Genomic DNA, 237,633 nt, shown 5'->3' with positions numbered 1-237,633 from the left:
CCTATTTTATGCTCTTATATCTAAATCAGGAAAACTAAGGTCTGGACAAACAATAACTGTAGACTTCTTCTGACCCTAGTGTAGTTCTTCCAGTTGTGGTTACCTTTCCCCCACCATCAAGGATCCCATCATGTTCAGTAATAGAAAGAATTGTGGGTGTTGGGCTTCAACTAGAAAACTGGAGATCTGCGTACCATCTAAGCTCACTGTTGAGCCCTTTGCCTGGCTGTGAGCCTCTACATGTACTTGGCCACGATGACCATTAACACCAACCTTGCCAACACAGTGCTTTGGAATAAACATCTGTTTCCACCAGCTCTTTAATATCTCTGCACTCCTTTCCTTTAATTAGTAGGATGTATCTTCACATGACTTAAGTTAAAGGAGATCCCCTGGAGGACAAAAGAAAGGATCAGCATTGTTGAGGGGAAAAGACAAGACCATTGCAAAGTTTTCCTCCTTGTTGTTGTTATTGTTGTTATAAATATGGGACTGTTATGAGTATAGAGTTATAAAGTTCTTAGAGGATAGACACCAGCATGGTTTTACAGTCAGCCAAGAGTTCTGTAAGCAAGCACTAGACTGTTGAGTGATGTTGCTAAATCTCAATCCTTCAGCTGTGGGTTGTTTCTTGTGATTTTGCTTTCACTCAATAGCTCTCCTGGGGCATCTCCAGGATGTCTAGAATGATGTGTCTTAACAAGAGCTAGTAGAGGATAAAGACATCTCTAGGGAAAACATCAGTGAAAGTTGGTGTTTTAGAAAAATACCCACCAAAATTTAGCAAAACTGAATTTAAGCTGATCAAATACATTTTGCACTCCAAATGACACTTCTAATTTTGCAAGATATTTTGAAATGTTGACTTTTTGTTCAGTATGGGATACAAATGAGAACCTATTCTCAGTGTTCAATCTTTTTTCCTCACTGCTGGTGAAATGTTATATTTGCCATGACTTAGCTGTAACTCTGTCTCAGAGCAATGATTTGTGAGGCGGTCAGCAGGAATAAGGAGTAGACTATACAGTATGTATTTTGAGCAGCCTTGTTGCTGCAGAGAACTGCTTATCTAAAGTGAGAAGCTTGGGTTGCTCTTATAACACACATAGATGGTTGACTACCTGGCTTGTGGTGTGACAAAGAAGATGGAAGATGTGCTTAATCTTGGGTCTTCAGAAATTGTTTATCTCTAACCAATGTGGTTGATGAACTACAATATGTGAGTAATGGTTCGCCCCCATCTGGCCCCAGAAGTTACAGATTCTTTAAAAATAACAAATTCATCTAATTCATTAGACCAGGAGTCTCAAAACTATGACCCACATGCCACATTCAGCCCACCTTGTCTTTTTATCCAGCCCGGGCATAGGAAGAGGCGGGAAGGGGGATCCAAGTGATTCCCCCACCCCTTCCCTCCTTCGGCCCTCAAAAATGTGTAAAATATATGATGTGGCCCTCATACTGAAAAGTTTGGAGACCTCTGCATTAGACCATCAAATCATTTCAAAACCAATATGTGTCCTTTCTATTCTGTAAATGTTTCCCTTGAAAAAATTCTCCACATGCTGTGAGCTGTCAACCGGTGACTGTATGATAAGTTTGATTTGCCCCATTTTGCCTTTTCACACCAGAAAGCGGTCAGAAATAGACCACTTCTGTGGCTTGTGAGTCACTCCAAGCTATTAGCAATCACTACAAATTGAACTTTTAACAGGCTTTCTTTTCTGGTTGCATTTGGCAATTTTCGGCTTCCTTGTCAAGAGTCAACTCAAATCCATTCTTTTCCAAGATTTCCAGCCATATTCGAGACAATAACTAAAAGCATCTATGGATGTATAGTCTCGCCCCTCAGGCTCACTTAACCAAAGAGCTGAGTGTATAAATAAAATATTTCATTCATGGAAAATGGATGCACCCCTTCCTTTCCTCTCTGCAAAGGTCTTTGTGTTCCAGGATTCTCTCTTTGGGAGTCTGTGTCTTCACTTTGTCTGTGCCAGAACAAAGTCAGATGCTCAGCATTGAAGGATGACGATTAATGCAGAGCAGGATTGTGGGCGATTATGGGCTGCAGGCCATCATTTGCTTTTAGCTGATGGATATGGAAGAAGGTCAGTGTCATGATATGCTGCAATCAGTCCTCTTAGCAGACAAAGACTTAAAAGAAACTAATGGGTAGGAGTCTGAGTTTATTTGGCTTTGAGTAAAATTTACTGTGATTTTTCACTCTTCATTTTTCTTTGGCTTCTGCAATTCTGCCGCACAATAAAAAACTGGGAGCTGTAGAATGCTTTGGCTTGACACCTGACATTATAAGCCTGGCTGTACTCTTATCTCATAAATTTGTTGGGACATCAGCTGGTGGCATGGACAAATGAAGTAACTGTGCATTTCCACAACGTGATATGCAGTCGTTCTTTTACACAATACTGATAATATAGGTCAGTTGCACATGATTGCATGCACAAAGATCAACCAGAAAAATAAAATGTCATATAACAGATTTATTGTTACACTTTGACTAAAGAGACCTTGATTTCTTCCTTCATTTGTGATGTGGGAAATGTCCATTTATCCATGATTCTCATAGGATTACCTTCAGCCAGTTATTATCTCTCCTTCTGCTACTTTACAGACTTGTTCTGAAGGCAGTAGCTGAAATCCAGTAGTAAGTTGCAACTAGAGTAGACCCATTGAATCAGTTGGGATCTGGTGAGCCAGCACCTATGTAAGTTTCACTGTTTCCATGGGCCTACTCTGGTTGTGACTTATTACTGGATTTTAGTCAAAGCATGATAGCTCCTGTGTATGCCACGCTGGATCCACGGAGAAAAGGCAGGTTACAAAATGAAAGAACACAATGGATTGTGCTAACTAATCTTTAGATTTGTATCTTTGCAAATATAACTCTAGGATCTATGTCACTTCAAACACATCTTCCTTTTTTTAGTTATATCAAGTGATTCCTGATCTGAATGCTATTGGAAGTTAAAGCATTTAAAGCAGTGGTCCCCAACCTTGGGCCTCCAGATGTTCTTGGAATACAACTCCCAGAAGCCCTCACCACCACCTCTGCTGGCCAGGATTTCTGGGAGTTGAAGTCCAAGAACATCTGGAGGCCAAGGTTGGAGACCACTGATTTAAAGCAATACATACAGCAAACAATCTGAATCAAGGGGGAGTTGTAGACTGCTAGCCAGGTAGACATTGGCATGTTTTGTTTTGTTTTTGTTATCTTGTCCTTTCTAATCTGTTGATATGTAAATTGTTACACTCAGCCTTTCCTTCTTTCATCCTGTTCTTTGGAAGTCAGAGTAATTGCTGGTCTGCTTTGTTAGTGGCTACCAGCACATGCAAACTAGCTTTAGTCACTAACCAAGTTGAACACTTTTTCCTTCTGCACTTCTCAGTTACAATAGTTTGATGCTATTCAGAATTCTTCGCTGCATCCTTCTTCTGCAGACATCTTGTCTGATATATAGGAGACAAGTCCTTCACCAAAGTACAAATCCCAGCATTCCATAGGATTGAGCCATGCCACTTACTGCTGGAACTCTATGATAGAGACAAACTCAAGGTTTTTCAGTTTTCTGGGTTAATATTGCAGGTATGTTTCCCCCCCCCTGTATCTCATTATATAATTAAGGCAATTTGGTACCAGTCATGACTTTGTCCTAAAGAATCCCGGAATTTATTCCTTGGCAAGATACTTGAAATTATTTGTGAGAGAGCTTTACTGCACTCCCTTGACTGACATCACCAGAGCAGAGATTCCCAAGTATCCTACAAAACTACAAATCCCAAGATAATAGGATGGAGTCAAACTGCTATAACTGTGTGCTGTAGATACACTGTCAATTACTTAGTATCTTAAGAGTCTTGCCTTGAGACTAGTTAGATCTTCACTATAGTTATGGAAATCTAAATAAGAAATTAATAATGAGCAATGCAGTTTTATACACAGTATGTCTACTCAGAGTCAGAAACAGGTCATACTGAGTTCAGTAGGACTCATTCCCATGATAGTTTATGTAAGAGTATAGCTCACTTATCAATTACAAGATTATTCCCTGTAATTTAGAGGAATTTAGGGGAGTGATGGTTTGCTGTGCTTCACAGAAAGAGCACAGAATGATGATTCCTTAGTGTGAAAGCAAAAGGGGTGGAAGCAGTGAGGCAAGTCTGATTAGATTTAAAAACTGATATCTAATTAGAAAATATATGGGAGGTAAAAAAAAAGTTGATTTAGGGAGAATTTGGGTTTGAATAAATAAACAAGTAAGTTAAAAATGCCCACCTGTGTACTTTTTTGATGGTTAGGGATATCTGAAACCAAACACTCAAGATTAATTTGATTTTGGATAAATGCATACCTTGTTGCTAAATGTAGCTTTTGTGATGATTCTTCTCAGGAAAGAAGCATTAAAAACACAGTTAGAACTAGGATATTAGCACTACGACTATAGATGAAGTACATGCACATGCTCATAGAGAAAAGGGAGTTAAGAAAGACGGTTAGCAGCCTTGGGAAAAAAATAGGGACTATCCCTTAATATGCCACAGTCCAAAGACTTCACTCTTTCCCACTCAGCTTGTCATATCTTTTTTTACTTTGCTTTGCTTTCTTTTCTCTCACTTCCCTGCAACCAGGAAGCCCAAAAGAGTAAAAGGAACTTGGAATTAGAGTTTCTACTGAAGTTGGTGTTTTAAGCTATGTTCTTCTTACGGAGTGTTCCTCTCACCATATTCTCCAGATATTAACACTCTTATTTTATGTCCTAGAATAAATGTGGAGTAGCCTGGGATAGCCTAATTGTTTATTCAGAAAATGTGCCCAGAGGTTTTCTTTAAAAGGTCTTAAACATTTAGAAAAATTGTTAAAGCTCCCTTCATTTTGGTTGATCCCATTACAGTATTACTATTTTCCTTTGATTTCAATGCTAGCTCTGTCACTCTGTCTCGTATTTTTTATATAATAAGGTATTTACAGAATCAGACCATTGGTCCATCTGTTGTTGTTATGTGCCTCCAGCTTATGGAGACCCTGTGAATGAGAGATTTGTAGCACAGTCCATCTAGTTAAATATTATTAACCTTTAAGAAATGGTAAAGCTGAAAATAACTGTCTCATAGAAGGAAAAAAATACTTTGGAATTGACTCTAAGATGAATACAGTAGTTAATTTGGCAAAGCTGATGAAACTAGCTTATGTTTAGCAATAGAAATTTAGCAAGGCAGGAGTTATATAGTAAACAAGTATAGAAAGAATTATGTTTCTTTTATGGTAGGATGGCTGTAGCTCAACAGTCAGGAGAAAAGTTGCTATAACATGCTGGCATGACTCTTTCTAATTGGAGTAGCATGGGGAATATGTGGTGGTATATTATGAGAAAGGTCACACAGATTAAGAGCTGATTGCTTCCTTTAAAGCTGGCTGATTCTTAACTCAATAAACTGAGGTATATATGAACCTTTTCCCATTCTCATACTGATTTGTCACTAATATTGTGTTACCTGACATTTAAGAAGAACTGTGCTCCGGTAAAAAAATTTTGTAGCAAACTGGGCATATTGTTGTTTGAAGAACTGGCTTCAGTACTGTGGCCATGGCACATGTTCATCTCTTTTTTTGCAGGTGTGTCACTAAACTTACTTCAAACTTTATAGTGAACCATTGGAAAAGGGAGGTCCCACTGTGGGAATTAATCTTGGGGGCAAAGTAGGCATTAGGTAAAATTTTATATCCTATTGATCCAATTAGGCTCCTTCAGAAGGGTCTCCTCAGAGATCTATGCCTCAGACTTTCAGATTAAATCACTGGTATTCTCGAAGGCTTTCATGGCTGGGATCTGATGGTTGTTGTTGGTTTTTCGGGCTCTTTGGCGATGTTCTGAAGGTTGTTCTTCCTAATGTTTCACCAGTCTCTGTGACCGGCATCTTCAGAGGACAGGAGTCAGAACTCTGTTTATGCTCTGGTCCTCTGATTCCTGTCCTCTGAAGATGCTGGCCACAGAGACTGGTGAGACATTAGGAAAGAATAACCTTCAGAACATGGCCAACGAGCCAAAAAACAAACAAACCCCACAACAATCATAAGTCACTGGTGTTTACCTTCCAATGATCAATAATAAAACAAAGGATGCTAACTGCAAGATATGTGGCTTTGTTAATTGTCTTCTATGATTTCAGAAGGCCATCATTTCCCCCCCTCCCCAAAAAGTGCTAAAACTATCTCTAGTTTCGCCACAGAATCCTACAGCAAGGAATCTTGAAGGAAGAACATTATTTCAAGAAAGATGAGCCAACAGAGACACAGCTTTTGGTGAAAGTTAAATGCATGCATACCTAGAATGCAATATATTCCAGCCATTGTGAAAATCTTGGGATACTTTTTCAATAGGAATGCAAGAATAGGCTATACCTTTATAGGGCACCAATAAGAAATAAAAAATCATGCACTATGAAAGCTTTCGTGGGTAAATCCCACTTGTTCAAAGCAAGTACCCAAAGTCCAAATGTTTGTGGTAAGGTGGGAATAGTCTGGTGGTTATTCTTAGATGTTAAGTTCTTGGCAGGATGAATTTCACTAGGCAGCTCTGTCTTAGATGAGGCAGGAAGTTGTTTTAAAGTTGCCAATGGGGCTGCTGTGGGTTGGATTTTACACTCCAGTTCCTCATACAAAGGGGCACAGGCAATGCAGGCACACACACACACACACATTTTCCAGTTGGTTCTTCTTCAAAACAGACATGTTTCTGTTTGTCCGGGAAAGGAGGGGTGGGGGAGAAAACCCATGTCCTCCATCTGGAAGTTGGGGTATAATTGAGTAAACCCATGAGATATAGCCAATTGGGGTCAGATTAAAGTAAAAAGAATATTACCTAGTGGTTGCAGTCTGCTCTGCTGGTGTTGAGAGTCCACATGCCTTCTTCTTGGTATGTGGGGGGTGGGACAGCTCTTTCCTGTTACCTTCATAATTCCATTGAAGTAAAAGGGGTGAGCCATGTGACTGTTACAAAGTACAAATGCCAGAATAGGCGATACTTTTCCCCCAGTAGAAGCAATTTCCTTGCTACTTGCCATTCTGAATTATGTGCATATGGCATTTTTACAATTTAATTTTTGATAATGTATTGAGATATTGGAAATCTGGCACTTACATTAGGAGCCTGTAATTTCCTTGAAGAAGTGGCTATAATTTGTGTTTCACTCATCTCGCTCTTCCTCCCCTGTGTGATCTTCCATACAGGCCTCCAAGGACCATTCCCCAGGAGAGCCATGTAATGGTTACTATTCCTGGCTGGAAGTGGCTGGCTTCTTTCCAGGGAATGTGTCTCTGTGAAACACAGCAACAGCCTGACACGTGCTGACATATGCCAACAGCCTCCGTTTGTCAACAGAGACCCCGACCTCAAACCATGGAATCAGATGTGGGAATTCATTTAATGATATTGAGTCTGTTTTCACAGCCCTGGTGCCTTTACTGTGTAATCCTTGACTGTTCTTTCCATTCTCACCATGGAAATCCAATACACACCTATCAGCCTTTTGAGAAATGCACATGATCTTTTACAAATATTGACATACTCAAAGAGCTGTTACAATAAAAGGCTGCCCTGGAAGGGAATACTCCCCCCCTGGCTAAATAAAACTGAGTTCCCCAAATGGCCTGTTATTCTGGAGTCAGAAGAACCATTTGTATCCATGGAAAATTAGTTTTTACTGCTGTTGGTGTTAATGAGAGCCATATCTGTTATGTTTAATTTTGCTTTCCTGTTCCACTTCTCTGTAGTCCTTTCTGAAATAAGTACAGTATATCGTTTTCATCCTTGATCTAGTTTAATGAAGGCACTTTTTGTCTGTTTATTTTTACTATCTGTTATCCTGGGACAACAATCCTGTAACTCATTATCAGCCTCCTTTAAAACAGCAACAACAACAGAAATGTTCAAATAGTTGCAGAGGGTACATTACCTCAAGGAAGTATAATCAGAGCTAATTATAATTTAGAGTTAATCCATTTTTCTTTTTCATATCACCATTACAAACCATGTAAGTAAAATCAGTATTACTATCCGTAACATGCAGCATAATTAGAAATCATGTAAAATGCTTCCTTGAGTTTATTTAATTTTTAAATTCAGGATTGTAACCTCCCAACAACCAACCTAAGGCAGAAGTGGGCAACTGTTGCTTTCTACGTAGGTAATTTTTTTACCTATAGCTCTACAACTTCTACCAGACATAGCCTGAAGAGCAAATGGGGAGGAACTATGCAAATAGCAATCCAGAAAACACCTGGCCATGCCAATTTACATTTGTTTACATTTCCCTCTGGAAATGTAAACAAATCTTGAAGTTATTGTACTTGCCTCACATCCATATGTTGTGGTTTGGAGACTTTGATGGCCACTTACAAATAGGTTTGGGAGTCCTGGGCAATGCCACCTTTATTGGACCAAAACTAACATTCAAAATAGTACTAGAAACATTGAACCTATTCTATCAGGTGGGGATGAAGAACAAAATGTATGACTCAGGCAGCAGATATAGTCAAAGTTAACTGTAATTCCTAAAAGTGTGCTTCTACAATCAAAAAGGCTGGAGCAACTTGTGAGGCTCACAGCTGGTGCAGGTGAGTTGTACCTCTGAATAGGGGGGTAAGATGCCCCTTGTCCTCGTCCATGAGTTGCTTACATTTGCAGTCCACAGAAAAACTCAAAATTCCTCTTTGAAAATACAGTACATCTGTATGCAGATAAAGAAATACCTATATTCACAAGGAAAGATTGAATTGGTGATGTTTTACTTTATCCTTCTCTTCCTTCTCTATTTCCATGGTCATAATCCTTTCAATGATTATATTTTTTCCCTGGCAGTATTCCTTAGAAAAGGTTATCTAATCTCATACTGAAATTAACCCTTTCAGAGATAAATGTCACTTATCATGGACCGCCACAGACACAAACTGCTAAAGAATGTTATAAAATTTTATAGTGTTCAGACATTATAGTTTGAGTGCTGTATATTTGACCTTGACAATTCCAAGGCCTTTAATTTGCAGTTGATAAATAAGATGGTTTTTGGAAATGAGTACTAACACATGCAACATGTAAACAGAATCAATGAAGACAAAAGAAAGATAACCCAAGTGACTTTAACCATGCCCTACCTTTTCTAAATCTATATGTGGATTTGTATTCTTAGCCTTACTTGCTTTTTCCTTCTCTCATAGGTCACTTCCTATTTGTTGTCCTCTTTAGCTAGATAAAAGCAAATTGCACATGGCTGCTCTGTGACGGCTGTTCAGCCTAGCTACATATATGGAAGCCTACTGTAAGGACTTCTTTAAATATGTTTAGCAACTTTTCTCCATTCGATCAATGGATGAACTTCTTAAATAATGAGTTTCTGCTTTCTTGTTTACCTTATTATCAGTCTCCAGAGAGATTATTCCTATTCAGTAGTCAGTCCTAAACTTAGCACTATATTGCTGAACTCTTCCATACAAATGTCAAATAATCCTGAAAAAGATTGGAGGATGCGAGTGGATAATTGATCTTAAGGAGACCACCTTGTTTGTGTGAGAGAGACAATTATGTTGGTATTGGCCATCATCATTGCTGGGGATTTTGGACTTTGCCCCTCTCACAGCTTGAAAATGTTTTGGGAGGGGGGGTTGCACATCAGCTCCCATGTCCTCTAGTGGCTCTGGGAGGTGTTTGGAAGGTTCCGGGAGTTGTAGTCCAAAAAGTAGTTTTTCCAAACTTTCTATTCTTATCTGTGACTCAGTTGTACACTTGTGGCTGGCATACTAGACACTTTTCTTGAGTTTATACCTCAGCATTTAGTCTTGGAGACTTTCAAGGAAGGCTGCTAACCCACTACATGTGGAAAAGCCCAAACCAGCATAAGGAATAAATCTCTGCCTTTCAGAACCCAAAGCTTTGTGGACAGCTTTAACTAACAAGAGCAGTTGACATTGGCCAGGTTTCTTTCAATATCTCCTGAGGGACAATGCAGAGCTTAATGTGAATAAAACAGTTACAGTTACATCTAAATCCTGTTAGCACTGGAATGTTCTCTGTGCTCTTGGACTTTCCAAGAACACAGTTTTGATCGTGCTTTAACTTGTCTAACAGTTGCAAGTATTTGCAATAGTACAGAAACTGAAAAAATTGTCACTTGTTTCCATATGTAAGATTAATGTTTTCTAGTAAAAACAAAAAGCCAAATTGTCTAGTGTACCTGAAATGATAGTTCATGTGGTACTGATAGCTACTGACATACAAAGTTCTCAAGCAAAAAAAAGAATTGTACCACCTCAGAGGCTAATTTATTCTGACATATGTTTTTATAGTCCATAGCCTACTTCAAGAAATGCAAATAGCTTTGCAAATAAGCCACATGTTAAAATGTGTTGGGTCGCTTTGTTGAGCAACTGTGAACAATATTCACAAATGCACAGTCTGCTCACAGATAATTCAGGAACATGAAAAAACATTACATTTACCTCATAAGTGGTCTGCACTATGAACAACTTAGCTACTCTTAATGATTTGTGACAGCAATTTAGAAAGTAAAGATCTGGCCAATCCATTTGGATTAGTCCATTCTGTAAAGTGACAAATCTATCACTTGTCATTAGGGTGGAATTAAGAAATAGGCTGTGTTTTTTATCTCGTTAGCAATGTCATTTTTGTCCTTTTGTCTTTATTGATGCTTCCCTTAACTTTTGCATTTTGACTTATGAAAACATCATGGGGCAATGCCTCTTTTCATCAGCATCTGCTGTCAATTCACTTTTTCTTCTTCATTTGAACAACCTTGGATCTCCTTTCCCAAACTTACATTTTTACTGAGGCAAATTTTATATGGCATAATAGGCTTGCTCCATTTCTTGCAGCACTGGTGCCCAGTCCTTGTAGACTCAGAATTCCACATCTGGCTACTGGAAATTGGGTGTACTGTATGTCTTAAATGTTTTAAAATTACAGTACTTCATGGATTTTAAATTAGTAATGTGGTTTAATTGCTGTTTAATCAGTGATTTATTGTGTTTTTAGTTTTACCTGTTTTAATATTGTTAAAACAATGCTTTGTTTTAATAAAGCTTTGGGTCCTGAACGTTGTTAAAACAGGCTCCCCTTACCAGGAAAAAGGCAGCCTACAAGTGATACAGACAAATGAACAAACATATTAAATCCTTAGGATAGAATTGCCCATTTCTGAAGATAAGTATTCTTAAAGCAACAACACCTCATCTAATCCTTCTGTCTGCCTAACAACATCAATCAAAGGCAGGATTGGCTCCACCATTTGATATACTGAAGCAGCAGGCAGCAGATGTTGGCTTCTATGTAGGGGGAAGCCATGACAATCCCCTTGCCATTCCTTTCTGTGAGTAGGCAGCTATGTGCTCCAGGCACTCCATCCTGAAGCCTTGAGGTAGTGCCAGATTTACACTCAAGCTAAGTAAACTACAATGTACATAGTCTTTAATTATAAAGACCCTTTAAAAAAAAAGTTTCTTCATCATCATTTTTGTTATGACCATTGCTCAGCCATTAAAAAACAAAATGAACAAAACGAATAGATACCCGTTACAAACACAGAAAATCCACATGCAGAGAACAGATGTACAGTATGTCCTTCGCTACAGCTGTGCATCCTTTTTAGTATGATTGGTAGAGTGGTTTTCCAACTGCTTTCTAGTTAAACATGCCACGGCACAGACATTTGCCACCTCAGCTTTGATTTTGCTTCAGAAGTCAGAGAGGAGGAGGAGGAGAGAGAAAGGTTTTCTGTTTGGGAAAATATGTAAATGTTGGGTCTTTTTATAAAATAAACAGTATAATAAAATTTGTTCAGTAGTCTCAGCCACGCCTAATGGGCCCGGGCAGAGGCACTGAATATCGGATACACAGATATCTTCCTTCCAGGAGCATTAATGGCAATGCATTGAAATGTGCCAGGGAAAAAGCTTTGTGGTGCTTAATAACATACACCACTCACATCTGCTGGAGGAAAGATTTTGGTTTAGGTCCTGGCTCCTGGATAATGGGAAACTTGGTTTCAGTCCACCTGGAGGGCTACATCTCAGATCCCTTGTTTGATTATTTCTTTCACTTTCAAGAACCCAGGGGAAGAGCTGTAGAAAGGGAAACCCAATGGAAGCAGCGTCTGCTCAATCACTCGCACACAGTATGAAGAGTGGTTATCTGCTAAGATCAAGGAATCTAGTCCAAGAGAATTAAATTTTAACTTATGCCAGAAACTAATTAACTGGTAGCTAGCATGAGCTTCAGAACAGCCATTCCAGATTCTATTCTAAGTAGGGCATTATGAATATAGCATAGGTCACCAAGAAGAGTGCACAAGAATTTGTACTGTACTGCTTCAAGGTGGCAGATGTGTTATATATGCAAAACTGTGCACCACAGATAAATTAGACCATTGCCTGGCCCTGCTGTGACCCTTCTTTTGAGAAAGAAAATCTCAGAATAGTGGTAACCATTCTCTGAGCATTCTCAGTGACAGTGGGTGATCTGAGTTCTCCATTGTCCAGTTCCTTGAAGACCACAGCAGATATCTGTAAATCTTAATTTGTTTGTGTCATGTCCTCCTGACACTTATGCTTAATTATCCTTTTGGCATGCACAAGAATTTTAGTCTTCTGATGGTTTATTGTAAACTGCTCGTTAGAGCAGTATGCTCTAAAAGCCTGGAGGGTTTTTCTAAGTCCCATTTGTGAGTAAGATAGAATGGTATCATCCGCATATACCAAGGCAGGAATTGGTCTGTGTGCAGATTTGGATGGATGAAAGTCTGGACTGAACAGACTGGACCATAGGACTGATGTAAAAAATTGAATATGGCCCCCCTAGGATGCACCCCTGTCTCATGTTCCTCCTAATTGGCATCTTATGGCATAGATGCCCCTGTGGATTGCACCTAACTTTCAAGGAAGTAGTTCAAAAAGAGGTTGAACAATCTGCAGCCTACAGAAGCAGCTTCAAATTTGGACCATAGCCTGTCCCAAGGGATGCTATTATAAGCTGATTTAAAATCAACAAAAGTGGCACAGACTGTTCCCTGAGGCCTGGAGCTGTATTTTTGTGCCAGATGTTGTAGAACCAGGCATTGATCAATGATGCAGCAGCTGGACCTAAAACACACTTGCTCCTCCACTAACATATTTTGTTAGTCTAGCCATGCCCAAAATTTACAGTATCCATTCCCATCAAAGAGTTTGCTTGCTACACTGAACAGGATGATTAGTTAGTAATTTGAGGGGTTAGGCATGATCTGCTTTTTACATATTGGGGTCCTGCCAGCCATATCCCAATTGCTAGGGATCTGGATTGTCATTTTGATCATTGTGAAAAGTGCTGCCAGTAGTGGCACCCACCAGTTATCATAGTTTTTAATCAGGTCTGGTGGAATCATGTCAACTTCTGATACTGTAACCGGGGTTTTTCTAGATTAATGTGAAGGTAGGGGTAACCTAGTCCCACTTAGCTGCATACACTGCTTGAAAATGGGATCCCCAGAGTCAGCAGAGGCACAGCAAGTGTTTCTCAAGGCACCTGTTTGGAGACTCCCTGTTATAATACTCCAGAAGAGTGAAGAGCCATCTGTTCTGGCAGTCAGAATTAGCTGGGACTATTCTTCCTCTTCCAAAGGGACGTGGTGGCGCTGCGGGTTAAACCACAGAAACCTCTGTGCTGCAAGGTCAGAAGACTAGCAGTCGTAAGATCGAATCCACATGACAGAGTGAGCTCCCATCGCTTGTCCCAGCTCCTGCCAACCTAGCAGTTCGAAAGCATGTAAATGCAAGTAGATAAATAGGTACCATCTTGGTGGGAAGGAAATGGCGTTCCGTGTCTAGTCGCGCTGGCCATGTGATCACAGAAACTATCTATGGAAACGCTGGCTCTATGGCTTGGAGACGGGGATGAGCACTATGCCCTAGAGTCAGACATGACTGTCCTAAATGTCAAGGGGAACCTTTATCTTACCTTACTCTTCCTTTAGTATCCCTCTTTCTTCTTCCTGGTTTGTGTTTTGTACTTTTGTTTTTGAAGATGGAATTCTAGGGGTTCAGATGGTAGTCATTCTTCTGTATTTGGATTGGGAGACAAGGTGTTTCTTTGCTGTCATGCACTCAGGATCAAACCAGAATTTTTGATTTTAGCTTATTGGGAAAGGGCTGATGGAAGGGAAGTAACTTTGATACCTAGGTACTAGCTGCAAATAAAGCTGAATACCTGCTTCAAATGTGTCTGTGTTGCCACAAAGTTGGGAAGCTTTGCTTGAACTAAGAAAATTCAAGCTTTCATCCACTTTCTGTTGCAAAGATTTGAATTTCTGGCTAAATGCACCTAACTGTGCAGCAAAAGTGCAGGGATTTGCAAAGCAGAATAGCTTCAAGTTCCCCAGAGTAGACCACGCCTTTTTCTCATTAACTGGATTTACAATCTCAATCACTCACTCGGAGACATTAGTAGGAAAAAGAATAAAAGGTTTCATTACTTAAATTGAACAGCTCATAGAGAAAGTTGAGAACAAACATGACTGCTTGCAGCAACAGGCCTCAAAACACTCACTGACTGCTTCCAACTGAGAAAGATAGGTGAAAAGGCTCAGCACAGAGAGGTTGTGATCTCTTTGAATTCAGAGGCAGGAGGGAAATATTGTTTACTGCTGGATAGATTGACAGTCACCCAGCCCAGAAAGGCCCCTCCCAGCCAAACCTACTAAAGGAAGCATGTGAGGTTGCAAAAAGTCCAGTCTTTTATTGGTCCATTTAATTTTCTCATGGCCAGGATTGCACATGAGATCTATATCATGATTCTATTATATGTGGGTAGCTTGGAGCCTAACTTTTAATTTTAAATAATTTGGCAGGTGGCTGCTGTCTTGATGCATCTGACTTTTAAGTGAACTAGTAAGTCTTGCATTTTGAGGCCAGGACAATATACTACGTTTCAAGCTTTATATAACACTATAAGGATTCCTAAGCTTGACACAGTTTAGAGGCCCATTACGTCCTGTTCTCTTACTAAGCTAGCCTGCTGCCCTTGAAAAGTTCAGGATCCGTGTGATAACCCATTACTGTCAAGCGATGTTTCCTCCTTATATTAAAAGTTTTGCGAAAGTGGACTGGTCAAAGCCATTTGCAATGAATTTGCAACAGTATATTTATATAAATCTTATAATTCTGATTAATCATTTTACCTGAAATAATTGTGGCTGCTTTATTAACAAGGCTCCAATATTGTGATTACAGCTGAAAAGCCTTGAATGTTTTGGTAATTTGGTCCTGAAATAAGCCAGCATTTATTAGGGAAAAATATCCCAAATGCTTTGGGGAGGTGGGAGTAGCCATCTATAGGGTACAGGAACTAGCATATGTTATAGAATTGAGAGGGAAAAACCTATATAAAGCAAACCAAGAATGCTGATCTTGACCTAGCTGGACATAAAAATAATGAAACTGTTAGGCTTGTTTGATATTGGCGCTGGCAAAGTGTGGTGAATTTGTTTTTGTTTGTTATATGCCATAAAGTCATACCTGAGATAATGCAACCCTAATAGGTTTTCAAGGTATGTGAGATATTTAAAGAGTTGTTTTACCTATGCCACTCCCCAGTGAGCCTCCATGGTTAAGCAGAGATATGAACCTAGGTGTTCTGAATGCTGGTCTATCACTACACCACACTGGTGGTAGTGAGTTAATGCTGTGCTTATCACTGTTGAATAAAACCACAATGAAAGCTATTCACTTAGGCAAAAAGACAACATATCAGGAAATCCTTTTATTGACATTAGAGCAAGAAAATATCTCCAAACATATTTATAGAAGCCCCTAGAGCTGGCTTTTATATTTGCCAGTCCACTGACGTATCTCTTATGAAAAGGTTCTGTGCTCCTACCTCGTGGTGGCAAAGAGAAGGAACACACAGGATGGAGGAAGAAGAAAGTAAGGAAGTCAAAGAATGCCAATCTACATGGAGATCTAGAAAAGACAGGATGAAGAATACATTCCAGGCATTCTGTTCATCTGTGCCCCTCTCTGCAATGACTCAGATCACTTTCTTCATGTAATGGTGTTTGAGACACATGCTTTACCTGGATAGATGGCAATGCAGAGGGGAGAAGGTGGGAATTACCTGTACCTTATGCATTGAAAAACCAGTTCAGGATTAACAAAAGCTAATTTGCAACTTTGGAAGCCGAGAAACCTCACTTTGATAATCAATTTTAACTTCTTACTGTAACATCTCTTTTAACCTCAAGGTGTTACCCCATATTTTATGATGGGAAGGATGATAGAATTGTGAAGACAGTGGGTGGAAGCGTATATAAACCTGTAATAATGAGATGGCAGACCTTTTACAAAAGAGCAGTTCAGCTACCAACCTGCATGGTGCATGTATAACTCTAATGAACACCTAGTTCATATGAAAGAAAGCTACATTTTGAAGTGGTACAAAGATTTGCCTTCTCCATCAATGTATCATCTAGCTATTTGTAACTTGCATCTCCCAGGCAGCAATTTTCCTAGCCAGTTCTCTGTGTAGATGTCAAATTTACTTGAAAGCTTGAAGTAATATAAATCAACCATTTTTCTGAATGAGTAAGAGGAAAGTGAAATGAATATGTTTTGCCTTATTAACAAAATCCTCAATTTTCTTCAGAGCAAATCCCTCGCCAAACCAGCTGGAAATGCATTAAAATCTGGCAGAGAGATAGACTTTACTGAAAAGAATGACTATGGGGGCAGGGTGCACAAAGAAAATTTATTTTGATCTGTCTACATCTGGCTCTCTTCATAATCATGCACTGAAAAAATCACAGTATTTTCTTTCCCTGGGTTTCTAAAGTGAGCAGCTAAAGAAGCTTTTGCTGCACATGATTGAGGCCGCAACCATATGTTCACTTACATGGGAGTAAGTCCTACATAACATAGTAAAGTTTACTTCTGAGTAGACTTGCATATGGAAAGCCAGAATAGAATCAGACGAAGGAGGAGTGAATATTGCCAGAAGAAATACCAATAATTTAAGATATGCAGATGACACCCTCTTACTGGCAGAAAGTAGCAATGACTTGAAATGACATTTAGAGAAAGTGAAAGAAGGAAATGCCCAAGCAGGACTCCAGTTGATCCATGAAAAATTGATATTTTAGGGTGCAAAAAAAAAATTCAAAAGGTGAATTGCCACTTCCACAAGCTTCTGGGGGCTTAGGTGAGAGTGTATCTAGGTGCTAACCCAGGGAAAGGTATGGTCCGCAAAAAAAGGGAGGGGAGATATAAATTATGAAAAGATTGTCTTTCTTACTGAGTTTATGGCTGCTGTGAGACTTATATTTCAGTAAAGAGGTTTCAGACAGTGAGAAGGGTTCAATACTATGTATATTTCTCTTGGTGTGGCTCATTTTGCTTATCAACTGATTATTCAGATGTATGTCCTACAGAATTAAATGAGTCTTGCCCTTTGGTAAACATGCATACGAAACTGATGTACCTGTACTCATTATGAAGCACAGATTGCTACTTTCCCGGGCTACAACATACTCAGGATCTTCCAGGCAACATGATCAGTGACTGTTCTCGCTGAGGGATTCTGGATAATGTTGTTTATATATTGGAAGTGTATCTGTGAATCTCATTTCCAGTGTAGCATAGCAGTGAAACAATGCCACAGCAAATGAGGTAGGTGTTTAACAAGCAGGCTGCATGCTGGATTAGCACTTGCTTTGGTGTGTATGTATGAGCATCTGTGTGTGGAAAAGTGAAACATAACAGCGTTAGTATAGGATTGTTTTCTGGTTATAATATATGTAATCTGTATCTCTGAAGGAAATTATAGCTTATCTTTGCCCCATTATTTCTGCATCTTGTCCTCTGCAAAACATCTTGTCCTCTGCAAAACAGGTTCATGGTGCGTTCCTGTGGTATTGTCTTGAATCTGTAGGAGGTGGGTATTTTTATTATTTTTATTTTTTTCCCATCAATAAAGACTGATGGGGAAAAATAACCATCTCATGAGAATAGTGCCAGAAGCCCAATGTGCATAGCAAAATATCATTATTTATTTCTATGCACCGGCGATGCACATGCCTCCTTTACATGGTTCCTCTCTCCCCATTTAAACTAAAAACTACCCTTTAAAGTAGGGTTGGCTGAGTGGCCCAAAGATTCAAAATAAGCTTTGTGATTTAGCAGGGATTTAAACTTGCATATCCTTCCAAATCTAACACTCAATGATAGTTCCCTCAGAGTAAGAGTGGCTATATAAATGATGCCAAGGCTAAAACATATCTGCTTAGCAGAAATGATGTAATGGGAAATAACAACAGCAGACTGTCAGTAATTAAAGAGTCCCTCCTTTGATTTGGGGAGACAGGTACAGTAACCTTCTCTGATTGCATGTACGTTCTGTGCATCCCAAATCAAAGCAGGGACTCTTTAATTACAGTCATGTGAAAAAGGAAGTACACCCTCTTTGAATTCTATGGTTTTATGTATCAGGACATAATAAAAATCATCTGGTCCTTAGGAGATCTGAAAATTAGATAAATACGACCTCAGATGAACAACAACACATGACATATTACACCATGTCATAATTTGTTTAATAAAAATAAAGCCAAAATTAGTGACACTTTCACATGACTGTAGCAGCAATCTGATATCATTCCTGCTGTGCCTGTACAGTCTGCTGTTGTTATTTCCCATTACAACAGGACACTGGGCCTTGTATTTCAACAAATGCCTTTATTTTGCATAATATAAAATCTGCATTGATTAGAATATTACTTAAATTTTATAATATGCAAATTGGATGGTCAAACCTGCGTAATATGCAGTTTACCTTGCCAGAATTGAAGAAGTGGAATATGGCAACCTATTTTAAATGAATTATGATTCAACGCTTTTCTAGTCTCCCGCAGGTTACTGATACAATTTACATCTCTCACCCTGTTCTTGAATACTCAGTCACCTTATTCAAAGGCTTTTTCATAGTATGTGTTTGAATGTTGACTGTGGTTACATCCACTGTAACAAATAGACCACACAAGACATCATCTAGAATGTTTTGATAAATGTCTACTGTCGCTGTATCACATATCTGTACCACAGTGAACATTAAATTAAAAGTAGTACTGTAACAACAACAATTGCAATCAAGTTGATTATGACTTATGATGACCCTTTGCAGTTTTTTTAAAAAGGTATAGAGTACTCAGGAGTGATTTGCCATTCCTTTCTGGGGTGCTCTGGGACAGGGAAGCATACCTAACATTAGACACAAGCTGGCTTTTACCCCTGGGAGGCACAGCAGGGAACTGAACTTGTAAAGCCTGACTTTAGTAACTTGACTCACTGAGCTATCCAGCAAGCTGAAAACTAAATTAAATGTTCAGAAATAGTGTGCGATACGTCCTTCCTGGCACAGGACTTCAGAGTACGGACTGGGGTTCTCAGATATGTCTACAAATGGAAATCAAGCATATTGAGTGAACCATTTTTGCCAATTTCTGCTACAATTTCTATAAGTTAATAAGTAGACTTTTCTTGTAATGCACTATACCATTTAGACATTCCTTTTCCCACTCTTTCAGGGAAACAGTCCTTATTTTTCAGCTCGTTGTCATCAGGGGTGACTTAGGGTATAACTATACAGTACTGGCAAACCGAATCAGCTTTGCTGTGGCTTGATTTGCAGTCTCTGATGCAATTTGAAATGTGCTCACAGTCCATGACCCCCCTTCCTTTGGTACTACCCACTTGGTGATCCCTAGCTCTCCTTTCTTTTCTCTCTCTCTCTCTTTCTCTGTCTGTCTGTCTGACTGTCTGTGCAGAGGTGATCTAGTGGGGGAAAACTTTGAGTCATAAGCAAAAAGGGCTGGGAAGATTCACATTGGACTTTGTGTTGTGTGATAATTGAAAGGTACTTCAAATTCACCCATGCTAATTGTGGAGCAAATCCAGAATTATTTGTCAATGTAGTCATAGCCTTAATTTAGATGTATTTGAATTACACCTTTCCTCTAAGGAGGTAGAAGTGACATTTTGGTAAGTATCCTAATGGTGAGAGTTTTTTCTCAACAGAAAATATAGGAGTGTGAACAATACTTGCCAAATTCCAACTCAGCAGTTTAGACATACATTTCAACAGGGATTTTGAAAGCTGCATGAGATTCCTCCTCATCAAGCCAAAGCAGGACGAGCTAGGGTTTCCATCCATAGAGCAGCAAAAATATGTGCAAACCTGCTTTCTGCTTGAGGTGCAAAGAACACACATAAACATTGTGATTAGAGATGGGGGTATTCGTATACAAACACCCCCACATAGGTGGCCGTAATGAGGGTCCAGCCTCCTGGTGCCAGACCGTTCACTTACATGTCCACTGCCGGGTCCACTCTCCCTTCCAATTGCTCCGGAGTGCGTGGTCGGCTAGCCACTCCTGCCAGGCTGACCAGTGGATAGCTGACCTCAAGCTTCAGAGAGATTGGAAGGGAGAATGTAGCCGGTGATGGCAACGGACATATGAGTGGATGGTCCACCCCCCAGGGGGGGTGGACCCTTGTTAAGTCCACCTGTGCGGGGGTCTTAATATTCATATATGAATACGAATACCCCCATCTCTAATTCTGATTGTCTGTTAAGAAAGAGGGCAAACAACCAGTACAAGGCTTTAAACTGTTTAATTTCCATGGTATTAAGGAGCAGTCACCTTAGCTTCATGTACATTTTGTGTACATTTTGTTGTTATTATGTACTGCCAAGTTACCTTTGACTTACGGTGACCTTTTGAATAAGTGACCTCCAAAATGCCTGGCCCTACACAGCCCTGCTCGGCTCTTATAAACTCAGGGCTCCTTTATGGAGTCAATCTATGTTATACTCAGTCTTTCTCTTTACCTATTTCTTCCAACTTTTATTAGCATTATCATCTTTTCCAGAAAGTCTTGACTTCATGATGTGCCCAGAGTATGGTCGCTTCGTATAGTCATTTTTGCTTCCATAGAAAGTTTAGGCTTGATTTGATGTAGTATCCATCTTTCTGGCTTCTCCAGCACTATATTTCAAATGAATTTTTTTCCTATGCGCTTTCTGTCAGCATAGTCAATAAACAAACAAATGATGATGACAGAATTGACACTGATGAAAAATCCCATGGTATCATCACCAAGTAAGGGTTAAGGATCATTAGAGCAAACCGGCTTAGAAGATGGTGGAGTCTCCTTCACCGGAGGTATATAAGCAGAGGCTGAATGGATCTGTAAGAGAATGTGGGAGAACATTGTGCAATGTAGATCCTGCATTGAGAAGAAAATTAGACTGATGACCTCCAAGGTCACATCCAAATGTTTGATTCTATAATTACCTGCAAAGATTAATAACAAAAACACCTCCACAGCATAATTTAGAAAAGCTGATTTCTTGGGTTATAACTGAATCCCAGAATTCACCACTTCACTGCCCACAAAATAACTTTTCAAAGTCTCTCAAATATATTTTTAGAGATATGCTTACTGGAGCAAAGTCAGTATTGGTAACTTCCAATTAAAAAGACTCTAACAAATCTTATGACAATGTTATTCTGTAAATTGTACTTAATGTATTGTTTATTTTTATATGATCAATAATAATAATAATAATAATAATAATAATAATAATAATAATAATAATAATAATAATAATAATAATAATAATAATAATAATAATAATGGCACTCCAAAATGGAACATTCGGCTGGAAAGAAAAATAAACAACTTACGTGCAGACATTTTCAACATAAAACATTTGAAAGATTCAAAACTTAAAAATGAAAAAGTAAAAGCCAGACTATGCAAAATAAATGACCTAGAAAGGAAAACAATTGTTGAAATGATGGAAGAATTAAAACAGCAGGTAACAGGTACAACAAAGAAATTTGAAAGATATGATGGACGGTTGAAACAGTATAGAGAAAACATGCAATTTCAAAATAACCAGTGATTATTATATATATCACTAGGAGAAAATGCAGAGCAAAAGAAATTAGACCCATATAAAGATGATGTGCTAAAATTTTGGAAAGAAATGTGGGAAAGCCCAATCAGAGATTAAAGATATTTGTAAGGAAACTGAAGGAAAACAAATGAATGATATTGTAACAACAACTGAAATGATTAAGAGGGAAGTAAAGGCTGTGAAAAATTGGAATACACCAAATCCAGATGAGCTGCACGGATTTTGTTTAAAGCATCTAACAAGTCTCCATCAATAAATAGCAGTGCAATTTAACTACTTACTTCAAAATTCTACAACTGAAGACTGGATGACAACAGGCCACACATTTCTGATAATAAAAGATAATCAAAAGGGCAATGAACCCAGAAATTATCAATTACATGCCTTCCAACGATGTTCAAGTTCCTCATAGGAGCACTCACAAGATTCATATATAATTACTTAATTGAAAACTCCCTGTACCCAACTGAACAGAAAGGGAACTTTAAAAAGTCAAGACGCACAAATAATCAGCTGCTTATTGATAAAATGATACTAAAGAATGCAAGAAGATGAAAAACAAACCTTAACATAGCCTGGATAGACAATAAAAAGGCATTTGACTCATTGCCACACAGCTGTAGTCACTGAGGCTTTGGGAACAATATCAAGAAAGTTCTCTCAGTACTATAAGCTGTTACAGATCTCAGAAATCACAGCACCAGAGCTACAAAACCCGGCAATATTAGGAACAGCATATATACTGTGCCAATATTTAACAGATACCTAAGTTTTGGGTTAAAACTTGTATCTGTTATATCAGTGCTTCCCAGCCTTGGGCCTCCAGATGTTCTTGGACTTTGTGGCAACCCCAGACCTACTGGAGTATGCCACCCTGTAATTATGCTGCCACCAACCATTCCCTATAAGGAGTCACACAGACCAGGAATGGATTTTACTAAACAAAAGAACAAGGTTTATTGAAATAACAACCAGGATAAATAAAAGAATCAGGTAAATAGGATAATGTAACGTGGCATAGTCCTAATCACACACATACAACAGCTTGGTTCCCACTGAACCCTTTAAGGTAACGCACAGACCCTGAACCTATCAGTTCTGGCTACCTAAATAGAAACCTGAACCTATCAGGTATATACTAACTGACACACAGTTGTACCCAGTCTGACACACAGACTCCAACTCCCCTTCTCCACACAAGCTCCAAATATATATACAGTACAGCTCCTCCCCCCTGATGTCCCGCCTTCCACTCCCCATAGGATGGAACTTTCCCTCCAAACCCATGACAGACAGGTACCATCAGTGCTGTATGTGACTTGGACTTCAATGCCCAGAAATCCTGTCCAGCAGAGGTGGTGGTGAAGGCTTCTGGAAGTTGCAGTCTAAGAACATCTGGAGGCCCAAGGCTGGGGACCACTGTGTTATATAATACCAGTCAATGTTTTTATCATTTTGACTGTGCCTGGTGTTTTTTAATAATAATAATAATAATAATAATAATAATAATAATAATAATAATAATAATAATAATAATAATAATAATGATGATGATGATGATGATGATGATGATGATGATGATGATGATGATGAAGAAGAAGAAGAAGAAGAAGAAGAAGAAGAAGAAGAAGAAGAAGAAGAAGAAGAAGAAGAAGAATACAGCTAAATGTGGAAATGTCCAGAGAGAGGGAATGAGACCTGTGTTCTCAGCATAGAAAGTCCCCAAGATAGGGCCAGAATGTATTGGATTTATGGAGCCAAAGAATAAGGGCCATAGCAGACATATTAAAAATAATGAATGGAACTAAATTATCTATGCCCTCTTTCCCATTCTAATAATAGAGGCACAAGAGAATCTTAATGCCTATAACAGGCAATATATTTAAAACTGGCCCCTATGCATTATTAATGTGTGAGGCTCATTGCCATACGATAGCTAAGACCAAAAGTGTTCAGTTAAATGCAACAGAAGGTGGAACACTTAGAAAGCTGTGCAGCAAAATCATTCCACCAAACCTGGTCAGAGTGATCCTCTTCAAGAACACTTCTCATGAACTGCTTCCAGTTGTGGGTATAAAAAAACTGTCTCACCGTTTCAGATCTGTCAAAGCTTTTTCCTTTTCCTCCTCTCCTTTGGGAAGCTGATGTCATAGAGATAATTTCAGCCTTGGATGCAGCAGTCCTAAACAGCAATCTTGTGCTGCATCTAAGCCAGTCTCCTAGATCTTTTGGCTAAAAAGCTCTTTTCCTCCCTACATTTCTTTTTCCCTTTTATGTTACCCTAAATGAATGACTCACTGAAATAATCCATACTTTTCATTTCTTACGATGTGACTGAAGTTCTAATTTTCTGTATTTATACTGTGTGACTGATGTGCCAGAACTTGGAAATAATTATTTATACATTGGCAGGTATGTGTAATGAATTCCTCTTCTCCTAATTACAAAGTTATAATTATAGGCTCTTCCAGATGGAGTGCAAATTGCCACCCCCTGGAATATGGGATTTATTGGGAGTCACATTCAAGCAGCCTTCTCACAGATAAAAGAATGGGCTTTTAAAAGGGAAGTCTGGACACATCTTGTATAAGAATTTAAAGACTGTTTAAGAACTCTGTATCCCTGGTGGAGCTTCTCTGCTAGAGTTTGTGTTTGAGTGTTAACTAAATAACAGAAAGCTTCTGAACTGTGACTACAGATGTACATTTATAATCTCCAGCATAATCTATTGTAAATCAACAATGGGATTGCACTATAGTTATTTTTTAAAATTCAAGTAGTCAGATTCTCACTCCTGTATGTATACAGTATGTAATATGCCGTCAGTTGCTACTGACTCATGCATGGCACTCTTATGAATTAATGACTGGTAAACCTCCTGTCATTAAGAGCCCTGCTCCGGCCATGCAAACTAAGGGCTGTGGTCTCCTTTATTAAATTAATTCATCTCTTTTCCTGCTTCTTCAGCTTTTCCTAACATTCTTGTCTTTTCCAGTGAGTTCTTGTCTTCTCATGATATGCCCAAAGTACCATAGCTTCTTTTAATCATTGTTTGCTTGTACTGGGAATTCAGCAGAGATATCAGCAAGTCTTTGGGTCCAAGTCACAAGTCTGAGTTTGAGTCTTTGGTATCAAGTCCCGAGTCCCAAGCCCCAGATCCAAATCCTTATGAAAAACAAGCTCTCTTCCCCAGAAAAAAGGGAAGGGAGCGGGAGCATTCCAAGTCGAGTCCGAGTCACTGGGGGGAAAAAGAGTCGCGTCCGATTCACGTCACTGGTGCAACTTAAATCTGACTTGATAGCAAATCCCGTGACTAGAGTCCCAGTCCCTGGAATTCAGGCTTGATTTGATCTAGAACCTATTTATCCGTATTTTTTGTTGTCTGTGGTGTCTGTAAAAGTTTCCTGCAGCAATACATTTCAAATGAATACATTTTCCCCTGTCATGTTTCTTTGCTGTCCACTTTTGTATTTGTACACATGGTAATCAGGAATCTGAAATCTGACAGTTACCATAATAGTCCAAAGTTAAATGCATTTTAGGCACATTGATTTTGTTCCTTAACTTTCTGCTGCTAAAACCAGTGGACTTTAAATGTGCTTAACCCCTGTCTGGCATGCCTTTTGTTATTTCGTTTTGTACGAAACATACAAGGGTATATTGAGAACTCTTTGGACCTATTATCCCCAGAAATTCAAACAGAACATATTGTATGTTGTGACTATGTGGAGATAATCATTCCATTATATGAGTCATCATAATGACAATGTGTTATTGTTTGTATTTTGGATAATGAATCACAATAAATAATAGGTCCAAAGACTTCCAATATGCCTTCATAGATCTCCTTGCTTTGCATTAATTGCACCATGATATATTTTCTTGCCTTCTGAATCCCACACTGGTTTTGGAAAATTAGAAGCTTTCTCATCTCTTTCTCTTTTCCTTCTCCTTCTCCTTTCCACTGTGTAAATGTGTTCAGTGTGTGTACAGCTGTGCCTGCCTTGGGGGAAACGTCATTGTTTCAAATTGCTGTTCTAATGCCACAGTTGAATGGAACTGTTCCAAATCCTTTACCCCTTCCCGGCCCCTGCTGCCATCCACTGGGCTTCATTATTTCTCTCAAGATGAAGAACAGAATTTAGCACCAATTCTGGAATGGAAGTCACCTCTTAGCTAAATTCTTCTCAGGTGGTTAAGCCATTCTGAGCCAGACTACAGTAATAGCTTCTGTTCTGCTAAGAAAATGTGACCCACTTAAAAGCCAGCATTTTTCCTTCCTTCCTTCCTTCCTTCCTTCCTTCCTTCCTTCCTTCCTTCCTTCCTTCCTTCCTTCCTTCCTTCCTTCCTTCCTTCCTTCCTTCCTTCTGAAATGGAAGTCTCTTATAGTTTTTGCTGAAATTTGACACCCTTACAGGCCACTGGATTCTTTCCTGCCCTTTGTGTCCCTGTATCTGTATCTGTATGTGTGTGTTTGGGAATATATTGCCATGGCAACCGCTTATCCTACCCCTCACTGATCAAGAACATCGCTGCCTTCTCAGGGAGAATGTCAGATGCCCTCTCCCTTGTCACCCTGGGTCTTCTCTGCAGGCCCTGCCTCTCTTTATTTGCTTCCATGAAATCAAATTAAAGGGTGAAATGAATTTTGGAGCTGTTGCCATAGCCTGGATAATGACTGGGAGTGGAAAAACTTCTTATGCGTCACCGATATTGGCATGCGAACTTTATCCAAGGTTTAGCTCAACAACTCCCCCCCCCCATGCTTTGGAGAGAAGACAGTGATGTTTCTTGTTTGATTCAAACTGACAAGGTGGAGCTGGTCTATTCCTACTTCTGCTTTCTTTTGTTTTAGTTGTTGCTTCCTAACAATAACCCTGCAAATTTGACACCAGAACAAACTGTTCTGTTCCTAGCCTCCCTCTATTTAAATCAATCACTGTGTGATTCCTCAGTGCCCATTAGCAGCAGCCAGAATAGCCAGTGAGGAACGATGAAGGGAGTTGCCGTCTACCATTGGAAGGGCCACATGTTCTGGATACAGAAATGAAAGTGTAATCTAATATGGAAGCCTGTTTGTGGTTGTAGGTCCTGGATAAAGGATGCAAAGATTCGACCATTCCTTTATTTATTTAACTGAATTTTAAAAGCTTGCATCTGGCATTTTAAATTGTATTTGTTTATCTATATTACTAAACCATTTATGTCCCAAGATTTCAAGATGGTATACCACAATAATAAAACATACCACTGTATATATATATATATATATATAAATGGAACATGCTATGCATAAAATAGATGGGAAGGATAAATTACAGAGAAGCTTTTAACATGCATGTACAATTAGAAATACTGTACTGGACAGTTTTCCACATAGGAGATGCACTATAATAAATGCCCTGTTCCAAATCACTGCCGAACAGATTCCACTGTTGTTTTGCTCCTAGCTATCCATTATAATACTTCAGTTATTTATGACAGTATTATTGTCTAGCCAGGTATTTTACATTGATCTTTGCCAAATTTCATTTAGTTTTAATCATGCAAGCTCACTAGTTTATGGAGTTCGTTTTTATTTCTACCCTACCCTCCGTTATGTTTTCAGGTTTTCCAATGGCATATCATTCATAAATTTGACATGTGTACTAAATACTTCTACTGGAAGAGGCTGAACATCATTAATACCTTTGGATACTACTTCCCTTGAATTTTGATATCTGTCCTGAATCTTGTGTTGTCATGAGAGGGTGTTTTTTGTTTTTGTTTTGGTTGCAAATCAGTCTATATCTCTTTTTTGTATTGTTTTCATTTCCTGAGCTTTTTGTAAGGGATGGGAAGAAGTGGGAAAACCATGATGAATTCTAGTTAGACCACTGTAACGCGCTCTACGTGGGGCTGCCTTTGAGGCTGCTGCGGAAACTTCAGGTGGTGCAGAATGCTGCGGCCAGACTCCTCAGTGGTGTGAAAAAATATCAACACATTTCACCCACTCTGGCCGCATTGCATTCGCTGCCCATCCGATTCCGCATCGACTGCAAAGTGTTGATGCTAACTTATAAAGCCCTAAACGGTTTAGGGCCTCGATACTTGGTGGAACGCCTACTTCCACCAAGATCTACCCGTGTCACTCGCGTGAGTCGGGGGTGAGGCTGAGGAGTCTAACGCCAAGGGAGACCGAGAAAGAAAAGACAAGAAATCGGGCCTTCTCGGCAGTGGCTCCTCACCTCTAGAATAATCTACCCCCTGATATTCGCGCGGCTCCCTCGCTGGGTATTTTTAAAAATCAACTAAAAACACTGATATTTTGGCAGGCCTTCCCTTAACCAATTCCTGATTCTCCCTTCCTTCCTTATCCTATTGTCTCTCCCATCTTGCCTAAAGTTCTCCCCTCATTTTAAAATTGTTTCTAATTGTAATATTTTTTGCTGTAAGCCGCCTAGAGTGGTCTTAATTGACTAGATAGGCGGTATAATAAATAAATAAATAAATAAATAAATAAATAAATAAATAAATAAATAAATAACTAAATAAATAAATAAATAAATAAATAAATAAATAAATAAATAAATAAATAGTTATACTCTGTGAAATACATTCCTACATGTTAATTAAACAGTTATCATAGATGACAGAAACTGCCCTGTGCTAACAAATCTGTTACTAGCATACCAGGTGTTAAAGCACAGCTGCAGCCATAACATGCAGTATATAACATAACATACAAATGGCTCCAGAGGAAGTTGCCTCATAGTCAGTTGGACCATTGGTTTATCTAGCCCAGCACTATTGACACTGATGGGCTGTATCTCTACTGAGTTTCAGATAGGATTATTTTCCAGCCCTACCTGGAGATGCTGAGGAGATAATAGGGTCTTCTGCATATAAAGTTCTACCACTGAACTATGGCCTCCTTCATCAGATTCCACACCATGTCTACCCATGAACCAACAAGCTGGGGCAGCTACTGCAACTTCTGCAACCTGAAGCAGTCTTTCCAAGACTCTCCAAACCAGCCTGAACTGATCAAAAGCCATGTTGATAGTGGAGTTTGCCCTCCTCCCTTTTAATCTGTTTTCTTGCCTTCGAAGATCATACCTCTGCTATAAAAGTTGGTGGTTTCGAGATTTCAGTGGACGGCTCCTTCAGAATCTGCATGAATGTAATAACCCCGCAGTGGATTTAATTCATTCCAACAGTTGAAGGATTCTGTTTGTAGAAACTGTAGCAAAATACAGATGGAGCAATTTGGCTTTCTTTGAAACAGCTGCCATCAGTCCTTTTCTGAGTGCAATAAAAGACTCTGATTCTTGCATTTGAATGTATTCATTTATCTATTATATTTTTAGATGCCTTATTCTTTTTATAAAAATACCCCTCAATGTTATATATACATATACCTCACTCCAGAACAAATCATACCTCACTCCAGAACAAATCATAGGGATAATCAGCTGATCTAAGACAAGTTTAAAGAATTGACTAATCCCCTTTCATTAAATGTCTGGGAACAGAGCATTATCTTTACCTAGGGCTGAAATAATAATAATGTTAGTCCCAGGAGAGTGTGTGCAAGTAAAATGTTACTTTTTCCTTTCAGAACTCATGTGCTGTTAACTGGCAAAAATTCAACATGTCGCTTTTGCTCTCATTCAATAGCTTTGTCACGGAAAAGCATCACCTGTTGAATTTATGCCTCTTTGGATCCAGAACACAAAGCCTCTGATACGAAGTTTTAGCTGCTTCCGTTGGTACAAGATCACGTACGGAGAGATTGTTTTGCTTGTTTTGACGTATAAAGCCCTAAACGGCTTGGGCCCTGGATACCTGAAGGACCACCTCCTTCCATCTGAACCTACCCGGCAGTTAAGATCTATCCAGGGGGCCCTTTTGAAAGAGCCGTCCCTCCAGGAGGTAAGAACATGGAACACCCTCCTGAGGGAGATTTGTCTGGCACCAATGTTGATGATGGTTTGGCGCCAGGTCAAAACCTTCCTGTTCCAGAAGGTTTTTAATTGAAATAATCAACTGTGGTCCTGATGGCAATTTTTAGAGTACTATATTTTAATTGTATTTTAATTGTTTTTATCTTTTTATCTTTTTATTGAATTCAAATTGTTGTAAGCTGCCCAGAGACCTTTGGGTAGTGTGGGCAGCATATATGTTAAATAAATAAATAAATAAATAAATAAATAAATAAATAAATAAATAAATAAATAAATAAATAAATAAATAAATAAATAAATAAATAAAAAATATTAGTTACTGTCCTGTCTCAACATTTCCTTTGCCTCGTACTACTTCTTTCTGTAATGATTCAAGTATTCCTTTACTGATACATTAGTTGACAACTGTTTTAAAATTTTAAACAAAGGGAAATGTTAATTGCTTACATTTTACACAGATGAAGGGTGCTATAATTTTAAAATGGAATTTCTTTTCAGGACAGATACTCATGTGAATTTTATGCAGAATCTATGTTCTGTGCTGAAATGTCTTCTGTATAAAGCTTTGAAAAGACCGCTTGGTCTGCTAGTTAAACATTTAAATATGAGGTCTGCAAAAGGAAAAAATGTTCTGGTTATTAAGCAGTGATTCATCATTAGTAATATATTCTATATGGATGTTTCGCATCTTGAGAGAATAAGAGAAAATTTCATAAATGTACTTGGCTCCTCTTTTTTCATCATTTTATATTGTCCAGGAATGTTACTTCTTTTTGACTGTTTCATTTTTGCATGTTCTTTTCTTTTTGCAAAAGCTGTAAATAAATAAAATATAGCCTGAAAAAAGAGAGAAAGAAACTGATAAACACAGGAAAATGCCTTACATGGAGCCAGACTGGCTGTTTCATCAAACTCAGAATTGTCTGTCAGCCGCCTGTCTCTGGGATTTCAGGCAGCAACCTTTCCTTGACCTAGCTAGAGATCCATGTGTTCCCTGGTGGTCTCCCATTCAAATACTAACTGGACCCAACCTTGAACAGCTTTCCAAATTTGATTAGGGTATGCTCAGGATGGTATGGTGGCAAATTATATTGTATATGGGCATGAACTGTCAATTCATTGGTTCATGCCGGATCATATTTTGGCCAGACAAGTGTTTGATGCTTCCCAACCTTGCCTCCTGCAGTGAGTGCCCCCTCAGAGGTGGGGGAGGGAAGCCAGGGTGCTACGTCTGGGTGGGTGCCCACTGGAGGAGGTGGGGCTGGGAAGTGCCAAACACCCGTTTGGTTAAAAAACGAACTGACACAAATCGCTGAATCGGCATTTTGTGCCCATTTCCTGTGATAATCTATGTTCAAGTTTCATCATTGTTCATGCAGAGCTGAAGAACATTAAAAGACTGCTGTCTTAACATTGCGTTTAGTGAGTTATGTGCCGTCGAGTCAGAACCAATTTAATAGGGTTTTCAAGGTAAGTAAGGAGTAGTTTTACCAGTTCTACTTACCCAGTGAATGCCCATGGCCAAGTAGAGATTTGAACTCTGGTCTCCAGAGTTCTAGGCCATCACTCTGTCCATTATACCACACTGGGTAACCCTGACATTGCATCTATATGGGCTTAATTCATGGATTACTCATTAAGTCAACTAATGTGTGCTGCAATGAGCATAAGCTTTTAGTTGACTAAAGATGTGGCACATTTGCAAAGGAACCAATGGGCCAGCAATACGAACTGGATTTTGGCCACTATCACATACTTTACATAGTAAAATAAATAATATACTGTGCTAAATTAGGAGAAAACTGTTCTGGATTGTACAGTTGTCAAATTGACTCTGCTAGATGTGTTACAATGGCCTTTGGTTCTTCTTGAATGGCCATGTATGTGAGAAACCTCTTCTGGGCAGCCAAGAAGCAGGAGACAAGGAAGTGCAAATGCATTTCTCTGATAAGAACTCTGGCACTGATGCATGTATATAAATACCCTCGGGGCTATTCTCCTATCTTCGCCTGAGAGACTTATGCAAGCATCTTCCATTAACGCTAATGGGCATTGCTTATGTAAAGCTCCTGGGCACTGGGATGAGCTGTCCTTGTTGAGGCTTTCTATTGAAGCCCCACAGGACAGAAGGAGAGAGGAGGAAATTGTGAAAAAGAATGTCTGGCTAGGAAAGTGTGGCATGGACACAAAATGACTTGTAAGATGACAACAAAAAGTTTAAATGCTGCAATCTTTGCACTAAGTCACAGTTAGGAACTAGGTGTGGGCTTTTTTGGATTTTTTTTTTTTTAAAAACTGGAGTTTACACATTTGTTGCACATTATTGGGAAATGGAGTGGGGTCCTATCCAGTAAGAATTTCAGTGTTTGTGTAACTTAACTACCTGGCCATACAGGAAATCTGCAACTATAGCTCCTCTAATAGGTGACTATCCATCCGATAAGGGCTATTGCCAAATGAAAGATCACTTTTTGGCAATGAGAATGGCTGGTGCAAGCCCTGCAATCCAGACTGGAACCATGGGCACAAGGCTAAAGCCCCCCACCCCTGCCCCATGCTAGGATCCCAATATGAATTAGAACAGTAAAGAAGGATGAAAAGAGATCTATAGAGAGCATGTTCCATTGAATCTAATGGAGTTTGCTCATATGTGCATGGGTAACAGAATTGTAGTGTTCATGGTTATAAATGTACCCTGTCGTCGTCTAGTCGTTTAGTCATGTCCGACTCTTCGTGACCCCATGTACCAGAGCACGCCAGGCCCTCCTGTCTTTCACTGCCTCCCGTAGTTGTGTCAAATTCATGTTGGTTGCTTCGCAGACACTGTCCAGCCATCTCATCCTCTGTCGTCCCCTTCTCCTTTTGCCTTCACACTTTCCTAACATCAAGGTCTCTTTCTGTATCCTTCACTTATGGTTTGTCAACCATTGATAGGCAAATCTAACACAATGTAATGGCTATGATCATCTAAAATGCAGGACCAAGAAGCATCAGATGCTCCTGAGGAATCTTCACATGCAATCTGCTCTCCCTAAATTGGTTTATACACTGACAGACAAGTCCTGAACATGGAAACCAGAACAGTACCATCTTTTACAATACATGTTGGGACATTTATTTTAGCAGATATCGTTCTCATGTATTTGGGTACAGAAATCCTACACCTCTATTGGAAGTAATGATGGGTGAAGCCGAGCATTGACTGTACCTATTGGCACCTGCATGCAAGCCAGCCTCCATGGGCTGAGGCTGATATGATTCACCCCCAAATTTTAGAGGATGGCCCCTACCCCAATCACAAGTTGTGACTGGACTGAGGTTTGCACAAGACCTAGTATGCAAACTCCAACAGGCATGGTTTTGTACTTGCATCAGGAGGTGGTTTTAGATTGTGGGTTTCAAGGGCACATAATATTGCAGTGTGATCTCCAGATCTGCAACAATACAACTTCCAACACCCCATGACAGTTGTACTCCAATATACCAGGAAGCTACCACATCAGTACTGCATTAGCCATGGAAGTCTACAGTAATGTTACCTTAATCCCCAGGGCTGGCGATTTGTGATAAAAATGTTTGAAAATCTATAACAATCTCTGGATTGCTCTCTCTCCAAATGTATGCAGACCAGACCTGTGTTTTCATTTTTGTTGGGAATCTGAGCCTCTGTGGAAATTTTGACTGTCTTATGCATGCTGCCAGAGAAGGCTGTGTGCATCAGATAAATACTGATTACTAAAATGACAAATCAGTTGGTTTATATAGCACTGAAAATTTCTCTCTCTTTCTGTGTATGTGTGTGTGTACACATGTGTATATATTCACATACACAAGGGAACACACATATAGAACAGTACTAGAAATCTCCAAAGAATGTATTTGAGAGCTTCCTAAACAAGAGTGCACGGCTGAATGTTTACTCTTTGAGCAGAAGTATTTAAGAGTCTCTTATAAATTCTGATTGATGGTTTGTAATAGCATTGAATGCAAGTGACAGTGGGGTGAAAGGTATTGTCCTGTTTTTTAAAAAATAGAGGCAATATATATTTTCCAGAGCAAGCTCTTTTTCACTCTTCTGAATAAAAGGCAACTTTGAAGTGCTGTCTGCAACTCTCTGATTTGGAATCATGTTGCTATGAGTAAAAGCTTGTGATGAACAGAAACAGCCCTAACTAATGCCCATGAAACACCAGGAACATTTCTCCCCATGCTTACTTCTTTCTTTTAATCTAGTGAGGAAGAAGTGCAATTTTCTGGGACAAGTGAGTTCCCTGCATCTGGTATTTCCAGCAAGCCACAAACAGGCTGTGCAAACCTCAGAGAGTAGACCAGATTCAAAACTGGGGAGAGGCGGCATTATTAACTTGGTCAGGAAGTTAACAAGAGTGGGGCTCATGGATATGTGCAGGAAGCTTTTTTGGTGGTGGTAGTCAGCTTCATAGTAATGTGTGAGCATAGTTTGCACATATAACCTAGGTCACTATAATATACCTATGCATTTTCCTCATGTTTGTGTAAACATGCTTTAAACCTTAGAAACCAAACGATATGCTCCAGGTAGACACTCGTTAGAAAAGGGAATTCCTTAAGTCTGATTATCAGACATTTCTCACCTTCTGTAGGTTGGTTTTGTTTTGTAGTTGGTTTTTGGATTTATATACAGCGTATTATTTTACAAATATGATTGCCCAGTCATCTAGGTCTATCTAAATGAGATTTCTGAAATGCTCATGGGTTTCCAGCTCATAGTAAGAGGATATCTATATCATGCAATTGAGTTCTCAGCATCACATTCAGTGACAGAGCCCGACAAACAGAAAGAGGAAAGCTCTTAAAACCTTGAATCTCAGAATATTAATGCAGGAGAAAAGAGATATTGTGAACTCCAACAACATCTGTTCAACTTCTGTAGAGAAAGTAGAGGTCTGTCTACAACACGGCTCATTCTGATCAGATATCTGTTTCCATACAAGACAAGGCACATCCATTTCTACCCTACTCATGCACCTCTCTGCACTTTCTGTCACACTATCGCCACAAACCACTAAACATAGAAATGTATCTGGAACAAGGAAGGTTACCATTTTTGCTCACTGCAAGTGACAGCCTCTCCACATCTAGCAGCTGCACTTCACGTTGAACTGGGGTCATATGGGGCTGAAACTAGATTTTTATATTACATTGTTTTTTTTTCCCACTTGGCAATTGATATGTACCATCTGGAGCCTAGTGCAAATGACTCAACCTGAGAATTAAAAGGGTACTGTGCCCAGCAGTTTCTTTTGATTATTTGCAGCTTTATCCTCCCACAGGAGGTTCTAAGTCACTCCTGGGCTTTCAAATGCACAGTACTCTAGGAGTATAGGTCACCTCTTCAGCATTGCAGAGGCAGGCAAGTGGTTAACTGTCACTCTCATGCCCAGCAGGAACCAGTCCACTTCTACTCATGGCAAAATAAGTCTTCCTTCCTTGTGGCTCACCTCTACCTCCAGACATTCTGGACTAAAGAGCAACATAACTTTTACTGCTGGCCATGTTGGTGGGGTTCAGGGTGCTCAACTCAAAAACATCTGGAGATGGCATTCCATCCATGATGTGTAGACATATCAAGAGGGGAGAGGAAGGAGCAGAACGCCCCCAATCCATGTTCTACCATTGGTTGGAGTGGATGGGTGGCAAAAGGGGTATGTGAGGCTAACTACAAAATTTAGAGTGGAATGCCCCTCTACTCTGTCCACAAGTCACTGCTTATGGTACAGATATGCAAACAGAATTCTCCATTTGTCCTTTACTGTGGAGGAAGTCTGAGAACTGCATCTCTTTACAAGATATCTGTGGCTACTCTGACATTTAGGGATCTTAAAGCATGGACCAAAGGGAAATCCATTTACTCTGCTAGATCATTTATTGTGTTTTGTTATTGACAGAGGGATTTTTTTAACCCTAATATAGCTAGACATCAACACAGAATCTGCAGGATGTGGCAGAGGCTCAAAGGGAGACTGAAGACAAAACCACATCATTTTGCAAGCATCAGAACTTGTAAAAAATTTATTGGAAAGATGTTTCTTTGCCAAAGAGATTTTACCAAGCCATTTATCTGAATCCTGAAACAGATAGATAACATTTTCAAATGTATGAACAACATCACTGCTTCTCTCTTTTGCAATGCATATGTCAGAAAAGATAGTGTGTGTGTGCATATATATATATAAGGCAGAAGTGTGTGTATCTAAACAGTGCTACTGTAAAAGCAATCATATCACACCTGACAGTCTCCCATTGCTTTTCTATTTTTCACTGCACTGTATTATGAAAAGGGCAGTGTGCAAACTTTAATACTGTCAGTTGAGACAATATTTCCTTAGATCTCCTATTAAGATGGCATTTCTCAGAATCATGCTGGGCTGCTCATCCTAATAGGAACTATAACAAAGTACAGTACTGTCAGTTTTCGCAGGAGGGCCTGAAGAGCTATCTGTCAAGAGGGAGGTCCTTTCTCTTAGAAGAATTAAGGAAGGAAGGAAAAGCAGGCACACATCAACAACTGCAGCTTTGACATTTGGAACTTGTCTGAGCCTTTCCTTGTCCAAAACATATATGTATTAGCTGTACCACTCTCTACGTTAGAGGATGTAGTAAGTTCATTGCATCCTTGTTTTTTAATTGGCAAAGGCTGCCATTTTGTCAATGAATATATAAACCTCGTTTTGAGTATTTGCTGAACCCTGTGGTGTGATTCGAGAAATTTCTTCCCTGCATGGCCCTCCCCTGATGCCTTCATCCTCAGCCCTTCCAGTTCCTATTGTGTCAGGAATGATAAAGATCAAGGTGGGGTGCTCTAGAAACTTGTAATGAAGATGCATTCAGGTATAGATGAGCCCATGAGAGAAAGGTAAGAAAAAACATTTGGGGCAAGGATCCGGGAGGAGTGTAAATGGTCACAATGCAAATTATAGATCGCCAACTAGTTTTGTTTCCCAAATACTACGCTATAAGAAGGACCCACTACCACCAAAGATCTTGCAACATTACTTTGATTGTCTCAATAACCAGCATTCGATCCAAAACTGGAAAGCTAATGTACAGCAGCACCCCCATACCAACTGGGGACTGGTTCCAAGCCCCTCCCATGGGTACCGAAAACCTTGGACAACAATGAACACCATTAGCATGGTAAAAGGAAAAAAACCCAGAAAAAAATATTTTCACATGTATTACCAGAACTGACTATCAGAGGGCACCAGAGACCAAGCTATGTATTTCTGACTAACAAATATTCCTAGCACAGTCCCTGGCTCCCTCTACTGGCCGGCTCAGTTAATACAAGTTGAAATAGTTTTTTCTGGATTTTTTCTTTTAATATTTTTAATATTTTCAGACTATAGATAAGTGAATCAGTGAATACTGATCCCATTGATAAGGGGTCCTACTGTATTGGTGTTTCTTTTTTTGTCTCCCACAAATATCTTCCTGAATCCAACAGTAAGCCTGGTGCCATGATTAATGTAATTTTTACGGTACCATACTCCAGTTCATGGCAAAAGGGATTTCCCACATTAATGTCTGGACAAAGGAAAACCTCCCGGGTATAAAAGCGAAACTGTGTTACTCAACCATTTGGCCCATATACATGGAGCGGTTGCAGGGCAGCTTAGGAAACAGCCATTGCTTTTTCCAGTTCCATGCTGTACCTGTAAATAATCTCAGATTCATTTAAGGAAGGATATTGCTAAACTTTTTGCTGAGGAGCGGAGCATGTACTGTGGGTGGTCTATATATTTATTTATCAAAGTAGTTTTGTCTTGGAAATGCTCCAATCAGATTAACAAACATGGGCTAAGGAATGGCAGAAAGAGTTCAATGTCTCACCAAAAGTACAGGCTGCACCAGCAACAGCTGTGGTTCCTTCTTAGCTTCTTTCCATTATTTTCTTTTCTGTGGAAGAATCATCTGCTGCTTAGGAAATAACTGAGGCAGAGTCACTGGAACAATGCTGGTTTCTGTTCACACACAAACAGGGTATAATCTGCCTCTTTATCACAGGCATCGCGTTTCTGGCTCAAAATAAAACAAAACGTGCATACTTTAACACATTTTTACATTTTGTAGGAATATGACCAACATGCTCAGAAGGTAGTAGGGAACATAGCTTTCATTCTTGATTTTTAAGCCTGGGGCCCCTGGGTCTTATATGTGGCAATCGCAGGTTTGGGCATGAGACAGGAGACATGTTCAAGTACTACTAGACATCAAAGAACACAGGCAGAGCAGTGACCAGGGCAAGGCAAGTAAGCCCTCTGCCTCAGGCCCTCAAACCTGCAGGATGCAGGAAAAATAACAAGAAATATGCATTAACCAAGCCAAGTGCACTATGTCATTAGGAAAAACTTCATTTCTGGAGCCTTATTCAGTTGTTCCCTACCCAAATAAGCTCTCCACACTTAGAGGGGAGTAGCTAGTCCCTCCCCTCTCCATTGTTTCTTTCCACATATAGCCGCCTAGAGTGGTCTTAAGTGAGTAGATAGGCGGGATATACAGTGGGGTCTTGACTTGAGAACTTAATCTGTATTGGAAGGCGGTTCTCAAGTCAAAAAGTTCTCAGGTCAAATCTGCATTTCCCATAGGAATGCATTGAAAACCATTTGATCCGTATCTGCTCTTTTCCGTCCATAGAAACTAATGGGAAGCTGCTATTCCGCATTCGACCACTAGAGGGGGATATTTTGTTTCTTTTTTCCTTTGGTCAAGAAAGGTTCAGGGAAGGCAGGGAAAATACAGTCCAGGCAGTACCAGGCAGTCCGAAGACTGTCTCCCAATCCACTCTCTAAACGCTGGGAGGAGTGAGGAAGCAGACAGGCACCCTTTTCACTGGCCAACAGTTAACTGAAAGTTCCAATTTTGCACTTTCTCTGCCTCCCACGTGGGTTTTTTTCAGTTCTTAACTCAAATCTAAGTATGTAAGTCAAGTCAATATTTTCCTATGAGAGTGGTTCTTAAGTCAAAATGTTCTTAACTCAAGCCGTTCTTAAGTCAAGACCCCACTGTAAATAAAATAAATAAATAAAATAAATAAAGTCTTTAAGGGGAGACAAAACTGTAGGGGACACTATTTTATGTTATGGCTTATTAGCTAGTTACAGCTCTGCTTGCAAGCAAGGGACATAATTATTGAGAAGCTGGAAGTCAAATAGCAAATTATATGGACCAGGTGAAACACTGCAGGAGAGAGACAAAGAACTAAATTCACCAAGTGAACTTGTCCATGAAAGTTCACATAAAAATATAAAAGTTAGTCTTTACGGTGTCACCACGTTTTTGTCGTTTTTATTTACTCTTTATTTTTATATTGTTTTAACCTAAATTCACTTGTTGCTTTCAAGTAGAGTAGACATACTGAATCAGGAGAAACTTGGTAAGTCAACATTGACGTAACTTTTTTTAAAAAAAAAAATCTGTGGCTCGACAGTTGTTGTACTGATTACTGGATTTAAGTTAAGTTGTTATTACCAAATGGGACAAGTTGCTCAAATTCCCAGCCCAGCTCAGAAAGAAGGTTTCTAGGCAGCATCCGTGTATCCTAAAATCAAAATATGTAGATTTTAGAATTTATAATAATGTATCCTGATTTTGAGATTGATGGCCTAATTTTTTTAAGGATTCATTTTCAAATATTTTACTAGGAGGGTCAATTCTGATCACATGATAAATAGCTTTCTATTTGCCAGATCGGGTGGAAGTCTTCTGCCTTTTTGGAACTGAACAGTAGAATGATGCTAAATGCAACAGGAATGTGCTTGCTTGCAAGAAGATTCTTGGGGAGAATTGGGTGTACCCGGAAGATGACAAGGAGTTTTGCTGTACGTAGTAGCTTTTACAGGGGAAGCAGAGGGGTGGAAGTATTGCAACATGGAAAATTATTGTGGCCTCTGTGACTGCTGTGAAATTCCACTGTCAAGAGTGAGATTCTAATGAATCCAGGGGAAATTAGTTGTGAGTTGCTGCCAGAAATGATCAAGAGCTAAATCTGTTACCCAGACAATAGAAACTTGTAAAACCAGTAAGGGTTGTAGGTTCCTGTAAATATTTCTACTGTTCCATGAAATGCTCTAAAACTGCAGCTTACCATTACTCAGTTGTATTTAATGTCTATGATACAGACAGTCAAATCACCTCCTCTAACAGATGTTGAGGTTGCTGCCGCTAACAGCATACCCTGCCTCTTCTTCTGTCAGGCTGCCTGTATTCATCTGGATGCTGAATGCTTGTTCTGTGCCAGGCTGCAAAATAAGACCACAGTAAGTGCTGTGTGCAGAGCATCTGTCCTCCCTCATATATTATCTCATGGTTTTAATATCAAAATAGAATGCTGGATTGTAGAACATCTTCTGAAATGCAATCGAGACACCTGCAGCTGGATGTTTGGACTGGCCAGAGCAGCAGGCTGATTCTAGGTTGATTTACAAGCACCAAGGCACATTCTTTGTTAAGGGCAGTAATGAAACTTGGGCTCGAATCAAGCATAAATTTGATTTGTGTAATTACTCCCTCCCATGTTTTAACGACAGGACAAACCTTTTGGCCTGGGTCTCCATGCAAGTGGAAAATAAAACAAAACATGGCTTTGGATCACAAATCCCATAAACCCCACCGCCAAATTCTGAGGAACTTTTTACAACTGTGGGTAAGTGAGAAGATCAGATATATCTGATCTGAGCAAATCAAACTTGCACATTTATGATTTGTAGATAATTACATTTGTAACGAACTACATGTTTTTATTATTGAAGATGAAGAAATTGATATAGCTGAAGAATTCCTATTAACTGATTCAATCGCCAATGAAAACAGAAACCAAGATATACATGATTACTATGTATGGATGTTGTAAATCAAATAAATCTTCAGCTATCATTAGAAGCTAAATGACTAAACCGAGGCTATTGTCCTTTGGGCACATTATGATGACATACTGAAGAAAGCAATAATGCTAGGAAAAATTTGAAAGCATTAACAGGAGATGGACTGACACAAGAAAGGGAATAACAAGCATTAGTTTGCAAACTAACAGGACCTTCTGGAAGTCACTAATTCACAGGGCGACCATAAAAGGAAAATCCAGGGGCCAGCAGTTCAAATGTTTTAGGGGTTTAAAGGCCATAGCAGTTTATGTGACAACTTTGGGGTTTACCCCTAACTCCATCTATGCTTGAACATTACCAGTTTGAAATTCTTATTCTTGAGAATGATGAAATTCCAGAAAGTAGTTCAGGTGAAATTTGTGGTGAGTAAGGGTATGCTTCAGCTTCTGAAATTATTTGGATTTTTTTTTTAAAAAAAGTGGGATTATCTATTTCCAAAGTAATCTGAAGGAGACTGTAACAATGCTAAAATAAAATCAGACCTCTCCAAAACACCAAATATTGCTTTGACATATCAGGAGGTTTTAAAAAGGTACGAAATTTAAAAACAAAACACCCTGGGAAATTAAAGTAATACTGTAACAGACACCAGGAAGCTCAAAGAAGACTGAAGTTCAAGTTCAATATTTATTTATTTTATTTTATTTTATATTAGATTTATACCCACCCACCTAGACCAAAGGTCTACTCTGGGCAGCAACTACTTGCAAGCTTGTTCTTGTGTTTTTTAAACCAAAGCATTTTTTGGTTTATAAATCCTGCTCATTATTTATACAAAGTCATAAAAAATGACTCCCACGTTATACTGTTGGTCAGGGCTACGGCACATGGTTTAGTACATAGTATCATCTCTTTCACCAAGCACATCCTTACTTTTAAAAGGGTACCGTGAAGTAAGCCATTGCATTCAGAAGAGTTATGACAACCGTTTAAAAGGGGTCTCTGACTGTTTACCATGGTTGATGACAGTGGTAGTCCAAGAGGAGTCATTTGCGTTCACGGGTTTACATTGCAGCTCCAAACTTGGTGTACAGTTTTGGGGCTTGGCTGTTGCTTGGGTGGCAGCACACACAGGTAATGAAAGTATGCGTGAGTGCCACAAGCTGATGGGTGACCTTGAGGCTGCAGATCCCATTTCCTTCCAGTAAACTATTAATAATGGAGAGAACTGATATGCCAGGTAAAATGTGCATATTTGTGAAACACAAACAGAAAATGTACATGGATTCAGCATTTTAGGAGACAGAACATTTGGAAGAAAAACAAAAAGGTATAAAACCTGGCAAAGGGTAAGGACTTTATTTGCCAACTGATGTCATTACAAGACCTTTGTCCTGAATATTAGAAACTGTTCTGCTAACTGCCAGTCTAGCTAGTTTAAGTAAGAGAATTATTGCCATGGAAACAGAGATAATCTCTATTGCCTTACTAACACATTTATATGTGTAATTGCAGATTGTTTTCAGCTTTGCAGCATGGAATAGATCATTAGATGAGCATGCCTTTGAGCAACAAGCTTTCTAATACAACTCTCCCTCCCCATAAGAAGGCAGTAATTTCAGCGGGCAAAACGCAACTATTCAGCATTTGAATCAATGGATTTACTCTAGATATGGGGGTATTCGTATATGAATACAAATACCCCTATATAGCTGGATGTAATGTAGCTGTGTAATGTAGCCATCCACTCATGTGTCCCCTGGCGGTGGCAGGTCTACTCTCCCTTTCAATTGCTCTGAAGCTTTTGGTTGACTATCCACTCCTGGCAGAAGGAGGGAAGACAAGTCTCCCTGCCAGGCTGATGAGTGGATAGCCAACCAGCAGCTCTGGAGCAATTGGAGAGTAGGGCCAGTGGTGGCGGTGGACAGCCAAGGGGAGGTATTCTGTCCTCCCCTTGCAAAGAGTTTTTGCAAGGAGACCCTCAATACGTCCAGCTGTGAGGAGGTATTCGTATGCAAATACGAATACTCGCACCTCTCATTGAGGGTAGCAATTAGATTTAGGCCAATACATTTCATATGTAGGTAGGAGTCAGATTTTTAAGCAATTTAAAAGGAGCCTATTTTAGTTACTTCTGAGATACAAGAGAGCAAAGAGTAAGAAAAGCTGACTACAGTACTTTTTCTGAATTACAGTGGTAAATCATTAGGCATCCAATCTCAAAAGACTATGGTAATGTGCTCTGTATGGAGGACTTGGAACAGCGTCTAGTGTGGCTGAGGAGGCCAATTCGAGAATGGTAAATCAAAAAAAGTGATGGTAAATCACTTTTTTTAAAAAAAAATGATTTAATGGTAAATCATTATTTTTTTAAAAAAGTAAATGCTTAAGGTGTGCTTGCAGTATTTGCAGTAGTTCTGATGATAACAGAACTAGCATGCCAAACCTACTTGAGAGGTAGATAAGATTTGTTTGAGAATCTAACTGTGTCCAGGGCAGGTCCAAGATATTTTCTTGCTTAAATCAAAGTGACATGGATGAACCCTTCTAATTTAGGGTGAAGCACCGTCCCCCCTCATTTTATTGACAGGCTGCTACCTGGCACTGTCTCATGTACTTGTTCAGTGGGAAGCTGTAAACCACTGAGGGTGGTTTTTTTCCAGGCCTGCTAAGCACTAATCAAGGACTGCTATAGAACTAGCCCTGTGCAAAATAATATTTCATCTTAAAAGTTGGTAGTTTCTCTTTCACAGCAGCATAAAATTTGTCTCTGGGACCACAGATGCATAGTCATTGCAATTGTTCCAGTGATATAAAAATGAGCCCTTGTCACTCATAAAGTGGAAGTACCTGGGAAATACTTTTACATTAGTTATTACTTGTTAAACTATGGACTGGAAATAACCAAAAGTGACAAAACAGCTGCAAAATATGCAGAAAAAGCAAAATAGTTGGAATATAGAAAAATATATTTTTAAAAAATCTCAGTATGTTCCATGTGAAACTTTTTCAAGGCAAATTACACTTCAAGGGAAATTGCAACCCTGATATTGGCCAATAAAACCAGCAGAGCAATGTAGCAACACTCTATATGTATATGTGTATTTATGTATATGTGTGTGTATGTATATAATATAATTATACACCAACATAAACATTATTCAGAATGCTGTCTTTAATGATTTGAATCATCCAAAGTATAGTTGACACACTGTTATATTTACTAATAATGTAAATCCCTCAAAGTATGGGATTCTTTTGTGGTCAGCAAGTGTTTATCTTTTTATAATCATTTGTCAAGTAACGTAAATATAACATACATACAACAGATGCCTGTCTCAAAACCACTTTTCAAAATACCCAAGGTGCATTTTAAATAGGCTGCCTCTTCCTACATGGCAGCTCTTTTCTTTTTCTCATCTTGAGTGAACATTTCCACATATATGTGGTCCCCAGATGTGTATACATATGTGAGGGTGGCTGGGTGTTACTTAGAGAGTGCCAAGGAGAGGGAGAGTGAGGGAGAGAGAATACCATGCTTCCAGGGGTACTCCTCTGCAGATGTGGGGGGGGGGTGATAATTGGAACTCTTTGACACTGAAACTGTCCATCAAGTACATTTCAGGATTTACCAGCTGCTGGTTTCTTTTAAGGCTTTTAGACAAACCTCTTGTTGAAATGATAATTGCCAATAATTAATGATTTATAAAGGGACAGAGGCATTGGGAAGCAATGGGAAGAATCCTCCAGCTAAAAGTTAGTCTGGGGATTATCAAGTGACATTTTCAAATACTGTAGCAGAAAACAGGAAGCTCAGAGAAGATTGAAGTTCAAGTGCCAATGAAATTCTCTCATAGGGGCTCCATGATTGGGCTTTTCTGGAAACCCCAAACATGGAGCTCCTGGAGTGGAATTCCATTTTGTGAGGACAGCATGATCAGAGTAAAGAGCAATATGCATCACTTTCATTTTCATGAAGCAGACAGAACCCTGATCACCACAATCACCCAGTCTCCTGAAAAGGACAAAAAGCTGATCCCACAGCTACAAATACTCAACTATCCCATCTACTACACCAGAACACAGACAGAGTTCTAACTCCAGTCCTCTGAAGATGCCAGCCACAGAGACTGGCAAAACGTTAGGAAGAAAAACCTTCAAAACACAGCCAAACGTTTGTTTGGAAGCCACCTAAAGTGGTCGCAAGACCAGATAGGCAGGGTATAAACAAACAAACAAACAAACAAACAAACAAACAAACAAACAAACAAACAAACAGTCCCCAAAACCTACAACAACCATTATATGATGAATTAACCAAAAGTCCAGGTACATGTTCCCATTGAGACATATCTCAGATTTGCCCAGAAACTTCATACCAAGCTAAGTAAAAGCCTTTATAATTTCTTATTTATTTTTCCTCTCTATGTGAGTTTTCCTATCATTGCCCACATGTGCATATATAATATATAATAATTAACAAAATATGTTACATAGACATATATGTAATTCTCCCTCATGGTGAAGGTAAAGATGCTTTAGTTAATGCTGACCATTAGCAATCTCTACAAAACAATGTATTCAACATTTTTCAATAGTATGTTCAGATAAATGGATTTTTGTCCCATGATTTGGTTATGTCTGTTGAGTACCTCAGTAATATACAGCACATGCCATTAACTCTAGGCAATAATAATTACAGGTATCCTTCACATTTAATCAAATGCCGAGTCTTATCTTGGACAGCTTAGTAACGATATGTTTGCATACAGAGTATACATAATGATGAGAAGCTGAGCCATGATGTCAAAGCAGTTAGTTTCTTGTACACCATCTGTTGTGCCTATTTTTGTCCCACTGTTTAGGCCAGAGTTGCAGAGGAAGGTAGTCCCTGAGAACCATCAAATTATTTACAGAATTTATAGTTTAATAAACAGTGGAGTAAAGTAATATCCTACTTGCCACCGTACAACTTTTTTTGATTAGAGTTTCTAAGTTGTTTAACTCTCTCAGTGACAGAGATTACAACAGGAGGAAATAGTGTAAGGAAGCAAGTGAGAGGACAAGGGAGAAATATGAGGCAGAATCACAGAGGCTTCGTCTGCACATTGATGTTGTTCCCAATATTTCTTGTTGCAGATTTGAATAGATCGTCTTGGCATTGGGCATCCACACAGGAGGATGATATTTGTCGCTGGAGGTACTGGGATGTCCCAGTACTACCTGTCAACAAACATCCAGAATTGCTCCCTGATGTTTCAGTGCCAACACAGATTGCAGTCCTCTTTTGCTTCCTTGAGCACATCATGCTCTTTTCCCTTGACTCATTGTTTTACCTTCTCCACAGGGCATGGAGGGTGAAGACTGACCACAGATAAAGTACCTCTAAGGAAATATAATCAAATGACACTCACCCCAAAGTGTGTGGATGGGTAGAGAACCCAGTACTGGGTCCATATGAGCAGATCCTGAACTGGAGCAAATTGGAGCAAACCAGAACACCACCATTCAGTAGTTGTGTCACTCCACCCAAGAAGGGATTATTTGGGTGTCGGTATGCCCCACTTTGACTGGTTACACTAGTTTCAGTCCTGTGTTGCATGGACACTAGGATGCACAACCGGTATCACAGGTGCAAGGAAAGTTGAACAGATGTTCAGTGTGAATGAGCTAAGAGTTTGAGAAATCTTTATAGGTCATCAAATCCAGCCATCTGATTGAAACTGAGAGTCAAGAGCTAGGATATTCCCACCAGACATCCGTTCAGCTTGAAGGCCTCCAGCAATGAAGCAGACAACTTGTCTGCTTGAAGCCTCCAGAAAAGGACACAGGTAATTGGTTCTGTTTTCACACTGCTTCTCCCAATGTTCCACAGAAATCATGTTTCCTGTACCTTAAGCCTATTAAACGTAGGGTTTTTCCCTCTTCAGTGTGACAATCATGGCCACAGAGGCATTTAAAGACAGCTACTATGGTCAACAGTGGAACTAATCACTCAAGAAGAGGGAAGAATCTTCTCTGGGTTTTTAAAAGGAGGCCAGAAGACCATCTACAGTATTAGCCATGGTTTAGCTGTAGATTCTGGCATTGATAGATGCCTCCCTTCTCCCTCCTAGATTAACACAACTATTCAATCCAACCCCTCTTGTCCCTGTTTTGCTGTTCCCCTCTTTTGTCTCTTTCTTGCTTTATTCATTCCTTTGTTTCCTCCCACTCACTTTGGGTGGCCATATTATCTGGGTGGTCAGGTTTAAGAAATGTCACCTTGTGCCTGTTAAACTGGCCTGGGGATGGCTGGGTGGAGATGGTAAATCTCTAGCCCTTGTGAACTAGAAATACAAGGCAAAACATGCAGTCAATGTTTGGATCAATTGATTTATGAGAAACAAACCTTTCCATGTAATGAACCATTGAGCAAAACCCTCCATGGTGTAGCAAGATATCACAGATGTATAAGGTAACACAGTCAGTGATTATTTTAGCTGAGGAATTCTGTAGTCCACAAAGTAAATTTTCAAGCTATACTGGGACGGGAACTACGCTGTTGTGAAAAACTGGATCTACTCCTCAGTGACTCCTGTTGTATCACATGATGTTAAGTCCTACTGTGGTTTCAAATGGTGCCCTATCTGCCCCCCCTCTAGATTTGACAGATACGCTGCATATTTGGGTAATACGGGACTGCCCACTTTTTTTCTTGCCAGTCATCTGTCTGCCCCCCTCCCTGCCTCGTCTATTTGCCACCCCTTTGCTCATGTCTTTTCTAAGGGCTATTTCTAAAATAAGGGTGGTTACTTAAGATAATATAGAAGAGCCCCTTGCTTTTCAAGAGCCACCCTGAAGAGCCTCCAGGGAACAAGGATTCAAGCCTGTGGATTCACCTTGGCCAGCCCCTTCTCCTCCCCTCACGTTTCCTTGACTGCCATAGTTATCTTCATCCCCCCCCTTTGTACCTCCCTTCACATATGCAGACATGCAATTCCTTTTTAAAAACCTGAATGAAATTGCACATCTGAAGATGTGCATAAAAACTTGTTGCTAAATAAAAAGGGGGGTGGGAGCAGAGCATGGCATTCTCATCATATGAGGTTGCGTCCAGCCTCCAACGTGGATGATTACACACCTCAAATTAAAACAAAGAGAGTGCTGCAACTTGGGCATGTGGTGCAAGTGATCTCGTGCCTGTTTGCAGCTAACCCACAGTAAATACATTTTCCCATCTTATTGCCAAGGTGTAGTTCCAGCCTAGGAAGCTCACTCTTGACTACAGTGGACCCTTGACTTACAGACAGCTTGACTTACAGACTTTTTGAGTTACAGACTTCTCTGGCCGCAAAATTTAGGTTTGACTTGCAGACTGAGATTTGACTTACAGACCAGAAAAAAACCAAAATGGAACAAAAACGGCCTGTTACGGGATTAATCGGTTTTCAATGCACTGTAGGTCAATGGAGACTTGACTTACAGACTTTTTGACTTGAGAACCGCCTTCCAATACGGATTAAGTTCTCAAGTCAAGACCCCACTGTACATTATAGCTTGTTGCAATGAAACAAAACAGCAGTTAATGAGGGTGCAAGTTTAGGAACTGGCACTTCATCTCTGCATACATTTGTGTGTGTTGTTGTTGTTGTTTTTCATCTGATTTCTACAATTTGTCCTCAATTTCTCCTGCTTCCCCCACCTCTTGCAAGATGACTGACTTGACAAGGGTTCTAGGGCATTGTCATGGATATGTAGGGTTTTTGGTTTTGCCACCAGTAACAAACTGATGTTAAAAGAAAACAGTTGTCTCATAAGAATATCACTGGAAGACCATATAAATAGCAGAGTGTCATTTTTAAATTTTATTTATTTATATGCACCTGTTATATGAATTACTGTTTTGTGGGGCTCTCCTCCTGTCCCCATTTTACACAAAACACAAGCCTGAAAAATAGGTCTGGCTAAAAAATAAGGATACCAAGCAAGCTCTGTGACTACACAGCAATTCAAAATTAGGTCTCCTTTTCTGAAGTCCAACAGTCTAACCATTACACTATATTACAATGACCAGTGATCACAAATCTCAGAGAATCAGTGGTTACTATATAAATGCCGAAGTTTATAGAGAAACAACAATGCAACAATTAGAGTTCTTAATTTGCACGAGAGGGCAAAATCCATATTAATTTGTATGTTATGCAACAAGGCTGTGTTATATGCAAATTAGGCTGCTCAGATTTGTAGAACTGGAATATGGTCATCTTATGCCACTTCCTCCGAAAAGACATCCTCCTTTCTTCTTCTCTCCTGTATTTTTTTTCATATCTTCTCCGCTATCTGTTTTTCCCACCTCTCTAGCTGACCTGCCCCTTCCCACTTAACTCTCTGTGGGCCCCTCAATCCAGCTAAACCCCTCAAGTGCCTGGATATTGAAAGTTACCAGGCCAGATTTCATGTAGACAGAGGCTAGGTGACCCGTGGTTTTGCAAGCTGAATACTTGCTTCCTTCTCAAGTGGCACTCAAGTGTGTTAATGTAGGCTACAGATCAATTCACAGTTCCTGCAATTGTTTCAGGGGCAAAGAACTTCCATCTGAAAAATTACGGAGGAAGGAAAGGATTGGGCTCAGATAAAGAATGTGGAGAGAGATATTTCCTCTGAGATACACCACCCATCTCATTGCTATTAAGGGACCTGCAGGTGCTAAACCAAGGTGGACAAGACATTCCCTGAAAATATATGGAAACTGCATTTAGGGAATGGGTGTCAAGGAAAAGGATGCCATTGCTTGGTTCCCCCATTTTTTTCCTGCAATGGTGGGCAGTCTCTACCATTGCCTGATACTCATTTCCATCTTGCAGTCACCACTACCCCTCTCTAATTCTTTATCTTTAGGTATCGAACCACAATAATGGATGACAAAAACAAAACAAAACAAAAAACCCACAGCCAGAACCACAAAAGAGTTGTAGCACCTTAAAGACTGCAGTTTATTTCAGCAAGAGCTCCAATGGATCACAATCTGCTTTTTGAGATACACAGTTTATATACACAGACTACATGGTGGAGCAGTGGGGACCCTGTAAGATTGCAAAAAGAAGGTGACAATTACATTGGACTTCTTGAATGACAATAGAGAAGTAACAATTTGCCAAGCTGACAATTACATAGAAATCTTAATATCAACAGTTAAATGGTTGTGCAAAGATGCCCTAACTACTATACTATATGAATTTGAGGAACTATAGTACGAGCCATGAGAACTCCTACTAATATAAATCGGTTCATCTTTAAAGTACCACAATTCTATTGTTTCTGTTTTGCTATGCATGCTGCTAACAGACTAACATTGCTTCCTTGTTGAGGATTGCTCCGATTTAAGAATTGATTTAATTTCAAAAAATTTCAAACTGGCTTATTAGTATACTTGAAAAATGACCAAAGAGGAAAAGTCACACAATTGGAACTGAATAATATGTATGCATAGAAAAGAACCAAGGATTAAGCTTGCAAACTAAAATATCTTTTTCTAGTTAAAAAGTCACAGCAACCTGAGATAAGGTGTGCCTACACTGAGATTTGTCTCATTGTTCATCCTACTCTGGGGATGGGCTGGTTCACTCCTTTTCCTGGTGACCACATGATGTAGGTCCCAGCACAAAGTCCCAGCACAAACCAGCCTGTCCCCAGAGCATTCCTACCTGCACCTTTTAGGCTTCCTGTCAGGGGCTACTCTTTTTAAGGTACAGGTCGGATCTCTTTGGTTTGGTTTCAGAATGTGCAATTGCTGAGATAAAACCAAAGCAGATGGCTTGCTGCTTCCAATATTCCATCCACTTTCAACAGACAGCTTAGCCACTCATTGATATTGGGAAATTAAAAACTTACTCTGCTTTTCTCTGGAGGGGGATGGAGAGGAAGCAGAGGGGTTTGTTTTGTTTGAAAACCTATTTGGTTGGTGCTGATGTATTGTACCTTTCAGAATTTTATTTTATTTTTTAATTAAAGCTTCCTCTTGGAAGAAGGAGAAGACAAGAGGGAGAAGGAGGGAAGTTCTTTCTTCCTTTAACTTTTATTTTCTTTTAAAGACAGGTGGGCCAAATGGGATCACTTAAGCTGAGTGTGCCATGTGGATGCAAGGATCACATTAAATGGCATACCCACACTTCTGCATATGTGATCTTAAGTGACCCTGCTTAGCCCAACCTGAATTACTCATCTAGCCAAGTCTTTAGTTGCAGTCAATGATGCTTAGGATATAAGAGAAACAGCAACAGGAGTGTCCTGTGTCAGGATAGGGATGTGTACTATGTCTGAGGGCAAAACTAGACAAGATGCTAATCTTGTGTTTAGAAATAGTGTTTCCTCAAGTCTCAGATATTTGATTGTAAAAGTATATTAATAGCAGAAGCATGTTTCATCATTGGAGTATCATTAGTACCTGAATCCTGAGGTCTACTTAACAAAGGAGACTGCTGTCACTCTAGAGAAAACAGAAGAGCAAATACACATTTCTCTATGTATTTATTCTGACCCTAAGAGAAACACAGGAAAAAAACTGAATAAGGCTCTAGCTATCTTTTCTGTTAGCTAGAAAAAGATATTTTAGTTTTGGGTTTGGCTAAATGGTAAATTAGATAAGGGTTAAATAAGGGCCGACATTATAAACAGTGCTTAGAAATAATTTCTTAAGCATTAATTCAATACTTATAATTTGTTCAAATTTACAACAATGATTTTAAGAGTTCTTGTTTTAATTGTTCAATGATAAGAGCATCAATGGTTTTAGTAATGATTAACTTGTTCTATTTTTTAATTTGTTCCTTTTGGGACTAATTTGTGTAGGGTTTGCAAGTTTAAAAAACATTTTTAAAATATTTTTAGGCTTTTAAAAAAATTGAAAAGGCATGTGTTATTAAAATGTTACTAATGATTAACATCCCCTTCATGGATTGCTGCCTTGTCGTGGCAAAGAGACTTGAGTAATTCAAAGAAGCTATGGGCTATGCTGTGCAGGGACACCCAAGATGGACAAGTCATAGTGGAGAGTTTGGACTAAATGCGATCCACCTGGAGTAGGAATTGGCAAGCCACTCCAGTATCTTTGCCAAGAAAACCCCATGAACAGAAACAAAAGACTGAAGGATATGACACTGGAAGATGAGCCCCTCAGGTCAGAAGGCATCCAACATGCTACTGAGGAAGAGTGGAAGATAAGTACAAGCAGCTCCAGAGCTAATGAAGTAGTTGGGCCAAAGCCGAAAGGATGCTCAGCTGTGGATGCACCTGAAAATGAAATGAAAGTCCGATGCTGCAAAGAAAAATACTGCATAGGACCCTGGAATGTAAGATCTATGAGCCTTGGTAAGCTAGATGTGGTCAAACAGGAGATGGGAAGAATAAACATTGACATCCTGGCATCAGTGAGCTAAAATGGATGGGAATGGGCAAATTCAATTCAGACAATTATCATAGCTACTATTGCGGGTAAGAATCCCGTAGAAGAAATGGAGTAGCCCTCATAGTCAACAAAAGAGTGGGAAAAGCTGCACTGGGTTACAATCTCAAAAATGATAGAATGATGCCAATACGAATCCAAGGCAGACCTTTCAACATCACAGTATTCCAAGTTTATGCACCAACCACCGATGCTGAAGAGGCTGATATTAACCAATTTTATGAAGACTTACAATACCTTCTAGAACTGACACCAAAGAAAGATGTTCTTTTCATTCTAGGGGACTGGAATGCTAAAGTAGGGAGTCAAGAGATAAAAGGAACAACAGGGAAGTTTGGCCTTGGAGTTCAAAATGAAGCAGGGCAAAGGCTAATAGAGTTTTGTCAAGAGAACAAGTTGGTCAACACAAACACTCTTTTCCAACAACACAAGATGTGACTGTACACATGGACATCACCAGATGAGCAATACCGAAATCAGATTGATTATATTCTCTGCAGCCAAAGATGGAGAAACTCTACACAGTCAGCAAAAACAAGACGTGGAGCTGAATGTGGCTCTGATCATCAGCTTCTTATATCAAAATTCAAGCTTAAACTGAAGAGAATAGGAAAAACCACTGGGCTCCTCAGGTATAATCTAAACCACATCCCTTATGAATACACAGTGGAAGTGAAGAACAGATTTAAGGAACTCGATTGGTGGACAGAGTGCCTGAAGAACTATGGATGGAGGCTATTGTCCAGGAGGCAGCAACAAAAACCATCCCAAAGAAAAGGAAATGCAAGAAAGCAAAGTGGCTGTCCAACGAGGCCTTAGAAATAGCAGAGAGGAGAAGGGAAGCAAAATGCAAGGGAGATAGGAATAGATTCAGAAAATTGAATGCAGACCTCCAAAGAATAGTAAGAAGAGACAAGAGGGCTTTCATAAATGAACAGTGCAAAGAAATAGAGGAAAACAATAGAAAGGGGGAAACCAGAGATCGGTTCAAAAAAAAATTGGAGATATTAAAGGAACATTTTGTGCAAAGATGGACATGATAAAGGACAAAAATGGTAGGGCTCTTACAGAAGCAGAAGACATCAAGAAGAGTTGGCAAGAATACACAGAAGAATTATACCAGAAAGATCTGGACATCCCGGACAACTGAGATAGCGAGGTTGCTGACCTTGAGCCAAAGATCTTGGAGAGTGAAGTCAAGTGGGCCTTAGAAAGCATGGCTAACAACAAGGCCAGTGGAGGTGATGGCATTCCAGTTGAACTATTTAAAATCTTAAAAGATGATGCTGTTAAGGTGCTACAGTCAATACGCTAGCAAGTTCGGAAAACTCAGCAGTGGCCAGAGGATTGGAAATGATCAGTCTACATCCCAATCACAAAGAAGGGCAGTGCCAAAGAATGCTCCAACTATCGTACAATTGCACTCATTTCACATGCTAGCAAAGTTATGCTCAAAATCCTATGAGATAGGCTTCAGCAGTATTTGGACTGAGAACTCCCAGAAGTACAAGCTGGATTTCGAAGGGCCAGAGGAACTAGAGACCAAATTGCTAACATGTGCTGGATTATGGAGAAAGCCAGAGAGTTCCAGAAAAACATCTACTTCTGCTCCATTGACTACACAAAAGCCTTTGACTGTGTGGACCACAGCAAACTATGGCAAGTCCTTAAAGAAATGGGAGTGCCTGACCACCTTATCTATCTCCTGAGAAATCTATATGTGGGACCGGAAGCAACAGTTAGAACTGGATATGGAACAACTGATTGGTTCAAAATTGGGAAAGGAGCATTACAAGGCTGTATATTGTCCCCCTACTTATTTAACTTGTATGGTGAATACATCGTGCGAAAGGCAGGACTGGATGAATCCCAAACCAGAATTAAGATTGCCGGAAGAAATATCAACAACCTCAGATATGCAGATGATACCACTCTGATGGCAAAAAGTGAGGAGGCTTTAAAGAACCTTGTAATGAGGGTGAAAGAGGAGAGTGCAAAAAATAGTCTGAAGCTCAACATCAAAAAAAACTAAGATCATGGTTACTGGTCCCATCACCTCCTGGCATATAGAAGGGGAAGATATGGAGGCAATAACAGATTTTACCTTCTTGGGCTCCATGATCACTGCAGATGGAGACAGCAGCCACTAAATTAAAAGACACCTGCTTCTTGGGAGGAAATCCATGACAAAGCTTGACAGCATCTTAAAAAGCAGAGACATTACCTTGCCAACAAAGGTCCGCATAGTCAAAGCTATGGTTTTTCCGGTAGCGATGTATGGAAGTGATAGCTGGACCATAAAGAAGGCTGACCGCTGAAGAATTGATGCTTTTGAATTATGGTGCTGGAGGAGACTCTTGAGAGTCCTCTGGACTGCAAGGAGAACAAACCTATCCATTTTGAAGGAAATCAACCCTGAGTGCTCACTGGAAGGACAGATCCTGAAGCTGAGGCTCCAATACTTTGGCCGTATCATGAGAAGAGATGACTCCCTGGAAAAGACCCTGATGTTGGGAAAGTATGAAGGCAAGAGGAATAGGGAATGACAGAGGACAAGATGGTTGGACTGTGTCACTGAAGCAACCAACATGAATTTGACCCAACTCTGGGAGGCAGTGGAAGATAGGAGGGCCTGGCGTGCTCTCGTCCATGGGATGACAAAGAATTGGACACGACTTAATGACTAAACAACAACAACAATGATTAACATAGTAACTTAACTGTTTATTTAAAGCTAAGGCACTAACTCCACAAATGTTTCCAAGCTTGAATGGTAGGCCACATTTGCACAGTTTCTCAAAAGCTCTCCATGTGAACTACATTGGTCAGCTTCCCATTAGGGTAAAGTTAAGGGGCCATTTCTTTTATCCTTTTGTTTCTGATCATGGGGCGTTCTTGGCAAGGACAGATCTTGAAGCTGAGGCTCCAGTACTTTGGCCATCTCATGAGAAGAAAAGAGTCCTTGGAAAAAACCTTGATGTTAGGAAGGTGTGAAGGCAAGAGGAGAAGGGGACGGCAGAGGATGAGATGGCTGGGCAGTGTCTGCGAAGCAACCAACATGAATTTGACACAACTCCAGGAGGCAGTGGAAGATAGGAGGACCTGGCGTGCTCTGGTCCATGGGGTCACGAAGAGTCGGACACGACTAAACGACTAAACACACACACAAGGGGCCATTTCTAAGCAGGCAGAAGGAGCTGTGGTCCAAGCCAAACTGGGTGTCTGCCTCCTTCAAGCAACAAGAGAACTTTTGGCACTTTCTTATCCAATGAAATTCATGTTGGGACAATAGCAAACTTCAATGAATTAACACAAGGTATCAGTGGGAGGGGACTTTACAACCTAATATGATTGTCCTTTGCACTGAAGTTCTTTTCCCATCCCTGGCATTTGAGGTGTGCTTGTGCCCCTTCTTCCAATTTTTGTTTTGTTTTGTTTTTTATTTTTTTTGTTTCCATTGTTTTGTTGACAGCCCCTGTTCTTCTTCTGGTCATCCTCCAAACAGTAAGCATGTAGGGTCTCCCTCCCTTTTTCCTTCCGACTAGAATTACAGATGGTAACTGTAAGCAAACATACTTTCTCCCCACTTTAAATGCTTCTAGAGTGTGTTTTTTTACCATACAGAGTGCGGGTTTTGTGTCCAAACCAAGGAAAGTGCTGTTTGATGAAGCCAGGCTGATCTCTCCACATTTCTGTGTTGTCGTTTTCCCTTTTCTTTTTCTGCCTAATACTCTGCTAACTAAAAGGAATATCCAAATTCCTAGAAACTGCCCCCCCTTTTTTATCAAATTCTCCAACAGTTCAAAGGACCATATTATACATAGTAGATTGCTCATGTCTGGAGCCTATGAGAGAACCTGGTGGAGTGTTTCATTTTTATCCTTGTATGAAACTTGCTGACATTTTTTTTCCATCTGTATAACTTGGAGTCCTGAATTCTTCTTAATCCGATTCTCCTAAATTTCTGGCACATGCAAGGTGGTGCCAGTCTCTGTAGTGGTACTTTCTGGCCTACAGCTGCAATATCATGCACTTATGCTTAGTTGTGAGCCCTACTAAGTTCTGGGATACTGCCATTTGACTAAACATATGCAGTGCTAGGTCTCGCATAGAGTGTTGTGAAACACTTTCCTGTCTAGTTTCTGGTGAATATTGCCTGGCCCGAGAGACAACAGAAATCTAGAGGCACACAAAGATGTACATGTAGGTGATGTAGATGATATCTTTCTTGGAGCAGCTGTTTGGACAAAAACATGCTCTCTGCTATTTTAAAGAGGCATGGCTGTGATTACACACCTTATGGCACAGGGGATAGATTTAAGTGAAATGTTGTGATGAACTTCATGAGTTTGTACACTCTCTTTTTTCATATCTAAGGTTCTGAGGTCGTATCATAAACTGCAAGCATAAACATGTTCATTCCACAAGCTCTTCACTCTGGACATTCTCTTGAGATATTCATGAAGTGACTAATTTTCCCAGGGCAGAAATGAGAAATTTCTTTGGGCCAGCAATTAGAGAGGCATACATGTCAGTATGAATGTAAATAAACAAATCTGCAGCAGCAGCAACAAAACAAGAGAACACCATCTAACCATCATATATGAAAGTCAAATAGGATTCTTCCCATTGAAACAAAGCATTGATCACATATTTACGGTGCAACTCATAAATAAATATGTAGCTTTTTTTTAAGCAGATGCTTGACTGCTTTATGGTCTTTTAAAAAGCTTTTGACACCTTGGATGAAAACTTAAATTGCTACAGAATGGAAATTGTGAAGAAAATGGCCTAAATCAATCGGTGTATCAGTCCATCAAAGATAAGGTTAGAATAAGCAACATGCAAATAGAGGACTTGAAGCATGTCAAAGAAAGAAAGAAAGAAGAAAAGGGGGGAAACGGCATAACTGCAAACAAATACTAGCATCTTCACTAGATACCTGCATGATCTGTGAAACAGCCTTTGCCTAGAATTATCTGTTTAAATAGCATGGGGCAGGGGTAGGGGTGGAGAATAACATGTGAATTGTTAATGTTTGGTATCTGGAAAAATCATTAATCCTTGTGTAAACCAAGAGCCATGCTATTGCAATAAATCTATTTTATAGCTTCACATCCATGAACTGCATGTATATCTAAGAGTAGCTGGGATCTCCTTTTTGGGACCTTGTTCATACCAATATAATGTCACGCAGAACTGTATCCAGAAGCCTTTGACAAATAGGAAGGCATAGTTCTGTAGCTGCTAGAGAAGAACAGCTGTGCTACAGAATATTTGTATGTTGGCCACTTTCCCCCTCTTTCTTTAATGCTTCCGAACCAACAAACTGTCTAGGAGGATACAGTACTGTGATCTTTTTTTAAATTGAAATTTTGTTGCATCCAAGGAAGTAAAATAAGCACTAGCATTCTCCTACAAACAGTTGTACAAGAGTTTGTGCAGAAGTTCATATACATGAGAAGCTTCAGAAGCTCCTGTTCTCACCAAAAAAACAGAGCTGTTGGAATTCAGGCTCTGTTGCAATTCAGGGTCAAACTAGAATTTATCCACTGCCACTAATGAGAAACTCCTTCCCTGCTGCAGATAGAAATTTCTCTCCCCCTCATTAAACCCTTTGATACTCTCCAACCCACAGTCCTGGTCCAGCCTACTTCCCCACCCCCACCCGACATGTTATTTATTTAACACACCAACATATACAAATTCAACCACATAAAGACTATGGATGGTGAATAACATCTAGTATGGCCCTAGATTTTTTTAAATGCAAAGCTTAATAATATTTTATAAAACAGATTTTCTTTTCCATAAGCAGAAGAGGCCTCCACAGGTAGAAGTATGCCATTGCTGTCAGCTTATTCTGTAGAATCTGTAGTCTGTTATTAAAATTCCCCCGAAAGAAGAATGTGAAATGAATATGGGGAAGGAACATGTCCTTGAGAGAAACCTGGGTATCAGGAGCTAGAATCAGAATTGCAGTGTCATACAAAACCCAAAAGGTAATCTCATCTACCCTCTGAAAATGCAGGAAATCCACAGTTAAAAAGTATCCTAAGCAGATGGTCATCTGATCTTCATTTAAAAACATCCAAGATAAAGCGGCCATTTAAGATATTGTCAAAAAGGAAATGGACTGTTATAAAAGAAGAGAATGGATTTGTCTAAAATGGAAGTCTAAGCAATAGGTTCCAACACAGTCTTCATTCTGGTTCCAAGTTAAAAACCTGTGCTGTTTATCTGATCATATGGTGATAAGATTAGAGGAAGGAAGAATCATCGTAGGTGGGACCAGAGGAAGGAAGAAAAGAAGGGGGGGCTATAAAATGTGTAAATCGCATCACACTGTCTCTGAACAGTGAACTCCCAAATCTATGTGCAGCCCCTGTGTGAGCAATGACTGCAATTTCAAATGCAATACAGGCTGTGAACCTGTAGCAAAGCCGAATTGCTCTGACTCAGCTTTCCAGCGTAGTTGCACCCGTAGGAAAAAAATTCCTTCAACTGGAGGACTGTCCTCTGGGAAGTGAGATATTTGGCTGCCCTTATGGGACAGAGAATTTGTCAGGGAGGTGAACAGGAAATCTGGAAGACGTATGACGGGGGGGGGGGGAATGCTTTTCCAAGATTGGCTAAGGAATTAATTGAGCCATAGCCCCAGATAAGTGAGCAAAATCAAACAAAGGAACTTCTGTTGTAATCTAAGATAACTGATAAAGAGGATAGGGAAGTGCAGCCAACTATCTAGGATCCTCTGCTGATCTTTGTTGCGACTTACATAGATTTGCTGTGGAGAAATGAGGTCAGTTGAAAAGTTAATGCATGAAAAGAAGGTGAGTATTAAAATTCAGTCTTTAATCACTCATCCATTCACTCACATATGCAAACATATATGAATATGTGCACATACACACACAAGGCAACATATAGGACTCTCTTCTTCTTTCTAATTTTACCCTCATGATAACATGATGGAGCAGGTCAGGCTGAAAGAGAGTGACCAGCCGAAGGTCACCCAGTGAGTTTCACAGCTCAGAGGGAGCTAGATTCTCAGTGCAGAGAAGAAATGTGCTATCTTTCGGAAGGTTCTTTGATTTTCATTTCTGGACCAATACTGGCAAAGAAAGGAGGAAAAATATTGGCAGATTTGGAGCCAAGATTAGGATGGTTTGAAATTTCTGAAAATTTCAGTTCTTGAATGTAGTATTAAGTGTTAGGATACATGCCCCCGCCCTGACTTTTTGCTGTTTTCTACCTGCAACTGATCTCATTGCCCCTGTCTTTCCTCACACTTTTGGGCAGGAAGGATGCTAGAGCTGCATCCTTTCCTAGGCAGAAAGACTCCCAGCATGCACTTCTACTAGTAAATAAGAGGGATCAAATTCTGAAAAAAATAATAAGTTGGCAGGGGAGAGAGATGTCATCAGTACCAGTGATTTGATGTGTTTAAAGAAACAGTGGTTTTCCCTGTTCTATTCACCTTCGTCTATTCCTCAAATTCACTACCACTGATTACTGATTCCTCAGGAGTCAGCAAAGGCTTCTCACTCACACCCACAGCCAATGGTTCCAGGAAATCAGGAAGCAGAGATTACTAAATCTAACTTCCTGGTGAGGAAACCCGGGTTGCAGGCACCACCTGCACCAGGGTGAAATCTGTACTCCAACTTGTGAAGCTGCTCTTCTCTACTAAAGGAGCTAATGCTTTTGCCTGAAATATAGCAGAGGAAGTGAGAGCGATATGTCTTGGCACCCTCTTTTTCTTTCTCTTTTCTTCATTTAACCTTCTGACAACCAGCATATGAGTCATGTCTGGGTCCACACATACATCCAGTTGCATATCACTATTTAAAGTCTCCCCCATCACTTGCCAGGAGTCATCTAATTTTGCCACATACTCCAGGTGCCCCCTCTCCAGATCTGGCACTGAACCATCCTACCACCACGTGGTTATGAATGGCTCCATCTTGTCCATTGTTCTTCTTAAAAGTTACTTTCCAAACTCAGCTTAAGCTAAGACTACGGTCCGGCAGAGATCAATGTACACAGCACATTCTTATTAATGGTGATAAGCTCAACTAACTCTTAGGTGATTTGGGGTCTGTATTTGCACAACAAGATAAAAGAGAAGCAATGAGAACTTTTTTTCTTGGTTACGTGAGACAGTGTTAAATGAACATTACATAAATTCCTTCCCCAAACCTAAGAATTAAACTGAAATTTAAAATAACCCATCCCAGTAATTAAATCAGTAGCATACATTTCCTGATCTGCACAGCAAATAGCCTCACCTAGAATGGAGGAATGTTTAAGGCACTAGGCCAAAACCTACAACAGTAGTGTATTGTCCTGGTAGGAGGAAATGATCAGCAACTGGACAGCTGAAAAAGCCAGCATGATGCAATTATTGCACAATTCTATTTTATTGCAGGACATATAGAGAAATTATCACACAATGTGGTGTATTTTTAAGATCTTTTGGCCTGTTTTCACAAATTCATTAATTACTCAAAAGTGTTCACATACCACTTGTTCAAAGCAAAGGAACAAGGATTTTAGTTATTAGGTTGAAGACATTGATCATTTTCAGTGTGTTCATTATATAATATATATGGAATACTATCTATATTTAGTTTGGATAACTAGATTGCTATATCTTATAGGGCTTTGTCCCTTACAATGATTGAAATATTCCATTTTCATAAACATATGACATCACATATTGTTTGTGTATTTGTTTTAGAATACACCAGACAGGAAGCTAGATAATAAATGTATTGTTTTCGTCCAACAATAGTGGACAATAGTAACTAGAAATTCCTGATTCTATCTAGATGTAACTAAATGAAGTACCACATAGTGATTAAAACATGTAATTATATAATCTGTCCAAATAAAGGTTTAAAATGGGGGTATATTTTTTAAATGAAAAGGGACACTCTGGGGGAATCTGCTAGGCAATACATAAGGCCTTCATTTACCTGTCACTGCAATGTTTCAGGACCCCAATTACCACTTTAGGAGGTCACACAAGTAATAAAACCAATAGAGATGAGTGGTATTAATCTTCACAACATCTCTGGTCATGGGACTAACACTACTTTTTGAAACCTGCTTTCTAAACAGGACTGGGACTGTGGAGTCACATGTGAATAACTTAAGTCATCCTCTGAACAGACATATTGAAATCAAGTGCACAAGTTAGGTCCAACAGATTTAAGTTCCATGGATTTCACTGAGTTTTCTTGAGGCATGATGAATTCTAAATACAACCCATGGCAAAAAAAATTTACATTCCCCAGATACCAGCATCTAGCAAGACAGCCAGAAGGATAGTACTATGGATGGTATCACAAACCACTGAACTATTTGTGATTGGGGGAAAGATCCTTAAAATCACAGCTGTTCTTTTGGAATCTGTGTAATTGAGAATTTGTTCATTTGTCTCTATCTGGTGAGTATATGAAGAAACCTTGCTTTCTGTCTTCTCCTTCAGCAGAACCATAAGGGTTGCCTCCTTTCTGAGTGCTGTGATCAGGTATCTACTTTCCTTGAAGTCAGTGGTTCCCAATCTTGGGTTACCCAGGTGTTCTTGGACTGCAACTCCCAGAAGCCTTTCACCAAAGCTGGAGTTTCTGGAAGTTGCAGTCCAAGAACCTCTCCCTTACCCAAGGTTGGGAACCACTGTCTGTAGTGAATTGTTGTGGAAGGACTTTCCAATACTCAGAGCAAGAGGCTTGTGGATCCTTGCCCTATTTCGAAGTCATTAGAGTGGGAGACAGTGGCGGAGAAGAGTGACAGCAAAAAGTCCACCTCCTTTTTTTTCAGTCTTCGCTTTTAATTGTCAACACCAATCCTAAAATTTGCCCCATGAGTTTAAATGCATTCAGTTGGGGAAGAAAGGGGCACTCTCCAGCGGCCTGCAATGAGAGGGCTCAGTTTAGAGACCGCGCGGAAATCTTGTCTACTGAGGAAGAATCAAGGTGTGTGACTAGACTCCCAGGAAAGCGTGCGGAAGATCAGTCGCGGAACTCGCAGAGCGCCGAAGGCACGCGACCAGATTGAATTGAAGAGGCTGCAAGCCTAGTCAAGCTCCTCAGGGACCTACTCCTGAGGAAACACGGGTACTACAGGAAGCGGGCACATAACATTAGAAACCTCGTATCCTATTCACAAGACAACCCCTCGCCTTCTTTTGGAACGTGCGAGACCACACACGCGGTGCCAGACAAGACTCGTGCACCGCGGCCAGGGGGCGCGTCACCTCCCCATTTTCAGGGGCGAGGGCCATCCCCGCCTGGCCACGAGGTGCCCTCGCCGTCAGGAATTTTGCGACCCCCCCCCGACTTCGCTGTGCCTGCTAGTCGCTTTTCCCGTCCACGGACTCTCGCCCTACCCTCCTTGCTTGATTTATTCATTTCACTGTCGGATTCGGGCGGGAGCAAGTCCAGCAGAGAACGGTGGGCCTGGGTTCCCTTCTCCCCTTAACGCGGGACCGGGTTCTCTAATTCGAAACGGCCCTGTGCCGTTTTGGGAAGCCAGCGCTGGAGAAAAGACAGACAGAAAGAAAGGACGGCGCGTTTGGCCGCTGGCGATAGCCGCCGTCATGCCGCGCACCGCGGCCAGGATGTGGGGCGTGACAAGCTAGGTAGCTGCGAGGTTTCGTGGCAATCTGGGAACTAGTTGAGGGCTTGCCTCGGCCACGGCGAGGCGAGGCAAGGCGGCGCGGGGACTCCCTGGGCGGTGCTGTCGGAGGGCAAGCCGCCGCCGCCGCTGCTGCTGGCAAACAAGGAGTGCCGTCGGTTCGCTGCCGCCTCTTTCCTTTCTTCCTCCCCTTTAAGGGTGGGGGCCGGGCTGGCTTCCCCTCGGCACCTGTGGGAGGGGGCGCGGGGCGGGGGCAGGGAAACTTTGTCTCTGTGGTTGGCTGCGCGGCCGGGCTGAGGAGGGGGACGACGGCGGCGGCGGCGGAGGAGGAGGAGGAGGAGAGGCGGGCGGCTCCACCGTCCCTCCCTCGCTCCCTCCCGCCGGCTGCCAGGACAAGCAAGCCAGCGGCCGCGGGGAGCGAGCGAGCGAGCGAGCGAGGGCTGTTTGTTGGTCTTTCCCTGGCGCTCGGGCTGGTTTTGCCCCTCCCCCTCGCGGAGGCTCCACTTGGTGGAGGCGCGACTGACCCACCGACCGACCGACCGACCGACCGACTCGGGGCTCGGGCTCCTCCTGGGCGCGCTCGCAACCTCTCCCAGCCTCCCCCCCGCCCGCCCGCCCGCCAGTTCTGGAGGCAGCGGGATGGGGCACCGAGGGGAGAAGGCGCCCCTTCTGCTGCTCCTGCTCGCACTGTTCGGTGAGTCCTTGGACCTGGGGAGGGGGCGAGCGAAGTCGGGGTGGGGAATGACACGAGATGATGGGTGGCATGTTTGCGTGTGCGTTGCGCGCTCCCTGTGTGCGAATGAATGAATGAAGGAGAAGGAATTGCGGGGGGGGGGGAGAGAGACTTCAGTGGGTGGGGGAAGATGGGGGTACGAGAGGATCTCCCATTAGCGAATCGCCCTCTGGGACGCTGCGTTTACTTCACGCGTGTGGCTGTTGGGGTGGGACGTTTGCGATGTTAAAAGGAGGAGGGGGGGACAAGCTTGCTGGAGAGCCATGTTGTTTTCTCTGGATGCCTTGCCTGCTGTGTTAGGGTAAGTTCTTACTTAGTGGTGGACAAGGCGTTCTCTCCATGCTCAGAAACCCTTTGTTGCTTATTACTTGCTGGATCGCCCAGGATCTAGTAGTTCAAGGGAGTTCCTCAGGTACTGTACGCCCCAGGTGTGTGTTTTTTCTTCTTCTCCAGATGGATATTCTGCTCTGTGCTGTGTAGAGAAAAGGAGACTTTAATCTCGTGTTTAAGTGACATATTGTCATCTTCTACTCACTTGGTATTTTAAAGTCATTAATTCTTTGGTGTGTTAGAGGGTTGGGGAAAGAAACCTACCTTTTACTCCCGTTTGTCTCTGGCAAGGCAACTAGTCTGGGCTGAGTCCCTTCAGTCATGTATCTTCAAGAGGTCTTTTCCTTATAGCTCGCTCGCTACCAAGGAATAAAGAATGTTGGCCTCTTCTGTTTTGGACTACAGGATGGCTGGTTTCAGCAGTTGCCCCCTTTAAGGTGTGACTGCATTTAATCACTGTGAATTTTCTAATCTAAAGTGTTAATGCTTTTAATGCATTGAAAACAGTGTCTAGTTTTATTGTTCATGCCCAGTTCTCTGATTAAGCTTTATCCACTTCATTTTATTTTACTCTCTGCTTTGGGGAAAATGCTTTGTGAATGTCTCCAGAAGTTCTTTTCACTTCATCTTTTTTTCTTATGATGTTTAGATTAATGGAAACACAAGCTTCTTTTAGAATTTACCAGTATAGGTGTCTAACCTTTTTTAAAAGTGTCATAAAACAGGGATGAGTATAACTGTCTATGTATCTTCTTGGTGTTCTGGAAGTCAAATCAGTTCTTGAATTCAGAGGTGCACTGGCACTAATTTTAGTGTTGTTAATTTGTGTTCTCAGTATACTATGCTAATTAATGAATGACACTTCTGTAATTGCTAAAAGTTTTGTAGACTGTAGAGCAGCTGTCTTAGTTGCATTCCGGTGCCAGACAAGAAAAGGTGTGTTCCATGCATGTGTTCTGAGTCTGACTGCTAATGCTTGGGAAACTTTGTAATAGCACATTTTTAAATAAGATGTATGTGTGAGGAAGTGAATAAACTGAGAATCTGTAAAAGGGATTTTAAGAAGACACTCTCAAAGCTTCATAGCATGTGAAAACCTTTTAGAGACTGTGTAATTGACCTGTAAGATGTCATATTAAAACTGTAGTTAAATCTTGCAAAATTTCATTTTCTAAACGTTACTGGATTTAAAACTTTGGTTGGCTTAAGCAAAGGGTAATGACTTGGAACATTTTGTGGAAATACTGCTTTTCTTGGGTATTATCCTAGTTATAATTAGTCACAGAGTATTTTAGTACTTCAGAACTGGTGAAGATCAGATATTTTTATATATAAGGCACTGCAGTTCATACTAATAACCCTTGACCTGCAGAGCTGGAAGGGACCCTATGGATCATTGTGTCCAGCTCCTTTCAAAGAGGCACAGTGGGGAATTGAACTCCCAACCCCCAGATCTGCAGCCAGGGACCTAAGTCATTCAGTAGCCAGCGCGATAGGAATAACCCAGATTTCATTTAATTTAAATAACCCTTTACTTACAGTATTTTGTAGAGTTTGCTGTTGATGTTCATTTAGCAGAAAAAGAAGTTTTGTCCTTCAGCAAACATAGTCCGAGGTACACTTTCAAATGTGGTATTAGTCCTAGGTTTTTAGCCAGGCTTGGCCCTTTCACATATACAGTGAAAGAGCCATATTCAGATATACTGAATCTAAAAATTAAAAGGGTCACATGAGTATTTTTATGTGTGGTCTACCTATCTCTGTTTCACCTACAGCCTCCTTTTCAATTAGGTCTTTAGTTGCCTTCAGTGGTGAGATGGTCTGTGAGAATAAAAGGGGCAGGGGAGTCAAAGAAGGAGATGAGTAGTCCCCTTTAACCTGTATGTCTTCCCTGCTCTAAAAGTTAGATGACCTTATTGCTCTGTTCGCAGTTTGAGCAGATCTTAATACAAACAAAGGAGTCTGACACTATACCATTTTTTTTTTTGAGTTTGAAAAAGTCACTTTGGACAAACGCATGCTGCTTGTGATGCACTACTCAGAATACTGATGGAGGAATTGCTTGTGTAAGAGTGCCTTTATGTTCAGATGTTATTACATGTGGAAAAACTGAACAGCAGAGAAGAGGCTGCTGAAAGGTATGCTCCTATCTTCCCTTAAGGGTTTTTACTTAGAAACAAAGTCTTAATGAGAGGGAGCTTCAGATTCCTTGTATGCGTGCTTAGGCCACCAGCCTTAGAAGAATCAGGCAGTATTTGGCACAGCTTGGTAGGACATGAGCCTATGAAAATGAGTTAAAAAAATAATAAAGTTCAAGAAAATATGTTGCTAACTTATATGAAGTATACTGTGTTATATTGTGTGGGATCAAAGGTCTTATATGCTAAATTGATAATAATTCCATAGTTACATAGTGACTAGATCAGGTGAGTATATAAGGAAGTGTGTCATTGTTGGTGAATTTAGAAGAGCAAATTGTATAATTGATTTCCTAAGGAAGAGCCAAGGTGTACATCTGGAGGAAGGGTCTAACCTGGTTTTGGGATATTAAGCTCCGCGGATCACAACATCACTTCCTTTTCCAGGCTTTCCAGTCTGTACCTGTGAACAGCACGAGAACAGCTCAGTAATCAAATACAATGAGAAAGACCTGATAAATCTGCATAGAAAGATGCTTTACAACTTCTTATTCTTAGAGTTGTATGTATCTGTAAACTGAGCAAGTGTCAGGCTTTCTAGTCCTAATTAAGACAAGTAGTTCAATTTAATTAAAAAATCTGCTTCTTTCTTTTTGTGGGAAGGGCCTTGAGGGAAGCAGGTGACTCATGTTATACCTCAGTAAGAACATTCCCAATCAACTTAAAAATCCCCAGGTAATCAATATTTGTCTTACATGCTTCAGAGTGTGCTTTTTTCCTTTTTCATTTCCAGCTTCTGGCTAGCATTAGGGATCTTTCTGAGAGCTTCATTTCACGTCCATTGTTGTTTGCTGTGGCTTGTGTTTCCAGCTGTTTGATTTCTTTGATGCTGCAAACAGTTAGTAATTTGAATCAAGGTTTAATTCAAACCCTGCAGTTAAAGGCTTCCAGTAATTAGTTGTTTGTCTGCTCATAATCACGAACTTCATGAAACAGTTCTTTGCAATGCAATTATAGTAAAACAAGAGAAAGAATAAAGGACTTTGTCCATTAGATATGCTGTATGGCAGATCAATAATGGAAATGGATTGCAGAAATAGAATATAGTCCTGGTGACTGACTAGCATGAAATAAACTGGTATTGAGCTACCTGTTCTTTTTCTAGTGCCAGTAGTCTGATGTTCTCCACCCCACCCCACTTCTGTAATAAATAAAAGAACATATTTTCTGTTTTGCCGTCAGTGACTCTTAAGGGTAAGATTTGTCCTCCTCATTACAGCAGGATGGACTTTTACCTATAACTTGCTCATTGTAGGCTGGCAAAATCTTTGCTTGTTCTTTCTCCTCTCCTGCTTAGCTCCTCATTCTCAGAAGTATTCCAAGGCTGTGTAAAACAGCTACAGGCACATACACTCCTCCCACTGATTTTCTGAGATAATTGTCATGAGTGGTCAGATCATGAGTGGTATTTTGGCAGTTTATTTTAACAGAAAGCACAGTGAACAACTTTGTACAGATTTAAGAAATGTCTGTCTGAACTGTGTTACAGAATTAGTGAAGTGCCTATACATGTACAGTACACTCAATAAAGGATCAAAAGAAGATGTGTCCTTGAGTTTGCAGGACTTGAGCAAGGGCTGTTGGTGATACGACATTTTTGAAATCACTAATTCATAGGATCACTGTGCATCAGGAGTGATTTGATGGTACATAAGAACATCATACATATATATGAAGCATATAAAATAATATATAATTACCCCCATCCCATATACTTGTCATGACAAGTAAGGATCCAATTGTCATTCTTTGTTGTACATGATAAAACTCTGTGTATACATGATAGGGAAAAAAAGGCATATCAGTGTTGATTCTGAGGTGCTTCCAAATGTGCTGGACCTCAGTTATCACCCTCCTCAGCAAGGCCATTGACCATGCTTTAGGGGGCTGAAGGAGGCTGAAGTCCAAGACATCTGGAGACTGCTAAATTGCCAGATGTTGTTTCAGCTGTAGATCATGGCTTGGCAACTTGGCACACTCCTTATGCTCTTTTTACTGCTAAGCATTGGCCATACTGCCTGAAACGTCTGAACTTCGTAGTTTAAAACATCTAGAGGACACCGGGTTGTCTGCCCCAGTGTAGGTAACGTATAGTCAACCATGGTGATAAATTGTGATGTTAGTTGGTGCCTTTACCATGTAAAAGAACTTCTTGCTCCTGACCCACTTCTTGGAAGAACCACACTGATAGCTCAACACTGCTTCTGCTTAGTTATTTATTTAAAATATTTGTACCTTTCTCTTAAAAAGGACCTGAGGTGGCTTACAGTTTTTTTTTTAAAAAGTATAAAAAGCATAGAATAAATTATTTTAATATGTAAAAAGTGTTAAATATGAATTTAAGAACTAAGAGTACTAAAAACACACTTTGGGAGCATGAGATGGGATTCTGGCTATCTTTTGCCCCTCACAATCTTGGATCTGTAACACCCCTTTTAAAAATGTTATATTTTTTTCTAAATTAAATCTGTTTTTGTTTTGGGGCCTTTATTTATTTATTCAAAATATTTTTACCCTGCCTTTCTCCTTAAAAAGGACCCGAGGCAGCTTACATCATTAAAAGACATTATTAAACGCAACCACAGTGAGTATACAAATACTTAAAAGGTTCAAACAAATGCCACACAAAAAAACACAAGCAGCACCAAAACACATTCAAAGCAGTAAGGTACAGCAGTCCATTTAAAAACTCCACTCAGACAGCCAGTTACTAAGAGAAAATTTGCCTGAAGGGGAAGGTCTTTGCCTGCTTGAGGAAGCACAGTAAAGATGGGGTCAGCCTAGCCTCCTGTGGGAGGGAGTTCTAAAGTCTGGGTGCAGCAACAGAGAAGGCCCTCTTCTGTGTATCCACCAAATGCACCTTTGAAGATGGAACATTCTTTGGTCAAGTTCACAGAATAATGGAGTTGTAAGGAGCCTGTAAGGCCATTGAGTCCAATCCCCTGCTCAGTGCAGAAATCCAAATCAAAGCAGATCTGACACATGATTGCCCAGTTTTCTCTTGAATGCCTCCAGTGTTGGAATACTCACCACCTCCTGAGGTAATCAGTTCCATTTTTGTACTGCTCTAACAGTTAATAAGTTGAAGCTGTGGGATGCAGCTGGGAGAGCATCTTTAGGAGTTTGGGGCTGGGTGCCATCAATATGCTTATCATTGGGGTCAGCTGAGGCCATGCAGGTCCTGGACCAATGTCTGGAGGCTAGATGAGGGTGTGTAAAGTGAAACTGAATCCGAAGAAGATGGAAACTCTGTGGTTCATGGTTCCCAACTTTGGGAGATGAGTTGGAGACTGGTTCTTTTTGGAGTTGCTTATTAAGTGGAGTTTGGAGGTACAGTATTCCTAATTTTTGTCACTGAAGGCTTGTGTGAGCTTAGTGGCTTGGAGTGCCTGGGCCCAACTTTGACCGTTCTATAAGCTATGACTATTCCTGGACAGGGACAACCTGACCTCAGTAGTCCATGCACTGGTAGCCTCCCAGTTAGACTACTACAATGCAGTCTGTATAGACCGACCCTTAAAAATGGCATGGGTGCTGCAAGATGTGCAATATACAATGGCTAGGCTGCTACTCAATGTGATTTTGTGGATAGAATGATGGACCTAAACTCAGGAGGCCTGGTTTCAAATCCCTACTCAGCCATGGAAGCTAGCTGGAGGTGTGGAACTGGTAAAACCACTCCTTAAATATCTCACTTACCATGAAAGGCCGCTTGGTCACTATAAATCTGTTCTAACTTAACATGGCTCCTAATTGGAATGTGTTTCAGACCCCCACATGATACCAGTTCAGAAGGACTTGCTCTGGTGCCCAGTGTGCTTCCAGTCAGAGTTCAAGGCGGTGATTGTGACCTACAAAACCCTTAATGGCTTAGAACCCAGATATTTGAAGGAGTGCCTATCTCTATATAAACTTGCCTGGTTACTAAGATCTAGTGGGAAGGCCCTCTACCAAGCCCAACCATTAAGAGCTGTGTGTTCGGTGGAGACATTGAGAAAGGCTTTCTTGGCTGTAGTACCTCAACGATGAAATGCCCTGCCCTTGGAGGCTTGACTGGTGCTAACATTGACATCACTTCAGTGTGCAATCAAAACATTCTTATTATTAGAGTGTTTGGAGGTTGAGCATTTTGGCTTGTGCAGGTTCTGGTGCAATGGTTTTCATGTTTTTGTGTTTTGAACTGTTTTAATTTAAATTGTTTTAAAGAGTTTATGTTTCTAAATCATTTTATATGGCTCTGTAACCTGCCCTGTGATCTTGTTATATAGGGTGGACTATAAATGCTTTCAGTAAATAATAAAAGGAGTTTATAGACATAGATAAGTGAGAGAGAAAGGTACTTAAAACTATGAAGGAATTAGAGTAATCTCTTATAAGCAGAAGATGAATAGTTTGGGCTTATTTCTTTTCTTAGTTGCTGGGGGGGGCAGGAGAGGATGGTGGTGATGGGGAACAGTAGAGATTTAGAAAATTATGAATGGTGAAAAGAAGGCAGAAATAATCCTTTCCATTTTCTTATATTGGAACTTTATGTCACTAGAAGAAGCAAATTGCCTGATGTAGCAACCAAAGTAATTATTTCTTCACACTACAAGTAATTAGTAGTTTGCACCTTTTAAAAACATTGGTTGTTGGGGGAAACAAGAAGAGGCTATTGTTTTAATTCCCTACTTGTTGAGTTTCCAGAGACAGGGGCTGCTCTAGTAATGGTCTCCGGGGTCCTAAATTGGCAAAGGAGTTCTTAAGGAAAAGCATCTCCAAATTTTGCAGGGATCATGGTGGGGGCTGGGAGTCACTATTTCAGCATGCATTGTTTTGAACATGTGTCTATTCTATATCTTGCTGATATTCTTGCTGTGATGAACTTTATTGACACTAAGCCTCCTGAGGGTTTGGTAGCTTATTGGTTTAAATAAAACAAAATGGTTGTACTAATTCACACTAAGATCCCCAGGGATACAAGTTCTTAATAGTTTCATTGCCCTGTGGAACAAGATGGTGGTATTCATTAATGATTTTGAAGATGGGAAAGTAGTGAAAGTGGAAAAAATAAATATTGATATAGTGTTATATCAATATTTATATATGTATAAATATTGATATGGCTCTCTCTCTCTCTCTCTCTCTGTGTGTGTGTGTGTGTTCTATATATGTTCTATATGTATACATATATATTGTAAACCTTTGGATCCATAAAGAACCATGAAACAATAAATCCAGAACTGGTAAAAACAGTGGAAATTTTTCACTAAGCAGTCTGCCCAATGAAGTGCCTATGACTGGAATGCAAAGCTCTAATAAAAAAAAAGAGGTTTGGGAAGGGAGATATTTGAGGGAAAATGTTAGGTTTAATCAATATTCTTGTGTGTTGTTGGTTTATCAAGTGTTACGTTAAGGGTGAAGTTGACCATAGGTATTTATGCATTGTATATACTGAAAACATCTGAAAATTGGTGAGAATCTTTAATGGAGCCTCTTTGTTTGTGATGAAAGGACTCTGCTTTAGCAAAGACCACATTTCTGTATCAGTACTTAAGATGCAACATGAAATTTAGCACTCTTATGTCAAGGACAAATGCTACACTATAGTTCATCATTCTTGTGATATGTGAATTGAATTAGTTTGTGCGCCCTGTATTATGTTCTTTGAGATTTTTTTAAACCTTTGCTGTGGGTTTGTGATATAAACAGGATTTAATATGCAATTCTACTCTTCATGAGTTTTTTTGTGTGTTTTCTTCTCTCCCCTTCTGTAGCTGCACAACCAGCTTTGCAACGTGAATTGTGTCCCAGTGTTATTTCAGTAAAGGAGGGGCATGTAGATATGTATTCCTCTGTAGACAAATATTTAAAATCAGGGTTGGGGCAGGATAGAGGTGGAACCAATCCAAGAAAGTGAAAGTTAAAATATTCCCAGTTTCTTGAAATAGCATGAAAAGTCTGCCCAGTCATGAATGTGTTTATTGGGGTGGTGGGATTGAATGGTGTGCAACTGTATACATTTTTATATTTTGGAAAAAGATTTGTTTAAGTCAGGTGAGTTCTATGAATTGATGGAACCCCTGTTTTGTCAAATGAAACAGGTATTGTGAAAGGGAGTCTAAACTGATTGCATTAGATTTTTAGAACTGAGAATGAGGAAGTACCTGAAAGTTGCTTCTTTTTGCAGGGAATGCTATCAGGAAGCTGGGAATGCATGCTAGAATGCAGTACATAATCAGGATAGGTTAATGGTCCTGAAATGGGGGCTGAACATGTTTGTAATAGGGTTTTTTTCTTTAGTTTTTGCAATGCTAAGGTTCCTTAGTCAGCAAACAGCATTGAGTTTCCACACACCTGTGATATTAGTTTCATCACCTGGACTCCTCCAAACAACTTTCAACCTGGATTGTCTGTCAAACTACTTTTGTCCATTCCTGTGATTTAAAATGACAAATTACTTCCACCACATTTTTTTACTTGATCCACAGACACTGACAACTGCCCTTTTGGGAACTGAATTGACTTTGAGGACACAGATCAGCACTTGCTACACACATCGCTTGTTATTATTATATTATTATAATGATAGTTTATTATTATTTTAAGAATAAAGCACAGGTTATGGTACTACTCAGTTACTTGGAAATTTGGAGGTGTGTTCCCCCCCCCCCCCAACTAGAATAAAACCTCTGTGTGTTACAGAGAAAGAAGGTCTGCACACTCTTTTACCTCCTGTTTGGGGTTGTATATAAAGTCTTCTGTGTCAGCCACCATCTCTCAGCAACGTATCTCACTTGTTTAACATACCATCGTAGTGTACTGAAGAAAAGCAGTTGCAGGGAGAGCCGTGCAAATAGTTTTTCATTGGGTTTTCTGATGCAAACTAAATGGGGCTGTGGTGGAAGGCAGATTAGAAAGAGAGCAAGCAGACTAAGTGTTTCAAAACTGAGATTACCAACAGTATAGGAGAGACTAAGCTCCCACCAGAACAGTGCCCTTTACTTTTGCCCATATAAATGAATAACTCCCATTAATGTGGGAGAAAGCAGAGAACTTCATGTGGAGAAACTTGTTATGGTAGGAAGGCTCAGTTACCTCTGGCAAGCGTCCCCATGTGGGGAAAGAGGTCTCTGCTCCCTTTCATGAAGCTTTATAAGAAAGCTTGTTCTCTAATAGAACTCGTTAAGCCTCCTGCTTTTTGAGTCACATTTAAGGGCCTGAGAGTATCTGTGTTCTAAAATGCTGGAAGGATATCTTTGGGAAGAAGAAGGGGAAGCAAGAGTGATTTTGGGAAAAATTCACCACCCTTGCCTCCTCATCCCTGAGATAAGCAGAGAAAAAGTAGGGATGTGATATGGGTGGAATTGTTCATTGTGTCAAAGATGATGAGCTTTCAGGTAAATCATAACACTGAGGAATTTTCATAACTGGAAATGACAACTCTCTACCATCAGAGAGGATTTATTCTTCTCTTGTTCCTTCCTATTACTTCCTAAATTTACTTCCCATGTCACCACTGTCCAGTCCCTATTCTGTAATTCTGTTTGAACCTTCCTAAGTAACTTTCCAGGTGCTTGTAGAATGATCCGTTATATGCTTATGCCTGAGGGCCAGCTAAATTAAACTATTTTCTTTTACCTGTGAAAACCCCCAGGTCTTGACCATCTTCATGTAAGCATAAACACAACATGAGAGCTGACAGATCAGATCAAGCATTTCTATTATCTTATAGCTGGCTTTGCTGCTAGATGTTTCTGATGGTGCCCACTTTAGTATTGCCCACAGTGAGTGCTTGCTAAAGAGACTGCTCATGGAGAAGAAAGGTGCCTTGCACACTGCTCCCAAACGAGTAAAACTCTATCTGAATTAACATCAAATAGGAGACCCACTTTCATATTGAAAAATTGTCTCTGTACTCTATTTATAAATATCCCATTCTCTTTCTGCATAGCCACCTGGAGTGAATTTGATATGAAGAGGAAAGGTAGAACTTTGTAATAAAATAATCTGGCAGAAGAAATTGTTGATGACAATAAAGTGAGATTGTTCTAAACTGTGCGTGTTGAAGAAAAATAGGGGGAAAGAGAGCATTTAAAATAAAGGAGGTCAAACTGATCTTCCTTTTTGTCTGAACACACACTTGTTCTTTAAGTGCAGCACGTAGGTGCCCATAAGTGCAAATTTTACAGAAGAGCTGAGAAAAATGCACAGGCAAAATCTGTGTCCTAAGAAAATCTCTCCAATTCTCATATAGGGCCTCATATTTTGCCTTTACCTTTACCGTAGACACCTCTCAAAATGTACAACACACACTCCAAGAAAAGCATACAGGCACTAATGGTTTTGGCCGCTCCTTCTGATGAGAAGCCCAGGCAAGTCAGAAATAAGGATATACTTGCTACTTGAGGTTGCAGTTTCAAATAACGTAGATATGCAAAAAAAATTCTGTACTGAATCAAAACATTGCACTATCTGGGCCAATATTGTCAATACTGACAGTCAGGAGCGGTATAGAATTATTATTATTATTATTATTATTATTATTATTATTATTATTATTATTATTATTATTATTATTATTATTATTATTATTATTATTATTATTATTATTATTATTATTATTTGCAGAAGTATTTACTGCCCTATGTGAAGATGCCAGAAAGTGCATCTAGAACCTTCAGTGTATAAAACCTTTTGTTCTGCAAGTGAGCAACAGATCCACCATTCTTCATTGGAGGATTGGAGTAGATGTAATGTTGACGTCACTTCCTGCAAATTCATAGAACATGTCTGGCAACATCGTAGATGTACAAGCCTGAAGAATAGCTGATCCTTTCAAGAATGCACATTTTCGTTTTCATGATTAAAAGCATAATAAGGACGTTGATAGATGCTAGATGTCAGAGACTGCTAAAATGGATAAATGAGCTTTTAAAAATACAGATATATTAGCAAAAATATTAACAGTAAATGTTATAGTCTGGTGTTGCATTGGGCTTTTCCATAGGAAGCTAAGCCCTGCATGAGGGCTAAAAAAACAAAAAAGATATGTGCTTTTTGGCAAAAAAAAAAAAAAAAAAAGGAGGGAGTTTTTATGTATGTGTGTAGCAGGTGCTGAGCTGTGTCCTCAAAGCCAATTCAGTTCCTGAAAGAGCGGTTGTCAGTGTCTGTCGATCAAGTAAAAAAATGTGGTGGAAGTAATTTGTCATTTTAAATCACAGGAACAGACAAAAGCAGTTCGACAGACAATCCAGGTTGAAAGTTGTTTGGAGGAGTCCAGGTGATGAAAGATGGTTATTGCTGAGAGACTGGTAACATGTTATCCTCCACAAACTGACTGATGTAGCTAAGAAAATTTATAGTTCACAGTGTGCCTTTTCCCTGCATTTAGCTTTTTCCAATTAGTTATCAAGAGACTTTGAGACACTGACTCTGCTTTTGCTTGAATTTTCTTAGCTGTCACCTTTCTCTTGGCCAAATGGCTCTCATGGGCTTCTTCTCATAATCCCAATGGCTCACTGGCAGAATTGGCCTCAGCACTTCTTTCCAAAGATTCCCCCAAAATACTGTCAGCCGGACCACTAAGCTCCACTTGTTCACTGGCCCCTTCTGGTTCCTGAATATGACTGAGCCAGGTGGGGCATGGCAGCAATTTTCTGCTGCCTCTTATGTATTTAATTTAATATAATTTGACCCTGAAAAGGAAGCTGCCCCAGTGCTTGTTGGAATTCAGATCTTAAGGAATTTTGTATATCCATAGTCCCTTCTTACCTGAGGAATGGCATTCGGACCAAATACAGATGAGGTGGATGTGTGTTCTACCTGCTTTGGGGCTGTGACTCCCTTCATTTGGCCTGGGAAGTTTCCCTGCAGAGTTATGGAAATAGATGAAAGTCCCATCCCTAATGTTTGATGTCAGTTTATTGTATAGCATTCCAGCCATCAAATGGAATTCATTCTGAGAATGTTGGATTGTAACAATGTTGTTGCTCTCAACTTTATGTTCATTAAGAAGTAATATTATTTCTTAACTGCTTGAGCTGGAGGTGCTTGTATGATGTAAAACAGAATTACTGAGAAATCCCTGCCTACACATTTACAGTCTCACCAAAAGTATGAAGGAAGATAAAGATGATAATGAAGAAAAATACCTAAAGCATTTTGAAAAATAAAGAATGGGAATACCTGTAGTAGTAGTAGTAGTAGTTTAGTTGTTAAGTCATGTCTGACTCTTCGTGACCCCATGGACCAGAGCACGCCAGGCCTTCCTGTCCTCATGTCTGTAGTACTCAAATTCTAAAATAATATTTTCAACCTGCAATTTGAATTTCAAAATGTGGAAAGTTTTTGAATTTCAGTGTAAGTTTTTCTTGTACTGCTTTGCTTCAAGCATAGTTTTAAAGGAAGCACCATGCTTTGCATATGTGTTTAATCTTCAGAAGAGTTTTCTGTTTCAGAAATCTAGCCTAATTGTGGATTGCAGCAAACCTTGACAATCCACAAGTGTTGTGTACTCTCACTTCAGTTTTGCTCAAGCTATCTGGCTTGCCAGACCTTTGAAACAGGAGAGACATCATGCATTCTCTGTGGGCAAGTGCAGACATCTTCTATTTTGGATGCCTCAAGAATATATTATCCATTAGGGGTGTTAAATCATTCGGCTGGCATCAGTCCCATTAAGTTCACTGAGATCTGAGCTGGCAGTGCAAGTACAGTTGGGCTCCGGGGGCTTATAGAAATATGTACAGAGGAGGGAGAGGTTTAGTGCCATGCCATTGGTACTACAATTTTGTCTGCATGCCTAAGGCATTGTTTGATTAGTACATGGTTCTAACTAGCTAGTTCCAGGGAAGATCATGGATGTTTGACTTTCTCTTCCATGCTCCCTTTGGTGTCTCTGCAAATTCTGTTAGTACCATAAGAATGTTGGAGGCAGGAGGATCAGAGTGTACCATGCGACCAAGGCAAATGTGATTGGTGTGGGAGGTATAGTGTGTCTTGGTTCTGTTTGGTAATTACTAAGCATGTCCACATTATTTTCTCCTCTTTCTCCAGAAATGGGGCATGGAAGAAAAACAGGAGGAAACAGGCAGGCCTCTGTGGACACCTTTTTTCTTGGGTAGCAAAACTCTCCAGGGAAGGCAAGAAATTTAGCAATTTGGTGTTGGGGATGTTTTTGTTTACCCCAGGGCCTACGGAGACAATTACTATTCCACTTGCTGTTATCTTGCAGAAATATATACTGTACCCATTGACACACAAATGAAAGACGCGTTGAAGGCAGCTGACAACAGTTATTGTTACTAGTATGCTCCAAGTAAAAGCTGGCCTGAGTGACGTGCACTGCTTAGGCTCAGACACAGAATTTGAGCTATTCCAGTGAATGATTCTGGTTTTGAACAGCTCATCTTCATTTCAGTCACAAGCTGCTTTTAGAACTCCTTTCATGTTTAAATGCAGTTAGACGTGTGGGAAGGGACGTGGTGGTGCTGTGGGCTAAACCACAGAAGCCTCTGTGCTACAAGGTCAGAAGACCAGCAGTCGTAAGATCGAATCCACACGACGGAGTGAGCTCCCATCGCTTTGTCCCAGCTCCTCGCCAACCTAGCAGTTCGAAAGCATGCAAATGCAAGTAGATAAATAGGTACCACTTCGGTGGGAAGGTAAAACAGCGTTCCCTAGTCATGCTGGCTACGTGGCAACGGAAACTGTCTTCGGACAAGCGCTGGCTCTACAGCTTGAAAACGGGATGAGCACCGCCCCCTAGAGTCAGACACAACTGGACTAAAAATGTCAAGGGGAACCTTAACCTTTTTACCTAGACGTGTGGCAGAAGGGGGTGCTTAAGGCCTTGAGTGAAAATTCCAAGGCAGTCATTATAGTAAACAGGTAGCCATGACTGAATGATGCTTAGTGATATGAGGTTCTTTTCTGAATTGATTTGTGGTGCAGCTTCACTACTTTTGAAAAAAAATCATGCAGCTAAATCATGCACCTAAATCCCCCTAAAAAATCATGCAGCTAAATCCCCCTAAAACACCCATGTTTAATAGCAGACATATTCTATTTTGGATGCCTCAAGAGTGGTCCTAACCGACTACATAGGCGGGATATAAATCGGATAAATAAATAAATAAATAAATAAATAAATAAATAAATAAATAAATAAATAAATAAATAAATAAATAAAATAGCATCCAGGCAAGTTATATGTCTATATGATGATCATCAGCTAAAACTCCATATAAACAAGGTAGAGGTGGTATTAATGGATGCTTTGTCTGGCCAGGTGAGTAGTCTTTAGTCTGTTCTAGAATATACTGCACTCACTTTAGGAGATTAGGGTTGCAGTTTGGAACTTCTTCTGAACCCAGTATTGTTAGTGAAGATGGATTATGTGGCTAAGAACACTTTTTAAACCATATAGGCTGATGTACCATTGCTGGTCTTTCTGGTCTTTGTACTTTCAGTAAATAATCTCTTGGTTGGATTATTGCAATGCACTGTACATTCAGCTGCTTTGGAAACTAATCCAGAAAATTAAGTTGGTCCCAAATAGGGCAGTGAGGTTGCTGATAGGAGTTTTTACACCAGTGCATGGCTTCCTGCACTAGCTTCCCATTTATCACTGTGTCCCATTCAAGGCACTGAGCTTCAGCTTTACAGTTATGAAAGGCTTGGAGTCATGCAGTCCAAAACAGTTATGCCCACCATCAGTCTTTGAGAATTAATGGGATTTTAGTCCAGCACAGGTGAAAGGTACCATGTTGAAAAAACTGGCCTAAAAGATCTTCTCCTTGCATATGTTCCTATACAGACTGTAAGATTTTCTGTTGAAGTGGTTACTTGGGTGCGTCTGCAAATTAAGTAGGATATGTAGCTAGCTACAAGGGAATGGGTCTTTTCGGTATTTTTGCCTCAGAGAGACTGGTCTAAAGCCTATATTTTCCCCCTTTTTGATGGGAAGTAAAGGGCTTTTTCTATTTAAAAGGAATCCTAAGGCTTTTGAATATTATCTGATATTTCTTTAGGTTTTCAAGTGGTGCTATTAAGTTCACGTCAGCTTTATTCTCTGACTCTACTGCTGTCTAGTGCTGTATTTAGATTTTATAGTTGTACTTTTTATATATTCCTTTTATTGTTAGCCTTCCAGAGAACTGTTGATATTGGGAAGCATATAATTGTAGTGAGTAAATAAATGATTGTGTAAATAAAGATGAGGTCACATGAATGTAGATCTCTTTTGTGTCCATATGCAGTACCTTTAGAAAGGTACTCTTAGTTTAAGCTTCAAAGAGAAAGCCGACTTTTATGGCTTTCAGCTGGGGCTCCTGATAAACCACCACCTTTATGGATTATGGTCTGACTTTCAAGCTGAACTCAATCTACCATTACTAACTATAGGACTTCCCTTGGTAATGCTGGGGAAAGTGTGAAACAAGTGGCTTTTATCAATTTGTTCTAGATGTAGGGAAGCACCTTGGATATCACAGTTGACAGACGCGCCAGAAGCAAAATACCAATAAAGCTGTGGGGTGTGAGAAGCCAATGTAACTTTACCCAGAAGTGCAAAAAATTACTCTTTTAGATGATAGTTACTAGAATCCCTTATTCAAGTGTGGTGTGCTGGCTAAAGGATTCTGGGAGTTGTCAAAAAGCATTTGTTATACTCTTCCCTCCTTCTGAAAGACAAGAAGGAAAAGTTTCATAGATTGCAGCCTACCTCATAAGCTGTATGGAATATTATCCTTGGTTTCAAGTGTGTACATGTTATAGTTGGTTGGGAGTGGGACTATATGTAGATGGTGAAGCATACCATAATTGTCACTAGCAGTACCTTCTGACTTCACAAGCTACAGTCTCGCTTTTGACTATCTGTATTGAACATGTACATGAAACTCTCTGTATTTTGGGGGAGGGAGATATTGAGTAGTGAAATTTCCACAACCACTGTTACTCAAAATTAATGACCTGAAAGCTGTCTTTCTTAGAGCTTCTTTTTTTGTGAGCTGCTTTGGGTCCCCACGGGCGGGTAGAAAGGTGGAATAGAAGGTAAATAAAATAAAATAAAACCTCATATCAGTTTTCTTACATTTGTATTTAATGTTTGTTTAGCCCCTGCTTTTAGAGAAAATTAGTTTTCTTGATACTTAGCCTTTTCCTACTGCTTTTTTGAAAAAAAAGAACAAGGAAGAAAAAGAAAAGCCAGCATTGGGGTTGTATTGCCTAGGAATTAAGTGCAAAGATAGACAGTGCAACATGAACATGGTTTTCTTGCTAGGTGGTGACATGTTAGAATTATCCAGAGGACTTGGAAACTGGTGTCTTTTTCTTTTGGAACCGATGGTAGTTCTTGTGCAGTCAGTTGGGGAACTAGAGGTCACTTTTATTCCCTGGATCAAATCACAAAGTTATTTCTAAAGAAACAAAGTGTTGCGTTTGTGTAGCTGAATGCACACAAAAAGATAGGAACCAGAAAACTTACTCTGTATCATTGTACCTTAATTAGGGTCTTTTCATTTCCATGTCCTGGTCTCAGATAGATGAAAGTTGCATTTAAAATATTATAGGTTTCTTTTGAAGCAGCATGCCATGTACATTTGTTCATTTTCTTTCTGGCCTAATAAACATACCACTTGAATATGGATTTTGTAATTTATTTTGGATCAGCTAAGCTTTTGCCTTTGAATAAGGGCTCCATTTTCTGCCTCAGAAATTATGCTACAGAGGTTAATAGGGAAGAGGAGAAACAATAACATACTGATGTCCATTCTATACCTATTGCCATATCAAGATTCCAAGTTACTCTATTTACTCTTTTCTGCCTTCCAGGTTTAAGTTCTCATTTCAATATATGCTATTCATGCGCTACCTATTGATTCAATCCACTTGTAGAATAAGTCCCATCTTTCTGCTGCCTTTTGTAAAGGACAGTCCTTCATCACTTCTGATAAAATGTCCATTTCCGCTATTTCTCTATGAGATCTTGTTTCGGTACCGTCGTACTTTTCCAATTTTTGGCATAGAGAATTCTGGCTGCAGTAACTATATATTCCTGCAGAATTCTGGCTGCAGTAACTATATATATATATATATATATATATAGGACACCTGATAACAGATATATATATTTATCTGTTATCAGGTGTCATACTCAATAAAAACAATTCTGGGGTTAATGACATCTTACAGAGCAATATTTGTTGCAGCATAGCATGTACTCTTTTCTAATACTGTTTCACTACTCTACATGACCACCATATATGATAATAGCTTCCCACTTGTGCTTTACATTTCCAACACAGATTTGATACATCTGTATACATCTTCGACAGTTTTTCTGGGGTCATGTGCCACCTATAAAACATCTTATATATATTCTCCTTAAAATTAACCGATCTTGTAAGCTTTGTATTACTATGCCATATTTTCAACCATTGATCAATATCAATATTATGCCCTATATTTTGTGCCCACTTAGTCATACATTCTTTAACCGTTTCATCTTGCATTTTAATTTCTAACAAATAGTTATACATTTTCTTAACAATTTTGTCTTTTGAACCTAATAAGAGCTTATCAAACATGGTTTGTTCTGAGTAGAAGCCTTCTATTTTGTCTTTTGTGTATCTAGATTCCAGCTGTGCTCTGGACCACTCTGATTTCGGTTAGCTTTTGTTTGCATTCTGGCCTTCTAATTCAGTGTTTTACTCATATTCCTTGCATTTTATAAAATTTAACAAGCATTGCAGCTGCCGCCCAGAACTTATGTAGAAACTGTTCCACGCAGACAAGTAAATGTATCAAGATTTTTCTTAGTACTGTAGTAAGTGACATGCTCCACCTTGAGAGAAACTATAAAGAGGCCCGGCTGTCAAAGTGCTAGCCATCTGTTCACTGAAAAATAAAATTTGTATAGACTCCTAGAGATCAGGCACCTGAGGATTGAGCAGAGTAGTAGTAGTCCCTGACTAGAAGAAGTCTGAAATTGTGCTATGCTTGTATTTTGATGTAAGTAAGAATGTTATGTCTTTGTTTTTTAAAAATGTATTAATAATGACAATGGAAAAGTAGGAACAGGGAGGGTGCATGCAACAGACAGTCCAACATTTTGAAAATCAGTAGCAAAATTTCCTTTATGCAGATAGGATTTCACAAGAGGATTCTTGTCAATAATGCTAATAGAGGCATGTTAAGCCTTTTAAAACGTATATTCTTGAAGTAAGCCCTTTCAGCTTGTGCAATTACCAGTTGAAAACATGTGTGAAAGAATGTCAGAAGGTTCTTTTTGCAAACCATACTTGCCAAACTCTTTTTCTGCTTAGATGATACAAAAATGTAATATCAGAAATTTGTCTGCACTTCTACTTCTTTTCTTAATAATGTTGCTAGTAATTGTTCTCTGCTGATATGTATCCTTGCTTAAGGCGGCAGGATTCTAATTACTCAGCGCTTCTGCCAGCGACTAGAGCAACAGCCTGTGCCAACATAAGGAGACTTGTCCTTGTTAATCTGGTGGTAAGAAGAACAAGAAACAATGGGGTTTGTAAATATATTTAGCTCCCTCTTTGGTTTGCAAAACTGGTCATGTAAACCAATAAAATGAGGAAGAGGCTCTGCTTTTATGTATGCTGCTTTGTTACGATGTTTTCTTGCCAAGAGAAGCATGTTTTCATTGAACATCCAGAGAATGAAAGTGTCATTTGATGTTGAAGGACCTGAAGCAGGCTCTCCACTACCTGATAGCAAATTGGCTGGTTGCAAGACTCTTTGACTGAAGCCAACATAAAAATTATACTGGAAAAGAAATCCACTGGACAGAAGAAACACTGTTTCACCTCTCTAGCTCCCTTTACATGTCACAGAAAGAGACAGTGTTCTGTAAGAGCTGTTAAGAAGCAGAAGGAATACCATGAAGCAAGCATTCACTGTTTGTTCAATTGCTGTTATATGTCAGGCTGACAAGCAGTACAGTGTTTGCCTTGTGAAATAGCAGTGTTATACAATCAGACCTGAACGCCAGCAACTGTTTTCTTTGAGTTGTAGAATAGCAAAGGAAAAAGTATACACTCATAACATAGGTTGGTATATGCACATGCCTGTTAGTCACAGAGGGTATTTGCTTGTGTCAAGATTATGGCTAGAATAGAGAGCATTAAGCCACACTACTCAAACTTTTCCTGGTGTGGATGCCTCCCAGGAGCTCTAGATGTACAGATGGATGGGAGAAATCTTCTTGACTGGTGCCCCTCCCTCACCTTGGGGGTCACTCTGACTCCTCAGTGTTCCAGGGTGTTACCAAAAGTTCATAAGGTTGCACACTTCAACTTACACAGCAACCCTGCCAGGTACGAATAGCAAAATACAAAATATATAGGATCCAGTAAGTGTGCAAGGTAAGGCTTTCCTTTAGTATGTCAACACTTTATTCCCAAAATAACTAAATTGCTGTAGATATTTTTATTGTTTTATTAAAGATGTTACAAAAAATAGTCTAAAAATATGAAGTTCCAAGCAGTTTCCCCAAAATTCAAAAGCAATTTAAAAAAATCTGTAAAGCAAACACACGTTCAAAAAGTTTGAGGCAAGGGCAATTCCAGAACTGTTCTCATAGAAAATAAGAAAGCCAACTAACCTAGACTGCTTACATTAAAGCAGGACTTCAACATAGTTCAAGAGCACATTCAGAGTATAAATCAAATAGCAAGACAACAAGCAAGGATAGCAATCTCCTCAGAGAAACTAGACTATATAAACAAATTTCCCATTCAGTTTTATGCCCATCATCCACTTTTCCAGACCTTTTGAGGTTATTCCACCAAATAGGATCCAAGTTGCCCTGAATCTTCCAGAAGGAAGTAACTTTTCCCCAAGTAATTCATTCCCCCTCCTTTCCTATCAGATTAAATCTGTTTCTTAGTTGGCTGGTAGCAGGAATGAGTTATGGCCTAGAAAAATTCCTTCTCATACTGATAAGACACAGCTGACAAACTCTTCCGACTAACTGGCAATTTCCCCCCTCTCTTGTGGACTACCCATCCCAGCACAAGCTGACAGGCCTGGATTTCAAAGATGACAGAAACCACCATCCCTTCATTTTCCAGTTTCTTGATAGTTTGCATGATATTGAGTGTACTGGTAACAATCTTCAGGATGTTACATGTAAATGACACACAAAGGGTTTGCCACCCAAGCGTGCTGAACACATTTGATTTTGTATGATTTTAAAATTCTAAGCAGGTACAAGCTTGGTTCATACTTGGATGGGAGGTTATCAAACATACTAGGAAACTTTAGCTAGGGTTAGGAAAGAATCCTGCCTGAAACTCTGAAGAGCTGTTTCTGACTGTTAGGGCTGACAGTACAGAGGTCTATGGATTAAGTGGTTCAATTATTATCAGGCAGTTTCTTCTGTTGTTAAGGGGACAAAGGGAGATGCTAGTAATCATGCAGTTTAAGACTTTTAACTCTACCGTTATCATAGTATTTTTATGAACTTGACTGTACTGTTCAGTTTTTTAACAGAAAATATTGCATGTTTTAAATGGTCTTTTATCTATCTCACCATGGCAGTGCTATGTTATTTATAGCAGTTCTCTGCAAATTGTAAACTGATGTATGCCACACTGATTCATGTACTTTACCTTAGTAATCTATGCAAAAGTCCTGGAAAGTAACCCAGTATTCTCTTCATATTCCAGTGATAGAAGCTGAGAGAATAAAACTAAAGACTATATAGTGAGTTCCTGTGTGATGTGGTATCTGAACTAAGAACAGCTCAACCTTAAATGTTAGCCATAAAGGTAAAGGTAAAGGTTCCCCTTGACAATTTTTGTCCAGTCGTGTTCGAGTCTAGGGGGCGGCGCTCATCCCACTCTTCAAGCCATAGAGCCAGCGTTTGTCCGAAGACAATCTTTCCGTGGTCACATGGCCAGTGTGATTTAGACACGGAACGCTGTTTACCTTCCCACCGAGATGGTACCTATTTATCTACTCGCATTTGCATGCTTTCGAACCGCTAGGTTGGTGGGAGCTGGGACAAGCAACGGGCGCTCACTCCGTCGCGTGGATTCGATCTTACGACTGCTTGGTCTTCTGACCCTGCAGCACAGGCTTCTGTGGTTTAGCCCACAGCGCCACCACGTCCCTTAAAAATGCATGTTTTAAATGGTCTTTTATCTATCTCACCATGGCAGTGCTATGTTATTTATAGCAGTTCTCTGCAAATTGTAAACTGATGTATGCCACACTGATTCATGTACTTTACCTTAGTAATCTATACAAAAGTCCTGGAAAGTAACCCAGTATTCTCTTCATATTCCAGTGATAGAAGCTGAGAGAATAAAACTAAAGGCTATATATATGTTCAGCCATAGCTCTGAACATATCTGAATACCCAGAAAGTTTAATGGGATGGATTATCATGAGGGATGAACGGAGTGTGAGATCTGCTAACCTGTTTCTCTTGATTGAAATTGGACTTGGATTAGAGCAAATCAAGCGATATTAGCCTCCGATCACATTTCTGAGACTTTGGTTAAGATGCAATAGGTGTTATTTCAGCCTGATGGAGATAATAGGTTTTAAGTAATTACACCCAGGCTAATTCCTCTTGAAAAGCGCTTTGCATTATCTATTAAAAAGAAGAAAGAAAAATTCTTACTGGCTAGGGTATAAACAGTGCATCTGTATTTTACATGACATCCCGTCCACCTTTTATCAGTACCATGAGATGATAATTTTGTAGACCTCCTGTGACGTAAAAACCTGCCCAGAACATCTAGAATTGGAAGGCAGTATTGTATGTATGTGAGTGAAATTTTAAGCATGTCATGAGCTCAAGACACTTTGCTGTTTCCAAGCTAATTATACCTAAGCCATAAAGATTACAATTTGGGCTCTTCTAATGAAGCTCTTGGTGCTTTTCCTGCACAGCCTCTAGTAAAAAGACAAGATTATTTTGCAAAATAGGCAATCTAAATTGCTGTCTCTTGGATGGAATGGAAAATATCTGCCATTTTTTAGGAGATCCCAATGAGCCTTATAGTGTGATGGTCTGCTGTAGGGAACAAAGGAATAACAAAACTCTGAAGCTAGAAAAGCACAGTTAGGTCAAAACAGATTTCTGGTAACCAGATTTAACTGATTGCAGTTGAAACAGCTAGAAAAATTTAATGCTCCGAAATTGAGTATTGAATCTGTTTCTTGCTTGACAACAAGCACAATGTTAAATAAAGATTGTGACTGGGTAGATTCTCTTCATTGATATTGCAGTATGGAGAAGTGTATCATTTTCAGTAACTGTTTTTTTTAAACCATCCTAACAATGTTTCTGAGGGTTTCTTGTTCTTCTTTGTTTCCCGTTATGAACAAAGTTGGCAGGCAGTAAGGGCTTAGTTATTAGTCTCAAGTAGAGTAAATCCATTGAACCAATGGGATGTAAATATTGACTTGCCAAAGTCATATTGATTCAGTAGCTCTACTCCAGCTGACAAACAGTGGGATTTAGGTCCATATTTGAAGTTTTAAGTCCTTAACATGCTCATCTGAAACATGCTTTTAGCTGTTCTTGGCAACTTGGTATTTAATCATAGGTTACTGAAGGAGAAGCCTTCTAGATCATCAGTAGTGTATTATTATGCCAAGTAACAATAAATATATAGTTCAAACATCCATCTGTGTATATCCCATTTATATAGAAAAGTGCATTCTGATACCCTTGCATGATAAGCCCCAGACTTTGGAGAATGTGCTTAATAAAATGCGTGGGAACCATGAGTTGAATGGACTTGAAGAATCATTGAGAAAGGTGCCAAAACCAGAATCCTGTAGATGCTGATCTATTGAATTTGACAAGAATTGCACTGTACGAGTATTTTTCATACGCTCCTGCAAAAAGCAGTTGTAAGCTTAATATATTTGTGTATTTCCATGATTATCCAAAAGAGTGCAAGATTGCTTTTATAAATAATAATTGTTACAAAAATGTGCTGTATCAAAAATGGTAATAGAGGGTGGGTCACATTTGGGAGGAAAATGTTCAGTGTTCAGTTTTTTTTGGTAATTGGCAGCATGTGCCACCTGCTGAAACAACATCAGTTTGCCTAATGTTAGAACTCAACTCGCAGTTCTTAGAGTTCAGCAGCTTGTAGCTGTCCATGTGATAGAAATTTAGGTATTTAAAAGCCAACATAATGAATAGATTTGTAATTATCATCTGAGCAATGGGTGCTTTCAAATTTAATATATCTAGACAGATAGATTTTGAGCATATCCAGTTCCATGTAATACTATGCTCCTGAAAAAACGAAAGGAATAACTGTACACCTAGATATTTGTCCCACTGTTTCTGCTGCATCCAACCCTTCTCTTTTTAATATTTATTCTATTGACTAAACAACTTTCATCATCATCATCATAATCTAGAACTGCAGAGCAGAAAGGGACCCTATGTATCAGAGTCTAGCCCCTGTCAAGGAGGCCCACTGGGAAATTGAACTCCCAACCTCTGGTTCTACAGCCAGATACGTAAACCACTGAGCTATCCGGCAGTTTTTAGTGTTAATCATGAGTAGATCTGGTCTACTTTGTTTTGTTTTTTTAATAGTGTTCCAGTCACATTGTTTTGTTTCTTTTTATTTGTGTGATTGCACCTATCAGTCCTTTAGAGCAGTACCTGAACATGTCCAGGTGACATTGTTGATGATGTGTAGAGTGTGGTGAAGTGGGGAAATAAAGCCTTACTCTTTTTTTCCCCCTGTGTCCTGCTTGCACTGGGAAGAACAAGAACTCTTTGTAAATTGTATGTTAAAATATATTGCTATAGTGCTAAACTGATACAGCACTGATGCAAATGTTTACCATGTCTTGTCAATTCAGTGCTGTTTCACTTGCTAAACATTTTTTTAAAAAGCAGAGGGGATTTGAATGCTGGCAAAAGGGGTAGGAAAGAGGTTGTTAATAATGACAGAGGAGAGTGACGAGAAAGATAGCCTGTTTTCTTTGTGGACCTTTGAAATACATTTTCCTGGGATAATTAAATATTTCTGTGTGAATCATGGCAGCAGTTTAAATTCCTGGGTGGGGTATAGAAAATTTAAAGCCAGGACAAAGTCCTGTGTGGCCATACCAGAAGCCACTTTTTATCAAAAGAGAGTATTGTCAAAGAAAAGTACTGTGTATTTAATTCTTTTTCCCAAAATGTAACTTTTTCCCCACACACTCTCTCCAACCTTTAAAGTACAAACACAGATATGAAGCCAATAAAGTTTATTTTGTTACTGTTAAATCTTAAATAGTATATGGAATAGTGTTAAATCTTAAATAGCTTTTGGGTTTGTTTTGGATTTAGTTTTCAAATCAACTCTAATTCAGATTTTAACCCACACAGTATTAGTTGGGTATGCTGAATTTATGGTACCACATGGACTAAAAATATGAACAACAGAATTATTGATCCTCTAATGACTGACTGTTCAGTTTGCTGCTGTCCTGCTTACTTATTTATGCATATGACTATTAAAAATAGATTCTTATGGCTAGTCATAAAAGAATAGCTTGATTCACGGTTTAGGTTTAAAAAAAGGAGGGAAATCACGTGGTTGGAGCCAGGGGTTAGGACTTGGAGTCTCCACTGTGCCTCATGAGAAAGGAGTCAATTGAGATCGCCTGAAGTGAGTGTGGCCACAAGGTTATGTACCCTGCTGCCTCTGCAGATTTGGCTACATTGGATAGCCCCAGACAGCCACCAGAAGGAGGGAGTGGTAAAACACTTCTGAGCACTTTATACCTAGGAAACCCTGGGAGGGTTGCCATAAGTTGGAACAGTGTATGTTGCTGTTACATTTCCATCATAAAATAGAGAGAAAGACCAATGCGATTTCAGAAATAAATCAAAGAGACCTTGGTGCTCCTGGTTAGTTGGAAGGCAGATGAGGGAATAGGGATACTTCCTGTGCTGGATGGGGTTACACTCCCCCCTGGAAACTCAGGTCAGCAGGTTGGGTGTACTCCTTGGATTCATCCCTAAGCTTGGATGACCAGGTCTAGGTTTCAGCGGTGGCCAGGAGTGCATTTGCACAGCTAAAGCTGGTGCGCCGGCTGTGCCCATTCCTTGCAATGTCAGATCTGGCTACAGTGACACATGCCTTAGTTACATTCTGTTTGGATTACTGTTACACACTCTATGTGGGGCTGCCTTTGAAGATAGTTCAGAAACTTCAGCTGGTGCAAACCTCTGCAGCCAGACTACTGACTGGGGCCAGGTACAGGGAGCATATAATGCACCTGTTATAAGAACTGCACTGGCTACTGGTCCATTTCTGAGCCCAATTCAAAGTGCTGGTCATTACCTATAAAGAAGGACCGTATCTCCCTATATGCACCTTCTCGGCAATTAAGATCAGCAGAGGAGGCCTTCCTCTCAGTCCCATTGCTAGCACAAGCACAGCTGATGGGGACATGGGAGAGGGCCTTCTCTGTGGCAGCTCCCAGGTTATAGAACACTCTCCCTTGGGAGATCAGGATGGCCCTTTCCCTGTTATCCTTTTTTAAAAAAGCTAAAGACCCATCTCTTCAGACAAGCTTTTAACAACTATAACTGTATCCCTGAACCCCATTTTAGTAATTTTAATTTTTAAATGTTTTTATGATTTAATCTTTTAATTTGTATTTTAAATTGTATACCGTTTAATTCATCTTTTAATATTTAACTTATTGTGTTTTTAAATTGTGTGAATTTTAATGTTGTGAGCAGCTTTGGGTCACTTGTTGGGAGAAATGTGGCATATAAATAAAACTACTACTACTATGACAAACCTTGACAGCATCTTAAAAAGCAGGGACATCACCTTGCCAACAAAAGTCCGAATGGTCAAAGCTATGGTTTTTCTTGTCGTGATGTATGGAAGCGAGAGCTGGACCATAAAGAAAGCTGACTGCCAAAGAGTTGATACCTTTGAATTGTGGTGCTGGAGGAGGCTCTTGAGAGTCCCCTGGACTGCAAGGAGAACAAACCTATCAATTCTAAAGGAAATTAAATCTGAGTGCTCATTGGAAGGACAGATCCTGAAGCTGAGGCTCCAGTACTTTGGCCATCTCATGAGAAGAGAAGACTCCTTGGAAAAGACCTTGATATTAGGAAAGTGTGATGGCAAGAGGAGAAGGGGACGACAGAGGATGAGATGGTTGGACAGTGTCATCGAAGCAACCAACATGAATTTGGCACAACTATGGGAGGCAGTGGAAGATAGGAGGGCCTGGCGTGCTCTGGTCCATGGGGTCACGAATAGTTGGACACGACTAAACGACGACTACGACTACTACTAATATTACAAATAATGATGATGATGATGATGATGATGATGTATAATTTTCTGGCGTTATTGAAACCTGGGATGTAACTCAAGTTGTTTTAACAGGTTAAAGGGATTTTCAAGTCATGGCTGCAGTAGTTTTGGTTCGGACTTTTAAAATATGTTTGGCACAGGTAGTACCATTCTGATAATGAATTGTATATCTGAACATACAGTTTAATTAGTATGCTGTGTATAATAATTAGTATACAATCTTTTATTTTCCAGAGTTTAAAGCACGTTGGCTTATCTATGAATGATGCATTGGTGCTAATATATTTGTGCTTGGCATTCTTCCTGTTCTGATCACATAGACTCTGTCTTGTGTGTGTTTGTATATGCTCACATCCCAGTTCAGATATATCCACATAGCTTTCCAATAATTCTTCCAAGTTTGAAAGAGGGGCACCAGAGCTGTCTCCCTGAAGGGCATGGGATGGTAGAAGCAGAAAAATGCTTTATTTTTTTGAGTAGACCTACTTTGGGCCATGTAGTCAATATACCTGTGTGGTATACTGTAGTTGCTTTGTTAGTATTATGACCAAATTGGGTTACATCATCCTGAAGATTTGGATAATTTCATAGACTTCAGCCAGTTCTTTTTCATATGTCAGGTTTAATTTATTTAAAACCCTTCAGAAATTTCTTATAAGTGGTGTATTCCCACAGTTCTTCCTCTTAAAAGCAAAATAATCTCCCTTGCTGCTCTTGATTCAAGATTCAGTATTTGGTTGACATTGAGGAGAGTCCTGTTGACCTTTCCCTGGATGATGGGTTAAATAAAACCTGCTAATCCTTGGATAAATACGCAGACTTCATCTGGGAAACATTTCTTTGAAGTCTTCATGCAATCTTGCATGCTTGAGTATGAGCTGTCACATTCTGTAGCCTAAACAGGAATTTGACTTTCTGATTATTTCATGTTGTGGGAAGTGTAGAGGCTTACATATTATACTGGAAATAATTAAAAAGAGTTATTTTAGTTAAAATGTTGCACATTGCTTATGGTAGGAGTGTGTCTACTTAATTTGGGGAAGAGAAACAACTTTTTATGTAGGAGGTTCTCTTGCACCCACACAGCCCAGGGCTGCAAAACAATTGGCACTCTAGAAGTTTTGGGGTGTCAGCTTCCAGTAGCCCTAGGTAGCATGGCCAGCGGTAGAGCACTGTGAACACTGTAATTTGAAATACCCACAGATTCTCCACCCCTGTTTCTACACTGCACATCTTTGAACTAAGTGTTGGCTTGCTGCAGTGAGTTGAATATTACATCCAGTGCAGCTGATGGTTAAAAACTGGGTTTTTCTTGTCACTTTCTTTATATTTGACACTGAAGTGAGTGTCTTGTGTGGCTTAAACTGGAAACTCTGGGGAGAAGTTGAAAGGTAACCAGAAAATTCTTTGAAACCCTGTACATTCTTCATTCCCTTTCAGTGTTTTGCAAATATTTCCTGTCAGGTTTAGAATAGTCACTCCCTATTGTTTTTAAGTTAAAAGGTTCCTTTTTCAGAAATTGTTTGTGTCAAATGCAAAATGCTCAGTTGATTACATCACCAAGGTTAAAAAATGTAATGGCGTGTAAATGGTGATCTCTCATTCCCACCGCATTAACTCTGCTTGCATTATGCAGATCTACAGTAGAAATAAATGTCCTTGCAAAATGTATTTCAGTGTCTGTCTGTGTATGGCCTCAAGGAAAATACATTACAAGAAATATTGTAGTGAAGATGATGTAACAGTCTATTTTATTGGTTAACTGAATCATTACAGAAGGCTTTTATGGCCTATGTGTGTGTTTTTCATATTGGCATGTGTTGGTGATGACATGCATAATGGTGTTCTGATCATATGAGATATGTATCATAATTATCATAACATCAGTTCCATGAAATGGATGGATTTATTGATATGTGAGAATTATGTAACATTCACTTCACAGGTTGGAGACCAATAGTTGTCATTGTCAAATTATTATTGGCACTGCAAGGCCATGGCTTGGAGCGAAAACATGTGCTTTGCTTGTTGAAGGTCTTTGAGTACAAACCCTGTTATCTCAGGTCCAAAGAATATTGGGTAGAATGGCTGGGAAAAGCCATTCTGTATATCAGTGAGGCATGGACCACAGTTAGAAGAGATAGGAGACCTATTGAGACCTGTTGAAAGAAACCAGTAAATGGACAGGGCTGTCTGAGGCAGGCACAAGACATCAGTCACCATTCCACGTACAGTGGAACTTCAGTCCTAGCAATGTAGATAGGATCTTTTATTAGTTTTGAGGGCACAAGGCTGATTGTAGAGATTCATCAAGCCCATTGATGACTCTCTTCCTTATGATTCACATGGGAACAAAATATACTGCTAGAACATCTTTGAGCAGATTGCACGTGCCTATGAAGCTCTGGATAGAAAGGTGAAAGGCAAAGGTGGATTTTTAATCCTTCCTGTTGGTGGCTGGTCAGTTGCAGGTGTTGTTGGATGACAACAATAGCCTAGATCCATTTCAGTCAAAGTTCAGGCTATGCTATGGAAATGAATTGGTACTGGTTGCTCTGCAAGATGACATCTTGAGAGAGACTGACAGGGGAAGTGTGACCCTGTTTATTCTCCTTGATCTCTCATTCACTTTCAGTACCATGGTACAGTATCTTACTGGACTGGCTATAAGGGTTAGGGATTGGAGGCCTGATCCATCAATGGTTTCACTCCTTTTTTGATGGCTGTGTTGAGAAAATACAACTCAAAGAGACTGTATCAGCCCTCTGGACCCTACATTATGGTGTCTTTCGGGTTTTGATCATCTCTCCTGTACTGTTTAACCTCTATGTTAAACTGCTGGAAGATTTAGGGTACATTGTCATCAATATGCTGATGCCACACAGCTCTATCTCGCATTTACTATATTTGCAATGGGTACCATTCAGCTCCTGAAGTGCCACCAGTCTTTGATAATGGACTGGACAAGGGCAAACAAGTTGAAATTGAATCCAGATAAGATAAAGATCTTGTTGATTAGGGGTCTCTTTTGACAGATTAGGGGGTAATCTACTTAATCTGGATGGGGTTACGCTACCCCTAAAAAAAACCGATTTGCAATTTGGGCATTATTCTGGATCTGACATTGTTCCTTGAGCACCAAATTGCAGCAGTGACCAAGACCGCCTTCTTTCACCTTAGGCGGATTACCCAGTTGCGCCCCTACCTGGGTGAGAGATCCTTGAAGACCTTGATCTACTCATTGGTAATCTTGATATTTGTCTACTGTAACACTCTCTATGTGGGGGTTCCCTTGAAGATGATACAGAAATTACAACAGGTCCAAAATGTGGCAGCCAGGTTAATATCAGGACCTAGGAAATTCGATCATGTTTTCCCAATCCTGGATGATCTACACTGGCTCCCTCTTGACTGCTGTGCCATATTTAAAGTGTTGGCCTCTCTCCAAGGGTATCTACTTGTCCATCTCGTTCCTCTCAGGCGGCACTATTGAGGGTGCCTACTCCAAGGCAAATAAGGAAAAACAATAGTAGGACCCAGGCTTTTTCTGTTGTGGCACCCTCACTGTGGAATAAACTTCCACCAGAAACTAGACAGGCCCCCTCCCTGCAGATCTTCAGAAGATCAGTAAAAAATGATTTATTGGCAACATTCTAGGTTAATTTTTGAGACCCTTATTTTATTGCAGTTATTATTTTATTATATTGCTGGACATTGTTATTATATTATGGTTTATATAATTTGGTTCACCTAAGCCACCAGGTAGCAATCCCCAGTTGCCTTCTTGGTTTTATTTTTATCTTCCGGACCAGTGGCCATGATCTTAGTTTTTTTTTTTTTATGTTGAGCTTCAGACCGTTTTTTGCATTCTCCTCTTTCAACCTCATTACAAGGTTCCTTAATTCCTCCTTGGTCCTTGAAATGAAATAGTCCCCATAAGTTAGAACTGATATGATGACACATGATTATTATTTAGGAAATCCTGGGTCATATCCTGTGGTCGGAAATGCTCAAAAAGAAGAGAGTCCATGATGGCTGGGAATTTTTAAATGGAAAAATACTGAAAGTGCAGTTGCAAACATTTGCGATGAGAAAGAAAGCAGGAAAAGAAACACCTAAAGAAATGAAGGCCGCATAAGGAGCTCTCAGATGAGCTAAGGGGCATGTCTAAGGAACGGAAGGTGGAACAAATCTCCAAGATAGAATAAAAGAGTAACCAATAATGGTAGAGAAAAGGTTAAGCAGGCTGAAGCTCCAAATGACCTCAGACTTATGAGATTTTTAAAACAATAAAAGGGTTTTTTCTAGCTATGGCTGAAGCAAGAGGAAGAGCTAGGAAATAATGAGTCCACTGAAAGGAGGGGATGAAGAAGTGCTAAGGGGGGAGAGACAGAAGGCAGAATTGCTGAGTACCACTTGGCCTCTGTCTTCTTCCAAGAGGAAAAGAGTGTTCAACCTAGTGCAGGAAGAATAAAGGGAGGGGTGTGTGTTGTTGCCTATGATAGGCAAAGAGGTTGGATAAGAACATCTATCTGATTTAAATGAATTCAAGTCTCCTGGGCCAGACAGCCTCATCTTGAGCTGTTAAAAGAAATTGCAGGCGTAATCTCAGAGCCTTTCTCTAATCTTTGAGAATTCTTGAGGAACAAGTCAGTCTCCCAGAGACTGGAGAAAAGCAAATGTCAACCCCATCTTTAAACAAATGGGTGGGGTGTGTGTGAGACATCCAGACAACTATCAAATCAGCTTGACATCAATATCAGCAAAGGCTCTAGAATAGATAATTAAACAGTCAGTCTGTGAGCACTTACAAAAGAATACTGTGTTTTCCAGTAGGAGATTTTGCTAAGATTTAGGAAGACCTTCTTGATGTTAGAAACTGTTTAACAGTGGGATGGATTGCCTTTTGAGGTAGAAGACTCTCCTTCATTTTTTTTTTTTTAAACAGAGGTTAGATGGCTGCTTCGCAGACATGCTTTCTTGTGTGGATTTCCAGGTTTGTCAGGGAATTGGAACTAACTACCGTTGAGATCCATTCCAGCTTTACATTTATATGATTCTTTGAGATGAGGGGATGTAGGGAGCACACAGTGCTGCCCCCACCTCAGGACAGGGAAAAAGCTGGGGGCTCCAGAGAAATTGCTGTTCTTAACATTTGCTGTCTGAGGTTCATCTCATGCTGCCTAACTGTGAGACTAGTCTTCAGTTGGCCACAATAAGCAAGTAAGGACTGAAGGGTGAACTAGGAGACAAGACTGAGAAGTAAGCTAGATGTTAGATCTGAAGAGCAGTTTAGGGACAAAGAGCAGCTGAAGGATAAAGGAATATGCAGAGCAAGTCTTAACAAGAACAGGAAGCGCTTTCATAGTCCTTGTCCAGAATGATCCAGTGACTGGCCTGGGTGGATGGGATCAGTGTTCTGGGCAATAATCTGTATCATCCCAACCATCCCATGTTGACTGAGTTGATGTCTGAAACTTGAAGTACTTAAATTGGGGCAGATTGGGCTAGACAGAGCAGTAACCTGTTTTGTACAAAGAAGCTTCGCATGTTTGCTGCCCAAAGTTTATGAGATAGCAAGAGAAAATTAGGAAGATGGTCTCCTTTATCTTATTTTAGACATAAATCTAGAGTGAGAGAACAAAACATTGCAGAACTTAGCACAAGTCCACTTTGCAGTGCAACAGTAGGCAGAAATGTGCTTTGGACATGCATATGCAATTAATAGTTTACCATTTTGGCTCACAGTGGTAGTGGATATAGTTTTACTTCTTTTTGCTGACAAATGCAGAGCACAGCTGTATTGAGACTTTCTGGTTTCCCAGATATGTTCTTGGTATTAGTTCAAGTCATGTCTGACTATTCAGCTAATGCAGGTTGATAGGCTGTTTAACACTACTTTGATTATATGCCTTTATATTTTTTACAGACAGGGAATGGAAAATTTGGGTGAATGTGCTTATAACCCTTTCTGTTTGCTAACTACTAACAGAGCACAGCAGAGGAATAAAACTGAGACAGACCCCAGGGAGGGAGTGACCTAACAGAGAAAGCTAACAAGATTTGGAAAGGTAGTAAGAAAGGGGACTACTGGAAGAAAAGACAAAGAAAGGGGGAGATCAAGGAGATAATTATATTAGTGGACTTTCCCAAGAATCCTTCAAAGCAAACAAAAGATAGCAGTGATTTTGGAGGAAAGAGACATTTCAGTGATGTTGACCTGCAAAGTGTGTGCAGTGTGTGCAGAAAATATATGTGTCCTGGTGTAGTGTGTGGGATTGTTGAGCTAAATGCTACATATACTCAACAATCACACACACTACACCAGAACAGAGACAGAAATCTAGCTCCTGTCCTCTGAAGATGCTGGCCACAGAAACTGGTGAAATGTTAGGAAGAAAAACCTCCAGTATATGGCCAAACAGCCTGAAAAACCCACAACAACCATTGGATCCCGGCTCTGAAAGCCTTCGAGAACACAATACACAGAATTCTTAGGCAACAGCATCCAAGGGAGGCACTGGAGGTGGAAGAATAGCAAGACAAAGCAGAGGAGGAGAATGTTGAGAAGAGAACAAGCATAGTGGAGGAAGCATCATGGGAAAAATCACAGGAGGGGAGATGACACTCTTCACCAGATTCTTGAAGGAGAGTCTAGCAGAGAGCATGCAGAGGCAGACATATAGGAAACCCTGCAGAAGTACATGAGAAAGGCTGAAGCTTAGCCAAGCGGTCACTGAACCAACATCCTACAAAAAGAAGAGAAGAATAGTTGTAGTAGATTTTTTTACTGTATGGGATTGAAATTGAAATACGTGGAGAAGATCCATGGACCTGCCAGATATCCTGTCTCCCTGGAGAACAGATTATAAATGTGATGGAAGAATTTCCATTGCTCATAAAACCCACAGATGCACATCCCTTTCTTCTCATCCATATGGGACCAAATGATACAGCCAAGATGAACTACAAAGAAGGCACATCAGACTTTGAAGCTCTGGGAAGGAAATTCAGGGACGTTAGGGCCCAGATAGTCTTCTTGTTCATCCTACCAGTACTCAGAAGAGGAATATAAAGGGAAAGGGTAATACTCAGAGTGAACAACTGGCTGTGAAGTTGGTGTCAGTGTGAGGGATTTGGATTTTTGGGACCATGGGCTGTACTTCCTGGACAACAGACGGCTGGCAAGTGATGGGCTGCATCTCAAAAGTACTGGTAAGCTTTAAACTGAATTGGAAGGGAGAGGGAGACAAAGACTAGATGAAGGCTTATGCAAAATAAGAGGGCAAGACCGAACGGTTCTAATGGAGCCCAATAATAATCTTCATAAAAATATACGAAGGAAAGCAGGCTTTAAATCATACAATTTCCAGTGTCTATATACTAATGCCAAGAACATGGGAAACAAACAAGAAAACTGAAAAGCTTAATTCAGGAGGGTAAATATGATTTGATATGGATAACAGAAACTTTGTGGGATGACTCCAATGATTGGAATATAGCAATTGAAGAATATTAATTGTTCAAAAATAACAGAAAGGATAGAGAGATGGAATTGCAATACATGTTAAAATAGCCCGTTGAAACATTTGAAAAACAAATTGCAGTAATTTCAAAGAAACACAATGTAGAAGTAATGGGACATTTCAGTTATCTGTTGGGAGGCAAATTCTGCAAATATGTCTCTTCCAAGATATTCCTTGTTTGTATTGCTGATACTTTTCTGTGCAAAAAATTGAGACAGAAACTAGAGGATTAGCTATTCTTGACTTGATTCTAACCAGTGGAGATGACTTTGTGGAAGAAGTGGCAGTAAGGAGAACTGTGGGAGGGGGAAATTATCATCTTCTACTTGATTTTGGAGGAAGCAAAAGCAGACTGTAACCATATGTGTACACTGAATTTTAGAATAGCCAGTTTTAATAAAGCCAGAACAATAATGTGTAAGGTTCCATTGTAGGAGAGCCTAACAGGAAAAGGAGTCCAAAATGGGTGGGGATTTATTTAAAAAGGAAATTCTGAAATTAAAACTGCAAACAATTCTAAGAAGAAAAAAGGTGGAAGATAGCAAACAACAACAACAAACAAAACAAAACACCTTTCAAGAGCTCCGATACTGGAGGCATTCAAGATAAAATTAAACAACCATATGTTAGATATACTTTGATTTGGATTCCTGCATTGGGCAGGGGCTAGACTTGATGGTCTTATAGGCATCTTCCAATTATTCTATGTTTCTTTGAGTGACTGAATTTCAGCCGATTTGAATTATGGTTGAAAGAAGGAGAGGAATAAGTGTGATTTAGTTTTGATATTCTTTTGTGGTGATAAAAATCTGGGTCAAAACAGATTCTTTCAGCTTTGGGGTGCCTGTGTGTGTGTGTGGATTTAGAATAGAGTAGGATTACTTGTTCAAATGATTTTGTCTGGATGCTGAAATTGTATGCTGACTTTGCAGCTGAAACAGTTTTCCTTTTATGGAAGGCCTTCAGCTCTTAAAAAAAGGCTAGGTTTGCTTTACATTCTTAGGAAATGAGAGATGCTACCAATGCCAGTTTGTAGCTCCTGAACAAGTCCACTATGAGGCAGAAGAGATGCTGGTTCTCCAGTCAGAAATGCTGCATACAGCACCTATGAGAAGCAGCTGATTTAGTTGCTGTTCTACTTTTACACACACATGAGTCTAGCAAGGCCTTGTAATGAATGAAAGATGTATACAGTATATGTTTGCATTGTAACATCTGTGGTTTCACACATATTTTTTGAATCATAGTCCTATGCACTGACTTGTTTTAAAATCACTTTAAGAAACCAAGTGCACACCTGACCACATTGCCAGTACTTATACTAAACTGGATATATGCTTCATGAATGAAACCAAGTTTGTTTGTTTGTTTGTTTGTTTTTAACTGACTGTCCAATTGTTTTCCTTGCTCACCGCCTTTTTGAGAACACTGCAAATTTGGTCACATAACATATATCTGAGAATAAAAGTTGAATTTCTTATGTATGTCCACTTGGTGGATTCAATCTCTGAAACACCCCAGAGATGGGGGCAGGGGATATAAATCCTGTAATGGAGCTTCCTGGGTTTCACAGTCTGTAAGCAGAGATAGAAAATAATGTCCTTGTATTTGAAATTTCACATATAAGTATCCATTTTGCATCTTAAGGGGCTCATTGCAAGACAAAACATACTTTGCTTTCAAAATTCACACATTTATGAGATTTCTGGTGCAGATGGCAAAAATATGTACAAATATACGTCAAAATGTGTGTACTAGGGAAAAAGCATATGGAAATCAAATGTGTATGGAAATGCATCTGAATTTTCTTGGGGAAGAATAACCAAACATTCTGCAATATGATGCATTTTCCCAACATACAGATACATTTGTAAGAATATATGAATAAATGATTGTACAAGAATGCAAGTGATATTCACAGAAACACAATGAAATCAGGAGAATTTTTCACATCCTTAGTTGTAAGGAAGCAGGAGTCTTCCCTTTGCTATGCTAATATCCTTTATACATGTTTATGTTCATGCATGAACAGTCTGTGATTTGGAAGCTCATCAGATAGCAGGTCTGCTGATATTTTATATATTGTAAAGCTTCCATGACTGTATGAGTCCAAAATGTTATAAATATTGTGGTTATTTTGAATAAGAGTAACGGAAGTCCTTTATGGCTGCCATTGATGGAGGAATAGAGCAAAGGATGCTTCATAATGACTTCAAAGCTTATACATTTTTAAATCTCATCTTGTGTTCACATTAAACAGTTGTTTAAAATCTCCAGCTTTGCACAGTAATGAAAATATTAATACCATGAGTCAGTGAGACGTATCTAACATAAAATACATAACGTTATTATATTAAAAAAATACAAAGAAAACAGTCTTGGTTCCATGTCTTTTAGACTGGTAAGGAAGGCTGAAAACTGGGAGAGAATAATTAATGCAGCTTAATGCAACCTTTTCCAGAGTTTTAGAGGTGTAAAATACTCATTCCTCTTTTTTTGGAGTGCTTTGGAATTATGCAGCTTCCCCAAAGCTACACAGATTGCTTGTTCTCCCAGGAGGCAAACTGGAGAATGGAAGTCCCTATCTTTGGCTCCACAGTCAGATATCTAGCTGCCCACTGAGCTGTCCAAAGCAGTAAATGTTACCAAAATTGGCAATTCTTCTTAGCAGTTCTAGACAGGTAGCTTATTTCTAATTACGGTTATTTCTGAAACAAAGAATATTTCTGCTGCAAGCAAGAGGCAGAGGTTACTGGGCTCTGTAAGTCTTGTTTTTTTTTTTTTCACTATGGTAACTTGTGATCCTACATAGTGCAGATGAAAAGTAAGGACAAAGGCAATTATGTTTACAGAAAGAACAAGAGATCTTCAGTGACTGCTGACTGCATTCACAATCCCAGATGGCACTCAGTGAAGTAGTGAAGACAAACAAGTTTCCAAAGGCTACCCACTGAGTGTTATAACCAACCAAGGATTTAATCTTGAATGTTTCCCCTTTTTAGCCCAATACTCTCTATCTCCTAATTGGCCTCTCTAAATATCTTTTATCGCAAGCACCATTTTCAGTTACTATCCAATAAACCATCTGCTATACGGAAAAAAGTGTTCTCCTTTTCCCCTCCAGTTCTGACCCTTGATGTTTGCTTTAATACAGGTGCAGTATTAATTCAACATTGTTGCTTTTTCTTTTCAGCTTCTTGCCTTGGACGTATTGTGAAGGTGCCTGCAGGGCCCCTAGTTCGAGTTGAAGGCACAGAGGTGGTAATTCCGTGCAACGTTAGTCAGTATGATGGACCCAGTGAACAGAACTTTGACTGGGAGTTCTCTACGGACCCTGCTAAAGACCCTAAATTTGTACATATAGTGAGTAGTTGGGACCCTTGGTTTACATCTCTGGAGTACGAAGATCGAGTTAATAGTAAGGAGATTATGTTGAGGCGAAACAGCAATGAGGCTGTCGAACTTGTGATTGGGAATATCCGCTCTGCTGATGAAGGGATGTACAGATGTACTACGCCTAGCACAGATGCCGTCTTCCAGGGAAATTACAATGCTGTAATCGAAGTCAAAGGTACTTCTACAGGGTGAGGGGTATTTACAATTGGTATTGGGTCTAGCATAATTTTGTAATCATTTGTGCAAGATCTTGTACAAAAATTAGAACTTAGAATAATTACATTTTTGGATGACAACTTCCAGAACAGAGGTATCTAGAATCCTGGATTCTTAGAGTTGTCTGAAAAAGTAAGTTATTGAAGCTTTGAGAGATATGATTTACTTCTGTATACTCCTTTGTCTCTTCATCTAACCTGAGGATAAAGCATTTTTTTAAAAAAGTTGATGCCTATTATGTATTTATAAATACCTATAAACATAACACACAACATTTTTTATGCGGGGCCCGAGTGGGATGGAATGTCAACAAATATAAGATACCTTATTCTCAGTATTGACGGCTATTTGAAAAATTCCACTCTCCCATATGAGACTCTTTGGGTTTTAAGATTTTCAGAAGAGACCCTTCTTTCTTTACACCGCTTTTGGGCAGAAGGCAGGCCTGGGCTCCCTTGCTAGGGAATTTCATAATCAAAGGGCAGCCACTGGGAAGGTCCTTTTTTGCATTCCCACTAAATATTGTGACCATCTCTATGGCTGCTCTGAAACCCATTCCCAAGGCAGCTCAAGCTTGTTTTAGCTTTGCTATTTTTCTTGCAGCACATGTAGATGTTTCTGTTCAGATTGGACTTTGGCTTTAAAGTTATTTGCTGGAAGATGTTTTAAGTCTTGAGTGCATCTCCCTTTTTTTTCTAAAGTGGTGTATGTCAACTGATATGCTTTTATACATTGATGATAATTTTATTTGTCATTTTATTTCAGTGTGATTTACCTTCTGCTCTATTTGTAGTAGAAATGCAGATTATAAATTTAATATGAATAATATGAAATTTAGACTGTTAAATTGTCCGAGAAGTATTCCAAGTATTAAATATTTGATTCCGTTTTTCTTAGTTTGTCACAGCCTTCAGTGTGCTCTCATTTGGAGCAAAAAGCTGTTGCCTTGGGGTGAGCAGATGAGGCACAAATGTGTCTGCCAGCTGTACCACTCCCAAGTCAGACTAGAAGCATAGTATTATGTGGTGTTTCTTTAACTGTAGTGGGGATGGCTGAGTGTATCTCCAAAGAATCCCATGAAATCTATCACTTGGACTTAAAGCTGTGTGGTTAAGAATGCCACTTTTTGCATTTGAATCTTTTCCTCCATGATTTTGCACAGTGGGAAATTTAATTTTTCTATTTGCATACTGTGCTTGGGAAGAAACTGGAGATTTTTTATAATGCTGGGACAATTGACTTAGCTGGGGTGAGGAGTGTAATGTTTAAAATACTTTCCGTTCATGTTTTCTGACACAAATTGTTTGTTTTGACTCAACATTTTCTTTAGTATATTATTGTTATTATTATTAGTTTTATTTATATGCCACATTTATCCCAACAAGGGACCCAAAGTGGCTAACAATATTACAACATTCACACAATTTAAAAACACAATAAGTTAAATATTAAAAGATAAATTAAACAATATATGATTTTAAATACAATTAAAACATGAAAACATAAAAAAAATTAAAATTGTCTGCTAAAATGGGGTTCAGGGATTCAGTTATAATTTATTTATTTATTTTATTTATTTATTTGATTTATATCCCGCCTATCTGGTCCAAACGGACCACTCTAGGCGGCTAACAACCATAAAGATAATATAAACAACGAAAACAGACAATTCTAAAAAAGAAGGCACTACATTACATCATATAATATACAAAACCTGTCTGAAGATATGGGTCTTCAGCTTTTTTCAGAATGATAAAAGGGAAGGGGCCATCCTGATCTCTCTTTCGTGATGGCTACTACAGTTTTGACTTGGTTTCATCACCACTTTTTATGTAAAATTGTTTATTGTAATCCACATGCTTAATAACTTTTTCTTCTCTAAATAGTGATTGCAGATGGCTTAACAGTTAGTGGATCGAAAGCCCGCTCTACATCTACTTGGAACTTATCAGAAGGAGAAGCGTTTCAGTTGCGTTGCTCAGCTTCTACTAATTCATCAGAACACACCCATTTACATGTGTCTTGGGAATTTAAGAATGGCCTTGCCTGGCAAGAAATCCTGTCCCTGACGCATGAGGGCAAGTTCCAGCCTGGCTCGGAATATAACGAGCGGTTTATCAGTGGAGATGTCCGCTTAGATGCCATGGCCAATGACATTTACCGCTTGTCTGTGTCACAGGCTCTTCCAACAGATGAAGGTGCCTATAGATGTCGAGTGAGTGAGTGGGTTAAAGGTGCTGATGGTACATGGCAAAAAATCCAAGAGAAGACTGCTGATGTAGCAAATGTGGTGGTGCAGCCAACAGGTGAGAGTATGTGAAATCATGAAATAATGTTTCCCATAACTGTAGCTGTGCTGTAATAACGTAGCAGAAGTGGGGTGGGGAATCAGGTGCAGTCAGAAAGCTGCAGTGGCTATCCCTTATACAGTGGTGCCTCGCATAACATTTGCTTCGTTTAACGTTTTTTTCGCTTAACGTTTATTTTTTCAGAGTCAGATTGTGCTTCGTATAACGTTTTTCCCTATGGGCGATTTTCACATAGCGATGTTGGGACCATGCTTCGCTTAACATTTTTGGTTTTAGGTCCCCTGCTTCACTTAACGATGTTCATTTTTTCAATTACAAAAGTGTCTTAACATGTTGAAAAATGGTTTTAAATGCTTGGAATCGTTAGTGCACCTTCTAAAATGTGTGCATACTTAATTTGGTGTTGATCTGACTTTTCGTTAATTTTTTGTGAATTTTTTCTCCCCCATAGGAAACAATGGAGCTGTCAGATTTTGACAGCTGTCAAAAGTTGGGGGGAAAAAATTCACCATAAATTAACGAAAAGTCAGATCAAAGCCAAATTAACTTTTGCATCCGTTTTAGAGGGTGCAGAAGCTAATCCAAGCATTTAAAACCATTTTTGACCCTTTTATGACACACTTAATTTTGCAAAAATTGACTTCGCAAAGCCATTGAAATGTATTGAGTCGGCTTCAATACATTCCAATGGAGGAAACATTGTATCATTTAACAATGTTTCCTATGGGTTTTTTCGCTTAAGGATGGCAATCCGTGCCTATTGGAACGGATTAACCGCTTTCCAATGCATTCCTATGGGAAATGGTGTTTCGCATAAAGTTTTTTTCGCATAAGGTTTTTTTTTTTGGAACCAATTAAAAACGTTATGCGAGGCACCACTGTATTAGCTCAGTGTAACACAGTAGGACTGCTGTTCACTATCTTGTGGGTCACATATAATGTGAAATGTCAAGCCCAAGCTTGAATTTGAGGTCGTGGTAAAGGGAGGAATGGTAAAATATTGACATATTCTTCAAATGCCTTGTGCGCACTTATTTTAAACACCATGTTGCTGATATTTTTATTTTAATTCCTTGTTTTGATGTTGACTTAGGTTTTATAGTTTATTCCTGCAGAGGATTCTGTTTCCTGTAACTCATATAGGATATTTGTGCAGATGTCTTGCAAAACAGTCTTAGGGTTTGTTAAGGGTTGAAAGAGATCTGAAATTTGTAGTTGTCTTTTTAGTTACTTGTCAGTCTTTTTCAAGCAAGTAGTTTGTGTGCTTCCTTAGGTCATGCCGAACTGTAAAATTGTCATTTAGGGTAAGAGGAATAAACTAGCCAATCTCTAGTTAGATTTTGATCCATTTGAGGGAATGGGTTCCAACTGAGTTACAAATCCTATAATCACCAGATGAGATCTGAGGATATCGTGGATACCTTTAGGATTTAGGTTTAGGTAGTAGTTAGCCTGTAAAATCTGTTTGGTCTGCCTTTGAGAGTGTGTCTTAGCTAGATGCTAGAAAAGCACTTTCTCATGAAGCTGATTGTAATATCCACATTTCTTAAGTTCCTAAATTTTAAGTGAAAGCAACTTGTAAGGCAGACGTGTTGAATTTAATTGTGTGTATACCTTAGGCAGGCGGTTCTCACACTTGGGTCCACAGATAGTGTTGGACTGCAAATCCCAGAAGCCTGGCCATCGTGTCCATGTGTGGCAGATTCTGGGAATTGTGAAGTCCAGCGTTATTGGGAGACCCAGTTTTAGGAACCATTGTTGTAGATATTACTGGGAGACATGGGGTCCATTTTATTGCATGGAAACTATATATAGTTAAATGTATTAATAGAGCACAATTTTGGAAAGACATCATTCAACACTACAGTTAAAATTTAGGATGGATCACTTGAGTTCCAGTGAAAAATGTGCAAGCCTTGCATGACCAGGAGGAACTGAAACTGAGAAGGCTGAGTTTCAAGTAAGATAAAATATGGGTCTGATTTGGTTAATGGAAATCAATTCTAATGAAAAGAATTTAGAGGTTTTCCCTATAACTATGAATACATAAGCCGACAGTGCAATCTAATAGTAACAGTACATAGCGGACTATGCAGTTGAGAGTAATAACTTTGGTCTTTCATGTTCCCTCTCTCCAGCGTTAGGCGTGTTCATTACAGGAAGCAATGTGACTGTAAGAGAAAGGGATTCCCTTGACCTTACCTGCAACATCACAACAGACAGAAGTGGTATTTTCCAAGCTGAAATAACATGGTACTTCAGTGAGTCACCTGATAGCACCATGGCAGATGCTCAGGTTTTGCTGAGTGCAGATCGTGACTCTGTAATCAGTGACTCTACACTCATCAGCCTTAGCCATGTGGATCGAACTTCATACCACCTATTGGTACGTGATGTGGGCATTGAAGACTCGGGCTACTACTTCTGCCAAGCAGCCCTTTGGGTGCCACAGCACAATGGTAGCTGGTACAAGGTAGCAGAGAGGACATCCATACCGGTTATTGTGGAGGTATCAGCACCTGGTGAGTAGTTGGATGGTGGCACCTATGAAGTTGATGAACCACTTTGTCTGTATTTTATTTTTTATATTATACAAATTTAAAAATGAAATGGAAAGTGCCATTCAGTGGGAATAACCGCACTATCACCACTCCAGGATCTCTATGGAAAAAAATTACTGAACGTTATCTATTTAAAAAGTAAACCCAAAATGATCCAAAGGGACCATGTGGATGAAATCAGTGTCCTCAGATGCTCAAGACACACAATTAGAAATGGGCATGAAATGAACCACAAAGCAAAAACCCCCATGAATTGGGCCATTTTGTGGTTTGTTCCAGGGTAACATACCTGCCCGGAATGAAATGCCAAACTACTATTGGCCTTGATGTTTTTTATACTTCATGGTTAGTGTGGTTCTGGACTTCTAACACCACGAGTTAGAAATTCCAAACTCTTCAGGTGACTCTCTTCCCCACCCCTTTCTTAAATCATACAGTATGTTTTAAGGTCCCATCTGTCTAAATGGCCCGTCCAGAGACTCCTTTGCAGCTATGCATTTTCCCTTATTACTTTCTCCACTTGTCAGCCAAAGACATTTTTTAAAACGACTGTGCAATATTTTTGGCTAAGAATGGTTCAGCATATTTCTCTTGAGTTTTAAAGTTTTCTTCTTCTTGCACAGATCCTAAGGCATCTGCAAAAATATAGAGACATGCATGGCTATTTTTATGATTTCATTCATCTCTCTGAGCATATTAGTAGCTTATGGCAATGGCACAAAGTAGGACATGGTCTCAAACAGTCTGGTGGCTCATTTATGCTCCTTCTTGGGTTCTGGTTTGCTGCTCTTATATTGCTGCTATTACAGAGATGTAGTCCAAGAAAAAGCAGGTAGTACTTTTTCCAGTGTTGCTTTCAGTGGTGAAATTATGTTTGACTTATTTCCTTGAGCAAATTTATTATTCTTGGGATCACTTGCTGATACTTAATAAGGACAGAAAATAAAGCAGTATCCATATAATATGGAAAAAAGAGTGGGATGAACCACAGGATTGTCTAGACAAAAGCTTTTTATGTGTATGAATATTGCATTTTCCTTTTCCTAGTATTCTGCTCTGGCTTCATGGAGTGCTATGTTTTCAGTAACTCTTGCTCTGTTTCCCTAGCTGAACTCTTAAGCTACTGAGATCCTGCTTTTTATGCAAATATGCAGAGAAATGAGCATCCAGGCAGGAGAGATGCAGAAAACTGAAAGGCAAGCATAAATTTGTAAAGAACCATGTTGTTCTTTAGAGTTTGCCTTGACATGTCAGCATCTCTTAGAGAATAATTAGAAAAATCAAGTTTCTGGCTTTTGACTTCACAATTAGGAGCCAGATGATTCCTGACAGCCTTTCAAACAGCGGAAGCAAACGTTTCTACTTACTCGATGCTGAAATTAAGATACTGGTGCACGCACATTTCTGAATGCTATCCAAGCACAACCGGAGGCCAAGCCAGTGGTAATCCATGCTCTGACAAACCCAGAGTGTCCAGAGACACCCCTGGGTTTTAGGAACTGTCGACATGGTATTTTTGATGGCCACCCTGTCTACCCAGCTGAGGATTTCTTTCCTAGTGAGAAGTGAGGGGAAAGTAGCAGCAATCTTCTTCCATTTCCCATTCTTCTTCAGTTAGGCTGGTGCCTGGTGGCACTGGTAGAAAAAGCACTTCGGTGATTGCAGGCTGGGAAAAGTTGCAGCTGCAGGCCATTTATTATAAAGTATTTTTAAAACCCTTTTGAATTGTAGGAAGCTGAAACAATCAGATGCTTTCTAACTCTGGGGAGATGGCCAATAAAAGCAGGGAAGATACCTATCGCTGTACTACTCTCTACAAGTAATGGTTGATTGGTTTAGTTTGATGCTTTTCATAAAGCACCAAGAAATGCTAAATCCTTTCAAGTGGCATATAACTGCATTCTTGACCCACCTGCTGCCACAAAATGCTTTTCTCTGCAGGTAGCATCTTTGCTTACTGAGATTACGGTAGGAGTTTTTGTTTCCTCCCTCAACACCTCAGGGCTGTGTCCCATGGTCCAGTCCTGACAACAGGATAGATAGCACCTGTTGCATTTAAGAGCCAAGGGAGCTGGAATTCACTCTTGTAGTACATTTCCAATTCAATACTGAAATATTTGTTTGGACAAAAACCTCATTCAGATGTATAAATAAGACTTTTCTTACACAAAAGATTGTAGCCTTGTAGGATTGAAATTGACTTGAGGGGCTTTCATTGTTGTGATGGACAAAGAGACATCCTGAAAAGAAAATGGTCTAATCACAATCCTGTCTCCCCCTCCATTTGCTGTATATATAAATAGGTGAGAATAAGGTTGTCTGTGGTGTTTAGAAGGCCCACAAAATGCAATAACATTTAGAGCAGGCAGCTTTCTAAATAGGCAGATACAGCTAGCTAGCTAGCTAGCTAGCTAACTAACTAACTAACTAACTAACTAACTAACTAACTAACTAACTAACTAACTAACTAACTAACTAACTAGCAGAGAGTCAGGAGCTCCTCCTCCTCCTCTTGCAGCTCTCTGCATTTTCCTACATGGCACAGAGGAGGTGCAGGGTTGTCTCCCTTGGCAGCCTGCTGGTTTTCAGTGCTTAGGCAGGGAGACTCTATCCCTTCTCCAGTCTCCTCTTTCACCTGCATGCAGTTCCTAGTCAGCTGCAGCTGTGAGGTAAGTGCTTGGATTCAAGGCCGACTTGGAAAAATGCAAGCAATTTCCTGCATATTTGTATTTCTGTCTCCAGTAATGTCTGTTAATAACCCTGCCCTCAAAAGCCAGCTTGAACAACGTGCCTCTTTTCAGGGAATTCAAATATTCCATGGGAAATTCTGTGGGCATTCCTTCTCCTTTATATGTCCCCAATTATTAATGGTTTGGGTGCAGGTAAAGAAGGAGGATAAAAGTATTATTCAGTTGAACATAATGTTGCCTGGGGGTGGGTGAAATGGATAAGGAATTCTCATCATCTGAGGTACCTAAATGGTATCCAGAATTCATCACCAGCCTCCTCCTCCTTGATTGAAGTTTGAAAGCTTGGCAGGGTATTAAGTCATTGAACTGTCAGCAGTGCTGTTCTTTGACAGCTGACAGAGTGCAGGAATGAGGCTTAGCCAGCAAGCCTTTTATTCCTTCCGTCTAAATCCTCTGTCTAAAAGTCAGTGTGAAGAGCTGAGCAATCTACCACTGTATGCCCTTCCAGTACTGACAGGACTGGCTGAAACCCTATTTCTCTTAAATTTTTCTTTTCTTCTTATCAAAGCAAAAAACAATTATTTATGCTTTCGATTTAGAAAACCACACATCTTTTTAGGGGGCTGTGAATATACCCACAGAGAGTTTACTGAAGCAGATAAACTCTGTGCGGATGTATTCGTTAACCTTAGAATTTCTTGTTTGCACGTAAACCTGGGATCTGACTACAGCTGCTACAAACAGGTACATAATGGTATTTTTCAGAGTTGCTTCATACTTGTTGTGATGATAAAAATGTCAAAAGAATTTGAAATTTAAATTTAGGAAGATTAATGTATTCGCAAAGGCTTTCACGACCGGGATCTAATGGTTGTTGTGGGTTTTTCGGGCTCTTTGGCCGTGTTCTGAAGGTTGTTCTTCCTAATGTTTCGCCAGTCTCTGTGGCCAGCATCTTCAGAGGACAGCACTCTGTGCTTCCTCTGAAGATGCTGGCCACAGAGACTGGCGAAACCTTAGGAAGAACAACCTTCAGAACACGGCCAAAGAGCCCGAAAAACCCATAACAACCATTAGGAAGATTAATTGGTAAGCGCATTGTTTGGCTGAATTCGTAACCCCCCCTCCCCCCGAAGTGTTCAGCATCCTGCACAAGTCAATGCAAGTTGTTCCCAGTGCTTGCTGATTCTGTTGGCAAGTTTCCTTCTGCTAATCTGTCACCGCAAGTGGACAGTGAAATGGAACAGTAAACAGGATAGAGAAAGCTAACACAGTCTGGACATGTTCTTCTGAAATGTTGATCCCATACCATTGAAATCAAACAAGTCCTTGAAAGGAAAATGTTTTGCAATTTGAAGTGCAGTGTTCTGTGACAAGAATGTGCTTTGTATTATGAAATCAAACTCTCACCCCAAAAGGTGACTTACTAAATTCTGGCTACCTCTGTTTACCTGAAGGTGTTGTATCCTTCAGGTAAACAGTGGAGATATTGGGGTCTGCTTATGGGAATAACCTCCACTGTTGCCCACTAATGGTAGGTATGATTTTGTGTGTCATGACTGGAAAAACTGGTACACTGAAGGAATGTTGCAGTTGTGAAAAGACAGCTAGCGATGAGAAAATGCAATCCTTATTTCATGCTTTTAATTGGCTTCCTTTCTGCTTTTTCAAACTCTATGCAGAGCCAAATTACCATGTGTTTCTGAATGCTTCCAAAACACCTAAATTTTCAGAGGACCCCACTGAACTGGAGTGTAGGATCACAGAGGCAAAGAATACTGAAGCAAACATACGTTTCACTGTGTCCTGGTACTACAGATTACCTTTGCGCAGTGATGAAGTGGCAAAAGATGAACTTCTTGCCACTATGGATGCAGACTGGACACTGGTAGTTGGTGACAGAAGCAAACAGCGGGCCCAGAATGGGGACATTATTTTTTCTAAGCCAGCTGTGGACACTTTCCGCTTACGAATCCAGTGGACTTCTGAAGTAGATAAAGGAGATTATTATTGTGTAATTTCTTCATGGAGCAGGCAGCGCAACAACAGCTGGATAAAGATCAAGGATGTGGCTTCCATGCCTGTAAGCATTTTATGGTCTACACAAGGTAGGAATTTTGGACAGTCTTACTCTGAAGTCAATAATGTAAGCTGCTTGTGACTCAGTGACTTGTCTTAATAAATATTTACAAATGGAAATGTTCTAGAGGATCTCGATAGAGTTGCATCCATCTGCTGCAGCCATCTTTTGAAAGAAAAGGACAGACGTGTCTACTGATGGGAATAAACAGTACAATTAAGGAATATTCAGTAAGATTTATATTACAGCAAACAGGAATGTTACACTAAGTTAGCCAGGAACCCTTGTTTGGAAGCGTTTTAAGGCAGCACTCACAGGTGGAAATCCAAGAGTAAGTGATAGCTAGAGTAAGCCCACTGAATCAGTGAGAATTTGGTGAGTTAATGTCCTTTGCATGTTTCACTGATTCAGTGGGCTTACTCTAATTGTGGCTACTAGATTTTAGCCACTCTCTCTCCTATATGAACTTTCTGGCAGTTTCAATAGAAGCAGTTTGAACTAACTCTGAAGAGGAGACACAGAATCTAGAGGATATAGCACCCTCAACAGCAAGGGATTATGAATAATAAACAATTTTATAAGGCATTATCTCCCTACTGTTCCCAATTTGGAGAATGAACTGGGTGAGTGGAGGGAATTGGAGGGCTGAGGTTAGGAGAGTGGTGGGCTGGGAAGTTCCTTACACTCTTCAGATAAAGCCCACAAACCAGAGACTGCTCTATTGTTCCCTGCATTAAAATTTGTACTTCTGATTTTTTTTTCAAATGGAGACTGCATATTAATAACCAGTTTTCTACATATAGAAGGGTGTGGATTTTTTTTAAGATCGACATGTAGCTGTCCAAATTAATGCCTTGGTAATCCAAACTGACACATTAAGTTAGGATGAGAAAAATTAAATATAGTGTACACTTTTGATTCTGTGGAAGGATTTGTCTTGACAGTGGCCAACACTCCTAATTGATCACTTAAGGATACCCCTAAAGGTTTGATACATAGGCTTTAAAAGATTTGCACCTCTGCTCTGGAATCCCTTGTACTCACAGAGTCCAGAATGTGTAATTGGAGCCTTACTATTTGCCTAAACTTGCAAAGTCTGCCTGGGGTGGGGGGGACAGAGCCCAGACCTTAAAGTCTGGATTGCAAGGAATAGGAAAATATAAATGACACTTCCCAGACTATGCACTTTAAGGGTTGTTAACACTTACCCTGATGAGGATTGTGTACGATGGATGCATTGATTTCCCAGCAGCTGTATTACGGTTATGGCTTACACTGAAGGCTAACTTGAGAAATCTTACCTGCTTTCTGAAGCTAATCAGGATCCCGTCAGGGGTCTCCAGGTAGAGCTAAGAAAGAATCTTACCTAAAACCTTAGAGATGTACTGCCATTCAGAGTTGACTGTACTGGACAGATGCACCAGTGGTCCGGCTCAGTATATAGCAACCTCCTGTGAAAGCTGCCAGATGGAGTTAGTGCTGTGCTGTTAGTGATTGCCTCAGACATGATGCTAATTATGAAACACAGTCCACTTCCTTCCTTTTCCCTTTCAGGAATGTGTTGTACAAGGTGGTTGTAAGAGCAAAAACACATAATGAGAAAGTACATTATGAATCTGAAATGCTATAAAAATCAAGAGGAGTAGTAATAGTGGTAGTCACCACTGTCTTTTTCAACTTGCTTATAGATGAATGAACCAGTTGTTCTGGTGGCTTTGCCATGACTGTAGAAGATAGCAAATAAATGCTTTGTTTCAAATTTTCAGCTGAAATATTTCATAGTACATGTTGTTAGAAGCCCCAAGAAAATCAGGGATGTGTGAACTGTATTAGCTAAGCAAACAGCAATGTTGCACATTTCCTTATTTGCAGATATTTGCAGTATAAGGCAAAATATACATTATTTCATGTTATTTCACATACTGTACATTTATTTTGATGTTCCTAGTAATGATGAAAGAAGTTCCAGCCCCACTTCCATGCATTGTAAGTTTTATATAGATATCTGCAGAAAATATTTATTAAGCAGATTTGAAGTTCTCAGGACAGTGTTTATAGAATAACAACCTAGCAAACACAAATAAGAGATACATTACAGTACTCTAAAATACTTTGTAGAATGAAATCAAGTGGGGATTTGAACTCCGTTCTCTAGAATCCTAGTCCGCCACTCTATCTACTACACCATACTTGTCTCTAAAAAGTGTCAAAAGCTGTATGAATAGGTTGCAATCTTCCTTGCCCATCTTTCATATGATGTTATGATATGTATTCTTGGGATGTGATTTCTTAATAGGAAATCCATAGAACCAGAGTGGTGGTGCTATTCCATACACCCAGTGGTGGGGGGCATGCTTTTTATTTACCATTACAGAACTTGGAAAAGTAATTTCTGTAGTCTAAAACTTTCCCCCTTAGGCCGTGTTCTGTTCAGGGATATCTGACACCTAAACATATTTCATTGGCATTACTCACTCTTTGAACTCAGTTTTGTCGGGATGGTTAAGCTTAAATTAGCTGCTCCAATTTTCTTCACAACTCCCTTTCTCTGTACATGTTCCTATACAAGTTTTGTGAGATTCTATGTTTATTGCTTACAGCTTCAATCATTGTTGTAGTTTGCTGCTCCTTTGGCTGATTAGCTACTCCCTAGAAGTGACACACTGCATTTCACCCTACATAGTATATATACTAGCTCTACACAGGCACTGACTTGAACACATGTAAAGTTAAGTGTAGTATGATGGCATATGACTTCATGTCCCAACATATTTGTCAGTGTGCTAGGTCTTTCTGTGTTGAATGTGAAGTTCTAAAAAGGACTTTGTAACCTCATCATGTGAGGACTGTGGTGTTACCAGGTGTGTGGTGACATTCAGCAGTGGATTTGTATAATGTCCTGTAAACCCAGCAGTGTCACAGACACTTTGCACACTGAGACTACAAAGCCCTTTTCAGATCATCACTTTCAGTACAGTTGTTTAGGACGCTGCTGGGAACATGGAGGCATTCAGTGATGAGATGTTTGGGTGTGCCCCCATCCCCATCATTAATTTCATCCCACATGCAATTCAGGCAAATGCCTGAGTAGGGTTACTCTTGCTCATACATGGGTGTTAAGGCAGCAGCCTGAAAGTCCTGCTGAAATACAACAGTCTTTATTGTCTGGTACAGCATGGGGCATGTGGACATTTCTTAGACAACATAAGAGAGAAAAAATCCCTCATGATCTACTGCTGTACACTTGTTGGTGAGAGAACAAAGAGCTGTATCTTCAGGTCTGTCACAGCACTCAAACAAGTGCATGCATGAAGAGGTTATTCTTTTGTGTATTTATATTTGCAGCTCTAAGAATAGTGTCCTTGTACAGTTTATTCTGAGAATACTTAGAAACCCCATGAGTGACAGCCTCAATGCAAGCAAGATCCAGTGCACAAAGGGAGCAGTCTTTGAAATGACTTACACATATGCTGCATTCATAAACTAATGAGTAAATGCAGTTCAAAACAAAACCATGCAATTTATTTTCTATTTTTAAAATTAATTTATGAAACTGAAACATCTACAGAGTTTTTGTAAACTATAAATTATGGTTTGTGCATAGTTTTAGTTAGATCTAACTACTGCCAAAAGGGACTTGGTGGTGCTGCGGGTTAAACCGCAGAAGCCTCTGCGCTGCAAGGTCAGAAGACCAGCAGTCGTAAGATCGAATCCACACGACGGAGTGAGCTCCCGTTGCTTGTCCCAGCTCCTGCCAACCTAGCAGTTTGAAAGCATACAAATGCAAGTAGATAAATAGGCACCACCTCGGTGGGAAGGTATCAGTGTTCCATGTCCATTTGCGCTGGCCACGTGACCACAGAAACTGTCTATGGACAAATGCCGGCTCTACGGCTTGGAGACAGGGATGAGCACCACCCCCTAGAGTTGGACATGACTGGACTAAATGTCAAGGGGAACCTTTACCTTTACCTAACTACAGCTGGCCTCAATTCATTTGGAGTGGCTGAACCTAATGAAAACCAAGTAGGAGAGGGAAGGAAGCAGGGAAGAGAGAGTAGCAATGTAGAGTAACTACATTTTATTCCTCCTTGCTTGGAAAGAGCGTGAGATCTTTTCTGGTGTTGCTGACTCAGTGATTATATACAAATTATGTAATTTGTGCAAATTTCACCTGGATTGAAGTAAAACTTTAATAGCTTGGGCAAGTTTCACCAAATTGCAATAGCAACTACTTTGTTTCATGGAATTTTAAAAACCTGAAGCATTCAGTGAGTTACTTACATATTTTAAAACAAGCACCACCTCCTTCTGTTATTGGTCTCTCTCTTTCTCTGTCTGCTTTGCTTTTTAAAGGGAAAGGATGTTATCTTTTGTTGGCTGCTCCAGATACATTATTCATTAATCTGAAAAACTTTTAACAGGAAGGAGAACATTTCTTGTTTTGCTCTCACATTGGAGGAGAGGAGAGGAACAAGGTTGCTACTTCATATGAAGCTATCTGTGCAGCACCACAGGGGCTGCGCAGACCCTTCCCCCCATTCACTGGGCTGGCTGGTTGGCCCACTCAGCATCCATCATGCACCCCCAGGTCCTCTTCTGGCGGCGCTTCTGTCCAGGCTACAGCTTGCACTACCCTTCCCTATCTCCTCCAGCAGCTGTCCACTCATCAGCTGCATGGGTAGAATCCCTGTCCTGCCTCCTCCTTGAGTGGTTGGCTGCTGGAGGAGGTGGGGAAGAGCAGCCTGAGCTCCTGCCTGGGCTGGAACGCTGTCAGGAAAGGAGGGACCCCTGCAGGGCTCAATGGATGGTGAGTAGGCCAGCTGTCCTGTGGGTTAGGGGAGGGTGTTTGTGGCATCTGTGGTGCTGCCCTGACAGCTTTGTACAAAGTGGCACAACTCAATGCCCATCACTAGAGAGGAATCTTGCAGGGCACTGAAAATTTTTCCTGTAAATGTTTTGTCAAGGTTGAGACCTTGAAACTAGTGAGAATGAGGACTTTAGTGAGAATTCTTTCCATCCGTGCATGTGATCTCAAGCACTTTCTGAATTGTGACCTGAATTGAGCTTGCGCAGATTTGTTTAACCATATATACAAACAAAAAGATCTCCAACTGTCTATAGAAACATGACATTTTAAAATCTGCCCCGGCACAATTAAGCTAAAAATGTTTTATTCCTCCTGGATTGAGACGGAAGTTAGGTGTTTTTTGTTTTGTTTTTTGTTTTGCTACGTAAAATACACTTGCTAAATTGCTTCTCACTCACAGGAGGCTTTTTAGGTGTTCGGTCTCTTGGGAGAAATATAGCATAAACAGTGCCATAACCGCTTAGACTTAAAATGCAGTACTTTTTTGTGATTGTCACAATTGGCTGATTGTTTTTATACTCTCTTAGATCATATTTGCATGATCTCAGAGAGAATGTGTTGACAGCAGCTTATGTGGCATTCCCTGCTATCCAATATTGAGGCATTAACATTTCTGTAATATGTTCAAAAGTTCCATTATCTCACCAGACGTAGAAAGGTGAGGAGAAAAGCATTTTCTTTTTAATAGTGCTTTTTGCATTTCAAATATTTTTTTCATGTAACAAAATATGTCACCTTATTAGTTCAGTTTCCAGCTGCTATCAATAAACAAAAATACTTTAAAACAAAATTTTACTGAAACACATAATATTTTGTAACTTTTATCCAGTTGTCTTAAAGCTTGTTGATTGTGATCTTCAGTGGAATGACTGTTCAGGCAGGGGCTTGCACATAGGTGATCTTGGCCTCAGGCAGATGATTTTAACACATAGCTAGCCCGAATATGTTGCTTAGCCTCTAGATCTGCGATAGCCTAGTCGTCTCACTGACTGCCTTGTAGGTACACAGCATTTCCACGTCAGTGTTGTTTTTTAATATGTTCCTTGTTGACCTCTGTTTTCTCTAAGAGATTATATATTGGCCTGCTGGACTGCAGATTGCAGTATCCCCCATCACTGATTTGCTTGGTAGTGCTGTGAGATGCAGAGTCACAAATTCTCCATCTCTGCTCTAAGCTTTTGGGGAGAAAATAATGGATGAAATCCTGTTATGTATCTCTGCGTATGAAAAGAAATAATGCCATTGACGGCAGCTGATTGTCACTGATGAAAGACTTCCTTTTTGATTTTAGGGTGTGCAGAGCTCATACACAATAGCTAAATTCCAGCACTAATTTGCAAATAGAGCAGGCCCATTGAATTGGTAGGGATTTAGTGAGTCAACTCCTCCATAAGTTACATTGATTCAATGGGCTTCTTCTAGTTGCAACTGGCTCCTGGAATTTGATGTAGTGTGAATGAAGTCATAAGATTTTGGCTAGTATCTATTGATACAGGCTTTAGAATCACATTTTTCTAGAGTTTGTAACAGTCATGGACTTGACTAGAAGATGTCTTAGTCCTTCTGCAGTTCATGGGATTAAGGTCTCTGTGTATTGGTTGTTGTTGTTAGGCATTCTTCAGTCTTGAGAGAATATGGTAATGTGCCCTGACTTGTTTTGGAACAACGTCTAGTGTGGCTGAGAAGGCCGATTCGAGAGTGACAATCCCCTTCCACACTGCAGACAAATACAGTCTGTCCCCTGTCCAGCTCCCTGATTTCGCTGGTTTCGGGACGGCTTCTTTGCCTCGGCCTGCTGAACAAGTATCTCTTCAAACTCGGAGAGGCCATGCTGCACCGCCTGCCTCCAGGCTGAAAGCTCAGATGTTGTTTCCCATCTGTTGAGGTCCATTCCTAAGGCCTTCAGATGTTGCTTGCAGATATCCTTGTATCACAGCTGTGATCTTCTTCTGGGGCGATTCACTGCACTAATTCTCCATGCAGGAGATCTTTTGGAATCCGACCGTTCTCACTTTTGTCTTTGCTGGAGAGAAGGTGGAGTACCACAGGACATGAAGGATCCAAACACTGTCACATTGTAGGAAAACAAAGGAGACTGGGCGACTGTAATAACTACCATGGCATCTCTCTTCTCAGTGTTGTAGGGAAGCTGCTTGCCTGTGTTGTGCTGAAGAGACTTCAGGTGCTTGCAGACAGTCTATCCAGAATTACAGTGTGGATTTTGAGTTTAATAGATCTACCACTGACATGGTATTTTCCCTCACACAGTTGCAGGAGAAATATAGGGAACAACGAGAGCCACTCTTTGTGGCCTTTGATTTGGTTAGCAGGGACGGCCTTTTTAAAATACTTCCCAAGATTGGATGTCCACCTTGACTCCTTAACATCATCAGATCCTTTCATGAGGAAATGAAGGGCACTGTAGTTTTTAATGGCTCAACATCAGATCCCCTTGACATCCGAAGCAGAGTGAAACAGGGCTGTGTTCTCGTACCTACCCTGTTCGGGATCTTTTTTTTGCTGTCATGCTGAAGCATGCCTTTGGAACTGCAACAGAAGATGTCTATCTCTGGACTAGATCAGACGGAAAGCTCTTTAATCTCTCTAGATCAGGGGTCTCAAACATGCGGCCCAGGGGCCATTTGTGGTCCACCAGATGATAGTTTGTGGCCCCCACCTTGCCTGCCCCCCCTGAAGTGCCCACACATCCTCTACTATCAGGAGTCAAAAAAGCCTCACCTCGCTCGCCGGCTGTCTCCCAAGACAGCGCCTCTTGCACCCTCCATCTGGATCTGCAGCCTGCCCGCCTGTCTGCCGGCTGGCAGGCTGCAGTTCCGGATGGAGGGTGCAAGAGGTCTTGGGGGAGAGCCAGCTAGCAAGGCGCACTGCTGGCCCTTTTCACCGAGTGCCCGAGCTGCCGCCGAGCGATGCCTGACAGCGGAGCTCGCTCCCGGACCGTCCTCAAAGAGCGCCTCCAACAGCGCCACCAACAGCAGCTGCCACCACCTCTTCCAGGGAAGTGGCTCTCTGGCTCTCTTTCTCTCTCGGCACCCCCAGCACCAGCCTGGCCAATGGCCGCCTCAGTGCCCAGCGGTGCTTCCTCCACGCAAGAATTGGAGGTTGTTCATTACTTTGTGTATCTTGGTTCAATGATCTCTGACACACACTCTCTAGATATTGAGTTGGATAAATGGACTGGCAAAGCAGCTACCATATTCTCTAGACTCACAAAGAGAGTATGGCTTAATAAGAAGCTGACGGCATACACCAAGATCCAGGTCTATAGAGCCTGTGTCCTGACTATACTTCTGTACTGCAGTGAGTCCTGGACCTTTTGTGCATGGTAGGAGAGGAAGCTGAACACAGGAAGCAGGAGAGGAAACTGAACACATTCCATAGGTGTTGTCTCCAATGCATTTTTGGTATCACCTGGCAGGACAATGTTCCAAATCGAATAGTCCTAGAATGAGCTGGTATTTCTAGCATGTATTGGTTATAGCTTTCCATGATATATGTGAATCACACCAAACTGCTATTGATATAAAAATAAGTGAATACATGAGGATTTGTTACTAACATTTGTATCTCTCAATCTTCAAGTTGCTCAGGACAGTATAGGTAGCCTCTCAACTCCACCTGGACCTACAGCCTTCTTCCTCCCATAAAAGTCACTGGAGGAGGATTGCCTGAGGACAGAGTACCTGATACAAGTAAACTTAGGCCTCAGTGGGGAACTGAGTCCTGGTTATCCTTTTTTATCCTCTCATATTATGCTCTGGTTCTGTCTTCTCCAGCAGTAATGCTGCTAAAAATATAGTAGTCAGCTGCTGATACCTCTTCTCAGAAAGGGTTTCCAGGCTGTGCCTAGCTGCTGATGTTGGGTTATACAGGTTCTATGTCAAACCAGTTTGAACCAGGTTGAGCATACTGTGAGTCTGGCTCCCCTACTCTAGCACTGCATTTCTCACTATTCACTGAACAGCTGAACTTCCTAAGATCAGTACAGTGGTGCCTCGCTTAACGAGTGCCTCGCTGAGCGATGAAATCGCTTAACGAGGCACTCTGGGCCATCGCTGGAGCATTCGCTCAGCGATGGCCCCTATGGGGTTTTTTCGCTTTGCGAAGATCGCTAAGCGATTCGCTTAGCGATCTTCGCATAGCGAAGCCGGGGAGAACAGCTGATCGGCGGTTCCAACATGGCCGCCGGAAGGTCAGCGCCGCATTTTCGCGCCCTGCCCTCGCTTAACGAGGGCGCGAAAATGGCGGCGCTATGAAGAAACATCGCTGAACGGTGAGTTTTCAAGCCATAGGAACGCATTGAACAAAGTTCAATGCGTTTCTATGGCTTTTTTTATTCCGTTTAACCTCGGAACGGATTAACCTCGCTATGCGAGGCACCACTGTACTTGTATCTTCATTCAACTGTTGCTGACATCTGTATTTGCATCAAAAAAAAAAGTGTGTGTGTGTGGTGGTATTCTTCCCCTACTATTTGAGACAGCATTCACCACCCTACTCCCATTTCTTTTTGCAATTCAAATAGTTGGTTTAGGGTTCCCCACTGTGAGGGTGCCTGTTTAACCCCTACCCGACTCTCCTCCAAGTCCTGTTTCATCTCATCAGACTCAGGCTTGGGCTCAACATGTAAGCAATCAAGATTTATTTCAGGAACTTCAAGTTTTTACATCAAGTTTAAGATTACTCTTCCTCACCCAACAGGGTAAAAAAAAAATGGTTCCATTCTTGAAAAAGTAAATGGATTGTCATTATTAGAGTCTTAGGGTCCTTGCAGTCCTGGCTGATTCCAGTCCATCAGTGCCAGATCTGGTGATACTGATAGCAAGGGGATGGTTGCTTTTACCCAGTATTTTCCTCTCTTCAATATCTCTCTCCCAGCTCATAGAACTCCCAGTTCTCAGGGACTTGCTCCTCTCAGCCCCATGAAGCACCATCCATTTCACTCTTTCCTCATCTTTCTTTCTTTCTCTACCTTCACCCTCTCCTTTCAATGTTGTCCCCACTCTCTAGCCTCCTTTTCATTTCAGTAAGAGGGCTTCTGCTGGGTAGTTTCTCTCCTTCTTCTTTCTTCCTTCTCCCTAGAAACCCTCAACCACTCCCACTTGTGTGTCCAAGGATTTTCCGGCCAGATTTATTCTCAGCCTGGGGGAAGGATCTTTGGTTTTCTCCAGCTCTCTGCTTCTCCTACTCTCTTCTTCAAGACTTCTTTTTCATTATATGGACTCTCTTCCACCAATTTCTCTCTCCTTTCCCATCTCTCTTTGCAGTTCTTCCTCCCTTTCCTTACTTTCTTTTTTAACTGTTCCCTCAATTCCTCCACTACATCCTTCCTATTTTCACTTTCTTCCCTAGTGTCTTCTCTAGGGGGCTTCTCCCTTCTCATCTTTGTGACTCTATCTGTCTCAAACCCGTTGTATCTTTCCCCTTTCCCTGGTGAAATTGACAGTGCTTGAGTGAGAGGTGTCTTGCTCAGACCTCACACCTCCCATCTCATATCCTCCCTGGCTGAGTATGTCAGTTACATAATTTGTAGGGGGGCAGTACAGAACTCAGACATTAAAGTCATGGACCATACTTCTTATTTGAGGATCTGTGGGAAAGCTATAAGAGTCTTTGGCTAAATCCATCCATGAATGGTTTATTAGGCAAAAGCATTTAACAGTGAGATGACACCATTTTGAAAAAATAGAAAGGCCAGGGGCAGCAAGCTCAGAGATATGAGAAATGTGTGAAACAAACAAGGAAGCAGAAAGTTGGGGGTGAAGGGCAGAAAAAGAGCATTCAATCTCAAAACTATGGATATTTTGCTAGATTCAAATTATCCATCAGCCTTATTTTCCTCCTCTTTCATATTCTACCTGGGGTTTTCCCCACCCCCGCAAATCTTCACATGTGTTTTTGTAAGATAAACTTGTTTCAGCAGTAATTCTTTAATGCACCATGTTGACATAAAATTATAATGTGTCGGTGACCTAATCTGTGTTTGCAGTGTTTTCTATCCTTTTAAGGCAGCATTAGGAGATTGTTGAAGATGCTGAGACAATGGTAACTGATGTTTTTAAAAAACCCTAACAGTCAGCTGCTTATAATGCAAATCTTGACTCAAACATTTTCCTTTTTTTAATCTGATGGTTTTTATCTAGAATAGAGAACTAAATCCAGCACATACCTAATTTTACTCTGTCAGTGCAAATTTGTGACAAAGGCATCCCCTTTTAAACATGTTTGCCAAGTGTAGCATTTCTGTGACCATTTGCATGAGAATAATTGTATGTTTGTGACTGTCCAGAAGAGTGGCTGTAATGAGATATATGCATATAAAGGCTGCAGAACTGTTACTGTCTGCATGTACTGTGCTTATGCTGTGACTGTAGTATATAGGCTTTTTGGAACTGGGAAAGGCAATGCATGCCATCTCTAGGGTTGAGCTTTCATGTTTCAATGAAGGGCACAAACTATTTGTGTTTTTGAAAAAGGGGTCTATCAACATTTCATGTTTCTTTCAAAATCCTTCTTTCATGTAATCTTTCTTCCACCCTCCATTAGTCAAATCACCTGAGAAGTTTTTCATCCAATAGTCGTAGTGCTGTTGTGGTGTTTTCTATGCAGTCTTAATATTTTTATATTTATGTTGTAAGTCGAAAGAATGTTTCAATATTTTGTTTTAACAGAAAAATGCTTGTTTGTCATTTACTTTGAACTCCTAGGGGGAAAGGTTGAAGGTATATATATTTGAATGAATAAAATTAATGGTTTTAATGATAACTTCGAGATTAGCCATAGTTATAAGTCATAGCTTGAATCTGACCTGCTTGAATAAACCATAGTTAAAGGTAATTACTGCTTTTCCTGGTTTGGATGCAAGGAACAAATCACAGAACTGCTGGATAGTGGAGTGGTTTTAGGCATCTGGCTGCAGAACCAGGAGCAGAGGGCCTCCTTGACTTGGTCTGGACTCGATGATCCATAGGGTCTCTTCCACCTCTTTGGTTCTAAGATTATTATAGATTATTAACTGAAAGCAGAAGCAAAGGCTTCTGATCACCTTCTTGTCATGCTAGAGGAGGAAGAGAGATAAATCAAGTGTGAGGCTTGTTCAGGTAGTGCTAAATACACTTTATAACATCAGTGATATACTGAATTCCTTGGCTGTTTCTTCATGTTTCTATAGAGTATTGAGTTTCTATAGAGTATTAAAGGAACTTAGGTTTAGATATCTACAAGCTCTTCAGCAATTATTTTATTTGCATATCAACTAAATTATGTAGATAGTGGAACTATGCTGTATATATATCTGAAGAACACAAATTCTAATCAAAGAACATATTAACATTTAAGGTTCATTCACATGCATGCTCACCTAGGAGTAAGTTCCATCGAACACTGGATTTCTGAGTAAACATATTTCAGATTTCACTGGTAAGAATTAGATTATGTTAGACTAGATTTAAATATTTCCAGACCAAAAAACAAAGAAACTCCAGTTTGATAATAGCTTTCTAAGAAATTGTATGTTAGTTAGCTTGCTGTTGGAACTGCCCACGGGTATTATTTTTTCGTGTGTTCTGTGCCTTTCCATCTAGCTAGTAATGTTTCTGCCCTTTCAGTAGTTCCTTCTTTCAGTTCTCTGCTATGTGCCTGAATGCTGAGGCTTGTTATTGTTGTACGGTAGCTCTTCCTTAGCTGAAGCAATGTGAATTGCATTAAATGCAAAGTAGTGTGTTCAATTGATGAGCTGGAGACAGATACACTTAGTTCTGATAAGGAGATCGATCACAAATGAAAACTGAAAGCTAAGTGGCAAATCAAGGAGTACTTCTGAAGAACAGGCCTGCTTTTCAGAGATAAGAATCAGTAGGTTTTTACTGACAAGCTTCTGCTATCTCTTATTCATATTTAATATCTCTTGATCATCAAAGATAATTTTTTTGAGAGGCAGAAGAGGAGAAAAGTGAATTGGAGGCTGGGTTCAGAAGGAGTTCAATCAACCAGCCAAACTACTATAAGCAACCACCCTCTTGATATGTCTTTTTTTTTAAGCTGGCATTTTATCAAGGTGGGCAAGTTACAGTAGGCAAAAGCAGACAGAAATACTACAGAATGGTGTAAGAGTAAATGATATCATACCATAGTTATTGAATCCAAGAAACAGTAAATTGGTGAAGAGCTATAAGCACAATCCATGCTTACCTTGCTACTTAAAATAGCCTGTTCTCCATATAAATAGCTGATGTACCCCAAAGTACAGACATTAGCTGTTCAGACTTCATTGAATCAAATGTTTGCCAAAACAGATCAGTTTCTTTAGGTTCACCTCTGCTTTATTGAATTGTATGTTTTTGGGTTCAAATGTAGCCATTAATTACTAGTGTGATTTGAAATGTTTGTCGGTACAGTATCTAAAATATGAGGCCCAGTCCTCTTCACATCTGCTGACTGACACAATCAAAACTGTTTCTAGTTAATAATCCTAAACTGTGCAAACCAAATTTGCATCCCCAGATTTAATGTCCAGTTTTCCATTGAGAGCTATTTTTTGAACTAAGTAACTAATGGAACACCAGTGTTGACGTATTAAACATTGCCTTAAAGGTGTTTAACTATTCTCTCTCAGACATGCACTAAACATTGCTCCAAGCAGCTAGAACTGGTCCACAGAGCTTGTTCTCACTGAGATGACTGTTGTGTACTGTTGTGTATGTAAAGAGGTAAGTTCAGAAGGAGACATAGAATTGAGTTCTTTCATTGGAAGCTAGAAGGAGCTGCTGGGCCCCATATCACGTCCTTGTGTATGTTGCACTGTTGCTTTGTGTTCCGGGATACTTTAGTAAATAAGTATTAATGAAGATGTTTTGCATAGTGCTGCTTTCTATTATCAAAAAATGACAGATCTCTTTCTGGGCTATACTGCTCCTATCTTGATAACAATCCTTTGTGATTTGTTGGCTGAAATCCTGTTGCTTAGAGTAGTAGGCTGCAACCAGAGTAAGCACGTATGAATCAATGGAACTTACAGAGGAGTTGACTCACCAAATTCCCCACTGATTAGTGGGTCTACTCTTCTGCAACTTACTATGCAAAGTAACAAGATTTCAGACATTGGTACAGTTTGTGTATCTGACCATTTCCTCTTCTGTGGAGATCACATGTCAAAGGCAGGGGACACTCTCAGAGCACCCTGAAATCTCCTGGAAACTCAATTATCTTCTACAACCTACCAATTAGATCTAGTCTGTTAGGAAACCTAATATTAACAGACCCAGTATTTGTGAAGTAATTACAAACACCTTCTTTTTGGAAATAAATCTTTATATTCCAACATGATGCAAGGGATCCAAACCCTTTGGAATTTTCCAAATTCTTGGTGGTATGGGCTGAGCAGAGAGTGGGAAGAATTGAAATATGAAATTAAACCTCTTAACATAGGGTTTTAAAAGATTAGATTCAGATTTATTAAAGAAATTACATTGTGCAGCTTTTAAGAAATAAGAAAAGATAGAAAAGACAGATATTTCTAGCTTCATTTCTGGCAAGCCCCTGGTTGTTTCTGAGCCAAGAGGCATTATTCCTTCCTTGAAGAAAAACAGTACAGTATCTGAAAATCTTAGGCAATTTCTGAAACAAAAATGGTCATTGGCACACTTGTCCTTCTGAGAACAAAGAAGGCAACAAAGAAAATAGAGTGTAGGATCTCCCATTTTCCATGCATCTTCTCCCAGTGAGAATATGCATAACAGATCTTAGGGCAGAGGTGGTAGGTGTAGTTAAACTCCCACTTTATTACAGAAAAACTAGTTTTCCTAAACATTAAGAAATTTGAACAGGGAAATGGATTGTTACTCACTGAGCACAGAAAAACAAATATTATCAAGGGCAGGGTAAGGTGTTTAGACATTATTAATTTAACTGTAAATGGTTGACTAGGCATGGAATTATTATTTTTTATTCCAAATCCCAAAAATCACCATACTGACAGACTTACACCTACAGACACCTACATGTGGTTCATTTGGAGAAAACGCCTAGCTGGAAAGCCTACAAAACTTGGCATAAGCCTAGGTCCAGCTGAGCTTTCCAGGTAAAAAGAGGCTCTTCACCCACAGCAGGCAGACATCTTCCTTCCTACACAAGAATCTAAGGTGGAGCTAGATCAATGGCAGGCTATAAATCCTTCCCAGCTTGCCATTTTCTCCACGTGATCCAATGTTAGATTCTCTAGATGTTGTGTCTATCAGGTGAGACTCTCAGAATGGAGACTTATAGGAGTTGCAGTCCAAAAAAACTGAAAATCCAATGCCTGTGGCCGAAATCCAGTAGTAAATTGCAACTATAGTAAGCCATCTGAATTAGCAGAACTTGTAGAGCAGTTGACTCACTGAATTTTTGCTGATTCAGTGGGCCTACTGTAGTTGTGACTTATTGTAGGATTTTAGCCATTGTGTATGGTGAAGGGAAAAAAAAAAGATTTGGAGAAGTATTAAGAAGACCAGTAGTCGTAAGATTGAATCCATGCGACAGAATGAGCTCCCGTCACTTGTCCCAGCTCCTGCCAACCTAGCAGTTTGAAAGCATGTTAAAATATGAGTAGATAAATAGGTACCACCTTGGTGGGAAGGTAACGGCATTCCATGTCTAGTCTTGCTGGCCATGTGACCACGGAAACAAATGCTGGCTCTATAGTTTGCAGACGGGGATGAGCACCGCATCCTACAGTCAGACACGACTGGACTAAATGTCAAGGGGAACCTTTATGTTTATCTTACGTCCATATATAGATAGGAAAACTGGGCTGAGGACATGGACTTAATCCACGAAAGTGCACATTAAAATATAGTAGTTAGTCTTTAAAGTGCTATATTTTGTCTTCTTTTCTTTTCTTTTCTTTACTTTTCTTTTTTTGCCCTGATAGACAGGAAGACGTGTAAGCCAGTACATATGTTTCATATATAGATTTTAGGGCTACTGTACACCAAGTGCAATTTTTGTTATAGACTTTTAAAGTTCAGTGTACGTTTCCAAGGCTTAGGTTTTACAGACACAGAAATGGATCTACGTGCAAGATGCAGTCTGGATGTATTTGAAAGGGGATTTGACAGATTCATGAAAGATCACAGCTACTAGCCATGGGTTATATTCCCTGCAGAATCAGGGAATATAATCAAATACAGTACACCTCTAAAGTCTTGGAAGGTTTCAGAAGGGATAAAATAAAAACTGAACTATATTACATAAGGCTTCAAATGCATTGCTTACTGGAACAATTTTTAAATGGCTAGAGCTCAAACCTTGTCTGGCTTCCTCAATTAAATGAAATCCACTCTTTGTTTATGATCAACTTGGAAGCTACCCTAGCAGAGTATCCTTGTATTTTCTGTTAAGTTTTTCTATTCCACCTGCTTGCAGCTGGGGGCGGGGGCGGGGGGGAGGGGAAGAGTGGCTAGCACTATCTACTTTATTGATTTAGTGATAGGCAAGTTCCTGTCTGGCATGTCCTGATAAGAATAATTATATAACTTTTAGAACTTAAACTTGGTTTGCTTGCTCTCATATTCTCTACCACATAGTTTTCTTTTGTTTTACATCTATTAGGTTGTAAGGAACATCTATGGACAGGAACTATGCAGTTGTGGGTGGTGTTCATTTAATCTTTGGACAGTGCCGAGGAAGCTTTATAAAAATATATTTATATACAGATAAGTAAAACCTGAAACAAACTGTTGCTCTGCTTCCTTATCTCCCTAACATGTTCCTGTTCATAGCTCCAACTAGCCATTTCTTCAAAGCAGGTCATCCCCTCTTCTCAATTGACACCACTTTGTCTGCAAGATGCTACTTACAGTCAATTCTTATCTTGGTAGGTGGGTTGGTATTGTTCTTTGGCTTGGTATCAGTCAACGCTTGTTTGTTTTTCTGCCAGGCACTGAGTGATATTTTCCTTATATTTCTCAGTGATCTCATTTTGGCTTCCCTTTCTTTTTGCACTTACACCTTGTATTTGTTGTTAGAGGAGGTTGTGTATCATTTAGGTAACATCACCATTCCATTCTTAAAAGTGACAGAAATATGAATAGTGGTTGTGATATCCGAAGGTAGAGGGGTTACAAATGTGTGTGCAAAGCATTATCAGAATAGTTCCATGGATATGGGCATGATGTGTGAATGACAATACAGAATTCTCTTGCATAAATACCTAAGAGATGAATACTTCTGAAATTTGAAGAAAAATCTAACTTTCATACTGTATTTTGGATATTGTATGGGCATCAGGATCACATCATTCAGTGACTTGTGCTACCTTTAGTTTTGGTTTCATGATATGTCAAGTCATAACAACAGCAACTCTTAATAGAGCTTTCAAGGTAAGTACTTTTACCACTTCCACTCCCCCTTTCAGTTTCCATGGTTGAGCAGGGATTTGAACTCTCTTCACCAGAGTCTGCCACTCTGTCCACTGCACCACCCTGGGAATCCAGTGATATAGCATTCATTCATTCATTCATTCATTCATTCATTCATTCATTCATTGGATTTCTAACCCGCCCATCTAGACCAAAAGTCTACTCTGGACGGTTTACAAATTTTAAAACAATTCATGATAAAGGAGTATGTAAATTGTTATATCTGATTGTGAATCCACTATCTGTGTCCCTTGCTCTCCAGTCTTTTATCAGTAAACAGTAAGATGCTTCAGAAAAATATCTGGCAAATGCACTTGAGAACATGGAGGTAATTGTCAGTAAATCACTCCGCATGTACCCTTGTATGGCCTTATCACATCCCTGGATGTATTAATTTATGGGAACTGCTTGAAAAAAAATCTTGCAGCAGCAGTTCTGTCATATCTGTATGTGCTGTCTTGCACTGGTGGTTCTGAAGCAGAGAATTCTGTTGCTCCATGACTTTTGCAAAATATGTTCCTATCTTCCTATTCTGGAAGAGGCACAAAGTGTCACTATATTAGAGGGATCCATTAGTCTGTTTATGAAGTATCTACCTAAATGTTCTTGGAGTGGTTGGCTTTGAGTACTACACTAAGGCAAGAAAAATGAGAGATAAGTGATGATAATGTAACTTCATCTTCATGTGCTCATATCTGAAATTAGACAAAATACTCATTTTGAAGCTCATGAAAGTAATTTATATGAGAATAAAGGAATTATGCTACAGAGTCTGCTACCCTCAGACTTAGCACTTTGCATCTGTTCCCGTACAGTAAATGGGATTTTCTTGGGCAGATGCCTTGGAAGCTTTGTCCCAAACTCACAGCATCACAATCAGATATTTGTAATGAGTCCTGCCTTGAGTAAATATTTGATGGCTTATAAGCACCATTAAAATGTGGTACACAATAGCGTAGTTGAGCTGATAGTGTTTGGGAACGCATGCTGGTTGTATTGGTTGTAAGTAATAGAAAGGGTGCTATTATTCAGAAATGTAGACATTAAGCAAAAAGATCTGAGTTGACCTTAAGATTTCTCTCCCTAGGATCACAAGAGCACATAATATCAAGCTTGGTAGCATGGGCACAAAATGTAAAAATACTATGTTTGAACTGTAAGAAGAAAATTACTGAAATTGGTTTTAAAGCACAATTCGTCTTTCCACAATAGTAGCTGGATAGCAGTTATGTTTCTATCCCACTGATCACTCAGATTACAGTGCTGATTAAAGATGGCTAATCATACATGGAAAAATGAAACAAATTAAAGTAAATATTGAAACAAAATAAAGTAGATAAATCATTAAAGTGTTGGTACATGTTCTCACAATGCTGTGTGTTGTTTTTGCTGAATATAGGCTTCATGCCACAGTTTGTCAATATAGGAGTCTTATACAGTGGTGCCCCGCTTGACGATTACCTCGTTAGATGAGGAAATCGCTTAATGATGAGTATTTTGCAATCGCTATATACTCATTGCTATATAGCGATCGCAAAACGATGTTTGTATGGGTTTTTTTTCATTTAACTACGATCAGTTCCCTGCTTCGGGAGCTGATTTTTCGCTTAACGATGATCAAAACAGCTGACCGTTGGGTTTTCAAAATGGCTGCCTGCTGTGCAAAATGGGTCCCCGCTGTGTTTTAGGATGGATTCCTCGCTATACAGGCACCGGAAAATGGCTGCCCTATGGAGGATCTTCGCTGGATGCTGAGGTATTTCGCAAATTGGAACGCATTGAACCGGTTTTCAATGCATTTCAATGTTTTTTTTTACTTTCGCTTGACAACAGTTTCGTTCTACAGCAATTTTGCTGGAACGGATTATCCTCGTCAAGCGAGGCACCACTGTACTATAATATAGGAGGCTTATACTACTCTAGTGGTGGTGAACCTTTTTGAGTTTGCATGCCCAAACTGGGGGGAGGGGGAGCAGTGGGTGGTGTGCCACCACCATGGCGGAACCGGAAGTGGTGGTGGCAGAACTGGAAGTGGCGGCGGAAGGGGAAATCCCGGGCATGGAGGTGCCTTGAGACCCAGCAATAGCTGCTCTGGATCCTGACCCACTTCCTGTCCAGGCACCAGCACCACGGTTGCAGCCACCTGCTCAGGTTTGGCTGTGGGGGGAGGGGGGAGTAGCGATCCAATGACTTATGGCTCATGTGCCGGCAGAAAGGGTTCCGTAGGTTTGCCATCACTGTACTACTCTGTTGATCCTGGAGTAAAATCAAATTTGATTTTCCTCTCCTTACTTTTGTATGGTCTGGTATGTCTATGTGTATACAACTTCCCAGCCACTTATTTCTAGATGTTCTGAGTCTCCAAGACTCATTAAAATACATTACTAAAAGAGCTATATAATCACTCCTGCACCACAGTGTAGGAGGGAATATTATTAATTTATCATATTATTAACAAAGATGAGAAAATAGTGACCCTCCGTAAGTTCTTGGACTCAGGTTGCCAGCTTTGTCCATTCTTATCAATGGCACAAGAAGAAAATTTCATTCAAACATGCCTTTGGCAACTCACCTCACTTACTGAACTTACCGGAGACAAGGCTTTGGACTCGCTTCAAGCTAATGATGACATATGTAGGGTATGTATAATTTCTGTTCTCCATTTTCATCTTAACAGAAAGTTTCCAACAGATTGTGAGAAATTGGGTCTGTTTGTATTAGTATGTAGTTAACTGCAGAACCTTTCCCATCCATCCATCCAGTCAGTCACTACACTGGCAATGCAATGCATGCAGCTCTCATAGTATTCTAAACAGCAACAAAACAATGACCAGCACAGATTTAATAAGAGAGTCTTAAAACAAATCCTAGGGTGAAATATTTTGGCATATTGACATATATGTCAGTTTCCGCTTCTGAACACTGAGGCTGCCGTTAAAGCCACATGAATTTTGCTTTATCTTACCCTGCTGAATTTTTCATATATATCTACTGGTGATTGTTTTATTCATTCCATTTATATCCTGCCTTTCTTCCATTATGTTTAAGGAGATACGCTTCATACACTTCTGTTTCATCTTCACAAAACCTACTGGGGCAGGTTGGGTTGTGACTAGCAGTGAGTTTCATGAGTCATTGAGAACTTGAACCTAGATCTTCCAGTTCATAGCAAAGCACATTAAGTACTTTAGAGAAGGAAAGGACACCAACCTTTGTCACTTTATGCTCAATGCCTTTGCATACCATTATTTAAATGTTTAAAAAGTTTACCATAGACCAGTCTGTACCTTTAATGATTGCCATAGATTTGCATACAGAAACGTTTAAGAATAGATTACTGGCAGGCAGTTGTTGGATGTGACTTAAGGGACATAAATATCTAGACACAGATATGAAAACCAGCTCCCTGAGACCCACATATGTTGGAAATTGGACCTCTTAATTCTTCAGAATCTAGCACTAGAGTCTTGGATCATAAAATGCCACAAAATGAAATTCAAAATGGGAGCAGAAACTAGGATGTCAGCAGAGGGTAGATCATTGTCACTCAGTAGATCTCTGGGAGATTTGGAGTAGATGACCAACAGTTTGGAATACTTATTTGTTTTACAATAGCAACAAAATGACTTAGTGAAGAAAACTGAGTAGGTTAATTAGATTTTGTGCAGAACACTTCAAGTTGAGCTGAATTTTTCTGGTACTCGAAACAGATCCAGAGGCTCAGATGTCTTTTGGTGATTTCTGGTTGATGGATTACTAATTGTACAAGATTGAAGGCTTTCCATTCCTTTTAGAGAACGCATCTCCTTTCTATTCATTTATCTGTGGGACTTGAAAGAAAGAGGAGCTGGGAAAATAGTATTCTATCCTAGCATGTTTTATTTTGAATGCTGGTTTAGATTTGAGGCATAAAATTAAAGCAAATTCACTTTGCATCCTTAGCAACCAACTTGTATACTGTTGCTTCCCTGTGGAATTTAATTATGATGATAATGATTTCAGGAACTAGTCTTAATAGTTTTCTCATTATTATACATCATTGTAAATCCACACTATTAGCGCTAACTACAATAAAATACTTTTCATTTAACCACGAACAGATCTTAGCTTATGGGATGTTTTCCAGCTTTTTGCCTTGCTGGTCTATAATTGGAAATATAAAATCAACAGCAAGCAAGTGAAAGCTGCGTAAACAGCTTGGAGCTGTTGGGGAGTTTAATAGCTTGAACTGCCTCCAGTTTTTGAAAATACTTTTTTTTTTTGTTACAAAATGAAAATAGTCAAAGGCCATTCATAAGGAAAGAACATAAGGAAGAAAATAATTTTTTTACTTACATGACTAGTCAAAATATTTTGACCAAAAAATGCTCGTGTAATAACAACCTTCTGGGAAAGTTCGTGTCTGAGACAACTGTTTTCACAGTAGTTAATTTGTTGCTTTTTAGAAATCAGTGGAAAAGGGAAAGAAAGGGAGTATCAAACAGTGTGGTGTAGCAGGTACAGTTTTGGGTTAGGACTCAGGAGAATCCTAGTTCAGCTATGGAAGCTCACTGGGCATGTGAAACTGGTAAAACCACTCCTTGAATATCTCATTAAAAACCCTATTAGGGTCACCATGAGTTGGAGGTGAATAGACAGCACATGATAACATAACACCAGCAGAGGAATTAAGGAGTGGATGTGGGCAGTTTGTGGACTAAGCAGAAGAGTAGCTCACCCCAAAATTTTAGTAGGAGAAACTGTTCAGTCACAAGCTGGAAACAAAACATTTGGACCTTACATGTCGGACTAAGGTAAAAATGTAGTAAATACATGCTGAGGTACAGAGGGAAACAAGTGGTTACTCTAAGTGATTCACATTCACCCAAAGTCCATCCCATCAAAGGGACAATATCCCTTAAAGGCACAATATTCTGGTTGCTGTTTCAACACCCCTTTTCAACCAGTGTATGAAGCACTTTCCTCAAGAACCGTCTTCACACATTAGTTCATAAATTGGTCACCTGGAAGAGGCTTGGTTAAGATGATAATTGGTAACTCTAAGCTATTGACATTCATCGGAAATCCCTCCCATCAAAGGCTCAATACACTGGTTGCTATTACAACAAATTCCTATGTACCCGTCCACCGCAGATATCCATCTACTTTTGGTTGTAACTGTGAACATTCAGATCAAAATCCTGTTAGGATTTTAGATGTGCACAAGATGAATCACAGAATTTGCCATGCTATTTATATTGGTTGAGCACCACAGTCTTATGCCAGGCATCTCTCATCAGTTATTTGCTCTTTGTTTGAATGATTCATGTGAGATATAAAAGACAGAGAACCACGTTTTTGTTCATGTGGAAACTGAGAGTGCTGTCTATCAGACTTTCTATCAGAACTTTACCTGCCAAATATGTATGGTATGTCTTGGACTGGGCTATATCAATATTTACAGGATGAAAAGTGTACACAATAGTGGTCTTCAAATATTTGTTAGGTAGTCACATAGAAGATGGGCTGGAATTGGTCTGTGTCACTCTAGAGCAGTGGTTCCCAACCTTGGATGAAAAATCCCAGAAGCCTTCACCATTAGCTGTAAGAATGGATAAAAAATCAATGATTTTTAAAAATCAAATTGATTTAAACCACTGGTTCTTAACCTTGGGTTACTCAGGAGTTTTGGACTGCAACTCCCAGAAGCCTTCACCACCAACTGTGCTGGCTGGGGTTTCTGGGAGTTGCAGTTCAAAAACATCCGAGTAACAAAGGTTAAGAACCACTGATTTAAACAATGTTTAATGAAACCATTAAAAATCCAATTAAAAATTAAATCATGACTTAAACCGATTTGGTTTAAATTAAATCTACTCTAATAACTGTGCTGGTGAGGATTTCTGAGAGTTGTAGTGCTAGAAAGGTAGTCATACAGATGAGGGGCAAGGGTGTGTTCTCGATCATCCCAGAGTGCAGGACACATAACAATGGGTTCAGGCTACAGGAAGCCAAATTTCTCCTGAATATCCAGAAAAAACTTCTTAACTATTTGAGCAGTATGACAATGGAACCAGTTACCTTGGGAGATGGAGAGTGCTCCACCCTGCAGACATTCAAGAAGAAACTGGATAACCATCTGTCACATCTGCTTTGATTTGGATTCCTGCCCTGAGCAGGAGGTTGGACTTAATGGCCTTGTAGGCCCCTTCCATCTCGATGAGTCTATGATTCTAAGAACATCTGGGGACCCAAGATTGGGAACCACTATTGTAGGGGACATGGTGGCACTGCGGGTTAAACCGCAGAAGTCTCTGTGCTGCAGGATTAGAAGACCAGCAGTCATAAGATTGAATCCACGTGACGGAGTGAGTTCCCGTCACTGTGTAGCCTGCATAATTAACTTGTAAACTGCCCAGAGAGTGCTTGAAGCACTATGGGGCGGTATATAAGCAGCACACTTTGCTTTGTCCCAGCTCCTTGCCAACCTAGCAGCTCGAAAGCATGCAAATGCAAGTAGATAAATAGGTACCACCTCGGTGGGAAGGTAAAACGGTGTTCCCTGGTCATGCTGGCCACGTGACAACAGAAACTGTCTTCGGACAAGCGCTGACTCTGCGGCTTGAAAACGGGATGAGCGCTGCCCCCTAGAGTCGGACATGACTGGACTAAAAATGTCAAGGGGAACCGTTACCTTTTTATTCTAAAGGACAGGACTTGAACCAGTGCATAGTAAAGCAGATTTTAACTAAATACTAGGAGAAACTTTAGAAAAGAGCTATTTAACAGTGGAACAGACTGCCTTTTATAGTTTGTGTGTATATGTTTATGCATTTTGTTTGTAGTAGTAATTGGAGAAGATATAACCATGACGGTTGAAATAATAACAATAAACAGGAATAAGGACCTATGTTTAACTGTCTAGAACATCTTCCCTTGCAGTAAACAAATTCAATTTAATGCAAGATATGCTGTGTTCTTAACTGGTGTGAGTCAATATTTTTACTACTAAGCATTTAAAGCCAGCTATATAATAGGTACTAATAATTGTTTCACAAATGAAGAGCAGACTTCCAGTTAAAAAAACTATCCACATGCATTTATCTTGAAAACTCTTTAGCTTAAAATAACCTGCATAGTAAGTAGGAGTTCTCCTTGGTGAAGCCAATCAACTCTTCGTAGAAAGATCAGAAACTGCTGATTTTGTTTTTCTTAACAGTATCATTTGGAAGTCTGTACCCTGAAAGTAGTATTTATTTATTGGAATAGGTGGATACTCTCAGGAAGGACTGAGATATGGCAGCATGGGGAATGAGAATTCCTTCCCCTTACACTTGAGGGCCTTGAGTGGTAGGTTTTCTTCTCACCAGCTCCACATAGATAACAAACATGCAAGTCAATTCTGCTGGAAATTCACAAGTTGGGGGAATTTGTTATAGTGCTAATCAGTCAGAGGTCTTTGTTGACCAAGTACACCATATATAGAATACTAATGGCAACACTGAACAGATTGCAATATCCCCCCCCCCATTTCTCCCAATTTTGCAATTTAGTTCTTGGCTTAGAGGAGTAGCTAAATCAGGGGAGCACGGCCTCCAGAGGGTCAAGTGCCACACTCATCCCCCCTGGTTCTTAGAAAGTTGGTTCTATGATCTCCTCCCCTTGATTTTCCATCAAAAATAGATTATTTTAACTGAAGAAATCCTCCTTGCACTCTCTAGAGGCTGCCTTGGGTCCTCCTGAAGAGAAGAGTGGGCTCTACAGTAGAGACCCCTTGGCAGAAGTGCTAGGGCCCCTTCCAAAAATATTACCTAGGGACCACAAAAGGGGCTGATTTAAATGTTGCATTAGGTTAAAATGGCTATAAAAGAATATCTGCAAGATAGATGCATGGGTGGGTAGGTAGGTACACATACATATACTTTTATATATATACTGTAATGCACAGAAAAGTGCATTAAATCTAAATTACCATGGTTTTAAAAACAGGAACAGAATGGAAAAGGCTCATAAAGGGAACAAAATTGAGGTAGAATGGTCTGTTTGTCACTAGCTGTTTTTGTGTGTGTTGATGATTGTGGGAGTTCTGTGTTTATAGGGCTTCTGTATCATACTTAGCTTAGCTCTCACAGGTGCTGCCCACATTCTGCCCACACACTGAATGAGTTCTTTTGTAGTATTCTGCCTTTTTTCCCTAGCTATTGGGAATTTTACCATTCCGGCTTTCCCAGCTTTGCACAATGGTGCCACTCAGCAGGGAAGATACTATAAAATGTTCCTTACCACATTCCATAACCAACTGGAACACCCCTTTCCCAGACTTTGGCCAGCCAGTTTAACTGTGTGCTGATTATTATGTTTAGGGTATGGGCAACATGCACACTTTGCTTGAGTGAATGAGAAAGCTGAGAGCTTGCCGTGGAATGGATTCATTTGAGAAACATGTTTTTGTTTCATCCTTTGAAGAATTAAACCTGCAGCCCTGAAAATATCTGTAGTGTAGGAGATTACATAGTTTTCTGTTTAGCCAAGATGCAATTAGCACTATGTTCATTTTCTTGTACTGTTTCATTTTGTGAAGAAATCAAAGTTTTTACTCTGTCTTTTTCCTGAATCCATCCCCTGACAAGTAGACATCATGTAATAGTCCTGGACACCTGTTGTGTCTTATTTTTTTGCTTTCTCAAAGAAGAGGCCTACTAATTAGAGTACCATTTCTTCAGTTATATTCATGGGGGAGCTAGTATGAACACCAAACTGCTAGAAGGTTCTGGCTTTATGGACTGTGGTTAATTGGCTCCACCTGGCTTCCTAGGACTTTTCAGTATAAAAGCGAGCCCAGAACCATTGACCTTGTCCTCATATTTAATGTTTGACTTAAATGCTTCTTGCCTATGCTTTATTCCTGCTGCTTTGTTGGGTCCCAAGGTCCTGTCTGTGTGAGTTTCTTTTTTATGGTGTGATGTGTATAGTTGCCTTAAATAGCTTTCTTATTTTCTGCTTTATCTATGTTATCCAAATGATCCCCTGGTTCTTTATAGAGTTTGATCCTCCTTTTTCTGCCTTGTGTAAATAAATATAGTAGGACACCCATATCCGCTGGATCAATATCCACTGATTCAGTTAACCAAGTGCTCAAGATTTGGTCCTTGCTTTTTTGGCTCCTGAGATGTCCTGTGAGATCTGGTGGTCTCCTAGCCCAAAGTGAGGACATGTCCACATGGCAGAATGGCTCACTATTTGGATTGCTATTGGTGCTGTTTGATTTACAGCGCCACATTTTTTTTTGGCTCAGAGTAATCCATCCTGCCCCTCTTAAGACCTATTTCACTCCTTTCTGGCACAGCAGTAGGGCTGCAGGTTTTTAGTGTGACTTGGAGTGCTCCTAATTAGCCCCTTCTGTAGCCCATGTGGATGGTTAGTCCACACCAAAACAGAGCTATGGCTGGTGTTATCTGAGGTGAAAACACTGTGAAGTATTTGGTGGGTTGTAGCATTGAAAGGGACAAAGGTGAACCCCCCCTTTTTTTTCCTATTATGACTAGGTGAGAGCCCGGTCATTATATTAGTGCAGCTTTAAAAAAAAGTTTCACTAGGTAACTCTAAAAAAGGGTGGCAGTGAAAACAAGATTAGCACCAGATATGGCACAGTGGGAGAAGACTGTCTGTTCCTCCTCTATGCCATTTTGGGACATTTGGAGAAAGGGTTTTTGAGCTACAACTTTTTTAAAAGTAACACTGTTTTATGGCTGTGCAGAAGCAAGCAACCTGGAGTTCCAGCTGATTGAAAACAGATGAAATACATTGATAAGAGAAGATTTCTATACCAGAGCTGGAAAAGTCCACTTTAGCTGCTTTTTTTTTGTTCACAGGAATTGACTCACTCATAGCTCTAATTCATACTTTGTAATTAGTACTTTTAAAGCTTGAAAAGCTCTGAAATCACTGGCTTTTTTATACCTTGAAAACATTCTTAAAAGACTGAGCTATTTGCATAGCATAGCATTCTAACCAATCAGAATGTGTCTGGGGTTAGCCAGTCAGCTATACAGGGCAGGTGTCAGATGTCTATCACTTTTAACCCTGTCATGGGGTTCAATGTGAAAGAAAGCATTTAACTCCTTTTGGCCAAATGTTTTTAGCTCCTACCTGTGAAAACACTGTATTTTTAAATATATTTTTTTATAATAGATAATAATCAGCAACTCACTAATTTAAGCTGGGAAATTACTGTTGTTGGTGTGGGGCTGGGATGATCTCAAAGCCAATTTTATCTGGTTTACTCATGAGCAAGGAAACAGCAGCCAAGGACAGCTGCATTGTGAGGGCAGCATTAGGGTGAAAGTTAGGTAGACAGAAGAGAGGGAAAATACCCCTCTTAACCCCACCTTTCTTCTTCCGTATGAGTTACTGACTTCCCAAATCTCCTATCAGTAAAAACTCTGCTCACATCTTGCAAACCAACAGTGTCTCACATTTATTGTTCTCTGTTGCTGCTGTTTCCCCCTTTCCTAGCAATATTGTCTTTTCCATTAAATTCTTCTTAGAACTTGCAAACTAACAGCTGTGGCTTCCTTTATTGAGTCAAATCATCTCATGTTAGATTTTCTTCTTTGTCTACTGATCTACTTCATTTTTCCAGCAATATAATCTATTCTGGTCATATCTGTGTTTCCATCATATGTGCATAGTAGGATTCAGGTTACTGATTTTTACGCAAGTGAGAGTTCAGGCTTGACTTGACTGAGCACCCACTTTTCTTCTTTTCTGGCTGTATTTAGTATCTCTACCAATACCACATTTCAAATGCCTCGATTGTTGTCCCTGTCTTTCTTCACTAGCTTTCTTTCACATAGTATGGGTGATTTTGACGTTGGTTTCCAGTGTCATTCTTTGCTATATCTCCAACCTCTTCCTGTTTTTATTTCAAAAAAGCAAAAGGTTGTCTTTTGAAAAACATGCACACAGCTTGTGCATAGAGGTTTTGGTCCAATACAGCTTTTCTTCCTCAGCTTGCCTAACTCAAAGAAAGGGAGATGAAATTGGACATAGCTTTCCAATCTGCATTTGACGGAGCGGACATGGCAACATTAGTTTAAATGAAGTCAAAGCATGTGTATGTTTGTCCATTTGTATGTATTGTACCTACTCACACCTTTACTTTACCATTCCATTGCGTTCAAAACAGCTCCTCAAAATATTTTGGCACAAAGGGATTATAGCCACATCCAAGCTGTTCTCACTTCTGTCTTCCCCTGTAACCATAGTACAGATCATAGGCTCATCTTCTGGAATCCTCTACCACTGGGTAATTCTATATGAGGGAAATTTCTGATTCAATTTGTGTGTAGCTTATCTATACTTAAATCCCCATTTTGAAAAGCCAGGAAATTCAGTTCTTTAAAAAGCCTCCAGTTTATGAATGTGGAATATTGTGCTTCTGGGCCTACAACTGAGAAAGCCAAGAAATGGCCCAATATTGCTGCATAATATCGTGCCTGTATTGCTAGCAAGAAAAAGGATGCTAGGCCTTTTTAGCCGAGGGCAGCCTGAATGTTGACAACACCAGTGGCAGCAGTCAAGATAGCCTACAGCAAGGGTCCCCAGTCCACGATCCGGCAGTGGTCCGCAGCCCAGGTAGGACCAGGCCGCGGACACAGATCTCTTGCCTTCTGCGAGTGTGCTGCATGCATGTGCGCAAGTGCTCCCTCTGAGTGCCGCAGTGTGCATGCATGTGAGTGCGCTCCGCTCCTGCGAGTGTGCTGTGCGCATGTGCATGTGTGCAAGCAGGGCCCCCGCGAGCACAACCATGTCACCCCAACCAGTCTGTGGTTGGGAAAAGGTTGGGGACCACTGGTCTATAGGATACCCTCTATTCACACTTGTTGAAAAACAGCCCTGACAATTGTTTTGTGTTTGGGCAAGAAGTGGTCAACTGATGAAAAAAGTCATTTTCTGGAATTTTCCCTTGTGTGGTGTCACTCTGTGAATGGTAGTGGTGCTGGGGGACTCCTCTTCAACACCTTGACCATTAGCCTGTGGAGTGTCTCAGGTCCCATGATTCCCCATATTATTTCACTTATAAATGAAAAATCTGAAACAGGCTGTCTGGAATTTGATACTCCGGTCTTTTATGTCACCTGGACCATAATGTGTTCTTACAGTACTCATACAATTGTCAAAGGCACTTTTTTTGGTCTTTTAGATATGTTTACTCATTGTGAAAACTGCTGCTTGAAGGCAAAATACAGCAAAATGTAATCACAACTGTTATCTTGTGGATCTCTTGGGGGAAGGGCACAAGTATTATTGTGTGTAGTTTTCATTTGGTGAAGTGTTGCAAACTCAGTATATCTTATTTCCCTGTTGCCTTGTAAAAAACACACCTCAACTTGTGTTTAATATTCAGCTTGTTTTTTTATTGGAGAAAATAGATTTTTGTACAAACGCTTCCAAATGCCAAGGTAGTTCAGGTCTATAAATAAGAAAAACCATGATTTCACAGTACCTGACCTGTGAAAACTACAAATGTATGCAATGTGTATGTAGAAGCTGAGTCCAAAGAAGGGAAAAATTTGTGGGAAAAGAGTTAGGGAGAGGAGCTACCTTTATGCTAGCCTAATTTAAAGCTCTTTGCAGGGATTTTTTGGCAACAGCAGGCTATAAATTTTTAGGTTGCTGACAAGTCATGGAAATATGGAGATAAAGATTTCATACTGCAGGAATACTTTCTGTGCCCCAGTGTAGAATAATGATACAGTAGTTGATATAATTTCTCCATGAAAGCAATATTTCTACAATGTTGATCCTTTTTTCAAACTATTCACAATTTCTTTTGTGTTTTTCCCCTAAGTGCCTTTCTCTGAACTAGGCGATGCTGTTTGGTGACTAAATATGGTTAAAACCAGTGATAGGTTCAGACATGAAAACTTTTATGGATCCATGTGTTTATAATTATAGACTCGTGGTTCTTGGCCTTTGACCTCCAGAAGACCCAAGTAGCTTAGCACAATGGTCATGGATGGAGATGGACACAAACCTTGATTTGGAGGTGTGGCCCAATTCACCGCTGTGCTCACACAGGTGCTGTGTGGGCAGGACATCTTTTCCCCCTCCTGCCTCTCCTGCCTGTTCGCCCATTCCTTGGGCAATATGCGTTTCCCTCCCCAGTGCCACTGGCCACTCACTTTTTGCAGCCTGCTCTTCCATCTTCTGCCTTCTCTATCAGCTATCCCCATAAAGGCAGTGGGGCAGAAATCTCTGCCCTGCCTCCTCGTCTGAGTGGTCAACCAAAGGAGAAGGTGAAACATGGAAGAGCAGGCTGCAAAAGGCAGGGGAATATTCCTTTTGGTCCTCTATTATACCTCAGTGCAAAAAGTTTTAAATGTCCAGAACAAATCTTGATAGTCGTTCACACACTGCAAAGTGTTAGAATCAAGAATATAGAATCAGCATTAGTGATTCAGATTTTTTTAAATTCATTAAATTCTGTTTTTTCAGACAACTTTACCACAATTTTCGTAGCAATTACGGTATTTGCATTAAGACTCTGAAATATATTAACTTGGCCTGCTTTTCTGACATTTTGTGACTCTAGAATTTTCTTTCTCTCTCTTGGCTTAATATGATAAATTAAGCTTCCTTGTCTGGACGTTTAACTTGTATGTAATTTTGTGCTTGCATAGAGTAACTAAAATGCAACTGGTTGTTGAAGGAGTGATTTTTGTCTGCCTTCGAATTCCTTCTTTGAACCCAGGATGCTCCTGGGTCTCAGGTAAGCAGTAGGAGAGAGCTAGTTTCCAAGCATACATTTAACGAGATATATGCAGCCCAGTTTAATTGGAGAGCTGCTCATTCCTGCTTATTTGGTGCTAAAGAAGTTTCATGGAAGCTCCGGCTGCTTGTGGCACTGCTTTCTGCTGTTGACTAAACAAAACAGTAGGCTGCTCCTTTACAGTCATAATTTCAAAAAAGAGAGAATCCATTCTCAGTTTCCCTGTTCTGAGACCAAGAGGTGTGTCTCTTCTGCTTCATCCATACACCCACCCACCCACCCAATGCCTTGAAAAATGGCGAATAACCAAAAACTCAATTTTCACTGTCATTTCCTGGGGACTCTAGAAAGGTGCATATAAGACTCACTATCATGGAATACCTGCACTGGGCCTTAAAAAGTTAGTAGCCATTTGGACAGAAGAGAAGTCATGCACAGAGTAACTATACTGAAGAGTCAGTTGATTGCATGTTGAGACAAAAGATTAAGGTAGTGAAACACATTATGCTTTATAACAGAGGACACTATAAGATATTATGCCATTGTTTTAAAAAGGCAAAGATCAAATGGAAGACTTGAGTCAATGACATTTTAAAAAGAATGGCAAGAGAGGAAAAAACCATAAGTATACACATTTTCAGAATGGCACCCAGTTTTTTCAAGATGTATTTGATAATCATGTTGATGTCTGATCCTGAGTTATTCTCTAATTGAGTCAGAGTATGCCTGATTGGAAGGTACATTGGAAGGTACTGATACAATTTGGTTCTTTATGACTTGTACCCATATGGATTAATACAGCTATTACATAATGTGAAATTGAAGCCCTGCCTTCTTGTCAAAGCTCAGTAGGACTTCACTCAAGCATGGAGATAAAATTCTCAGTATGTAATTACTGTATTCTGCATGCCTGCTTTCCCCTGCTGTTTGTTTTTTTCTTGCATTATCAAAACAGGCTGCTAAATAGTTGCTAAAAGCTACCTTACATGGGTTGCAGTCCCATACATACTTACATGGGAGCAAGCTGCATTGAATACAGTGGGAATCATGTTGTTAGGGATGCATATTGTCATGTGGCTTTATACATGTCTGCCTCTAACATGTCATGATGCACTGCCTAGTCTTTAACTTGAAATGCATTGCAGGAAGCTAGCACACTAATCCTCTGCTTACTGCATATTTCACCCATCTTTTGCTTGTTGCTTATGTCTGTGCCTCCTTTGTTCTCAGATTATGCATTGACCGTAGAGGCTGTGAAGCTGAAGCCATTCTTCATGGCAGGGCACACTTTTGAAATGACATGCAAGGTGTCTTCCCAGAACATCAAGACTCCTCGGTACTCAGTCCTCATTACAGCTGAGAAACCTTTGAATGACTCAGTCCAGTCCAGTCCCCATGGAACCACTCGCATAATTTCTCTCAATCAAGATTCAGTGGTCAGACGGGAAGATTGGACAGACCAGGACCGTGTGGATGGTGTGGTCTTGGAAAAGGTCCAGGAAAATGAGTTCCGCTACAGGATGTACCAGACGCAGGTTTCTGATGCTGGACTATATCGCTGTATGGTAACTGCGTGGTCACCAGGGGGTGGAGGCTTGTGGCGAGAGGCAGTCAATGGCTTATCCAATCCTATCCAGATAGACTTCCAGACCTCAGGTCAGTACAAAGCTCAATGCAATTAGGGTAAGTACATAGTGGTGGTGGTGGTGCTTATACTAGTGGTTCACACAGTTAGAAAGGCTTTGGTATATTAACTACAATTTCGCCAGTAATTTTATACTATTGATTTTTTTGTCATTGTTCATGGAAGAGAGTATCTGCAGTCACTTAGCCATAAATCTTCCATCACTGTCAGAGACTAATAGGAATTATGTATGGATCTTGGTTCTTCCCCTCCTGTACTTCTTGGAGTGTTTGTAGTAGCTGTGGGGGAACAGAAATGGCTTCCAACAATAAACGATTCTATACAGTCATCCAGAATTGAACAACTGTGAATTTTCCACTCTTTCTCATATACATGCCTTGCTGCAAATTCTTGCATCCTTTCCCGCTATGTCAGGACATCATGCTTCTTAGGGTTGTTTTTGATCCTATCTCTCTGTACTATGGACAGTGGCACATAATGCGCATACTGCATCCAACCCTTTTAAGACAAGCTGAGCATTGTTAGTTGGGAAGCATTTCACCTTTTCCCTGTAGTACCTCACAGGGGAGACTGAAAGTCACTGTTGTGTGAAGAACTGATAATGCTGAGTCTCTTTTGAAAAGCACCATTACACATCCAGCTGAGCCCGTTGATGCTGTGTGTGGGAAGAGATGAGTTGATCATGCCTTCAGCCAACTGTTTCTGCTGGGTGGATGATGTTTTTTTTACTTATAGAAGGGAGAAATCACTACAGCTTTCCAATCAGTAATGAAATGACAAAACACCTACAGCACAGTTTTTGAAAGGAACTTGTAGTCCATTCCGCCTGTGACTGAAAATGCCTATAGGGATAAAAGTTACATTGCAACAGTATGTCAAAAAGTGTGTGTGCTTATTTTTCATTCTCAAAATACAAGCAGTTCCACAATATATATTATCATATATAGTGACAGTATTTTATTGCTTTATATTGGAGAATAAATAATAATAAATAACAGGGAAATGGTTAAAAGACTTTTCAGTATACCCTCGCATTACAGCTTTTTCCTTGCTTCACTGTCCTCAGCTCTGTCACTGAGGCAGTTTTTCTGACTAGCATGCAAGCTCGATATAGGTTTATGTGCATGCCTAGGGTTGACCACAGCTGGATTGCTATGCAGGAACTCTTTGGTAAAATACATCGCACACTGGCTTTTACTACAGTAAACATTGGGAAGTCTTGGAAAAAAGGTATGAACCAAGGTGTTGCAACCAACCATGGCTCCTTGATGTCTAAAGATGCTGAGTTTCTCTTTGTGTGCTTCTTGTTCACTTTGTCAGCTGCACTCTTACAGCAATGGTGCTGTGTACCGTACATTGTGAAGCAGCTCTAAAATGTTGTGTATTCCTTCCTTACAATGTCCATTCACAGTTTTTTTTAACCTTCAATGTTTTTATGTAAAATAAAATCTGAAACAGTTTGCCAGATAATTTTAGCTTTATTCAATCTGAACTGTAGCCAATTAAGAGACACAGTGGAGTCAATAACATCTGCAGGCTAAGGATCTGTTAAGTAGTGGAAGAATTGTTATAGAGAAATCTCAACAAATTTAACATAAAAGCTCTTAGTGGTTGTTGCAATAGACGTCTGTGCTTTTATTGATTTCTATTTGAAGCTGAAAGGCCTTACTTGGATCAGAAGACTTTCTTAGCACCAGTTTGGCCTCCTACCGGAGCTGGTTGGGATTGTCACTTTGTCTGAATGGTTTCTTGTTTCAAGAAAAGCTCATCACAATGTGAATGTGCAATCCCTCTGAACTGCAGGTGGTCTCTCTCTTTCTCATTTCCCTTTCCCTTTCTTTCCTTTCTAGAAATTGGTGGCTATACTTCAGTGGTTTTAGGTGGTATTTTTTTGCCATAGAAACCACAGCTGTACATTTTCTTCCCGTACTTTTATGGGAAAGCTTGTTTCAGATTATTTCCATTAATGATTTCCAGAGAGGCAGTAATATTGCCTGTGGCAGCAGAAAGAAAGAATCCTGTGAAAGTTAAAGATTTAATACATTTATTTTGATATTAGTTGCATTTAATAAAGTGCATTTAAGGCCACAAAGGTTTAGTCCACAATACATTTGTCAGTCTTCAGGTGCCACCAGCTCCCTTGTTTTTCCAGAAAGGATGAAGACTCACATATTAAAGACCAATAATATAATTATAGCATAATCTTTTTCCCTGTTGGAAACATGAGGTTTCCTCCTCCTCTCATCATGTGTTGTTTTAAGGAAATTTAATGAATTAACTTCTGTTTCAATATGCAGCCAGAGAAGCAAGGTCATCTTCTAACCTGGAGCTCATAAATCAGGACACATAAAAACTAATCCATTCCCTTCTCCTGTCAATATCAGTAGAATACTTATCCCTGTTGTGCATTATACTTGTTTAATTTACTTTCTGAAGTTTTTAAAGAAGGATGATTAATTAACTTAAGACTATTCCACAGTTTAACAGTTTTCACTGTTGCCACATGGCATTTGAATGGGCACTTGAAATATACTTTTTTAAATTAATATTTTTGACATAGTGAAGTCTGTACATTTTAAAAATCATGGCCAAGATACTGACAATTTAGAGCTTTTGCTTAGATTGCATTTGCTTCTTTACCTAGACTGTTTCTCAACACCACTAGTCATATATATATGACTGGTGGTGTTGAGAAACAGTCTAGGTAGAACACAGAGGTTTGATGACAATAACTAGGAATTCACTCGCTGCTACTTGATTTAATTTAATTTAATTTAATTTCAATCCTCACCTTCAATCCTTGTGTCCTCCGGCAACTGTGACAATGCCATTTCCTATCATTTTCTTAAAACTATGTACTTGATAAGGACAACATAATGTCTATAAATGTTTAAATGTCTCTCTCCAGGAAAAAGTGGACTATTTGATACTTTCATGATGGACACGGGTTCTTTGGTAGAATGATGGGTGAGACACAGGATACAAAATGATCTTTCTTGTTTGTACTGCTTAGGTTTTATAGGCTTCATTATTTATTGTACTGGTATATTAGCAGACATTTTGGTTTGGGATTTGAGAGTATGGCCAGGGAAATAGCATCCATGCTAGTTTTTTTCTGACCAAGACCAGATTCATTGGCTTGAAACATCACATATCCACAACTGTATATGCCACTGTAATGGTGGTAGGATGTGCTTAGTCCTTTTAAAAAAAATCTGTAATCTACTGGGTATATGTGGTGGGGGAGGGGTGCAGAAGCCTGTGCTGCAGGGTCAGAAGACCAAGCAGTCATAAGATCGAATCCACGCGACGGAGTGAGCGCCCGTTGCTTGTCCCAGCTCCCGCCAACCTGGCGGTTCGAAAGCATGCAAATGCGAGTAGATAAATAGGTACCATCTCGGTGGGAAGGTAAACAGCGTTCCGTGTCTAAATCACACTGGCCATGTGACCACGGAAAGATTGTCTTCGGACAAACGCTGGCTCTATTGCTTGAAGAGCGGGATGAGCGCCGCCCCCTAGAGTCGGACACGACTGGACAAAAATTGTCAAGGGGAACCTTTACCTTTACCTTTAAGTCTCTTAAAAATTTGAATCCAGCTGTTCCATAGATCTGAGGGCTGAAATTAACAAATCATTGTAAGTATTAACTCTTACTTGTGGATCCTGTGAATATGGGTGGAACCATATGGAACATCGTCCCGGATTGATGTGGACTTTATTGTATGCTGTCACTTAAATCATTTCCTACAGAAATGTTTAATTATACTGAAAAGGTGAGTTTCAAGTGACCATACAGCTTTCTTTTGTCTCTCACCCTTCTCTGCCATTATCACTAACCTTTTCCTCACCCATTTCACCACTCATTCACTTACTGTCAAATGGAATGGCAGAAATTAGATATTCCAGTGTTTCATAACATATATAAGTGTTATGTATACTCATATGTATAATAGGTTAAAAAGTCAAGTCACTTTAGTCTGTATTAGGCATTCAAAGCCTTTTAAAAAATTTTGGCAAGTGGGAGAGTGCTGAAATGACAGAAAGCAGTAAGTGTTTGGGTAAGTGCTGTATCCTATTAGTTTTACAGAGCTAAATCAAAAGAAAAAAGTATTTTTGAAAAATGCAGTTTAGAAATAGCATTGCAGTTGTTGTCTACACCAGTATGAGAAGACGGCAAGCAAAGGGAATAGGGTTCATTCCCACACCATGCCACACTCTGCACATCATCAATTGATGTCATTGGAATATGCCAAACAACATCCCTAAAGGAATGATATAGGCAATGACACAAGCCAAAAGTGAGACAGAATAATGGGACCAGAAATGCTGCGGGGAGGGGGAACACTTCTTGATCAGCGATATATGCTACATACATATGCCAGCAGATTAGATCAGCTTTCAATTAGTGCTAACTTTGTATAGTCGATTGAATAAATAAATATCAAATGGAACAGAAACATGGCACAAACAGTGTGACAAATACCCATCTAGTCTCTCCATACAACATCAATGTGATACAAAGCCGTCATTTTAGAATACTTTCAAGTAACAGTGTCCGTATGCACAGCTAATCTATAGCCACCTTTCCCTGCTCCATAGCAAGAGAGGCCAATGAGAGAAAGAAGTTACTCTTGGGGTCCCTCAAGCTTTTCTGGGACTTCAACACAAAGTTCCAAATAACGTCTGACATTCCATACTACTATTGAGCTTGGGAGGTGGCAAGGACCACTGTGCTGCTACTACAGTGATCCCATCCACCACTGCAGCATTAAAGTTGGGAAGAACTGCACCACTCCACTTCCTGTGTAGTGCATATTTGATGAGGTCTGGCTAGTGAGGGTAGAAGGGCTGCATTACATGGCACAATGAACTCTGAAGGCAAGCTATTGAGCAAATCAGTTCTACACAAAGGAAGAGGAAAATAAGAGAAGTGTATAGAAAAGAAATGCAAGGTCAAAGCTGCAGATAGTTCTTGTCTTCTTTTCTTTATAACTTTTAATAAAAGAGTTTGGCTTCCCAGTAACCGTGTAATATGTGCCATTTCAGGACTTCCAATACTGTTTAAAATGATACCACAAATGGATATGTACTTAGAAAACATCTGTGAACGCAAGCTATAACTAACATTTATGGCTTTCTTCAGCAATAGAAGAGTAACATCTTTAATGTTACTGTTGCCAGAGCTGCACACATACGTTCTGCCCTGAAATATTGCACAGGAATCAGTGGAGGCTGTTGACTCCTATTTCTCAGGAGCAGTGAATCAGCTCTGCTTTAAATGAGCTATCTAAGGTGCTGATCTTTTTGGGGTGTGAAGTTCAGATTAAACCCTGGAGTGGATACAATGCCTCTGCAAAATAGGAGTCACCAGGATTTACTGTAGATACCAAACTGTCCAGCAAGATTGTGCTATTAGTACCATAAAATTATTTTGAAAATTTTGATGCCTGCTGGCAACTTTTTGAGCTCAGTTTAAAGATCTGCTTTTCATCCTACTTCTGATTACACTCTTGTTATGATTTGTAGTTTGTCACAGACCTAGGACTTGTATAGCATTGGAAGTCAGTTTTTTAAAATACAAATCCAGTTGTGAGTTTTGAGGGTGTACTAAGCAAGCTTGGAAACTGTTTGCCAAAGCGTTGTAGTGAGCTCTTATTAGAGACAGAGTTCCCTTAAGAAATTTAATTCATCCATTGTTTCTAACACAGTGTTTCTCAGCTGTGGAAACTGCAAATTGGCTTGCTTTTTTTTTTGGATCATGGAGATAATCAGAGGGTCCATTTCTAAGTTAACTGCAAGCACAGTAGTTTTGAAATATTGTTTCTTTGGAGATACCATAAGTGTTTTATCACTTTCAAATTGTGAAGCTAGCTCTCTAGTTCATTCACCAGACAACTTTAAAGGGAGATTGGGCAGATCTATGCAGGATGTAATTTCTGATTCAAAAGTAGTATTACTCTTGAGTATATGTTGCCAGGGAGTGCAAATAGGAGGGTGCTTCTGCATTCATGTCTCATTTGTGGGCCTCTCAGATGGATCTGCTCAGCCACTCCCTTCCTTGCAGGACAATATAAGCCCTTGGTCTAATCTACCAGGACTCTTCTTATGTCCATGTTATACTATCATGCCTAGTTTATTCCTCCTTTCTCTGAGGCAAAGCATAAAACAGTTCCTGCCTCCCTCTGACTGAAATCTTCCCATTAAGTAAAAATATGCTTTAAGAATCCTGTATGGCCTTTTCTCTTGCTGGAAATATATACCACTGTTAGAATACAGAGTGTTTCAATTTTTTTAATGTCATGTTATTAGCATTAGTAAGGGAAAAACTGCATATAGAAACACAGCTGCTGATTATAGTTGGAATTATGTGGAGGAAATGATGTGGGCATGACAAGATGATAGTAGTTTGACTTTAATGTTGCAGTGTCTGATGCCAGGGCAATATGAGTAATATTTTGGATTAGGAAAGATTGTCAATTACATCAGTTTCCCCTATAGCTCATACTTTTAATGATGTTCCAGTGTAGCACTGAAAGTTGCATTGTTATGAAGTTGTTATGCTTAGACAGAGCTCTCAGTTAACTACTACTTCTTCTTTTGAATCAAAGGGTATATGTGATTCTCCCCCAACCAAACTTATCTTTTCAGCTCCTTTTTTTTATTTTAAGTGATATTAATTTCAACTGCATTTCAAGAAAAGTGTAATTTATTCTGAGGAATGATCTAAAATCTATTATACAGCAAAATACCTAAATAATAATAGACGTTATAGCTGTTTCGAGTCATTTTATTGTTTCCTTGGAGCCGGAGTGGAGACTGAAGTGGCTGTCTAGATTTTTTGAACTGCATTTCCCATCAGCCCTAGCTAGCACATATGAGGGATGATGAGAGCTGAAATCTAATACTTTCTGAAGAACCAACAAAATACATTTGTGTCTGTGATCAACACAAAAATTGGGCATCTTTTCTGATGGCTTGTTTATTTTGTTTTTGCACGGTGGATGGATTTGAAACATTCCCCCACCCCCATGTTAGAATATATCAGTGGACATATGTAGAAAGGCAGAGGGTCCTGCCACAAATATACCCAACATGGCTGCCACATTGGAGGATGAGGATGTGTTCTTGGCTGCAGCAGTGCACAGAACTGACATGGAGCTTCAGGGAGGTGATTTCAGACAACCTGGCTCATTATCTCCCAGTTTAGACTTTTGTCTGACCCTCATGTTTTTCTTTCTCATGCAAGCAAAATATTGCTTTCATGAATGACAGACCAGATGTGGATCATTTGTTTTCTTTGCTACTTCATATGTTTCCTAACAGTGGTGCAAATCTGACTACTGAACACTGGTCAAGGCGTAGCTGACATTTTGAAGTGTTGGGTCACTGTGCACCAGTTTATCTCTTGCTTTGCCAGCATGGTTTCTTTAGTGGGTGGGGTTCTGGGAAAGGACAAATAACTCTTTCCTGAGGGCCTTATGTCCATGTAGTTAGCATGGTGATATGGTGAGTATGGACCTGAGGTTCTCCATCCATCATTTCAAGCGTTATAACCCCTTTAGCTGAGAAGGCTAAGAGTGGTCTATAAGCCTAGAGTCTAAAAGATATAATGCACAAGGAGAAAGGATGGGATGGAAAGACATATAAAGGAGGCATGAATTATTAAGTTTCAGTAGTTCTTGTAAAGACCAACTGGAATGGGAACAAATTAGGGAGAAAAGTGTAATGAAGTTGGTCTTTCAGCAGAGCTGATGGAATTGTCTTTCTTTTCCTCTTTCTCTGCTCCAGCTGTTTCATTCACTCTGTCTTAGAACTTGGACCCGCATCTCTCTGTCATGCTGTGTTCCTTTTGCATGATATTTCCTTTTTTTATCTCAGTTCCCATTTAGAGTCGTGGTTTGAGGGATGGGGTAGGGAGAGGAATCAAAGGGGCACTCTCAGTGGTCAGTTCCCCTCAAATATATTAAGGGACCACCAAGCAGACTTCACAACTTTGCTAATAATGCTATTTCTTTTCTTTTTTAAAGAAGGCTTGGTGCCAGCACTGCAACAAAGTTACAAAAAAAGAAAAAAGGACAAAGTCAGAGACAAGGGAAGAAACTGGTAAACAGCTGTTGTTTGCAGCTTGTTAAGGTAGCTCTGTTGTAGCTGATCTGGATGGCTACAGCAGAAGCTGCTTTAACAAGCTGTGAACAAAAGCTGATTGCCAGTTCCTTCCTCTTTATCTGAAGTTCCTGGGTGTGAATTCACAGCATATCAATGCAGATTTTTCCTGTTGTGTTGTCACACCTTCAGGATGTTGGCAAAAGAGAAGAAAAAATAATGCTGCATTTTAAAGACTAAAATGTTCACAAATCCAAATCCAAGTAAATGTCCTGTGTTGTTATGCATATACCCATAATCAAATGATGATACAGATAATAGACAAAGTGACAATGGTTTATTAACATGGGAATGGAAACTACCAAACTGTTAATTATTTCAGCTAGCAGGTCCTGGCCAGCCATAGGCCAGGTGAATTTGGCTGTCATTGGGCTGCTAAGAGATGTTTCTGGGACAAAGGCCAGAGTCTCTCATACCCTAAGATACCATAGAAAGCTGAGTAATTAGTTTATATGTTGCACACTGAAAGCCTGTCAAGGCCCTTAAAGATGTACTGGAACTTAGTTTTGTATCTAATTCCTGCTATCTCCGTTTTGAGTCTCCTTTTGTAATTCCTCTTTTCTGTAAAAGTAATTGAGATCCATATACAAGAGTGTCCTGGGAGGTTGTTCCTGTGTCCCAGAGACATCCCTTAACATTCCTGTGACAGCCAAGACAGTCTGACCTAGATCTGGCCAGGTATTAATCTTGGAACAGCAGAGCTGGAAGGGACCCTATGGATCATTGAGTCCAGCCTCTGTCAAGGAGGCCCAGTGGGGAATCGAACTCCCAACATCTGGCAATGTCTAAATCACTGAGCTATCCAGCAGTTCTTTAATTCAACATCCTAATGAAGTGTTAGCAATAAAAGTGTAAAAATTCAGAAAAATATGGAAACTGTAAGATAAATATCTTCTTGGGGAGCTATTTTTGGGAAGCAAATGGAAATTTAGGGAGAAAATGAAATATATTACAGTACTTATTTTCATATCAAAATTTATTTAGTGGTTCAGCAACTTAAGGTATTTTAGTCATAACTTAGTTCGCACATGAAATTGTACTACTTGGCATGTTTATGACATTTAAAAATATAAAAGCTTTATTTCTGTATAAACATATTGTAAATACACTCTGTATGAAAGTGAGAGCTGAAAACTGCTGCACCTTATAAGCACACATATCTTAATTTTTGCAGCCTGAGAAACATAGAGGGGATGAATATAGAAAGAACAACTTTCTTAACAGTTATTTGTTATTTGGACAGAACAGTCTAACTTCTAAGATGAATGTCTCCACCAAATTAGAACTTAGGTCACCAGTTGAAAGTGAGCAGCTTTCCACAAGCAGTGAATCTCTTTGCCTTCCAGTATACAGCTGTCAGATGGCAGGACCCATATGGTGAATTTGTTTAAAGCATGCTACAGAAATCACTGTTCTTTATATATGATACATTGCTCTTTCTGGTTAATGTTCTCTATAATTCTGTACATTGTCTTGCATGATGTGCAGTTCCCAGCATTTTTCATGATGTGCATTTCCCAGCATTTTAAGTTTGTAAACTCTTACTTTAAAAAGCATTTCATGCACTGCAAAAGAAAAAAGATTTTATTGTAGCCTTTTCTATGAATTTTCCAAATTTTTGCATAAGAAAAATTAAAAATGTGCCTTAATTTTTCCATGATCCTTTCCGGGCTTTCACATGTTTTGTTACATATATTTCTTTACTTTTCCCCCCCTCTTTCAAAAAGTGTTTCTAAGTTGGGGAGCAGACATATTTTCCTGAGCCAAATGCATAATACGTGACAGTATAAGATTTTGTTTTAGTTAGAAGATTTTGGTTCCCATTTTCATGTAAGTACTTGTTTCAATGAGAGGGTTTGTTTCCTGCTTTATAAATTCAAACCCACTTATATGTGAAGCAGAATATTTATAAATATAGAGTTATGTACTAGCTTCCTGATTTGGTTCACAAATGAAGGCCTACAGAGCAGGGCTCAACTGATCTTGTGCCCTTTCAGAGATACCTAGCATTAATCCATTGCTGTGCAGGTATTTGCATGAGATGTCTGGTAAAACCCAGTTCCCATAAATGGGAACACACTCATGGCTTTAACATTGGAGATGTTACACAATGACACCAGTATTTTTTCTTGCAATGTTATTTGTCCACCTCTAGACAAGAGAACAGACAAAGAAAAAGAGAAGTACTGTAGAAGACACTTGTTATGAACTTTGATAATGTTTACCACTATATGAAAAAGAAAAGAGTAGCCAAAGAAGGAAAGCAGACTCTAATTTCCTGAAGTGAAGTTCACATTTCATTGCTCAAAACCCATTCAAGAAGGCAAGCATTCATCTGAACATACACTCAGCCTTTGTAGTGTAATAATGTGTTGTACAAACCAATTAATATAAGTTAACTTAGTTATAAACAAATTAAAATGAAGAAACAAAAATTATAGCTTGTAAGACCCTGGCTATCTATACTATACTGACAAAAGTCCCTTGTTTTGGACTGTGGAGAACAGCTGCAGAGCAGTATATGCTGCCTTGTGACTTTACTCCAATATTTTCCCCAGTGCTTCAGACGTTGGTGTGGATAGCAGAGGTCTTGAACTTCATTGGGAGATAATACAGTTACTGTACACCCCTTCTATGTGGGATACCAGCTCAGTGCTTTTTTTATATGCTATTGATACTTTCAGTTTTCTTTTCTTCCACTTTTAATTGCATCACATTTTTTCATTTGAAACTGCATGGATACTTATCTGAATATAAGGGATCTGTGGGGGATGCTTTTTTAAAAACTTCCTTCAGAACTTGTTGAAAAACAGCCCTGACAAGCGTTTTGTATTTAGGTGAGAAGTGGTTAACCAATTTAAAAAAAGGAGTCTGGTTCTGGGATTTCCCCCTGTTTGGTGTCTCTTTGTGAATAGTAGCGAGCACAAGAGGGTATTTTGTAGGCCTTACTGACTGCTGATGTGGGTGTCATCAATTATTATTATTTTTATTTATTTTATTTATATCCCGCCTATCTAGTCGATTGAGACCACTCTAGGCGGCTTACAACAAGGGGTACAACAATGAAATCAATGTTCAGGCTGCTCTTTGCTATGTAAAGTTTTGCGTCCTTTTTCCTGCTGGCTATGTGAGCGTGATAACACAACAATACTGGGACATTTTCTGCCATTTTGAATCACGGATACAGAAGCACAATATTCCACATTGAAAAACCAGAGGGTTTTTTTTTTAAGAATTTAATTTCTCTAGCCAGCTTTCAAGTTGCTTGAAACTTTTCATCACTACACTTTGCAGTCTACAACTTGTGTATAAAAAAGTGCCCTCTTCACCAATGACAGCCATCTCAGCGAAAGCTGAACATTTCTTCAGATGTAAAGTTAAATAAATTGAAGATTAATATTCACCAGAGCTATCCTTAATTTCTAACATCTTACTGTTTTCCCTCAAATGACACCTAGCAATAGTTTTGCAACTGACACTTTAGAACTGCTGTTCATTATCCTGTTGGTTTGGGCCACAACAGATTGTCCAGGGGAGAGCCAGAGGTCACCAATTAATCCCATTAAATTTATTGGGACACAGTTGTTCTTTCTCTTTCCTTTGGAAAAGAACTGTGCTGTAGAATTTTACATTCAGTATATCACACACTTTCCCCTTCCCTGTGAATTCTCCGGGTGTAAAGAGCACCCTAGGAACACAGTGACAATGAAGGAAAGAGCCCATCATTGTAACTTTGACTATCTATCCACAGTAACCTCTAGGGGAGTGCTGTCATCAGGGATATATATTTGGTGGTGTTTTTTTTCTTCCCAGTTACATGCTGATAAGGGAGTAGAAAATGCAGTAATTCCCTCTTAACTTGATACTGGATTAATTTGAAGCAGCTATTTTTATCTGAACTGGAAACTGTGTAGAACAGATTTTTACTTTCATACTCTTGCTATATAGAAATTTATTATTTTCTTCCATCTACAGTATAAGAAGAAAACATACTGTTCTTGCATATGTAAATGAAATGGAATGGTTTTGATTCTCTATATTCACTGCATTGGCTGTTGGACTGCATGATAAAAGCTGAATTATATTTAATTTCAATTAGTAGATCCAGTGAAATGAATGGGATTTATTAATCAATACTGATCTAAGCCTCGTGGGATTCAGTGGGTCTGCTGTAGCTAGAACTATCACTGAATATAGTCTGTAAAATATGTTTTTTAAAACCTGAAGTTGTATTGATGTATATCCTTCTGATTTGTCATGTTAGATAAACAGATTTGGCACTGTAAGATACAGATTTGCCACTGTAATTTAAAAGAGAAAATTAAGAATATCATGTTAATTTTGAATATGGCTGGAGAAGCATTCAGTAAACATTTCTTCCATAATACAGTTTAGTCATAGTGCTGTAGTAAATGCCTCTGTAAAGGCAGAAAAATCTACCTTGGATTCTCCTTGCTCTTTTGCATCTTAATAAGTTTCAAAAGAACCCTTCCTTCTTTAGTAGAGAGTTTTAGCATCTACTGTATGGCTGACACAATATTTACAAAGAAAAACAATGTTGTTTGTACAGCACTAACATCCTTAACAAAAACCTTGCTGTACTCTTGAATGGGACTCTGGAAGGGATTGACTTGCCCAAATATGAGAGAGAAATAGTTAGGAGAGCATGAGTGCAGAGTGAGAGAGCATAATGCAGCCTTTGACAAAGGTTCCCCACCAGATGTGTTGGATTATCAACTTGTCATTCTGAGCCAGAATTGCCAATGACTGTATTGGCAGTCAACTGGCAGGTGCCTATTATCAAAATGCATTTTGGTTTTATAATATCAGGTCCTATATGTGAAGCCAAGCTATTACAAAAAGAGACAGGTTGTGACAGATCGTCTTCCTATCATAGCCATTCAGTACCCCTTACCTCATTGGCAAGTGCTATGGAATTGAATTTGCTTTGTGTAACCAACAGGTGGCAAAAGTCACAACAAAAACTCAAAATCAGTGTGGAGTGAGACTCTTTCACCATTCTTTTGTTCTGTCTCATTTATATTCACTTACCTTCACTGATAAAACTCAGTGTTGTGTATATAAGTTAGCCTACTTCAACCTGGCTGAGTATGGTGGAAGTTAAAGTCTAATGCGTGTGGATGATCCCTGGCTGGGAAAGGCAGACACTGGTTGTTGAATCTGCTCAGCTTCTGCAATTTTTTTTGTGTTGCGTTCCTCTGATTAGAATCTGCATTGCTTGGGGATGTACGACTAGTGAACTGGCTCCCTGTTGTTAACATTTAGTTCACATAGTCATTAAGACTTTATATGCTTGTATCAAAAACCAGAACTTGGTTGAATCATTTTTTTACATGTGACACAAAAAGAGTCTAGAAAGTTGTCTGATAAGGTTTGCATTGCTGTAACTCTCTGAAACCTTTGAAAATCTCTAACCCTTGGTGAAAGCCTTTTTCAGAAGCATATGCACCAATTTCCATAAATATTTGGGCAAATGTAATTTACTGAATATATGCTGGAATCTAAAGAGCATCATGTTCTGGATGGAAAAGCTTTCACAGGGACAGCTTTCTCACAGGTAAAAAAGGAGATTAACCCATTTCTCTTTTTCAAAACAGGTCCTGTTTTTAATGTCTCTGTGCATTCGGACAATCCAACTGTCTATCGAGATGAGCTGGTGAATTTGATATGCATTATCACTGTTGAAGGGACAGTGCTTGACCCAGGTATGATTTCAATTAGTTTTAGATTATTATTAGGGGTTTTTTTCTTTGTGTTTTACCATACTAACAATGCAGGATGTAATATGCTTTCAGGAAGTTGTTATAATCACAGCATATCCTATAAAGGAGTGGAAAACTATGAAGACGGATCCTCTTACTCAATGTATATGTGGCATCCTGGTCTCACTCCTTACAGTGTTTCTCAAAGTCTGAGTTGGATTATCATTAGCAGCTGTGTGTGCTTGTTCCAGCAATATTTGACGGAATGCTAGTTTTACAGTCTTACCAAGGAGCTTTGCATCTGACTTCTATGAAAACACTAAGTGCATTGATAGAACCCTAGATGTTGTGACATCAGCTAATGGACTAGTCCATCTGAAAACAAACAGACAAACAAAAAACCCTGCTACAATTCTACATTGATGATTTCCTGATACACATAATTGTCTCTACATGTTAATCTGGTCTTCCAGTTGCCAGACAGCTGAAGATTGTTCCGAGGCATAGGACTTTTGATGATTGATATTTTTGTTATCTTTTCAAGCTTGCTCTCTCATTCTGAACAGTGTTGGTTATTAATTAATAGCTCTTATCTTGTTGGCTGGATGAGCAGAAGGAAGAGTTTTTTTGATTACCAGAGTACACACATTTACTTAGTGGAGAGTAGTATTATGTGATAAATAGCTAATCTTGCCAAAACAGCACATCTTTACATATGATAAGGAATGCCAGTTTTCCATTTGCTCATGTAAAAATTTACATTTCAAATATCATTGCTATGTATTTCAGATGGAAAAATGTAATCATCACTGGGACATTTCGGAGGTTGTTTATTTGAGAGAGTAACTTGGTTGTTGTGAAAAGTCAGCACACACTGGACTTAGCTGTTTTCATTTAAGCTGTGTAACTCACCTATACAAATGTAATGTTGATGGGTGTTTATAATGCAGTATGTTGAGGACAGATCTAGGACAAACTGTTTATTCTTCCTTAAGCCTTAGCATTTGTGTTGATGTGTTCAAAGTGCTTACAGTAAATTTTTTTAAAAACCCTGCTGTGTTAAGAAAAGCCCAATGCCCTTTTGTTTGTCAGCCTCTTTCTTCTCTTAAAACTTCAGATCAATTTGTTCAGTGAATGTAAGTGTCATTCCTGGACCAGTATTTACTTTGCAGATACAGTATTTACTTTGTGGAGTTGCAGACAAAATGTTGTCGCCAATATAGAGTGGAAAGGTACCCTTGGAAATACTCCATCTGATTGCTGATCTATAACATGCAAGAAACCTGCACTTACACAGGCAATGCTTACTGATCATTTAAGGCAGCGTTCCCCAACCTTTTTCGGACCACGGACTGGTTGAGGGGTATGGACTCCATGCGCGGACCAGTTCAGGGGTGGGGGCACCCCCATGCTCATGGGTGGGCGTGTCACCACTGCAGGTGGTTGTATCGAGCTTGTGCACATGAGTTGCACACCCCTCATGCTTGTGCGTGACACGCCCACCTCTTCGGCGAGCCGGGGGGGGGAGCAGAGGTTCGCAAGGGAGAGTGGGCGGGCTGTCAGGGCTGCGTGGAGTCTTCCTCATCTTGCCCCATCGTCCTGCGCTCCTGGCCGAAAGAGCCCGGGAAATTCAAAAGACCTCCCCACTGGGATCCTGCCTCCTGCCATGGGGTCTCCCCATGCTGCTGGCTTTCCAACCAGGCTGGAAAGTCAGCAGCACGGAGGGACCCCACAGCTGGAGACAGTGCCCTGTGGGGAGGCCACTTGAATTTCGCAGGCTCCTGTCTTCAGCCGCTGGTTCCCTCCGTGCTGCTAGCTTTCCAGTCAGGCTCCAGGAGGCCACACCACCGTTTGTGCAGGCGCACGAGTGCGCGCAGGTTCAAACAACCTTTGCGGGGGTGAGTGTGTGTGGAGGGGGGGGCGGGAGATCTGTTTTGGCGGCCCAGTTGGACTTAAGCCACGGACCGGCAATGGGCCGCGGACCGGGGGTTGATGACCTCTGATTTAAGGTATCATTGCCGACTTCCACCCTTGGGTTAGCAAGCTTATTCCACATTTGTTCTGTGTCACTTTTGCATTAATCTGTTTAACTCATTTCAGCATTTTTAATAAATTGCTTAAGAATCTGTTAAATTCTATTTTAAACATATTTTAAAAGTTACTCTCTCAAGTTTAATATTTTATTGTTTCATTCAGCAATTTAATTTATTTAGCAATACACCACCCATCAGAATTTCATTTTATTCTAAAATAAAAGGCTACAAAAAAAGAATAGATGACAACATAGGTTCCTCAACCACCTCTGGGAATTACTCTATAATAAATAAATACAATATATTTAGCCTTGAAACATGCATTTTAAAATCTGTTCTGCTATTTCTTTTGATCTGTGTTGGAATATTTGATAAAGGAGTGAGTGGATAATTCAGTTTTTATCTGGACATTAATCTTGGAAATGCAGGTCAGTTCATATTTTTCTCTCTCCCTCACTAAGTCAGCTACTTCTGGAAAAGCCGCCCCGAGTAGACGTTGTCTAGAGGGGTGGAGTAAAAATCGAATAAATAAATAAATGTAGCTGACTTGTGATTACTGTTGCAAATGGTCTCAATCTTTTAATACATATTCCCAGAAGGTTGCAAAGAAACATAAATGCCATATTTGTATTTTTTTCCTTTTGGACCTTTTTCCTGGGTCAGAGGAAAGTATTCACCATGCCAATCCTCTTTCCCTGTCTACTAGTTTCAAGTTATGCCTCATGAGAGTGGTTGCCAGCCATTTCCAGATAGGGTAGTATGGCCATTAGGGATAGAGCCACAAAGGGATTTATACATTCACCATCAATTTGCACTCTAAGGTTATCTATAGAGAAGCATTCATTTGTTCAAGTGATGACATTGTCAATCAAGAGATTATCTGCAACATCTGATATGCAGATGATACAGCATTAGTAGTCGCTTTTGGCTAAGATCAAGTGTAGTATTAGTAGCTGACTTATTTAGAAGGTCTGTAAAAGTTACTTGATAAAGTCAATGAAGAAAGTAATGAACATAGTTCAAAAATGGATGTTAAGAAAACTGAGTGCATGGTAATCAGTGAAAAACAAGAAGCCCAAGAAATGTAGCTAAACATTCAAAATGAAAATGTGAGGCATGCTGACAAATCTAAATTTGAGTGTTTCAGCAATTAGGTCGTAGCTAGGCAGTGAAAATCAGAACAGAAGTGGCCATAGTAGCTTCCTTAAGAACTCTACGAGAATTCTTGATTTCAAAGGAAATGAAAGCAGAGTGTAGCCTCACATACATGCTGGATAAGTGAGGTCCCATTGCAGAAGTTCCTAACAAGAAAAGGGGTCTAAGAAGGGTGGGAGCTTCTAAAAAAGGAAATGTTGAAGGCATAACTACAAATAATTCCAACAAGAAAAAAAGGTGGAAGACATCAGAAGAGGCCGGTTTGGCTTCACAAAAAGCTCAGGGAGGACCTGAAAACAAAAAAGGACACATATAGGAAATGGAAGGAAGGCCAGGCAATAAAGGAAGAGTACAGACAAGTACAAGGAATTGCAGGGATGGCATTAGGAGGGCAAAAGCTGAGAACGAGCTGAAGCTAGCTAGAGTTATTAAAAGCCACAAAAAGCATTCTTCAGGTAAGTGTGTAGCAAAAGACAAAAAAGAAAGAAAGAAAGAAACAGTGGCACAGCTACTCAATGGAGATAGAAAAATTATAACAGAATACAAAGAAAAGGCAGAAGTGCTCACTTCTTATTTTAGCTCAGTCTTTTCCTAAAGGACAAATCATGGCCCTCCAGACAAATGTGAATTGTAGGTAGAGGGGACAAGATTGCAGCTGGAGATGGATAAACAAATAGTCAAGGAATACCTTATTACCTTGAATGAGTTCAGGGGCTAGATAAACTTCATCCAAGACTAGTGAAGGAACTGGCTGAAGAGCTCTCAGAACCACTGTCCATTATTTTCTTGATATCACGGGAAATGGGTGAGGTGCCAGATGATTGGAGGAGGGCTAATGTTGTCCCTATCTACAAATAGGAAGAACCTGGGAACAACAGATCAGTCAATCCCAGGAAAAATTCTGGAACAGATTGTAAAGTGGTTGTTATACAACCCCTAGAAAACAAAACAGTAATAACTAGAAGCCAACACGGATTTGTCAAGAACAAATCCTGCCAGACTGATCTGACCTCATTTTTTGATTGGGTAACCACCCTGAGACAGAGGGAATGTTGTAGACATTATATATCTTGACTTCAGCAAAGCTTTTTGACAAGTGCACCATGATATTCTGTTTAGCAAGTTGACTAGGTGTGGGCTGGATAGAACAGCTGTCAGATGGATATACAACTGGCTACAGAATCATACTGAGAGGGTGATGATTAATGGCTCCTTCTCCAACTGGGAGGTAACAAGTGGGGTGCCCCAGGGCTCAGTCCTGGGCCCCATGCTATTCAATATTTGTATTAATGACTTGGATCAGGGGATATAGGGAATGCTAATCAGATTTGCGGATGACACAAAATTGGGTGGAATAACCAACACCCTGGAAGGCAGAAACAAAATTCAAAATGATCTAGATAGGCTTGAGCACTGGGTTGAAAACAAAAGAATAAAATGTAACATGGATAAATGCAAAGTACTGCACCTAGGAAAAAGAAACCAAACACATAGTCATTGTGTGTTTGGAATCATTATAGATCACAAACTGAATATGAGCCAATAGTATGATGTGATTACAAAAAAGGCAAATGCTATTTTAGGATGCATTAACAGAAAAATTGCCTCCAAATCCTGTGAGATACTAGTCCCCCTCTATTCAGCAGTGTTTAAGCCTCACCTTGAGTATTGTGTCCAGTTCTAGATACCGCACTTCAAGAAGGATGCCAATAAATTAGAGCAAGTTCAGAGGAGCACAACAAGGATGATCAGGGAGCTGGAAAGAAAGCCCTGTGAGGAAAGACTGCAAGACCTTGGCATGTTTAGCCTTGAGAAAGACTAGAGAAATATGATAGCACTTTTCAAATACTTGAAAGGCTGTCATACAGAGGAGGGGCAAGATCTCTTTTCGATAAAGCCGCCCCGAGTAGACATGGTCTAGAGGGGTGGGGTAAAAATCAAATAAATAAATAAATCATCCCTGAGTGCAGGACACACAACAATCAGCCCAAGTTACAGGAAGCCAGATTTTCGTTGAATATCAGGATAAACTTCCTAACTTTTAGAGCAATATGGCAATGGAACCAGTTACCTTGAGAGGTGGTGAGTGCTCCAACAGTGGGGACATTCAAGAGAGATTTAGACAACCACCTTTCAGATATCATTTGATTTGTATTCCTGCACTGAGCAGAGGGTTGGATTTGATGGCCTTTTAGGCCCCTTCCAACTTCATGAGTATACGAAAAAGTGTAAAATGCCAGAAAATCTTAAGATTTGCTTTGAAAATACACATTATCTAGTGCTTTGTGTTATTGGTTCCAATCTATGGCATGGAATTGTGGGCTGTAATATAAATCCATATGAAATATAGTGCTGCAGAAGAGCTTTGTGGCTACCCTGGACTGCCAGAAAGATGAACAAGTGGTTTCTAGGTCAATTCAAGCCTGAACTTCATCTAGAAGCAAAAATGATGAAACTGAGGTATAACTTTGAGCGCATAACGAGAAGGCAAAACTAATTTGAAAAGACAATAATGGTGGGAAAGGTTGAAGACAAAAGGAAAAGATGAAAACCAAATATGAGATGGGATTGACTTCATAAAGGAAGCTCATGGCCTTGGGTTAGCAGGAGGTGATCAGGACTGTTGAGGACAGGACATTTTGGGGGTTGCTCATTCTTAGGGTTGCCATGTGTTGGAACAGATTTGAAGGCACATAGCAATTATAAAAGAGTGATAAGCATTTAAAATACGGATTTATCACTGTCTTTTTGTTTTGTTTTTACTATGAGGCAACCACTGAAGAAGACCAAGAAATCAGAAAACTCATAAAATACCGAACACTAGAATACTTTCGTCATGTATTTAAAACCAAAAAGTATGGGTTGTTGCATTTTATCACTGGGGGTAGAATGACTGGGAGGAAAAAAATTGATAAACTTTCAAAATTGGTTTGGGTGCAGTGCAACATTGCTGTTCATAGTTGCCACATTCACATTCAGTTTAGCCCTGGTGATGTCCAATCTTAGTAGGAGAGGAACAACAGGAACATTTGGTCACACTTAGACAAAGCCTCACCAGCAATCCAAAAAGACTTATTTCTTTCCTGTTTCTTCACAGTGGAAGTTGGATACTGACTCAATAGTGCAGATTTTTAAAATATACTTGATTTATCATTAACAGAAGCTATTATTGGGGATAATGTACTTGGAGCTATTCTTCTTTGCCTTTTTAAAGCTACAGGTAATTTTGTGAACTTTGCATGCACAGCAGTCCAAGCTGAAAGTTCTGTCAAATTTAACAGGGAAGATATGACTTCACGTTACCTTTTCTATGGGTCTAAATGTTTAAGGGGTGCAAGAATTTGTTGGCTGGCTGGCTAGTGACTGACTTGTTTGTTGGTACTGGCATGCCAGAGGAGTTTAATTTACTGCACATATAGCTGGAAGCTACTCTGGCAAGAAATCATCAGATTTTTTTTAACTTGACTTACAGTCTGTGAAGGTTCTACATAACTTTGTTTAAATGTTGTTAAATACAAACAGTCTCAACACTGATTCAGCTATGCTAAGAGTGCTGTTCTGTCAAATAGAACTGCATGGTGTGAAGCAGATGGGCTGGGAATGAGGCTCAGAATTGTGAAGGCTGATTGACCGGGGAAGCTAGATGGCTTAAACTTGCATGTCAAGTCAAAATGTGCATAAATGTGTGCTTTACATGTTGATTACTTCCAGTTTCCCTGAGGAAGAAACAGTCCTAGCACCATAGGTTGTGTTAAGGCTTAATTTAACACAATTCCTCATGGCATCTCTCCCCAACCCCCACAACATCACATTAGGAAAAGCTGCTCCAAAGTGTGACAAAGACTACATCATGTCTCAGAATAGTAGCTGCCTCTAGCTTTCTCTATCTAAAGTCCATTCGTTTAAAAATTATATCAAACCCAACCAGTGCTGTTATTCAATTTCACTGCATCTAGATTCTGACTGGTATTTTTAATTGCTGCTTCTACTCTTACTGTTATTTCTCCTGTTCCATTTGTCAAATACCATCATATGTATGAAAATAATGCCATAAAGATTGTTGATATGTACCAAAAACAAACCAACAAAAAATAAAGGATAATGCCAGCACAGCAAGGGATTAAATTGGCACAAAATATGCCAAGTATAACAGGCTGGATTTATTTTAAACTACAGTGCTTCCTGGGGAAAATATGCATGTTTAGTGCTGGATCTTTTCCCTATTCCCATGTATTTTGCATGGGAAGAGATGCAAGTTAAGACAAATTGAGGCTATTAATTGAGAGGCTGTCTGAGAGATTGTAGCACAGAGTACAACCTTGTCTACATTCCAAAGAACTGAAAATCAAATAGCATACAATAAAACTGTGAGCTGTGGTTTCTACCACTATACATTCATAATAGAGTAATGCTGAGAGGAACAGCAGTTTTTAAGACTGACTTGCAAAATGCTTCCTGTGTGTGTATATCGGAAGAGATGTTCATACTATGTGCCATTTCGTATAAAAACTGCATATACTTGTAGTTGAATATGTTTTGGAGGTGTGTCAACAATGCATAGACCCTGTTGCACTTCACTGTTCTGTTTTATTTCAGAGGAGTTCTGTTTGGGGCAACATTTTCTCAACAACCTGATCGTCTTACTTTCTTCTTCTGAATGTATTTACATTTCAGTGAGTTGGGATTAGCAAGCATAACAACATTTAAGTCACTTCACAGTTTTTTTTACCAAGTTTGTTCATTTTATTTCCATGGGGCTTAAGTGCCTTTTAAAATTTCTGATAGTTGCTTCTGTGACAAACTACTCATCTAGTAAAAATATTTATAGTATTCCACTGATATAAACATTAAGACACTAGGCTGGCAATGACTGCTTAGGAAATGAGGTATGTGAAACATGAACAAACCAGAGCAAACTAGATCAGCCTTCCCCAGGATTTTATTAACAGTCCTAGCACAATAGGTTGTTAATTAATTATTTGTTAATTAATTATTTAAAATATTTTTAACCCACTTTTCTCCTTAAAAAGGACCCAAGGGGGCTTACAACAATTAAAAACGGTATTTAAGCTAACAATAATGAGTATACAATACTAAAAAAATCAAGTGAACACAGTACTAAAAACATAAGTGACAACAAAACATATTCAGTGCAGAAAGGTACAGTACAATAATTAATTTTAAAAAACCAATTGGCTGTCACTCGGATACAGTCTGCCTGAAGACTTTCTGCTTGCAGAAAGAGAATAAAGATGGAACCAACCTAGCCCTCCTGTGGGAGGGAGTTACACTCCAACAGGCTTTTTTAGGAGACTGAGGAATATGTAGAATCTATAAAGTATATATTCTTTTAGGAGGATCCTTGGTATGTTTTGTCAGGAATAATTTCCACTATGTTAGGAGCAATATAGGAGGGGACTGTAACCTTAATGTGACCATATTGGGATGCTTACCACACAGTGCTGATTTCCATTTATTAGCTTCCAAAAAACTTAGAAAAATTACTATTTTGGACCACAGTTCCCAGAATCTCTCAGCCAATGTGAACATAGATATAGTGGGAATTGTAGTTTAAAAGTTACAATTCAAAACTCTTCTTATACAACTCCATACTGCAAAATCTTATTCCTTTTTTGCAGTTACAATTGTAGGATGTCTAGGTTTTATTAGTTTATGCTGTATCCCCAAGCAATTAGCAGAATTGGAAAACCTTTCAGTAGAGATGAAAAGAAAGCTTTTATTTTTTCAGAGAATAAAGCCCGCCTCCCCTTTTGCAGGGGAAGGTGGTGTTTTGAGAACCTGGAAGCCTAAACTCTGTACAGGAGAAGTTGTAGGTTAAGACATGATCATCATCTTCCATATGAATTAAGTCTTTTGGCGTATTCTAGTGTAATTGGATTGAGTTAGTCAGAAATATGAGCCTAGAAATAAGATGGATAGAAATGTGAGTAATGAATGGCTTGAGGGATTGGGAATAAAGTATCTGGGACACTTCTCTCCCTCTGGTCATAGACACTGATAACTCATCTGGGTGAAGATGGATAGTCCCATCTGTTGGATGTCTCAGTAGTGGGTCTTCAGTGGGTCTTCTGATTGGCTCTCTGCATGACTTTTGAAAAACTTGCATCTGTGGTTTAATTAGCTTCCCTTCAGCAGATACAGGGACTGTACAGATGATGCTGGCTATCCAATAAAATAATAATAATCCTATAATGGGGCATACAGCTTGGGAAGAATATTTGTTTTAGTGTTTTTTTATGTGGAACAGAAGGCAGGATAAAATACTGGAGCAAGAACAGTCAGTAGATGGCTAAGGACAAATTACTATATTTTGTGGCATAAGAGAACATCCAAGTCTGGCAGTTTGTTCTAAACACAAAAATAAAAAATAAGGTTCCTGTATGGAGTGCACTATTTTGTATTTGAGATAATAAAGGGTAACTTTATGTAACATAACCCAATCTTTCCTTGTACTGTATCTTACTGTACATTTTTGTCTGTATAATCTCTAAACTCTTGGTGAGGCTCTAGCTTGCATTTACAACCATTCTCAGCAATCAAAAGTGTGTTTGTGCAGCTAGGTAAGCTTGGCTTTGCATATTGCCTGCTCTGGCCCCAGGAAATGTTGGTGATCTAGTTTTATAACTTGGAAATTATAGTGGAGAGCCCTGAATTTGGGCGATAGAAAGAATTAGCAACTGTTTGGTAAAGCAGCCCAGCAAACAAGATTATGCTTCGTATATAACATATATTTTCCACTCGGTATTTTGAAGGAGCTTCGTGGCTGCTAGATTTATTTTATATTACCTAAAGCTTTTTCCCCATCAGTGACACATCCATCCCGTATCCACTCTCTTCACAAATTGTGTTAATGACCTTTTGGCTCTCAGATGAAGTCCAACAGATGCTGTAGGCATGATTGTAGTAAATCTATTACACATGGCTCTCATGCTTGTTTTCCAGCTTGCAGTGGGTACAGTAGGACATTTGGTGGAAGATGGCTGGAATAATTAAAATGCATCATCAGCTAACAGCCTAATGAGGTTAAAAGTGCAGATCTGCTAATGGATTTATTATAATCTTGCACATTGCACGGAAGAATGCAGGATATACTGATGGACTCTGACTACTTGTCATCCAGTGTTAGAGGTGGAAGTCAGTGCAAAGACACTTGAAAGATTAAGGTCTTAGTGAAACTGTTGTAAGGCATTTGTTGCTGATGACACACATCAAAAGTATGTTTATAAGTTAAAGGGGATCTGAATTGGGGGCAATGCATATCAGGGAGGAAATCTTACAATGACATAGGAAGTAGTTTACCTTTAGTGCCTGTATGGAGACAGACTAATTCTGATGTTGCCATTATCTGGTTTTTATGGACAGGCATGTATCTATAATTTGCAAGCATCCCATTTAAGGAGACCAGGATTGTAGCTGCATACAATTTTTCATCAGATGCAATTGTTTTTCAACAATGTCTTTGTGTTAGATAGCCTTAAAAATGCTTGTTTAACATTTGTATGCTGTTCCATAATGTAGAGATATTTGGACAATAATAAACAAACATAACAGCAGTTTGAATAACAAGTAAGAAGCAAACCAATAGGCACCTTAGAATTTTACCTTGTGTATACTGAGGAGTGTGAACCATTAAAAAAAAAGGTTGTACCCTAGTTCCCACCAAGACCAAGCTGAACCTGAAGAGACATCTCTGATTATTTGCTTTCTGTATACAGTGGACCCTCAACCTACGGAATTAATCCGTATTGGAACTGTATCCGTAGGTCGAAAAGTCCGTAAGTCGAAAATGCATTCCCATAGGAATGCATTGAAAACCCTGTAATCCGTAACCCACCCAAGAAACACCTCTCCACAAAAAATTTAAATAAATTTTTAAAAATTAAAGCTTACCTTTTCGAAGCCTTCCAGGGATGCCCCGCTGCTGCCGGAGGACTCCGAGGGCTTTGGTGCCGTTGCCAGAGGCCTCTTGGAGCTGCCCCACCCTTGCCGATGCAGGCTTTCCCAGGGTGGACCGGGCCTACCAGGGGAGGGCTTCCCCCGGTAGGCCCAGTCTGCTGCCCAGGAAAGCCTGGTACCAAGAGAGGAAGCCCTCCCCTGGTAGGCCTGGTCTACTCCCCAGGCTTTCCCGAGGAGTAGACTGGGCCTACCGGGGGAAGCCCTCCCCCGGTAGGCCCAGTCTACCAAGCCTTCCTGGGCAGTAGACCGGGCCTACTGTGGGAAGCCCTCCCCTGGTAGGCCCGGCTCACCCTGGGAAAGCCTGCATCGACGGGGGGGACCTACGGAGGCCTTCCTTGCCGCCATGGGAGGCCTCTCGGAGGTTCCCTGCTGCCGCCGATAGTGCCTCCGAAGCACTATCGGCGGTGGTGGGGGACCTCCGAGAGGCCTCCGATGGCAGCAGGAAAGGCCTCCAGAGGTGCCCCCCCACCGCTGCTGGGAGCTGCACCGCGCTGGGCGATCCCAGCCATGATTGGACTCCTGTACTTCCGCTGCTGCTGCTGGGAGCCAAGTGGCGGCAGGGGACATCCAGGAGTCTAAGCATGGCCGGGATTGCCCGGCGTGGCTCTGCTCCCAGCAGCCGTGGTGGCAGCGGGGGACCTGCGGATGCCTTCCAGGGCTTCGCCGCCGCCATGGGAGGCCTCTTGGAGGTCCCCCCGCCACTGATCGTGCTTTGGAGGCACTATTGGTGGCAGCAGGGGACTTCCAAGAGGCCTCCCATGGCGGTGGAGAAGCCCTGGAAAGCATCTGGAGGCATATCGGAGGCCTACAGACTGGAAGGGGGAGTCAGGGAAAGCGACAAATTTTAATTTGCTGCTTTCCCCCTCTCTTTTCTGGTCCATAGGTGGATTCTCCAGCTGCAAGTTGAAGTGAAACTTTGCGGCTGGAGAAGTACGTACATCAAAAAGTACGTAAGTGGAGCTGTACTTAAGTCGAGACTCCACTGTACAATGTTAACACACAATACTGCATTCTGTTCCTTTTCTTTTCCTCTGCAGCCACAGGAGGGGAAATAAATCATAGCTGGTGTAGCATAGTAGTAGAGAAGAGTCTGGGCACTGAATCAGAAAAGCTCCCAATTCAAATTTCATGAAATCTATAGGTGGGCTTAGGCAGAGCCACAGTCTGCATCCCTCTCCATCTTCCTTATGGTGGACAACAACATCTGTTGACCTTAGAGAGTCATTGAAAGGATTATAGTTAGGTAATACATGCTTTTGAACTCTGGAAGCACTGTACATATGTTAATTTTTGTCAGGTTCTAGTCTTCAGTTCAGGGTATTTTGAATAGATTTCTGATCTACATATATGAAACAACTGCTGCTATTGCCCTTCTCTCAGTACAAACATGCACTCAGTAACTGCTATTTTGTTTTGAGATTTTTTGGGGTTCTGTCTCCTATAAGCCAGTAAGTACTCTTTCATTACTAACAATGTTGTTAAGATACGTTTTGAGTGGTTTTGTTGGGGGAAAATTATAAAAGAGAATGGGAAGTTGTAATAGAAATAGGAGTACAGCACGTTTATGTTAGAGGAGCATAGCTGTGTTGTGTGGTTTGATCAAGTTACATGTATGAGAGAGAGGAAGAGAGAGTGAATGCTGAGGCCACAGAGTGCAGTTAATGTGCTGGGGCTTTGAAATGGTAGCAACCAGGTATACAAGATGGGAAGAACAGCATTATGCATTCTACCAGTACCCTACTGTTTAAGCAAAGAAGATGGGGACAGAAAAAAGGGAAGGGTTGTGATGGTATCAGAGAAGTTTTTAGGACATGTTTTTTTGACAGCTCAGCAAGTATAGTTGATGTAAAATATGTCATAACGAGAGATTAGTAAGGGTTCAGTGGCTGCCTTTTGAGTTTTCTTGCTTGCAGTCTGTAAAAGAACGAGTAAGTAACAGTGCCTGGAAACACTGCTGCTGATGGAGCTTCTTACACTAATCATCTTAATCCTTTTTTCTGTACTTGACAAGCTTTAGAATCGAGGATATTTAGAGGATCCTAGCAAATTGGAGGCCAGGAGTTGTTGAAAGCGGCTAAGCCTGTACAGTTCAGTAAACCTAGTTCTGTGGAGGGCAAGAATAATCTCTGTACTCTCCTAGCATTGCTTAAGAACTACTGTAATTGTAAGCCAGTGCTTCCCAAACTTTTCAGTATCATGTTCCCTTTTTTTGTTTTTGAGACTGTCTCATGCCTCCCCACCACTCCTTTACCATCATCAAACTCCCTTTAAAAAAAAAATCAACTCTTAATTTGCAGCTCTTTGGAATTTCTTTGTGTCTCCTTGGGGAAGAGACATCTGAGTCTGACCAGAATTTGAAGTGGTGCCAAACATTATTTTGAGTTGGTTTCTCTTTTCAATTTCAGATGACATGTCATTTGATGTCTCCTGGTTTGCTACACGTTCTGTTGCAATGGATAGAGACCCTGTTTTCTTAGCTTCATTGGATCGGAAAGGTATAGTGACCCAAGCTAGAAGAAACGGGAGCAGTGATGTCAGCTTGGAGAGAATCACTCCTTTGGAATTCCGGCTTCGAATTCATGGCTGTGAAGACCAAGACTTTGGAAACCACTACTGCTTGGTAACACCCTGGGTGCAGTCAGCTGCATCCGTCTGGCAACGACAAATGGAGATAAAATCCAAGCCAATCCTTGTAACAGTGAAAATGGATGGTAAGAATGCCTCAATGATCTTATTTAGTTTTCATTATGGACTAATTAAAGCTTCAAAGCTAGTGTTTTGAAATACAACTATCAGGCTCTATATTAGCTGAAAGATTTTGAGAACTGTACTCCAAAAAAACCTACTTCCAAATTGAGGTACCAAGCTACTTATTTGATCTTTTCACATACACTTTTTCTTCCCCTATCAGTTTACTGATAGGCTCATCAGTTTCTTATTCTTGTAGCACCAGAACTACAAGAATAGGAGAATGTGCTCGTGTAATATGCAGTTTGGAGTTTTATACTGCTAGTTGCTCCATGCTAGGAATATATTTAATCTAGTTCTCTGAAATGGCAATAAATATCATTTCTGTTTCCTAAACAGCCTACACTATACTGCTGTTCAATAATGCAGAGTAGTGTGCTTTCTATTCTACAGAGGCATTCTTGTTTTGGCCACTATGTTCTTCTGGCTTTCATTAGTTGTAGTTTGATGTTTGGTCTTCATGACAATTTAGCTATTTATTTGCTATTAAATACAGAATGAAATGTAATCTGAAATATGAACTCCAGACAAGCTCTCAGCTGGCAAACCTGTGTTTTAATTTTTACCTTAAGATTTGGTCAGGATTTTCAGCCACAAAAGATAGCAGTGGATGACAAATACAGCATTTTGAGTCTTTCAAAACTGAAGTGTCACCTCCATTAACGATCCTACTGTTATCATAGAGTCATAGAACAATGGAGTTGAAAGGGGCCTATAAAGCCATCAAATCCAACCCCTTGCTCAGTGTTGTCTTTGTCCTGGTCAGATTCAGGTAATAAAGAAACGGAGTGAGGAGATACTGGCCAAAATCCTGTTGCTTAGGGTAGTAAATCACACTAGAATAGGATCATTGATTCAACAGTGATATATTGATGCCACTCCTTCATAAATTACTTTGATTCAAATAGTACTTTCAATGCAGTAAGTAACAGTTAAAGTAGGCCCAATTGAATCAACTTATGGAGGATTTGCCTCAACAAATCCCCATTGATTTAGTGGGCCTAATTTATTGTGGCTTACTACCCCAAGCAACAGGATTCTGGCCATTGTTTTCAGTAGATACAACAACCCCACTGCAAAATGAGCCCCCTGCCCTCCTGCCAGTCTACAATCACAAGCTGCTGGTGAACAACTAACAAAGAAAATAGTATTTTACTAATCTGGACATAAGGAGATTTCAAATATTTCCTTTCTTTATGAAGTAAAAGAATATTTGTCCTGATTTTGTGGATTTCATGTGACCGTTTTCATTTTCTTCCTCTCAGTGCTGAATGCTTTCAAATTTCCACTGCTGATTGGCATTGGCCTAGCCACAATCATTGGACTCCTATCCTGTCTGATAGGTTACTGCACTTCACGCTGGTGTTGCAAGAAAGAAGTTCAGGAAACAAGGCGAGAGCGGCGGCGACTTATGTCTATGGAAATGGACTAGTCAAAAAGAGAGGTGGATAAATATGTAGTTTTTTTAAAGAAAGGAGGGTTTTTTTTGGAAGGTCTGAGTTGCTCAGACTCGGCTGTTTGAACCAAAATGCCCTGACAGCAATCAATCTGATCTTGTCCTGGACATAGAGCTGCATCTTTTTCTACTAGTATTTCACACTGAGAACACATGTCATATTTGTCAGCATTTAGCCCTTCTTTCAATGGCATTTCTTCTAGAGATGGTTCTTCCACAGGCAAACTGTACTCACTGTCAAGACTTGGGCCTAAAATACATTCTTCCTTATTGTTTAAGAGGAAAATGGATTTAGAAAGGCTCCGTGAAAATAAATCTTCCTTATAATTAGCAAGCCTCTAGATAACATCTCTAGAGAAGAAAGAAAGTGTTCCACATTCTAGATTTGGAGAAATTTCCTTTTTATTGGTGATATTGGAGTTCATTTTAAGCTGAAAGTTGGGTTGTAATGTTGGAATCCTTTATTTTTAAAAAGACACTGATTTAGTGACTCCAAAAACTGGTTTTTGAGTAACTGGGCAGCAATATAAACCCCTTGTCAATCCCCACCTGTTCCACTGTGTTTTGTATAGTACCCTCTATTGTTATGTTGGTAAGAGTATTTTTTTAGTATTTCTTCACTGCTTGGTGTTCATCATCCCAACAGAAAGTGCCACTAAATTTCCCATCCTGCTCAGAGTGCTTGTGGGGTTGTTTTTAATGAACACTTCACTTCTAGCAACTGGATGGAGACTGCTGGATGTTCTTATGAAGATCACAGAGCCATTTAACCCAGTAAGCAGAAGGTCTGCCTTTGGGATAGAAATTTTTCTTATCCCACCACTTCTCAGTTGGTTGATTGCAGCTAGTAATGTGTTGTGAAACATGAGGGAATAAGATCCTCCATGGTGGAGACCTGCATTGATCAGTAAGCAAGTGGTAAGATCCATAGCATAATGTCAGGGAACTTGCATGTTTTTCTCATCAGCTAGACTAGTGGTTCCCAGCCTTAGGTAACCCAGCTATTCTTGGACTGCAACTCCCAGGAAATCCAGCCAGCACAGCTGGTGGTGAAGACTTCTGGGAATTGCAGTCCAAGAACACTTGGGTTACACAAGATTGGGAACCACTGAGCTAGACTTCTGACATTGCAGTCATGGGTCAATGTATGCAACACTAACTCAGGGTAAGGAGCAATGGAGTGGGATGGATATAAGTAGGAGAAAATGCCCCTTTTCTAATGTTTCTTTGTGAATGCTAAAATACCAAAGGCTGCACTTTGCAGTGTATCTTTTGACCGTTCACAAGAATGGTAATAAATTATCATCATGGGGCTCTTTGGTGCTGTAGAGGAGAGACCTAGATCCTGTCTTCCATGTAACCCATATACCAGTTTCAAAGAGCTGTCTCTATGGAAGCTCCCATCATCCAGCATAGTTGGTAGTTCTAAGCAATAAGAATTCAGGACATGGGCATCCTACAGAAAACATTACACATTAAATATGCATGACCTGAATCAAACTAGGAATGATAATGGAAGTAAAAAAAACCCAAATAACCATTATTTTATATTGTGCTTAATGTTGAACAGCAAATGTTAGTTCTGCCATTTTTTTGTTAATATAAGTTGAATGGATGCATATATGCATAGAAGCCTCCCTTTGTTGTAAACTGTGTATAGTGAAAGATAAAGCTTGGGAAAGTGTTGTTGTTGTTTTAACTACAGCATCCAGAATCCCTGAGCTCGCATGACCAATGAGCTGTATAATGTAGTAACCAAATGTTACTTTTTCATGCCCTAGTCAAATGTGTTTGGCTTATTAAACAAGCATTTGACTTAGCTGACCCAACTGACCTGGCCTTTTGTGGGCTTTGCAGTGTTTGTGGAGTACCACCCCCGCTGGCTTATATTGTCTAACATAGCATCCCTCAATGAATTGATTGTCTCAGTGTTTCATATTATGAACAAAACTTCCAGTTGCTTCTTCCACATTCTAATTTTTAAAATGTGTGTGTGTGTATGTGGGAAAAACAACTATCTGAAGCACAAATTATCCTTTCATGCATGTCTTGCATCCTCCTATGGTAGCATTTCAAAGTATTAAAATGCAATAATTATGGAATAATTGAGCCCAGGTACTTTTACTTTCACTTTAGCACTTGTTGCACACGTCCGTTGTCTCGCTATGAAAAGAAACTCAGGGTTATTTTAATTCAGAGATTCTTTGCCTTTCACATAAGGTTTCCTGTCCCTCAAGTTGTTGCCTGCTTTTTCTGGATCATAGGAAAGTTGCTCCTTTTAAAACATTTGGTTATTAGGTTTCAGCTGTTCCTTTGTTGTTTGAGATGATGGTTAATGCCCTGTACCTAATTCGATCTTGAAGTAGTACCATTCCAGCAGTCTCCTTCCAATTGTGCCAATTTCTTCTGTCATTCTCCCTTTGAAATAGTAGAACTTCTGTTTCCAGAAGAGATTTGTTCCTCTTGTTTTGTGTTAACTCTCTCTAGTGTCTCTGTAGAGAAAGAGTTGCATGGGGTTCAGTTAGATGTTCAGCAGTGTTTGTCAGAGTTGCAGTCAACAAATCAACAGTCAAGTGTTCTGGGGACTTCCATCAATCCTGATTGGTGTCTTTTCATGCTTCCAGCTCACATTATGGGAATTCAGGACACTTGGAACGTGAATCAGGTATTTCTTCAAAAGTATCTTGTTTAAAGAACAGGAAACCTTTTTTGTTAATTTTGAAAAGAGGTTTTAGACACAGCTCTGGAAGCTTTTAAAGAATTGTGTTCAGCACGGCTTTGGAAGATAAGAGTTGGACAGTTGCAATGATGCTGTGTAATGTGTTTTTTACCATTGAAAATAAATTGTCTTTTTATAAACCATTTTGTTTATTCATTATGTAGGTGTCTCTTTGCATTAGATATGGTATTCAGTGTTCCTGATTTCTTTCACTGGATGAAGGAGTGTATTATCCTGTTATGTATAAGAGGAAGTAAAGTTATGATGGCACTGGTCTAGGTAGTTACTTTCCAAAGTCAAAATTGTAATTTCTGTAGGCCTAGTTATCAGTGCTATAGTTTGAAGCACTAATGAAGGCCTTGGGTCCTTTTTAAGGAGAAAGATGGGATATGAATGAATGAATGAATGAATGAATGAATGAATGAATGAATGAATGAATGAATGATGATAGATAGATAGATAGATAGATAGATAGATAGATAGATAGATAGATAGATAGATAGATAGATAGATAGATAGATAGATAGATAGATAGATAGATAGATAGATAGATAGATAGCCTACCTGTACCATAAATGCAATGTTACAGAATCATTAATCTAGAAATATTCTGCAAAACCCAAAGAAAAAAAAGAAAAACAAAAACCTTCTGGGTCCTTAAAGACTATTATATTTAAATGGGAGCTTTCGTGTAGAAATCCACGTCTTCAGACATATGAAGTAACATACAGAGTTCACATGTAAAACTTTTATTCTGCTTTTAAGAGTCAATGGTGTATGGTTGTATCTCACACATGCAATAATTTATGAACCATGTTCAGTGTTCAGTTCTTCGGAAGTCTAATTTTGTAAATTTTCCCACAAGAGATAGAAAACAAAGAAAGAGTAAAAAAGGGGAGGAGGGTTTGTGTTGGTAAGAACTACATTTTGTGCAAAATTTGCCACTTTTGCACAAGATTACCCATTTTTCTCAGAATTTCTCAGTTGCACAAATTTCCCAAAACTACTAATGTATTTAAAATTTGAAACACTAGATTGGTTGTTAACATTTTTGTTAACAATCATCTAGTCCATCTGTGCTTCGTTTAGAGACATTTTACACAAATTATACAGAACTTGATGTGGGAAAAGAGCTGTTTGTTTTGCTCTTGACTGGAGGTGAGGAATCCCACAAAGGTTCAAAATTCCTTCTCAAAATGTCCCATCCAGCCAAAACAGCCAGACTCAATGGAAACGAGGAATTTAGCTATTATTCTTTCCCTTCCTAATGTGAAACTGCCTCTAAAGCAAGGCTTGGCAGGTTCCAATATTCCAGGGACTGCATACCCCTTCCCATGTGTCATTTCCCTCCTCACTTGTTTTTGCCCTGACCTGATTTTGCCTCCATGACATGTTTTAGTCTTTTCCCAGCGAAAGTATTCTTTTCAAAAACAGAACTGACCAACAGTATTTCCAATGTTGAAAAAAACACCACTCTCCATGTCTTAAAATAGGTTGTGGCAGGATATGGTTAAATTGTCTCTAAGCTTCTACATAAAAATAAATAATAAAAATTGGGGGTATTGGGCAAACAGAATTTAGAGCTAGATTGCTGTGACAAAACACAGGGAAGACATTTTGCCAGTACTTCAAAAGTTGCAGTGGCTTTCGGTATGTTTCTGAACACAATTGAAAGTATTGATGATTAATTATAATCTCCTACACTACTTAGGATGTAAGTAGTGTAGTATTGGGACCATCTGCTTGTACACTGTAATTTTCATCAGAGCATCTTCTCCATGTGCCCCTGCCTTTACAATGAGTTAGGTGGCAACTGGGGAGGACTATTAGCAATGGCACCTTGCTGTGGGAATGTCTTCTAAAGTGGCCTTACCTGGCAGCTACTTTGTTGCTTTGGTGCCACACAAAGACTATTTTATTCTTCCAAGCTTTTAGAGACTTTAAACTATTAACTCACCAGCTACAGTATTTTTCAAACTGCCACAGTCTTTTCCTGTCGTGTTGCATTAGCAAATGAAATTTAAGAGTGATACTGTATTATTGTTTGTAGCATTTCTTTTGAAATGTTGCTAACTACACTGGTACCTCGCAAGACGATTACCCCGCAAAATGTTTTTTCACTAGATGTTGACTTTTTGTGATCACTATAGCGATTTTCAAAATGGTTTTTCCTATGGGGGATTTCGCTGGATGATGATTTAGTCCGTGCTTTGCAGACCGTTTTTTCGCAAGAGAATGATTTTTACATCTGATCGGTGGCTTTGCAAAATGGCTTCCCTATGGGCGAACTTCGGAGAATGGGTGTTTTCAGGACCGATGCTTCACAAGACAACGATTTAAACAGCTGATTGGCGCTTCGCAAAATGGCTTCCCTATGGGCGATTTTCGCTGGACGACGACTATTTTCCCCCATTGGAACGCATTAAACAGGTTTCAATGCATTCCAATATGGAAATGCTTTTCGCTAGACAATGTTTTCACAAGACAGCAATTTCAATGGAACAGATTAACATCGTCTAGCGAGGCACCACTGTATCTTGAAAACACTAAAATAGCATGATAAAGAGAAGCCCTGGTCATCTGGGATCTCTGCTTTTACCAGTAATGATGCTTGAAGAGAAAGCATTGTGATGTATGTGGAATGGAGAGGAAACAGGTGCCTAAAAACTTTAGCTAATGTTTATGAATTTCAAAGATTCTTCTGACTATAAGAATAAATACTTCTACTTTGATTTTACAAAATATTGATTTCTTGAAAACCACAATCTCATGATGACGATAACAATGGGTGCTTAAACACAGCCAGTTGCAGGTCAGGTGATAGGATTCTGCTTTGAAGCCAGGATACCTTTTTATGACTGGTATTCAGAAATGGTGCCGTGGATTCTCAATATTCCATGCAGCAAATGATTTTTTTTCCTGATACCATCAAAGGTATATGGTAGTTCATATTTTAGAACATTGCCTCACCTACCTGACAGTATGTTGAGAAACAACTTTATGCATATCCTGCATTAAAATATAATTCTACCTCTTTTATTTTATAGCATTAAATGCAATATCTCGTTGATACTTCCTCTTGTAAAATTAAAATGTTCATGATCATTCAATGTACTGATTTGCTGTTATTATTTCTTAGGTACCTAAAAGTAGGACTATATCAGAAATGTTTACTTGAAGCAGCAGCCCAAACAGTGCTAAGGCCAATTTAGGATCAGATGGTATTAGTAATTTCTATAGTCATGAGGACACTGACTGTACCTTTGAAATTGAAGTTAATATTACTGGAAAATGAGTCAAGGGATGATGTTTTTCCACAGAAAAGTGGAAAAAAAAGGTGTTCCGCTTGAATAGTGGATAGCTGCTGTTCTGAAATTGTGTTGACAACCCAGATCACTTGTTAGCCACATTGATAACACTGCAATGCTGTTACTTACTGTACAGAGATCTGAGGTAAGTTCCTTCCTTTACTATTTGGTGAGTATATGAAGAGAAATCTGGAAGCACCAAAATCTCAAAATTTGGCAACCATAAAATAATATGTATGCCTGATTTTTAAAGTTGTGTGGCCATATGAACTAAAAGTAAATCCTCTTTGAAGGTGTGGAATGTGGAATTCTCAGGGTGAGGTATCATCTGTCTTTCCCATACAACTGAAGTACCTGTTAGATCTTAAAACCTGACATACACAGGTGATTGTTGCTAATGACTGTTCATTATAAGGACATGTTTTAGGAGCCTAGGGGTTAGTTATACTCGCTTACCATGCCACTATGTGTTATTAGATGGCAGGGGTGTCTTTCAAAAACCCTTTGCTTCTGAGATATCCTGTTGAAAATAAGATGTTGAAAGAGACCTTGCGAATGGGACCAACTATACTAGTTGTTGAAAGAGTGGGGAATAGAACAAAGGAAGTTTTGTTCCAATAAACTTCTGACTTTTCAAGTCATTCACTGCTTTCTAGGAGGGGCAGAATCAGTCTTCAGTGAAGTTGAGCTGTACTGCATGACATAAATGAGACCCACTGAACTGTGATGTTCTATCTGCCCCGCAACTGCATCCTATCTTTATTTCCGAAGACATTTTAAAGCTCTGTACTTTTACAGGTCAGCTTATACAGCAGAAAGCTTTCTTTCCTTTCTTTCACTGTTTGGTGACCCAGCCAGTCTCCTTTTAGAAACTACATTCATGAATTAATATGAAAAAGCAGACTCCTGATCAGAAGCATTAAAAGAAAAAGAACTCTAGACAAAGATGTTCTGTATCTAATGGACCATATGATATAGAAGCAGCCTGTGTGTGGCAAACAGCATTTCAAATTTCAAAGCAGCAGTGGGGAGAGAAGCCAGATTTCTGTTGCATGTAGGATTCTATTAACAGTCTAAAACCTACTTGTGGGTGTACTCTATACATGTAATATCAATGAAAATGAAAAGAAGTGGAAAAAATAATGTGTTGTAATCCATGAAGTCTCACACTGGAATAAATCTGTTAGTCCTAAACGTCCATAATATGTTTGCTTTTTTAAAAAAAAAATTATTATTTTTTAGCATTTGTTCACTGATGTTAGCTTAATTAATGATGTAAAGCCGCCTTGGGTTCTTTTTAAGGTAGAGTGAAAATATATTAAATATATTAAATAAATAAATATTTTGCTGAAACAGGGAAACATGACTACCTGTATTAAAACTGGGGGGAGGGGGAGGTTAGCAAAAGGCTGGTTTGTCCATGCATAATCACAGTTTGATCACTGCTACCTTTAAAGTACTGATGTATGGGAATGGGCTGCCACAAGTATAACATAGACAGAAATCTGTCCATGAAACAAAGTGCTATTTCATAAACTTCCCACTGAGTGTATGAACCACAAAGCATTAGATGAGTATTTAAAGTTACATTTTACCCATGTCTTGTCTTGCCAAGTCTAATCTTGGTTTGGGCCCTTAGAAGGAAAGGAGGATTAAGCTAGGATACAGGTCCTAGGTAGCTCAGATAGTATGACTGTCCCTATTGAAAAGGTAGAGCATTAGAATGTTGCTTCTGATTCAATAAACACATTTGCCAATGATGAGATGTGTTATGAGGTCTAACAGGAATGGACGGAAAATTATTTGCCCATTGAGAAATTTCATGACATCATAACAGGAAATGATTAAAATTTTTAGCACCAAAACAAAAGTCCATGGCAAATGGAGTCGTTTCGAAGGTAGACATGCCATTATAGGCACATGGCATGCCGCTATTAGGTAATGAAAGTGATCTTCTAATGGCAGATATCTTCTCTCATCCTCTGGATATAATGTCAGGAATTTGGTTAATACTAGAAGAACTCACCCGTCAAGAAACAAAGCTAGTTAACTTACTGCAGAGGGAATGCCACAGAATAAACTAAGTAGTTCAGCAACCATAGGTGATGATGTGGCTCTAGCACAGAAAGTGATTGATCTAATTTTGGAAAGGTTTTGTAAGGACAATTTTTTTGAGTGGCAATCAGGGAAGGGAGCAATAATAAATAATAGATGTGTTTGCCACTTACCAGACAATACTAGCCAACACTAGCCAAAAACTGTAGAAGATCACTTAGAGGTGGAAAGACTAGGTGTATATGAGAAGTACACAAATGGTAAGACGGAGGAGGAAATTCTGGTCAAAAAACATTAAAACCAGTCTATCAGAACAGATAGTACTGTCTTCACCAGGCAATGAGAAGTTGAGAATTTACCAACTTCCACTATGTGGGGATGGCTGGTGAAGCATGTTCGACATGCAGGCTGCCAGAGAAGGTCTTTTAAAGAAGGCCTCAAGACACCAAGTGCTGGTGGCATGTGTTGCAAGTTGGAAATCACAGGGGAATGGAGCATCTAATTTGACACTGGAGAGAGGGTCTGCCAGCACCTCAGGCTGTGCTAAATCTACAAGCCTGCAGTTGCACAGAGCAGTGAATTATCAAAATACATGTGCCTAAAAATGGATTTACATGCAGTGATATGTGCAAACTCTCTGACTGCGATGACAAGGAATGGAATTTGGAGGATGGTGAGCAAACTATCTGAGGGAAAATGTGATCATTATGAAGAGTAATTGGAAAATGAACAGTCTAGGCATACTGTATGTGTTTGTTGCCTTTCATCATCAGAAAGCCCATCTTCTTCACTCCTGCACTGACGAAGAGCTATAGATTTCTTTATGATTCTAAAAGGTCACAGCCACACTTTTGTTTCAAAGCTTATGCCTCCAATAGGAAGGTCACCCAATGCACTATTATACATATGTTAGCATGTTTCTGAAGTTTAATTGCTGGGACTGCGCCATGTTTCAGCACACTGATATAATAGGAACCTTCAAACATATGACTATAATTTTTTGAAATTTTTAAAGGGGGTAGGTAGCCATGTCAAGGCGTTGCAGCAAAAGCAACAACAAGTTTTAGGCCACAATCATTTCCATGTTCACTTTGTCCTTTGCTCACGTTCCCCAGATAGATGATAAAAAGCAAATCTTGTTCATCATCATGAAATTCAAGATAGAAAGCTTGCAATCAAAATTCAAACAAAAGGCGGCTCCTGCACAAAATTGGTTGCTTCTAGATTGGCCTCACATGTCCCTCACTCTTGAAACGTTTATCTAGTAATTCTATTGGAAACTCATGAATAAGAGAAATAGACAAGCTCTGAAGTGGAAATCTCCAGGGTTAATGGAGCATAACTCTTGTCGGCTGATCACAGTGAAGGAAAGGCAGTGTCTCCTTTCTCCCTGCCACAAACTAGAAAATGCCCTTGGATACCTGAAATTCACTTTCTTTTATGTGGATCAAATCATGGAGAAAGCCATAGGTGTCTGCAATGTGCCTGTTCCACCTGTGTTTCTGTCCCCTCTTTAAATGTGTCATAACTGGCGGCTGTTCAGGCTATTAAATCCTGTCCTTTAATAGCCATTTAACTCCCCTGTCTGTTAAAATCTTCTGCTTCTAGAAATCCTGAACTGGAATCCAAGCTTCTGTCAATCTAATTAGTTTTGAAATGCAGTATCTCTAGAACATAGAGACCTAAATAAGCAGCTTAATGTTACATTAAAAGCCAGCTTCTTTCCCTAGCCCTTAATACTTTTTAGTGCAAAACTGGAATTATTGTTGAAAAGTATTCTACAAGGACTTCAATTTATCTCTCCCCCAAACACAAATGTTAAGGGAAACAGCTATAATTATATGCCAGGAGGCTGAGGAAAAAGTGACCCGGCTACTGGTGACTCCTCTTCAGCTGTGACCATCTGGAGGCCAAATATATTACGGATAATTTTTAATAAGATGATAATGCATTCAAATCCCGCTATAGACAAGATTCAACCATGTTATGCAACAATTTCTAATACCATGTGAATGCCTAGTTAGGCAAGTCCAGCAGTGGAAAATATGAGGGAGCAATCTTTCTCGCCCCCCCTCCCCATTGTAAACGCTAGCATAAAAAGCAGTAGTCCTTCTGAGACAACTTGAGATAAATCAAAAAACAAGAACTCAAATGACCCACTGCTGCTATAGTACATCAATCTAATACTAATTACTATGCAAAAATGGTCATCAGATTCCACCCATTAGTCTTTGCAACTAATAATAACAGAAGTGTATGGTATATAGTTGTGGATGCATGATTTGTGCACATGCATAGACTGGTCCTAAAATGATTGGTGGATGGGTGATGGAGTACCCATGTGTACAGCTGACTGCTGATTGGTTGGTGGTTTGAAATGTAAAGGAACACAAAACAAATCGATTTAGATCAAATCAAGTTTGAATTTTCATTTGAAGCTGAAATGACCAACCTGAGATCATTGTACTTTGCATATATCATGAGAAGACAAGATTCACTGGAATAGGCAATAATGCTATGAAAGCTACAGGTATGGGAAAAGAGGGAGACCTAGAATGAAATGGATTGACTGAACAAAAGGATGGCTTTTTATCAAGAATTGAACAGGGCTGTTAATGATGGGGTGTTTTGGGGATCATTAATTCATAAGATTGTCATAAACCAGAAATGACCTGGTGGCACATTCTAACAAGAAATTAGACATTGCTCTACTCAGGCGGTGAGCAAGACTGCCCAGGTTCCTCCCAAGTTTTTCAAACTGTGTTTCAAGGGTAGGTAGGGAGAAAGATCAGGCAGAAGTCATGGCTTGTTGCTAACAACTGAAAGATGGTTCTCCACTTTTTGCTCAGAACTGGTCCCTTGCAGGTCTGGACAGAAGCATCCAATGAATGATGAAGGGGTAGGGCACTCATGTTGGACTCTTCTTATGAGCTTTTGTGGCCCTGATTAATTGCCCAGGGGCTGATTTATGTACTGTCATATTCTCATTTTCCCCAAGCAAGGTAAACTGTGAAATGTTAGATGGTTATACAGCATGTTTTTAAAAAATTCGTGATAAAAATTCTCTGCATAAAATAATGTTTGTTCCCTGTGAGTTTTGTGTGTATCAGGGTGGTTTACATCAAGTCAAACAGTACAAAGAATCAGTGTTATTATATGATATATAATCACCACCATATGTTTGTGTATTGCTTTCTATTGTTCAAAGCACTTCACAGGTGTTATCTAATTCACGTCCTAGCCCTGTAAAACTACTTTGCATAACTTTATATTACTTTGTATTGCAGATATGGGAAATAAGGTCTAGGGTGACTGGCTTGTTGAAAGAAACCTACTGTATTCATAGCATCAATTTGAAATGGAGAATGTTTTTCTTCCCTGCAATCACATCAATGAGGTTTATTGCACTTGCCTGTCATGGTGCTGATTTCATAGGAAAGACAATAGCAGGATGACTGGGGCAGGGACCAAATTAAGATACCCTGAGGCCCTAAGCTATGAAAAGTTTGAAATACTTCACAGCATTATACACATTCCAGTGTCTTATTTTAATAGAGTTATGGTTTGGGTATTTAGAAGCCCTTCATAACCTGAGGTTGCAAGTGGTACCTTCTACTTAAATTGAATCGTACAATTCACTTCAGCTATGCAATGTTATGGCAGTTCTGTTGGACAAAACCCCCAACCAAGTAGCTTTTACTGTATGATTTTCTGGGGTATCTCTAAAGGGCGTCTCTCACTCAAAGCACCACTTTTGTAGTGCTGCTTCCAGCCAAGCTTTGACCCATCAACTGGCATCTCCCAAAATCATGCTTTCCCTATCACGAGATAATAGATCCCTTTTCCCAGTGGGTATGTGATCAGACATTCCTCTCAGTCAGGAAATGATTAAAAATAGTAATTCCATGCAGCTATTTATCTAATTCATTCCCAAAAGACCATAAAACAGATAGTAAATCCACCAGCCTACTTCTTAACACCGACCTATGAATAAATCACCTGCTCTTAAAAAGGGCAAACTTTGTGCACCTCATGCGAGGACTCTCTTCATTACTTGGAAATAATCAGGGATAGTTTTAAATGATTGCAGGGCCCTGCTGACCTTATAGAGACTTTCTGGGGCTCTCTTGAATTCCTTATCTTGCTTCTCAAGTCAAAGCAGGATTTATAGCATCTACCTAACCCAGCTGAGCAATGTTCACACACAGTTCATCTCCTTCTTAAAAACCAACCACAATGATCAAACAGTTGTTTTTCCGGGAAAGTTTTTGAACAATCAATCTGATATTAAGAATGTCCTTGAGCTTAAATTTCGAGGGCTCATTATTCCTAGTTGTAACACCTTGGAGGAAACCAGGAGCAAGCGTTTATGCCCCTAGAGGGCGCTAGAGCAATACTTGTAATTTTTTGCTAGTTATGGGGGAAGGGAATGAGGGGGGAAATAGAAATTCAGAGCTCAAACAGAAAATAGTGAAGCACATTGAAAACATTCTTGAGAGGGTATATGATTTAGTGCCCTACTTCTGGGGTGGGGTGGGGGTGGCTGCTTAATTCTTGTACTACATTTCTTATTTATTCTCATGTTTCTTCCTAGGAAGTTCTGATCAAAAAAGGAAAGGAACCGAGGGCCTTGTCCTTTTAATAGTTCTTAAGCAGGAATAGCAGGAGCTGTAGCTTTTTATACCACTCCAAGACAAGCTGTATCTGCCAACATTTTTCTGCTTGTGTGCAATTCTTCTTTAATGTGCAATTGTTTAAAGGGCGAGATGCCCTGTCATTCTCTTTAGCCAGTCTTCCAATTTCTCTCTCTCATAATAACTTGGGGGTACAAATGAATCTGGATACTAAAGCAGAAGACGGGAAACATGCAGTGGTCCTGATGTTGTTGAACGGAGAGCCCATCATTCCTCAGCTTGGCTATACTGCCTGGGGATTTTGACAGGAGCTCCAGTTGAACAACTTTTGGAAAGCCTCAGATTGTGCACCCTGGCTCTAGGGCAGTGTTTCTCAATCATTTATTCTCCAGATATTTCTGACTTCAGGACCTCCACCTCCTGATCACTGACCATGGCAGCTGACAGTTGCTGGTTTCTAGAGAAAACTTGCAGTCGGCTCACCAGCCTTACAGATGCCACTGAATATTTTGCTCCTGCATCGCGTCCTAAATACAGGAGTTGGGAGATGTGGGCGGCTCTTCCAAACCATAGCAAAAAAAAATTGTTGGGAAGCCCATAAAGACACTTTAGCCTGCCTAAGAACAAATGAATCTCATGGATTGCAATGAGGAAATGGACTCTTGATTTTATCCAGGTACACAAGACATCTCTAGTTCAAGTGAGAGTTTTTAAGATCCATATTTTTAAATCAGAAATTATTCAAGCCCGCGTGGTGTGGTTTTGCCTTAAAAAGCAATGCAAAAACAATTAAAAAGACAGAACGAAAAAGGAGGAAACTGAGGGAAGAGGAAGAGGAAAATAAAAACCACCCAGGTTGCTGTTATATCTCTTGTTTCCAGGAGCCAATATGGAATTCATTTCTGCAAGAAACTGTAAGGCAAAGAAATCAATTTCCAAAGCAGAATTAGCAACATAAAATGATGTCAGTAATGTTCAGTTAATTGTATCAAGCTCTATCTTCACTTGTCTCTGCAGTACCATTTTGTGATTAGTGGGCCTTGCTTATTTCCAGCCCTGGCAGCTGAATGTTTGGAAAGAGTGGGTGAATGGAGAAAAACAAAATAAAAATTAAGCCTGTTGTAGTAGTCCTGGGAAAGGACACTTAATGTGACAGCTGAGATTTTAGAGTGTTTGGCAATGACACTTTACAGATCGGAAACAGTATGATGCTCATAAAGGAATACAGGTAGTGGAAGTATGATTTTGGTTTTCAGCAAAGGTGTCCCTGAAGTACCAAACAAATGTTCAATTTTGTCAAGATTATTAGTTCTCATGTTTCCATCGCAAGTACAGAATTCCATTACGCCTTCCTAGACTTAAGTTCAAAGCTCTATCAGCTAGTAAGACTGACTGACAGATGCTAGATCAAAACTCATCCCTAGGGCATGGGAGCTTCGGGCAAGAGCTTGGTATTAGTAGGTGGATCCTGGTCCAGTCTCTTGCTGTGATGGAATAACTAAAGAGTGCCTTAGTACACTCAAATGGAATATTTACTATTGCATGCATAGCACAGGTGCTTCACAGTACTTAGCATGGTTTATAAGGATAAATGGAAACATGGCCAAGTGTGACACCCTGAACTCTTCAGAAGGAGGGTGATGAAAGTGGCATCAACAGTAATAAACTGCCCATACCAGCATCTTCCACTGATCTACATTCTTGGTTTCATACTACTAAAAAGATCTGGCTAGTTTTATTTTGAAGCCCCTAGTTTTTTTTTTTCCTTTTTGTTCCTGACTCAAGTCATTGTCCTTTTATCTTTTGATGGAATCCATAAAATGGAACTTAGTTTTCAGTCTGCTCTCCACTTTCAAGTTACTCCAGCCATTCTGAATAGGGAGGGGGAGCGGAGGATATGGCCCGATTTGAGTGTACAGTACTTAGGCCTGGCACAGACTGGAAACTATTCTCCACATACCACCTTATAAGGTTCTTTATACGACTTACACCATTCTGAGTCAGCCTGTATTTCTTTTATATTGTGTTTATGGCTTTGACCAAAAAAGGCTGAATGGCTGACTTAAATGACCCTCTCTCCCCACCTCCCTGCATGTACTTTAAATGACTTCTTATTTCATGAAACAAGCCTTTCCTAATGATGGTCATCTTCCCCTAAAATAATATTCGTCTCATAAATCAGTCTAAATGAAGCCATCTTGTGGACTTTGATCAGAAGATGGGATTAAGTTGGAGAGAAAGGTACTGTATAATAGTTCACAGATCGAAACAGTTCAGTCCATGCTGTTCATACCTTCAGATTCAGCCAAGAAATGTACCCAGTAACCAGAAACAAATGAGAAATGGCAGGAAATTGCAGCAGAAATTTGTGGGAGAGTGCAATTTTCTGTATCTGCCTATTAAACTAATGAGAAAGCAACATTCAAGTAAGTCCCAGGGAACCATAATATGACTGTCTATAATTGCAATTCCAATCCTGCTACAGCAGCTTAAAAATTCAGGTGTCACTATATCCATAGCTACCTGGTTTCCTTGCTTGAAAACCTCTGATGAATGTAGGCAAGTGAGTTTTTTCCCTCCCCCCAAAAAATCCAAATTTGCCTGTGGGCTTACTTTTCTGCATTAATATTCTGTGCTAGTTAGTACAAAGTCTGGTGGAGCTCTCTTGTTCTACACCACAGTGCTATCATTCGTTCAGCAAAGGATTCCCATGAGCTTATCAAGTGAGAACCCATTAAAGGAGTTTCTAAGACATGGCCATAAAAGTTAATTGAATCAAAATCCTATTTCTGGTGCATGGATTCTAATGAGATAATAGATACTGCAGGGCAGGCTCACCACTCTGCCATTAACACTCCTTGCATTGTTAAAGGAATCTATAGGGAACAGTTGTTTCCTACATAAGAGAAAGAGAAGTAGAATGAATTGAGAGTTTCATAGGAATCTCTCACTGAGCACGATGGTGTATCATAAAGGTGGCTTTTGGTCTAGCCAGTGTGTAATTAGCAAGGACCAGCACAACAGATGTGCATTTAGTAAGCATATATCAAGATGGCAGCTAGCTTCTAATCTGATATGAAGCGGACTGCACTAAGAGTCAAATAAATGGAACTGCAATGATCTTGCAACTATTCTTTGGAAGAAGAGCAGTCTACTGATGACTAAATGACTTATTGTTGTCTACCCAGCTTAAGCAATAGAAAATGTCACAATCTTCACACCACTTTAACACAAGGATAAAAACCATGATGTGGTGTAGTCATGGCTCAAGGGGTTGAAGTCCCGAGACATTCTTTTTAGCAGGGACTGTGACATCATCGTCCACCCTCACTGAGCTAGGTTTCTGTCCTCTCTGTCTGGGAGAGAAATGAATTTCCCAAAACAATATATACTTGAATATGAGATGGATCAATTCAGTAAAAGAAGCCACAGCCTTAAGTTTGCAAGATCTGAGTAGATGACAGTTGCTCCACAACTCTGGAATAGTCTCCCACCCAAAATTTGCCTGACCCCCTTCACTTGGAACTTTCAAGAGACTACTAAGAACATGGTTGTTCAGACAGGCCTTCACAGACTTTAGAACATCTTAATACAGCAGTGCTTTTCAACTATTACACTTTCAACAAAATGGAACCGACACTGAAAGACTGTAGTGGGATCAACACTTCCTCTAACACTTTGATCATACATGTAACTACAGCAGCAAGAATTTTATATGCCAAATACTGGAAAAAAGAGGAGACTCCAGCAACCCAGGAGTTAATAGAAAAAAAATTAAGCAGCAGAGATGGATGTTTTAACTGAAGTATTAAAAGACAAAGAAATTGTTGAGGCTGTAAAAAAAGTGGGAACCTTTGTATAATTGGATGAAAGATGAGAATGTGAATGGGTTAAAATTATGAGAAAGAGAATATAAGCTATAATTTTAGATTTTAAAAACCAAAAAATGGTAAGATAAATGTGAAGTAAGCTTAGTAAGAAAACATATTGACAAATGCAATAATGATATATACTGTTTTCTATCACATTTTGTATTTTTTATTTACTCCAATACCCTGATCCAAATCCCCTTCACTATAATCTTCCCTTACCTAATGGAAAATGTATTAAAAACAACCCCCACCAAAAAAACCCCACTTCCTGTAACATAAAACTCAGCTGGTGAGTGCCAATAGTATACTAACCACAAGAGGAGGAGTGAAACACAAGAGGATTTCTGCATTTTCTGGGAAACCCAAGTCTTGACAAGTACAGAAAATCAGGAAATGTAAACATATGCATCAAAACAAACAATTAACATCTAAATGTGAACTGAGCATGCTCAAGAATTTTGAAATGTTGACTGCCTGTTGCTGTACAGAGGAGGGGTGGAATGGAGTGTTTTGGATAAGTGGGGTTGGCTAGATAACAACTTTTATTTTGAAATACCATTGAACATACAAGCTTTACTAGCCTTAGTACGCCATGGAGAAGGGGGCTTGTGAGGGAGTTTATTTGATTTTAACCTGAGAGAAAGGTTGCTAATTATTGGGTGTAGATGACTACTGCCTCAAGGTATAACTTGAAATAAGGGAATACAACCCACTGGATTTGTTTCTTGTGGTCTTTCATGTGCATTTCTGAGAAATATGGGTTCTTCAGTTTTTCATGTCTGAAAGCAGGAAACCACAAAAATTGATGACAGACAACTTCTCCACTATTACTGAAGTGAGGTTGGTTGCTGTAGCTCAGAAAGAGGGGAGAACTTTGTTCCTTGCTGTGAAAGAAAGCTTGTTCTAATTGCTAATGGGATACCAACAGGTTTCAACGGTCCTCTTTTTCCTGCTGCTTGGTGAGTTTCATGTGATATATTTATTATCCATAAGAATGCAGAAGTGTTTTGCTGTGTGAGACCAAACTCAGTCTGCTCCAGGCCAATTAGCTGCCTTCAAGTGCTCACAAGTCAGGGTGTGAATATGTCACCTTTTCCTAGACATTTATCTTCTGTCTGATACACACAATCGCACTTCCTCTCTCTATTGGACATCCTATTTAACAGGTATGGCTGACAGCCACTGATGTACCTGTTTTCCTTAAGGTCTTTGCATTTATGGTTGGTGATGTCACCCAGTATTGACAGATCAAATCTTCATGTCTGTTGGCTGTCTGCACTGCATGTCCATTCTGAAACAATGTTTGTGCTGCCACTTTTCATGCTGAACATCAAGATCAAACATTGTTTTAATCTTTAAATTACTTGATTCTGTATCAAAGGTTGCTTTAACATTTACATTCTTACATTTTATAGAGGATTGCTCACAAAATATGGCAATGTTTCCATCCTTTAAAAGATCCACTAGAATGGATTCCCATTATGATGTAGTGGATAGAGTGCTGGTCTAGGACTCTGGAGAACAGAGTTTGAGTCCCCACTTAGCCATGGAAACTCAGTGGAGGGAGGCAGAACTGGTAAAACCATTCCTTAAATATCTCACCTTAAAAGCCTTGTTTCAGCTTCTGCTATCTTCAGTTGCTCTGGTAAAAAATATATATCAACATATACATACACATACATTTAGTAATCCTTGCTACTAATTGCAGCTATACATGGAAACATCTTATTTTATAAGTTTATTTTGCTGGATTGTGAAATAGATAAATAATTAAAACTTGTATATTGGAAACTGAAAACTAAAGAAACCAGATAGCAAACCAGATAGCAAGTTAAAAACATGAATGAAGACAATTTTTTTAAAAATGACACCAGCAAAATTAATGCGACAAAACAAGGTGTGGTGTTCCTCTATCTTGCTCCTCTTGTTTCTCCTACTCAAAAGACACTGTTTTTTCAGATACAACTTTCAGACTAAGCTCACAATATCTGTGAATACTGATGTGTGATTTTTGACCAGCAAAGGTTTGACAGTTTTGCATTTTGCACCGGAATGTTATTCATTCAAAACACACACTTTTGTGAATCTGACTTTTGGCTTCTGTTCTCCTAATTTATTATGGCTAGACTGACTAACCCTACCACCATTTTATGGTTTGCACACAGATCTCTATGCAGGAGAAAGGATGGTGTCCATTCAGAAGGGACCGCTTTATCGAGCAAAGGGCTACCACATCACTATCTGGTGTAACGTCAGTGGCTACCAGGGACCAGTGCAGCAGAATTTTGAGTGGTCCATGTATAAGCAATCTGCCCCAATGACAGGGCTGCAGATTATCAGCACGCGAGACCATTCATTTCCATATGCAGTCTATGCCTCGCGTGTCAAAGTCAGAGACATTTACATCGAAAGGATCCGAGGGGATTCCATCTTGCTCCATCTCACTGATCTCAAGGATGAGGATACTGGCGAGTATGAATGTTACACACCCTCCACAGATGACAGTTACCTTGGGAGCTACAATGCAAAGACAAGTCTCTTTGGTATGATAAAGAAGTAATCTCTTTAAACAATTTTCTGATCTTTTAGTATGACTGTCTCCAAGCTGGCACCTTTCAGGTTTATTGCACTATAGTATCCAGCACCTCAAACCAACATGGCAATGGCTACTAGGTCAACTAGATCTACTAAATTGGCTTCCTTTAGGGTGGCTCCCTCCAGTTGCGTTGGATGCAACAGTCACTATTCCTACCCAGGGGCATCAAACCTGCTTAGTTGGAAAGATGACACATCTGAATGAGCCTGATTTGGTAGATAAAGCTTGCATGGCTTTGTGCACCAAACTAAATGCAACCCATCTGTTTCTTATTATGGCCTGCCAAAATCCTGCCTGATTTTTGAAGTTTGAGACAGGCAGCAGAAGTGGGAAACTGCTACACAGGGTGCTGTATGTGGCATCCCAAACAAGTAGTAACAAGACCTAACCCCACCAAACTTCCAAAATGAGACAAGGCTGGGTACCCTTAATGTGATATAGAGGGAGATAATTCTCCATCCATAAAGTCAAACACCGTTCAAAAGCTTCTTTTCATTTGCTGGCACAGTAACTAGGAATGTGTTGGTCAGTATCCTATAGTTAGTCCCAGCTATAATAGACTCATTGACTAAAAGGGATTCACTCAGGCTTACAATTCAGACTTACCATTCAGACTTACCATTCAGCAATTGATTCTGTGGGTCTTCCTTTAGTTGTGACTAGCAATAGGATGTTAGCCATAATGGCTTTATCTTTTCCTATTATTTTAGCAATACCAGACACACTTTCTGTCACTGTGAAGACACAAGCCCTCCACAGAGACCAAGGGGAATCATTAGAACTCATCTGTGAGGTGTCAACAGCAACAGATCAACATACACATGTCTCTGTTGCTTGGTACCTTCTTCAAGACAAAGGGTCTGGAAAAGCCCAGAAGATCCTTTCTCTGTCCAGAGATTTTGTCTTGCTTCCAGGATCTTCCTATGCTCAAAGGTTTTCATCAGGAGATGTCAGGCTGGACAAAACTGGAGACAAAGAATATAAACTGTCCATTGTCAACCTACAGCCTGCAGACCAAGGGGAGATGTACTGTGAAGCAATGGAATGGATTCAAGATCCTGATGAAACTTGGAAAGACATTGCTTGGAAGCAGAGCAACAGAACGTCCTTGACCATCAGAAGCCTTGGTAAGATCTGAATTTTCCACCAGTCATATATGCCACGAGGGGTCAGCAACCACTTGAAAGTCTGTGGGGGAAACCATTGCACATAATTGTGGATAATTTGATTCTCTGGTTTATTTGACCTCTCCATACAGTTGTGAAGAGCTCAGCAAATTTCGAATGTGAGTTGATTTTATTTTATTTTACAGCTGAAGACCGGCTGGTTGTACATGACTGTAGTGTTAAAATGCACTTTTCTATATTTTAAAATTAAATGTAAAATTGTACTTTTTAACATTTAAATTCAATCTGACCTCTTCATTCAACAGGCTATTGTCTTCTAGGACTAACAGAAGATATTGCTTTCAGCCTGTGATGCCGGATACTGTGGACAAAGTGCTTGATCGCTGTCGTGCCACCACCTCCTCCCTTGACCCTTGTCCGGCCTGGCTGATCAAAGCAGCCAGGCCGATAACAACAGAATAGGCCACAGCAATAATAAATTGGTCTTTCCTTGAGGGCAGGGTCCCTCCTGCCCTCAAGGAGACACTCATTAGGCCCACAAGAAAGAAACCGAGTTTGGCGGTGGACGAAACTGGCAATTACAGGCCCGTCACCAATGTTTCTTTCATTAGTAAAGTGGTGGAGAGGGTGGTGGCTGACCAGCTTCAGGCTCTTTTGGATGAAACAGATGCCCTGGATCCGTTTCAGTTGGGCTTCAGGCCGCGCCACAGTACAGAAACGGCATTGGTCGTCCTGTATGATGACCTGTTGAGGGAGGCTGACAGGGGTAAAATATCTGTTGGTCCTCCTCGACATCTCGGCGGCCTTTGATACCGTCAACCATGGTATCCTCCTGGGGAGGCTCTCCAAGCTGGGAATTGGTGGCCTGGCACTTGCCTGGCTCCATTCCTTCTTGGGAGACTGACCCCAGAGAGTTCAGCTTGGGGAAAGTGTCTCAGCCCTGTGGAGTCTCAATTGTGGGGTTCCACAGGGGTTGATTATCTCCCCAATGCTGTTTAACATCTATATGAGGCCGCTGGGTGGGGTCATTAGGGGTTGTGGAGCATCATGTCATCAGTATGCGGGTGACACCCAGCTCTACATCTCCTTTTTACCAACTGCAGGTGATGCCGTTCTGTCCCTTCAGCGCTGCCTGGGGGCTGTACTGCAATGGATGCAGGAGAATGGGCTGAGGCTGAACCCAGACAAGATGGCGGTCCTGAGGGTGGGTACCCCCACTGTTGGTGGCTTGGGTGATTCCCTCTCATTTGGGGGGGGTGACCCTTGCCACAAAGAGTGGGGTTCACAGCCTGGGGATCCATCTGGACCCGGCGCTCACCATGGAGACACAGGTGGCGTCGGTGGTCCGCAATGCCTTTTTTCATCTTTGGCGGATAGCCCGGCTGTGACCCTATCTCGATGTGGGGGCACTCACCACCTTGGTTCATGTGCTCGTAATCTCGAGATTAGACCACTGTAACGCGCCCTACGTGGGGCTACCTTTGAGGCTGACGCAGAAACTCCAAGTGGTGCAGAATGCGGCGGCCAGACTCCTTAGCGGAGCGAGAAAACACCATCGCATTTTTCCTATTCTGGCCGCATTGCATTGGCTGCCCATTCAGTTCCACGTTGACTTCAAAGTTTTGATGCTTACGTTTAAAGCCCTAAATGGTTTAGGACCTCAATACTTGGCGGAACACTTACTCCCACCAGCTCTACCTGTGTCACATGCGCAAGCCAGGGGTTGAGGCTGAGGAGCCTGATGCCGAGGGAGGCCCGGAAGGAAAAAACAAGAAACCGGGCCTTCCTGGCGGTGGCTCCTCGCCTCTGGAACAACTTACCTCCGGATATTCACGCGGCTCACTCGCTGGGTAGTTTTACGAAACAACTGAAAACATGGATGTTTAGGCAGGCCTTCCCCCCCTCCCAGTTAATTCTTAATTTTTCTTCTTATCTGTTATAATCTATTTTGTTGTCTTGCCATCTTGGAGAAAAAAAATTCTTTTTTTCTTTCTAATTATGTTAATTATTTATATATATACTTGTTTTATATATTATGTTGTAAGCCGCCTAGAGTGTTCTCAATGAACAGATAGGTGGGGTATAAATGGAATGAATGAATGAATGAATGAATGAATGAATGAATGAATGAATGAATGAATGAATGAATAATTAAATAAATAAATAAATAAATAAAATATTTTGCTGCCTGAGGCAGAGCAGCATTTGACACCCGACTCCCCCACCTGTTTGAGTGAAGATGCCAAGTGTTCAAAGCCAGCGAGCATCTTTTGGCACATGAGGTAGAAGATCCTATGTGTGCCTTTGCCCCTTTTTGACAGTAAAACAAACAAAAAACTAAACAAAAACAGTACTGTAATGACAAAGTAAATAAATTGCAGTTGACTGCCCTTTCATGACACACAACATTTACTGCCTAAGGTAACTATCTCACTCTACCTAAAGTAAGGCCAGCCCTGTTAACTTTTCTCTAGAGCACGGGTCTCCAAACTATGGCCCACAGGCCACATCTGGCCCACCTTGCCTTTTTATCTGGCCCAGTGGGCGGGCAAGCGGCTGGGCGGCTGGGTGTATGCAGCCCTCGAAAGTCTGGAGTACATTTATTGTGGCCCTCAGTCTGAAAAGTTTGGAGACCCTTGCTCTAGTGCCATACCTTCAGTATTGCTGCCAAAGTGCTGTGATACACCCCTTTTTGTCTTGAAATGGATGAAATCAGAGCGTCTTTTTACATAACATTTCTCTTAAAGATCTAAATATGTTCCCCACCCATTCAATCAGTCCTAGTTTGTAAAATTATGATTCATAGAGTTCTGCTGTGGTGACTGGCATCATGATAATGTAGTGCCTTCCCACAAGGGAGCAGCAACCTAAATTAAATAGCTCAGTTTAGAAGCACTATGCACATAGTTTCAACAAGGGAAATCCTTTCCCGGCATCACTTCTGGATCAGAATGGCATGGTTTTAACGTTCCATATTGTTCACATAAGAGATTCAGCAAATATTTGTGAATGGCAAACATTTGTTCAGGATTTTTGCTCTGCATTATTGATGAACTAGCATTCAATGCCTTGGATAATTTATGTGCAGTAAGCAATTAGACTTAAAGTACCTATGATTAGCTACAGCTTCTGTCTCTTCAACTGCATATAGAGGAATCTCTGAAATTTCACTTGGAGAAAAGGCACTGTTATGTCCTTTCAAGATAGTGGACAGTCACATTATCAGTGAATAAGTGCTTCAGAAATATGTACTCTTCACTACATACCTTCCTCTTTTTATCTCTCTAGATGTGAAAATAGTTATGACTGATAAGCTTGAACAAAATAATTTCAACAGATTATGAGCAATCCACTTTATCACTAGCTGCTTTGGAAAGTTTAGATGGGCAACATTCATTCATCCACACACACTTAACTGCTTTCATTTAATAGAATCCATCCATTCATTATTGCATTTGCTTATCTATCCACACCATATATATAACAGTAAAAAGATGGGTTGCTAAATCATGATGAGACAATGAATGTATAGTGGAACACTTAACTAGACATTATGTGTATTCTGGATGACAGATGTGGTTTTCCTCCCACAAGGTGATTTTCTGAGACAAACATGCCTTAGCAATCATGTTTACCTTTCTATGACGAATCACAAAACACAGTAAATGCAAGGTACATAGGTGAACAAAATAATGTATTATGACAAACAGATGCCTTTGACATCTCATGGCACAGTGGTTAAACTGCAGTACTGCAGCCAAAACTCTGCTCATGACCCAGGTTCAATTGCAGGTACTGTAGCTGGCTTGAGATTCACTCAACCTTCCAACTTTCCAGGGTTGGAAAATTGAGTACCCAGCTCACTGGGAGGGGGAAGCAATGTGTAGCCTGCATAATTAAATTATAAACCACCCAGAGGGTGCTTTAAATGCTATGTGGCAGTATATAACCAGCATGCTTTTTGTTTATTGGGAAGTAACTGTGCAAAACAGCTGTCATCTAAATTTAACTGAAGTGGATATGCAGACTTCAAAATATATATTATATTAATCATATGTTTAAAAAAGAAAGCTTAATCTTGCCATTTTTTCTGGTTTAGAAAAAAAGCATGATTTTCCCATCTTGCATATGTAGGTGCCTTCGCAGGATCAGTATCCAATTTTTATTGGCTAGGTGCGTATTTCACTGCTCCTGAAAAAGGAAATGCACAGAATTTTTGCAGAGCACTCCAGCTTCCTCCATCCTCTTTTCTGTACTGGAAATGTTTCCCAGTGAAGACATTTGACTGCTCTGGGGCAAACATTTGTCAAGAATTGAGGAAAATGAGGGACTATGGTTTCTATTGCTCTTCTAGAAAATCAAGCCTTACAGTTCATGCCTAGAAAAAGCTGACTGAGAGAAAGGGGGAAATGCCCATTGGTAACTGGAAGGCAGCAAACACCTGCACCCTATCTCTGTTTGAATGGAAACTTCCAGGCCCTACTGAGCTCACTCTTTGATACTGAGTTAATTAGGAGAATGGTTCCAGCTGAAGTGAGGGAAGAGAGAAGAAGTAGCTCTCTTCTTTGTAAAAGTTTGGTGAAACTTGATTGGCAGATCTAGAAAAGTCTGGAAATCTATGTTTAAACTATAAAATGAGAAGACAAGTTACTTAGTTTAGCCTAGTTATTTCTCAGGGGAACCTATTTGCTGCTTTGCTCCTTATAAGCTCTGAGGCCATTCTGAAGCTATGCCAGGATATATGTATTAGCACAGGGTAGCTGGCTTTCCTATTTTCTTGCTCCATGTACTTTTTACCTGTTCTATAATTGTTGATGCTGTTTTGAAATTTTGTTCTTTTTAATTTTCACCATTTATAATACAATATACCGTAATTTCTTTCAGATGTTTGATTCTTCTGGATTAAAAGGGTTGGTAGTACTAAAACCAAGCGTGTCTCCCATCTGTCAGGAGTCTGTATATTTTGTGGGTATTTTTGGCATTTGTACCTTGCAAATTTTTGGCATTTGTACCTTGTACCTGGCATTTGTACCTTGGCATTTGTACCTTGGCGTAAGAGTCCAAGGGCTTAGCCTTGTAGACTTCTAGTAACTTTCTGGAAGCACTCTTTAGTCAGGATGGACTAAGGTGTTGGAAGGGTATCGGGCAGGAAGATTTTTCTCGGCCATCAGCACATTTGACTCTCTTTGATTTTGCCCACACCAGGATAATCAGGGTAGTGTGGCTCAGTAGTTAGTGTGGGGCTCTCTAACCCAGGTAACCTTGACAACCTTACCAGAAGAAACTAAGCTGAAGGACAAAATTGAACTTGTGATGTCAAGCTGTATATTCATTTGTATTTCCACAGATAAAAGTTTTTTTGTTAATATCTCTGTTACTGAGCGCTTTCTTCTGGAGGGAGATGTCTTGGAAATAAATTGTACTGTGGAAGCCCAGCAAACTCAACACAGGTGGTTCCAGGTGGATTGGTACAATCGTGGTGGAACGATGGTAACCCTGGATCCATACGGGTCCTTGTCCTTTCAAAAGGAGTATGAGGAAAGGTTCAGGATTGGAAATCTCCAGGTAAAGAAGCAAAGCAATGGCAAGTACATCCTCAAGATGAGGCAGATGGAAGTGAAGGACCACGGGAGATATAGCTGTGTGATTTCTGAAATGGAGACGACGCCTACGGGGTCATTCACCATTACAAAAGAAGTTTCTTCATTAGCCATCAATATAAATGTGAAGCCTAGAGGTCAGTCATGCCAAATGCTTTTCCTTCAAACATAATATGTGTTGGGAGGGGCCAAGATAACCCAGATAGAGAATCACTCATGATCTGATCCCTTCTTATCAAATGCTACAATAAAAAAATAGCAATAAGATAGGGTAAATTAAAGTATTTTATAACATATGACAAAAAGACAGCAAAAATATTTGCTTGAGATGGTCATGTTTTGCAATCAACCTTCCCCATCCCCTCCAAAAATACCTCTGTGAGGACCACTCTGTCTAATATAGATAGATCATCCTTAGAAGGTGAAATCGGAGAGTTTCAGAGGCATGATAGCAGCCTCTGCTCAACTGTCAATGACCAATCACACAACAAAGCAAACTAATCTATATGTTTCAGAAGGTGTGAAAGACTTCTCCTCTGATGACCAGACATTTTCAGCACTCAAGGAATCCCCTCTTTTCCAGATGTGCTATTTGTAAGACATTATTCAATCTAAAGAGAAATAAATTATGCCAATAAGGTACATTATAGTTTATGATGGTGGAAAAGAACAAGAAGAACCAAGGCACTGGGATACAAGGGATACAATAAGTTAGACCCAGGGGGGAAAATGCATCAGACAACAGGGGGTGCAGCAGGTCAAGCCCACTCTTCCTTATCCACAAGGTGCCTGCACATATAGAAAGAAAATTTGGTCTACCAGGTATAAGCTAAGTGGTGCAAGATTTGGAGGGACTTATTTTAAAAGCTGGCTTTTATATTTTACTTCATCTTGCTGTATTGCAGACAAGCAGGGGGACTCTGGTCTGAAATACAAAAGGAAAAACTGCCCCAAATTGGTCTGTCCCAAATTCCCAGCTCTGGCTCTTTCACATTGTTAGCTGACTGTGTTTCACACACTCTCAACTCTCCTATACCATGTGCAGAAAGAAGCAGGAAACATTGAAAATTGTTTGAGAGAGACATCACTTCCTCATGGTGCAGATGCATTTCCATCTATTGCCTGTGGACAAATCTGCCAACTGTTTGAAATCATCTAAAGTCTCCCTCTTTCAAAACTGGTTTCAGCTCCCTGAAAAGCTACTGGCTTTCTCCAGCCTGGATGCTTACAAAGAAGGAATAGCTTGATGCCATGACATCACCACCACTCCAGGCAATTACTTTTTGGAGGGGGGTCATTGGTCATCTTCCCTAGCTTGTAGTACAGGATTCCATTCCAGTGCCTTCATAATTTTTACATTTTTCTCCCTATGCTTCTTTGTTCAATAATTTCTGCCCTATTATTGTGTTGCCTTTCTAAAAGGTCCTCATTTATGGATTTTTAAAAGGGGGAGAAGTCTAGTAAACTACTACTGAATATAGACAGGAATGTCTGTTATTCAGAATAGATGAAGTTTATTTATAGGAGTAAAAAGAAGCTGAGATCTCATTATGTCCAATCTTCTGAAGCTATATTAGGGCTGCTAACTCTCCTGGTGTGACTATGAACTCTTCCTTCTCTTTTCTGAACCTATTTAGTGATTCTCATAGAACATTTCCCTACAACTTTTGGACTTTGAAAAGAGTGCCCATGACAGTTCACAACAATGGTGTATCAATATTAGAAAAGAGTATTCAAAGTCAAAAGAAAATGAAGAAACTGTTAACTAGATAAAACGAAGGCACATGAAATTCTGCTGGATCTCCTTTGCAATAGGGCAACAAAGAAGTCTTTCTTTGCAACATAAGGCTAAGATTTCTGTGGCGATCACCTCTGAAGCCCCTATCCCCTCAGGTCTTCACGAGGTTCTCACCCTTCTTATTTCTTCGCTGCCACCAGGTATTGCTGTCTCAATACCATTCACTCAAGGAGACATGTGTACTTTTGAAACTTAACTCAGTTATTAAATCAGGGAAGTTAACATCTGATTAATATTAAATCACAGGTTGCTAATCACTTGTATTAGAATCAATTCTACTTTAACTTTAGAACTCTATTAACTCTCTGTTCCATTCAGCGTTCTCACAGACCTCTAACTCACTCTTAGTTCACTTTTAAGTTTCACACTGTCTCCCACTCACAGAATCTCTCTGATTCCATATACCAGCCTTTATATCCAGCCCCCGCCCCCCTTGGCTCCACCTTCCGTCCACTCATTGGCTCTTTTTTAACTGTTCCACTGTGACGGACAGGAGAGGGCAGGGCTGTTCGCTACAATCTCCTTCGCAAATATTCTACAGTGCTGTGTAACCATATCTGTGCCAGAAATAAAGTGTTATATTACAGGAGTCTATAGATTTCTTAGCCACAGTGATCTGTAGAAGTCAAAGAATTTGGTGATCACAGAGTTAACAAAGCTCAAAGGTTAGGAACTCTAATGTCTCTAGATCAGAGGTCCCCAACCCCCGGGCTGCGGCTTGATACTGGTCCGTGGCCTGATCCAGACTGGGCTGTGGGGAGAGACCTCCTCACCACCCCTGCACAGCCCATTTATGTTTGCGCGCGTGCAAGTACTGCACCACCCTGTGCACAAGTGTGTGTGCTCCTTTGTGCATGCACATGAGTGCAGGGGCGTGCCCCACCTCCCCCAGCCGGTCCATGAGGCTAAAACGGTTGGGGACCACTGCTCTAGATGACACTCTTAGAACTAAATAGTGACAGAAGCCAAACCTATTCTGTCTTCTTTTCTTTTAATCACTATCATTGTAGAACTACAGAGCTTTGATTTAGATTAACCTCTCAAAATGTTTCACTGTCTTTTCTTCACAGAAAGCAGCTTGCAATTGTTTGTCTCAGTCAATAAAGAAGAAATCATGGAAGGAGATGCTTTGGTTCTTCACTGTAATGGAAGTGTAACTGAAAATTCACTCTCTGTGAAGTGGTGGCTTATCCAGAAGGCTGGAGAAAGTCCAGTGCACATAGCCAGCATGGATCAAGATGGACAATTAAAGATAGGTGCATCCTATGTAGAACGCAATGCTCGTGGTGAGGTCAGAGCCGAGAAGATGGAGCCTTCCATATTTACCTTGACTATTTATCACACTTCATCCAGCAATGATACAGGGCTCTATCGTTGTGAAGTGACAGAAAGGTCCAAGGGCAGAAGCTGGAAATACACTCAAGAAATCTCAGCAAAAGTTGTACCACTAGGTAAGCTGTCCCTGTTGGGGATTTTTGGTTATTTCCTTTTAGTTAGCAAAGTGAGAAATGAGGAGAGATCAACCTAGTTTCATCACACACATCCTTTTGATTTCCCCACAAAAACTAGCATTTTGCTGGTATAAAATCACTCTAGAAACATTTGAAGTAGAAAAAGGTTTATTTACTTACAGTTCATCAGTACTTACAATCAGAAGAATAAAAGGAAAAATGAGGTGTTGGAATCTTTGCCATGTGGTAGAGACTGAATGGTTCTTGTTTCAAACTAAAACATTTTGGAAATGCAGTAGGGCCTGGTAGTGATGGGAATAAACCATTGGTTTTGTGGTTCATCCCAGTTTGTTTACTGCTGCAAGAGGTGTTCAGCAGTTCAGCATTCTGTCCCTGCCAGCGGGCATGCACTCAGAGGCAGTGCCTGGAGGAGGTGGGGCAAAGAAGCTGAGATGCTGCCCCTGAGTGGGCGCCCACCAGCGGGGCGCTGAACTGCTGAACCCCTATTACACTGGTAAATGAATCAGGATGAACCATCAATTTGGTGACTCCAATTGGTGACTCCAATTTGGATATTGTTGTGGATCCACTTTAGTTCTAAGTTTGCACAGTACAGGAACTATCCAAGGTCCTGATATCTATACCCAAAATAGGTTCAGTGTCTTGCCTTATTTCAGTAAAATACAGACTAAAAGCGAGAGAAAACTCACAGCAGTTCCCAGTTTGAATCATGGCCCATGACTGTGCAGATTAAATGTAGCTCATATGGAAAGCATGTGCTAGGCACATAGTTAGAAGATCCCAGATTCAATTCATGACATGTTCCACTTAAAAGGGTCAGTAGACGATGCAGAAAACCTCTGCCTGAGACCTTGAGAAGCTGCCATCACTCCAGTTGTTGGGTCAGATAAACCAACAGCTTGACCTACCATCAGGAAGTTTCCTAGCACTGTGACATATTTAAGTTTGTGTTCCTTCTGTCTAACCTGCCATAAGGCTGCCCTCAAGATATTGGCATGCTCATTCAAGGCATTGTGCGACCAACCAGCTCTAGTCACAATGAAGACAATGTGTAGCAAATTGTACAAAGTATTCCTGGTATATCATTCTGGCATCCTTGAATGAGCTGTATTTGAGCTATTTCTGGATGAGCCCAAGGCAATACTTTTGTGTTTTTGGATTTGGCTGGCTCAGAAACAATCCAAGTCAGGAAGCATCTATGTACACAAAGAAGGGAATGATATGATGGAAGAGTACTATGATTTTCTGACATCTGCCCCTACTTCTGCTATGGGGCTTCAGTTTCTAGATAATCCATTGCTAAAGAAAGCTCTACTATAAAGGTAAACTGTAAGATTAGATCTTTTAATGAGAACTGTGTTGTGATAAACTAATGTGGGGTTCATGAGAGTTAATGAGATGGTTTTTACCAGAACTGCTTTTTAAATAGTGGCCAGAATCCTATTGACATTCATGTAAATTTCAGAGAATGTGCCACAATTAATTGCAGTTAATAAATCATGAACAGGGGAAGTTCTCAGTTGCAGAATTGTGTGTTCCCCAACCTTGGGCCTCCAGATGTTCTTGGACTACAACTCCCAGAAGCCTTCACCACCATCTCTGCTGGCCAGGATTTCTGGGAGTTGAAATCCATGAACATCTGGAGGCCCAAGGTTGGGGACCACTGGTGTATATGATTGCTGACTCCTGGCAAAGCATAGCTGAGAAATAAAGGTGAGGCAGACCCAGGGAGCTCACAGTCAGAGAGGGCTAACAGGAGTTTGACAGCAGCGAGATTGGAAGGAAAGGTAGGAAGAAAGGCAGGGCTACTGGAGGAAGGAATAAAAGAGATGGGGAGACCAAGGATACAAAGGCAGAGGGGTGAGTGATTTTTTAAAAGATTAACACCTGGTGTAACCCCTAGGAATTCCTCATCCAGAAGCACCATGTGCTCAGCTTAAGAGGCAGGGCCATGTGCTCATCTTAACTGGAAAGGGGGTATCCTGATTAATGCTAAGAGCTGTAAGTAGGAGCTATGAGTTCTGGGAGGGGCTTTTGATTGTTTACTCCTAACAGAACACAGCTGAGGAATAAAGCTGAGGCAGACTCGGGGAGCTTGTGACCAGAGCTAGTGAACAGGGAGAGCTAACAGGAGTGTGATGGGAGTTCTCGGTCCACATACTGCTGAAGCCTACCTTGTAGGATTTTGAGCATAACCTTGCTAGCGTGTGAGATGAGTGCAATTGTACGGTATTTGGAGCATTCTTTGGCACTGCCCTTCTTTGGGATTGGGATGTAGACTGATCTTTTCCAGTCCTCTGGCCACTGCTGAGTTTTCCAAACTTGCTGGCATATTGAGTGTAGTACCTTAGCAATGCAAACATTACTGAACACCAATAGCATAATTCATTATGCATTAGTTTGTTATTTCATTCATTAATTGCAAAGGTTTCCAAAGTAACTTATTTTTCTGTTACAACAAAGTAAAATTAAAATCAATAGTTATGTTAGCAAGAAGAGGTAGGCCCTTCGTTGCAAACCCCATGTCCAGCAACTATCAGTCATGGTCCCGTTTGTTGTGCAGGGAGAAACACTGAATAAGTGCTGTATGGTACCCCTTTGTGCAGAGAAAGATATTCAGTCAGCACTTGGAAAACTACCTCCTGTGGCCATGAGTTGAGTTATCTGCTGGCTTTGTCCCCTGCCTACCATCCTGTCTGGGAGAATCAGAAGAAAGTGTGGGGACTTAGCACCCAGAAAAGCCAAATCACAAAGTGCCAGTGGAAGATCAATTTAGATATATCTTTAGTACATTTTTAGAAGAGGTGCTCCTCCAAATGGCCGCTTTTTTCATAGTACATTATTTTCTCACCTATATATCTAGTGTTTAATGTGCTTTGTGGTCCGATTGGTTATTAGAGCATAAAAATGGACTTGACCTGCCAGCCTACTGCTAAGGTTTGTATTACTAAGAAAATCCTAAGCAGGAAAAAGGGTAATGGTAGAGTCAGTTTAACCACCAATCTTGAGCCAGCTTAATTCGCACTTCTCTTTTCCAGTCAAGTGGAAGAATGAAACTGACAGACCATAGTCTTCAGGATTACTTCTTCAGGCCATAGTTCAGCTGCTCTTCCACTCCCTCTCCTTTCTATGAATTTGTTTCCTTAAAATATACTTTGTATTTATTCAAAATACATCTAATTATTTAGGATAATAGTGGTGCCTTTCTTTAAAAAAGTAAAGCGAGCAAGATTTTCTGAACTTAGAAAATTGACAGCCACTTATGAAGCAAAAGATACAGTCTCTATGATATGGAATGTAATATATCAATAATTTTATCTTGATCAACAGGGTTGAATCTGACAGCTGTTCTGAGCAGCAGAATTCCAAATGTAAAATTCGATGAAGATTTTGAACTGTTCTGCAAGGTGTCTGCTAATGACAACATCAACAAACTACAAACATCCATCACCTGGTGGTTCAAGCCCACCTCAGGCCTGGGTAACTATCAGCAATTTGTGAAAATCACTGCAAGAGGCACCATTGAATGGGGAATGGCCCATCTGCACTTCCAGAAGAAAACCAAGATCACTAAATCTTCCTCAACATCCCACCTCTTCATCCACAGTGCCACATGGAGAGATGCAGGGATGTACAAATGTGAAATAGAAATCTGGAGAAGCTCAGCGCCAGGCAGAGATTCAGCAACAGTGGAAGCAGCTGCAGTGATACCTTCTAATGCCGTCGAGATAAATGTCAGCAAACCAAGTAGGTACACGGCATGGCACTTAAACTGTTATTTTTAAGGAAGAAATCATTGCATTACTCATTGCTTTCAGATGGCCAGCTGACAGTTATTGCTAGTCCAGTCACATTCATTGCATTGTATATTGTTAAGGTGTTGTGTTGTGTTTTATGAAGTAAGCTAGAAAAATACAGGAAATACTCCCTCTCTAATGGCCAATCTTTATACTGCATCTTGAAAATACAAAAATTCAAAATGGGGGGGGACCCAAACTCCAATACATCCCTTGTCATTTTTAAAAACGGCGGGGGGTGGATTATGAAAATGCCTCCAAATTTTTCTTTAAATTCTTTTTTTCTCTGATTACTTGAAAGTAATTAGAACTGTTACTCATTACATCAAAAAGTACCTTTGTAACTTCTGGCTGCATTGTAACCTAGTTGTACCTTGTTGCCCCTCCATTAACTGGGGGGGGGCTTACAGATGGCTTGTTACTATTTACTTCCAAGGTCTGACAAATCTTTGTCTTAGTCAACACTACCAAGATTCCCTCTAAGATGCATGCATGTGCATGCGCCCCTCCGCCCCTCTCCATGCAAGGCTCCCCTTCCTTTGAGCACTCACAGCAATCATTTTCAGCCCCTTTGCTTCTGGTCATGATGGAATCCCACAGGGGTGGCATGCGCAGGGGCAGATCCCTGCCCAGCAGTGCTGAAAATTAGAGGGAATGTTGAAGACTACATAACCAGGGAGTATCTTGTGGGGGCCCCAGTCTCTCCTGCCACATTTCTTCATTGTCCATGTGCAGAATACCTGTCCTTCAGTTCTGGTTTGTCCAACACAACGTTTGCACTAGTATAATACCTCAGAGAGAATAGACTAATACTAGTTTTTAGTACTGAGGTTCCTTTATACCCTTAATTTATTTTACATTTTGTTAATTTTGGATTCACATTCCCCTTGGGGGCCTAAGATCCCAGAGGTGTTCTTGAAGTGCTTTTCTATTTTCAGAGGAAAACATCCCCTCGTAGATAGGTACAAGAAGTGTCTTTTCTGCATTGGAGAAGAATGTAATGCATCTGTAATAAATTGTTGGGTTCCTTTCCAACCAGACTTGGCAAAACTGGAGAGTTTGTTTTAAAATTGTATATTCTTGGGAAGGTCATCTGTGTGTTCATATCATTCACCTTTTCTCTCTGATTGGGCATGTGCAGTTGACTGTTACCGTCACCCACATTTTGAACTGAAGGACAGCAGTTTGAACATACTCTAGAGGAAGGGGTGGTGGATCTACCACCAAAACTCAGTCTATAATCTTCTGAACTGTGGCTCTGCATGGGGCCAGCCATATATGTGTGAATCACACATGACAGCTCAGAGAGTAAACAGCACAAGTGTGTAATCTCTTTTATCTCCAGAAAATTTTTCGTTCATGCAAGATGGGGTTCACCTTACAAATCATAATAGGATGCTGAGACCTCTTTGGTTCTTGCAACTTCATTCTTCACAAAATCAGGAACCACTACTTTCAATTGAATAGAAAATGCTACGTAGTCTACAAGAACAGGAAAGGAAAGAAGGATCTTCCCATAAACATATGTACAAACGCACGCGTGCATGAATACACAAGTGTACAAGGGAAAGAGGGGAGTAGATTGAGGAGCTACGAATGTGTGGAAAAATACCCCCAGAAGATAGAGTAGGAATGACAAAAGATTGCCTCCTCTTAGTCTCCTTACACTGCTTTGAAGCTGAGGAACTTTGGAACTCCAGCCGGAACAATGGGAGGTAATTCTAGGGCAAGAATCAGAAGAGAGAACAGACTAACAGAGGTTCTAGGCTAGACGCCAAGAATTCAGGAAAGCAATATAGGCTGGCAGGATTCTCTGGCTAAATCCTGGATTCCGGAGGGAGGGGGCACAAAAAGTTATTTCAGCTCAGAAAGTGAAGTTAGCACAAATGACCTGACAGGGATCAGCAGGAGGCCTTCAGCAGTAGCAGCAGCAACACGGTTTATGTAGAAATGGAAACATGGAAACAGTAAGCATGTTCACCCTGGAGCCTGTAATGCCACGTGGCATCATGGGTCTTTTAATCTGGTTTTGGGCCAGGCTGACTTGAGTGATCATGTGTCCCCTTGTTCGTCATGTGTCCACTTAATGTGCCCCCACATATGAATCTTGCCCACCTGGCTAATATCAGGTGGTCCAGAGTCACAGGACAGGAAGGAGAAGATGGCCAGACTCTTTATGAAAATGTGGACCATTCTAGGTTATTCTAGAACTCCAGAAAACCCTTGCAATACAAAAATGAAAGAAGGTGATCTAATTTATTTGGCCTCTCTGGAGGAGGGCTGTCCTATGAGATGACTCTTTGGCTGATATATGCATGTATTCTACATTATTTTGATAGGGATTGTTTAGAGTTATTTTCCTCTTATTTCCTCTTGTGGGTTTGGCTCACTTTAGACCAGAGGCTATTTCTTCACAGCCACTGTTTTTAATCTACAGTGGGGTCTCTACTTAAGAACTTAATCCATATTGGAAGTGGTTCTCAAGTTGAAATGTTCTTATGTTGAATCTGCATTTCCCATAGGAATGCATTGAGAACCATTTAATCCGTATCTGCTCTTTTCCGTCCATAGAAACTACAGTGGAACCTCTACTTAAGAACTTAATCCGTTTTGGAATGGTGTTCTTAAGTTGAAACGTTCTTAAGTTGAAGCAAAATTTCCCATAGGAATGGAGTGAAAACCAATTAATCCGTTCTGGCTGTTTTTTTGTTATGTAGCGGTGCGTTCGTACATTGAAGCATTAGTTCCCATAGGAACTAATGCAAAGCTGGTTAATATGTACTCTACCACTAGGGGGAGAATTTTTTTTAACCTAAGATGACCTAAGGTTAAAAAAAGAGCAGGAAAGGGTTTTTTTTCCTGTTCTTATCTTGGATTTCTGTTCTTAAGTAGAAGCAAAATTTAGCAAATGGAGCTGTTCTTAAGTTGGATTGTTCTTAAGTAGGGACGTTCTTAAGTAGAGACCCCACTGTATACTTGTCCTTGACCTGACAAGTTTACCTCCGAAAGTGGTCTGTGGTGTGCACATAAATGCCTCGGTGAAAATGAGACTGCATGGGTGTTGTACAAACCTGGCCAATTTGGTAACAATACAGAAATGTCAAAGATGAGGCAAAACTCCGGGTTGATAACTGGAGGACATAACACTTGAAAATTTCCTGCCAAAATGTTTCTTAAAAATTATTTTAAAAATCGTGCCTCAAAGTAATTAGAAACTACTGTTCATTATACATCAGAAAAACTAACATTGCACCTATTGGTTATGTTAATTTTGAAATGCAATCTAGTTTGACACCCTAATTGTCAACCAGTTGCAAGCAACTATGCTATCTCTAAGTGTATACTTCCAAGCTTTGAAGGACCCTAAACTCAGCAAGGTAGTGGTGTTTTTGGGAGAGAGGGCCTTTTCTGGGGTGTCACCCTATCTATGGAATGCTTTTCCAAAAAAAAAAAACCTTTCCTTGCATCAGTCCCATGGTCCTCTTTCTGTGAGGTGAAGACTTTTTCCTCCCTGGAATTTTAATAACTGATTCAAGTATCTTCAGTATTTCACTTTTTGGTTATTTTACCTTGGCCTTCTACAACATGTTGTTCCAAAAGGACATAAACAAACCACCTTCTTTGAAAAACACGTGTTTCTACCTACCAAGGATGAGCAATAACCAAATCTGATAGCAAGAAACTGAGAGCTACTCACAATAGATCTGACCAATTCTCTGGAAAAGAAAAATATTCCAAATATTTTTTAAATGACTCATACCGGGAGGTTTGCACCAACTGTGGATAGACAATGGCTTTTGCAGAGATGCACATTGGCTGTCTGTGCATATAATTTGAAGCAGCTGCTGGCTTCTTCTTTTGCATACTTCAGTTGCTACCACAGAGAGACAAGACTGCCCTGTCAGCAGTCTGGTTGAAAGCAAGAGAGGAAATGTGGAGATTGTGTTCAGTTAATTAAATTGAAGTGGGTTTTGATTTCTCCTTTCATGTCATCCCTCTTTAGCAAGGCCACTGTGGGTGACAGAAAACTTAAAAGCAATAACTTGGATTTCTTTAGAGAGATTAGTGTTGGGAAGACTGTCACAACTTTTGTAATGGACTTTTTCGGATGGAAATCAAGTATACTGCTCTGACATCTAATGAGGATCCTGGCAGGAAAAATGAGCAAAATCTCCTCAAATAGATATCATTACAGCAATTTCTCTGCAGTCTTTCTCTGTGCTTCCAGAACACTTGATAGTAAAAGAAGGGGGACATCTAGGTCATGTTTTGGTACAGTAATGCCTCGCTTGACGACGTTAATTCATTCCAGTGAAATCGCTGTAGACCGAAAATGTCGTCAGATGAAATAAAAAAAACCCCATTGAAACACATTGAAAACCGTTCAATACGTTCCAATGGGCTGAATACTTGCTCGTCCAGCAAAGATCCTCCATACAGCGGCCATTTTCGCTGCCTGTAAAGCGAGGAATCTGTCCTAGAAAACAGCAGGGGGGGCATTTTCTTCAGCCGGCAGCCATTTTGAAACCCACAATCAGCTGTTTGCTGATCGTCGTAAAGCAAAAATCGGTTCCCAAAGCAGGGAACTGATCATCGCAAAGCGGAAAAACCCCATTTAAACCATCGTTTTGCGATTGCAAAAACCTAATCGTACAGTGATTTCCTCATTAAGCGAAGCAATCGTTAAGCGAGGCATGACTGTACTTCCGTGAGAGACGCTGGAAGTGGCCACAGTCCTTTTCATAACCATCAGTGCCCTGTACTACATAATAACTCTTCTTCTCTGGAGTTCACCAATGTAGCAACCCGGAAAAGCCAGAAACCTGTTGTACCTACTTGATGTAAAAGTTAGACATCAAATGCCATTTTCTTTCTATGTGCTCTTTGATTACTTTTGGATAGGCAATAATGTCTCCTAAACAGTTTAGTAGGAATTGTGGGCATAAATGAAAGTCAGGATATGTGAAGAAGGAGAAGAAGGCACATTAGCACATGGGAAAAGGTCAGAGAAAGACAGAAGAGGATATGTGGCCATCCTCATACAATCTGTGATGTTTTATCCTTCTGTATTATTATCCAAGAATTGATAGTTTTGCATTTGTACTGATGATATAGGGCAGGTATGGAGATACACCAGACTGTGGTCCAAATGCCAGTTTCCTGTGCCTGGACTAGAAGAGTCATCCCACATCTACACCTCTTCTTTCCACATCTTACTAACCTGATTAACACCAAGACTCGAACCAAAATGAATCAACAAACTTGGGCATAGGATTTAGGGTTATTTTTCGGACAACAGGTGGCTTATCCTTCTTCCTCTTCTGATGCAGCAGCTAATTGCAGGTCAACTAGCTTTCCCAGTAACTAGCAGATTCTGGAGATGATAAAAAGTTTCTTTCTTGCATCACAACTGTCAGAATGTCCTGGTGAATTTTCAGACTTGTAATCTCAAAAAGTAACTTTATCTCTGGTAGACTAAATATGAAAAGCCTGCTAAAGACCTATTCCCTTTTGGTGCCTACCGCTGGAGGCAGATTTCAGTCCTGCCTGTTGGAAAATGTGAACAAATTAGGCCATCTTAGAAAGAAGGGAGCAAGGAACATAAAAAATGAATGTATCACTTCTTTGCATATAAACAATGTTAGGGCTGTAATCATAATCACACATGTTTACTTGAAATTAAAATACTCAATGTGACAGGATATGAATTTGAATAAATAGGCTTTTCAATTGTGGTTAGAAATTATTCTGTTTGTCATATAGGCCTTTTCTCTATGCTTACTCACACTTTCTTAAAGATGGGGAACCTTGCACTCTCTCCCCAAAGTCTTGAAGATGCCCAAAGAACTGCATCTGTAACTCTGCGCTTGTAATTTTGAACATGTCTTATCCTGTAATGTAGTTCCTGACAGGTCTTGGCCAGAGTCTGGAAATACTACCAATAGCACTAAGGTATTCATGTAACTAGACATGGGCATGAACTGGCACAGTTTGGTAGTTTGTGCCAGTTCGGCGGTTGGCTGAACAGATGTTCTGTGGTTCAGCACCCTGCCCCCTCCAGCAGGTGCCCACTCAGAGGCAACACCCAGAGCAGGGCATGGAAGCCAGGGTAGTGCATGGGTGGGGAGTTGAACCACTGTTGAGATTTTGATCTGAAAATGTATTAAATATAAAGGTTGTATAGTAGAAAGTAAAATGGCTGCTATTACCTGCGTCATGTACTAAGTGGATTCAAGTGGGTACCAAGGTTTAAGACTTGATGTTGTACAGCTGGAGAAAATGATGTAACCTTATGTTAATTGTGAAATGCAGTAATGTATTTTGTGATTGGTCCCAAGAATGTATAAAAGACATGCTGAATCTGGTCTTTGCTGCTGAGCAAAGAGAGTGTGCTCCAATGGTGGGTGACTTGATACTGGCCTCCTTGTCATGGTTGGATCACCACCTAATTAAATGCAGCCTCTCAGTGGCACTTCCCTTTCGCAGGGAGCTTGGACCCTTTAAGATGGTCTGCCCCCACAGGTTACTGGATCCTGATGGATTCCAAGATATCATGCGGGGGATTCTGGCTGACTTGGTTGGCACTCCTGTCAATGCTCTGGTGGATGACTGGTATACCACCACCACCAAGGCAGTCAACACGATCACACCTAAACGCCCTCTCCGCCGCTGAGCCCTAACAGCTCCCTGCTTTAACCAGCAGCTGAGAGCCATGGAGCATAATCGGAGAAGGTTAGAGTGTATTTGGAGAAGGACCCTGACAGAAATTAATCTAAAAGCTGCCAGGATCGCATCTAACCTTTACCTAGCTAAGGTAAAGTTTGCTAGAAGAGCATTCTTCGCTGACTGGAGAAGCAAAGCTCACAACCAGCAGGTGGAACTTTTCCGTATAATACGCAATCTATCCGGAGTTAGCCAAAGTGAAAGGCCTCCCTCTAGTATTTCCTGTGACTAATCTGTGGCATTTTAAAAATCTAAAGTGGAGGCCATCTGCCGGGACCTTGATCCCTTTTTACAAACAGTAGATCGAGCTGAGATGTCCAGTGCATCGTCTTGTCTGGTGAAGTTAACTTGCTTTCAACCTGTGACATCCAATGAGGTGGACAGGATGCTTGCGTGCTGTTGTGCCACCACCTCCTCTTTACATCCTTGTCCAGCCTGGCCCATCAAAGCAGCCAAGCCAGTAACAGAATGAGCCACTGCAGTAATTAATGGGTATCTCCAGGAGGGCATGGTTTTCCCTGCCCTCAAGGAGATACTCATTAGACCCATTCAAAAGAAATCTAATTTGGCAATGGACGAAATTGGGAATTATATGCCCATCGCCAATGTTTCTTTCTTGAGTAAAGTGGGTGAAAGGGTGGTGGCCGATGAGCTCCAGGAACTCCTGGAGGAAACAATGTCCTTGATCCGTTCCAGTTGGACTTGATGGAGGCTGACAGGGGCAATATGTCCTTGTTGGTCCTCCTCAGTATCTTAGTGGCCTTTGATACCGTCCCTGCATGGATTCACCCTTCCAGTACCCCTCCTGCACAAATATGTTGACATTTTACTAACTAAACTAAGGTGGAAACAGTCTATATGAGTAGAGATGGGAATATTTGTATACAAATATCTCCACGCAGCTAGAATTAACACGGCCCCAGTGGCTGGACCGTCTACTCGCACATCCGCCAGTGGTGGCAGCTCTGCTCATCCTTCCAATCGCTCCCGAGCGCCGTTCTCTTCTTGGTTGGCTAGCCACTCCTGGCAGAGGGAGGGAGGACAAGTCTCCCTGCAAGACTGAGGAGTGACTAGCCGAGCGGTGCTCCGGAGTGATCAGAAGGAAGAGAGGGGCTGCCACCGCCAGACATGTGAGTGGACAGTTTGGCCCCAGGGGCCATATCCTCATTACCTACAGCTGTGCAGGGATATTTGTACAGTGGTGCCCTGCTTGACGATTACCTCATTAGACGAGGAAATCGCTTTACGATGAGTATTTTGCAATTGCTATAGCGATCGCAAAATGATGTTTTAATAGGGAAAAATCATTTGACAATGATCGGTTCCCTGCTTTGGGGAACCGATTTTTCGCTTAACAATGAACAAAACAGGTGATCGTTGGGTCTTCGAAATGGCCACCCACTGTGCAAAATGGCTCCCCGCTGTGTTTTAGGACAGATTCCTCACTATACAGACACCGGAAAATGGCCGCCCTATGGAGGATCTTCGCTGGACGCTGAGGTATTTCGCCCATTGGAACGCATTGAACCAGTTTTCAATACTTTTCAATGGGTTTTTTTTTACTTTCACTTGACAACGATTTTGGTCTACAGCGATTTTGCTGGAACGGATTATCCTCGTCAAGTGAGGCACCACTGTATTCATATACGAATACAAATATCCCCATCTCTATATATTGCTCTCTAGGATAATAGTAGCTCCTATCTTGTCTGGCTCTCCTTTTTTAAAAATTTACTTTAAATGGTTTAAGAATTACTGAACATTACCTGAACAAGCTGACATAACAAGAAACTAAAATGGTGTCACTAGATGTTTTAATGATTAAAATAATGAATAGTTATTTTATTTTTAATAGTTAAAATAATGAATAGTTTCCCAGCTTGATGAAAAATTCAACAAGCTGGGAAACAAGTTTTCAACTATCCTGTTTCCCTGAAAATAAGCCGTATCCCCAAAATAAGCCCTAGTTAAGTGAAACCCCGCCCTCCACCATTGTGCAGCATTATGCAACAACCAGAAGTTGACATGACTATAAAATATAACATCATCTGAAAATAAGTCCTAATGCATTTTGGAGCAAAAATTAATATAAGACCCTGTCTTATTTTCGGGAAACACAGTAGTTATTTCAACCTTTTTTTTTTTGACTGAGGCATGCAGGCCATGGGAGGAAATGCTCTCCATCCTGATTCAGGATGATACATCAGTCTTTATCTACGGCAGAAATACAATCCATATTTATCCTTGTGGAATAAATGTGGAAGCAGTCCAAGTAAACAGGAGAAGGCAGAAAACAAATCTAAAAAAAGTGGTTGAAACCTGTTGCTTAGTATAACAAATTGCACTAGAGAAGGCCCACAGAATCTGTGGAGATTTGGTTAGTCAAGACCTCCATAAATCCCATTTATTCCAACGGGCCTACTCTACAGTGGTACCTCGGTTTACAAATTTAATCCGTTCTCCAGGGCATTTCATAATGTGAAAAATTCACAAACTGAAACACAGTTTTCCATAGGAATGCATGCAAGGATGCAGCACTATAAACCTCCCAGGCACAATGCAAACTTGCTTCATATTGCGGGGGGGAAATTGTAAACTGAGGCATTATTTTCAGTGGATTTTTGCTCGTAAACTGAAAATTATGTTAACCAAGGCATTCGTAAACCAAGGTACCACTGTAGCTGCAACTTACTACATTAAAATAAATCACTAGAGTAGGCCCATTGGAATCAATGGAATTTATGATGTGTTGATTTGAGAAATTCCCACAGATTCAATGGGCCTACTCTAGTGCAATTTACTGCACTAAGCCATGGGATTTCAGAGACATTATATGTTTGAAGACCAATTGAAAACATACCGTGCAAGCTTTCAAATTTCATGAGAAAGCAAGGTGTGGAACTGATGCATTTTCCAGCATATTTGCAACAGCAGTCTATAATATATTTAAGATGGAGATTCAGGAATAAAAGAGAAATAGATACTGTATTCTCTCTTTAAAAATAGTATAAATAGCAGTAATTTAAGTCTGTCTGTAGCACAAACTCCCAGGTCTTTTTTAATACTTTTTTTCCCAATGTTATCCCAGCTCCACTTGACTAGAATTACATTGGCACTATCCATGCATGTGAACATAAGGTAAAAAGCAGGGTGTCTGCAGGAGGCACGTAGATTCTATGCGTGATTTAGAACCTGATAATGAAGGGTTCTGGATTACATGGGGAGCCTGCATGATGAACAGTACGCAGCAGAATAATAAGGGCATTGCAACAGTTCCTGCATTAAATATTCAGTTACTACCAAATTGTACAGCTTTGCAATTCTGACATATTCCTTGAAAACAGAAATCTGTTTACCAAACGTTTCCTATTTCTACTTGTCTTTTTAATTCTCTAGTGCCTCCTTAAAAACAATCTTTCAATGAACATAGGCAGCCTGTGACTGGAATGCAGGGGGTGCTCTCAAATTGGGGAGGAGGGAGAGGGGGGTTCCCACTCTCACTGAACTCATGAGCTGCCCCTAATTGTGGCACCAGCAATACTCACTTACTGATCTCTTTATTTCTTCATGTAGAAAGCAAGCTGGAAGTCCGCACAGATGCAAAGCTTTTGGAAATCTCTAACAAGGAAGATGCAACTATTGATTGCAAAATCTCAGCGCTGACAAAAGGGAATTCTCAGCTGAGTGTCACTTGGTATTTTCTGCCATTGTCCGCTGTGAATTCAGCTCCACTGATTATTTTAAAGACCAATTATAGTAATATATTGGAATATGGAGAAGCATTCAGTCTTCCGAATCAGAAATCAAGATTTCACAGTGCGAAGGTCTCCAGTCATCTCTACCGACTGCTTATTTTGTCTCCAGATTATGATATCCAGGGCCAATATTACTGTGTGGTTGACGAATGGATGTGGTCAATGGATGGCAGCTGGTACAAACTTGGAAAAACAGAATCTGGAAAAACCATGCTCTATTTCAAGCCTTCAGGTAACCAGTTTATTTATGTTATTTATGTGGCTGGATAGTCAAATCTTGGGAAAGCTACTTTTTTTTGGACTAGAAAAAAAGAGAATCTTTCCCCCTCCCCCTAGAATCTCTGTATTCTGAGAGCTGTAATCCAGCTCAATTAATAGGTGACTCTTGAGCATAAAACTGTCCAGAATTGAAGACTCTTCCAAATGGGCTTCCATGGCCAAGCAAAGTTTTGAACTAGGGATGTGCACTAGCATCAAAATTCAGATTCAAAATTCAGAATTGCAGCCCTTTGAATTCAAAATTTGGAATGTTAAGAATTTCCCGATAGCAGAGGACTGGTTGCAATGGGGAGTGAGTATGAGCAGCACTGGCAGGCAGATGGGAGCAGCAGATAGCCTGTGGTGGGTGGAAGTAGTACCAACAGCATGGGAGCAGCACAATTGAGTGAGTGAGTACAATCTTGTAATAGCAATTAGCATGGCATACCCAGTAGTGGGGCATAGATTTGCCCATCTCTGTCTCTCTTACTTAAAGAGGACTTAGGGAAGTCCAGAAATGGTAACCTTGACCTTAAGGAAGTGTTTTTCTACAGACCCAGGTTATAAGCATGAGTGTCCTAGACTGACAATGTCCCCCTGCCAAAGAGAACACTTTCTCAGTAGGCATTCTAGTTGGTAGGCAAGAGAGCATTCCCATTGCCACCTTGGCCAGACTTCCCTAAAACAGACTTCTTAGCCCAGTGAGACAAGGTTTTGATCTCTTTTGGCTTGCAAAGCTCCTGCATTTGCTTCTCTGCCTCTGCCATGTGCTTCCTCTGAGGTTGTGTCTCTGGAGGACAAGCCCCTACCATGTTTGAGATGCTAGTTCTGCCACAAGCCTATGGAAGCCAGTGTTCTCCACCAGAAAGAATGGCTGGTCATTGAGGACAAGTAATCATGGCATTTTTACATCTGCAGGAGATCTTTCTCCTCCAAGTCTGGAATGTATTATTGTGACCCAAGTCTGGGATTTGCTGCCTCCCACCTCTTGATATTTGCCCATCTATGTCCCTGCTCCCCAGGCTGGTGGCTCAATCTCTGTCCTCTGATGGCTATTACACTTCACAATAAGGAAACCACTTACCTCCACAGTACCTACTTCATTTGCCAGCAGCAATGCCCTGTGTTGAGTTTTCAGTTGACTGAGCATGCTACTATTGAAGAGGTGGTCCACGTTTTGCCCATGCTTGAGCACCTTCTTGCAGTGCCTGTACTCAACCATGTGAACATGTTACACATGGTTGAAAATGCTTCCAGATTATTGACTTCTTGGAAGCTCCAATTTTTGACTACATGTTCATAACCTGTCATCATTATTAGTTCTGGCAACTGGTGGGAAAAGTGCAGCTGGAGGGGAAGGGTGATTTCAGTGTCAGACATCATGTACAGATCTGTACTCTCACCCCAGATCCCGCCCTTGGGAAACCAATAGCAACCCCAATCAGGAGACACTTTGGTCTCTGCACCCACTGCCCTTGGTGCCAGAATGTCTTTAAGTTTCCTTTCTCAAGAAAGTATTCCAGAAATAGGTTTCACTTTCATTTTTTCCTCGTAGCAAACAGAAACTTAGCCTTTTGCTTTCTAATGTATAGGAATAAATGCAATGCTGAATATTATAAATTATTATTATATACAGAACTATAAAAATGGATTTGAATATATTTGGAACTATCAAAATATGGCATTATTCAATGAATTCTGAATATTTATGAATCTGAATACACATCACTAATCTGAATTCTGAATCTTAGTTTGTCATTCTATCCACTATACCTCACTGGCTGTCATATAACTGCATGTGTGTTTATATGTATATACTCCTCGGTCTCGGTCTCTCTCTCTCTCACACACACATACACAAGTATATATATATTGGCCTACATCGTATTGGTTATCTACACCAGTATAAGTATAATGGTGCAAATTGCAATGGTGAATTTAGGCTCATCATTTAGTTGCTGCTTGTATTCCGCCATGTGACTTTGCACATGGTGAACAATACAATTGCAATTAGCCAATGTGATTTTTGCCATTGCACTTATGCTAGTGTAAATAACAAATAGAGTTTCGCAATTTTATACGCGTATGGAGAGAAGAATAGAATGTGCATAGGTCGCAACTGCCTCCCTCCCTTTTTGACACACTATCAGAAAAAGCAACCAAGTAGCTGTCAGTGTGGTTGTCTGAAAGAAGCCAGATCCATGGGAAACCATAACCATGGCCCTTGCCATAGTGCATCCCTCTAGACATCTGAGGGAGATATTTTTCCACATCAGTCTTTTGAAAGAGGCATACTACTCACTACTGGCTTCAAACTGTAGTGACTGTGAATCTATGTACAGTATTGTTTAGGAATGTCTGCCATCTAAAGACTGGAGGTATATGGCAGCCTTCGAATACAGAGATGTTGAAAATATGTCTAAATCAAAATTAAATTAGAATCAATGTATTTTTTAAAAACCAAACAACACCCCCAGCATGCATCTAGCATGCATGCTACATTTCACTTATCTACGTTTCATGTTCTGGAGCTGTGGATCTCAGACTGAAAGCTACACAAGGCACATCTTGTTTTGTTTTTAATAATATTGGTATTAATAGATAAATGCATACCACATGGCCACTGTTCTGTTATAACGGAGAACCCTCTCAGCGGCATTTCAGTAGCACTTAGGATCCAAAGTATTACCCTAACACTGATCTGCTAAGAGGAAACTGCAGCAGATACATATACAGTGGTGCCTCACTTAGTGATGTTAATCCGTGCAGCAAAAATAGCTGCTAAGCGATTTCATCACTAAGCGATATTAAAAAGCCCATAGAAACACATTAAAACGCCATTAATGCATTCCTATGGGCTTAAAAACTAACCTTAAGCAAAAATCCTCCATAGGGGCGGCCATTTTTGGTGCCTCTAAAGCAAGGCAACACAGCAGGCGGCCATTTTGTTTACCCGGCGGCCATTTTGGAACCGCCGATCAGCTGGCCGAAAATGGGGGCTTTGTGATGATCGCTTCCCTGTGATCATTGGAAAGCAAATTTTCCCCATAGGGACCATCACTAAGCGATCGCAAAAACATCATCGCAAAGCGATTTCTTCGTTAAATGGAGCGATCGCTATGCAAGGCACCACTGTACTTAATTCATATTACTTAGTGGTTTCGGTATTTGGTTGAAGTTGGATTCCCCACCGTGTCTGTCTCCTGGAAGTAGAGACAGCCTGTATGACCATGGGCAAGCTGCACAGTCCCAAGGTGCCGTAGGAGAAGGGCCCAGTGAACCACTTCTGAGTATTCTAGACCTGGAAAAACTGGCAAGAGTCACCATAAGTCAGAATTGACTTGACAGCACATGATTATTACTATTCGTAAATGCAAATTTCAGAATTCAAGCAGAATATATATATTTCACCTCACAGTTTGTTCAAATTCAGCATGAGATATAAAGGATTCCATCTGGGCATTTTTGTGGTGAACCCATTGACCCATAAATGGAATCAAAATGAGGCCACAAAGAACCAAGAGGTAGACAAAGTTCACAAGAAGCCATGCTCAAGTTTGGTAGAAAAACAAGAAGAAAAAAAAATCTATATTTAACAGGAAAGGGAGACAAAAATTACCACCGTCAATGCAGCAGATTGCCTGAGCAAGTTCAGGAATGCTGGATATGAGACTGGAAATAAAAGAAGAGAACAAAATAAAATAAAATAAAACCAGGGGCACAGAGGAGAGGAAATTGGCTCTTTGCCTTTTATGGTTTATTATAGTATCTGCTAGAACAGAATTGCTGGCTGTCTTGGAGCTTACCTGCTAAGGGCTGAAGACAGACTGCCGCAGTCTGATGCACTAGTGACATACCATTTCTTTAATAGCTGTTCTCCGTTAGGTTGAATTTTGAGAACAAGATTGCAGTCAAAAGATAATTAAAGTTGTGGTTCTGGACACAGTCATTTGGAATTTAATCCCATTGAAACTATGGGAATGTACTTCATGATAAAAGTTACTTCACCACTGTGTTTATGCCCTGATTAGAATAATGCCACTGAATAGCAATGGATAGTTCTAAACTGGCAGGACCTTTTAAGAAGTAATTTTCTGAAACAATGCCAGGAATAGTTTAGTGGCTAGTCCAATCCCTTGTCATTCCTAAAATAGTGTGGATAATCATGCTGGAGAAGAATATATTCCATCGAAACCAGACTTCTAACCATTCTATGTGTGGGATGTGTGTAGATAACTTTGCACGTGGGACAGGCTTTCAAAACTACTGTGCAGTTTTTTCCCATAGAGAAGGGATTTTTTTTCTATATAAAAATTGCTTTGACATTTAAAAATTTTTTATTCTTTGCGTCAAATTTATATGAACCTCTCATGCCCCAGGCTGTCTATATTCAAGTGATAATCAGCACACTGGAATGTTTGTTTGCGAGTAGGTCTACTTTTAAGTAGACATAATCTCATATTGCTTCAAACAAGGAGTTATGACGAGTAGATTCACCCAAGCAACTCAACCTGATGTTCCCAGCCCCTGCTCTGAATCCTGTGCATAAACACAGATTGGGAGTAACTATATACAGTACTAATACTGTATAATCAGTTCTTTTTTTCCCCACTAACAAAGGCATAACTACATTTATTTTTTCTTGTAAAAGGATAACTTCACTACTTTTGTGGCATCACTGTTATTTTTTGAGTTACTTTTATAGTTACAACATTGACCTCACAAAATGGCAGAGCAGAGATGTTACATGGTTCAAGGACTGGCTCACACTCACTGGCTCATTCCACTGCCTCGTTCTCTGCTGTGGGTGTTCAGGCACTTATGAAGTGCATATGAAAAGTGTGCTTTTCATTGCGGATCAGAGTCCTATAGCACTTAGGTGTATATATCTTTAAGTAACTGAAATGTAACTTTTAAAGTAATTTTAACTAATGGGAATGTAAAAGGTTACTTAAAATATATATATATAACTATAACTCCAGCTAACTATTAAGGAGGAGGAATTGGGCCACAATTAATTTTTTTAAGTAATTTTGCAAGAGCTGTGCAAAGGCAGACTTACTCATGAGTAAACCCCAGGTAGCCTCAATTTGGGGTACAATTCCCTCCCAGTTATTGCCTAGCTATTATAAGGAAGGAAATGCCTGGTGCTAATAAACATCAATGAGGATGGCTTGCTCGCTAGTTGTGCAAAAAGACCCTCAAGTGGGAAATCTTCAATATAGGGTTTTCTTGTCTGTCACCAGAAAACAAGCTACACATTGAAAAAATGAACCACAGCATCATTGCCACTGAAAATGAGGATGTGACCCTGAAATGCATTATGCAGAGCTCAGTACAGGCCACCTCCCGCTTCTCAATCACCTGGTTTAAAGTTTCTGAACATACAGAATCACTGGTGAAAATGAAGGGCAACGGTGTCATTGAGTATGGTGGGAATAAGAAGCTGTTAAGAAGGTTGCACCTCCACCACCCTTCTGTGGGTGACTTTCGCTTGACACTGCAGAATGTGGAGATGCTGGATGCTGGACTGTTCTACTGCCAGGTGGAAGAATGGCAGGCAGCCAACTGTAGTGCCAGTCAGGTTCATTATGCTTCGAGTCAATCAGGATTCAGCAGCCTTGTGGTACTTCCCTCAGGTAATAATACTCTAATTTTGTGTGTTTGTCTCTCTTGACCTTGGAACTTTCCAGCCATGCATCTAACTGCGACCACTGGACAACAATACAGGACACAATAAAAGAGCACTAGTGAAGGTGCAGGCTCTTGTAAAACAGATATAGCGCAATATTAGATTTTATGCCAGAGCTTACTTGAGCTCCCTTTTCCCACACCGCATGCCACAACGCTGGATTAATTTGCTTTATTTCCAGAAGAATCAAAAGGTCCAGATGGAGAATTCAGATCCTACTGATTCCTTTTACAAATAATTGTACAGCTATTTTCCCTCTCCCAATAGATTTTTTTGTGGAAACAAAAGAGAGAGAGAGAGAGGTTGCAAACGTTGTCTGGAACCTGCCCTTTCCCATAAAATTACATGACTCAGGCTAGCTGGTGGTTCAAAGAACATTTTCTCTCTCAGAGGGGTTTATAGTATTACAACATGGATGCTAAGGCTTAGGAGGATTCTTTAAAAACTCAAAAGAGGTTCAACACATAATTTTCACATGGCAAAACTTTTCAGGGCGAAACCATGTTAGTCTTGGAGCAGCTGTGTTAATTATTTACTAAGGACACAACCAGCTTCCAATGAACCAGCATAAATGACAGCCACCAAATCTAGTGTTTTAAAAAGGGAAGGGAAGAGATGTTAGTCTTTGTAGCAAAAGAAAACAAGGAATTTAATGGGTCCTTAAGGACTTTTATCTAGCATACATTTCCATCTGATGAATTGAGCTCTGGTCTACAAATATTTATGCCCAAGTTGGTTAATCTTTAAAGTGCTATAAAACTCTTATTTCTACATGGCATTGACCTTGTTATTATACCTTGGTGATTGAAGTATTGCTACAAGGTGATTTTTCACAATTGGACCTCCAAAATAGTTTGATTGCATCCTTCAGTCAAGCTGCATCCATGACCCCTCTGTATAACTAAACTTCATAAATTGAAAGGTAATAGACCTAAATTCTCATTTCAGTCCCAATAAAGCAAACCTTTAGGGGCTAGGAATTTTTTTTTTTACAAAAACAAGATAGCATTATTAGACATGTCAAATGAAAAGAGTAGCATGAATGAGTTTAAGATCTAAGTAGTGTGGGTGTGACCCACTTTCAGGCAGCATCCACGGGTGATAAAGGGAGACATAATAAGATGAAAAGTAAGTAAATAAAGGGCCACTCCCTATCTCTGTTGAGTCTTACGTTTCACAGTATAAAATCTATTAATGATTTCCATTTCCAACCAAACACTTTCACTGGTATACCATGACTTTATGAGTTGTTACACAAATTGGCTCATTTATGGTAGTTTCCACCTTGGGACACTGAAAGGTTTTGGAGTATTAACAAGTTTCTATTTCTGGTTTATGCCCATTTGCATTGATTCTCACCTATGAACATAGTACTAGAACATGGTTGGTAAATAATGGTAAATGTTTTTTTAAAAGAGAGCAAAAGTGCAGTGCAGATATATCCCAAGGAGGATCTATATTTGCACTAACAGTACTGACCACCTCCTATGCAAAAATGGAAACAACATAAAAACAAAAGCATTGTGCCACTTTTAAGACTCACACACTTATTTCAGAGTTAGCCTTTCTTGATCACAATGCACATCTTTGGCGACTTCTCTCAGAAGTCTGCTCTCTTCCTTTGTTGGAATGGCTTGGAATGGGGATTGTGTAAATCATTTTTTAAACCGTACTTCACCTTTGTTTGTAAACTTATAATGGAAGATGAGGGGGGAAAAAAACTAAATTTGCTTGTTTGTTGCAGCACCCAGCAATTCCACCCAGATCTGTTCTTCTCAATCGCTATACCACTTCATCTTATTCTACCCTCCAGTTCTGTTCCTTATCCTGGTGGTTATTTTTCTCGTGTTACACTTCAAAGCCAAATTCATTTCACGTGGAAAAATGAATGTGGAAAAGAAGACAGCTCCTGATGAAGAACTGAGAGCATTGGCACCAGCCGACCTCAAGCCCACTGGCAAAAGTAGTGCCGGTGCAATAGGTGAAGAAACAATACATCTCAAGAACAAGGAAATGGACTGACCAAGGCATGCCATTTGAGGCTGTATGGGCTGTAAATGTCTTTAAATCAGTTGGCTGTGGGCTTGGACATGCAGCATAAGTAACCCTGGTTTTCACGAACCTTGCAGTGCAGTGGTTAAACTGCTAAACTGCAGTTAAGTCTCTACTCATGGCCTGCGTTTGATCCCAGCAAGCTCAGGTAGCCAGCTCAAGGTTGACAGCCTTCCATCCTTCCAAGGTACTTTCCAATTGAGTACCCAGCTTGCTGGGGGGAGAGAGGGAATGTGTACCCCACTGAGTATTTACTTCCATGTAAGAACATAAAGGATTGTAGCCCAATTAAATTACAGTATGTTTTAAAATGACTTCAAATATTTTTTGCCATATGGTTTAGGAGGAATCATCAGTGATTCCGTCAATGGTGAACAGGGCAGGGTCAAAATGATTAGTGCACTGTAGGGGTGTTAAACATCCAGAAGTTTTATTCATGCCTGCCAAGGCAGGGTAGCCACACACCCCTGACACTGTATACATAGACCAGTCACACCTCTTAGCAATTCTGCATAGAACCTGACTGCTCAGAGGCAGAGCTCAGAAAACTGTATTTTAAAACTAATTAGTTATAGCTAGGTCTTAAGCCACAAATATATGTTAGTCGTTGCTTCAGTTACAGTACTGTTTTTTAAAAAGTAGGTCTAATTTCCTGTTTCTCAAATGTAAGTGAAAGATTACTTATGGCTAGATTTCAAACCATCTAAATATTGTGAGCCCCTAGTTTGTGGATCAAAACCTCCTGTCCACCTCACCATCATTTCAACACCCACAACATGGCACAGTAGACTGGCACTCAAACTGCGTGATCTTGTCTCCCTGCCATTTCTAAAGGCTTATTCCTTTACACATGTTGAAAATGATGACAGAAAGGGCAGGGGCTAACCATTCCTCTCTAAGCAATGTGAGCTTATCCAGGCATGAAACAATTTAATAAGACTTACAAACTCAAAGTGAACCAAGTGCTGTGAATTGTTGTGGTATCATGTATGTTCATGGTTCTGTGTTGCTTGCTCTCCAGTCTCTCTGCTCTTTTTGAGAATTGTGACTGCTTTATAGCATCAGAAAAAGTTTGAAATAGAACTGGTTGAGATTCCTGAAGCCACCACTGGTAAACAACTTCTATTAATTTTCTCAGGACTAAAATAAATTTTGCCACTATTTTATTCATGCATTAACCCTTGGGCATTCCAATTCATCTTCTTTCCACAGGCACAAAATTAGCTAGTTACTAATTCAGGCTTACACTGAAAAGGAGTGGTTATTCTTTCTGAAGTTACAATTGAAAGTAATGTAATTATCCCATTGCTACAGGACAAATTGCAAGTAGCTGTGTATCTGCCAAGTAGTTGCTTCCAAAGTCTTGACTATTTGCAGAGATGGAAATAAGTTGCATGCAAAGTTTTCAATCAGCTTTGTCCCTGGAGGAGATAGAAAATGTCAACATGGATGTAAGGAACCCATACTGGTCAGCTGGGTATTGTCAAGATTGAAACTACTTCGTGTAGCCTTGTTTTCCTTCGCACACTGGAAAAATGTTTGAGCAAACCCTCTGAGTAGAACTGTTTTAATCTGGAAAATCTATTACTTTGTTTCCGATTTGTCTTTTGGAGGTATGGGGGAGATGGCACTGAAAAGATGGGCAAAAAATTCAAGTCAGTCAAACAAGGGCATGTTGCAGTCTTTCTGAAGGTAACATCATCATACAGCTAAATTTCAAGACCAACTAAATAACAAAGTTGACCTGTGAGACCAGTATCTTATTGAGCTTCCACTGATTGAGAAGTCCTGCCAGCAAAATAATATAAGATAATAATATGCAAGCAGAGGACACTTTTTCTTCATGGAGATCACTATTTGAACAACAGCCATATGGGAGCACATGGTATAACCCTATTATTATACCAGTGGGACCTTTTCTTCAAGGGAAGCTTAGTAGGATACTAAGTGACTCAGGAAGAACCCTCTACTTGGCTTGGCTGGACTTTGTTTTTCAAGTGCTACAACTACAGAGCCTTATGATTGCACAGTTATGGTAGATAACAGCAGAGCCCACCCTCCCCTACTTCTATTTCCAGTTGCTAAGCTCCAGATTCTATAGCTACGTTCAGTAGCTATAGAATCTGGAAATGAAAACAAAAATTGAGCAGTGAGGTGGCATACTCTGCGTCTTGCAACTTATAATAATATGCAAGAATCCTATAGTAAAATACTAAGCATTTCCATTGTTTTCTGGGCATCTGTCATTCACTGAAGTGCAAAGCCAACCAAAATCATAATGCACACCAGTTATGCCTCTATTCAACATTGTTTAGGTTTCATTTTGAGGAGTATGTCCATTTCAGGATGCCATAATTTAAGAAGGATACAAACAAACTGGAACATGTTCAGAAGACGGCCAGGGATGATCGGGGGCTGGAAACCAACCCCTATAAGGAAAGACAGAAAGAACTTGGCATGTTCAGCCTTGAGAAATGAAGACTGAGGGGAGATATGATAGCACTTTATTTGAAAGATTGTCATAGGGAGTAGAGCCAGGATCTGTTCTCAGAGTACAGGATATGTAACAACATGCTCAAGTCACAGAAAGCTAGATTTCAGTTGATTATCAGGAAAAGCTTCCTTACTCTTGGAGCAGACAACAATGGAACCAATTACCTTGGAAGGTGGTGAGTGGTCTAACACTGGAAGCGAAAATTGGACAACCATCTGTTAAACTTCGACTTAGATTCCTGCATTGAGCAGGGAGTTGGCGTCAATGCCCATGTAGGCCCCTTCCAACTCCATTGTTCTATGATTCTGTTTTAAGCTTTGCCAACCCAATAGGATTTAGGCCATAGTACTTTAGAGGGGAGGCATATCTGGCTGGCGGGCAACCTGAACAGGGAGCTCTCCTGCTGAGAGGTGACGGCACATGGAAATGCTCTGTTGTGAGTCTTATGTGCTCTAATAAAAGGGCAAAGCAGACATTTTGCTGCTAGAGGGAAGACAGTGGTGTCAGAAATAGGTCCAGTTGAAAGACGTTTAGCTGCCTGAGTGGCAAAGCAAAGGCTGTCCTTGTCCTGCCCACTCCACTCGGGGCTTAAACTATTCGTGTTATTTCAGTACCTGAAAAGCCCACAAAACCCCTTCTCTCTTCCTGCCAGTGAAAACACCATCATAATGTTGTACTTGGAATAGCGTGCAGTTTGCTGCTCTGTAATGATACTCCAAATCATCTGCCCGCAGATCTCTGTCTAATGATAGGAGGTGTCCCAGTAAAACTGGTGCACTCTTGCCTTACAGCATTGGGCTACCTGGAAGATACCGGACTAAATGGGTGTCAGTGTGGAATTGACAGAGGAGATTGCCTCTGGCCAAGGGGGATTCCTGCAGGTCAGGGGCAAGACGAAGCAGCAAAAGCAGGCTGACAGCAGCGTGGGCTGCATTTGTGCAGATAAAAAAGAATAAAGGGAAAGACAGAGCAAGCAGTCGTCTCTGGGGCTGTCAATCCAGCATGAAAATTCAGTCAGGGGGAGAGCAGTTCTGCTATTTTGTTTGAAAGCACATGGGAATGGAGCTGGTAATAACAAGAGCAGGATGGAAAGAGCCCCAAAGGGTTTAGGGGTGGCATGGCTGCTTTGTGTCCCTCTGATGGGGGCTTTAATACTGTGCGTCTGGAGCACTGTCCAATTTGGGAAAGAAGGGCCATGACCAATTGGTGTTAAATGTGGCAATAATGTATCACACGGAGGCCATAGGATAAAAGGCAGCGACAGCCTGAATGGGCGCAGATTTCATTCTCTTGGTAATGAGTGAGATACGCGGCAGCAATGAAATCGAAGGGAAATGCCATGAGATTCTAATTTCTTTTCCCGCTGTTGCTGCCACAGCTTTGATCTAAAGCAAGTGCCTGTTTTAAATTGCAAACGGATACAAGTGTGATACCATCCAGCCGCTGGCTTACGGGCTTAATGAAGTGGGGCATACGCTTGAGTCAGATAATGTTGTGAGAGAGGCAGGAATTCAGAAACAGGATTACTGAAGGTCTAAAAGAATGAGGGTTTTTTTAAAATGGGGGGAAAAAATGAGAACCTTGGAAGGTAGCTCTTAACGGTGTCTGTTGCATGGGTGAGACACTAGATATCCCAGGCTCATAGGGTACAGAGGGACATCTTCTGTGAAATCTCAGAGGAATGAATAGAAATAGTGCAAAATCCAAGCTCAGGAAAGTTTACTTTCTGGATTACTACTCCTCAGATTTCCCAGTTCATTTGGAAATTCTGGGAGCTTTAACACAGAAAAGTAACATTTCCAGAGGGAATGATGGACTAAGACTCAAGAGACCTGAGTTCAATTCCCTGCTTAACCATGGAAACTAAAGGGGGTGGATTGACACTGTTAAAACAACTCCTTTAACATCTTACTTGCCTTGGAAATGTCATTAAAGTAACCATCAGTTAGATACAACTTATATAGCACATACATATAGCTCGTAACTACGTAGTCAGGATATAGGCTTGGTGAGGAATTTGTACTCATTGTTTTGGTCCTTTGGAGGTGATTCAAAAAGAGACATATTGGAGCGATTTGGAATTAGGAGATTCTCTTTCTGATGCAGAGAAAAGTGTGGAAAGAGCTTCTGAGCCTCCTCTATTCTCAATGCTTTTTAGTTTAAGGAAACAAAAAAAAAATCCCTTTGGCATACAGTTCTTGCAGCTTTGTTCTTTTATATATGTGGAAAGTACATATCCACATATCTATTTTCTTTGGAGGTCAAAAATGGAGGAAGGAAAGGCAGCTAGTAATGGAAGCAACAGATCGGAAGGGCAATCAAGGAGCCCAGATGTTCGTACACTAAAACTCCTAGAAATCCTGGCCGGCACAGCTAGTGGTGAAGGTTTCTGGGAGCTTCAATCCAAGAACATCTGTGGATCCAAGGTTGGGAATCATTGCCTTAAAGGGAATTGGGGGAAAATATCCCATCCTTGTGTTCCTGTTGTAAAACCATGTCAAGAATCGGGGATCTTGGCAGTGAAGAATCTGCATTTAAGGAAGAAAACAGCGTTGCCATGGCCTGCGAATCTTCCCTAACAAGTTCTCAGGCAGTTGTTAAGGTGGGTTCCCCCATCCAACTGAACTCTAGAACTTGAGAAAGAAAATATGGCTGATGGGAGGAACATGTGAGGATTTCATTCCAAGGTTGTTTTTTTTTTTAATAACAATATTTTTGTATATGGGATGGAAAGAATCTGAGACTTTAAGAATTTGAAGAAGCAAAAACTGACAGATTGATTATTCAGACCTGTTTAACTCCTGAAAGTCTGGTTTTGTGTCTTCCCATATTTACCAGTTTGTGACGCTGAATTAGGGCTGGAACCAGGTTTTGTCACTTCAGCCACTCTTTCAAAATACACACTGCCACCCTCATAAATAAATTAAGATTGCCACCTTTTTTTTTTTTGGACTGAGAGGCTCCTTGTTGTATCTTACCTGTTAATCCAGCTGATACTAATAGGAATATTTTTGTTTCAGTTTGTTTCTGAAAATTTTAATGACATTCACAGATTTGTTCATGATCATGATGGAAAGAACTTGAAGTTGAGAAAATTTAAATGCAGAAGAAAATGAAACTGACTGTGTTTTCCCATGTTTACCTCAGGGATGGGGGAGCGGGCAGACATTTTGGGTGGAGGCATTTGGTGGAGAGAACTGGGATGCATGGGAGAGGTTTAAGCATTTCCCTCTTTCAGTCACTGATCATGCTCTACAGATCTCTAATATAGTGTGTGGTTCTTCTCTAAGGGACTGGTTCACAAATGATGGGTAGCATCCATTAGTAAGTACTCTCCATGCATCTGGACTATTATAGTAATAATTACATTCTATTAAACTGACTTCAACTTATGGGAAACCTTTCCAATGTTTTCTAACCATAAAATATTCAGAAGTGGTTTACCATTCCCCTCTTCTGGGGGGTATTCTGGAATTGTACAGCTTGCCCAAGGCCACACAGGCTGGCTTTTTCTCCTTGGTGGCACAGTGGGAAATTGAATCTCTCAACCCTTACAACTAGTAGGGTTTTGCAACTAGGTACTGCATTTTCCTGAGCTATCCAGTTAACACTGCAGCAATATTTACTGGAAATTTTAGCCAAGGCTCAAAATCTTCAAGGCAGAACTCAGTGTGTTTAATGAAGATGCAATCAAATATTATAGAAAAGATCAAAGATCAGGATCTTCTATGCTTGCTTCTTTTTAAAATTAATGATACTTTTATCCCTACGTTCTCCTAACCCGCAGGCAAATGCCAATACAGATGACTAGGAATCTGATGCCGGGAGAAAAATATTAACCCACCCACATCAGTACAGTCCCAGTATGCAATCTCCTTCCTCTCAGGCAGGCTGTTATGATTTTAAGAGGGGGAAAACACCTACTGTATAGGAAATCCAAAATGTGACTCTTTTGTATCACAATGAGGAGAACCCAAAGTACATATCTGTCCCCCATGATTTACTGCTTTACGTATGCCTTTACTTCCTTAATATTTAGCCTAATTTGGAAAAGTTACTACATTGCTAATTTCCCAGACAGCATGGAGAGTGGATAGCCCAAATGGTAAATTTTTCAAGTTTTAGAATTAAGGCTGCCATCAAATGCCTTTATATTATTTCTTCTCATGGTAAAGCAGATTTTTAATCTCCCATATATTACACTGTAAAACTCCGAGTTTAAAGTTTTGGCTGGTAGTGAGTTGTGCAAGAGAGTGACTTTGGTTCTATGATTGAAGTGGCAGGCAGCCCTTTTGCCTTCATTACCAGGTCCCCCTAAATACCTCCTTTTCCCTCCCTCTGTGCTCATCTAGATGGAGAGTAGTTGTACTTTATGTAAAATGATACTTGGAATTTTTTTGCCTCTACAGACCACACAAGGTTTAAACTGATACCAGCTGTCACATAGTATGACAACAACACCCTCGTCTTTTCTTATGCTTTTAAAACCTTTTCCCACTTTGTGCTCGTGGTAAAATTCAGGCAGTGGGAGCTTTTCCAGTTGGAGGTTTTCAATTCAGTGCTATTCTACTTAAAAAAAACAAACACAAAAAAGAAGAAAAATTCCAGCAAAAAAAATCTAACAGAGGATCATTTTTAGGGTATTCTAATTTTTAGAGCAATATTTTTTAAACGCAGTTGATTTCTGAGGTGAATTCACAGCAGATTTCTACACCCATCAGAATCTGTTATGTTAGTGCTAATCTGGTAAGCAATGTGACAAAAAATATCCAAAATGTCCATTTTAAAAGGTTAGAGGAATTCTTCAAGGGTCCCTTCAAAATTTGTGAAAGATTTTTTTCAAAAATCCTGTTTCTCTAAGAAATGCTGATTTCTTAAGAGAAGTGGGATACTGTTGACATAAACCCCAGCGAGATCTGTTCTGAATTGGCACCAAGTGACTCTGACTGGAATAAAGTGAGGATGGAAGATACTCCATCTGGACAAACTCTCCATCTCTCACATTTTGGGGTTGGCAATTAAGAGGCCAGCTCTGTATGGAACCATATTTGGCCAAACCAGCTTCCACATCTAATCTTTAATTTAGAACATACTACTCTATGATACCCATCAAAGAAGAAGAAGAAACTCTTTGCTTAGCAGGGAGAATTATATGGAAGCCTTTAAAATATCTTTTATTTTCATTTAAGTAAATGTGGATGTAAGCACAGGTTTAAAATTTATGGAGTGTTAAGTGCTTGAGTAGATAAGGGTTCACTTATACTTCATTAAAGAAAGACCTACATTTGCCAGAGTTCCTTCATTACTGACCGATTTGCTCCTTGGATCATAATTTCTCCTTTGCTACAAATGCATTAGACTAGGATATTTCAATCTAAGAGCAGCAAGCGCTAATAGATTCTTCTCATTACTGGAGAGTATAATCTGGTGAGTATAGGTACCAGAATACTCAAATGGCTGGGTATTTATTGTTGTGTTAATTAACTCTTACTCTATTTACATGCAGATTTAAATTTACATGGGACATTTATTTTGCAGATGAATGAAATAGTGATTATCAGATAATTAACTGGAGAACTGATAATGTAAGAGGATACAAGGTTGATGCCTTTATATCTTTACAGCCCACCAACATTTTAAGCTTGGAATCAATTTCTTAATATTGTGCCTCTTAATTGCTTTTACTATATCTCTGTGCCTGTAAATAATTGCTTTTGTTGAATCCATTTATGTCTGTTTTATGTTGCCCTTGATATGATTCTCTGCTGGACTATTTATACTCAGCTGAAATATCTGGACAGATTATTGGGTCTGAGCCTGAGGTTTATTTCTACCTCATTAAGTTGTTGTATGTCATATCACAGTTGGGTATCAGACTTTATACATTGTGGGTTGCATTACAAAAAGGTGGAGAAATAGGACACATATCTGTCGTCGTATAGTACGAGGGGGTGCTGATAAGTATTGGGCCTTTCCCAGAAAAAAATGAGCTAGGAAGCTATAAATTGCAGGGTGTATTGGCCCATTTGTCTCTATTCAATGGTGCAAAAATCAACTACCTATGATTTTAACTTATATTTCATGTTCAGGTCCAAAGTGAACATGGCGGCACCTCCAGAAAAGTTCCATGTGGAAGAGCATAGGACCATAATCAAGTTCCTGTTTCTCCAAGGGAAAGGTGCAAAGCAGATCCATGATGAAATGTCACAAACTATGGGTGACAGTGGCCCTTCATATGCAACAGTTAAACATTGGGTTGTCAGTTTTAAAACTGGCCATTTTGGTGTTGAAAGTAAGAAACCCAGTGGAAGGCCTGTTTCTGTCTCTGTGCCTACAATTATGAAAGCCATCCATGACATGATCATGGAGGCCCCCCAAATATCTCAGCCAAAAGTATTGCTATATATCTGAGAATATCATGTGAGAGAGTTGGTGCCATTATCCACAACGACTTGGAAATGAGAAAACTTGGCAGCAAAGTGGATCCCCAAACTTTTGACAACCGAACAAAAGAGGAAATGTGTGGAGTCATCGGTGGCTGTTTTGGAACATTTTGCAAGAAATGAGTCAGATTTCGTGGGCAAACTGATAACTGGTGATGAGACATGAATCAACTGTTATGATCCTGAGACAAAGGAACAGTCTAAGGAATGGAGGCACAGTGGTTCCCCCAGGCCGAAGAAGTTCCGAGTGCAAAGGTCGGTGCAGAAGTGAATGGCAACAGTTTTTTGGGGGGGATAAGAAGGGAGTTCTGCTGGTGGACTACCTCCAACAGGGTTCAACCATCAATGCAAAATATTACTGTGCTTTATTGACGAAGTTGAGGCAAGACATCGAGAAAGCTCTCCAAAGGTGTCATCCTGTTGCATGACAACGCCTCATCACACAATGCAGGTGAAACAATGGCAAAACTGAAGTCCTTAGGTTTTCAAGTGATGCCCCATCCACCCTATTCTCCTGACCTGGCTCCTTCTGACTATTATCAGTTCCCCAAACTCAAAAATCACCTAAAGAGACAACGATTTGGGAGTGTTCTGGAGGCAACTAATGCTGCAAATGAGTGGTTACACCAGCAGTCGGAAGAATTTCATTTGCAGGGACTTAAGAAGCTGCAGGACAGATGTCGCAAGTGCATTGACTTCCTGGGGGAATATGTAGAATAATGTGGCAGTTACAGCTTCCTAGATCATTTTTTTCTGGGAAAGGTTCAATACTTGTCAGCACTCCCTCATAGTATAGCCAGGGCTTGCAGGGTCAAAGCCTGAGGACTTTCTGAGAAGAAGGGACCATGACAGCATCTGCCAAACTCCAGGCCTCATTGTTCCCTCTGAGCTTAGCTGCAATTTCGTGGAACATGTACTGTTGCAAGTTAGCCTTGTAGTAGTGCAAATTATTTTAGTTGGGTCTTGAATGGCCAAGTAAATCCATAAACTCTGCAGAAGACTTGATGCTCATTTATTGAAATAGACTGGCCCAGAAGTCTGCATTTTTTCAGACTCCCTTGATGAGGATCAGGTCTAGTTATGAAGACTATAACTAGATTTTCCTTCAAAACTCGCTTCCATACCACTGTCTATTAGCATAATATTTGCTTATGTGAATGTATACGCAGAATTAGATATTTAATAGGAGTTACTAAAATTACAACATATAAAAATCAAAATGTGGAACACTGTTGCCAGGTGACCAGTCTGTCTTTTTAGTCTATCAGGCAACTTCAAGACCTCTGTGCTCCCTTTTTAAAAAAACCTGTACGTTTAATTTGGTCCTACAAATAGAATCTATTTAACAGGGGATACTTTCAAATGGAGGACAGTTCTTGGAAAGCCCTTCAACTATTGGACTATAAAGGAGGACAAGTGGGCATTCTAGGATTGGGCCAGAATAACTACCTTGTTGCTTGAATATCTTCATAAGTTGTACTTATAAATTAAATACAGTACTGTATATCAGAATAAGGAAGCTGATAGATAGCCTTGGAGTCATTTAGAGAAGGTCTTAAGGAGAAAGGGTCAGATAAACCTATTTCACAGATATGATATTCTTACCATTCTGTGACCACCTAAACCCATCTCATGCCTTTCTCCCACCCATCTGTATATGGAGATGTTAGTGAGATATTCATGGATAATGCTGGTTGAATATAGCTGAATATCGGTCAACTATTATCTCATAGAAGAGAACATACAGACAGCTCTGCCAGAAAACAGTTGTCTGTAGTATTCATAGATAAATGGGCAGTTTATAACACAAGTATTTGAGGTAAAACTGCTCGTAGATTATAGTACTTGAGATGACAAGTGGCATGTCCTGTAAAGAGTGGATTATTTTTAATTCATTTTAAAGTTTTTGCCAAAGATAAGAGGTGTTAGTTTTTTGGGCTACACCTCTCTCACTTCTGTTCTCAGCATAGAGACCCTTCTAGCTGTGGAATTCTGGATGTTACGATCCCAAAACCACCACATCGATGCTTGTGATATAGATTCAATTGGAATGCCAATTTGACCAATAGTGATGAAGGCCTTGCATGTACGAAATTGATAATCTCTGTAGTAAAACAGAGTAGAATTTTTCTTGTAGATATTTGAAAGATTTATCTTGTAAGTAAAAAGTATTTATATCCTGTATGGAAGAGTGTTCAGCCACTGAAATCCTCCCATCAATCTCTTCCATCAGAAAAAGCACAAAACAGGAAAACTGCCACGTCACTTGCTGTTTCTGAGAAGTTGACATCAGATGTTTTCCAGATCTATGACTCTCTAGACAACCAAGGGATTGTATACCATAATATGCATTGTGCATTCTCTTCAGACAAGTGTGCAAAACCAGACCAAACTAGGGTATTTATGCATTTTTTGGGTCAACTACAGGGCAAAACAAGAACCAATTGTTCTTCTCCATGGCAGAACAGCACTGCTACGCATCCTTTGCATCTTATTGGGCATCTGTGGATTTGAAAAGATGGCCAGCAATTTGAATTGGGAGAAGGGGAAATTGAAAGTAATGCAGTAGATTGATCCCCAGAGGAGAAACTGAGTGGCATCTGAAGCATCTGATGAAGCCCAAGGTCTCTCCCAGCCACTCCAACCACTGAGGTGCTTGGGAGTGCTGAGATTTAGATCACCATGCCATAGATATATTTCACTACAGACAGCCAACCATTATGCAGAGCTGCAAGGGGATCGAAAGACTTGTGTTGCTGCTTAGAAAGCTGTTTGCCTTTAAATTGATTGTTGTGCTCTTTAAATGTGTTTTTACTATTGATTTTATTTACCATTTAAAATATGGACTTGATGGCCTTGTAGGCCCCTTCCAACTAAACTTTTCTATGACTCTATAATACTTCTTTAATTCGTTTAAAATATTTATATAATTAGTGTTTTTAGAGTTTTAATACGTATTGTATTTTTAATTATTTAAGCCGCTTTGGATCCCTTTAAAGAGAAAGGTGGGGTAAAAATATTTTAAATAAATAAATAAATATTCTCCAATATCGTTTTTTTCCCTTTTGTTCTGTCACTCAGCTTAGCTTACAATAATTTAAATATTACTACACTGTTAGAATTGGGTGTGTGTCTATGTGTGTGGCTGCAGATGAATGGCTGTTGTTTCAGCTTTGAATGGATAGGTCACACAATTAGAGCACAGTACAGCCCCCCTGACATCATAGCCATTGGCGTTTCCCTAATCCATAGATCTAAAAGAAACAATGACCAGCTCTGGAAATGCATGACCCAAGATGCAATATCTTTTGAAAGGTATAGGGTGAGGCGACTCCAACCTGTATACTCTTTATTTGGGTAGAGAGGGTGGTTTGGGAGGGTCCCCAAAACCTTATAATAAAAATGTAAAAAGAAATTCAGGATAACAGATTTTTTTAGAATAATGCAGATTCTGATAAGTAGTCCTCTCACCACCATTCATGAACAAACCTAGCAAGTAAACCTTCCTGGAAATCAGATAAGTCATAACACAAGAAAACCAATAAAGACTTTACAATAGAAAATGAGAAGTGCAGCCTTTATCTCTCTGGCCTGGAGCACATCCAGAACCATCAAATAAAAAAGCTTCCAGTATGTGACAGTGAAAACAGCAGGCTATGCAAGTTACACCAAGCAAATCATTGTAGTGCAACAGTGATTAAATGTGTTCTTTCAGGGGAGTCTAGCAGCATGAGTTGAAATGTTAATTTTAAAACATGTCTTCTCCACCAAGCTGCAAACTACCTTTTAACATTTAGATAAGAACATTTGTTCTTGGAGAGTGAACAGAAGGTGACTGCAAGTCCTGGGGAGCTCTGAAATAAGAATTTTAGGAGATTGTATCTTTCACTCCAACCTACGAATGCTTCCATATTCTAGAAAATACAAGTATTTTGGCTGGGTTCTGTACCAAAGAATGGAAGAAACCTGGCCTTATATTTGGCTGTTTTGTATGAGTTACAAATATCT

At 40.0% G+C, this 237,633-nt stretch overlaps 2 protein-coding genes across 2 annotated transcripts; both read left to right on the top strand.

Moving 5' to 3' along the window:
* The first annotated feature begins 63,433 nt into the window (after positions 1-63,433).
* Positions 63,434-176,089, top strand: PTGFRN (prostaglandin F2 receptor inhibitor). The gene is made up of 9 exons (XM_072993995.2): positions 63,434-63,620; positions 101,236-101,613; positions 103,541-103,960; positions 106,102-106,485; positions 110,894-111,319; positions 143,561-143,986; positions 157,757-157,864; positions 171,432-171,737; positions 173,040-176,089. The coding sequence occupies exons 1-9, from the start codon at positions 63,566-63,568 to the stop codon at positions 173,204-173,206; spliced, it is 2,670 nt and encodes an 889-aa protein (XP_072850096.2). The 5' UTR covers positions 63,434-63,565; the 3' UTR covers positions 173,207-176,089.
* Positions 176,090-190,639: 14,550 nt separating this feature from the next.
* Positions 190,640-224,999, top strand: LOC110088448 (immunoglobulin superfamily member 2). The gene is made up of 9 exons (XM_020810747.3): positions 190,640-190,777; positions 191,984-192,361; positions 193,125-193,541; positions 198,889-199,278; positions 202,010-202,390; positions 205,742-206,158; positions 216,505-216,918; positions 222,191-222,583; positions 224,381-224,999. The coding sequence occupies exons 1-9, from the start codon at positions 190,732-190,734 to the stop codon at positions 224,656-224,658; spliced, it is 3,114 nt and encodes a 1,037-aa protein (XP_020666406.3). The 5' UTR covers positions 190,640-190,731; the 3' UTR covers positions 224,659-224,999.
* The last annotated feature ends 12,634 nt before the right edge of the window (positions 225,000-237,633 follow it).

Source organism: Pogona vitticeps, chromosome 3, assembly GCF_051106095.1.
Source record: "Pogona vitticeps strain Pit_001003342236 chromosome 3, PviZW2.1, whole genome shotgun sequence".
Classification (NCBI taxonomy): domain Eukaryota; kingdom Metazoa; phylum Chordata; class Lepidosauria; order Squamata; family Agamidae; genus Pogona; species Pogona vitticeps.
The sequence above is the reverse complement of the archived record's forward strand: the minus strand, read 5'-3'. Positions and strand labels throughout refer to the sequence as shown.

Bases quoted from the DNA above. Each gene is read 5' to 3' on its own strand.
- PTGFRN (XM_072993995.2), top strand. From the start codon at position 63,566: ATGGGGCACCGAGGGGAGAAGGCGCCCCTTCTGCTGCTCCTGCTCGCA. The intron at 63,621-101,235 runs GTGAGTCCTTGG...TTTTCTTTTCAG, and splicing joins GCTCCTGCTCGCACTGTTCG to CTTCTTGCCTTGGACGTATT. The intron at 103,961-106,101 runs GTGAGAGTATGT...CCCTCTCTCCAG, and splicing joins TGTGGTGGTGCAGCCAACAG to CGTTAGGCGTGTTCATTACA.
- LOC110088448 (XM_020810747.3), top strand. From the start codon at position 190,732: ATGGGATACCAACAGGTTTCAACGGTCCTCTTTTTCCTGCTGCTTG. The intron at 206,159-216,504 runs GTAGGTACACGG...TTCTTCATGTAG, and splicing joins GATAAATGTCAGCAAACCAA to AAAGCAAGCTGGAAGTCCGC. The intron at 222,584-224,380 runs GTAATAATACTC...TGTTTGTTGCAG, and splicing joins CCTTGTGGTACTTCCCTCAG to CACCCAGCAATTCCACCCAG.